The sequence below is a fragment of the Ochotona curzoniae genome, unplaced genomic scaffold (genome assembly GCF_017591425.1).
Source record: "Ochotona curzoniae isolate NIBS_2020 unplaced genomic scaffold, NIBS_Ocur_1.0 contig_2754, whole genome shotgun sequence".
Taxonomy (NCBI): Eukaryota; Metazoa; Chordata; class Mammalia; order Lagomorpha; family Ochotonidae; genus Ochotona; species Ochotona curzoniae.
The window spans coordinates 25,895,774-26,184,131 of NW_024465582.1; the positions used below are offsets into that span (position 1 = coordinate 25,895,774).

Below are 288,358 nucleotides of genomic sequence, written 5' to 3' on the forward strand. Positions count from 1 at the left end.
AGAACAGCCTGCACATGATGTGAAATCCTACACTTGATCTTAGCCATAAGGCTGAGAAGCGATGATATGAAATCCTAACGAGATCTTATCACACAGAGAAACAGAATTTCCTGTCTGTTTGATGGAAGCCCGAGAGATTCCTCAGGCGGAGACTTACCCATGGATGTTAACCATTTCTTTGATCTTAAGAAATTTGGTATCCACAAGTGTTATTTAGGAAGCACTGTCTTTGCATAACTCATGTCAATTGCTTAGGATAAGAAATAAAACCCTCTATGTGGCCATCACCCAATATTGCTGGGTATTCAGCTTAAATTAGATAACCTAATCCTCTCATCAGTCTGGGAAGTTAGTACTACTTTCCCATTTTGCAGATAAATAAAAGCTTAGAGAGGTTTGGGAGCTTGCCCAAGGCCTCAGAGATTATAAATGTCATGAATCTAAATCAGGCCTGCAAGATGGGGAACCCCAGGCTGTTGCCACCACTGGCAGGGAATGTGGAAGATACCAGTCTCAATGGCTTCACTGATGGCTGCATGTTGGATTCTCAGCCAATGTGAAAACAACTGGGCAAGCATCACCTGCCTTCATGCAGTGCTGTTCGCTCAACTCAATTCCTATTGTTGACATTCTCTTCTTCAAAGACTTATAGTCCCTTCTTCTACCAGTAAGTTCATACTTAGTTTTGACCTTATTTTTCCAAATCTTTTCTTTGATCTCACTTTTTTTTTTAGTCTGAACTTTCGTAGGCACTTCAGGTTTATTTCTTTGAATGTGAAGTCAAGGAGAACAATCATTAGAATATTGTGAAATATGAAAGCTTTAGCTTGAATAAATATAAGCAGTAGAGATTAGGGCAAACACTCAGGTTACCTAGGATTTGGTTTCTGCTTGGGGTTTAGGTGTGATGATAAGTACTTTTTTAAAGGACAGAGTTGTCCCCCCTTCCTCTCAGGAAAAATTCACATTCTAGAACATTATGCACAGGTGCTAGAGAGGAAGGTGAGAATTTTTTTTTTACAGTTTGGCAATGTGGCTGAGATAATCTTACATCAGAAAGTATATGTCATACCTTTGGAAAACCTCATGCCACCTACAGGGCCTAAAGGGCCAGAGAGGGAGTGGGGAGATGATGAAGTTGGGGCCAGTGCAAATCTGCCAAGCCCACTCTCTGAAGCTGCTTTTGGGATCCTGGTTTCTTCTTTTTACCATTCATTGTTTGCCCTGTCTATGAGTGAAAGAGCTGAAACCCTTCACTTTCCCATAGACACAAACTGAAGGGACACCAATGCTGAACCACCGAGCACTTGGGTTGCTCACAGTAACTACTGCCTGTTGAGTGCCTCGTGTATGTGCCTGGCATGATGCCAAGTGTTCACACACATGCTCTCATCTATTTCCTGTGTTAGAAAATGAGGTTGATAGAATTGTTTGTCCCACTTTACAAATGTGGAAACCAAGGCTTTGAGAAGTTAACCAATTGTCCAAGGTGATTATTAGAATTAACTCTTTGCCAACAGTCAAATCTAGATGAGCTGATTGCAAAACTCACATCCTTAAAAACCCAGCTATCCTGCAGCATCTGGTTCATGTACTTCTCACATGTTCAACCTTGAACATGACCTCATTAGTTTGGGAAGAGAATTTTCATAGGACTGTAAATACCGAGTTGGAGGCTGAGCAATGATGCCAGTCTGACAACCCCATTTCCGAATCATCACACAGAACTCTCATGGTAGTCATGTCCTGTTTGGTGCTGGTGGCCAATTGCTTATCTAGTACCTGTATCTTTGTGTTATCTTCCCTTTTGCGGAAAGAGAAGAGAAGAGTTTTGCTCCTGAAGCTTCTGACTAACAGCTGTCAAAAGTTTATCTGACTCTATTTAAGCCACAACAGGATCAGGGCTGTGATTAAGGCTGGATTTGATGAGGTGGTCATAACTGAAGAAAATCTGTGATTTGGGGATGGAGCAGTTGATAACAGCAGGAGCAACTGAAACCTACCATATTCCTCATCTCTGGAGGCCAGTGGAATTAGCATCTACACAGAACACTTGGTTAGCAAGGATGGTATGCCATGCTCAATGCCAGGTGCCAGGCGAGTGTACACACGCACACATGATGGGACACTTAGACATGAAAGAAAGCAGTAAAAGGCATTAGGTGATGAAAACACACCTAATTTGGCATCTAGATTAGTGCCTTAGTGAGTGAGAGAAAATGAATTCTGGAGAGGAAAGGAAAATTCCAGGTAGAATAGGGTGATTTTTCTGAAGCAGGGAATAAATTGGATTCTGAAGGATGCATGAGATTTAGCTAAATGTAAAAGGATTAGGGGTTCGTATTATGGTACAATGGGCAAATCACTGCTTGAAACATTGGCATCTGCTATTGGAGTACTGGTTGGTTTCCAGCTGCTCTGCTCCTGATGCTGGGAGGGCAGAAGAAGATAATTCAACTACTTTATTACAAGGTGATTTAAAATGAGAACCCATGGGCCCGGCGCGGTGGCGCAAGTGGTTAAGTCCTCACCTTGCACACTCGGGATCCCATATGGGCGCCGGTTCTAATCCCGGCAGCCCCGCTTCCCTTCCAGCTCCCTGCCTGTGGCCCGGGAAAGTAGTTGAGGACAGCCCAAGGCTTTGGGACCCTGCACCCGCGTGGGAGACCCGGAAGAGGCTCCTGGCTTTGGATCGGCATAGCATTGGCCGTTGCGCTCACTTGGGGAGTGAATCATGGGACGGAAGATCTTCCTCTCTGTCTCTCCTCTCTGTATATCTGCCTTTCCAATAAAAAAGTAATAAAAATAAATCTTAAAAAAAAATGAGAACCCAGATGTGCAAGTGAATTCAGGTAGTTGGACTAGAGTTCATCAGTAAAAAGTGCAATTCCAACTGGAACTTCTCTGCTTTGCTCTGAGAGAGAGAGAAGACTCAACCATCTTTTACATACTTGGATTATTGTTACTGATGTAAAAATAATTTTTACATGGCTCTTAGTTTAAGTGGAAAACATTCTGTCTTCATTATAACTATAGTCATACACCACATAACAGTTCCCACAAGATTATATCACCTCTGATGTTGCCAGTCTTGGTTGGTTTAAGTTCACACTAGAGTGTATACACAAGGATGAGATTAATCAACGTTGCATTTCTCCAAATGTGACCCTGTCCCATCTAAGCTTTTGATAAACATTTCACTTAACATTCTTAACAGTGCAAGTCATTTTATTTTAAACTAAAATTCTAAGGCATTGATTGCCTGAAAACTTTGGTCATAATGCAGCTCACAGTGAAGCAGAGTTCAGAATTAATAAATAACATTGCTTGCCAAGTATTTCTGGTTCATCCAGAACTAAAAGTTTTTGTTGAAAATTAACTACATCTGGCAGTCTTGGTAGGCTGCCATATAATTTCTTAAAGAAAAATGGTGAGAGAATATTTCTGTTTTCCTTTCTTAATCTAGTAGGTTTTTTTCTCTTGGATTTTTCTACTTAATAGTTACCAAAGACTAGTTTTGAAAATGAGTTTACGTATTAGACACTTCCAATCTTATTTATGGAATCAGATTTGACCTCTTTGAAGGTCTTTCTTAGGAAACTGGTAGCAAGCAGCTTTTGGGATACCATTCAAGAATTTACTTAAACCACTACCTCCCAACCCTACACAAGATCACACACCTCAAGGAACATCCCCAAGAGAATCAGATATCTCACTACTCTTGGTAAAATTACAAATTGTGAAATTGTCATCAAAAATTGTTTGAACACTGCTGTTTCAAGCCTTTGCTAGACTTTCTTCTTATGCCAAAATACTCACACATGATTTCAATTGTTCAGGATGAGGGCAAGCCAGGGCGAGTCAAGAGAATAGGAACACTAGGAAAACACAAAGTTTTGAATTGGAGAGATCCTACCAATATTTTGCTGTAAGCTTTCCTCCTTTCCAGGCATCCGCTGTGCAGAATTTCTGAGAGGTGACTCTTTCAACTGAGTCACTCACTGTGGGGATGATGAGGCCACAGTCTCAGGGGTTGGGCAATGGATTTCACGGTCCAATAGCCTCGGCTAGAACACTTTCTTATAATGAGTCACAACGTGTGCCTCTCAATGTGTTTACTTACAGATTTTAGTGATTGATTGAATTGCATCTCCCTCAAATTCATCTGTGGGAGTCTTGAACCCCACTGTGACTGAATTTGGAGACAGGGCTTTCCAGACACGATTAAGGTGAACAATGTCATAATGCTGTATTCCTTATCAGGTAGGATTAGGGGCCTTAAAACAAGAGTGAGAAAGAGACCAAATTAACTGACACCCTGCGTTGGACTTCTGGTTTCTAGAACTGTGAGAAACAAATATCTGGTTTTTAACCCACCAGGTCTGAAACATTTTGTTGTGGTAGATCCAAACTGATCAAAATTCAGTGGATTTTGCTACCTTTTCTCCACCAAAGTCCTTGGTTGTTGTGTCCTTCCCATTACTTATATTCTTTAAAATTAAAATCTGGGCCCAATGTAGTGGTATACAAGACTAATCCTCAGCCTGCCATGCTGGCATGCCATATGCCATATGCACCAGTATGTGATGATTTAAATCCCTGAGGCTCCACTTTCATTCCAGCTCTTGTATCCCTGCCCAGCCTGGTCTGTCCCCAATCCCAGTGCTCATGTTCACCAGGGGGAATAGCGGTCCAGCAAGGGAACCCCATGCAGCCTCCCTACTGTGTTTGTTCCCTACCCTCTGTGTCTTGGGTGTGCTAGTTGAGCGCTGTGGCCCATTCTTGCCTGGCCCACCTCACTTCAGCATTTGCTAGTGGGTGCTGTAGCCTGGCCTGGCTTGGTACCACCCTCAGTTCCAGCTCACACTGGTGAGGGCTACAGCCTAGCCCAGGCAGCCCCCAGTCCCAGCCCTGATGTAAGCTGGCTGGTATTGTGACCCACAGGTCTAAGATTTCATAGACTACACAATTAAAGTCAAAACTCAAAACTTTGGTGTTGGAAATTCCTGGAATTTAGAGTTGCAACTTGCTTCGAAATTACTTTTCATTTTGTTTAGTTGGAACAACAGAGCTCTTTACTATCATCATATTCCTTTTAACACAAGCGAAACATATACTTCAACCTACCCAATTAACATCCACTATCATCAACATCTTACAAAATAAAAAAGGTTTCAATACCAAGAGCAAAATAAAAGAACATCAAGATTTCAGAATGACAAGTGGTCAAGGTATATGGTATCTGCACATTTTCTCTAAGGACAGTTGAAACCCCCTTCATTCACTGAATGAGCTTTTGCAACCACTGAACTAGATATTCTCTAAGACTTTATATAGGTCCTTAAGTTAGGTGGAGGGTTCACACACATTAGATGGCAATGATTCACTACATCAGGGAGGTTAAAGTTATTCATTCACCCACTGATTTATTATTTCTAAGAATTTATTGGGCATTCCCTAATTGCTAGATGTTCAAAAGCTGGGACCTAGCAAAGGAAAAAATAGAGATCCCTGTCCTTATTGTACCTCTATACTAGAGGGAGGAGAGAAAATATTTAGTAAATAAACTGCAGAAATCAATTATATACTATTTTGGAAGATGCTAACATTGAAAACAAGAAAGATAAGAGAGCATATCTGGGGACTACATTCTTCTGGCTGTGGCAGAGCCAGGCACACTGGATCTTACCAACATAACTCATTTTCCCTGTTTTTCCTTACTGCCTCAAACTCCCAGTCATGAGTAAATAGATGGAACTAGAGATTTATTACCTATTTCACACACTTAATCTCTCTAATGCAGGGTTGCTACAGATTATGGCAATCAATTCAGCTTGGAAATAGCCACTGAGTTATTTATTTAGAATAACAGCGTGTGATTTTATTTATCCGTGTTGTATCTGGTTTTGAAAGTGCCTTCATCCAATCAATGAAATAATCATTCATCATTTAGTCCACAGTTATTTATGAGCTGCTTGTTAAGCAGAAGCTAAATTATGTACATATATTAAACTTGGAGTTAGAGAATGATGAACTCTAGAATTCCTGGGTGTTTATGCAGGAGAAATTTGAGGTTCCTGAAAGTTAAATGTCTTCTCCACAGTCGCTTAGGAGTGTTAGTATAGCAGCAGAGACCCCCGATCTCTGTCTTGCAACATTTGACCTTAAGCAGTTCGATATCATGCACCTTTGGCTTCAAATCTCACTGGGAGCAAGCTGGCTTGCGATGACCCACCTAGACTCCCTGCCAGGGCCACGTCCTGTTTCTAGGCTCTTGGTGTGCAAAGACCTCAGACAGCCTCCAGACGCTCCAGCAATTCTTTGTCAGACAGGGGAGGCCACTTCGACCTCTGCTCCAGATATCAGCAAGTACAGAAGGCGAGCAGATGAGTAAGAGAGGGGACCAAGGAAATGGCCAAAGGAGAAAGTCAAGCATGTTTATTCCGGCTCCTTTCACTTGCTTACTTATCCTCCTCTGCAATTACAGTAAAAATGTGGCAATCATAAAGGAATTCTAGATATGTAACTCAACCATTGAACTTCAGGGAATGTCGGGTTAGGCCTGAGTTTTTGAACATTTTTGGCTGGTGATTTTCAATCTGATTATAAAATGGGCAAGATCATTACCCCCAAGGAAGAGATGGATTAAACCACCTGATGTAGGGGAAATCTGTATCCCACATCAAAGCACCTTGGTTTGAGTCCTGGCTCTGATTCTGACTCCAGCTTCTTGCTAAGGGCTATCCCAGGATGCAACAGATGATGTTCAGGTGCTTGACTTGTTGCCACTTACATGGGAGACCCTTCTCCAGCCCAGCCATGGCTGCCATGACATTTAGGGAGTGACCAAGCAGACGCAAGATCTTATTATGCCTGTCTCTGACTTTCTCTGAAACTCTTTGCCTTTTAAATATAATGTTAGTTAGTTTTAAAGTTTGAAAAGTATCCTAGGGAAAGTTGTCAAAATGTAAGTCCTTTCTTTCTCCTCAGAATGTTAGCAAAAATGATCAAGTAATCTATTATTAGATTACCTGGGGCCTGGCTGATAGTTGGTTAAGGCGTTAGGTACTTTTAGGTGCAGCTAGGATCCCCTAGTATTCCTTGTACTCCTGACATGTGTCAGAAAAAGTTTGGAAAACAAATCCTGTGCCCATCAAAGTGTGGTCATCAGACCACCAGGATCACCTGAGAGCTTCCTACATGTGTAAATTCTCAGGCTTAACCCCAGCCCTAAGTCAGAAACTCCCAGGTTGTGACCTGCTATGTTTTTCTTTTCTTTCTTTCTTTTTTTTTTTTTAAGATTTATTTATTTATTGGAAAGTCAGATATACAGAGAGGAGGAGGGACAGAGAGGAAGATCTTCCATCTGATGATTCACTCCCCAAGTGAGCGCAATAGCCGGTGCTATGCCAATCCAAAGCCAGGATCCAGGAACTTCTTTCGGGTCTCCCACACGGATGCAGGGTCCCAAAGCTTTGGGCTGTCCTCGGCTGCTTTCCCAGGCCACAAGCAGGGAGCTGGATGGGAAGTGGAGCTGCCGGGATTAGAACCAGCGCCCATATGGGATCCCAGGGCATTCAAGGTGAGGACTTTAGCCACTAGGCCATGCTGCCGGGCCCCTGCTATCTGTTTTTCAAAAGCCTGCAAAGGTGGTGACACTAGGAAACTCTAGCTGTTGCATCCACTTGGGTAGAGCCCCAGTGGATGGAAGAATTCTATTTCTCCTTCTCTCTTTTTGCCTTTCAAATTAATCAACCTAAACAGATGGACACAAAAAGAACCCTCTAGGTGGCTGAGATACAAAATAAATTTAACAGTCAGTGTCCTAGTCTAACTGATCTGTTTCTGATCTGGTAATTTGAATATAATGAATTAGATGCCACCTTTTCTGATAAGGAGAACATTCTAGTTTATCAATAGGGGCACAAGCCTTTGTTTAAAGAAATGTAAATGTTATGACAATAACGTCAGTCATTAATGAGAAGAATCTGGGGTGAGGCAGAAAAAGAGTTCTGACGTTGAGGATCACATAATGGGAGTAGAAATCTCTCTTTGGCAAAGCTCTTTTTTAAAAAAATTGTTATTTTACTTGAGAGAGATGGGGAGAGAGGGAGGAGGAGGAAGAGAGAGAGATAGAGAGAGACAGAGAGAATCTTCTATTTGTTGGCTCACTACCCTAAAGGCTACAATGGCAGGGCTGCACCAGTTCTAAGACAGAAGCCAAGAAGTTTATCATGTTCTCCCACATGGGTGACCAGGGCCCAAACACTGGGGGCCATCCTCTGCTGCTTTCCCAGACACATTAGCAGGGAGTTGGATGGGAAGTGGTACAGATGGACTGGCTGAGCCAAACTTCATGTGTTCAGTGTGGGTCATAATTTAACCTGTTGTAGGCAATTTCTGCCATCATCAACAGTATTTTCAATACCAGTGAAAACCAGTAAACAAACCTCCACTCTAGATGGCAGAATTATAAAACACCCAAAGCAACTGAGCCAAAGGTGTCTTACAGAAGACCATTTGGACCTCTGCCATGCAATCCCATTACCCAAGTTATGCCAGGCTGCTCAAGGTCCCCACTGTAGGCCAGAGAGGGAGATTTTTCTCATCCAACCTCCCTCCTGTGGTCCCTTTAGCTCTGAAGGAGCATTTAGATTTGAGTCTTTGTAGGTGAGATGATATGTTGTCACACAAACTATATTTATACCCTTTTATTTCCAGCTTTCTACCATATAGATGCTGATTTGAGCACTGCAGGACTGTGTTATCATGGGGAAAGGTTCATAGTTGATACACTGTTTTGTGAGTCACACATCTTTCTCATGACACAATCTAGTCCATGATCAGGTTGGGATTAGCTTGAATCAGATCCAAGGGGCTAGGTGGCTCCAGGGCTCATCTGCTTGAGATAGCTCACAGATTCCTGAGAACTAAATCATTCATGCAGGGGTTTAGAACATGCTTAAAGTCAGAATGTGATAGCAATGATTCACTCTGGGATTTCGTTTTAAGCCACAGGAATTAAAAATGCAAGTATAGTTCCCAGTGTCAAACACAACCTATAATCTGAATCCATTTACTTCCTCAAATTGCCATATTACCCAAAACAGCCGATTTCTTCATTGTCACCATCTGACCAATGATATGTCCTGGTTCTGCTTGCCAGTTGTGTGTGCTCCTTCAGGGAAAGGCCTTCGAACAAGTTGCTCTGGTTTAGTTAGGAGTATACATGTGAGAATTAATCACCTGTTGAAATCTCCCAACCTGGCTTGTGGAGAGGTACCTTTGGGTAGATTTCTTAGCCTTCCTAAAGCATGTATAAAATGGAGAAACAACAGTGTTGACATTGTAGGGGCAGAAGAAGTACAGGGTTTGGTATATAAAGAATGCTCAAGAAATCTTAGCTGTCATTTAATGTGTCAACAGCAGCTCTTAGCTGCTAAGAGCTGAATTTCATAACCAAACTGGTTTGAATCTGATGTCAGCTACTTATCAGCTGAGTAACATTGCCCAAGGCATATCAACTCTCTTTCTGCCTCATCTAGAAAATGAAGATTGTGATCCTGGTATTTCACAGGTTGCTGAAAGGATCAAAAGAGTTAATCCATGCAAAGGATTTAAACCAGTAATAGACACACAGCAATCTTAGACTAATTATTAGAAAAAAGTAATTTATGGAGTTAATAATTTAGGATTCCTATTAGGATCCAGTGATGGTTCAAAACCTAACCTTAGATACCCTGAGCTGATATGATGATACTTCAAAAAGCTCATGGAAAAGTTCAATATATGTGGGGGTGGGCTTCTTGGGGTGCTCACATCCCATGTCAGAGTGCCTGGATTTGAGTCTTGGCTCCATTTTTAACTGCAGCTTCCTGCTAATGTGCACCTTGGGAGGCAGTGCTGAAGACTCAAATAGCTGAGTCTTTGTCATCCACCAAGAATCTGGATCCCGGGCCTGGCGCGGTGGCGCAAGTAGTTAAGGTCCTCGCCTTGAACGCGCCTGGGATCCCAGGAAAGCAGTCAAGGACGGCCCAAAGCTTTGGGACCCTGCACCCGCATGGGAGACCTGGAAGAGGCTCCTGGCTTCAGATCAGCATAACATTGGCCGTTGCGCTCACTTGGGGAGTGAATCATCGAACGGAAGATCTTCCTCTCTGTCTCTCCTCTCTGTATATCTGCCTTTCCAATAAAAAAAAAAATGATAAAAATAAATCTTTAAAAAAAAAACAAAAAGAATCTGGATCCAGTTGCTGGTCTCCGTTTTGGCCTGGCCCAGCTCTAGTTGTTGTAAAGATTTTGATTAGAGACCAGCAGAACAAATAAATTTTTTTTTAATTTTAGAAATAAGCTTGAATGCAAAAAAAAAAAAAAATCTGAAATCCATGGAGTTTTTTCTTACAGTGTGTATTTCCCATGAACTTCTTTAAGAACCTTTGTCCTCAGGAATTAAAAAAAAAATACCTGCACCAAAAGTTAAAATCATTTTTGCATCCTATTTCCCTTAAAGCTTTTGAAGGTATTACTCATGTTACTCTTCTTAACTTCATTATCTGTTAACCCTGGCTAATGCATCAGGTTTGTTCCTTGCATTTGTAGGGCAAAGGAGGAGAAAATAAACGAGGCCACCTGCCATATGCAGAGACTTAAAGTTAGACATCGAGCTTGACAACTGTTGAATAAGATGGTCTCTACCCTATCCTGACAATTATGTCTCCATAACACTTTTAGAGTACAGATCCAAATATGGAATTCTCAGAGCTTCATGCCAGAAGTTTGAGGCAACAGGAATGCTAGTGTCTAATCCTTAAGTTCCATGCTCCTGGTTGCCACCTTCTTCTCTAGCCCAGCTTCCTCCTGTACCCAGTTTAAAATTCCCTGTTCTATACACATACCACTGTTGGTCATGTGCCACCTGCCAATGTCCCAGGTTGACTTGGAAGCTGATTTGGACTCTTTGGGTAAGAGTTTTCAATCTTGGATAACAGGAGCTGATTCTGCAAGAGTGGTGTTATGAACTGAACATTTGTGTCTTCTGCAAATCCATATTGAGTCCAAGTGTGGCTGTATGTAGAAATCAGGTCTTTAACAAAGTAATTAAGGTTAGTGAAATGCCTAGAAGGGAGCCCTGATCTGATAGTGTTACTGTCCAGTGTATTTAACCAGAAAGCACAGAGCTCTCTATGTATCATAGCCCACACCCCACTTTCTTTTAAGATTTGTTTATAAGGTACAGTTCGTTCTTTCTTTCTCTCTCTCTCTCTCTCTCTCCCTCTCTCTCTCTCTCTCTCTCTCTCTTTCTCTCTCTCTCTCTCTCACACACACACACACACACAGGTTTGCATTCATTGGTTCATTGGTTTATGTGCCAAATGGCTGCAACAGTGAAGGCTGGGCCAGGCTGAAGTCATGAGGTTCTTCAGGGTCTGCCATGTATGTGCTAGGGCTGAAGTACTTGAGCCATCTTCCACTGCATTTCCAGGTGTATTTAGCAGGGAGCTGGATCAGAAGTGGAGTAGCTGGGACACATCTGGCACGCACATGAGATGCTGGTATAACAGGTGGTGGCTTAACTCCCTTATATCACAGCACTGGCTCCTGTATACATGTTCTGGGCATGTGAGAACATGGTGAGAAGGGGCCATCTGCAAACCGGGAAGAGAGCTCTCACCAAAACTGACCATGCTGGCTCTGCACTTGGACTTCTGGTTTCCAAAACTGTGAGTAAATACACTTGCATTGTTAAAGCCTTCCCCTCTGTGCTATTTTTGTGTTATGGGAGCCCTAGCTGAGCTAATACAGGGAGCACAGAACCCACATCCAGGGCTCTGCAGTCTCCTTGATCTGTGTGGAGAAAAGCTGAACTCCCACTCTGAATCTCTTTGCTAGGGAGAGGTACTACAAGAACTCAATGGACCTTGATAGCTGTGGTCATGAATTACTGAGCTAGAAATTATCTTAGGGGACATCAAGCCCTCACGCTGTATCTGGAGAAAATGGGATCCAGAAACTTTCCAAAATATGCACAGACCCTTCCCTCTCTAAACTCTTAGGCATATGCCCCCTTATAGGTTAGGTTATGAAAGTTTCCCAGTTTGTCCTGAAAAATTCAGAAGCCTACTAGCATTTACTAGAACTCTGGAGAATGCCTTAACAAATTCTTGCCTCACTGAAGGCCAAACCTTCTGTGCTTGCCCTGCCCATGGTTGGTGAACACGTTGTTGCCATTGTAATTACTGGTGTTTCTCCTAACACTTATTAACTAAAGACAAAGTGCATGATAGCATTTTAGGGTAGAGGGGGTAAGATTCTTGATATTCGAACACCAGGAAAGCATATGACTAATTGCACACACATCTAGCTCTAACAAGTTCAAATGCAATGTTGCAATGTGTGCTTGTATTGAAAGTCCATTCAGATCACAGGAAGGAAGCAGGTTTTGGAACTGGAAAAAGAGTTAGCCAAGTGGTAGGTAGCTCACATTTCTGAGGGCACCATTCTGATGCCGGTTTTTGGTGTCTCTTGGACTTCTTTGTGGACAGGCCACCTTTTCCACTGACAGCAATGGCATGGCAGGTTTTTTTTTTTTTCATGCAAGGTAAAAGGTTAATTGTAATTATTGTTTTCATTTATCTGGGATCTTTCCAAATAATTCCTATCCATTTGAACACATTTAACTTTTTTCTTGTATTTATTTTAAAGAAAGAGAAAATCTTCATGTGTTGGTTTGCTCTCTAAATGGCCTACATTAAGTAGGGCTGAACCAGGACAAAGCCAGGCACCTCAGCCTCAACTGGAGCCTCTCATGGACCCAAACCATCACCTGCAGCCTTCCAGGGAAAGCATTAGCAAGAATCTGAAATTGGTACTGGAGCTGGGACTGGAACCCAGACATTCCGATATGGGGCATGGGTATCTTGACCAACATCTTGATTGCTTGTGCCAAAAGCCCACCCCAGAACACATTTGGGTTGAACTTACTTTATTCCTAGTTGAGAAGTGACAATTAATTTAGACAGATTAAAAGCTAAAACTATAAGCTAGGAGCTGAGTATACAATGTCTGGCTTTAATTCCCCGTATTCCGTAAAAAGAAAACAATCTATGAGCACAGACGTATCTTATTTAAACCTTGGCTGTGTTTAGGAAATGAAATTATTTTACTTTTTAATGACTTATTTATTTTTATTGGAAAGGTAGATCAGATTTATGGAGAGAGAGAGAGATTGAGAGAGAGAGAGAGAGAGAGAGAGAAATCTCCTTTCACTGGCTCACTCCCCAAGTGGTTGCAATGACTAAAGCTGAGCCACTCTGAAGCCAGGAGTCAGGAGCTTCTTCCAGGTCTCCCATGTGGGTGTGGGTCCCAAAGCCTTGGGTCATCCTCTACTACCTTCCCAGGCTACAAGCAGGGAGGTGGATGGGAAGTAGTGCAGCCGGGACAGGAACTAGCACCCATGTGGGACCCTGGTGTTTGCAAGGTGAGGATTTAGCCATTGAGTCATTGTGCTGGTCACCAAATGAAATCATTTAAAGAAGGAAGTGGATGCATTTCATCTCTCTCAATAGGACTTCAAGATTGTGGGTGTCCTGTGCCCACCGCCCGAGTGGGCCAAGCGGTTTCCAGCCCCACCGTGTGGCCCCTCCATCTTGGCAGCTGTGTCTGAGAGAAACGAGGGGCCACTGGCATGATACTTAGGTTCCAGGGGATGATATTAGAGGATTATGCTGATCACGCCCTTGAAGGAGGAAAAGTCCCTCACAAAAATGTGTCAAACAATTCTCTTATATCTAATGCTCACTGTTTTTTCCTGATTACAAAAGAGATTTTACACATTTCTTGGTAGGAAATTTAGAAGGTGCAAAACAAAAAAGGCAGAGAAAATGTACCCCACAGACATAGTCACTATGAATACCTTGATATCTCCCAAATCTTTTTGTTCTATATTGAACATTTAGATCATACTATTTGCAGTGTTGAAAATCTCATCCTTTTTTATTTAGTAATATATATTAAGATACTTTTCATTTTTTTATTGTACAAATACTTACATTTCATTGTGCTCAAACATGATGATGTTTTGACTTTTTTTCCCTATCGCTTCTTTGCTAAGCAACCCAGTCTTCTTCCAACCTTAGCTGGTAATGTAGAATGTTATCACTCAGTTTATATATTCATTAAGAGCTGTTTTAGGTAACTAAAAGATCCCAATTTTGCATTGAGACAACCTTGTTTTAATGTCTGATGTCCTTTCAATCATGTCTTTGTAATTCTTGAATGTTTATTCTTTCAGCTGGCCAGGGCTGAGCTGAGGCTGAAGTCTCAGGAACAGAATTCACATTTCCCTTCTAGGTGACAGGAGCCCAACTGAGTCACCACTACTGTGTCCCACGGTCTATATTCTAGAAGCAGGGGCTGGAGCTAGGTAGCAATCTTGGGTATACAGGTAGATGTCTTAATTGTTAGGATGAACACCAGCTCTCATAAAATTTAATCTCCAAATTTGTTTTAGGAACCTGGAATATTTCTTCTTCATTTCTTACAATTTTATTTTTAAAGTTTTCTTAGTTTGTTGCTATTGTTTTATTGATTGTTTTCACATAGGGCCTACTCATCTCTTGCCAGGATTATTCCAGCAGTATTTCATATTTTTGCATCATAATGTTGTTTCTCTTGTTACATTGCTTCACTTATTTTTGCTATGTGAAATATTAAATATCTACATATTTCTGGAGATTTTTCTCCTGGATAACTTGGAAGAAACTTTTTAGGAATTCTAAAATGTCCATGTATGGTTGAGTCAAGCAAATCATCTCGGGATAACATTTTTTTTTAACAAGCTTTTTTTCCCTCTGTCCTGTGGCTGTAATAGAAAGTGCTGACTGTGGCTGAGGCTGGGGGCTTAGCTGGGAGTGGCTGGAAGATGCTTCCAGTACATGTATTGCACAGTTTCTGCAGCCTCAGGTGCTGGCCAGGGGCTTGCCGAGGGCAGCTGCAGAGCAAGGTCCTAAGGGGCTGTGGTCAGCGATTTGTCACTTCCCTTTTCTTCAGCCCTGTATCTCTCTCTGTCTCCCTGGCTGGGGACATGGTGATATACACAATCCTGCAATGTAGTAAGAAGTTACCAACACACTTCAGGCCTTAGTAGAAACTTACTCGTTTTGGACTATAGGACCAAGCTCTAGTTCAGCAGCAAGGGCCCCTGATGCGTTACCCTAACATGATTTCTTCCACTCGTCTTTCCTGCTCCCACTTGCCTGGCAGCCACCAACAACTCTCATAGCAATTCCTGCAATAACTTCTTAAGTGATTGCTCTCCCATCTATTTTCTTCACAGAATAGAATTTTTAAGACTTTAAATCAGAAGGCACACCTTATTAAAAACCTTCCAGTGGCTTCTCATAACAAAATAAAATATAAGCTCATTAATATGGCCCTGAGTGATTGATCTCTTCCTATCTCTAGTAGCATCTTGTTCACTGGGCTCCTACCATTCAGTTTCCCTTCCTCCCTTCCTCCCTTCATCCCCCTTTTTCTTTCTTTCTTTCTTTCTTTCTTTCTTTCTTTCTTTCTTTCTTTCTTTCTTTCTTTCTTTCTTTCTTTCTTTCTTTCTTTCTTTCTTTCTTTCTTTCTTTCTCCCTTCCTTCCTTCCTTTCTCTCTCTCTCCCTCCCTCCCTCCCCCTCTCTCTCTCTTTTTCTTTCTTTCTTTCTTTCTTTCTTTCTTTCTTTCTTTCTTTCTTTCTTTCTTTCTTTCTTTCTTTCTTTCTTTCTCTTCCTTCTTTCCTTCCTTCCTTTCTTTCTCTCTCTCTCCTCTCTCTCTTTCTTTCTTTCTTTCTTTCTTTCTTCTTCTTCCTTCTTTCTTCTTCCTTCTTCCTTCCTTCCTTCCTTTCTCTCTCTCTCCCTCCCTCCCTCCCTCTCTCTCTCTCTCTCTTTCTTTCTTTCTTTTCCTTTTCTTTTTAAGCATATTTATTTGTTTGACAGAGTGAGAAATCTGCTGTCAGCTGGGTCACTCCCAATGCTCACTATATCTGGGTCTGGGCTATTGACAAAGCTGAGAACTAGGAATCCAATTGCTGAAGCCATCACCACTGCAGGAAACTAGAGGCAGGAGCCAGAGACAGGGAGCAAATGCAGACACTCTGATGTAGAATGTGATGTCTTAATCGCTAAGCCATCTGCCTGCTCCTTGCTGTCGCTTGGTCATCAGACTTGTTCCCTTTCCCGGCCCCAGGGTGTGCTTGCCTCTTCATATCTCTCAAATCTCATGTCTAATGTCCATGTCCCCACCCTTCCTGTTCCCAGTACACCTTGTGTTGTGTCCTACGTGGCACTGAGCACAATCTATAACCATCTCATTTATTTATTCTATTGTTTTCTGCATATTTGTCATCTGTAATGGTAAACCTCTGACGCAAGACATTTTAACTTGTTTGCTTCTGAGTCCCTGGAATGTAGAACTGTGACATATATAATCGCTTGAAAGAGACTGTTGAAGCTCGGGTTTCCTTTAGCAAATGACGTTGGCATCTTGAGAAGTGATCCCATGCAAGAGGACTGAGGGAGAGAAGTATAAAGATGAATGAAGAGAAAGGAATACATCTATATTCTCAAGTGGTCACTGCTGTAGACTAGGCGAGACCAGGCATTGTATTATTCTGCTTTCTAGTGCTATCCGAGACCACGTAACATATAAGGAAAAGAAGTTGATTTAGTTCACAGTTTTGGAGGTTCAAAGGAATGTTCCAGCATCAGCTGGATTCTGGTGAGGGCCTCATGGGGAGATGGCATCACAGCAGCACATGGAAAGCAGAAAGCACATGGCAATACAGGAAGTCAGAGATGGGGAAGCGAAGTCTTACTGCTCTGAAGCAACTTACTAGTGGGAATTCATTCAGGATCCCACGAGAACTACACTAATCTGTTCCGAGACAGCACACTTAGCAAGACCGACCCACACCCCTCTAGGCTCTGACTTGTTAAGGCCCCACAGCAAGGTTCAATACTGCCACTCTCGGGAACACTCTTCCAACAAATAAACTCTTAGGGACAAACCACATTCAAATTCAGAGGAGACATTTCCTGTGGAGCCATGTCTCTCAGAACTGACAGACAGAGGAAAGGCATATCTACCCACCATATTCTCTTCCAGCTTTGGACAAAGGTTGCTGTTTCCATGGATCCTTACTTATCAGGTACTAAGACTTTCAAGCTGGAAACTGCAGAGCCTCGAACTAAGAACGAGGTCCTTCTGGCACAGGGCCCTGTGCCAACGTACTGCTCTCATATTGTGTCCCCATGTCCTAAGTGTATGCATATTTGCCAGGAAGGTTTCTGCAGGAGTCTGGCTGAATGTCAGTGCGTCAGAGTAGCCCTGGAGTTATAAGAGCTAGTGTGACGAGGTACAGCTGAAGCAAGGAGCTTCTTATCTAATACCTGCAGGAAGTATGAGGCTCAGCAGTGGCTGAAACAAAAGGTGAGCTAAAAGGATGTCAGGGCAGGTCACTGGAGGATCAGATTACCCAAAGAAGAAATGAGCTTGGAGTTTCTGCTGCTTCTTGAAATTTGCTTAAGGGGCTGGTGCCATTGCCTAACAGCTTAGGCATTTCTGCCTGTGGCCCTTGCAGTCTCTACCGGATGCTAGTTCAGGTCCCGGCTGCTCCCTTTCTGATCCAGCTCCTTGTTAGTGGCCTGAAAAAGCAGCAAATGATGGCTCAAGTCCTTGGCCTTCTGCACCTATGTGGGAGGCCAAAGGAAGCTCCTGGAACCTGGCTTTGGATTGGCCCAGTTCCGGCCATTGCAGTCATTTGGGAAGTAAATCAGCAGATAGAAGACCTCTTTTCTCTCTTTGCAACTCTGCTTTCTAAAATAAATCTTTCAAAAACAAAAAAGCAGCCTTCCTGAAATTCCAGAAGATTGGCAATTTTAAAGTGATCATCTGTGCATTTTTGTTAGGTTAATGAACATAGCTCCTGTGTTTTATTGTTGGGTATGGTTACAGTACTGGTGTACATAAGATGGCATGTCTCAATTGAGAAGTACTCTATTGTTAATATTCTACAATGGATAAGCAGAATAACAGCATGGTTTTGCTTTCTTCTGCTCTATGCATTGCTGTAAGAAAGTATCTCAAAATTTACTGGCTTAATTAAGCAACTTCTTTTTGTTCTATTTCCTGATTTGGGGGTTGGAGAATTGGGTAGGGCTTGGTTGGGTATTTTTCTTTCTCTATGTAGTGTTAACCAATCCATTTGGTGTAACCCATTGTCAGGCTGGTCTGCAGATCCCAGGGTGGCTTTGCTTGCGTGTCTGCTGTTGCTGTATTGACATGGTTGATTAGAAGCTTGCGCTCAGCTGGGACTGTCAGTCACGCATCTGCTTGCGTTCTGTCTGGCCAGGTGGTCTCAGGGTAATCAGATTCTCCCATGGCTGCTTGGGTTTCTAGAAAAAGTTCCAAGAGCCCCAATTGGCAGCTGCAAGGTTTCTTGAAACCTGGCCTCAGCAGTCCCAGAATGCTACTTTTGCCACCTTCTATTTGTCATACAAAAGTCTAAGGCCAGCCTAGCTTCAACAGAAGAATAAAGCGATCTTCTGAGGGGGAGGAATTACAAATAAGTTGCAAGCAGCTTTAATTTCTCATGTTCCTATTAATAGCTCTTACTAAGTCACACGATAGGTCAATGGATTTTTCTGGTTCGGAACAAACCAGTTAGTGTTGCCAGATAAGGTACAAATATTTCATGAATTCTATTTACATTAAAAAATTGTTCATTGTTGATCTGGAACCAAAAGATAACTTGGGTTTTTTTTTTCCTTTATGAATCTGGGAAACCAGATGGACGAGTGCCTTAGAAGTGTTGGAGTACTTCCATGGTCTGAAAGTCTCCCTGTGAAGTTCATGTGTCAGAGACTTCATCTCGAGTATAGTAGTGTTGTGAGGTGGGAACTTCAGGAGGGGCCTGGGTCGTGAGAGCCCTGCCTCATTGCATGGGTTAATGTCACTATCATAAGTTCCTTATGTAAAAATTGGTTTGTTCTGGAAGTTATTTTGGCTGTCTCTGTTTCCCTCACCATCTCACCTTCTACATGCTGGATGCTGGCTCCATCATGCTGCACTTCTCATCTTCTAAAAGTATGAAAGTATTTCACAAAATTTTGAACATTGATCTTCTGACCTTCATTGTATGCACTACAATAATTGTACAGATGGAAATAAGCATTGTGCTAATTAAGCTTCTGCTTGCAATGCCTGCATTCTATATTGGAGCTATTGGTCAAGTCCCAACTGTTCCACTTGCATTCTAGCTCTCTGATATTGCACTAGGGAAGCGACAGAAGATGGCCCCTGTGTTGGGTCTTTGCCATCCCTGTGGGAGATCAGGATGGAATTCTAGGCTCCTGGCTTCAGCATGGGCTAGCCCTAGCTGTTGCAACCACTTGGGAAATAACCCAGCAATTGGGAGGTATCTATCTCCTTCTCCTTCTGCCTTTCCAGTAAATAAATTAATTCAAATGCTCATATCATTATAAAGGGGATTGCACCTTGGTTAAAAAAGAAGAAGAAGAACATTTGCTAACTGTGCAGCACCATTTGGCAGCTCCAAGAGCCATCGTGACAGAATGTATAAATCACCTTTAACTTGTTTTTCTGTCTCTGCTGTTCCTCATAGGAGGCAACTAATTTTGGTAGAGATTGTTTCATCCAGTTGACTTTAATTCAGGTGCAGGGTCCCAAGGCTTTGGACCATCCTCGACTGCTTTCCCGGGCCACAAGCAGGGAGCTGGATGGGAAATGGAGCTGCCGGGATTAGAATTAGCGCCCATATGGATCCTGGCATGTTCAAGGCGAGGACTTTAGCTGGTAGGCCACGTGGCCGGGTCCAAAAATTATTAAATTATTAAATCTTAAAAAAAAAGATTGTGAATAATAGCAACAATGCTAACCCAAGCCATGTGGCCCAAAAGAAATTCCTAGATTCTTACTATAATTTATCATTACTATATGTTCTGCTTTTGGGGTGATGTATAGATGCTTATAATGGCAAGGTGTAGGCTACTTTACAATGTTACGACAACTCAGAGTAATCAGCTGGTATCAGGGAGAAGTTTTATTAAAGAACTGTCAATGTGTTATAATACTGAACTATTTTCAGAGAAAATGATATATGGCTAAATTGTCTGACTTATGATAAAACAAACAGATATTTAGGCTTTTGTAATCTTGACTATCAAATGATCTAGAATTTATACTTTATGCTTTGTATTATCCCAAAAATAAACAGTAATTGTTCGAAGGCTCACTTTTAAAGGAAAGAGAAAAAAATGGAGACTTAGATATTTACTGAATCTGCCCTCAATAAGTTTACAAAGAAACAAAAGAAAGGAGACAAACTTACATGCATCATCCGTCTGCACAAATTATACTTGATCTGATTCTAGGTAACAGAAGCAGGTGGAAGTTTGGATGTGGGGGGATCTAAGGCTGGGATGTGATGACGAAAGTATAATGAGACCAAGATGTACTGTTTGGAGAAAGAAAACTACCAAATGAAGACAAACAATTAGAAAAAAAAGACATCACTACGGTCTTTCAGTGTCTTGGTCTTAAAAAACAAAAGTCGTTGTTGCTGGAACTCGGATAAGCACGGTTCCAGGAAGCACGTGAGCTGAGGTCCAGCCAGGAAGGCCATTTCCGTAACATACTGATGACTGGACTGGGGGAGGTTAGGTGAGTTTAGTTTGAAACTCAGTCCAGGATAGAACACATGGGAGACTGATTTGTGTGTTTTCCAAGGAAAAGCAGAGGGCTACGCATAAAACGATGCAAATCATTCTCATAGCTGTTGGTGTTACAAAATTTGTAGGAACTCATACTCTGATTCATGCCATATGTTCTTTGTAGAAAGAATGTGTTTTCAAATGATCGGATGAAAAAAACATTTGGTTAAAACTATATTGGGAGGAGAATTCTCTGAGGCCAGAGTACTATTTGGGGTTCCCTCACTCTGGACTTCTTTCCATTTCAAGAAATATTCTTGGAGTGGGCTCGGTGCTGCGGCCTAGTAGCTAAAGTCGTCTTCTTGTAAACACTAGGATCCCATATGGGCATTGGTTCTAATCCCAGCAGCCCTGCTTCCCATCCAGCTCCCTGCTTGTGGCCTGGGAAAGCAGTTGAGGACGGCCCAAAGTCTTGGGACCCAGCACCAGTGTAGGAGACCCAGAAGAGGCTCTGGGCCCCTGGCTTCGGACCAGTGTAGCTCCGGCTGTTGTGGCTGCTTGGGAAGTGAATCAACAGACAGAAGCTCTTCCTTTCTATCTCTCCTCTTCTCTATATATCTGACTTTCCAATAAAAATAAATAAATCTTTAAAAAAAAGAGAAATATTCATGGAGTGTGCAACAGATAATATTGTAGGTGCACAGCAGATGAGACAGTCATGTCCTTACTGAGCTCAGAGTCTGACAGGGAAATAGATCTAACGTGCAATGTCATAACAGATAGTTGATTCATTCCATAAGGAGAACCAAGCAGCCAGCATTCTATGAGACAAAGACACGGAGAATCTAATTTAGGGTGAGGAAGTCACTTTACATTCCCAGCTTAAAGGATTGCAGCGAGCTTCCATCAGGGATTTCTTTGTGCCATTTCCAGAGGAAAGCTGTTCTTTAAGCATTTGAGTGATTTAAGTTTGGGGTCAGATGGTCACAAGAGTTTTTTTAACGCTCCCTTCTTGCACATGCGCCTAAAGGTCTTCACTCTTAACACCCTGAAACCAATGTGATCCTCAAGTCACCTGGGGTTGTCGCCCCTTCAGATCTAGATAGGATTTCCTTCTCTCCTATGCAGAAGTCAAAGCCCTTCCCAATACTTCTGCCAATGTCTTAGGAGCTTGTGGTCCCCTCTGGCTCTGAGCTAGTGTTTTGCAGATGGGCTTAGAGGACAGAGCATGTTGCTTTTTCTGCAAACATGGTTTCTGTTCTTGACCACATCAACCCAGATGTGATTCGTAGCCTCCTTTGGACTGCCCCAGAACGTTATAAGACATTGGCAGGCTTAATGGCCTTTCTTGAAGATTGGGTAGGAGAAAGAATGATGACGTTTGTATTAGGTTAAATCAATTGTTGTAACAAACCCTATGGTAATAATTTAACAGTAACAACAAAGGGTTGTTTCTTACTCACATCACAGTTGGGTGGGAGTTGTAAGGGCATGACCCAGACAGATTGTCATAGGCTGAGACTTCTGTCATCCGGAGCGTCCACCAACTTCCAAGGTCATGGACTTCTCCACTTGATCCTCTGTAACCAGCCTGCAGGAGAAGGAAGTAGTGTACAAGTTAACATGGGTAATGGATTGGCTATGCCTAGTGGTGGGGGCTGGCTGTGTGTATTTCATTGTCAAGAACTGGTAACAAGACCGCACCTGAACGCAAAGCGGCCTAAGAAACAGTCTGGGTTTCAAGCCCAGAAAGAAAGAAAAAAAAATAGATGTTGCGTTCTGTCTCTGCCATAATTTATTCTGACGCAATAACTTCAAACTTACCATTACAAGAGTCTTTCCTATCTGAAGGCATCCCTTTCTAAGGAATTTTAGTGTAACACCTCTTCTTCTTTCCACTCTTCCTTCCCTTGTTTTCTTCCCACATGTCAGCATCCTTGATGACCTACTAACAAGAGGATTCTGTTTCTCTCACATTCTCTCTCCTAGGATTCTTAGTACTTGCTATCCATCCAAGTGTCTAGTCCAAGAACAAAGACAATTATTTCACCCGTGAATTCATAGGACATCACCTTGGAAGCTGTCTGGGGCCTACGTGTGACATGTGATGCATGTCTGCGCTTCCCAAATGGATGTAAGTTTGTTCTTGGGGCTGTGAAGATTCATGCCTGCAAACACATGGAGCCTTTAGGAGCACACTCATTGGTCCTTCTCAGAACTGCTCCCCCAGGGGCCACTTGCCCTCTTGTCTAGGGCAATTGTTCCTCCGGACCCCACTGCTTTAACAGGAATCTTCTGCAGTCTGAATACCACAGCGGCTTCAAGGGCTGTGTGCACATGTATTTTGCATTAGTGGTTTTTTTTTTTCCATTTTCATGGTGAAACTATAGTATGTGTCCCCAGATCCTCCACGTGCAGAGATAAGCAGAAGAGGCAGAGACAGCAGTGAAAATCTGGGCAAATGGAGATTCTAAGGTGGACTAAGTCAGCCAGTGGATTCTGGAGAGATTTCATCATGCTTGGAATGGTGAGATTGGCAGCAATTTGGAATACTTGAACTATTGAAATCACTTGAGCAGTGCCCTCGGAGCAGGCCCCACATCAGGGACCCTGGGATGGCTGGGAGGGTGAGTGTGGTTTTTCTCCTTATCTCTCCCCTTCCCCCAGATACAGGAAGGAAAAAAGAGAATGTGAAAACAATGGTCTTACCCACTTCCCCTAGCCCTTGACTCTTTGCGCCCTAATCAACTATGTAAAGATTATAAAATACACACACACACACACACACACACACACACACACACACATATATAAGAAGAGTCAGAGACAGACAGTGTTCTAGGAGTCTCAGCTTCTGGAGTCACCCCTTGCCCTTGCGCTTGATGATTACAGGAGCCAGGGAGTACCTTTTCCCCTCAAAGCAAGTTCAAAATAAGGACTGTCTCTTGGAGCCAAAAGAACTTACATGTCCCTAGCATACACAGCAGCATTCAGGAAAGGTCAGTTGTTCATGATCACATTTGTTCAGATTCCCTCAGCGTTATTCTTTGTTTCAGATCAGACTGATTATTTAATAGAATGTCTGGCTGTGCTGCAGGTGGTCCCTGGGTTCTGCCTTTTCCTTGCCACCTCGAGGTGCTTTTGTGGCAAAGGCAGAGCACCACTGTCCCTGTTCCAAGCCTGAGACAGGTTCCCACTGTCCTGTGCATGCCTCTGGAAGCCTGTGAAATACTGAGCTTGCCATGCACTTTGCAGCTGGATATACTTGGGGGGGGAGGGTGTGGGGCAACAGCAATAGAAAGAGTGGCCTGCAGTAGAGCAGCCATCTCTTGAGAATTCTGCTGACCCATCTGACATGGGGAAAAAATGTGTCCAACCTGCTTCCTGGGAGGTTTGGATATACATTTGTAAATAATGTATTACACAAGAACTAGCTGAAGCAGTTGGAGGAAAACCCAGTGCTATCTTGCATTGTTGGGAGAAAACTGTAAGTGCTCAGCTACCTCCTCCTCCACTACAAAAAAAAAAAAAGTGCCAACTTTGAGTGAAAAGGAAACACTTGTAGCTCCATTTCCTCTTGGGCAGCAGCAGCAGCTCTAAAAAAAGAAGCCATGTGAGCAGAAAGGCTCAGAGAGAGGGTCTTTGCTTGTGATGCTTTGCAAAGTGATGAGGAAGCCAAGCAGCCGGGTTGACTGAAGTAACTTCAAGACCAAAGACAATTGCAAAGAAGAAAACAGGATAGAAAGCACCACATGGGAGCCACCCCGGCTGCCTGGGGAGATCTATGCCGCCCTGCTTGCTTTGGGCCTCACTTGAAATCATCTTTATCTTGCAATCTAAACACTGCTGACTTCTTGTTTCTTGTTAAATCTGGGCGGGTGGGGGGATGTTTCTATTTGAATTTTAGCCACAGTGTTTTGAGTGGATGATCAGTCATAGCAGGATATGGCTTTTTGTGTTGTTTTTAAGTGAATTTGAGACCCATCATTAATGCACTGGTTACATACACAAATATCTGCTCCCGATTTTCCTATTCCCCACTGCTGTAAATTTTCACAAATAATGGGATGTGAGATTCTCCATGAGTTAGTTAACTGTCAGACATGAAATGGACTGATTTCGGATCCTGGCTCCTTGTTTTCTTTCTGGTAAAATATGTAATCAATTTTAGGAAAATAACCCAATGCATCTAAACTGGAGTTGATTAAGAACATTGGCTCTGTCACATAAAAATTGCTGTTTTGGTGTTTGCTTTGGGGTTGATCTTCAGAATCACTTCCTAACACCAGATTTTGTTAAACATGTTATCTTATCCCATCAGATCTGCTTGATGAAAATACCTTCTCCATCAAGCTGATTTTTATGAATCTGGTGAAGAGATAAGCTCTAACTCATTTTTAAAGAATGTTCTTACGTTGTCACATTTGATGTGATGATTTCAGTTTGACAAATCAGTAAAACAAAACTCATGTGCAGTCTGTGAAACACTCACTCTAGCACACACCAGACTTCATCATAGCAAATTATTTTTGTACTTCTGGTTGTGTGAAAAATGCAAACACTGTGATGGTAGTCAGAGAAGTAGCAACAGTAAGATGATGGGGCCCATGTGTCCACAGTGTAACCTCACTGGGTTATATAGTAATGGGGTTGCCCAGTATTAACAAAGCACTGGTTCTCAGAAACAAGTACAGAGGTTCAAACAGTTTCATTCTAAAATTTAAACTTAGGGAGATTTATGTGTGTGCGTATTAAGTCCCATGAGTTTTGACAAGTGTATTTTATCGCTGCCACAATCAAGATGTAGAATAGTTTTGTCTTCCTCCAAATACTGTGTTTTGTTTTATACTTACAACTACCCTAAACCCTTCTATCTTGCTCCATCTTTACAGTTTTGCATTTTCTGGGATACTGTATGAAAGGAATATGCAGTGATGAATATTTTCTGCTCCCTTGCAGAATGCACTGGATATTAATCTTTCTTGTGTGTTTGTATCTTTGCTGCAGGCTATTTCATGGTATGGAGGCTATCACAGTTTACATATTATCTAAGACATATTTATTTTTTTTACATTTAATTATTTCAAGACTGAAGGCCACAAAGTTGCTTATTCTGTATAGTTTACATAGTTTCCCATGGGGAACAAGTAAGTCTATAGCTCATAGGCCCTCTTGGTGATGCCCAGGATTCTGAGGCCCTCGTGTCTCCTCTAACTGGTACCCTGAGGGATCCTGCTGGAATAGAGAGAGGTGAGTGGGCAGCAGCCTCCTCATTAGAGGATGGGCAAAGACAGATCAGCCCTTGAGCCCATGGAGAATGCCTTCACAGTCATTTTAGATGCTTGGAACTGGTTGGCAATCAATTCTCATCCCTTTAGGGTTCTTCCTTTAGAGAGATGATTGCAACACTGGAATATCTGACACCTCACTCGTCTGCACAAAATACACCATAGGAGATCACATACTCATAACCCTAACTACAGGAAAGCACTGGTAAGGCCAGAGGATAAGTGGGGGAAAAACTAGGCAGAAAGAGCCTGGGTTGTGAGAAAAAAAGAACCCATGACAACAATAGGTGAATGTAAGTTCTAGATCTTTCTTTAAAGAGTTCAGTAGAAGCACAGACTGAAACAAAGGCAAGAGAGAGGGAGAATAGTCCCTGGTCTCCAAGCATAGCTGCTCTCTCGACAAAGCTCTTTCTAGACAATGCTTGAGACATCTTACATCCCTACACATGCTCTACTTTTTTCTTCATTTTTATATCATTTGAACTTTTAAAAGAACTATTTATTTTTCTGATTGGAGGGGTAGGGAGTGGGAGAGAGAACAGGAAAGCAAGCAACAGTGTGACAGAGCACACTTCCATTTGCTGGATTGCTACCCAAATACCTGTGAATGGAGTGGGGCATGCCAGGGCCAAAGTGAGGGGTGGAAAGAGGGAGCTGGTGATGAGTAGGACTTTGTGTGCTAGGCCATTTCTGACTACTTCCCTAGGCATCCCCTTTCTCAGCTAATGGGAAACTGGACCACCATGTACATCTTGATCGTGGCAGCGATAAAATACACTTGTCAAAACTCATGGGACTTAATACGCACACACATAAATCTCCCTAAGTTTAAATTTTAGAATATAACTGTTTGAACCTCTGTACTTGTTTCTGAGAACCAGTGCTTTGTTAATAGCAAACAGCAGGGTCTAAAAGTTTGCCCCATTCTCTGCTTCTAGGTGATGTTTTATTTGCTCCTGCCAATTCCCTAAGAAAATAAGCAAAGCAAGATATGAGGAAACACAGCAGGGCTATTGGTGGAGATACTTTTTGATAGAATGAATATTTAAATTCATAATGTGTTAGAAATTGACATGAATGTATTGACCTACATAGGAAAAGGTCAAAATCTCAGAGTATTATATGGCAGCATGGCATTAACATGCCCACTCATCTACCTCATCTAACCATCCATCCATCCATCCATCCAACCCACCAACCAACCAACCAACCGTTAGGGAGCCCTCCTTTGTACATGCTATGTACTGGATGGCTGTTTCCAGGGAAAGAAAAGAGAACCCCAAGGCAGTGATTATCTGAAATTTATCAACAGAGAGAAAGAATGGGACAAAGTTGGTACACCCATGGATCATCCTTCAGGAAAACAATACCACTTCTTCAGAAGCTCTAAGGGACCCCAAGGAAGCACAGAACGCCATCCTGGCAACCTGTACTTAAGGCACATTTCCCACTAAGCTGTGGTTCCAAGCCCGCACCGCCCTTGGCTACAGTAGTGGCTAGTAGGCTGTGTTCTGTCATTAGCAATGCCTCTCTATGTGGGAAGAGTCATGTAATTGTGGACACAAGTTCAAGCTGAGTTCTATTTATAGCTTTGGGTGACTCACTAATAAGTTACCTTAGCAGAGACTTAGCTCCAAATTCTGGCTTCTCTGTGAGAAACATTCTCTCTGGAATAGTCTGAGGAAATAAAAGAGCAAACCGTAAGGCACCCCTAGCGATTTGCATGTCCATCTTTTAAAAAGCATGCCATTAGCACTGTCACCCTGAACATGGCAAACCACTCTCGTAAAACGGGTGGGTGGCCTTCAGTGTTTACTAACATGTGGATTTGGGTGTGAAGGGAAAAACCAAAGAACAATTCACTGGAAGTCTTCTGAAGAGTTCAATTAGCAGTTAATCTGGAAAATACATTCAGCAAGCTACACAATGGTTTCTGTTCCCGGAAGTCTTTGTATCATCTGTGACTGGGTCCTTGGTGATATTTCCACACATGTGACTTTACATTCATCACTTTGATTCCAACAGAGAAGTCATGGTCAGGGGCACAAAACCGAGCTTGGTGGAGATGGTAAGGCAAGATTTTTGAAGCCGCTGTGCTTTTTTATCAGTTCAGGCTGAAAAACAATCTCTGTGGTTAAGTACTTTAAACCCCCCTGTGCTTTCAAAGTAGCGTGGCTCAAGGTTTTTCTGTGAAGGCTGCGAGAGGGTGGAGGGTAGTGGGGTGAGTGGGAGATAACAGATCAGAGAGCTCTCACTGAGACAAGTTCAAAGGACTTACTCATCTTCTATGCATTCTGACAGAATCTCATCATTGGGCATGACTCTTTCATTAACAACACAGCACACGGCAGGGCCGCCCATACCGACGGCTAGCAAGGAAGTAGAGCAGCTGGAGCTTTTAGTGCAAACAGGCACGGCTGCTTGGGAAAACAACTTGGTACCTTCCCATCAAGCTAGACATGTGCTTCGCCTTTGAGGTCACATCCCCTAGAGACGTGAGGACCTGCCTGTCCAGGCAGGGTGTGGTGCACACAGAGCACCAGGAACTAAGGCTGTGGAGCATAAAGCTGCAGGAGTAGTGAGGGGAAAGTATGATGAGGCCGCATGTATGTCTGGTGCTAGGCGGTGCAGGTCCCAGGCAGGGGGAGAGAGGGGCGGATTTCAGTTTCTATTCTGAGAATGATGGGAGACCACTGATTTGCTTTCAGCTCAAAGGTGTCAGACTCGACATTGCCTTTTCTAAAGATCCACCTGGCTGTGGTGTGGAGGATGAACCCGTGTAGGGCATTGGACATCTTGAGCCAGGAAACAGAGAGAAATGGGGTGGAGGTGGGGAGGCTGGCTCTTTCTGTAACCAAGTTTGTTGGGAGAAATCAGGCTCCTCTTGACACATCCCTAGAGGACAAGGGACTCAATGCTTCAGATACATAGGGCTGGCTAATCCTTGAGCCAGCTAGGGAATGAGTGATGGACGGCCACACCTAATGCCTGCTGTGCTTGCAATCTGTGGAGGGCAACATCCTGTGTGGAGTTTGCTGTTTTCACCAAGTCCAGGGGGCTCACAGGCATGGACACACCTCTCTCAAACGGGAAACCCACATGGCCAGACTCCCCTTTTTGTTTGCCTTCCTCCTCGTCTATAAAGCAACAGGTTAACCTGGCCAGTCTTTTTTTTTTTTTTTTTCAGTCCTGTAAGGAGGGTTTGATGGGGAGCAGACTTGAAATGCCAAATGGTAAGGTACTAGCCAAGAAGGTAGGGTAGACTCGGGCTGTGGGGATTTGAGAGCAGACTCACGGCTTCGGAGAGGCCAAGGAACCAGGTCTTGGCAGTAGCTGAGGAGGCGCACTGGAGCCAGCAGCTGGCTCTGCAGGCTGTGGACTAGGGGTGGGTAAGTGGAGATACAAGGTATGTTGGATTGGTCTGGAGTCTCCCCAAGGCACCCTGTCTTGTCTATCTAGGTCATGCACTGGTCTTGGTCCTGGTCCTTGCCTGTCTGCTCTTCTCAGGGTGTACGGGATGCAGGCAGCAAGCCTCGGGTTTGTAAGCATTGGCTCAGGGCTATGGGCTCAAAGTCTGTGTCTGATTCAAATCCTAAGCTTCAAGATGACAGTGCTAGGAGTGGTGCACTTGGGGAGAGGATAGGAGCCCCACACAGCTAACCTGAGATGCCCTGGGACACATGGAAAAGGACACTGTAGGTTCTGGGTCCATGATCTTTGATTTCTCAGCTTATAGACCAGTGACAGATAAATCTTGGGTTTTTATAAACTGTGATATGTCATTATGCTAGCCTGAAAGCCTTAAGACATTCAGTTGAACATGAATATCAATATGTTCATACCAATGAGTAATCAACAGCAACAACTTTTTCTTGAATACCTTCTATGCGCCAGATTCTAGACATAATGGTTAAGAAATTGGAAGAAAATTCAGCTCTCATTGAACCTATACACCAGTAAGCAGATTCAGCATACCAGCCTTGAACTGTGCTTCTTTCCATCTAGATCCTAAAGTATTTTTGAACATGAATCTCCTTTTTTTAGGTAACTCAGTGGTAGTCATCTCAACTTAATGGGTAGAAATAAAAAAACTTAAATCCACCTGGTTCATGCAGAATCCCAACTTTATTTTTTAAAGGAAGATTTATTTTTAAAGATAGATTTACAGATAAGAGATATAAAAAGATCTTTCATCCACTGGTTCACTCCCCAAGTGGCAGTAAAGGCCAGAGCTAAGCTGATTTAAAGCCAGGAGCCAGGAGTTTCTTCTGGGTCTCCCTCCTGGATGCAGGGTCCCAAGGCTTTGGGCCATCCTCTACTGCTTTCCCAGGCTACAAGCAGGGAGCTGGATGGGAAGTGTAGCAGCTGAGACATGAACAGGCACCCACCTTAGATTCTGGCACATTCAAAGTGAGGATTTTAGCCACTGGAGCTATTGTATCAGGCCCAGAATCCCAAATTTATCCACGGCCAACCCACTCCCTGTTTTTAGAAAAAGGAGGGAAAAAATGTCTGAGAAAGGCAGCACTAGTTGAAATAGGGAAGAAGTAGCTGCCCTCCCAAGGAGAAGCTTCCAGGGGAGTGAAGTCAGGGATGTCCTCGTAGGTCAGTCTGGGGCCCAATACTTCTGTGATAAGGGCCCTTGGCTTTGGTCAAAGGGCAGGGGACTGGGCTAACAGGAAGACTGCTCTGACTCTCACCTGAATCTGAAATCTTAAAAAGCTTGAGCCAGAGGCTACTAGTGTTAGCCAAGTCTAGAGGAAGACTAGCCTGGTCAGAGTTTATCCCCAGAGCCCTCGCTCCCTACTAGGCAACTGCTTTCCCCACTTCCAGCCACTGTGGGACATCATCTTGACCCACTTTTTCCAGGAGGGTCTAGTGGGTCCAAAAAGAAAGTTTAAGAGGGTCTAGGGAGGTTGGGCCTCCCCACTTTTGGTCATTTATCTTTCTCATGTGAATTATCCGTGCTGGCAGAGGTCCCCCCATCCTTGTGCAGACTTTTGAAGAACCTCCTCTGAAACTTCGTTTGTATCCATCTGCATCAGATACGGGGGTTGAAATCCTGGCTGCTAGGACATCAGCATCTTATGAGGAATGCAGTGGGGGAGAAAGCTCTGGGCGTGGCAAAGATGAATTAGACACAAGTTACTGTCCTTGGTGTTTTCTAAGGGTAAGGGGCAGAATGCTGGGAGGGCACAAGAGGCACACTGGGGCAGCCAGGGTTGTGGCATGGTGAGTTAAGCCACTGTTTGCAATGTAGCCATCACATATTGGAACACTAGTTTAAGCCTTTGCCGCTCCACTTCCAATCCAGTTCCTGCTCATGAGCCTGGAAGGCCATTTATGTTGGGGGAGACATCGGTAGAGTTTAATGCTCCCGTCTTCAGCCTGGCCAAACCTTGGCCATTGTAGTCATTTGGGGAGAGAGCCATCAGCTGAAGGAACTATCAATTTGAAGCTCTTTCTATATTCCGACACAACCTATTAAGGAAATAAATGATTCTTTAAAAACAGAGAAGGCAAAGTGCTATAGTCACAATGCCATTCCCTCAGAAATCTGTTTCTTTTGGTATGGTAAAGCTATGTTCAGGATAATTTTGAAAATGTGTTTTATTGGGACCGGCGTGATAGCCTAGTGGCTAAAGTCCTTGTCTTGCATGCACCACGATCCTATATGGGTGCCGGTTCGTATCCCAGCTGCTCCACTTCCCATCCAACTCCCTGCTTGTGGCCTGGAAAAGCAGCAGAGGATGACCCAAGGCCTTGGGATCCTGTACCCATGAGGGAGACCAGGAAGAAGTTCTTGACTCCTGGCTTCGGGCCATTGTGACCACTAGGGGAGTCAACCAGCAGATGGAAGATCTTCCTCTCTGTCTCTCCTCTCTCTGTAAATCTGCCTTTCTGATAAAAATAAATAATTCTTTGTTTGTTTGTTTGCAAAGCAGGATTTATTTAGGGAAAAGGGGCTCCTGCCATAGTGGCAGGAGTGGACTCCATGCATCCCAAGGGAAAAAACCCCAAAACAATCTTTAAAACAATGTTTTTTTATAACTCATATGCCCTTTGTCTCTCAAGAAAGTATTTACACATGTGTATGTAAATAAATAAATACAGAAACATAGCATGAATAATAATTAAAAATAAAGGAAGGGAGTCACATATTTGCTTGGCTAGTGGTCAGCACGCTTAGGGCCCATGTTGGAATACCTAGATTTGATTTAGATGTTCAGGCTCCCGATTCAGTCTTCTGCTTATGTAGACCCCAGAAGGCAGCGGTAACTAGGTAGACTCCAGAAGGCAGCGGTAACAATTCAAGTAATCTAGTTGCTACCATCTCCTTGAAGTTCCTGTAGACAGTTTTGGCACCCTGCTGTGGCAGGTACTTGGGGAAAGAGCCAGCTAATGGACTGCCCCTTCCTCTCTGCTGGCTCTCTCTTGAAAAGAAAAAAGAGAGACATTGAAAAAGAGAAAGAAAGGGAGGAACCACTAAAGACAACAAAAAGCAGGGACAGAAAGGGCCTGAACAAAAAGAGCCCTGATTAAAACTGGCACAACCCACTGCAATTCGGTGGCAGTTTAAGTTCTGGGCTCACCCGCTGGCAGTAAAACATGGGAGCTGTGACTGCTGTTACGGTTGATCAGATTGTAAGGCCAGTGGCTCAACAGAAATATAAGCATTCCTGGAATGAAGGCCAGAAGAAAATTCTTGGGAGAGTTCCCCAGAAAAAGGACGAGATGATGAACACGTGTTCACTGATATTGTGGGTGATCTAAGGGTAAGCTCTTCCTACCGGCTGCCCTGAGGACAGGGAAGGTGATTGGGGGAGGGGGAGGGCGGTGGCAGGCATGGTAGCCGTTATCTGGAAATATCAGTGCATCTTCAAACATCAAAAAATCTCCCAGCTGTTGCCCAACAGGACACCTCAGTGTCTCCATGAGGGAAAAAAACATACGAGCTGTTTTCCCGTGGGAGGAACAAGGTCTGCTTTTGGTGCTCCATCACCACTGTTCCCTTCCCCCAGCAGGATCTACTTTTCTAGAAGTTTTCTTTAAAAAATAAAATAGTTGTGAGAGAACGCAAGAGTGAGCAAATAAGTGAGAGAGTATGTGCACAAGTTCTCCCGGCTGCCAATTCGCTATAGAAATGCCCATGCAAGCCGGTGGCTAGTGGGGAAGGAGGAGAGGACCCCGGGCCTGGGAACTCACTCCAGGTCTCCTCCGTGGGCAACAGAGAGCGAGAGACAGCGTACCTGTTGTTTACAGGATGTTCGGCTGCAGGAAGTTGGAGTCAGGGGCCAGAACCCAGGATTGAGCGTAATTGCTAGGCCTAAACTCCTGCCCCCTCTTTGGTAAGTTTTCATTCCACAGCTTGCCTGGATGAGGGAAGGTTATAATATACCTATTTTTAAACTGAAAAAGGAGCCACCAATTAAGGAAATGAGGAAGTGAGTCTAGGTAATAAATGGTAATGAAAAAGGATTCGTCCATATCCAAGTTTCTCATGTGCATCAAAAACACAAACACCAATGCTGTCACACGTCGGCGGGGCCAGATTTCCTATGAATCCTGAAGTTGATCCAATTTTGAGCACCCTCTTTAAGAATATAAAATTCTGAATATGAAAATTGGTATAAAAATACACAGGAAGAGTAAATCAATCACAATAAAATGATGGGAGCTACAGAGATCTGAGTCCTTTTTCTTCTGAGATGCAGCAGTTTACCAGAAGTGCGTCCGTGGAGACTCTCGTGCTGGTGACTTGCCTGTCCCTTCCCGCCCGCGGCTAGCCCTCCTGCACTCACGGGGCCTGGGTGAGTGACCGTTTGTCTTAGAAAACACGAAGCTCCTTTCTTGGGCCAACTGTGCAAATTTTGAACAACTATTGGCGAGAATCCTGCCCGCCCCCCTCCAAAAAAAAAAACCCCCTATGGCTTTATTTCTTGGACTGCGGCTGCACTTCCGTCTGGAAGACACAGCTCCCAGCCTCCTCCTGTGGGCTGAGGTGTTGATAGGCCCTCACTCAGCACGGAGGGCTCTAAATACGGGTGTCCTTGGTTGTCATAGAAGGGACTTTCCACAGGAGTCTGAGCACAGCAAGATAGAACATGAGAATTTGCTGTGTTCTGTGAAATATACACCCAGAAGCTGGGAAAGCCTGATCACTCCGAAAGGTTTTGCTACAGCATTGGACCCTCTGTTCAAGACCATGTTACAGGGCAGGCATTGTGTCACAGTAAGTTAAGCCATCACCTGTTCCCGTCCTGGCTGCTCTGTTTCCAATTAGTAACCTGCTAATGGTGCCTGGAAAAGCAGAGGAAGTATTCGAACTCCTGCCACCCACGTGGGAGATCCAGAGGAAGCTCCTGGCGCTTGTGGCTCGAGTGGACATTTGGGGAAGTGAACCAGTAGATGGAAGATACCTTTGTTTTTGCCCCTTTTTGTGACCTTGCCTTTCAAATAAATTAATTCTATTGATTTGAAAGGCAGAGAGAGGGAAAGAGGAAAGAGAGAGAGAAAAACAGAGAGGGAGAGAAGAGAGAGCAAAAGAAAGAGAGATCCGCTGGTTCATTTCCCAAATAGCTGCAATACTTAGAGCTGGGGCAGCCCGAGGCCAGGAGCCAGGAGCTTCATCCAGGTCTCCCAGGTGGGCACAAGGGCCCCCATCCTTAGATCTTCTTTTTGCTGTTTTCCCAAGTGCATCAATAGAGAGCTGGCTCAGAGAAGAAGCAGCCAGGACTTGAATCGGAACCTATATTGGATTCTGGCACTGCGGTCAATGGTTTTATCCACTACACCACAGTGCTGCCCCTCCAAAATTTATGCTAATTAAAAAAAACTTTTGGGCCCGGCGCAGTGGCGCAAGTGGTTAAAGGTCCTCGCCTTGCACGCCCGGGATCCCATATGGGCGCCGGTTCTAATCCTGGCAGCCCCGCTTCCCTTCCAGCTCCCTGCCTGTGGTCTGGGAAAACAGTTGAGGACGGCCCAAAGCTTTGGGACCCTGCACCCGCGTGGGAGACCCGGAAGAGGCTCCTGGCTTCGGATCGGCATAGTATTGGCCCGTTGCGCTCACTTGGGGAGTGAATCATCGGACGGAAGATCTTCCTCTCTGTCTCTCCTCTCTGTATATCCGCCTTTCCAATAAAAAAAAAAATAATAAAAATAAATCTTTAAGAAAAAAAAACTTTTATTTCTTTGATGATGAGCTATAAGTAGATTGTCATTGACAAGCTGTGAAAGATTTAACTTCAGTTTTGTGTGTAGTACGCTGAGTATAGAAAAGTCAGATGGAAAAAGCTTTCCCATTAAAAGTCAACCATGAAACTTACTTCTAGTGCATATGACTTGGAGGAAAATTAGCATAAGATCTGCCTATTTTTAAAGGAAATCTCAAGCACAGGAGTTTTGCCTAGAGTGTTTCCTCTTGATTTCTTGTAATTGTATTCCAGAATTTAAGCAGCGCTAGCATATTTACCACATAATACGTTTAGGAAGAAAAAGTCAAAGGTTAGTTTATTTGAAGCAAGGTCAGGCTCTCTGATGCTTGCTTAGCACAAAACTGAAAGGGGTTAGATCGTAGAAGAAATCAGCCTAACTTAGGGACAAGGATGGCCCACATGCCACGGTGCGTGTGGTCTCAGCGCTGTGGGCTGTGGGCTGCGGCCCCACGGCAGCACGTCCCTCGTGGGTTCCTGGTCACGTGCTGGGGAGACAGGTGAGGAGCAGTCCCCGTGGGGCATGGCTCTGAGACAAGGTGAGAAGCCACGACACGGGGTCCTCAGGCCCGAGGGGTTAACCTAACCTGCGATCTACCGGGTTCCAGAGACACTGAGAAAAGATTTTGGAATTGACATCTTTGCTTATGAGGTCAAAGACGCACCAGCGAGAACAGGTCAGACGGAGGCACAGAATTTGTTTTTGCAGGAAACTGCCTGTGGGAAAGGGACAGAGATCAAGGCAGAGAAGACAAAATGGGAAGGAGAGGAAGGCCGATGCAAGCTCAAGCCAGCATCCTGAGAAAAGGCACGCTTGGGATAGCTTGTTGGGAGCCATGCTGCTAAGATAAGCTCTGACTCAGAAGAGCTACAGAGAGGGCTTTTCTGGATGCTGAAATGTAAATGATATCTCCACTTTCAAAGTTACTTTATATGTTTGAAAGGCAGAGAGACAGTTGGATCTAGAAGGAGAGGGGAGAGAGGGAGAGAGACAGACAGACAGACACAGAGACAGAGAGAGAGAGAGAGATCTACCACATGCTTTTTTTAAAAAAAAAAAAAATTATTTATTTTTTTGTAAAGTCAGGTATACCGAAAGGAGAGACAGAGAGGAAGATCTTCTGTCTAATGATTCACTCCCCAATGAACTGCACCGATCTGGAGTCAGGAGCCAGGAACCTCCTCTAGGTCTCCCATGTGGGTACAGGGTCCCAAGGCTTTGGGCCATCCTTGACTGCTTTCCCAGGCCACAAGCAGGGAGCTGGATGGGAAGTGAAGCTGCCGGGATTAGAACTGGCACCCATGTGGGATCCCAGGTGCTCAAGGCAAGGACTTTAGCCACTAGGCCACGCTGCCAGGCCCTATCGCTTACTTGTTTACTCCCTAACTGCCCAAATGAGCCAACTCCTGATGAGTTGGAAACTGAACTGTTTCTCCAACATGAGTTCCGGGACTTAAACGCTTGAGCTGTCATCTGCTGTGGCCCAGGGGTGTGCCTCAGCAGGAAGCTGGAACCCGAAACAGAGCTGGAACTGCAGCCCAGGCACTGCCAGATGGACGCTGGGCACCCCATGCTAGGTCTTCCCTGCTGGCCCAAACACCCAACCATGTACTTGAATTGTTTACATGAACAAAGTTGTTATGTTAAGACATGTTCCTCAACAGTTAAGGAACCAAGGAAGCAGAAATCTTCCTGAAGTTGCTTAAATATCTACAGAGAAAAAAACTGTCATCGAGTCCCTGAATTGTTCTTGTCTAAATACATTGGCAAACGATGCTAATAAAAACAGTATGATTCTTTGAGAAGCCTATACATGATTTCAGCATAAGTTTTGGAAAATTAAATGGTTTCTGAAGTTATTGTATACTTTAAAAATATTGTTATTTGAAAGGCAAATTTGCAGAGAAAAGGAGAGACAGAGAGAGATCTTTTATCTGCTGGTTCATTCCTCAGTTCGCTGCTCTGAAGCTGGGAGCCTGGAGCTTTCTCCAAGACGCATGTTTAGGTTCATCTTGCACACTTCATAGGGCACTGCATTGGAAGTGGAGAAGCTGGGATTGCAACCCGTGCCCAGGTAGGATGTGGGTGCCAGGCAGAAGATTAGACTACTAAGCCACTGTGCTAGCCCCAAGAACACTGCAAGTTTTTGTTTTTGCTTTTTTTTTTTTTTAAACTTACTTCATTTCTATTAGAAAGTCAGATATACAGAGGAGGAGAGACAGAAAGGAACATCTTCCATCCATTCATTCACTCCCTAAGTGACTGCAACATCTGGAGCTGAGCCAATCCAAAGTCAGGAGCCCAGAGCCTCCTCTGGGTCTCCCATGTGAGTGCAGGATCCCAAGGCCCCGGGCCATCCTCAGCTGATTTTCCAGGCCACAGTCAGAGAGCTGGATCGGAGGTGGGGCCATCGGCACATGAACCAGTGCCCATATGGGATCCTAGCACGTTCAAGGCAAGGACTTTAGTGCTAGGCTATTGCACCAGACCCCGAATACAGCAAATTTTGAACAAAACCATGAAGCAAAAAAAGAAATAAGAAAGGAAGAAGTCAAATTATCTCTGTATCTGAAATGATTACACATATAGTAGAAATCTAAAGAATTCAACGTAACCCATTCTGTATACTTCCTTTTTTTTGTTCTCTCTCTCTCTCTCTCTCTCTCCCTCATTCCCTGCCTCCCTCTCTTTCCTTCCTTCCTTCCTTCCTTTCCTTCTTTTCCTTTCTTCCTTCCTTTTAGCAGAAAAAGAATGGTGGTATTATTCCTCTAGTCTCCCACAGTGACACAGGTTAAGCATCCCTAATTAGAAAATCTAAAATCCAAACTACTGTGAAATCCGAAAAGGTTGAACGCCAACTTCATGCTCAAAGAGTTTTTAGATTGTACAGTTTTTGGATTTCGGCTTAAGGATGTTCAACTCAGAACATCTATGCTGATACTCTGAAATCCCAAACTCTGAAATCTAGAACACTTCTGATCACAAGCATACATTTGCTGTGTATCAAGTGTCATGCTAATCTCACTTACTTTCTCTGGAAAAAAAAAAAAAGATTTCATTTTATTTGCACAGCAGAGGGTCACAGAGAGAGGGAGAGACAGAGAGCTCCTGCGTATTTCCACTCATACCCTTTCCGACTGCCCACAAAAGCTGGTGCCAGGCCATGGTGAATCCAGGCCCCTGGAGCTCCGTCTCACTCACCTATGCAGGCCCCAAGCATTTGGGTCATTTTCTGAGGCTTTCCCACGTGCCTCCACGGGGGGCTGGACAGGAAGTGGAGCATCTGGGACTTGAACTGGTGCTCTGTTGGGATGGCGGAGTCTCAGGAAACAGCTTAACTCACTGTGCCACCCACTCTTTCCTATGTTGATCCCGTTTTGCAGAGTGCTTGTTGAAATTATCTCCGCCCTGCATGGCATTTCGAAGAAACTGAAGGGCGCAGAGTGGGGTGCACAGCCAGTGAGATTCCCTTTCAGCCCCATTTCCTGATTCTCCAATGTCACCACAACTCAGCAGTTTCTTTTGTGCATTCTCCAAAACACTGGGTTGAGCACTGACAATACATGGTCTCCTTTAATCCACACTGCAGCCGTTGCAGTAATTACTATTTTTTTTTATTATTATTATTTGCTAGATGAGGAAACTGCAGCTCAGAGTATAGTGGGGCCACATGACCAGGACACAATGTGGTTTCATCACTGCGTTTCTTCCTCCCTACCATCTTCACACTGGATGTCCTCAAAGCCTGGAAGCTGCTCTTCCATTCCCTCCTCTCTGCTCCTGCTCTTGAAGGCCTTGCTCCGTATAATAACAGTGGCACTTGGTGAGTGCTGAGTATGCACGAGGCTCTGGTACGACCAGATGAGTACTGAATGCTCAGAATGGGCTCAGGAGATATGCTCTAGTGTTAGCCCCACTTGACAGATGTGAAACTGAGACTTAGAAAGACACACAGCTGGCCAGAGTGGAGGAAGACCAGCTGCGCTGGCCTCATCTGGGGCCCTTCCCTACCACTGCCAGCTCAGCCTCTCCACAGTTACCACCCCTGGCAGAGGTTTCACTCCCAGGGAGAGCTTTAGCCCTTCTCATTAAAAACCAAGACAGCTTTGGCTTATAAACGCTCCTGTAATATTAGTCTCTTATCATTCTAGATCTTTATCTTTATCTTTCAGCTTCTCGATCTCTTCCTGGAAAGCACAGTCATCGTGTGGTTGTAGGCATCCTAAGGAGATGCTACAGAGGAGAGCCAGAACATGGGCTAATGGAAATCACACCTTCAAACCTCCTCGTGTGTGACTGCATCTGAATTTTGGATATCTGAAAGACCAAATATATGTACACCTGGAAAAGTAAGAGAGAGAGAGAAAGAGGTGGGGGGGGGGGATTTTAGAGTAGGGTGTTTCTGCATAGTTCTCCCAGTACTTGAGCTGTGGGCATGCGCTGGGAGGCAAGGCCCTGCCTTGACCGAGTGGTTCACAGGCTGCTCATTGTGCCAATGCACTCCTTACTGAGTGTGACTCTACTGCTTTAAGATGCAGTTCTCCCATTTTTTCTTCATCCCCTCCCCTTTTTAAAATTTGTTTATTTCTTTATCGGAAAGTCTGATATACAGAGAGGAGGAGAGACAGAAAGGAAGAACTTCTGTCTGCTAGTTTGCTTCCTAAGTGGCCTCAACAGCTATAGCTTTGCTGATCTGAAGACAGGAGCCAGGAGCCTCGTCCGGGTCTCTCACATGGGTGCAGTGTTCCAAGGCTTTGGGCCATCCTCCACTGCTTTCCCAAGCCACAAGCAGGGAGCTGGGTGGGAAGTGGGGCAGCCAGGATTAGAACCAGTGCCCATATGGGATTCTGGCACATGCAAGGCCAAGGTCTTTGCCACTAGGCTACCGCACTAGGTGCTTCCCCTCATTTCCTCCCTCCCTCCCTCCCTCTCCCTTCTTTTTAAAAATCAATATATAGGCTCTAAATACAAGGCAGCTATTTTATCTAGTGCTCAGCTAAGAACATTGTAGTAGGTTCAAATGCTAGAAGAAATCTGACTTACATATTCCAATTTTAAGGAAACTAAATGGATCTTAAAACTGAGCGATTTCTAGCTTTGGAATCTAACTAATCCATGGTGTTAGTGTCAGGGAAATTTAAACAGTTCATGGAAAATTAAAGTAAAGATACAATCAGGGGGCCAGCCTTGTGGCACAGGGAGCTCATCTGCTAGCTGGAACATCAGCTTGCAACATCAGATCAGTGGTTGGAGTCTTGGCTGCTCCACTTTCGATCCAGCTCCCTGCTAACATGCCTGGGAAGGTAAGGGAAGATGGCTTCTGTGATACACATGGGAGAGCAGACGGGGTTTCAGATTCCTGGTTTTGACCTGGACCGGCCTGGGTCATTGTGGCCATTAGGGAAATGAATCAGCAGATGATAGACACACACACACACACACACTCTCTCTGTATTCCCTCCTCGTCAAATAAGTATTTTTTAAAGATACATTTTGGTGCAAAATAGTAAAATAGATGCCAAGCATTTTCAAAATGCCCATTTCCACCAATTTTTCAAAGATTCTTATACGCACAGTTTTAAAAGTTATGCAACAAAATACATTTTTATTCCATTTTCCATGAACCTTTTGAAGTACCTTGGCACATTGTATCTACGTTTAAAGGGTAGTCCTTAGCCAGGAAAATTTAGATCTCTTTAGTTCACATTCCAACCCTGAACAAATAAACTTGCAACCTGGTTTCACAGTGAAAATCCATCTGTGTGTGAAAGGAAGGAATCTTGGTTCTTTTCTTTTTCTTGCTCATTGGTTGTCAGTGACAACGCCTCAATTTGCAGACTAACTCTATGGCCACACACTCTGTCATCGGCCGGTTAAGCATACACTATGTAGCAATAGGAATTTGGTGCTGGCTGGGGTAGAAGACGGATCAGAAGTTCTCCAAGTTTCTACCTCCAGTTCTCTGTCTACGGTCCTATTGCAACAGTCCTACTGCTATTGTAAAAGGTTTTCTGAATAATAGATGTCCTCTGTTTTCCTTTAACCACACACATGAGCTGCTCCCCAGACACCTTGGCTCCTTTATGCCTCTTGGACGCCATAGAGTCCTGGGTCATTTTAGGCTGGGCTCTGGGCATCGTTGGTGGCCTTCCAACATCACATTTAACCCACCGATCCTGAGCTACTAACTGCTCTTGCCTGCTTCTTGTTAGGTCAATGTACCCACAGGGAATGGATTAGTTAAACTTAAGAAGGATTAAGTGTTATTTGAAAATATTTGGACCCTGGAACTCCAGGCAAAGGTAGAGGTTTACTTTGGAGCCGCTCCCTGAAAGCAAAACAGAGATGTGGAGCTCAAGGCCAAGGCAGGCCACATCAGCCATCCTGTGTCCAGCCTTCTTAACCCAGAGGCTGTGTGACTTTTTAAAGCTGTCCTTGTCCTTGCTTTTTAAAAAAATTTATTTATCTCAAAGGCAAAATGAGAGAGACAAGGAGAGGTAGAGAGAGAGAAAAAGAAACAGAGAGATCTTTCATCCACTGTTCAATCATTAAATGGCGACAATAGCCAAGCCTCAACCAAACTGAAGCTAAGAATCAGGAACTCCATCTTAGTCTTCTGAGTGTGTAGAAGGACCCCAACTTCTTGAATTATCAGCTGCTGCCTCGCAGGTGCGTTAGCAGGGAGCTGGATCAGGAGGAGAGCATGTGGGCTCAAACTGACCCTCTGATACAGAACGGCAGTGGTGCAAGTGGTGGCCTAACTTACTGCGCCATGAAGCTCGTTTTGGCTTTTCTGAGATATGGCTTTCTTGGCCAGTGACCACTGCCCAGAGTCTTCACAAAACTCCTCCCACCATGCCCTTCTTAGATACCCTGCATCAGGACATAGTTATCTAGGTTGTCATGAATGCATTTATACATGTTCTCTGGTGGCTGTCCCTCCACCCCCTTCCTACCTTGTTCTGTTAAGCCCCCTCCCAAGTTCTGAAAGAACATCGTGGTGGAGTTTAAAGGCAAGCACTATATAGTTTCTGTGTTTGTCAACAACCCCATGTATAATTACATCTGAAGTGTGTTTAATGCCATTATCAAACGCACCAAAGTTTATCCTAACAGCCAAGTCTCAGCTTGGGTCACCACATCCCATACTGCAGAGTCTAAGTTCAAGTCCTGGCTCTGACCCAGCTTCCTGCTAATGTGCACCTGTGAGGCAGCAGACACCACTTTAAGTGGCTGGACTTCCATCACCCACAGAAGAGAACCTGATGGATTTCCTAGTCCCTGGCCTGGCCAACTCTAGCTGTTATGGGCATTTTGGAGAATGAATCAGCAAATGGAAGAGCTCTTGCTGTCTCTAGCTCTCTGCCCTTCAGGTAAGTAACATAAATTAATAAAAAATCTTAAACAATGTTGTGATGAGTGTCATGCAGAATGCCTGACAGTAGTGAGGCCTTTTGAGGACTTGAATGTTGCCCAGTGCATTTCATGTGCATACCCATAAACACATACAAAAAGAATCTCTTTGCTTGGTCAAGTGCTGGAAAGGTGCAGGTATAAACACAAGACACAGTGCACAAAACGCAAAACAAAACCACAAAAAGGATGTGGCTCTCCCAGGGCATTGTGAAGGCCAGCTGCGCTTAGGCCAGTGGGAGAATATTCGGCAGCAGCATCTGGGACTAGACGCAGCATTCAGACACCAAGGGGTTAAGAGAGCTGCAATGGTTTCTGTTTTTCCTGTGAGGAGCCAGAGAAATACTCAGTACCCATCATTGTCTCTCCATAGGAGTTAATAAATAACACGAGGGGCAGTCATTTGTCCCAGGAACAAAGACATGTCCCATTCTGAAGTATCTGAGTTTATGGCTCAGCTCCAGCCCGTGACTCCAGTTTCCTGCCAGTGTAGGTCCTGGGAGGCAACTGTGAGGGCTCAGTGGTTGTTTCCACCCAAGTGAGAGATATGCACAAAGGTTGATTGCACCTTTGATCCCAGGCCCACCCTCGCCATTACAGGTCCCTGGGGAATGAATGGGAGCACTTTCTCCCTCTCCCTCCCTCCTTCCTCTCCACTCCCCAAATCATTTACTGACAACATGCCCATGGTAGTCTGTTGTCCTGGGCTGAGTGTTCGGCCCTGCAGTTCAAGTGCTGCTTGGGATGCATGCACTGCCACACTGGAGTTCCTGGGTGCCAGTTTTGGCTCTGTTTGTTATCCTGCTATTGGCAAAGGCATATCTCAGGAGGCAGCAGGTGATGGATAAAATACTTTGATCCCTTCCACCCACGTGGGAGACTCAGGCTGAGTTGCTCCTGACGCTGACTTGTTCTAGCCGTAAGCTGTTAATTAAAGACAGCTGGGAATGAACCAGCCAATGGAAGGTCCTCTTCTCCATGCCTTTCAAATAAGTACATTAAAAAATGATTTAAAAAGGGATGAGCATTGTGACACAGTGGTTAAAGGCCCACTTGTGATACCCTTGTGTTACATGCAAGTGTCTCACGTGGTATCTGAGTCTTGGTACCATTTCCTACTCAGCTTCATCTACACCCTAGGAGGCATCCAGTGATGGCTCAAGTGATTGGATTCCTGCTACCCACAGTGGAGATCAGGATGAATTACTGGCTCCTGTCTGTGGTCTGGCTCAGCCCTGGTTGTTGCAGGCACTATTTGGGAGTGAACTGGCTGATGCAAGATCTCTCCATTTCTCTGCCTTTCTAATAAAAAACTAAAGTGTAAAATCAGGTCAGTTTTTGTGTAATCTTACCTCCTCCTACTCGTTAAGCCAACATGGAAGACTTGACTAGAAAACAATCAGCCCCATTGTGTGTGTGTTGTGTGTGTGCATGTTTAAGCTGTAGAATATGTTTCTTCCCCATTCTTTAAGATGGCATTAAGGAAGTCCACATTCCTCACTGAAGTCCTGACCTATTGCTTTTTATCCACTGATGGGAAATAATATATTCGCAGGGCAGCTTTAAATACGGGTTGACATGGCCCAACCCAACTCCACGCCCACAAGGGAGCGTGGTTGTCTCCCTTGGGCCCAGGCTCCCTGGGAACAGGTGTGCTGAGGATGGTGTGAGGACCCCTAGTCATATACACTCTGCAGAGAACTGTAAAACTTGAAAACACTAGCAAAGACTGTATTTTAGCCAGTGACCAGGTAACTGATGAGTTTATAATAAACAAAATAATAGTTTTGAATTCAGCACCTGCCTGTGCTACCAAGAGCTCTCGTAAGGAAATAGGCAACAAGAAAAAATTTAAGCCTCCTCCCCCCCAAAACATGATAAAGAGTATAGAAAGTTATTCATTGAAATATATACGCACTTTAAAACTCAAATGCTGTGTGAATACTTTGAACACTTACCAGGATATATCTAGCTGGAGAGGGAAAAAGCTATGTTGAAAGACACTGTATTAGGGTTGGCACAGTGGCATAGCATGCTAATCCTTAGCCAGTGATACAGCATCCCAAATGGCTGCCAGTTTTAGTCCTAGCTGCCCCACTTCTGATCCAGTTCCCTACTGATGTTGTAGGAAAGCAGTGGAGGATGGTCCAAGGTCTTGGGAGCCTGCATCCATGTTAGGTGGCCTGGAAGAAGCTCCTGGCTCCCAGCTTTGCATCAGCTCAGCTCTGGCCATTGTGGCCATTTAGGGAGTGAATCAGCAGATGGAAGCTCTTTCTCTTTTTGCTTAAGTCTTTCACATAGGATAAATAAATCTTTAAAACAAAAACACCATAGGGTAGGCAGCACTGCTAATTGTATTACAAAGCAAGCTTCTTGTTACAAAAATGTCTGCTTTCATTCCAGGCTGGAATACTCCTTACAGAACATCTGTGGCTATTTCTCAGTTGAACTCATTCTTCTGGAGTCTGTGAAAGCTGTGCTGGATGTCTGCGTGTCAGTTGAGGCAGCTTCAGGGTCAAGGGCTTATGTGCATGTTTTACTGTAAGGCAGCCTGGTCCTTGAGGGTGGGTTTGTTCCTTTGGAGAGCTTCTCTGACGTGTGCTGCACTGCCTCTAGCTGAGGCTCCCAGATTTACTGCTGTGGAGTGAGGAAGAGTCTGGATGAGGAGACGTGAGGCGAGGCATCCAGCAGAGGCCACGTTCACATTCTGCTACAGCTGGGCAGAGCTTCCCATCTAGGCTGAAGGGCGTGTCTGGGGAACTGCAGATGGTTTGGGGTGCGGCAGCCACACCTGGCACAAACTTCAGAGATCCTAATCTCCAGCCTTCTCACTTAACAAACCTCAGCCCAGGTACCACTCCCCTCCAACACCCGCCCCCAGTTCCCACCTGGCTTGGGATCATGTTCCCCAGTTAGGAGGTGTGGGCTACCGACTTGTCTGCCTGTTGCAATACAGCGTTACCTCCAGAAGATGAACATTTGATGCATCTTTGCATTCCTGACTCTAATACTGTCCTCTAGTCCCATAAACTGGTGTCCAGGAGTTGGTGATCTGCATGGAAAGTTTTCTCTTCTTGTGTTCTGAAAGTCTTAGTTATTGGGTTGTTTGTAGTCATACTCTTTCAAATAACCAGAGTATAGCAAATAATAGCTATAAATTTATAAATTTATAAATAAATCAAGATAAATAAATTTATCTTGATTCAGTAATGCCAACACCTTGCTATATTCACTTCACCGGTTCTCTTTGTGCAAATAATTTTAAGTATATTTCCTTTTTAAAAAAAAGATTTTTTTTTAAAAATTTGAATGGTAGACTTTACAGAAAGAAGAGGGAGATGCAGAGAAAGGTTTTCCATTTGCTGGTTCGCTCCTCATATGGCCTTAACAGCCAGAGCTGAGCCAATTCAAGCTACGAATCTTCTTCGGGGTTCCCACACGGGTTCAAGAGCCCAAGGACTTGAGTTATCCTCCACTGCTTCCCAGGCCATAAGCAGGGAGCTGGATTGGAAGTGGAGCAGCTGAGACACAAACCAGTGCCCATACGGGATGCTGCCTCTGCAGGCTGAGGCTTAGCCTGATGTGCCACTGTGGCGGCCCCCAATTCTATTTCATATATATCACCCCAAGTACTCATCACTAAAATACATCTCTAAAAATAAGGCTCAGTCTGCACAGAGCCATAGCACTATCTACCGTATCATATTACCACACCACCACAGCTAACAAAATACTTCCAAATGCCATCAGCTCTCCCCAGAAAGTATTATTTAAAACTTACTTATTTACTTGCAAGTCAGAGTTACAGAGAGAAAGAGAGAGACCCACAAAGGCCAGGGTTAGGCCAAACTGAAACGAGGAGTTTGAAACTCCATCTGGGTAACCCAGGTAAGTGGCGGGGGCACAAGAACTTGGGCCATCCTCTGCTGATTTCCTAGGACTTTAGCACGAAGTTGGATCTCAGACACAGATGGTGGCCTAACTTGTTGTGCCAACACACAGACCTGCCCAGGATTGTGTCTACACTTGAGTAGTTCTGTCTCTAATTTTCCTTCCCCCTTTTGTCAAGGTTATTGACGTGCTGCAGGAATAAACCCCACTCTCCTAAGAATCATATTTCATGGCACTGATAACTACCTAGATTTCCGACCTGTAGAAGAATCCCAGTCACCCCTGTGGGAGTCCCCTCCTTCTCTTTGTCCCCATCTCCGGAGGCAACTCCCCAGTACACTAAGACCCCAAATCTAAGGCTCACCTGCCCTGTGCCCTGTTGCCTTGGCCTTATGATCAACCCTCATGAGTTTCAAAAATACGGTAGGACCTGCACAGGTCTCTCTGCAGCAGCTGCTCACAAGCACCTGCAGACTAGCTGTTCTTAACACATTTTTAATCAGGTGGTTTATTCCTCAAATATCCAATACAGTTGGAGCTTAGCCAGGCTGGCTGAAGGCAGGCGACTGGAACTCCGTTTGGGTTTCCCACACGAGTGGCAGGAGCCCAAGGACTTCAGCCATCGCCACTACCACCCGCAGTGCACAGGAACAGGCACCTGGAGTCAGAAGTGGAGCCAGGACTCGAACCCAGGCATTCTGATAGGAGCTGTGAACATCCCAAGTGGGATGTTTGCACCCTCAGTGGCCAAGAAGCACCCTGGCAGCCACTACGTTTCAAAATGGATTTCACATTCTTTCCTCCTAACTGCCATCAACTCAGTAACCCTCCTGAGCTCTTCCCAGAAAAACAACCTGTTTTGCAAGTGACAAACGACGCGATTCAGCAGTATCACCCCCACCCTCTGGCCCTGGACAGTCTCCAAGCAGACACATCCCACTGGGGGTTGTGCCTGCCAGGAGTGGGTCAGAAAGAGCAGTTTTCATTGATGTGAGACAGGCGAGGTTTGGGGTTCCCAGGCGCTGTCCCAGTGTCCTTGGAGAGTCAATCATGTTGGCTGGAATACTCCAGCAAGGCAACCAGGAAGAGCAGGATCACTTTTTGAATTTCTCAAGTCGGGGAAGAGGTGGGAGGCTGGGGCAGGAGGCCGGGGGACTGTGAGATTCAGAAAGGCCATGTGCTGAGAGCAGAGGCTGTGGGCGGAGGTCAGTGATAGAACAGAACAGTTCCAGGCACAAAGAGGAGGGAAGGGATGCCGGCAAGGGGCGTGGGCTGCAATCTCCACAGCCTGTCACAGATAGCTCACGGTGACTTTGCTAACTGGGTTGGTCTCTCTTTCTCTCTCCCTTTCTTCCTCCCTCTCTCCCTCTCTCTCTCTGTCTCTCTCTCGGGACGTGTGTGTGTGTGGTGAGGGGTCAGGGTGGCTGGTGGCAGTGGGGGACCACTGAAGGACTCTGACTCCTTGTACTGCATGCACAGAGACCCGATCCTGCAGGGTGAGGACAGAAGCTGGGAGAAACTACGGTACTTCCATACAAGCCGGACTGGACCCTGGATGTTTCGATGAATACCTTGGCTACTGCTTGATGACGCCGTGGGTGTGAAAAGGAGGTAACTGAGAATGGTAAGCAGAGCCAGGGCCTGCCCTTTTGAAAGCGGCCTGTAAGTACGGGTTCTCCTGATGCCCACACCAGGATAAGGTCTGGACCTCATGCACTTACAGAGGTACACATGACCTTTTGGGGCAGACTCTTTGACAGAAGAGGGGTGTGTGAGCCTATGAACCAACTTTAGCCTCAGGGGAACAGTAGTTTGTGGCCAATAAAGTAACAAGGAAGAATCCCTGGGGCTGGAAAGACTTGAACTCAGTAAATATAGAAACTGGTATAAGTAATGCTGAAGCCAATTAAAAAAGAGAGAGAGACTTGTCATGTTTAAGTTCCGGGGAATCTGCTGTTGCATGGCTGCAGGAAGCTGTCTGGTAGACTGGAGGGAGTGGATTGCACTGGCCCTTTCTGGAAGCCTTAGGTGCTTCCCATCCTCCAACCACTCCCCCACCTTTTTTTCTTCCTTCTGCATCTGCTTCCTTCTTTCATCTGCTCCTTCACCTGCTACTGACTGCTTCCCCATCATCTTGCAGACAAGCTCAGGCTTTTAAAATCCTTACCATGCTTACTTTCACACACCTTTCCACTCCATATCTGGCTTGTGCTAAGTGTCCAACTCACCACATAACCTCCTGTCCCTCATTTTAAAAAGTTTTCCTAAGTCTGGCTCCCACCCAGTATTGGTCTGACACCACAACCACTAAGATCACTAATAATCTCGTTGCTGTGTTTCAGGGCTGCTTTCCCAGCTTTATCTGATTTGAGGTCTAAGCAGCGTCTGATACTGGTGGCCATGGTCTTCTAGAAACCACCTTCCTTTGACTCAGGAGCATCTATCATTTTACCACAACTGCACAGAATGCCTTGTCTGTGTCTTGTTTTTATTATTGGTATTAGTATGTTCATTTTAAGTCCATACAAAATTGAACAGTTCACCAACTCCACATGAAAATCCTGCCAGTGTTTTGGAATAGGCACACCCTAAATTTAACTAAGTATTTTTCATCCTCAAGCCTGCTCTGCATCTATCCACCTTTTCTCAATGAATGACACCATGGGTTCTTGAGTCGCTGAAGCCAAGAATCCTGTCTCATCCGGGACTCTTCCCTCTGACATGTCCCTCCTGTCCAGTCAGTAATTGAGGTCTGTGGATGTTATCTCTGCAGTATCTCTAAATTCCTTTTTTCAATTCCCAAGGCCCCTGGGTTGGTTCTAATTGTCTCCCTCACTGAGTTAAAGAAGTAATCTCCTAGTTACTCTTCCTGGCCCCATCACCCACCCCTCCAGGCACTGGCTTGTAGCTTGTGTTCTTTCTAAACTTTCATATTTGAGCATATCACCCATCCCTCATTCACATAAACCCTTGATGAAGGGCCACTCTCAGGACAAAAACACAAAATTTTCAACTGCACTTTCAAAGAGCTGCATTGTGTGTTCATTGTTTGCCTCTCTTGTCTTCTGCCATCAGTGCACTCTCTCCACCGTGTTCATTCTAACTGTTGGGAGTAGTCTGAACAGCCTTTGTAATTCCCACCCTTCGTGTGGATAGTATCTGAATGTTTTGTCTGCTCCTCTTCCTGGCTAACTCGAACTTCTTTCTTAGCTCCCAGAGTAGAGCTGTGAGTTGCAGGCGTTCCCGCCATGGTGGAGTCCGCCATGGAGTCCACCCGCAGAAGTCTCACCATGCTCTGTTGTTGATGTCTGCTTGCTTATTTTTCTGTTAACTGTAAGCCCTTCAACCTTCCCTGTTGTCCATTTCCACACCCTACACAGTCCTGGCACAAATAGTTATTGAGTCTGGGCCCAGCACAATGGCTCAATAGCTAAATTCTCACATTGGAAATGCTGGGATCTCATATCGTGAGTGCTGGTTTGTGTCCTAGCTGCTCTACTTCCCATCCAACTCCCTACTTGAGCCTGGGAAAGCAGTGGAAGATGACTGAAAGCTTTGGAACCCCGTAGCTGTGTGTGAAACCCAAAAGAAGTAACTGGCTCCTGGTTTCAGAGTGTCTCAGCTCAGGCCACTATGATCATCTGGGAGTGAGGCAGCAGATGGAAGATCTTTCTCCTTCTCTCTGCAAATCTGATCTGCCTTGCCAATAAAAATAAATGCTTTAAAAATATATTAAAACTTTTTAAATTAAAAAAAAATAGCTACTAAGTTCAATCAGTACTTGGGGGCAAAAGTGGTTCAGTGACTTGGCCTGTTTAACACTCAATTTTCTGTTGTGTTCCTTTCTTCATCAAGAATAATATTTGTTGAGCACTTGCTGTGGGTCATGCTATTTTTCAGGGGTAGGGAAAGAACCCAACCCACTTTCTTTCTTATTTCTCCCATTGAAATGGTATTTAGATAAAGTCACTTGTCTACTTTTATTTCAGTGGTAATTACAACTGAGATCAGTTTTTTACAGTTGGTGCTTAAAAGCCCCAAGGACTAATTCCTGACTTTAAGCAACAGTGACCTCTGGGCAACGGATTTCCTAGTTACTCTTGATGCCCTTGACCATTTGCATGGAACCATTCATTAGGTACCTGGAAATGTTAATGCTAAATGTCACTGCTTAACAATGCACGTGACCAGGGATTGTTTTGTTTTGTTTTGTTTTAATTTGTTGAGCTGGACCACTTACTTCCCATTCCTAATCATTCAATGAATAATAAACTAATAAATTGTCATTTGGTTTGCTTCTAGGAATGCAACTGCTATTATGTCCTGGGTATGAGGGGGTCACTAGGAGGCACAATGAAATCATTATTTATCAGTTACTGGAGTTTCTGATGGCTTCCCAGAACAAATAGGCATTTACATGTTTGGTATTTTGAGCATGTCTGGCAGGGGCTGTAAATAATATAGCGCACTTTGCTTATCTGACTTAGGCAGTTACTGTTTAGGATGCCCCTTTGACGTGTGTCTCGGGACAGTGTGTAGAGACCAAGCACAAGAGGCAGGCCACCTGGATTAAGTCATTCTATTTCCACCTTCATAGAGAGAGAACTGTATCACTTACAGCTTTCTTAAAAATTACCATTCAGAAGAGAAAAGGTATTGATAAGGTCATTGCTTTAGCCAGGATCTGATCTGTACCATGAACTAAAAGCTGATTAGAATTAACTCCCAGAGCCAAGCCAAGCCATCATTTTTGTTTTGTCTTCTTTTGCTAGACCTCAATAAGATTTCATTTTTTTTTTAAACAAAACAACAACAAAAAATTATTTGGGAATCAGGCAGATTCAGAATTACTAAACTTATTTTTTCCTGCAAATGTTTGAATTGGTATCATCTTGAAATATTCAACTGTCTCTTAAATAGAGCCTGAACCTGACAGTTGCTTTTTAATGAAAGCTAAGCAGTTACTAAAGACAAATGATGCTTTACAAATACTAATTCCTCCAAGTCCTAGATGCTCACCAGGCTGTGAATTTGGCCAAGAACAGAATTGGAGGTGGCAAACACCCTTATGTGCTGGAGACCCTAAACAGGACATTCTAGAAGGTGTCAACTTAGGAACATTATTCTAGGCCAACATATTATTTTATATGTGAGAGAAATGAGGTTTCATAATGTCATAAGATCTGAATTCTAAAGTTCTATGATACTGTAGAATTGATGGCCTCACGCAGAGGATCTTCAAACAAATCATTCCTTTTTTTTTTTTACAAACGATATGCCTGAAACCATTTTAAAACAGAGGCAAGAAGTCCTGCCCGTGGAAAGCATGGATTTTGCTGGGCACACAAGGAAAACTGACCTTCCCCCCAGAATGGGATTGGGGACCCGCCAGTCTAAATAACTGCAGAGCTTGACCACAAGCCAAGGCTGGGAGGCTAAACACAGAGTTCAAAGATTGCCCTTATTTCAGACAAGATCATTTCTATTCACCCCTGTGAGCATTTGGGTCCTAACCTGTCCTGGGATTTAATCTGCAAGCTTCTAAGGTGCCAGTCTTCCCATCGATTCTTGGTTCTGCCTCCTGTGTATTCTCCCCTGCCTCAGGAAAGAGGCACACACTGAACGGTTCATCAAGGATTTTTAGGTCCTAGAACAGAGAAGCAGATAACAGCCACAACCACTTTTATGTCTTCTTTTCTTCCTTTTCCAAAATTGTTTGTATTTATTTAATGGCCAATGAGAGAGACTGAACACCATGGCCTGGTTCACCCCCCCAAATGCCTACCACAGCAGGGGCTGGGCCAGGCGCCCTGAGTCAGGAACTCAATCCAGCTCTTCCATATGAGTGTCAGGAGCCCAGCTACTAGAGCCGCCACTACTACCTCCTGCTGCAGTCTGTATTTGCAGGAAGTCAGGAGCTAGGGCCAGGTGCTGAGTCAGGGAAATCTGGCATATGAAGTGGGCACCTTAGCTGCTAAGCCAAATACCTGCCCCTCCTCTTTCCCTTCAGAGTGCCTCATTTAATGTCACCAAACTGCCCTTTTCTTACCACCCCAAAGTCCAACAGAACATTCATGATAGTGATAAGAAGAAAGTGGGCAGAGAAGGATCGCTTGCAGTACAGCATGGCCGGCACTTCCTTTGCCAGTCTGTGGCAGAGGAAGCATCAAAGACCTTTATAAGACCTGATCCCACACCTCTTCTCTTGTGCCTCCCACGGTCATGGCCCTTCGTAACACCAGCAGTTGGGAGGGTCAAACATCACAGAGAAGGGGCAGCTATCTGGGGCTGTGATGTTCCAAGGTATGGGCTATCCCAATTAACACTGTGATTCTTAGTAAATTTGGCCTAGAAAACTTTCCTGGGCAATAGGAATGGAAGGGGTCTGGGCTCCAGGCCTCTGCCTTACCTCTTTGCTCCTGGAAGACAGAATGAGAAGGAGGCCTGGACACAGAGGTGTCTGTCTCAGTCTCAGGGAGCCCCGCAGTACATCTGCAGGTTGACTCACCCCTACCCTGGAGTCATCCACCCTGGTTGCTGGTCCCTGGGTATGCAGATACATCATTAGCTCTACTGGCAAAGCCACTAGTCACTTGTGTCCTTCTGAGATTCTGCTCTACACGCTGATATGACAGGGAGAGAAAGGAGAGTAAGTCTTAACTGCAGAGTCTCCCCCGACCCCAGGATGAAATGACAGGTCCAGCAGAATGGTACCTATGTACTCATTTTCCCAAGGAGTAGCTCATCTCCCATCTTAACTCTCATCTCTAACTTTTCTTGTTGTTGGCTTGTGTAAAAGACGGGGCTAGAGATAGATCTGACCTAGCAATTGTAACTGTCAGTGTGTGTGTAGGCTGATGTGGGTGACAGAATGAGTTGGACCCCATACTGGTGGGGGCAGATAGGAGTCAGGCCTAGGATCACATCAGGTGAGATTTCTTTGAGGCTCCTCCAAAACTAAACCACTAGATTCAGAATTCCAACCATGGGGAGAGTGGCAGGATCTGTGATCTGACAATGGAGCGCATGCATGTCTGACAGGGCCTCCTCAGTTACTGAAGGTGGTGCAGTATACAGCATATCCAGATGCACATGGATTTGGCGGTCCATTGGAGCCTGCAGAGGACATCTGGTACCATAGCCGAGGAAGGAGGGCAGATGAAATTAGTAAACTACCTCAGCAATCTTTAACGGCAAATTTCTGGGCAAATGGAGATTCTAAGGTGGACTATGCCAGTCAGTTCACCTTGGAGGGATTTCCTCATCCTTGGACTTGCGAGATCGACAGTTTATCAGAACTATCAAAGCCATTTGAACAGAACCCTTGGAGCATGCTCTACAGTGGAGACTGGGATGACATCGTGTGACCATTCCCCATCCCCGGGCACTGAGGCTGCTGGGAGGCTGGGTGTGGCTTCTCCCCTTGTCTCCCACCTTCTCCCTGATATAGGAAGAAAAAGAAAATTTGGAAATAATGCTCTCACCCACTTTTCCCTTACCCTCGATTCTTCCCACCCTAACCAGCTTTGTAAACATCATCAAAACTAAAATCTAACAACAAAAAAAAAGAAAAATTATGCTTTTTATGCTTTTTCTTATGTTCAAAGCCTTCCACTCACTTGCACCAGCTTTTCCTTTACTTACTTGCTCTCATCTTTATGGCCAGCTTGAATGTCTGTTTCCTTTCCTGACTTTTACGTCTCTCCACTCACCCTCCCTCCCTCTGTAAAATCTCCTTGATGTATATTCCACCCTGTGGCCTCCCTGTTCTTTCTCCTCTCTCAAGTATGCCCTGAACGCTTCCTCTTAATGACACCCCTTCTCCGTGCATATTGAAAGAATCTGTTCAAATTAAGTGGACCGCGCCCCTCTGGTTTTTCTCTTTTCTGCTTACATTGTGTTAATTCTCCAAGGTAATAAAGCACGAGGGGAATGGGCCTGTGTGTAGCAGCAATCGTTGTCATTGGGAACCCGGTTTTATGGAGCCTCTGGACCACAGGAGGAACAAAGGCCGAACCCAGGGTAATGAACAGTTTTTGTCATCATTTGTCCTGTGTAAATGCGACCTGGAGAATTCTGGTTGGCACCCTCCTAGATAGGGAGCTTTATAATACACAGTTTGTGAGGTTTACAACCCTGGTCACTGCACCTAGAACAGCAGAGGTGTTCACAACATCTCTAATTTTTGAAAACAGTTTTGTTTTGGGACTGTTTTATTTACTTAGAAGGCAGGGATCAAAGAAGGAGAGAATGAGAGAAGATATACATATGTGGTTTACTCCATAATTGCTCAAAACAGCTAGGGCTGGAGCCAGGAGCAAGGAACTCTCCATCCTCGTATCCCACATGGGTGGTACAGGCCCAAAGCACCTGAGTCACTTTCTGTTGCCTCCAAGGATGCTTTAGCAGGAAGTTGGATCTGAAGAGAGGCTGGATCTCTGACTGGCGCTCCGATGTGGGATGCAGAGAGATCCCAAGCTGTGGCTTTACCTGCTGGGCCAAAAAGTTTGCCTCACAATGGTTTTCCTGAGTAATCAATTCTTACTTGGAGAAAGGAGAAGCAGCAATTTAAAAGATAATGGAAACAGCATCATGCCATACTAGGCTAAGTCTCTAACTGCCCAGCTGACATCCCATATGTTGGGCACTGGTTTGAGTCTTGGCAGCTCCACTTTTGATCCAGCTCTCTGCTAAGCATCTGACAAAGCAGCAGTAGATGAACCAACCAAGTGCTTGGGTCCTTGCACTGAAGTGGGAAATCTAGAAGCTTTTTGGCTCCTGGTTCCTTGTTCCTAGTTCCTGGTTCCTGGTTCCTGGTTCCAACTCTGGCCCTTGTGGTCCTCTGGGAAGTGAACCAGCACAGGGAAAATCTTTGTCTCTCCTCTCTCTGTAACTCTGTCCTTTTGAATAAACATGATTTTTTTCAAAATAAGAACAAGGTAATAGATTTATGAAGGATGACTGAAATATTGCTTATATTCCATCACTTTTTTTCTTTTTACTGTATTTTTAATTCAATGACTAGAGTCAGTATTAACAAACATTTTTCTTTAGAAAGATACTTTGAAAGGGCTAGCCTTTTGTGTGTGTGTATGTGTGTGTGTGTTTAAGATTTGCAGAAAAGGAAAGACAGAAAGATTTTTATATCTGCTGATTCATTCCCCAAGCAACCACAATGGCTAGAGCGAAGCCAATTCAAAGCCAGGAACCAGGAGCTTCTTCCGGGTCTCTCACATGGGTGCAGGGTCCCAAGGCTTTGACTGCTTTCCCAGGCCACAAGCATGGAGCTGGATGGGAAGTGGAGCTGCTGGGACACAAACTGGTGCTAATATGGGATCCCGGCATGTGCAAGGCAAGGATTTAGCCACTAGACAATTGCTCCAGGTCCAGGGCTGGCATGCTTTATAAAAATATTTGCCCGCAGAATCTGAATGGTCATTTTTCTTTACATTATTCATTTCTCTTTTTAATAATTGTCAAGAAGACACATTTTCCAAATTAAGCTGAACTGTATGTTTGTGTTAGTGAAATATGAAAGTTGCAAGAGCCACGCATTGCTTTCTGTTCAGTCCTGATTTTAAAATGGTCTGTAAAGTTCATTTGCTTATGTTGAAGATAACACTTCAAAGGAAAGCACTTGAACAGCTCCTTCTGGCGCTGCTGTGTGGTGCTTTTCTTATCAGAATCAGGATTCCAACGAGGGTTCTGCAGAGAGGGATCTTTTGCCTGTCTGCCTGTCTCTGTGAACACATGAATTCAAGTTGGTGTAACTCCCAACCTGTTCATCATCACCAGCGGCTGCTTTGAGCGTCGGCTGCTCTCCCAGGTCTCTTTCCTTCCTTTTGCCCTTCCAGTGTTGATACACATACACACAAGATAGGTAAGTTGAAAGGAAAAAAAAAAAGATGGGAACATCTAAGTCAATTTGGGAGCAAGCACTGTCTTGCAGTCTGTTAAGCTGTTGCCTGAGATGGTGGCAGCCACATTGGTTCGAATCCCAGTCCAGCTCCCTGCTAATGTGCTTGGGAAGGTAATAGAAGATGATTCAGGCATTTGAACTCCTGCTATCCACATGGGAGACCCGGATGGAGTTCTCAGCTCCTGGCTCCTCCTTGGCCCAGCCCTGACTGTCCCCGCACTTTGGGGGAGTGATCCAGAGAATGGTAAGATCTCTCTCCACCAGCCCCAGTCTCTCTACTACTCCGCATTTCAAATAAATAAACACTTTAAAAAAAATCAGCTTGTGATGGTTCTTGTGAGCAGTGTGTTAAAAGGTTGGAGTGAAGAGAAAGAAAACAGGGGACAATCCAACAGAACACCGTGCCTCAGAAATACTTTACAGGCCTCTGTTGTCTGAGCTCGTGCTGGCCAGGGAGGGAGGCCCAGGAAAACTCGCCAGTGCTCCTGGCTCAGGCTGAGACCAGCTAGTGGGGTCTGGGAGCGGCTGTGAAAGGACTGTCTTTGAGGAACCCTGCTCTCTCCCTACTTCCTATGGAGTCTCTGAAGTTAGTGCTCCTTTCCGGGGTAGACCTATGGGGAGGAAAAGAGGTTGAATCAGAGGACCTATCATTTTGAGAAAGAAATCATCGTGGTGATGGCTCTTAGCATTCATGGGCAGCTTTGTCAGATACATTGATTTCTTTTCTGCCTGGCCAGTAAGAACCAAGACTGACAGCCTCATGCTCTGACCACGGACCAGCCACAAGAAGACTGACTCCAGCGTCAAGCCCATGAAGAGTGCCAATGTAGATACATTGCATTATTGTTTCAAGTTAGTTTTAAAGTTCTGCTTATTTATTCTTATTCATTTGAAACTCAGAGAGAAATAGATCATCTTTGTATTTTTGTGTTTGTTTTCTTTTGAAAGAGTTAAAAAGAGAGACGGAGAGACAGTGAGAAAGAAAGAAAAAGATCTTCCATCTGCTGGTTCACTCATCAGATGGCCACAATGACTAGGGCTGGGCTAAGTAAAAGCCAGCAGCCAGGAACTTCATCTGGGTTTCACACATGGGTGGCAGGGGCCCAAGTACTTAGTCACCTTTCAGCTGGGTGCCCAGGCCATTAGCAGGGAGCTGATTGGAAGTGGAGCATCCAGGACTTGAGCTGGTGCTTACATGGGATGCTGGCATCATAGGCTGCTTTACCTGCTATGCCACACCACCAGCCCCAAGAGAGCTATCTTCTACCTACTGGTTTACTCTGCCAATGCTCCAAAAGCTGGGGCAAGGCCAGGCTGAAGCCAGGAGTAGCAACTAAATCTGAATCTCCCACCTGGGCAGGATTCTATGACCTAGGCCATCGCTGCTGCCTGGGGAATAGGTGGTAGAGCAGGAGATACTTCCTGGATCTCTATAGTGAGACTGAATCCTTTGCAGGCCTTCCTGCCTCTCTGAACAATAGCATATGATCTTGAACCAGCTTCTCTCTTTGCCAGCAAAAGGAGACCGGGATCATGCAAATGAGCCCAGGAATTCAGACCCACATGCAGCTGCTTCTACATCAGAGAACTCAGTGGTCAACCATTCTTGTTTATTCCCTTATTTCTAGAAGAGCCTGTTGAGGCAAAGCAATGGTCACAACCACTTCCTGTAGTCTTGGACTTCTTACCAGGGCTGGGGTTAGTACTTAGCAGATGGAAGTTCTCTCTTTCTCACTATATCTCCCTCTCTAACTCTGCCTTTCAAAAACAAAACAAAACTAACAACAACAACAACAACAACAACAAAACCTCACAAAGGTGATCAATTTTATTTCTCTGAGTTTCAAATGAGTAAGAAAGGACACACCCTGGGAGTTGAGGAGGGAGCTCACAGGCACATGCCAAGTGTGAATAGTTTGTGGGGGTGATAACAAGACCAACTGTGAACCTACAGAAAGTGCTATCTACTTTGAAAAACATTTTTCAAAATTATTTTTTAAAGACTTATCTATTGATTGGGCAGAGCTAGGACCAGGCTATCTGCCTTGAATAGGAGAAGCAGATCAAGTGAGCTGCTGGTGGTGAACAGGTTCACAATGTGACATAGGCAGGCAGGGATCCCACATGGGGAGTCCTGAAGGTTGACTTGGCCCATGAGGAGCTCTCAGGGGGAAATCCCAGCCCGTGTGCAGTGCTGACTCAGGCATGCATACATTAAATAGGTTTCATGAACCCTCAGATTCAATCATATCCCACGAGCCACTACAGCTCAAGGCAGTAAAGCCTAGGCATGCCATGGTTGCACTAGCATGAATCCTATGCTCCCCCATCACCGTCTCTTTTAAAGAATGAATTAGGTGCTCTTAATTGCTGAAAATTATCTCCCCCTACCCCAAAAAAAGAGAAAAAAATTAGGTCCAGCAATGTGGTAGTTGTAAAAAAAAAAAAAAAAAAGAAGAAGAAGAAAAGAAAAAAGAAACAAAGAAAAGACAAAAGACAAAAGGAGAGTGTGCCATGTTTTGTAGTGTTTGCTGATTGCCATGGTCTAAATTTTCCCACTATGGCTGACTTCGAGCTACTAATGGTAGAACAAGTTCCCCAAATTCCTGAATGTTGGGTTTATTAATCAGCTCTTGAAGACTGCTAAGAAAGAGCTGACTTTTGCATATTATTTTGTTTTGCTTTTCTTTTAAGTCTTATTTATTTGAAAGGCAGGGTTATAGAGAGAGGGAGGGAGAGACAGATCTTTCATCCATTGGTTCATTCCCCAAAGGGCTACAATAGCCAGGGCTGGCCAGTCTGCAGCCAGGAGCTTCATCTGGGTATCCCACATGAGTGGCAAGGGCCCAAGTACTTCGACCTGCTGCTGTTTTCCCACATGCATTAGCAGGCAGTGGATCCTAAGTGGACTTGAACTTGTGCTCCTAAGGGAGGAAGGTGTTGTAGGTGGCACTTAAATCTGCAGTGGATGGAAGATATTCCTGTCTCTCCTCCTCTGTGTGTATCTGACTTTGCAATAAAAATAAATAAATATTTTAAAGAAATTTGCTATGCTGCACTCTTCAGATTCGTGTGCAGAGGGAACTGTGATGGGCTGTGGCACAGGGGAAGGGATGCCATGGTGGTTGTGCTGGTGGCTTTCAGGGGTTAGAGATTCAAGGGAGGAGAGATTCTTTGAGCCATTTCAATTTGTTTTCTCTTTCCCCCTGCAAAATTACTTGTCCAGAGAAAACTGGCGCAGATTTCCTAGAGTGAGCAACTTAGACTCATGAAAGCATTGGCCTAGTTTTTAGTATTTCTTCAATCCAAAAACTCACTTGCCTTTGCATAGATAGCTGAGAAAATTCCCCTAATGGGTTTTGCTCTGACTGCAAAATAGAATGCTGATTGGCCTCATCTCCTGCTCAGGGTTAGTTCCTTACCCTTACATTCTTGTAGAATCTCTGCTTTTCTCATCTGGCTTAGAAGCTGAAGTAAGTGCTTTCAAATACAGTCAATATAGGGCCCAGGGATAATGCATCCGAAGTCCATTTTGAGCCTGAACTTCTTTCTTTCTTTCTTTTTCCTGAGCTTCTTTCTAAGTGCTTTCCTCCCCCCTGCCCCCCATGTTATTTGAGAGATGAGAGGCAGTGGGGAGAGAGAGATTGATTAATTGGCATTGAGGACTGGGCCAGGCCAAAGCGAGGAGGCTGGAACTCAGTCTATCTCTCTTTTGGGTAGTAGAGACCCTAGTACACGTGGATCATCATCTGCTGCCTTCCAGGGTGCACAGTGGCAGCAAGTCGGACTGGAAGCAGAGGAAGCTAGATCTTAATCAGGCACCATGATATGGGATGTGGGCATTCCAAGTGTGTCTAGAGCTTCTTTTCCAACCTGATTTAGAAGCCTGGTGCCTGTGGCTCTGTAGCTCACTGACAAGTGGCTTTGAATCGGACTCTTCCTCTGATGAAGCACACGCCTTGCACATTCAGGGGCCATCTCTTAGGAGGTCTGTGAGTGAGGTCTAGAATATGGAGCTCTTCGGGCTTTACCATGGGGCTTTGCATCCTTGTAATATGTCTTTTTATAATCAACACCTAAGTCATAAGTAAGTGCAACTGGCTTCTCTTAAAAGCCTTTCTGGAGTACTTTTACGCCACAAGAATAGACATAACAGAGATCATTTCCTTCCTTCAATATTTTATGTCATTCACTATTATGTCTCTGGCCCAAGTTCAGATTCAGGGCACCAAAGATGGTGTTTATGGTCATCAGTTTGTATCTGGGTTCAGTTCTTGAAATCATTACTCATTGGGGCCAATTATAATTTCCTGCATGCCCACCCTATTGTCCCAGCTATCAACCAGCCCAGTTCTCCAAAGATTCCAGCTTCCTGGGTTTAATGTCTACCAGTCAAGAGTTTGCCTTTCCCTCCTCAGGGAACTGGCAGTCTCCCCCAGCCCCACACACTAATTTTTCCTCGTCCATAGACCATTAGCAATTCAAAGTACTTGATTATTCACCATTAATAATATTTTTAACAGGCACTTAATAATCAACAAGTTATTTCCTGTATTTCGTGCACCCATGTAAAAGCTAGCTTTATACCTATAGTGACAGTTGTACTAGTATAAGCTGCTGCCTGGAAAACTTGTTAACTTTTAATAACATTTACTGATTTCCTAGACTGGACCTTGGGGTATGTTTGGGAATTTGCTCAGCTGCCTCAAGAAATCAGGACTGGACTAGGACTAAATGAAAGAATAGGAAGGTATTTGTTTTGAAAGACTGTAGTTGTATTTATATTTTTAAAATTGATTTACAACCAAGAAAGGGAGAGTGAGGAAAGGGAGAGAGAGCTATCTTCCATCTGATGATTTATATCCCAAATGTTTGCACCAGCCTGGGTTGAGCCAAACCAAACTCAGGAGCCCTGCGCTTAATCCCAGTATTCAGCATGAGTGTCAGGATCCAACTACTTGAGCCATCGTCTGTTATCTCCTAGAGTTCACACCAATAGGAGGCTGGAACGGACAGGGGGCGGGACTAGAACCCAACCGTCCTGACACAACATGTAGGCATCCTAAGTGATGTCCTGACCATTGTACCAAATGGCTTGCTTATGAAAAATGCTTCATTCTCCTAGAAACATAGTCTGTGGACTGCCTCCTTCTATCAGTACTAATACTTCAATATGAGTGTCAAGGAAAGATGTGATCCAGATAGCTTCCTGATTTCAAAATTACAGTTTTCCTCTGCGTACAATAGAAGAGTGAGAATTGCAACTATGATCATAATTAATTTAGTTTTGGCTCAACTATTATATATTACACTAAGGTCAAATATTAGTTACCTACTTAAACCTACAGTGCTTTCCAAAAGGTTGTTTTTTTAAAGCTTTCCTTTGAAGTGCCAGGATACATTGGTTTAGCACAGTGCATTAGCAAATTTGTAAGGATAGAGGTAAAAGCAAAACTAATGGGTATGTTTGTCTTTCTTCAAGGCACCATGTTTCCTGTCATTTGGTGGGGTTTTCTAAAACCATACTGAGTGTCAAGCTGTGTTCCAATGGAGTTGGAAGGAATAATAAGCTAGGGCCACAGTAATCTATTTGTCTTGGTTCAATTCCAAGCAGATGATAACACGAGAACACTGCAGTTAAGGGTTTACTGGAAAAAATAACACCTGTGTTAAACCAGATGATTGCTGAAGGGAACACACAAAAAAAGTGGGGAAAACTAATTCTGATTGGTTGAACACAAAGTACTGAGGTGGTAGGTACTTTCCAAACAATTCCACTTTGCTAGTTTGAATATATTAGATATACTGGCTGAGTAAACAAACTTAGAAAGGAGACTCTGCCACAGGTATGTGATACTGTGAAATTTGAGTGAATTTTCTAGAACAAGAAAGTGATGGCTTGAGGATTATGCACGGGAAGTATGGAACTAGAGGAACCTCTCTTCTGAGTCTTCTTTTCCATTTATTTGGTGGATAACTTTGGGGGAAAATTATTTCTCTCTTTGTCTTGGATTGCTTTTCTGTAAATGGAGAGTGAAAATGTCTTGCTTGTAAGTTGAAATATGCATGCCAAGTTATGATTTTTATGTAAAAAAGTGATATGATGTTAGCAGTGAAGGGAAATATCAGCACTAAACCAAGAAAAAATCATTTTAGAAGAAAAAGACACTTGAAAATTTTGAAAGTTAATTAAGCAAACACTTAATACCTACTTTGGTTGGGAGAATATTAGCCAAGGATGAAGTGACACTAAATAATTAATTTTACCTGGTACCATGAGGCCACCTGCTCTACTTCAAAAAGGTGTTATGAGCAGCGTAACACTTTTATAGCTAGTCAAAAAATTCATAAAAATAATTGAATGGAAAGACTCAACATCAGAACATTCTGGCTGAGTATACAAATGAAAGCAGGCAGTAGGGGAGTGTGACCTTTTTCATAACTGTCTACATGAAATACACTGCTTATTTATTGCATGGGTCTTGTGGTTATCTGCTGACTAGAATTGCATTTTGGTGTCCTAGTGATCATTTCGGGCCTGAACTTTGGTTAGCGTAATCACTTTTTTAGATAACTTGTAAATGCTGTGATTTTTTTCCCCTTTCTATGCAAATCATATTTCTTGACCCCCTTTCAAGTTAGGCACAGCTACGTGATCCTATTTGTCAAATGCAGAGCGAGGAAGAAGTCATCTGACTCACCTCTCGTTTCCTCCAGTTTAGCCACCAAGGAAGTCCTTGTGGAGATGGCATCTTCATCAGCCCCTTCTGCCTGGTGGGATGAGACTTGAGTGTGAATGAGAAAAACACTGGGTTAACCCTAGGGGCATTGTGGGTTGTTTACGAAAGCAGAAACTAGCCTGTTGTGGCTAAAGTAGGTGGTGTAAGGCCAGGTATCTATTTGTGGATTCAGAAGCAGCCAGGTGGCACAACTCAACAGCCTGGCAGCCTGATACTTACAAAGAATGATTCTTCAAAGACACAAAGCAGCTCACCAAACCAAACCAGAAAGGAAACCCCCGGCTGCTGTGTCCTGAGAGCTCCTCTGTTAGTAGCAGGATTTGCTCTCCCTCCAACTCTTTTCTGGTTAGGAGGGTGGATCCACACACTTTCTCTGTTGCAGTCTAGGATTCTGACTACTAACCATGGCCAATGTTAGTGGGACTGTGGACTAACGGCCTCTTCCATGACCACTTCCCACATGTCCCTCCCTTGCCATCTCCCTCTTTCCCTCTCTTCTTCCTTCCACACATTAAGTGATTGCATGCCTACTGTGTACCAGGCCCTGTACAGTTTCTAGAAGTGCAAGCCAAAGCGCTGTGATTGGCCTCAAAAGGGGTTTCTATTGAGTTAATGGAAGTCTAATCTTTCTGGTCAAATAATCCGAATTAGCTGTGGGTGGTCAAGTCAGCACACGGCTCTACACAAGACCCAAGACGTTTGTCCTCTGCTTACATAGGCAGTGGTAAATGTCATATTTGAGATAACGATAAAATAACATGCTGGCTCAGAAATGACATGGAGTGACCACAGACCCTAAGTGGTTAAGCCTTGAGCGCTATACAGATTAACTTCTGCCAAAATGAATTGAAACCACACACAAACATCTTAGCACAGCTATCCGAAGTTATTAGTAGTCTTCCAAAGATGCTATCAAGTCTTTAGGAAGATCACGAGGAGGAGGAAATTGTATTCTTTTGGAACATTTTAAAGAATTCTCAAATATTTGAGGAATGTGTGGGAGGTGCCAAGTCCTTTTTGTCAGGCCACGCTGGAGCCCTTTCCGGTTCACATGACCTTCTTCCTGCTGGAACCATTAATCACAGCTGAAAACAACAGCAGTTGGAAGTCATCAAATAACAAAGACAAGACAGAAACATTGACCAGTGACTTGAGTGATAGCCAGGAACTGACAAGGTTGGAAAATATTTTGTCGAAGATTGTACATATAAAAACCATAAACCTCAACTGATTCCTGGAATTTATCATTTTAAGCTTTGCTAGTCCAAAGTGGAATCACAGTGAATGTGAAGAACAATTCTGAGAGGTGTTGCTTTTGTTTATATTTTTATTCAGCAAAGTATGCTTAAAACAAAAAATCATAACATCGGTCACCAAACAAAACACCAAACATGCCACAAAGCAAATCAAACATAGGAAAGTTTCCTTGTTAACGTATTTGTATTTTTCAATTAAAAAAAATGAGATCCAGAGATACAAGATGGAGAGGGAGAGACAGAGAGAGGGAGAGACAGGTGGAAGAGAAGGAGAAAAGAGAAAAAGAGAGCATTCTCTCACTTGCCAGGTCAATCCTTAAATACCTGCCATGGTTGGGGAGCGGGCTGGGTTGGGCCAGGTCAGGGCTGGAGCCAGAAGCTAGGAACACAATTCAGGTTCCTCTCACCTGAGTGTCAGGAATCCAACTCCTTGTGCTGTCACTGCTGACTTGTAGAATCTGCCTTAGTAGACAGCTGAAGGCAGAACCCAGAGCCGTGCATTCTGTTGGAGGGATACAGCTGAGATACACTGCTCCCATAACCTGTTTGCTAGCTGGGCCATGTAGAGAAAATGGAAACTCACAGACTTAACAATATACACACATTCAGAGATCCTAAGTGCTGATTTAGGAAGCATCTTTATTTAGTGATCAAGAATTCTGAGTTATAAAACTGTGAATGACCTATGAACACAGATTACTAAAATGAGTCTCTTCTCACAAACTAGAATAATCTTGGAAGTCAGAAAATAATATATATATACTCTATACTTCTGCAGTTGGTGGCCTGGGTTGCTCTCCATCGTCGGGGAGACTGTCCTGGTGCTCACTCCCTCCGGCTGCTGCGCCGCAGTGTCCCCGGTGACTTGGGATCGCAGGAAGCACTCGGTTTGTCCGTAGTGGTTCTCCAGACAGAACTGGGGAGAAGGAATGGAAAGCGAGACTTTCAAGGCAGGCTGTTGGCAGAGCCTCCTGTGAGCAGTGCTGTCAGTCACCGGCACCATTGCGCAAGGAGCTCGTCCTGGTGGTGACAGAGCTGCAGAGGGAGCACCGTGCATGCAGGTCTGCTCAGGCCTGGGACACACACATGGGCAAGGAACTCAAAAGAACACAGCAAAAGCAAGATGGCACCATGTTTGATTAAGAACAAGATTGGGACTGCAGGCCAGGCAGAGCTCTGCTTGGGAGGTGTGGTAGCTGTAGGATGGTCAAGCCAGAACAAGGTTCTGCCCAGGGCCCGGGATGGGGCGTTGGCTCTGTGCTTTTATGCAACCCTCAGTAGCATCTCAGGTTTCTTTTGGGAAAAGCACTATATGGTCTTGGACTTGTTTTTAAGGAGGGCTGTGTTGATTGGAGATCCGTATCTTCTCTCTCTCCTGGAAAGTAAAGCTCTTGGGGTGCCAGAGAAAAACCTCTATGGCTTTCTCCAAACCTCACCAGGGCTCAAGACTGTGACACTTTCCTTACGCACGTGGCTTCGTGAAATTCTGCTTCAAGACACATCCAGGCTTGCATTTGATTCACTGATACAAACTGCTGTCATCCCAAACTGTCGCTTGACACAGGTTGGTAAGGGCAGAGGGATTTAGCTGTCCAGGAAAAGGTCTAAGTTTCTGCTACGGTTTAGGGGTTGGTTTCTTTTTCCATGCTTGTACTTAGACCCTATAGTTCTAGTATTTTCTGTGGGTACCCTCCCAACTCTGACTGGGTGTGTGCCCCATGCAGACAGCGTACCTGATGTTGTATGTGTGTTTTCTCATTTAACCCTCCTGACTACCTCACTGCACCGGCATTATCACCTCAGCCAAAAGAACTGAAGCACACAGAGAAAGGCTAAGGAACTTGTCAGAAATTGTTAGGTCAGCTCCCAAATCACTGGGTGGGGTGGAATAGGGAGAAAAAGGAGGAAGGAAGTTAGAATCCAGTTCATTTCATGAGGCAACTGACTCATGATCCTGTAGTTTTTCCCTTGGTTCTGCTATGTACTATCCAAGGAAGATTAGTTATGGAAGTCATATAATCTCTTCAGAACTCAATCTTCCCCTCTGTACATATTATAATATTAATACTAATTAATATTAATAGTAATATGGGAACTGCTTCAGCGAGGGTATACGACTTCAACATCTCAGGGTATTGGGCCCAGATATTTATATGTAACAAACACCCTAGGGAATACTTAAGAGACACTCAATTTGAAGATCATTGGCCCAACAAAATATACAAATAAATATTGTAATTGTGGGATTTTTTTGTTTAATATATGATGAAGCAAATTAACATCAGAAGTATTCCTGAATAATGGCATGTACTTCCTACTGAGGAATGCCTACACTGTGAATACGGAGAAAGAACCCATTTCTAATGGGTTCCGCTCCTTGGATTGACCTGGCAAGTGAGCACAACCAGAGAATTAATGGCAAGAGGCCAGGCTTGGGAAAAGAATTTTTCCTTTTTTTTTTTTAATTTCAATTTATTTGAGGGACAGGTGGATAGAGACCCCCCCATTCACTGGTTCACTCCCTGAAAAGGCTTACAATAGCTGGGGCTCCAAAGCCGGGAGCCAGGAACTCAATCCAGCTTTTCCGTGCGGTGGCAGGAACCTACCCAGCTGACCCAGGACTGCACTTGGAGTCACAAGCCAGAGCAGGGAATTGAGAGCAGACCTCGTGACGTAGGGTGCAGGTGTCTTAATCTTTAGACTAACCAAAAAATCGCTCCCAAGAGGACACGATATAAGGCATCTTCCTAAAGTTATTTTAAAAATATACCCAAAATAATCTTCTGGGTTTATTTTCCTGTTTCTCAGACACAAAAATTCCTGAAGGGAGTAGAGTATTCTTTTTGCTGTTGGTTTTTAAAATAAGTATAACCCACTGATGCCTTAAAGGATGCCTCTATTTTTCCATTCTATACAAGCTTCAGTAAAAGTCATCTGTAATCCCCTTGAGTTGTATGGCAAAGAAATGCAAAGAAAGATTTGTACTACTTACATTTTTGGTCTGGTAGGGGAGCTAGGTTGCTCCGAGTGAAGGGAAAATCCTTGATTTTGGGTCGGTTTGGGGAGAGATGCTGAAAATTTTGACCTGGAAACAATGAAATATTGGCATCAATTATTTGAGGCGAAACTATAAAGTGCAACAGAGAATACAATCATGAAAGGTGCTGGAGATGAGTAAATTCGAGGTGCTAAGAATCTCAGTGATTTTTACTACATTTAAATGAGAAGGACAAAAGATCAGAAACCATTTTTGAATGAACTAGTTTCAATCAAATGTTTCAAGGAAACACTTCATCACTCATATCCTACATGTTGCAGAAATAAAGAGAACATGTATGGTGTTAATGTAAAGCATGTAGTCACTAAATCTGATGAATGAATGAATAATGAGTAAAATCTCTTTATCTGGAACAGTGTTTCTTAATCCTGGATACACATAGGATTGATATAAGGTAAATCATTTTTTTCCCAGGGTACACGCTGGGGAGTGGGGAGTCAGATTTATCAGCTTCCAGTTAATTCACGTGTGTACTCAGGACAGGCGTGGATTGACCTAGATGATGGCGCTGGGATGTTTGGGAAAATAGCCCTTCTCTTAACATTGGCAGTGACCTACGGTGTACGGCAGCTGGCCTGCCACATGAACTAGCCCTCAAGAGCTGATGATTAATTTATTTGGAATTTTATGAATTGGTGGACATCATGCCGATGTGTTTTGAAATTGAGCGTGATGGAAGCATTTATGCCATGGGAATCGGCTAACACTGATTGTTTTTTTCAGTAGGGCGTTCATCAACACACACCTGATTACAGAATGTGTCAGAGCTCTGAAAATAGAAGGCAGTACAGGAAAGTGATTTAAGAATAAATGTTGACTGAGGAGCTGGCTCCCTGGCCCAAAAGCTAATCCCCTGCCTGTGGTGCTGATATTCCATTCCGTATGAACACCAGTTCTAGTTAGCCCCCACTGCTGCATTTCTGACCCAGCTCCCTGCTGGGTGGCCTGGGAAAGCAGTAGAGGATTGCTCAAACCCTTGGGATCCTGCACCCACATGGGAAACTCAGAAGACGCTCCTGGCTCCTTACTTCAGACTGGCCCAGGTTTGGCCATTGTGGTCATTTGGGGAGTGAACCAGGAGTTGGAAGATTCTCTCTCTCCCTCTCTGTAACTCAACAAAATAAATCTTTTTTTTTTTTTTTTGACAATCTTTACATAGTTTATTAAGGCACAAAGGGTCAAGGGCTACAGGGAAGTGGGTAAGACTATTATTTCCACTTTTTTTTTTCCCTCTATCTGGGGAAAAGAGGGGGATAAAGGGAGAAGCCCCACCCAGCCTCCTATCCATCCCAGGTCCCCGATGTGGGGCATGCTCTGAGGGTCTTGCAAAAGTGGTTTTTTATAGTTCAACAGTTCTGAATTATTGCCAATCTCACCATTCCAAGCACAATGAAGTCACTGCAGAATCCACTGATTGACATAGTCGATCTTAGAGTATCTGTTTGTCCAGATTTTCACTGCCAGCACATGGCTGGGGTAGTTGATTGATTTGTTCTGTCCTCTGTCCTCTGTTGTGGTACCAGGTGTCCTCTGCAGGTTCCAAAGGACTGCCATATCCTCCATGGGCACCTGGTTATGCTCTCCACTGTTTGCCCAAGCCTCTGAGGTGGCTCAGATCTGACACTTGCACTCCCTGGCACACCATGGAACATGCACTTCTCTTCATGGTTAGGGTTCTGAGTCCGGCAGTTTGATTGGGGAGATCCCCAAAGAAACTTTGTCTGAGGTGATCCCAGACCAGATACTTGTGTGTACTTGCTAGTACAGCACAGTCCGTTGCCCCCAATCAGCTGGTGGTTGCAATAAGCAAAATAAATCTTTTTTTAAAAAGTTGACTGAATGATATAATGAAAAGGAATTTAGGCACTGGGGTGGGACAGGATTAAGCTTGCTTCTCTGCTTCCTTTGTAGCATATGCCCAAACCTACCTTGCCCCCGTTTAAGTAAGCCCAATGGTAGATTGTGGAGGACAGCTAACAACACAGGGCAGTCTAATGAAGATCGAGCAACATTCCCGATGTCTTTGGTGGATTTTTCCCCACGGAATGTTTAACTTCTGGAGCCATCATTTCTAATAAAAACATTTCTTTTTTTTTAAAATAAAAATTATTGTCTTTTTATTTTTGATGATGTTTACATAGGGTGGGAAGGACCGGAGACGGGAGCCATCATTTCTAATAAAAACATTTATGGGTAGAATTATGAGTAAACTCCTAAGAACACTGGAAGCAGAAATCTGTAAAAACAAAGAGATGGCAATAACAGTCATTATAGATAATGTTTATTGGGCACTTAGATCATCAGGGATTGGGCCAAATATTGCTGGCCTATTCCCTTTCCTGAACAACCACTTGCCCTCCCTGGTGAGGCCAATATTGCTATATTTCTCTCTCTCTAAAGGAGGATCCTGAGGCTTGGGCAAGCTCTAAAACATGTTCCAGATCACATGCTAGAAACTGACAGTCTTGGCTCCGCCAAGGGCACCATTGTGCCTTGCTAGGAGAGAAAGCGATGTTGGTTAGGGTGGGAGAAGCAGTACTGAGGAGCAGCGTGAACTTGCGCATAACCAAAAAAACTCTTTTAGTTTCTTTCTTTCTTTTTCTTTTTCTTTTTTTTTTCCTATAGATACCTCCGGGGAACTTATAGCCTAGGGAGGCAGAGTTGAAGGCCACTCTAGAACAAAAACCCAGGAAAGGTTTTCACAGTTGCATGAAAGAACCAGAGTTGAAGGAAGAATTCATACTGGTAAGAACTAATGAACATATTCAGCAATCACTTACTGGGCGCTTTCAGTGTTCCAGTTCCTGGGGTACAAGGGGGGAGGAGATGGCAAAGTGATCAGAAAGGCTTAGAGACAGGTAAGGCTGTACTTCTGAGGCCCATGGGTAGTGCTGTGCAAGCAGGTGAGGCCATTGTCAGGAGGGAAGGATCCGCACGGGCAGTGTGGCCCTTGAATGCCCTTGAATTTGCTGACAGGTCGGCTGCTTGGTGAACTGAAGCTTCAATTTCCTCCATCACTAAATGGGAATGAAAAGTTGCTCTCCTGCATTGTGGTCCAAAGGGAGGCGCTCAACCAGGTGTGGTGTTGTTATACATCTTCAGAGTCACTGCTGAATTTCCAGTTAGTTCTTAAATCTGTCATGCACAGAGCAGGGGGAAGCTAAATCCATATCACAGGCAAAGAGGTCATAGAGTGGGAAGGAACAGGGTTTCCAAGGAACTGAAAAAAATTCAAGGGATGGTGAAGGAAAGCTGAGGGGTTGAACCTGGAAGACAAGGAAGCTGACCAGGGGGAAATAAGGCCGGATTGTGGCCCCAGGGTGGTGTTTTTCCAGTTAAGGAATTTGGCCTTTGTCCTGGAAAGACCAAAGCCTCTGAGAAGTTTTAAAGAGCCCTCACAGGATAGGAGCTAGGCAGCCTGTCCTGGAAGATACAGTGCAGTAGGGCACAGACAACCAATAAGAGGCCCCTCTTATATAGATCTTGGGCATATCCACAGCCAAACTTTTGAACCGTGGCACATCCACTACTGAATTTTTGGATTTTTTTTAAGGCTAATTAATTTATTTGAAAGAGTCACAGTTAGAGGGAGAAAAAAAAGAGATCTTCCATTTGATGGAACGGCTGAACTTTGAGCAGGTATTCATTTGGGATGGCAGCATCACACAGCAGCAGTATAACCTACCATGCCATAACTCTGGCCCCAAGGCTGAGATGGCCCACTGAGTCCTCTGCATCCATCCATGGGATGAACTGCAATTTGGGGTATTAAATTCACTTTTTTTCCCTGACAGGTCAGAAGGTCAGCTGCCTTTCTTGCTGAGACTGCCAATCTCTTCCTTGTAATTAAAAAAAAAAAAATTTATTTTTATTGGAAAGGCAGATCTACAGAGAAAAAGAGATACAGAGAGAAAGATCTTCTGTCTGCTGGTCACTCTTCAAATAGCTCCAATGACTACAGCTGAATCAATTTGAAGCCAGGAGCCAGGAACTTCTTCCGGGTCTCCCACACGGGAGTAGGGTCCCAAGGTTTTGGGCTATCCTCAATTGCCTTTCCCAGGTGACAAGCAGGGAGCTGGATGGGAAGCAGGGCAGCCAGGACACGAACCAGTGCCCGCATGGAATCCTGGAGCATGCAAGGCAAAGACCTCAGCTACCAGGCCACCCCACAGGGTCCCTTTTCGTAAATTCTTGATGCATGAATCACAATTTTTGAGAAGCAGCTGCAGTTAACAACCTCCTGACAGTTGATGCCACAGAAACAGCCATCATCCTATAAACCTTGGAGCTCACATTTAAAATCATTTAAGTATTCTGACTCTTGGATTGCAACCCCAGTAAATCCTAAATACACGTAATGCCCCCTTGGTCTCAGCAAGGTTGATTTTAATATTTGATGTCAAGCCAAAAAGAGTGAATTGTCACTGCAACTGTCGAGAAAATTCTGGAAAAGGAAGTTCTCTCTTACAGGAGAAAGGAAGTGAGCATTTTCTTTTCTTGCAATGGCTTATAAATAACCAGGCTAGCAGAAAACACCACAGAGCTTTCTGTTCCATTTTCTCTGAAAGCTGCAATGAATTAAGCTGATGTACTCCAAATTCCAACTCATTAGGATAAGTGCCGCATCACCCAGCTCTCTACATCTAGCTCGCTGACAGCTCTCAATAAATGTTAAGCAATAATCATTAGAGCTAAATGTTCAGGGTTGCTGATGCAAGCAGAGGATGGTGATTGCCAGGAATTCAAATAGTATTGCTGCGAGCCAGTATCGTTTTTACTCAATGCAGGGCAGGAAAGGAGAAAATCCAAAGATGGACGGACTTACCAAGTTCAAAGCAATGGTACAGTGGTATGATTTGTAGTATTTAATTGCTTTACTCTGTTAAATTTCCTCATGAAGATATGGGAATTCAACGGAGACACCTGCTAAGTTTAACCATCTTACACTCACAACCAAAGCCAAATAAGTAACTCCTTCAAGCAGAGAGCAAAACCTCAGTAGTTCCAAAACATCACATAACATTGGTTTTAAAAATACTCCAAAAATAAAAATCATAAGGTGGGGAAATCTTCATTTGGGGAAAGAGAAGGTCATTTATAAGAAAATTAGCCTGGAGATAGCTCACACCAACAACTGAACCTTAAGATTTTTAAAGAGAAAAACACACTGCCATGGTAATGCTTTCTTATTGAGGTGATCTGGGTTCAAGTTCTGAATGTGTCATCAATTACCTGAAACACTAGATCAATCATTTGACTTTTCCAGGCCATTCAAATTATAATTGCAAAGGGCTTCATGAAACCATAGAGTTCCAGTCCTTGGTTCCACAGCATTAGGCCACTGTAGACCCACAGAGATCATATTTCTTCCTTTGTCTATAAGGATTTATTCAGAGAAACAGCAGCACCACTCAGCTCACTCAAGCAGAGCGAGCGCTATACAGAAATCTGGTTATGCTGATGACAGAAAACCCAAGAAGTCAAGGAAAGGACAAGATGAATGAATACTCTAGAGATGAGCCAGGGCAAGCAGAGGCAACCACCTCTAGGCTGGAGGAAGAAAGGGAGGAGCTGGCATTGCCAAAGCCCAGGCACCCATGGGAGCCAGTGTTGCCGAGGCAGGGGCATGTGCGGAGGATGCTGGGAGAACATAGAGCCCACAGAGGGGCTGCAGGAAGTCGGGGGGTGGGGCGGTGGAGACTACGGAGGCCTACCGGTTTGCTCCTTTCTCCAGTTACTAAGCTTCTGCTTGTACCCCCTGATTCATCAAAACAACCTGGAGGCCTCCTGGCAAGGGAATTTGGGAAGGGCAGTTCTCAGTGGGAGTACAGCAAGAGGGAGAAGAGAGACAGCTTAAGCATCCATAAATTTTCTTTAAAATAAAGGTCACCTATGGGGTCACCTATGGATGTCTCCTTGGTATAATGCTTAACTTATGATCACACAGGTGGGAAAAATACATTTGCATATGCATTTTGGAATAAAGAGTACCCTGAGCAAATTACTATGCTATCAACTTTTTTGATCTTAACAGCTACACACAACCCTATGAACTGTGTGTATGGTATTTTATCCAACCCTTTTCTTTCCTTTTTTTTTTTTTTTTTCAGATGAGGAACCAGAGGCTACAAGAGATCCAGTGACAGGGAGGAAGGGCAGAGCCAGATCGAACCCAAACTACAAAGCTTTAGAAGTCCTCACTTAGCCAAGAACGGCTTTGAGCTCAATGAACACTCAATCACACTAGCTGGATGAATTCAAGCATTGACATAGGCAGAACAAATTGCTCAGGATTTCCTTGGAGAATCTCACTTCTCCTTTTTGCTGTTTTATTGGGTGCTGAGCAAATCCCCAAACCACATTTATTGACTTTCCTTTTATCTCCAACAATGCAGACATTTTTGAAAGGCAAAAAGGGCAAATTCTACCAGCTCTCTCTCCATTATGCATTCTCTCTCCTCTCTTGTTTAGGGCAGAAAGCAATGTGTCCATCTCAACGACTGTATTTCCAAAGCTCCTTCACAGATAGATGACTATGATGATGGTGTGGGACAGTGGCGGGATGAGCTGATTCAGCTCTCTGCTTCCTCCTTCCCACTCCAACAGCCTTTGAATGTGAAGTGACCTGGGCATGGAAAGCACGTTAGGCTTTGGAATACACGGGTGGAAGGAATCAGCAAGTGCCTGGGAAATGCCTTTCAGACTACTTTAATGGGAAAGCAATAAACTCCCATGTTGTTTAAGGCACTGTGACATCTATTTCAGGCAACAGAACCCAATGCTAACTAGGTTGTCTCTGAAGCAGAATAACATTTTAGAATTTTCTAGAAAGAAGGCATTTGTTTGGCCAGGACAGGACTAACTGCGGAAAGCAAGCTGAATGGATGCTCTGGAGACCATGACAGTGCCAAAAGGTGGCAGAACCACATGTTTCCTTCCCTATCCTATTGCAGAAGAAATGCAAAAACATGATGATGCCAGTAGGCAAAATGCATCAGTGCTAGGTGAGTGAAGAAGGATCATCAGTGGGGTTTCCTCCCAATGGAAGTAGCTTTAATGCGCTGTGCATTTATACCCCATGCTTCCCAATGTACTGATGTACAAGAGAGGAGCCTGGTCCTGCCTCAAAGGCTTCTGGCATCAGCCCATGTCAACAAGAGGAGACAGCCAGGCTTAGCTTGCATCTCAACTGGGAAGGGACACACTGCATTTGAAAAAGAGATATGGCCCTCCCCTACTTTACTTAAGAGATAGGTATTTATTTGGAAGGCAGAGTTAGAAAGAGAGAGAGGGAGAGACCGAGAGAGCTTCCACGCATTAGCTTACTCGCGACGGGGCCAGGTCACTGCCAGGAGCTCCTTCCTGATCTCCCACGTGAATCTCCCCTAGTTTAAAAAACACAATCACACTGCTCTCTCAGGCCTTTCATTTTTCCAATTTTGGCAGATACAAAGACAGAAGAAATATATCCTTTTCCTCCTCTTAATCTTACTGTTAGGAAAACATCCCTAGAGACATTGGTTAAGGAAAGGAGATTTTCTCAGCGCCCCTGTAAGAAGCTGTGTGGACTGTGCCAACCTTGTGACCAACGGAGGTGTCTACCTGGTGTGCGGCAGGACAATGGTTCCTCGGCTCCACCCCAGTCTTGCCAGATGGGATTTTGAGTTCTTTAATCCCACCAAAAACCAAAACATCGATAATCAACAATATCTAAAATTAAACACCAAAATACATTCATCAAATAACACATAGTCCTACCCCCCTTCACCCATTCCTTATTTCATACAAACTCTTTTATTATCAATTCCCTACTCCTACAACTAGCAAATACACTACTCAAATATATCAACCGTAAACAACCACACTCTTCAATTTATAAATACAACACTTAATATACTTTACCCATTTATTACTCAAACACCAACTACTTTATAGACACTATCAATCCCATATGCTCACATATATCCCCAACCACTATCTCACAAACCATATCTTCCATACCTTTGATTTAATTGACAATTTTACCAGTGCATCTTCATTACTTCTTCCTCTTATTACACATGCTACCAAACTCCCTTAGAATATACTTATCTCACTACTTCCAACTCTAAACACTAATTCCACACCCCACAAATCCCAATTCCTCACAACACAACACATATTTACCTATCCACATCTTACTCTCCAATACATCCACAAAACACAACTCCACTACCCCCCCATACCACCGCCACTACTCATAAATATCTACCCACCCCATTATCATCAACCATATCACATTACCTATAAACCTTAAACATTTCCCCACCCCCTCTCTCCATCACAACATAATAATCATTACTTACCTTCCATAAACAAATCCATTAATCCACAAATTTCCTTTATTTTCCCCTTTCATCCACCCACTTTACCACACAACAATTCTTTACACTTTTCTCTCCAAATCACCCCACCCAAACAACACCACATCCAACCATTCACAACTCTTACCATTACCTCATCAAATCATTACTTCACAAACCATACACTCCCCATCCCTTCTTTCTCTTCTCCCCCACCTTCAAATCCATCATCATGAATAGACCGAAGAGGAATATGTGGTGGCCCTGAGACCTCCTGGTGGCCAGGCCGGCCTGCGAGCAGTCTGTCCAGCAGCTTGTCTGAAGATGACAAAGTCCAAGCTTTGCAGGAGAACACCTGGTTAGAATCACCCCTCCAAGAGCTATCCAGCAAGGGATGACAGGCAGTCCTGTGACTCAGCAAGTCCTGTTCACTCCGACTCTGCTGGGATCTCTGAGCCATGGGTGGAGGGCCTGAGCTCAGGCCAGCATGGGACGTGGCTCCATGGGAAGCTGTCAGAAAGTGACTGCCCTGGGTAATGGGGGGGAGGCTCTGTGTTCTGATTGGTGGAAGCCCCTTGCAGGTCACAGATTTCTTTTCTGGCAGGAGATATTTTGATTTCTCAGGGGTCCTCTTCTTGAGATCCACCATTGCCACCTGGTCCCCGGGCTGTTCTTGGCAGTTGGAGTTCACGAGGCTGTCGAAGGTGGTGATGATGTCATCAACTTCCGAGGTGTCCTCTCCTTGGGCCTGGACCCTGCTGTGCTCCTTCTGGTGGACTCTGAGGTCTTCCTTCTTGCTTTTGCAGAAGATTTGGTTCAGCATACTGAAACGACCCTCTTTCTTCTGTGGTCTACTGTGCTGGGAGGGAAGGAGCTGGGCAGGCTCTGTTCTGTCGGAATAGAAGAGTACCAGGGCAGTTAGCGGAGTACAGGAAGTGCGGACAAGACTGTTAAAAAGACAGCAGCTCCCCCGTTCCAGCTCCTGGAGCAGCCTATCAGATCCAGCAAGGACGCTTCCCAAGCCCTGTGACATCCAAGATATCAGGCAAGAGCCCACGACACCCTCCTTTTTCCCTTCTACAAGTGTTATTTTGTTTTAAGATTTATTTATTTATTTACTTTTATTGGAAAGGCGGATATACAGAGAGGAGGAGAGACAGAAAGGAAGATCTTCCATCCAATGGTTCACTCCCCAAGTGACCACAAGGGCCCTAACTGAGCCAACTGAAGCCAGGAGCTCTTCTGGGTCTCCCATGTGGGTGCAGGGTCCCAAGGCTTTGGCTCCATTTTCAACTGTTTTCCCAGACCACAAGCAGGGAGCTGGATGGGAAGCAGGGCCACCGGGACATGAACTGGCCACCATATGGGATCCCAGCGTGTTCAAGGCGAGGACTTTAACCACTATGCTGTTGTGCCAGACCCAATTTATTTATTTTTATTAGTAAGGTAGATCTACAGTAAAGAGGAGAAACAGAAAGATCTTCTGTCTGCTGGTTTACTCCCCAAGTGGCTGCAACTGCCAGAGCTGAGCTGATCTGAAGCCAGGAGCCAGGAACTTCTGGGTCTCCCATGTGGGTGTAGGGTCCCAAAGCTTTGAGTCATCTTCTACTGCTTTCCCAGGCCACAGCAGGGAGCTGGATGGGAAGCGGGGCTGCCGGGACAGGAACCGGCACCCATATGGAATGCCTGAGCTTGCAATGTGAGGATTTAGCCATTAGGCCATCATGCCATTCCCCAGCCCCAAATGGTTCTTCCCCTGGCTAGTTTTTCAGTTAGGGAGTGCATTTCTTAGATTCTTCCCATTCTCTCAGAGACTTGCCTTTCAAAATTCGCTCCTAAGATAATCTATTTTCATCCAGGGACATGTGAAGTGGAAAATAGGGTGAAGTATTACTGTTTTCTTAAGGTCAAGGCAATACACATGTAGGCTTTAAGAGATGAAGGCGGCCGATGAGCCAAGTCCACGCTTCAAGGACTGGGAGGAAGCGGAAGTAGTGGAGGCAGAGAGAGTGTGGCTTTAAACTTTCTCTGAAAGTGATTCCAGGAACAATGCACAGGCATTGTCCCTCTCAGCATCCTTGGCTGTTTTTGCGTATTTTGTTTTCTCTGTGTAGTTTTTCTTTCAGTCTTCTATTCAATTGCCTGTTACGTTAAAAATAAAAATTTTTTTGTAGAAAGTAATCTACTAAAGGCAAAGAAGGAAAGAGACTGGGGGGAGGGTGGCGGGTGTGGGCTCCAGCTAAGAAGAGGAAGTGTGCACGCCAGAGGTTGGGTGTGGCCCCAGAGGACAAGTGAGCAATGTCCAGCGGGCAGGCCGATTCCAACAGCAGGCGGTTGGCCGGAGTTTGGCTGGCGGCACTCCAGTGCAGAGTTTCCTGAGGTCCTGTTCTGTTTCTGTTCCTTGGAAAAGTTTGTGTTATTCTCCCCTGAGCCTACAATGGACTTCAGGCTTTCTGTGGTATGAATTAACAATGAAATCTGACCCGGGCAGGCCCCTACGAGTCCGATTGCACCATGACACTGGAGTGGGATATTGCAATCTGTAATTTCAAAGATATTACCATTTACTTTGGATGCACATAATCAATGTCTTGTCTGCAGATCACATAGGGCACAACTGAATCTATTTCTGTGGTATACTTTTCTCTTTTTATTCTTTGGCTTTTCAGTGGGTTTTTTTTTTTAAAGATTCATTTTTATTATCTTTTTTTTATTGGAAAGGCAGATATACAGAGAGAAGGAGAGACAGAGAGGAAGATCTTTCATCTGCTGGTTTACTCCCCAAGTGAGCGCAACGGCCGATGCTATGCCGATCCAAAGCCAGGAGACTCTTCTGGGTCTCCCACGCGGGTGCAGGGTCCCAAAGCTTTGGGCCGTCCTCGACTGCTTTCCCGGGCCACAGGCAGGGAGCTGGAAGGGAAGCGGGGCTGCCGGGATAGAACTGGCGCCCATATGGGATCCCGGGCGTGCAAGGTGAGGACCTTAACCACTGTGCCACCGCGCCGGGTCCTTTTCAGTGGGTTTTAAAAAATTCTTTTAAATGTGGGACTGGTGCCATGGTTTAGTGGGCTGGGCTTCCACTTTTGCGAGCATCCCATCTGGGTGATGGTTTGTATTCCAGTCTACTTCCAATCCACTTCTGTGCTTATGGCCTGGGAAAGCAGCAGAGGATGGCCCAAGCACTTGGGCCCTTGACATCTAGGAGGGAGACCAGGTTGGAATTTCAGGCTTCTGACTTGGAACTAGCCCAGTCCTAGCTATTGTGGCTATTTGGGGAGTAACCAACAGATGGAAGACCTCTCCCTGTTGCTGTCTCTCCTTTGTTTTTCCCCCTTTTTTAAAAAATATATTTTTGTTTTGAATTCTGAATTATGTGGTACAATTTCATATAGGCTGGGATTTCCCCCTAAACTCCTACCCCCAACAGATTTTCCCCATTTTACTACAATAGTGTAGTCCTTCATAAGGAATCATAATTCTATTAGTCTCTTACTTAAGGGTACCCCGACACTGTTGGTATAGACAATGTCAGGCAGTTCAGCATCCCATTGTCTACATATGTCTAACAGTTTCATTGGGAATCCATCTTTAATTTGAAAGCAAGGATGCATGTTCCATTATTCCCCCACATCTGTATATGACAGACCCCAGTAGTCCATCACTATACATTACCATAAGTGAGAAGCCATGAAACAAGGTCAACAACTGGTATGAATTAGAACAGCTACATCAACAGCAAATTATAGCACCATGAAAAAACGCGCCTCTGAGTAACCAACACATGAGTGACAAAAAGGAAACACCAAAAGTCTCTTGGGGAAAATGATGCCACCATGTAATCCATGAGCCAGTGATGAATTCAACAAGAGAAAAGGAATTATTTGGAATAAACAAAACTGAAACAAAAAACATCAAAACATGTCTCTCCTTCTTTCTAACACTTCCTTTGAGATAGATAGATAGATAGATAGATAGATAGATAAGATAGATAGATAGAGTCTTTAACGAGAGATAAAGAGAAGCAGAATAGCTGGAACTCCAACAGGCACTGGTATGGGATGCAGGAGATCAAGTGGTTACTTAGCACGTGGACCAGATGCCTGCTCCCCTCCCCCACAGGCTTTTAGACACACTGACACAGCTTCTGGACTCCTGATGCTGCCTGAAGGAACCCCAGGAAATCTCTGACATTCTTTCTACTTTCCTATACAGAGTATGTTTCTGTGCTAATCAACGCCATCCAGGCATCTTCTACACTCCAACTGCTCCTTCAGTAACAGGCTGTGATACAGGCCAGCGGGTCTGCAAGTGTGGTACTCTCAACCTTGGAGGGAGGGCCTGCAAGTTCACTCCAGGGATCTAAGGAGATTCAAATTGTCTCTGTGACAATGCCAGGAAGTCCCTTTTCTTTTTTCCCAAGTGGCCCATATGCTGAGGGAACAGTGGAGGCTGTGGGTAGAACTATGGTCCCCTTCGCACACAAGACAACACCAGTGTTTTTAAAAGGCAGGACATTTCACTCGGTCATGTCCTTGTTGAGGCCACAAGAGCTATGAATTTGGTTAAGCACTGAACCCCACTTGTATATATGTATGTATGTATGTATGTATGTATGTATTTTCCACTTTTAGCCAGCTTTGCTGTATACTGAGGTATGATGATTACCTTGGGATAAAGGCACTTGGACAATTGACCAGTTGAACTTGACTCTTTTTGAAGGAACATTTTTGTGACTTACAGACAGACTATGGTTTTGCAGAGCTGGATATTTGTAGATGATATCTCAAAAATTCAACAAAGCTGAACACACGGAAGTTAGAGTAGGGTGGCGGTTACCGAAGGGTAACCCAAGGGTGGGGTGTGGGCAATGCAGGGTGGAGGTCTAGAGATCAGAAGTCTAGCATGGACTCTAGTGCACACAGAAATGACCTAGCAGTGCAGACTCCCACCACACAAGGTCAAATGCACACCAACAAAAACTCAGCACTTGTTGAGCACGTAAACGAGACCCGAGGACAAAAAAAGCTTCAGAATTACTGATTAGGCGAGAGGAGGATGAGAGGAGACGGCATGAAGGCAATGACAGAGGGACAAAAAGCAAGAGAAAAACTCAGGTTCAGAGACTCGGAGGCCTGCTGCTCTCATCTTGCTCCACGCACTGCAGAACAGTTCATTCTCTGCTACGTTCAACACACAGATCATGTGCATGTTTGCTATAAATTATAATTAAAACCCACCACATGTTTATATATTTTAATGACATGAGTGTATAACGATATTTGTATATTTGTGAAGTATATGATTTGATGTTGATTATATTATCATATCATATATTACTACAAAGTTACTGCTGGTTTTGCATGAGGGCGATTTCCAAAACTTTATCCAATTTTACAGATGTTGGAGAAGAAGGTTACAAATGACACCTGGGGGCATCCTCACCTGCTCTCTTGGGAGAGGAGCTTGACGCATGCAGTGTGGCCACAGTACAGGGCGTAGGCCAGGGGCGTGCTCTCATTGATGTCCCGCAGGTTGCTGTCCATGCCCAGCTCCAGCAGAGACTGCACGCATTCTGCCTTCCCCGCAGCCGCAGCCCAGTGCAGAGGGGTCCTGCAGGAGTCACACGGGACAAGCACACACGTCTGAGCTCAGGAGTGGTACGGATCACACAGCCAGCCACAACTCCTGTTCACAGTTGACCCGAAGCAGAAAAATCTAGTTATTTCCAATATGGGGATGGTGGACATTAGATGGGACTGTAGGGTGATGACGTGTATGTGTAGGGGCCCTCCCCTAAATAGCCCTTGGTTTTCACCTGGAAGAGGAAGTAGTGAGTTAAAAGGGCTGGCCAGTTTAGGCTCTCTGTAGCACCAATGTTTCTTCCAGAAGGAGTGAGCTAACTTCTCCTACCAGTTGCATTCCCTACTCCTTCCCCAATGCCAATTACAGCCACTGTCTTCAAAAAAATCCACTCAGGTGGATTTGCAAAACAGTACCTCACTGCCATTTTTTCTGTTGAGTTTCTTTAGTGAATACCAAGGTTAAACTTTTGAAATACATGTTTACTTGCCATTTGAGTTTCTTCTTTGAAATAACTCATTACGCCCTTAGCCCATTGTCTATTAAGTGTTATTGTTTTTCTTACTGATTTGCATGAGCTCTGTCTCTATATATTAAATAAGTCTACTGTGGGTTATACTTAAAAAACATTCTTTTCAAGTTGTTATTTGATAATGTTAGTAACTGCTTCATTAAAAGGGTTTTAAAATCTTCAAGTTTTTCCTTTTTTTCCCTCAATGCTATGCAAGGAAAATCACTTCCTTTTCTTAAGGTTTATGTGTTTATTTTGAAAGTTACAGAGAGAGAGATATTTTTTTTCTGGAGGTTTATCCCCCAGATACCCGCAGTGGCCTGGGATGGATGTCACAGAAGCTAGAATCCAGAAACTTCCTCCAGGTTTTTCACGTGGGTCCCAGGGACCACACACTTGGGCCATTTTGCACTGCTTTCCCAGGCCATTAGCAGCGAGCTGGATCAGAGATGGAGCAGCTGAGACATGAAGCAGCATCCACGTGGCTTTACAAGCTGCGCCACAACATCAGCTCCAGAAAGTCTTCATTTTTTTAAGTTAAAAGATAAAGTATTTCCAAGTATTTAAATCTTTATTAAATTACAAAAACATTCTTTTTGAGAAAATGATAAAAAAAAAAGTCAGACACTGGGAGAATATATCTGCCAATCATACATTCAATGAAGGGCTTATCATAAGAATATATAAAGGCCAGACCTGGGGTTGTGGCGCTGCAGGTTAAGCTGCCGCTTGTCATCATCCCTGTAAGTGTACTGGCTCCAGTCTTCAGCAGCTTCATCTACAATCCAGCTGTCTGCTAATACATCTGGGAAAACCATCACGGTGGGCTCCTCAGGAGCATTAGCATCCAGCTGGAGGCAGGCATCGAGCCAGGAATGGAAGTCAAGTCCTCTACTGTGGGACAGGGGCATCCTAAGTGCTCCGCTAAACACCTGCCCTGCCTATCTTTCACAAACTGATTAGAAATGAAAGTTTGGATTATTAAACAGTGCCTATGGTTTTTCTCCCTTCTAGGAGGTAAAGGCTTGGGAGAAAGACTATGTTTGACAACTTGTTCTAGTGGGCGTTTACGTGCTCCTGATGTAGAAGAAATGATTTCTGAAACAGGATTTGGAGAAGCTGTTGGAGAGCCTGGCAGGGGCTGAAGGAGGACTTGTCCTGGTTGGCTGGCTATGCTGCAAGAAGCGATGGGACCATTCCACACATAACTTTGTTTAAGAATGAATAAACCTGGTGTTGGGTGATGTACTTAAGTGACGTGGCTTCACTATGCCTTCTTCCTGGGGCAGAGGAGGACCACGGCTCAGGTGACAATCCTATGAATGAGGGTCTTTCGTGAAGAGAATGGCTACTCCTCCTGTCAATCACTCTGTAAGAGGGCCAATCCGGCAGCAAGGGAGGAGGGCACTGACAGTTCCTCCTGGGTTTCGCGTTGTGGGTAAAGCCTAGGCAGAAGAGCACCGCTGGGAGAGCCCTAAGGCAGGGGGCATCCTGTGGTGGACGGAGAAGGGCTGGGTTGGGGACCACTGTGAAGGTGCTTGCACCTGAGAACTGTGAGAGCCCCCATGGCCTCAGAGTTCCCACTGCACACTCTGTCAGTTGGAGAGTCTCATCATGCTGTGCCATAGGCATAGCACTTTATAGCATTTAATAGGAGCCATGTGTATTTTTTCAACTCAGCAATTAATCAGTCCAGGCATTTGAATGTGACAGATAAGATTTGTCACATTCCATGTGACAGAGGTTTCTAGACAACATTCATTTCAGAATCAGCAGATTCTGCCCACCTATTTAGAGAATGCATTGCCAATAAATTCAGTAGAGGCAAGGGGTGGGACATGGATCTAGGCAGGCATACTGAAGTGTAACAATTCACGCTGGTGTTTTTCTGAAATACCCTTATGTGCCAGTTGCTAAGACTGACTACGTCACTAGCACTGAGCATCCACGTGGGACAGGTCTAGAAGAGCACGAGGGAAGATTTCAATCATCTGACCGAGAGCGAGGGAAACACACAGATCACCATTAATTACCACTCCGAGAGCATCCGTGGCCAATCCTCAATTTCAACTTGATCTAAGTTCTAGTTCTTGGCTTCAGTTCCTGCTTCAAGACAGTCCAGCCAACACGAGAGGTTGCCCTCAGCTGTCACAGTGGCAATGAGATAAATCCAGCAGAGACCAGCAGTGGCAGGAGATGAGGCGTACAAGCTGCAGAAGGGGCTGGGATCTCAGCAGCCAGGGAATGATTCATGAGCCATGTAAGCATTCCCAGAAATACGTAAGGAGGAGAACTTGATAAAAGACTGTCCTCCCAAAAGAGATAAACGGGTCGTGTATTAAACAGAATCGTGACCTCACAAGCTGGGGAAAATTGGGACATTTACACTGCTGCTTCGGGGTCATAGGATCTGTGTCATTCAGCGTAGGTGAGTACCGCAGCCTTTGAAATATCATAGATTTATAATACTTTCATATCTAGGAAGACTAATTCTCTCTGCTTATTTTTTAAATCACTACTTCATTTTTCTTAAGTACTTAAGTCCAAGTATTTAAGACATGGACATTTTGAAAAACTCAAGCAACAGTGAAGCTAAGATTTCAACCTGAATGCGTAATTGCCTGTTGAGCTACAAGAAACGTGAAACAAGATGGAGGGAACCATTCGTCAGCACATTAGGCACATGGCCCGAGTGCAGGGCGGCGGCTGGAATCTTCTGGAGATTTTACTTCCCTTGGAGCTCTTGTAATTTTTATCCTCTGCCCGGTTTGCTTTCTTCCTTGAGCTCTGGGATAGCAGGTTTTCTTCCATAAGAATGTGGTGTCACAGATGGGATAGGTTTTATTCAGAGTTGCTTTGAAAATATTTTATTGGAAAGGCAGTGTGATGAAAAGTCAGATGTATCCAGTGTTGGACTCCTCAATTGCCCAGCACGCTGAAGGGCGGGATCAAGCTGAAACCAGGGGTTTTGAATTCGATCAGGTCTCCCAGCTGAGTGGCAGCGGCCCAAATCCTTGAGCCGTCAGCTGTTGCCTCACCGGCAGTCAGCTGGGGACTGAGCCACAACTGGATCCCAGACACCTGCACGTGGGATGCCGGTATCCCAACTGGCATCTCGCCCTGCCGGGAATATTTTGAAGTAGGCAAAGTTTGGTTCGGCCCATTCTGACACGTGTTCCCTCACTTTATGGCCACTTCACCTTGTTTCTTATCTGTTTTGACTTTCTCAACTGCGCAGGATCAATGTCTGCTCTTAGGAAAATATCTTTCTTCCGTGGTTTATGGTGAATGAAGTCATCACATAACTAACTCCAGATTCTGAGAGCCACGTGGAACCCAAACAGTCTTCGCCCAAGTCCCTTCTGGGGATAAGTTGGTGGGTATTTTTGCGTTTTTACTAAAGAGGGTTAAACACACACACACACACAGTATGCAAGCCTTACTCTATATCCATGAGTTCTACATTGCTGGATTCAATTAAGCATGCATCAAAAATATTTGAAAAGAAATTGTGGGCCCAGTGCAGTAGCCTAGCAGCTAGAGTCCTCTCCTTGAAAATGCCAGAATCCCATATGGGCACTGGTTCTAACCTCAGCAGCCCTGCTTCCCATCCAGCTCCCTGCCTGTGATCTGGGAAATCAGTCAAGAATGGCCCAAAGCCTTGGGACCCTGCACTGGCGTGGGAGACCTGGAGGTGCTCCAGGCTTAGGATTGGCTCAGCTCCAGCTGTTGTGGCCGCTTGGGGAATGAATCATCAGATGGAAGATCTTCCTCTGTCTCTCCTCTTCTCTGTATATCTGACTTTCTAATAAAAATAATCTTAAAAAAAATAGCATCAGGGCTGAACATGCATAACATTTTTCTTGCCATCATTGGCCAGTGTAGTACAGTAACTTTTCGCATAGGATTTACACTGAGTTAGGTATTATAAGTAATCTAGAGATGAGTTAAAGTATATTCTGGACACATGAGGGTTGTATGTAAAAGCGACAATTGAAAGGTTTTGATATGAGAAGGCGTAGGTGAGGACAGGGCAAGGGGAGTTCCTGGAACCAGCCCTGACTCCAGACACTGAGTTATGACTAGACTTATTTTCGATAGTCTGCTTATTCTGTTCTTCTTACATTTCCATTGACTCAACACTTAGCCAAAACAAAGCCTAGATGAACAGGCCATTGTGGGTGAAAATTTCTCAGTCTGGGAGATGATTCAAATTTTCATTTAGGATCCAGCATTGTAGTATAGTGGGTTAGCTGTCACCTGCCACATTGAAATTCCTTATCTAAGTACCATCGCTTGGATTTCCTGCTGCCCCACTTCTGACCAAGCTCCCTGCTAACGCACCTGGGAAAGCAGCAGCAGATGGCCAAAGTCCTTGGGCTTGTGCCACTTCCATGGGAGATCTGGAAGGAATTCCTGGTTCCTGTATTTGGCCTGTGCCAGATCTGGCTATTGTGGTCATTTGGGGAGTAAAACATGAGGTATAGTTTTCTGTCTCTCCCTGTCCCTCTCTATGTTCCACCAAATGAATAAACAAATATATTTTAAAAAACTTCATTTAGTTGCTAACTTGCTTGGAGATAAATCTTTTTATCTTTGGGGCTGGCTTCCTTTTAGACCATATCATATACCTTTGATGATGGAAAGAAAAAAAAAACCCACAAAACTGATAAGATCTCATCTAATTTTTCGAACCCAACAATTCTGAATGCTCAGCCTGCATGATTCTATTCTTTGAGCGACAGATTTTGCCAAGCTTAAGACGTGATGCGGGAACAAAGGAAAAAAAAGAAAATCTTCCATGCAGACCAGAAAGGGCATCCAGCAGCAAGCCGGTTTTCTTAGAAGCGCTGTGAGAACACCAAACATCCTCAGCACAAAGTGGAAAATCTGACAGCCCTGTTCGCTCACAGCGCTTCTCTCCATAACAAGGATTTTCCCCTCCACTCATTACAAGGGAGCTCTCCTGACTGCCACAAGCACACGTGCGTTCCTGGCAGTGTGACCTAGCTGTCCAGGCTAACTCCTTCAACGCCTTTAAGATCACCATTTGGAGAAGGTGACCTGCGGCAGTGCCCTCGACTTTCTGGGTTGCGAGGCTACCTGTCATCCACATCCAGAGCCTGCAGGTGACACTCAGGGACTCGGGCCAGTTCTGTGATGATGTCGCTGAAGCCGGCGGCCGCAGCGATGTGGACACATGTCTTCCCGCTCTCGTCGTCGTAGTTGATGATGGAAGGGCCCTGCGGATGGCTCAGGATGATGGAACACAGGATTCTGTTTCCGCTCTGGAAAGCAGCAACATATAAATCCCATTACCACGAAATCCACTGCTCTTCCCTGTCTATACATGTTTAAGTCAAGTGCAAAGTAAAAAATAAAAACCAAAGAGAGAAGCAAAAGGAAACTAGAAAACATATACTACACACCAGACTGAAAACAGTGTATGCTGAAAAAAAGTTTTTGTGTGTGCCAAATCCTGCAGGGATTTTGTTTTCCCATAACAGCTCATTGCTTCTCCCAGTTAGCAGGCTTACAGTGGGCTTAACATAAGAGGGAGTGCAAGTAAGAGCACCTGAGCCCAGGGCAGGCAAGATACATAGGCCTCCTGAGCAACCACTGGCTACGTAAAATACACCGCTGGAGCTTTCAAGCCCATTTTATGAGCCTTTCCATAGGGCTTTCACCTGATCAGTATGTAAACATATTTAAAAGTAGGTCTGAAATACATCCCCAATAGTCCAGAGGTACTCTTCTTTAAAAGCGCTTGTCATTCCAGAAGGAAGACACAGCAAAAAGCGCGTCAGCTCAGTGAGTATGTTATTTTTGTGTACACTTTCCTAGAAGAGCCAGGGAATTCAGGTTGCCAAGGTGACCCGCGAGGCAAGCGCTGTCTCGGCTTCTCATCTCATGAAGAGGATGTGGCAAACACGAAGTCCCACTCTTCCCGCTCTCTTCCGCCTCTGTGCCTGACCCTTGGCAAGAGTCCTTCGGGAATGGTCAGCTGGAATAGGGACTGCCACCCAGCACCCTGAAGCCAGTCTCTTGGGGGTCTGGTGGGCCAGTCCCAGGCAGCAGATGTCTTGGGAGCTGTGATGCTATAGATAGCCTCTCTGAATAGAAATGAAGGAAGTCCCTCCCCGCTGCTTTATAGCTTTCCCTCAACATGCTCTTCAAAATAAAATCCTGATTTTAAAATTTTCTTTTCTGAAAAAAAATTTTTAAGTGGGTAGGATACATAGATCTGAGAGAGAGAGAGAGAGAGAGAGAGAGAAAGAGAGAAACACAGCTGGCTGATTTCCCACCTGCTGGTTCACTATTCAAATGCTGGGATTGGATCAGACTAAAACTGGAAGCCAAAAACTCAGTCCATGTCCCCCATATGGATGGCAGGGTTCTGGCAACTTGAGCCATCACCTGCTCTTTCCCTGGTTGCATACTAGAACTTGAAACCAGAGTTAGGCCTTGAACCCAGGAACTCTGACATAGGGTCACCTGACACAGGATCATAAGCATTAGGCTAAATGCCTGCCCCTTTCTGAGGACTTTTGAGTTGTTTTTTTTTTTGGGGGGGGGGGCGAAGCTCTATCTTGATCCTACTTATATTGTTATCACTTGTATTGTTCTTTTTTTTTAGTTAAGATGCTCCATGGAACGAGAGCCATGACTACATTGGAAGAGGTCTGTGACCTAGGACTTTTCTAAGTTGTTCCATGTAATTATGATCCTGACAACAATCCCATGAGGTGTGTGCTATTAATACACCTGTGTTGTGGAGGTTGGAAAGTGAAGGCACAGAGGGACTAAGGCAGCTGCCCAAGGTCACAGCTAAGAATCAGCAGAGCCAGGCTTGACAGTGTTCACACACGCCTTGGTTTATCACTTTGCTCGTCTGTCTCTGGTCAAAGGGATGGTCTGTCTATTTGCCCTTACACATTTATCCTGGGGAAATTAAAGTGACAACTGCTTGGTACCACTTATGAGACCCATGACTGTGACACTCATTTTGTTAACTCGGGCTGTCTTTAAAGTGACACATCATTCACTTTCTTTTTTACTTTTCAAAAAACAGTTTTTAGGGCTTCTTTATTTCTTTGACAGGCAGAGTTCTAGAGAGATAGGGAGAAAGAGATGGAGAAAGGAAGACAGAGAAAAAGAGAGAGTGAGAGAGCATTTTTGTCCAGTGACTGATTCCTCTAACAGCTGGCTGAAATCAGGAGCCAGCAGCTCCATCCAGGTCTCCCATGTGAGTGGCAGGGGCCCAAGTACTTAGTCCACCTTCTGCTGCTTTCTCAGGTGAGCTAGCAGGGAGCTGGATTGGAAAGGGACTGCAGGGACTCAGGGCTCGAGCCAGGTTCATAGTGGATGTCAGTGTTGCAGGCAGTGGGTTAACCCATCACATCACAATCCGAACTCCATACTTCCTATTTTGGAAATTGTATTTATGTATCTGAGTGACAGGATTGGGGAGATGAAGAGAGTGAGAGGGAGGTAGGCAGGAGAGGAGGAAGAGAGAAGAGAGAAGAGACAGAGAAAGAGAAAGAGAGAGAGATGTGCTGGCTTACTCTTCAAATGCCTAACAACCAGGACCAGACCAGGTCAAAGCCAGGGGCTTAGAACTCCTTCTGGGCCTCCAACATTGATGGCAAGGGCCCAAGCCCTCAAGCCATCTTCCACTGTCTTTCCAGGTGCATTAGCTGGGAGCTGGATCAGAGGTGGAGTCTTTGGAATTTGAATTGGGATTCTTGTATACGATGTGGGTGTCCCAAGCAGCAGCTTTACCCTCTAGGCCTTAAACTCTCTAAGTTTCTCCAAGGAAGGCTGCTGTGGTGCCTTCTCATGGGAATTGGAAGGAAGCCTGCGGGGACCTGGTTTGTAACTCATGGTCCAGGCTGGTGGTCCCCTCCTTAGCCTGGGCCTGAGGGTTAGATGTGGGAAGCCAGGCAAGGTCACAGAAACCAGCAAGTCCCAGCAGGGAGGCCTTGAGTTTGTTGCCCAGATGGGATCTGGGAAGAATGGAGTGACGGGTTGCACTGGATGACAATGCCAGAAGGAAGGAGGCTCCGGGATCCTGCACTCTGGCTGCCATCCACTGTGGATGGGGATTTTGGATTTGTTTGTCTTTGCAGGGTTTATTTGTTTAGGTGTTGCTTGCAGGTCCTCCCTAACATGATTTCTCTGAAATCTGTCAGTTCTCTGAGTGCTATTTGTCTTATCTTCACCCCTCATGAGGGAGGAGAGCTAGGCAAGGCTGACTCACAGAAAGCCTTGCCAAGAGGAAAGTTGACTTAAAGTGCAGTAACTGAGCTGCAGGCACTTGATAAAAACAAGATTGCAGTACCCCAGTTAGGGATCTTGTTTGTTGTAAGTGACCCTGGAGGGAGTCTGGTACCAGAGGGAGGACCAGCTGGTTTATTGCTCAGATGTCTGGGGAATTTGTTCTCTTGTGACTTCTCAGAGGGAGCGCCCATCTCCTTCCTTCCCTTAAATGTCACAGTATGTTTGTACTGAATAGAACCAGGTCCCCAACATCTTATTTTAGAGATACTAAGAGGGACAAACATAATTGTAGTGTTTTGAGGCAGTGGCCTTTGGGGAGTGATCAGACTGGATTAAGTCACTGGGGTGGAGCCTCCATAATTGAATCCTGCTGGCTTTCCAAAAAAAGGGAGAAAGACCACATACAGGCAGACACACAATCACCCTGTCTCTAAGATCCCCCATGCTGCCTTGGCCAGCAACAATGATGTCACCAGGCCCAAAGCCCTGGGGCCTGCCTAATCGTGGACTTGAACTTCTAGATCGTACACAAAAATAAATCTCTTTATTTTTGTCTTGCTTGAGAGGTGGAGAGATGAAATATCCTTTTTGCTGATTGACTCTCACTCAGAAAGCCTGCCTTGGCTGAGCTTGGGGCAGGTGGAAGCCAGGAACTGGGAAATCAATCCAGGCTTCCCATGTGGACTTCTGTATGAACTCAAAATGTCTTGAGCCATCCCTGCTGCCTACCAGGCTCCATGTTGGCAGGAAGCTGGCATCAGGACAGGAGCTGGGGATGGAAACCAAGTATACCAACATGGGGTATGGACATTTTAACAACTACACTAAATGCCAACTAAAACAGTTTTTAAATAAAGCCTCTCTCGGGTGTTTTTAGTAAGAAAAAGCTAACCTACATTGCTTATTTTGTGATGGCAACTCTATAAAGCAAAGACCAGTGCTTTAGCCTCTATGTTAGAGTGAAACTGGCTCTGGGTGATTGTTATTACATGAGAAGACCAATCTGGTCCATCAGTTGAGCTGGAGCCAGATCCTTCAGACTGGAATGAAGGTAAGCAACAGGAAGCTCTGTGAGTTTATAGAGCATAAGCATTCGGGAACGCATGGTTTGGAGTTCACTAGCAGGAGAAAAATGTTAAACATCTTTGAGCTTTGAGATTATCCATCCAAGTAGTTAGCTCTTAGGACCCAGGCTTTTATCTTGGCTTGGACCTAACAGCCTGGAGCTAACTCTCCTGGAAGCAAAGTAGAAGTTAGAAATGGTAGGAGAGTAGCCCATCTGGGGAGTGAATTGGAGGATGTCTTCTATATAAAAAACTAATAAAACCTTGAAATAAAAATGGTGGGAGTGGGTAGGATACAGCAGCCCTTGGCTGCTCATGTTTTGTTTTATTTATAAACAGATGCTTACTTTGGGAAAATAATCTCCATTCTTGCTGTGCTAGTACAAGACAAGGGTCTACCTTCTGCTTCTTGTCTCACTGGATGAAGTCTCCTGGATAGCTCTGCAATGTCTTGCTAAACCTGTGGCTAGAAAAATCTTCTGGCTGCAAAGAAGCCTAACAAAGGGCAACTCTCAAGAAGTGCTTGCTGGGCAGTGAATAAACACATGAGTGCAATGAACATCACAGACCAGGAACAAAGCGAACAGCTGCATGCTATCCATCCTTTTTGGCTTCTCTCTTGTATCATTACCACCTCCCCTACAGCCCTTGCTACTTTTTCTCTTCTTTCTCTATGTGTATTTCCATGGAGGGGAGTCCCTGTTTGCCCAGTCCCCTTGTCTCTACCTCTGAGCTTCAGGGAATGGACACATGAAAACTGTAACCTAGGTGACATGCCAAAGCTACAGCTTCCTAGACACTTCCAAGCACTTGCACCCAGGGTGATGGGGTTAGCTCTGAAATGCTGACTCATTCTTTGTGGACTCTGGGCTTCTATGACTAATGGGGGTTTCCTCTTCTTCAAACATTGGGTTATGTGGCCTGGCTTCCTGTGTGGGCACTGGATAGACACAGGTGAGGCTCAGCCTCCTGGTGTACTCACTGCCCTTCTTGGGAACTCAGGGTTTGGACTCAGACCGTCCCTTGACTTGAAGATTCTCTCATGGTATGAACTGGATTCACTGGGGTGTGGTGTATATAATTCTCTGTTGGCAGTTATTTGGCCTATTTCCTGGATCCGATACAGTGCAAAGATTAGCCCAGATCAGCTCCCTCTATATGTGTAAGTCTCGGCCACCCAGGAAAGGGAAGGGTCTCACGCTGCAACAAACCAGCCTCGGATATTAGGAACATGAAGGGAATAATGAAGAGCTTCAAAGGGCCGCAAATGCGGGTGTGTTTCATTTCCTTAGACCCATTAACACACATTGAGTGTGCAAACATAGAACGATTGTTTGATATTAGTGCAGTTCTTGGATTTCTGTTTTCCCCAGGAAAGTGTGTGGAAAGAAAAGTGCTGCTGAGGAAGATCCCACAGGGAGGGAGCTAGTGGTGAGATCTGAGGGGTGGTGGATCCCTTGTCCTCCTTACTGACCTGCCATAAAGCCCAGAACTCCTATCAAAGCAATTCCTTGGTTCAAGGTATTGTGCATCTGAAAGGCTGGTTTATGCTGAAAATATTATTTCTGGACTCATCTTAGATCCTAAAGAGAAGTGATGTGACAAAGCAAACTGACGACCCTGCCCCCAACTCTAGAGACCAATGGGCAGACACAGGAAATCACAGAGCAGGAAGCTGGGTGGGAACCAGTGCTGGAGCGGTTGATGAACTGCTGGAGGGTGAGTAAGGGCAAGACTAGAATTTCAACTCCAGGGAGATCCAGTCTTGGAGGGCAGGAGAGCATGTCTTTTCGAGTTTTGCCTATGGAGCCTGCCCAGATTCTCACAGCAAATATCAGGGAAAAATTCCTTTCTGCCTCTGGCAGAGACGGGGGTGGTGTATGTGTTTGTGTGTGTGAGAAAGGAAAGGAAAGGAAAGGAAAAGAAAGGAAAGGAAAGGAAAGGAAAGGAAAGGAAAGGAAAGGAAAGGAAAGGAAAGAAAAGGAAAGGAAAGGAAAGGAAAGAAAGGGAAAGAAAGGAAAGGAAAGGAAATGAAAGGAAAGGAAAGGAAAAGGAAAGGAAAGAAGGAAAGTAAGGAAAGGAAAGTAAAGGAAAGGAAAGAAAGGAAAGAAAGGAAAGGATAGGAAAGGAAAAAGGAAAGAAAGGAAAGGAAAGGAAAGGAAAGGAAAGGAAAGGAAAAAAGGAAAGGAAAAGGAAAGGAAAGGAAAGGAAAGAAAGGAAAGGAAAGGAAAGGAAAGAAAGGAAAGAAAGAAAGGAAAGGAAAGAAAGGAAAGAAAGAAAGGAACGGAAAGGAAGGAAAAGTAAAGGAAAGGAAAGGAAAAGGAAAGGAAAGGAAAGGAAAGGAAAAAAAGGAAAGGAAAGAAAAGAAAGGATAAAAAAGGAAAGGAAAGGAAAGGAAGGAAAGGAAAGGAAAGGAAAGGAAAGGAAAAGGAAAGGAAAGGAGAAAGGAAAGGAAAGGAAAAGGAACGGAAAGGAAAAGGAAAGGAAAGAAAAGGAAAGGAAAGGAAAGGAAAAGGAAAGGAAAGGGAGAAGGAAAGGAAGATGGAAAGAAAGGAAAGGAATGGAAAGAAAGGAAAGAAAGGAAAGGAAAGGAAAGGAAAGGAAAGGAAAGGAAAGGAAGGAAAGAAATGAAGGAAAGGAAAGGAAAGGATTTAAGGAAAGGAAAGGCAAGGAAAAGGACGGAAAGAAAGGAAAGGAAAGGAAAGGAAAGGGAAAAGGAAAGGAAAGAAAGGAAAAGGAAAGGAAAGAAGGAAAAAGGAAAAGGAAAGGAAAGGAAAGGAAAGGAAAGGAAAGGAAAGAAAGAAAGAAAGAAAGGAAAGGAAAGGAAAGGAAAAGAAAGGAAAGAAAAGAAAACGAAAGAAGGAAGGAAGGAAGAAAGAAAAGAAAGAAAGAAAGGATGCACTTTGCCATGGGCAGGCGCTCTGGAGAAACTGGCCAGTCTGAGGCGGGGCTGCTGGTGTTTGGTCAGGGCCTGACTGACCTGGGGACGGGGAACACTCAGCTCTAGCCAGCTCCAGGCTTCCACATGGGAGGCAGGAGGTAGCCACTTCCAGCTCATTTTATCTTGTGTTGTCCCACTTAAGGGAGAATAAACACAAACCAAGAGGCACTTGTAAAGTTCACATTCAACAGGCTCGGGAAAGACTCCCTATGCTTGAGATCCGATCACAGGACGCTACAATGCTTCCCTTCCCCTTTAATTACTTCACTAGAAGTTCCTTTTAATTATTACATCATGCCAGGCTCTCAAGGAAAATTACAGGGCATACTAAAATACAAAAACAAAAAACACTTTGAAGATACACAGCAAGTATTAGAATCAAATACGGTGGGGTTAGAATAGTAGGATTGGGAATTTAAAGTAACCATGATTTAAATAATAGGGGCTCTAACAGACAAAGTGGACAGTATGCAAAAAAAAATCATGGAAAATATAAGCAACAAAATGGGAATCCTAATAAGGAATCATAAAGGCATGTTAGAGATAAAAAAACCACTGGAACAGAAACAAAGAAAGCCTTTGATGCGCTCTAGTAGACTGGATATGGCTCAGTGGAAGAATTTGTGAACTTGAGAATAGATCAACACAGAAGCTGCCAAAATTAAAAAGAAGAGAGATTGAGAAAGAATATTGAAAAAATCCAGAACAGAATATGCTAGCATGGCATGACAAACGACTAAAGAATGTAACAGTGGGAGTACCAGAGACAAAAAGAACAGGAAAAAGGGAGAAAAGAAATGTTTGAAACAACAACGAGGACTTGCCCAAATGAATGTCAGCTCAGAGGACCCTAGGAAGGACAAACACCAGAAAAACGACACCTTGGCATGCCATTTTCAAACTACAGAAAATCAAGATACAGACAGTGTTATGAAAGCTGCCAGAGGGAAAAAAATCACTTTCTGTACAGAAGAGAAAAGGGGAAGAATTACATGCAACTTCGTACAAACTATAAGCAAGGAGAATGGGGTAAGATAGTGTTGAAAAAATCCCATCAATCTATATAAAGATACTTCAAAAAGCTTGTAGAAAAATGGACTTGAAAATAGGATTCAAGTTAAATTTATACCAAGTACTTAGGCTCAGGTTTGACATGCTTATGTCCCACATCACATCACAATTCCAGGGTTAGATTCCTGCCTACACACTGCCCTGGGAGGCACTGATAAAAGATCAAATAATTGGATTCCTGCCACCCACATGACAGAACTGAAAGTTCATTCTCTCTCTTTGAGGTATGAAAATATATATATTTATTGTAAAAAAAAAAGTAAACATCTATGCATTTTTTTCATAATGCACAGCTTCCATGAACATTGAAGATTGCTTATAATTTTGTCCTCCATGAAATTATTATTGAAAAGACAAGGAGAAATAAATTCTTTCTCAGACAAATCAAGATGGTGTAATTGTGGCAAAAGAATAGACACATGGATCAATACAGCAGAATACACAGCCCAGAAGTAGACCCACAAGTGTATATCAACAGAGAGACTGTAGAATCCTGATCAGCTGATGTCACTGTGAGTAGAACATGACCATGTAGGATTGGAATGGGGGTGTGGGCTCTACTTGGTGTGAAACCAAACCATGGGGCCTTTTGCGGGGGTTGAGGGGGAGACAAGGGAGCATGCAACAGGGCCATTGGCTTGTTGGAGAGCACCACCAGCCACCAAAGTACCCAAGGATTGACAGCAGATGCCCAACTTGGTTTATGTCATGGGCCTGATGTTTCAAACCTGTACTGCTTTGGTTATGTGGGACAAACACAAAGGCCTGATTATTTCTAAGTACTGTAGCTTTAAGTGTGATCTCGCTGTATGGCCCACGAGAAAAGCAGGAAGCTCACCGAAGGGGACACACTGAAAACAGGAATTGGTTCATTCCAGAGGTGCACAGTGCTGAGTCTGTGTTGGAAATGAACGAAATGGCTGGAGAGGGCAAGCACAAAATGACATTTGGAATTACCCTGAGCCTTTGTCGCGTAAAGGGCAGAAGATACAACTTCTGAATTATGCTTCTGACCACAGGGAAGGGGGGTGGGGTTCACACTTCCTGTTGCGCTGTGATTCTTCATCTTTTGGAGGTCCTCATTGAGGAACTGAAGAAAGCTATGGGCTCCTTAGCCCGTACTTGAACAACAACACGCACCTGCCACAACTGAGTATGCTTGTAGAGGCTAGAAGGCACCTGCCTCGTAATAGTTCCACCTCCAATGCCACATGCATAGAAGGTTCTCAAGAAATATTTACTAAGCCATTGACTAAACAGAAGAGTAAAGCATTATGGTTATACAACCATGACCAGAATGCAAACAGCTTAGGTAGAAGCGGACAAATTATGAGCACCTGTTACTCTGAATTCATGTATAAGGTTGGCTCTCGACCCAGGTTGAGCATTATAATCTCCTGAGCACTGGGGAAGGGACTGGGCAGAAGGAACTTTGCAAACTATTGCTATTCAAGTCTCTGAATAGCTGAATGCAAGCATCAGGGCCTGGTATAAGTACTGGCTAAAAGCTTTTCAGATAGTTCTTATGTGCAGATAATACCCAAGATAACACGACAGGATAAAGCTATCTCCTCAAAGAGAGCAGCAGTTGGATGCTGCACCCCACATCAGGGGGCCTGGGGTGCCTGGGTTGGAGTTCTGCCTCTGTCCCCGATTCCAGCCTCCTGCTAATACATACTCCGGAAGGCAGCATGTGATGCTTAAGTAGTTAGGCTACTGTCACTCTTGTAAGAGACCCACACTGAGTCGCTGGCTGCTGGCTTGAAAAAATATTTAGCAATAAGCATGCTAACCAAGTTTAATGAAAGGAACACATTTAACAGACCGGGTGGACGTTTCAACAAAGAACTGAGAACTCAGTGTACATTCTAACTAGAGCTTCTACAGATATGGGTATGAGCCCACCGTTTCTTCCCCTGCCCCACTGTGGGATCACTGGACATGCAGGAAAGGCTCCTGGCTTTGACCTGGCCTATTTCTGGCTGTTGTGAGCACCCGGGAGAGTAAAATAGCAGAAGGAAGGGTTCTGCCCAGGTCTGTCTGTCTGTCTGTCTCTCTTTTAAAAGATTTATTTATTTTTCATTGCAAAGTCAGATATACAGAGAGGAGGAGAGACAGAGAAGAAGAAGATCTTCTGTCCAATGGTTCACTCCCCAAGTAACTGCAATAGTTGGAGCTGAGCCAATCCGAAGCCAGGAGCCAGGAACCTCCTCTGGGTCTCCCATGTGGGTGCAGGGTCCCAAGGCTTTGGGCTGTCCTCAACTGCTTTCCCAGGCCACAGGCAGGGAGCTGAATGGGAAGTGGTTCCGCTGGGATTAGAATCAAGGCCCATATGGGATCTGGATGCGTTCAAGGTGAGGACTTTAGCTGCTAGGCCATCGTGCTGGGCCCTGACTATTTCTCAAGGTGCATTAGCAGGAAGTTGGATTGAAAGCAGAGTAGCCAGGAAGGACTCACACCAGAACTCTGGTACGGGATGTGGACATTACAGGCAGTGGCTTAATGTGCTGCACAATGATGCCCCTTTCCTTGTCCTCTAACACTGGGCAACTGTTGTCCAATCAAACCCAGGTTACTGAATGCAAACTCTGGTCTACTAAGTTGAGTATGTGTTTTTATGATTTTATCAAATTGATTCTTAAATGATAAAAACAGGAGCTGCCACCCCCAGAAAACCCAACTCAGAAGGTCAGGGAAGCTGGTGTTTCACAAGCACTTCTGGCAATCTCATGACAAGGTCAAGTCTAGGGCACAGCTCTAAACTAGCATAGGCAGGGGAAGGGGGAGTCAGAGCTACCTGGAATGACTTTTAAAGATGCTTATACACACATGCAAGATGTCAAGAATCAGAATGCAGGACTGGACTGAAAATGCTTGATTCTGATGTGACTCTCAGGAACATCTGGCTGGGCAGAAAACTGGCACAGCCAGGGGAGGATGGTTGATTAAATACCGAAAGTACATAGGACGGTCCCAGGGGGGAGGTGGAGGTGGCATTAAAAACAAGCTTTGCTCTCCCTTGGTTCTGCCCAGGATCGGCTCAGCTGCAGCGGGACTGAAGCTCACACTGCAGGGGCAAACACAGAGCAGTGTGCACATCACACCTGTGCTCCCGCCCCATCAAGCACATGGGGGCAGGCCCGAAAGCCCCAGGTGCCACCTCCACCGTGCTTGGCACACAAAAGTGCCCAGTGAAACCAAGGGTGGGGTGGCGGAAGTTGCTCTCCTGAACATCTGGCAGCTCCCCAAGGGTGCCCTGAGTGAGCCAACGGAAATAAGCAGCAGAGACATGGGTGCCGAGGTATCAAGACTCAGAGAGGACAGGCAGGTTTGCTGGAGGAGTGCCTAGGACTACCCCTAGGGGATGGCAGGCAGTCACTCCCCTTGGACGGGGATGGCACTTCAGTCCATGTTAGTCGGTTTTGCTGTTCCCCCCGCCATCCCCCATTCTCAGTTCTGCTGCTTTTGGACAAAAGGTTTCTTGGGCTGGATTTCTTTGGTTGTTTGTATTCTCCTTCTGGAGAGCTGTGCAGGAGCACAAGGTTCTATTCTCATTGTTCAGCGTAGGATTTGGGATCACCTGGGATGACACTGCAGAGGATGTGGAAGGAAGAAGAGAGAGTCATGAGGCAAAGACTATGGAGATTGCCCTAGCAGAAATCCTTTGAAAGTTTATCCTGGGACACAATGGCCAGCCTTGAGATGGGAGGAAAAGAGGGCATGGGTGTACACGAATAGGTGTCTCCGTGTGTCCACATGCACATGTACCAGGAGAGGTTCTGTGTGTTATTCCATAGCTACTCCCCTCTGCATGTTGGTAGGGTTTCATCTTAACAACTGATATATAACTTCAGAATGACAGTGTTGCTGGAAAAGGAAGGCAGGGAGGGGGCAGGCATTGGGTTGAGCATTTAACAAACTGCTTTGGTGGATGGGTGGGGTCTGTGGTGCAGTGGGTTAAGTGATCCCTTGGAATGTCTGCATCTCACATCAGAGTGCCTGGTTTGAATCCCAGTTACTCCCCTTCTGATTCAGCTTCCTGTTAATGTGTTTGGGAGGTGAAATATGATGGCTCAAATATTCGAATCCCTGACATCCAGGTGAGAGACCCGGATGGAGTTCTTGGATCCTGATTTTGGCTTGACCTAGCCCTGGCTTTGTGAATATTTGGGAAATAAACCAACAAATGAAAGATTTCTCTATATCTTATTCTATATTATTTTGCTACTTTGGCTTTTTAACAAATCACCAAATAAGTCTTGAAAAATTAAGGATATCCTGGGACATGACACCCTCATCCCATACCTTGAGTCCTGACTTTGCTTCTAATTTCAGCTTCATGCTAGTGCGTACCCTGGGAGAGAGTATGGGAATTCAAGGCCTTGGGTCTCTGCTATCACCTACATGGGTGGACCCAGAGTGAATTTCTAGTTCCTGACTTTGAGTGGCCTAGCCCTGACTTTTGGCATTTGGGGGCATGAACAATGGTTGAGAGCTCTCTGATCTATTGTCTATTTCTGTCTGCCTTCCAAATAAATAAGTACATAAACATTTTCTTTTGACAATTGAACAAACTGAAAACAATCCATGTCTGAAGGAAAAGGCAGGGAGAAGGGTAGCGTGCAAGCACCCACGCTCCATCATACCTGTAAGTGGCACGTCAGTGCCAGGGCTCATACCTGTGTGTCTGCCATCCTTCATGTTCGATGTGCTCAGAAAATTGTTCCTACTACTTGACAGTGTTTAATGTCAAGACAAGTTGCTGGCCACCTGCTCACCTGGACCGCCCAGTGGAGGGCTGTTTTAAAGTCTTTATCCACCAGCGTGGGGTCTGCCCCCTTCTTCAACAACATCTGGGTGTGCTGAGGTCGATTGTGGAAAGCTGCCCAGTGGAGTGGTGTCATTCCCTACAAGGCAACAGTCAGAAGGGCAGAAGTGAGTACAGATCACTGGGAAGAGGATTGCAGCTTGCACTTCCTCACCAGCTCCCAAGAATCTGGTTGCTGTTTTATTAGTTCATTCATTCAGCCATGCCTGCAGTTAGCAGCTAGACATTGGGCTTCTGCTTTGTACCAGGCATAGAGGTGCTGAGGACACAAAAGTGAATGAGGTCAACGTGATCTTGACCTTGGTGGGACATGAATGCCTTTGAGGAAGACAGATAACAAGGCATACAGATGAGCCACAGTGTTTTTCAGGTTGACAAACTCCAAGAAAACTATACAGGGGCTGTGATGGGGTGACAGAAGGCAAGGGCTGCTCTAAGTAGGCCTCTGTGAGGATGGAGATGGGGGTGGGCAAGAAGGCATGTAACACCAAGCCTTGGAGGTGGAGCAGGATTGCACTCTGGACATGAGGGCAGGACATGATCTGACTGCTGTGTCCCCAGCACTAGGAACAGAGCCTGTGTAAGCAGCGCTTGAATAAATGGGCAAAGGAAAGGAGAGTGACTTGAGATGAGGTTGGGAACAGAGGCAGGGATGCTCCTAGGAGGATGGGATTGAGATTTTCACCCTCAATAAAGCATCTAGATTTTTTTTAAGCAGAGACAAAGAAAAATAGGTTGCGTGTGGTTTTTATTTACGTGAGAGGCAGAAAGATTTCCATCATGAAGTTGTTCTTTCTGTGAGAAGGAGAGAGGGGATAGGCGAAGAGGGAAAGAGAGAGAGAGAGAGACCGACCGACTCTATTTGCTTATTCGCCAAATGTCTGGCCAGAGTTAGGTCAGGCTAACTGACAGCCAGGAACACAGTTCCAGTCTTGAGCTACCTCCCAGGTTCTACATCAGCAGGAAGCTGGATGTGGGAGCCAAGTCAGGTACTCTGAAGCCAGTGGCAGGACCAAACACCCGTCCAAGGCATTTGGATTTCATTCTTTTTAAAGCTTCATTTATTTTTATTAGAAAGACAAATCTAGAGAGAGAACAAGAAACAGAGAGAACAATCTTCCGTCTGCTGGATCACTCCCCATGTGGCTGCAATGGTCAGAGTTGAGCCAGTCTGAAGCCAGGAGCAGCTTCTGGGTTTCCCACATGGGTGCAGGGTCCCAAGGCACTGCTTTCCCAGGCCACAGGCAGGGAGCTGGATGGGAAGCGGGGCCGCCGAGACATGAACCAGCACCTAAATGGGATCCCAGAACTTGCAAGGTAACGATTTAGCCATTGACCCATCCCACTGGGCCCTACATTTCATTCTAAATTAAGTGGAAAGAAAGTGAAGGCTTTCAAGCAAGTATTAGTACAATGGGATTGATACTGCTGAGAAGAAATCACTTGGTGGCTGCTTGTAGAATGGAGAAGAATGAGTCAATGTGGTGAATTCCAGTGTCTTTCACGTTTTAAGTCATACAGTCCAGGTGTAATATAATGGTAAATGAGCTAATGCTGGGAAACAGCAGTTAAAGGAACCAACATGATTTGGGAGTATATATGAGAAGATGGTTGTTCCTCCACGCCCACGCATCCCGATCACAGGAGATGTAACTAGAATGAATCATGATAAAGATGCCTGGTTGAGAATACAAAGCTTCTCTTCTCATTGTCATTTCTTTAGGGAACAGAAAGACAGGAGGCACTGCCCTGTCTTTGCTCCTTTCAGGAGAATGAGCCACAGGGAGCAGGCGGGCCTTGTTCTAGAGCTAGTCGTGATCAATCCAGGGACCTCCAGGAGCTCTCCAGTGTGTTATCTCAGTGTTCCAGACAGCCTCCTGTAGGTGCTACGGTGGCTTCTACTCTGTTTTCTGTTCCTGTAAGTGTCATGGTGACTTCTACTCTGTTTTCTGTTCCTCCAGTGGACACGGTCAGGTGGCAACTGCAGACACAGGCAGCTGTGTGGCTGCATCTGGGAACCTGGATGGAAGCCGTGGAAAATCCCTTCAGGACTGGCCTAACAAACAAAACCCCTGTGATCGTCCTTGCTTTTTCTTTCCTCTCCTGACACTTGAAATAGGGGAGGACAAGAGCCTAGAAGAGGCAGAGAACATGAGATCAGAAAGCTTGGTTTCCCTGGTGAAGAGCGAGAAGAGGGCCACGCTGCCAGCCAGCCCTGGACTGTGATGTGAGCAGGAAATAGGTTTTTATCATGTCAGGCCCCAGAGCAACTTGGGATTGTTTACTATAGCGGTTAGCCAGCCGTGCCAGGTGCAGTTGTTCCTTGTTTTCTAGAAGCAGAGGCTGGGTTCTAGAAGAAGTTCTGAAGGCTGTGCAAGTGAGCAGGGAACTGAATCTGGGACTTGAGGTTTGGTGATGGCGGGTGGCGGGGGGGTGGACACACAGAGGTTGGAATACTAAATCTCCTCAGCCAGTTTCATATTTGAAAGCCCTTAATTATGGTCTGCTTTTTACGCGTCAGGTTTCAAGTGCCATATAACCCCAAGCCTCCAGATAAACTCTTGAGTGTATTTCAAAAAAAAAAAAAAAAATTGGTTCCACATGGAAAAGGCTGGTCTAAAAGCAATGGCACATCCAGCTCTCAGAAGGGCTCACTTTTGGTGGTGGGGGGGGGCGGTTCCTTTCCTTTTTAATTGGGCTCACCAGGATCAGACATCTCTGGGGAATCCAGTTCTTCTCATCGTGCGCAAATTTCTCCTTTCCCATTTCTGAGCGAGTGCCGTTAGTTTCAGAAGTAAAGGCTTCAGCATGAAGTGCCAACCATACTCAGAATTAAAACCATCGAATGATCTTTTTAATGACTTGGGTACCAGCTTCATGAGTTCTGGGTCCTTGTCTGCCCTCCTGCACCCCTAGAGGCTGAAATAATACCGGGTACATTGTCCATACTAAACAGACACCTATTCAACGAGTGGCTTTCTAACTTTTTTGTTTGGACTGCTTTTCTCCCCTTAAATGTGGCATTGCTTTTTGAAATCATGTGCATCAGAAGGAAAAGCACAGTTGAATTCTCCTTTTGGAAAAGGATCTTGTTTAACATAATCTTTGCTACCGACTCATCAATGGAAACTTGTTTACATCTCTGTTTAGTGCTCCTATAGGATCTTTTCCATCTCCTGCGGTCTAAGGTGAAGGCAGAAGGCAAGGACCTCACAAAGAAATGTGATCCAGTGATGTGTCAAGTCCGTGAGAAAATGAGTTCAATCACAGTCAACTAATGAGGTGTTTTTTTTTTTTTTTGGATTCAGAAACACAGTTGCCAAGCTTTAAGACTTGCCCATTGAAAACCAGAACAAAATGCCCTGTAGCCCAGCTCCTGTGTGTTTTGGTAAACTTGGTTCTAAGGGCTTAATATGTATTATCTCATGGACTCTTTGCAATAATCCTAAGTAGCAGCCAGGCTTATGGCCTATTTTACAGGTCAAGAAACTGAAGCACAGGTTCACTAAGTTGCTCATTGAGGCCAGGTAGAGACGGGATTTCAAATCCAGGTTTCTCTGACCCTGGAGAGAAAAATTTCCTTTTCACCCATCATGCTGGGTAAAAATGAGCTCAGGTTCTGAAAAGCTTTTCCCTTAGGGATTTTTAGCTGGATTCAAGGTCTGCTGACTTTCTCAGCTGGGGTTCCCCCAAGGGATAAGGTTACCTCCATACATTATTGTATCTGGCATGGCCCTCTAGGCTCTTTCTAAAAACAGTCAGCAAATTTTTATTTTTGTTCTCTCTCTCTCTCACACACACGTGTGTGTGTGTGTGTGTGTGTGTGTGTATACACATATATACATAGTTATTTCTTTTCTCAGTCCACTCTGAATTTGGGTGCACCTGTAGAAACAAGTGCCAGTCCTCTGAATGGACTAAACCCAAGGCTTGAGTTACTTCCTTACTTCTCTAAATACTATTACAATATAAGCCATCTGAAGACATATTTGGTCAAGCGTCATTTCCTGTAGCTTTTTATTTTTTCAGTTGAGCTAATGAGAAATAAAAATAAATCCTCTTAGAGGAAATAATACGAAAACCAAAACTTTCAAAAGCAGCTGGAGGGCAGAGGTTGGCATTGCCTAACACTCTTTGTTTGGGAACTTTTTCTTACACTTGCCTCCTTCAGCTTCCCCCACGCCCGCAGGCACTGCCCTTGTGCTCCGTGACTCTCATGAGCACGGGTGTGCCCTGCGAGCAGCCACGGAAGCCAGAGGTAAGCTATAGCGTGTAGGAAGACAGGTCCTCTGACAAGCTCACCGCTGCACCGATCGCAGAATGAGTGTGCAGGAAGTAGTTGCCACAAGAATGTGATTTGTGAATTGCACCTTATCAAGGATCCCTGAGAATAGGAAATCAGAGTCTGTTGGGCACCTGAAGGTTCCTGTATTCAGACTGTGGAGGCCCCGCTGAGAACTGTGCGGGAACCGAACACCTAGGAGCCATTCACAAGCACCTTGCAGCGAACACTTTGATGGCTCTGGTGACAGGTACCTGTCAAAACCACCCAGAAGCACTCAAATTTAGTTCAGAAGGTGAGCTCTCCAGGCTGGAAGGGAATATGATACTTCAGTGGACGTAGGGTTGGTTTGTAGATGGCTGACGGGACTAAGTGTGCGTTCTAACTATTTGGGTGCTTGCTAGGATGCCCTTTTGCCACTGACTCTATCTGCCTGGAGTGTAAGCCACAGCCATCTCAGTTGACAGCTTGCAAGCCCCAAAGTTTGTGTGTGTGTGTGTGTGTGTGTGTGTGTGTGTGTGTGTGTGTGTGTGTGTGTGTGTGTGTGTGTTTTACTGCACCAGAAATCTGATTGAGTGCTGGGCAGTTTTCATGTTTTAGAACTGCACTTGTAGACGGGGCTGGGGTCTTAGTGTAGCCATTTCTTGGTGCACCAGGGGACAGAAGTATGGCAGGCAGCTGAGAGGTCAATAATATGATTCTAAATACTCTGAGGGAGCTAGAATTCCATTGAAGACTGGTGCAGCTCTGTTGATATTTAAAAATTCACATACTATTAATTTCTTGTTTAAGAAGACATTTGCTTTTATTGGAAAGTCAGATTTGTAGAGAGAAAGAGATCTTCCATCCACTGTATCACTCCCCAAGTGGTCACAATGGTCAGAGCTGAGCCAATCCTAAGTCAGGAGATTCTTCCTGGTCTCCCACATGGGTGCAGCGTCCCAAGGCTTTAGCCATCCTCTACTGCCTTCCCAGGCCACAAGCAGGAAGCTGGATGAAAGTGGAGCAGCCAGGACACAAACTGGCACTCATGTGAAATTGCAAGGTAAGGATTTAGCCACTAGGCTATTGTGCTGGGCCCACATACTGCTACTTTCCCAACCACTTATGACCACCCCTCCCCCAATACAAAAGTTTACAAGGTCTCTTACACAAAGAATTGGAAGGAGTTACATATTTTTAAACACTTTAAAAAAAATTAGGCATGGATTTTGCACTGTAACACATAGGGTAATTTGTGGCTAGTTCATATGGGTGCTGGTTGGTATTTCAGCTGCTCCATTTTCAATCTCGCTCCCTGCAAATATAATTGGGAAAGCAGCAGAAGATGGCTTTAGTGCTTGAGTCCCTTGCGTGCAAATGCAAGACCTGGAGGAAGCTCCTGGCTTCTGGCTTTGGTTGGTCCATTTCTGGCTGGTGCCACCATCTGGGGAATAAACCAGCAGATGGAACTTATTCTCTCTCTTTCTCTCCCTGTAACTCTACATTTAAAAGAAACAAATACATTTTAAAAAACTAGATGGTGTTAGAAAAAGAGTAATAACATCCATTTTCTTTACTTTTTACCTGAAAGACTTATAGTCATAAATCAGAAAGATTAGTAAATTCCACCCCTTCCCCTGCATTTTTGTGTGTTTGGAGTGCTCTGCAACAGCTGACTAGGACTGAAGGGCCTATTTTATAGCACAGTGGGTTGAGCCACTGCCTGCAGTGCCAGCACCCCCTATGGTTTCTGGTTCAGGCCCCAGCCATTCCACTGTCAGTCATCTGCAGAGTAAATCAGTGGGTGGGATTTCCTTCTCCCCCTCCCTCTCGCTTTATTTTTGATGCCACCTCTCAAGTAAATAATAAAAAACAAAAACTTAAAGATTCTGACTGGAGATAAAAGATAATCTGATGACAGATTTGAAGATACTAGAAAGGTTTATGTATAACACTATTCTTCAAGAACTCCTTGTCCCCATAAAAATAACAAAATAATATTTCTGATTTTAGTAAGTCTCAGCATGGAGATTTCCATAATTTAAATGAAGAACTAGTATAGGAAAGCAATAAAATGAGCATAGGTCATGGAAGTATAGGAAAATTCTAACAAGAACAGATTGAACATTGTTGCATAAATTGTTATATTTATTTTTCATCTTTTAAAAGATTTATTTGGTTGAAAGTTTGAGTCAGAGAGAGAGAGAGAGAGAGATCTTCCATCTGCTGGCTTATTCCTTAGATGGTTGTCATAGCCAGGAGTGGCCACGACAAAGCCATGAGCTTCACCTGAGTCCCCAACATGGGTGTAGGTGCTCAATCACTTGGACCATCTCCCATGGCTTTCCCAGGTATATTATCAGGGAACTGGATGGAAAGTGGAGCAGCCAGGATACGAACCAGCATCCATATGGCTCTATGAGCCCTGCAGGCCACAATGCCTGCCCCTGCTATGTTTATTTTTCAATTGGACAGAGCACCTCCATTACTGTGCACAAAACTGCTAGCTCTCAGGGCATGGCTGAAGCCTACAGGCGACATGAAAGGTAGTGAGCAAATATTTGTGGATTGAGCACAGTAGCTATTCTCCTGTTTCACACAGTTCTCTTTGGAAGGCCAAAGAATGATTCCACTCATTGCTCTAAAAGTTTCTGGAAGATTGTGTGTTTTTTTTTTTTTCCCCCTTCCTAGGGAGGACTGTAATCATCAATAGAAATAAGGATTTATGTGAATATGCATTAGAGAAATAAACCACACATTTATTTTCACTGACTTCTAATTGAAAGTTAGCATCTTCTTCTGAAATAAGCCACAACCCACAATGGTGCACTCATGACTTTGTCACCCACATAAATTACAGATGCTTGTGTATCACATAGCTAGTACAGACACCTCAAATGTTACTTAGCCTAGCCATGAAGGCACCCGCGACCCTCTTTTGAGCAGCAGGGTTCGATTTCAGGGTTTGGCTCTTATTTCTAACTTCTTACTTAGGCAAGGACGGGGAGGTAGTGGTAATGGCCGGAGTCCTTGAACCTCTGCCCTCCTTGTTGGGTGGGAGACTGGGATTGTGCTCTTGGCTCTCACCTCCAGCCCTGATGCAGTCCCAGCCAAGACAGACATTTGGGGAATGAATCAGCAGATGGGAGTTCTCTGTGTGTTTTTCTGTCTCTTAGCTAAATTAAAAATATATATTTACATGGATCACTATTTCAAAATTGCAGTTTTTAGTTCTAACAGCAAATTTTAATGCATTAGTAAAAATATGCATTGGATAATTATAGATTTATTCTATGTCAATATAATTAGTTTACTTTTAATTCATATATTTAATTTTATGAAAATGCAAGTATTTTTCTGGGAAGGGACCCATAGGAGTCACTAGCGCATAGACAGTGTCCATCACACAGACATGGTATAAAGACACCTGCTGGGGAGTCTACAGAGAATTTTAAAAATATATATTTATACAGTTATTTATTTTAAGTACAGAAAGGCATGAGGAGAGAGTGCTTCCATCCATCGGATCATTCTCTAGATGGCTGCAATAGCCACTACGGGCCAGACTGAAGCTAGGCGTCAGGAACCCCTTCTTTGCCTCCTACATGGGTGCTAGAGATCCAAGTTTCTGGACCACAATTCGCTGATCTCCCAAGTGCAATTTGCAGGAAGGTGCAACAAAAGTGGGTCAGCTGGGACTTGAATCAGAACACTCCCATATAGGATGACAGCCTTGTAAGCAGCAGATTAACCTGCTATTCAATACCAAACCCTACATAACATGCTTTGAGGATCTTAAATGATGTAAAATCTGACCTTTTTAGAGAAAAAGATGTGATTATTATTTTTTCGAAAGCAGTTGGCGGGGGGGGGGGGGTCACTCCTCAAATGGTTTCCAGGCATGGGCCAAAGTCAGGAGCCAGGAACTTCTTTGGGGTTTCCCATGTAAGTGGGATATGTGCACCTTTCTCCACTGTCTTCTCAGACACATTAGCAGGGAGCTGGATCAGAAGTGGAGCAAGTAAGACTTGAACCGGCACTCACACAGGATGTGGCATTGCTGGCAATGGCTTAAGATGCTGTGCCATAATGCAGGCCCCCAAATCTTATTTTTTTTTAAGTAAATTTTGAAAATAAAAGTCACCTGGAGTCAAGTCTGGGCATTGGAGTTATCAACAAGACAAAGGGAGAAAGGATTGTAACGTAAAATAGTAGGGCTTTTGCTCGAACTTACTTGTCTTTATCGAGTCATACTATGTCCAAGTTACCGAGTTAGAGTCTAAAAACACAAAGACAAAAGGACACATGTACCTCTGCACCACAGGGAGATGCCTAACAGGCTTCCTAAGCAGTAGCGACCCTACCCCATTTTCTATTTTTTAAAATGTGTTCAGTTTCATAACAAAAATCCTGGTGCACCGTGAAACTTGCTTTCTTTTTTTGTCTTTTCCTACCTGTAGAGTTAAAAGATTTCTAGCATGAGGGACTGGGGCTTCTAATTTTGCCTTTAGGGCACTGCTTATGGTTAGATCTTAGGAAGGTGCCAAGTGGGCACAGAGCTAAGAATTACATCCAGCAGTTCACATCTGTTTTTGCAGATTGGGATTATTTTCTCTGAGTGCCATTATGATGGACATCTGTGCTGTCAGGCCGCTCCCAGAAATGTGCTTACACACAGCGCACAAGATTGGCCACATATCCCGAATGTCACGAGCATCTGCTTTTTCTAGATACATGCGTTAAACCTTCCAAGCAAACCCTCATCCGCGCTCTTTAGGTGAGGGTCTTTGTGTCTAAAGCTGAGAGCTAGTTCTAGCTGTTCAGGCACTTTTTACTCCCGGTAGCTGCAAGAGGCACGCCTCTCTCTAGGTGAAGGAGTCCCTTGAGATACTGACTTAAAGAACAAGATCACGAACAGCAATGTGACCCACACCTCGCCTTTCCCACAGCATCAAGCTCTGCAATGCAGATAGCTTCTAAAGAAGTCACTTTGTCATCAAGTTGTGTGGCTAATGAAACAGGAAAGCAAGCAGATCCTTGGAACAGAACAAAGAGTTCAGAATTGAAACCACATTAAAAAAAAAAGCGTGAGAAAATATTTTTTTAACAGAGAAAAAGAAAATGTAGCATGCTAGAATCAAGTTGTTCTTTAGAAGGACATCGAAGCCCACAGAAGGACCATTCTGATCTTATATTTTGAATTTCCTGTAGAAGAAAAGTCACTATGAACAGTTCTAAAATAAACAATAACCTGGGGGAAAAAATTATAAGCCAGCAAAAACCCAAAGGATTAATATTAATTTATTCAACATGCTTCTATGAGTCGAAAGACAAGTTACTCGATGGATCAGTGCGTAGAAGGTGAAATTGGCAAATCAACAAACAAAAATCTAAGAAAAGACCATCATATCTATGAAAGAATGCACAACCTCAAGAATCAGAAAGAATAAAAAAAATCTGGAAATGACTTGAAAATAGAGCCCCTCGTGTACTAGGAATTAATACAGTTGTTTTGAGGAAACAACAAAGAGGTGTGTATTAAAAAATATATCCTTCATTACTCAATAATTCTTCAGGAGAAACACTTGCATAAGGTACTCAAGAAGGCTTGCATAAGAATACTTTCGAAATTGATGTTTATGATGATGGAATCCTAGAGACAGTCTAAATTCTCATTCATAAGAGGATAGCTAAGTAAACAGGTATTCTCTTGACATGGTATACCAGGAAGCCATTGAAAGAGGTGGGCCAGATCAAAGACATACGCCTAAGGCAACACAAAGTTGCACAACAGCATACGGGACAATTCCTTTTATGTAGTGCTCCTTAGTTTCCATGGATATGTGGGTATTTAAGTACCAAGAAAGAGAAGTTGGAAGTTGTCCAGGACTTTCTAGTATTGCTTGTGATATTTATTTTATGTGAGAGGCAGACAGGCACCAAGAAAGAGAGAGAGACAGAGAGAGAGAGAGCTCCCATTGCTGGGTTACAACCCAAATGCCCTTAACAGCCAGGGCTAGGAGTAAGCCAAACCTTGGAGTTTAGAACTCAATCCAGGTCTCTGCCATGGGGGATAGTGACATTCTGGCCCTTCTAACTGCTAGTGTGTGCATTAACAGGAGGCTGGGATTGGAAGTGGACCCAGGATTTAAACCTAGGCATTCTTACTGGGGATGTAGCAGTCCCAATTGCTAGGCAAAATGCCTACCCCATTACTTGTAACATTTAAATTTTTAAAAAGCAAATGTATTCACATATGAGTTATATGTATGAAAAACTAACAACACACCGAATTATTTCAAGTAACTGAGCTAGTTTAGGACAACCTGTAAAGTGATGTTCACCTTCTGGATATAAACCATTCGCTTGGCTTGAGCAGATAAACAACGGCTTCAGGCTAACTTTCTTCTTACCTCCATCTCCCTATTGTTTAGTTTTCATCTTCAACCAACATATCTATGAATGGAATCCGGTTTCTACTGACTATTCCATTTCAACCACTATTGAGATAAGCTTGGGATTCCTTCCGCTTCTTCCGGGAGGTAATTTCATTACATTGCACAGTGTATTCCGTGTTCTGTCTTCTTTTCATTAGGAAACCGAAATGTTTCATCACCTTGAAGTCACCTTTTCCCCTGCTGTTTTAAGCTTGTCTGCTTTGGCTTCTTGGTGGTTAGCCGGTGCAGAGTGTGTGTGTGTGTGTGTGTGTGTGTGTGTGTCTGTTTTGACTGTTGCTCCCCAGCCCTTTACACGACGGAGGCTGCGCCATGCTTGGAGCTCGTGGAACAAGCACTGGGAGGAGGGAGTGGGAGGAGATTGTTCAAAACATCAAGAAGCCAAAGGAAGAGACTCCACCCGAGCAACAGAAGATAGCTCGAGCTGTGTGCTTTCCCCTCCAGTTTTCCTTATCTCTCAGTTGGCTCACAGCAGCGACGGATATGTTGATGCACACACCTTGTGTATGCGTGTGTGTGTGTGTGTGTGTGTGTGTGTGTGTGTGCGCGCGCGCATGCGCACGTGTGTGTGCGGCAGTCTTAACAGGTCATGAAAAATGGAATTAAAATTGATATAAAATTTCAAAAACGCATGTTTTTCCCCAATAATACGCATTTTTGTGAACATTTTGAAGACCCCTCAGGCATGTAGATGCTATATGTCAATATATTTTGATAAGCATTGATATATAAAATCTATGTAGTATATATTACATAAAAGGCTATGTAAAAACACAGTCAAGCATTAGGAGCTGGTGTTGACAGATTTCAGACATGCTATAACATGAGCTGAAGGAAGAAGAAGGTGTGACAGTGGGTGTGGAGTGTCCCTTTTCAAATGTGATTTTTTTTGCTACAAGATTTATTTGTTTTTCTTTAAGTTTATGTGAAAATCAGGGAGAGAGAGAAAGAGAGAGGAGAGAGGATCTCATTCACTAATTCACTCCCCCAAATTCAACTAATTCACTAAATTCAACTAACTTCATTAATTCAACTAATTCAACTAAATTCACTAAATCAACTCCCCCAAATTCAATCCAGATCTCCTTAGAGATGACAGAGCCCCAGGTACATCGACCATCACCTGTTGCCTCCCAGGTGCACACTGGCAGGAAGCTGGATGGAGAGTTGAATAAGGACTCTAACTGGAGCTTCTGTTAAAGATGTGGACATCCACCACCATCCCAGAAGTGTCCATTTGCGACACCTGCTCTGTTGGGCCTGGTCTTTCAGACAATGCTATTGTAAGAGCAGAAAACTTCTCCCGATGTCATTTTGCATGAGATGGAACTGGAGCCTTTTCCAGTATTTGCCAATATCATCTGCAGGTGCTTCAAGGACCACTTTTAGAAAGGTCTACCATTACTTCCATAGTCTCCACTAACCTAGGGCCTCCCAGGGTGGGGAAAATTGGAAACTGTGGCTTTGCTGGGGGAGGTTGACTCAGATAGGGTAGGATGGAGTTTGAGATTGAACCTGGACTTGAGCTGCAGGAGGAGAACAACTGAATCTGTAACTTTCCACAGAAGTCCGAGGTTAGTTATTGATTGATTTACGAGGGGGTGCAAGCAGGGATTGAAGGAGGTGGCAGGGTTGGCACCTTGTCAGCAATCTGGGGGCCCATTATCTGCTGACACAAACGACAGCCACTCCAGTTTTCCACTTGCACACAGCAGCAATGAGTACATTCTCATCTCTGGTTCTCATTTCTAAAGCAGAAGTTAACTGGTGCCAGCGTCTCTCCTTCAAGGGTTGCCTCAGGACACTGACGATCTGGGGAATGGAAGCAGTGTGTGACCTCCCAAAGTGGGAGGTGGCTGGCCTCAGGCCCAGATCATGATCCAAGGGTTTTTTTGGGCCATCATGAGTGGGGGTGGCCCTATGGTCAGGAGGCCCCTGGCAGTGGAGGATGGGGTCGAGCCAGGAGAAAGCCATTGCGAGGCTAGTCTTCCCTCCTTGATTATTCAAGCAAGCAAGATGGTTCCTTGAAAATAGTATCACAGTGGGCCTGGTGCAATGGCTCAGTGGCTGAATCCTCCTCTTAAATATGCTGGGATCCCATATGGGCGCAGGTTTATGTCCTGGCTGCTTCATTCCCACCCAGCTCCCTGCTTGTGGCCTGGGAAAGCACTAGAGACTGTGATCATGCACCCACGTGGGAGACATGGAAGAAGCTCCTGGCTTCAGATTGGTTCAGCTCCGGCCGTTGTGGCCACTTGGGGAATAAACCAGCAGATAGAATATCTCTCTGTCCTGTTTTCTGTCTTGTAGATCTGCCTTTCCAATAAAAATAAACATTTTTTTAAAAGAAAATAGTATCGCCTTGTATATTCAGGATGGGCACCTTTAACACTGCTAGACTTAAAATGTCACATGTTGTTTCTAATGTGCAAACAAAATGCACATCTATTAAAAAGACAAATCCAACTCTATTAAAACCCAGGTATTCAAATCAGCTTATGAAGCTTGCTAAGGTGGTCAAGTTGGCTAATCAAAGACGGCGTTGCTTTTTGAAAGTGCTAGGTAGATATAACAAGATCCTAACTTCTTGGAAGCAACTCTGTCTCATCCTATCCTGTTCAGCATGTCGCTCATTAGTGCTGAATGGGAGGCAATGCTTAGCTTAGCTGTCCCCCATTCCGGTGCCTGGGTTTGATTCCCTGCTCTGGCTCCTGACTTCAGCCTCCTGCTAATGCTCCTGCTCCCGGGAGGGAGCAGGTGAGGGCTTCAGTAATTGAGTACCTGCCATCCAGGTGAGACATCTAGCAGCCTCGGATGTTGTGGGCATTTGAGGAGCATATCCAATGAGCAAATGGATGCTTTCTCTCTCTCTCTCTCTGCTTCTCCAAAGAGGGCACCGAACCATCTTTTCAAGTGACTTTTACAGTGCTATGTTTGCACCATGCAGGAAAAGGCAAGTGTGGTCTCTGGTTAATATGGCCCCCTGGAGCAGGTGTGATGAACTAGGCTCGCTCTATGATCTGTCACTCAGAGCATGTCAGGAGCCATCGTTTGCCACCTAAGCCTCTGGGACTTTAGAAGACAGGAGAGCAATATTGATTTCTCAATATCCAGAGGGAAATTACAAAATTTCAGTTGTGTGACAAATGCTTAAGCTCTTAATGTAGTAAATCCTTTCCTGTTAGACACTGTCCACACCCACGGCAGGGACACACGGCTGCCTGAGGATTAGTGTGTGGATACAGGCTTCCATTTCAGAGGAGAGGCGCAGCTACGTGGTGCATCCCCTCCTCGTGCCTTTGCAGAGGAGACTCTGTGGAGCCTCCCCTTCCACCTGCTGCTCCAGCCCGTGCAGACTCACCTCGTTGTCCTGGTGGTTGATCTCACTGAGGCTTGACTGCTGCAACAGAACCGTGAGGAGCCTGCAGGAGAAAGCCAGAGAGAAGCAGTTGGTCGGGGAGCAGTCACTTAAGAAGATGGTCTGAGCTGGACTTGATACCGTTCTCTATTCCTACAATGTCAGCACACACTTCAACAGCAGAATGACGGACTCACGACTGTGGTTGAGGGACTAAACTGCCGTTACCATGCAGGAGAAAAAGGTGTGTGTGAAGGCAGTAGACGGGAGGGTGGAAGGGGAAATCCTTGAGGCTGAGGAACTGCATCATGCGAAACATTTTTTTTTCATTAAAAAAAAAAGGAAATGGATAGTGTAAGAATTGCATCTGTATCTTGTGCATTATATAAAAAAGAAATATAGCACTAAAAAACAAGGGGAAAAGAGAAGGTCTTAGAAATGTTATGAAGTGAAGGCTTCCAAAATGAAGGGGGGCCCTACAATTGATCTGGGAAAAGAGCCACGGAAAATGAGCTTGTGTGATAAACAGAGCACCTGTGACAAATACACCTTCTCACCATCTTCTTGCCCATCTAAGAGGAGGGGAAGGGCAGGTCTATGTATCCACTACTGCTTATTCCATTACTTCTTTTTTTAAAAAAAAAAAAGATTTATTTATTTTTATTGGAAAGGCAGATATACAGAGAGGAGGAGGGACAGAGAGGAAGAGCTTCTATCTGTTGATTCACTCTCCAAGCAGCCTCAATGGCTGGAGCTGAGCCAATCTGACACCAGGAGCCAGGAGCTCCTTCTGGGTCTCCCACACAGGTGCAGGGTCCCAAAGTTTTGGGCTGTCCTCCACTGTTTCCCCAGGCCACAAGCAGGGAGGTGGATAGGAAATGGGGTGGCTGGGATTAGAACCGGCACTCATATGGGATCCCTGCATGTTTAAGGCGAGGACTTTAGCCACTAGGCTATTGCACTGGGACCTCCATTATTTTTATGTTAGGCATAAAGGGTAGTTGCAATCTGCATCACTTCTAGTTACACAGGTTGTGCCTTTTATTTACCTATTTTTAAAGATGTACATATTTATCTGAAAGGCAGAGTGACAGAGAGGGAAAGAGATCTTCCATTTGCTAGTTCACTACTCAAATAACCATAATGGCCAGGGCTGGACCAGGAGCCAGGAGCCAGGAACCTCATCTGGGTCACTCATGTGGGTGGGAGAGGCCCAAGTACTTGGACCATCTTCCACTGCTTTCCCAGTTACTTTGGCAGGGAGCTAGACTGGAAATGGAGAAGTCAGAACTGAACAATGGCAGCCCATATCATGGCTTTTAAATGCATAGATTATGCCAGCAGGTAGCCAACATTTATAGTTTTGCTGCTTCTTTATAAAATACACAACTATTCAAGGATAAGGGTGGGTGTTATGGTACCTGTATCCCAAAGCATAGTGCCGATTTGAGTCCTGGCATTTCTGCTTTGAATCCAGCTTTTTGCTAATGCATTCCAGGAGGCAGCAGATGATAATTCAAGTGCATGGGCCCCTGCTGCCCTCATGGGAGACAAAGATGAAGTGGCTAGCTCCTGGCTTTGGCCTGACTCCTGGCTATTGTGGGTGTATGGGGTGTGAAACCCATGGAAATATCTGTCTCCCTTTCAAGAACATAAAAATATATAAACTAATAAAGAAGCTAATATCAAAGCATGAGATTAATCAGTGTGAAACTACCACCACGATTGTCAAGTTCTAGCTCTTGCTTGGTTTGGGTGCCTCTAACAGAGATTGGCACTCTGTTTGTAAGAGGACAACTGAGTAAACAAGCGATGGCCCAGGACTGGCACTCCGGGCTCTCAGCCAAGCCCTGGCACTCACTGCCTCTATGATCTCAAGCAGCTTACTCACCCTCTCTGTGCCTGATTGTTCACCTGAAAGGAGGGGGTACAAAACATACCCATCTTACAGCTCAGTAGGAGTAAAGAAATTCAAACACCTAAAGCCCTGACACCACGCCTGGAAAACAATTTGAACCTCAGCCCCATCTCAGAATCTCCTGTGGATATTTTTTGAACCCCGCAAGTACCTCCAAGTCTCTAACTCAGGAGGCCTGGGGAGGAAGCAGCTTCTAGAGTTTAAACAATCTGCCCAGGGGACCATCACTATAACACAGCACGTGAAGCTGTTGCTTACGATACTAGTAACTGAGAGCAGAACATCGGCTCGAATCCTGGCTGCTCTGTCTCCTATCCTGCTGCCTGCTAAAGCACCTGTGAAAGCAGTGGATGATGGCCCAATTGCTTCAGTTCCTGCTACCCATGTGGGAGACCCGGATGGAGTTCCAGGCTCCTGGCTTGGGTCTGGCCCAACCCCCCAAATGGCAGCCATTTAGAGAGTGAACCAGCAGATGGAAGAGCTCTGTGTCTCTGTCTCTACTTCTCTGCAACTCTTTCACATATGTTTATTGTCTCCCAGCAATAAAAAAATCTGATACCCTAAATAGTAAGTTGCTGCTGACAGAATAGAAAGATGGTGTCATTGTATTGCCTTGGTAGAGAATGAAATTCCAAAAGGCCTTCAAAGGGGTTGAGCTTCTGTGGAGGCAGAAGAGCTAGGCAGCTGTGGCTTTTTAAATCTAGATTTTTTTTTTTTTTTGCAGATTTGGGAGCTTACATCTAGTCTTAACCATTTCTGTGATCTAAGTCTGGTTTTAACCACTGTCTTATTTGGGGAGCCAAGATAATGCTTCGACTTAATCCTGGCCTTGCGTGAGGCCCTCCAAGCTTCCAAATCCTCATGGATTAAATAGGGCCGATGACAGCAATGGTGTTGAGGACGGGCTGAAGCAGCAGGCGAGAGCTCCCTGAGCAGGTTCTGTGAATGGACGTGCCTGTGTGTGGGAAGCATGCCTCTTTATGCTCTTGAGATCCTAGAGCCATCCTCAGTGCCCTTGGAATAACGTGAGAAAAGGAACGGCTTTGGGAGTGATGCTATGTGTGAGATTATATTTCATCACTAAAGTATTTTCTTTTGTAAGTGCTTGCAGAGGGGTGCCTGTTCCCTGTCTTTCCTTCTCCCCATCTTCCTCCTCCTCCTCCTTATCCCCACACCCTGCCCTCCTTACTGGCTGTTGTCTAATCTTTAGAGTCCACCGATATGAATCGCTGAAAGAAGAGCAGGAGGGGAAGGCCAAGGTCAGGGGAAGGCCCAATGTGGCTGTTTTCAGTGGCGCCTGAGCAAATCCAGCCTGGTACTTCTGGGGGTGCTCCTGAGCCAGCACTTTGAGAGGGAGGGAGAGGCTCTGCCCAGACAGAGGAGGAGTGGAAGAGCAAGATCTCTTGGCCCAGCCCAGTGGGATTCCACAGGTCGCCAGATGATCCTGCACCTGGGTTATTTTTCTTTTTGTTCTCCATTCCAAGCCCTTCTTGGCAGTGTCTTGGTCTGAGGCTGACCTCAAAGGACAGCAGCCTTAGGCTCCTTGCCTTTGGACTTTTCCTGGCTTTGGCACATAGGAGAACTGGCAAGCAGGAGGAGGAAGGAGGGAAGGCATCTTATTTCTGGCCATGAGCACCTTCCTCTGCCAAGTTCTGGGTTCCTGCCAGGCAGGCCCCTTCGCTGCAGCTCCAGCTACCATCCTGGCTCTCAGAGGCTCCAGGGACCACTCCTTGCCTTGCCTTTTGGCTGAGGAGGTGATGGTATTTTCAGTCTTTTCAGAGGAGGTAAGGTGGGGTGAGAAACAACCATCAGCTCTGGCTGGTCAAGTTCACTTTCATGGTTGTTTCCTTTTAATATCCCATGCTTTCCTTATCATGCCCTTGAGTGATTCATATCAATCTATGTTGTCTGATTCCATTAATTTCTTAGTCTGTAGGACTTATTGATTCTGGACACATGTTTACAGATGACAGCTCTTTCCTGCCTCTCTAAGAGCAGAAACTTGAGGTCTACATTGATTGCTGATGTCACAGCAATACAGCTTAAACTAGAAGGCAGGTATCTTGTTTCCAACCAGGGGCACCTTTGCTGTTCTGTGGTGTACAAGTGATTCATGTCTAAGTTTCATGACCAGACAACCAGCAGGTATCTTGAGTCCATTTTCTGAAGGCTCTGCTCTTGTGCAGTGAGGCCCACAACCCCTCGCTGACCACTACTCTAGGTCTTGTCTGTTCTCATCTCTCCAAAGCAAGGTCCACCTCACCCCAGGTCCCTGGGCAGCAGGCCCAGGTCCCCAGCTGGGGCCTTGGCAGATAGGCAGTGTGTGACAAGAGCACAGAGGCGGGGCCAATCTGCCTGTGCAACAGTGCCTCACTTCCCACCTCCATCCCAACCAATGACCCTGGACATGCAATGGAACACTGATGCCTACACAATCAAAAAATAATAATAAAACTTGTTTCCTAAAGATGTGCTGTGATTTGAAATAAGTCGATCCATACAAAGCACTTAGAATAGTGCTTCTGTGCTATTGCCAAGTCTTATACAATGATTTTTTAAAAATTGCTATCTTATATTTTTTGGTCATCATTAGGTGATGTGTGTATGTGTGTGAGAAAATGCTATTGGCATCTTAAGAGAGACCGATTTCTACAGGTTTTCCCATCTTTTTGGCCCCTTGGGCTGCTGTTCTCAGTCCAGGCCAGTCCAGTTGTAAAGGGACAGGGGTGGAGTGGAGAAATAGTCCACAGGCCAGCTGTTGCCCCCTTTCACTCCTGAAGCTGCCAGGGTGTACGCGTTGTGTTGTGTAGTGAAACATCCATGACCACATGTCAGAGCACATTGCTTAATAACTAGAGAACAGCACCCCAAGGAAGTGATTTCCTTCCGCCTCTGACTGTAGTCAAGAGCGATGAAAAGAGGCAGAGTGCTGGTGCCATCGTTGTGGGGGGCGGGGGGGAAATCTCTTGGTAACCATGGAGACCATGAAAAAGCCCTTCACAGAGCCCTTGGCTGCTTTCAGATGAAATCGTTGCTTCTCTTCCAACACTAGCATGTGCAGTGTTGTACAAACATGGCTCGCCTCTTTGGCGCTTTGTCTTGGTGACCATGGCCCCTCTTTCACATGGATGCCCCTTGAATGTCCCCTCCCAGGGAGCCAGAAAAGCTCTGGAGAGCAGAAAGGGAGAGAACCAATGTGGATCTGTGGGAAAGCAGAGGATACAAAGAAGGAAGGGGACTTGTGCGATAATACCTGCCCTCCCTGGCTTCAATCCATACCTCGGGCCATGACTATAAACACTCCCACGTCAGTTTCCATCCCTGGCGAGTAGGGCTTGAGTGAAGGTTGGAGCTGGGACTTGACTCGTTTGCTAGGGAATTGAACCCATCAGAGAAGCAAGATCCCCTCCGCCCCTAGAGTAAAAGGGCTAATCAAGGCATCCCCCTGGCTTGTTTATATGTAGCTATGGTTTGAGGCTTCCCTCTTCATATGGAACTTCCCACACTCCTTATGGAAGGAGCTTGCTGTGTGGAACTCTAAAGCTCAGCAGATTTTTAAACTGCCTATCTAGGTGTGTGGCCACAAACCAGGACTGGAAATACTGGTCATGATTAGGAGGAAATATAGGTGCACCTGCGTGAGCGAAGGGAGTTTCCCAGAAGCTGAATGAATGACCTTAACACAGTGCTTTAATGCATTAACTTCATGATGGAGTTTAATACGGTCCCAGGGGCCATGCAAACAGGAGTCAGTTCCTTCCCGGATGTTCCTTGCAGTGAACATGCAGTAGAGTGGGCTGTGGACTGTGTGTTCACAGACACGTGTGCATTTCCACACTCCCTGTGGACCAAGGTGAAGAAGGCCAGGGTGGGAGTTAGTGGTGGCCCGGCAGCTTCTCATTCTTTGGCACAGGGTCTGTGCTATGGGTCTCCACTGATGCTGCCTTGTGATAACTACCGTTGTCGTTAATATCACCTTCATCATCACCAACAGATTCTTGAACACAGACAACATACGAGGCACTGTGGTCAATACGTTTCATACATTTTCTCGTTTGTATCTGCTGCCTTATCTATGAGTATTTGGGGAGACTGTTTCCAGGTCTCCCTGTATCTTTACTCAGTTTCACAGAGACTCAAAGCCCTCATATAAAAATGGCCTCATATTTGCATAGAACCTTCCCACATTCTCTTTCACACCTGCAAATCTGCTCTAGATTGCAGATAACACCTGTTACGTTATAAGTGCTCCATAAACAGTGGGTATTCTGCACTGTTTAGTGAGTAATGACTAAAAGAGTTTGTACATGTTCATTTTTTTCCTGACACATGGCATGCTGACTCTGCAGAGGCAGAACTCACGGAAATGGAAAGTCAACTCCTATAGATTCCCCTATTTCCTAGAAAACCAAAAGCCAGCTGAGTTACAGCATGCCAACCAGTCTGAGATGGAAGAAGATTCAAACTCAGACCGACTCCGGGCCACCCTCTTTCTCCACCTGATGAGGACTTTAGGTGGTTTCACATCCATGCAGTAAAACAAGAATCAGAGGAAGCTAGATAAAGAGAAATCAGGGGAAGGATAGAGGAGGTGTGGTCTCTTGTCCTGTAATGTATGCCAGAGGTGGCATAGAAATCAAATTCTAACTTTCTAGACATGTACAGAAAGAAATAAGATTATAAGTCATACTATAGGCATGTTAAAAATTAAAAAAAAGATTATTTCTCATGAAAAATACAATTTTCCTTCCTTCTTTCTTCAGTAGAAACTTTTCTTGTGGTTTTACATATGAGAGTTCTTAAATACTGCAATTAACAAGAGCTGCCTGATCATGAGTCAATATATTATATTATTGCATAAAGGGTATTTCTTAACAAGTCCTTTCCATGTGGGCTGAGGACTTATGGACAAAATATGGTCATTACAGCAAATTCCACAGGGCCTACAACTGAAGGCCTCGGGAGCACAGCAGAGACACTGGGCAGGTCATCAATTAGCTTCACACATGCAGTGAGCATTCAGTGTCCCTGCCATACCTGCTGTTCCTCCTACACAATGAGGAGGGACCTGTTAGCAGCCATGTGAAGATGTGGCAAGGATGAGATGAGATGGCACCTGCACAGCCCTGGGAACTGAGCTTAGAGCACTTGGAACTCAGCTTGGAAAATTACTAGTGTGGTGATCCTCCTGCTCGCCCTCATCATAGGTGAAGTTCAGGCCCCCATGCTCTAGTGGCCAGCCACGTTGGCCTAATATGGTGCTCACCTGGGAAAATTGAGCAGTCAAATAAGGTCATGTGGCAAAATAAGAGGTCACTGCCTTCCCATTGTGGTTGTAAGAACAGAGAATACCCACAGGCCAGACTAAGCTCTTACTTTTCACGTAAAACTATTCGAAGCCCATGCTGACACACAAACAATAGACTGGAATGAACCTGTGATGGAAAATCTGTTATCAAGCTCTGTCACGCCATAAAATTTCTCCATAAAACAGCCATAAAATATTTAATTTCTTACAATATAATTCCATAGGAATCTTTTAAGGCAAATGAGACTCCAACTGTTTGGTAAGTTTCCAAACTAAACAATTTGTTATATGGGGTGTTATGGTTTAACTCGATTACTTTCTTGGAGAACATTTATTAGAAATAATGATTTGGTTTTAAAATAATCTTAACCTTGGGATTTTATTACTTAAAGTAGCTAGTATTACTGTAATAAAAGCAGAATTTTATCTTTCAGAATTACTTAAATGCCCATTTAGGACAATAAAACCATATCATCTACTCACCCAGGGCGGGGGCAGGGTCATTAGGTACAATTTCCAAAGAAGTGGAAGCCACAGTTTTTTGCTTTTCCGGGTATAGCAATGAAATGTAGATCGTGTGGAGTCTGGAGCCATTGCTGGGCTTGAAATCAACAAACAGGTCCACAAAAAGAAGATGCACCAAATGTTCTCCAAGAAAGTAATCGAGTACAATTGGGTTGGTTTTCAATTTATTATTATAGTGACTTCAGAGGATTGGTTGAGAATGTAATTTCTGCAGTGTAGGTTTGGTTTATCCCTCCTGCACCAGGGGTGAATGGCGGACACGGCCAAGTTTTTCACCAAAATCCATGCCTTTCGTGGATTGTAGTCACTGCTGAGGCGTAGATTCCTTGGCTCAAAACTACATTCCCCAGAGCACTCAAACGCAGTCAAATGGCTAGCCTTCACTGGAGCAACAGAAATAGAAATGAACGTGTCCTTTGCAAGCTGAAGATTTTCCCCATCTACAGGCTGAATGGCATTTTGTGATCCAGAAAATGATGGAGAAACAAAATGAAGAAGCAGGGTTCCCTGAACCACCAGATGTGGAGGACAGTCAGCCACCATCTGTGGTTACCTACCTTGGAATGTTACATGTCAAAGAAATACATTTTTTTTATTGTGTTAAATCACTGTAATTTTAAGATTTGTTTGTTATAACAGCTGTAATTGCCATAACTCAAGAGGGTTTTTACCTTCTATCATGGTTAGTAGGTTTTGAAATGGCCTCCTCCTGGGGCTGGTAAAAGCGAGCAAGCAAGTAGAGCGAATCAAGGCCAAACCATATTAAAAGCCACACTTTCAATTTCTTGGGAAAGCAGTATGATCTTGTGACTAAATGTTTGACTAGGTTTTCTGGAAAAACTCTCCTGTTATTTTGCCCCCCACTCCTGTTCAAAAGGACAGAAGGGAGTTTGATGTCCACTGAGTGCAGAATGTCTGGGCTCCTTGTTTCTTCTCTAAACTTCCCTGTTTTGTTGGGCTTTGGGTAAATCCTAGCGATCTGCTATTTCTGGATCTAGTCCAAGATAATAAAAAGCATGCCTTTGGAACAGTCCTGGAATTTCCCAAGCTCCTTGCCTTTCCTGTAACAGAGACTGAAATGAAGAGATCTTGTTATCCCACAGCCTGGAAGTTGGTGGTGTTGCTCCAAGCCCCACCCCAGACCCGAGAGCTCTAGGTTTTGGTTCTGGACACAGCTTCAGAGGGTGGAGCACAGTAGATGATCTTCCCTTGATGCTGGCTGACGGGAGGCTGGGAGCTGAGCAGAGGCAGGCTCTGTACTGCACAGGTTCTGGAAGGTCCCAAAGTATTACCTTTTCCATTGTAGAGGCTGCTGCTACCTGCTGATGAAGTGGGGAGCAGACAGGTGCTTTCGCAAGACAGGAGACCGAGGCCAGCTAGACCACAGCAATGGACGAGAAAGTGGCTCTTAGTCTGGGCAGAGCAACTACGGTTGCTCCATTATATTACAAAAATATGATCTTTGTGAAGGTCTTTCTTCACATGGTGTCCAGAGGCACACATTTCCCGCTTTCTCTCTAAGCCCCAGCCTTCCTGCCTTGGGTTCCTTGCTCCATTCCCAGCACCTACACACAGGCCTGACCCTGGAATGCAGACACCCATTTTGCTGTCCACTCGTGGCTTCTGCTGCTGCTGCTTCTTTTTTTTTTTTTTTTTTAACCAGTTTGATTTTCTTCCTAATGGAAATGACCATTTATTTGTTCACTTAACTCTTTCATTGGAATGCAAGTTCTGTGACGTCAGAGACTCTGGTTTACTCCTGAACAGGGAAGAACTAAAGGCCAGGCTTGGTCCCCAATAAACTCTTCCTAAGTAATTAGTGGCTAATTGAATGAACAAATGAATATATGTATTCTGATGCTGACAACATTTCTTCTCAAGCACTTGGAGGTACAGGTTATCAACACAAGAGAGGAATGAGATTAGAGTTGAAGACTGCTCTAGGGTCTCTTGTTGGGGCACTGGTCATTGTAACCTTAGAAACAATAAAGAATAGCTTTTGTTCTAATCAGCCACTAAGGGGTAGCTGGGATGACCATCTTACACAGGTTGGGTTCCTTCCAAGCTGCCCTGCTTACCTCACGTCAGGCTCAGCAGTGGCAGCGTGCAGTGGCAGGCGCCCATTCTTGTCTGGGATGTTGTGCTTGGCACCATTTCTGAGCAAACTTACACAGCCTTCCAGCCAACCCTGAAACACAGAGACAGCCACATCCTTACATAACACAGGTGCACAACGCACAGACCAATCCACTTTCCTTAGCTTTTTCTTCCTTTTTTGGTTTGTCTAAGTGTTTGGTTTCTTAGCGTTGAAGTGGTCAAGGACCCCGGCTCTGATTTAGACCCCTCTGTTAGGGGGTCAGAGGGCTTGAGGTACAGATTCCCACCTAACATCCCGGAACATCACCCTGCCAGAGGGTGGCTGACCCTGTGTGCCCCCGCCTCCCTCACCTGTTCCCTGGCATTCTCCTTTCATGGTCAGACTGTATCAGCTGTTCCGATAAAGTTGGCATACCCTTGGAGGGTAACAGCTCCAGCCTCTCCAGCGTGTTTAGCCCCCAAGCATGTTTGTCAGTAGTCTACCTTACATGTCATGAGCCAATTCTAAAAGATCAGACTCTTTTGTCTTGTGTGGGTCTCCACCTGCACACTGTGCCTCAGTTGAACTATGTCTAATAAACATGGCTTCTAGTTCGGGTTTCTTTGCTGGGAGCCACAAAATGGCGGCATCCTGCTTATTCTAGACAGTCCCCATCCTGATGCTCTCAAGCCTATTCTGGGTCTTTACCAATGGTTGAACCCTGCTGTTTTGTAGAACACCCTTTCTGATGTGGACAGCCTAGATCACCGTATACGGGCTATTACTAACACCCTTTAAGGGTTTTCCTTTACTGTGTTGTGCCCACTCATTCCCTAAGAAACTTTGTGTGAAAGTTTGATTGTCTATTAATTATCCAGACTGAGACCTGACATCGCCACATTTCATGTTTGTGCCTGCCTTGGTCAACATGTACAACTGGGTCAACTTCACTCCTTTCCCACTGTAAGAGGCAGGGCATAATCCATGGCTTTTCATCTGTACTATAACTGACTCAAGCCTACTGATACCCAATCTTGGCTCATACACTGATGGCAATGCCACCGGTGCACACTCAGAACCTCGTGGGTTACTCATTCAATGGCAGATACACTCACAAACAAATGTTATTGTAAAGAACACTGCTAACTCTTTGTTTCGTTCATTAGCAGGTTTTCTGCCTTTCTGCCCATTCACGTATAGTTAAGCTTCAAGACTACCTAGTGAGGAGACAAAGATGACTGAAGGTTTTCCCCTCCTGATTTTGCAATATTGGAAAAATGTTAGTAAATGCATGGAGAGGGGAGATAATAATGAGAAAATCTTAGCTTTGGCAACATCTAAGGGAAATAATCTAACAAGAGAAGGACATCAAAATTCATCAGTGTGCATGTTGACTTGGTTTATGCAGAATTCCCCAATAACATGATGCTAATTCGAAAAGATACACCATTTTTTTGTAATAGTCACTTTCCAGGAATCGTTTCTGAAAATCCCTCATATGTATTCACTTCAAGATTTTTTTTTAACCACTAAGAAATGTGCTTTAATTTTATTCTCCATTTCTTGAATATGCTTGTATCTAAGTCTTAAGCAGATTTTTTTTGGCATTGTCAGTGTTGATTCAGAGTTCACTAATGTATTAAATCTGCTTTTAGCTGTTAATGTCTAAGTCATCAAATCTCTGATTAAAAGGAGAAAATACAATCAGAACACCCAAAGGAAACACGCCTGGACATGTTTTATAGTTGCCAATAATTTACAGCTTTGAAAAAGCAGGAAAAAATTTTTTTTTTGGTTGGGGGTGTAGCTTGAAATGTTTTCAATTATTTTGTAACATTTCTTGGAGGAACTCCATGTGAATATGTAGTGATTTTTTTCTCTTTAGAGAATAATATCAAATAAATAGCCCTTGAAGATGGTCATCCAGAAGCAACAAGTGAGTTTTGCACCTGTTAACTGTTGGTGACCCCACATGTGTGTTTCCTTCTGTTATCATGCACCTAGGAGAGTACTTTTATTACTTCTCACAGGTGGGCACAGAGGCACCTGGCAGCAAAGTGACCAATCCAACGTCTCCCATCTATGATGCATTTTTCTGTCTACTGAGTTTGGAGTTGTGAGAGCCAATGTCCGATATTCCTTTTGTCAAATTTCTCTTTAACATTTGAATCCAAACATTATGAGGAGACAGTGGGGGCAGCACACAGCACAATTCTTTAAGATCCATGTTGCTGGGGAATGTTGGGAGGGTTGGGAGGGTCATGGCTTTAGGGAGCTGCACAGATGTGGAAACATGGTAAGAAGCTGCCCTCATACAGGCTCCACCCTCACAGAGCCTGGGAGCACTTTCCCAGAGAGCTGTGCACAGAGGTGTCTCCCTTGAGGCTCCGGGAGTTATCCATCATGGTTCTCTGTGGCCTGGAGGAAAGTTCCTCCCCAGGAGCTGTCCTGGAGAAATCTGAAATTATAAGTTTCAGAATTCTGAAGGAAGTACAGTAGTTGTGTAACTTCAGAGACTTCTTGTACCCTTTTCTCCATTATTTGATCTAAGTGTTCTCTTTTTGCCAGCTCCAATACCAACAGTCTTTGGCAAGAGCAGTTACTGGGGCACATGCTAAAAGGGACAGTCAGGGAGGTTGGTCCCATGTCTGTCTGGGATATGAGACCTCAGCTAGGGTGAGAAGAATAGCGGTTTTCAGGCTCCAATGGGCATGCGAATTACCAGGGAGGTTTTAAAATTTTTCATACCACCCTGCTGCTACCACCACCACCAGCAGTCAGTCCCTCTCCCATGGTGTCTGACTTGGGAGGTTAGGGGTATGCCCCAAACCCCTGAATTCGCAACAAAAGCCCCTTGGGGGGGTATGTTGATGCAAGAGACCACTGGGTCATACTTTGAAAAAGAAGTCTCCCAGATTTTGTGCCTGAGTCCTAGAGGAAAAAAAAGCAGAGATAGATTTAATATATATAGAAACATACATACATATGCATATTTACATATATGTATGTGTGAATATATATATATATATATATATGGCGTGGGGTGTGAGGTGCCCACATCCCCTATCAGAGGTCTGATTCTAGCAATTTGTTAATGTGCTCCCTGGGAGGCAGTAGTGATGGATGAAGCACTTGGGTCCCTATCACCCACATGGGAGATCTGGATTGCTCTTAACTTTGCTTTGACCCGGCCCTGGCTGTTGCTGGCAGCAGTGCTGGTCATGATGAAGATTGCTGGGTGTCACCTTGTTAAGGATAAATCATAAGCCTCATACAGGGGTTAGGACTTGCTTGCCATGGACTCAAGGCAGCCCCAGGGTTGCCTAAAATAATCATAGGTTGGGAAGATTTTCAACAAGACATAGCCAAGCACACATTCAAGTTGGGAAATGCTAGCTGCACTCTCTCCTAGCAAACACTGGCATGATACAACTTAAAAATGGAGCCTGGTCTGAATGTGGAGCCCTGTGTTAGATGTTGTCCTGGAGCGATGTGGAATTTCTCTTCCAACCCCACCAATCCCACTTTTCCCAGGCCCCATCTTTCCTTCCCCACATTCTTTAGCTTCTAGCCAACTAATCCTACCCTCCCAGGTAATAACTGGATCATAAACATATGACAACCCTTTCAGATATTTACGGAGGGCCTTGCAGTCACTGAGGGTATCTAGAAATATCCCAAAGGAAACCGATGTCAAGACAGCAAAGACCGTTTCTCCAAGGGTGATGTCACTGCTCTTATAGCATGACCTGCCCCTTAGCTCCTTGGCAGATACAAGTCAGTACCAGGTATGTTGCCAGACACAAGCTCGTGCGGCCATAAGCGTCCTGCATGTTAATATTGGCTCCCATCTTCAACAGCAGCTTCACTGTGTCCACTTGACGTCCAGAAACCGCATGCATCAAGGGTGTGCATCCTGGAATGAGACATTTCAACAGCCTTTACAAATGTTTGACTTGGGAAATTGATGAGCCAACTTTATTTCTTCACTGGCTCTACCTTCAGCAATACATCCCCAGTTGGTGAAGTGCATTGGATGAGGGTAAGAAGATGATAATTTCTATACTTCTATCAAAGATGTAATTTTTTCTGATTTTTTCCCCCTCCAGTCTTCTGTAATTTTGCAATAAACTGTTAACATTTTTTGAATAGATGAAAGAATTGGCTTATTACTGCCTTGGGCACCAACACACTTTGGGATAGAACAGGCAGGTTGGTCTGGTCTTGGCCTGAACAATACAAAATCTGGAAGTGGTTTTGGAAGGTAGTTCCATCAGGCAGACAGGTCTGAGACAAAGGCAGACACAGACGGGGTGGATGGTAGAAAGCTGTGATGATGGCCTAGCTTGGATTCCACAAATTCTTGCCAAAAAGAGCCACATGTACTGAAATATTTTCTTGTTTTTGCAGTAAATAAAGGCCAAGACTTTTGTTTTAAATGTATTTGTTTCCTGAATAAAAGTCGACGTGAAGCCACCTGTCTGATAACGTGGCAGGGCTGTGTGAGGTGCAGATCGGTGGCTTCATGCTGTTCAGATTCGACTCCTTGCACAACTGTGCCTTTCTGACGTGTCTTTCGATTGCTGTGTTGAGACTGTGGTCCTGTTCTGTGTGAACTGTAAATGAGGCCCCTCAGAGCTCTCCAAAGTGGGCAAGCACCAGGACTGCTGTAGTCACTGCAAGATGCAGCTGGCACCCTCAGTGTTGTCCAACTTTTTCCCCTCCAACACTCCCTGAGGCTGCTGCTCTGGCCAAAGGCAGCCAGGAAGTGGCTGGACCTTAACATAGTGGAAACGTTGACTCTTTCCCTTCCTCTCTCCCTTCCTCTCTCCCTTCCTCCCTTCATTCCTTCCTTTACAAATTTTTAACTTTATTATTATTATTATTATTTTCATCTGAAAGGCTGAGTTACAGTGAGAAGAGACAATGAGAGGTCTTCCATCCACAAGTTTACTTCCCAAAAGGTCCCAAAGACCAGAGCTGGGCCAGTCTGAAGCTGGGAGTCAGGAGCTTCTTCCAGGTCTCCCTTGTGGGTGTAAGGACCTGAATACTACTTGGGACATCCTTTGTTACTTTCCCAGGCCATTATCAGGGAGGGAGGTAGGAAGTGGAACAGCTGGTATTGAAGCAGTGCCTCGTGGGATGCTAGTTTGATAGATGGAGGATTCGCCTGTTATGCTACTACATCGGGCTTCCTTGCTTCCTTCCTTTCTTCCTCCCTTCCTTGTCTCCATTCCTTCCTTCCTCTCTCCCACTTACCACCCTTCTTCTCTTTCACTTTCCTTCCTATCATCGCCTTAACTACTGGAGGATAAAATACACGCTGCAGAAGGCAACCACTGAAGCAATCCGTGAATCTGAAATGTTTAGTCAATAAAACGAAAGCACTTCTATTTACCCCCTAACGTATGCTGTCCTTGAGGGTCTAGAGTATTTATACACTTCTCTGAACAAATCTGACTCTGCGGCATAAACTCAAACCCATATTATAATACTCATCACCCTTTCTTTTTCTTGAAGATTTTTATTTACTTAAATTTTTTTAAAAAAATTATTTAATTCTTAATATTGATCACCTAGTTGAGGTGGGTCTTTATTTTTTTCTGTATCAACTCAATATTTTGTACTTACTGTATGCATTTATTGGGAATGCTAACTTGCTTACAACTACACTCATTGAGGCAAGCATTGTGGCATAACACGTCCAGCTACTGTCTGTGCTGGCATCCACATGGGTACCAGTTCAAGTCCCAACTGCTCCACTTCAATCCAGCTTCTTGCCAGTGCGCCTGGGAAAGCAGTGGAAGACGAACCAGGTACACTGTGGCCTTTGGAAGAGTGAACCAGTGGTTGGAAGACACATATCTCTCTGTCTGTCTCTCTCACCACTGCACCCCCACTCTTACTTTGCCTTCTAAATAAGTATCTTTTTTTTAAATGGACTTCTAAACTAGAAGTTGCAAGGGGAATGATTTACAACGCTAATGTTCATCACTGCAACACTGTCACCTGGTACAAGTTAGAAATGCATATGTGAATGCTTGCTCAATAATATTTCTTAATTTTAGAATAATCTCACTAAGGTGTCTCTAACGGTTAACGGAGGAGTGACAAAAAAAACTCACCACCAAATTGAGTTCTAAAATTTGTTTTAAATGGATACACCTTCTTTGTAGGAAAAAAAAATTAAGAAAAGGAAAAATAGGGAGGTCAGCCTTGTGGTGGTGCAGTGGGTTAGGCTGCCATTTGAGACACCTGCATCCTGCATTAGAACTCTGGTTAGAGCCCCGGTGGATCTGCCTCTGATCCAGCTCACAGCTAATACAACTGGGAAAGCAAAAGTAGATGCTCCAAGGGCTTATTTATCAATAAGATGTATTACCAAGGGGTAGCAGTTAAACACAATAGCTAGGTCAGCATAACATAAAAGCGATTCTGAACATCAGTTCTGTGTGGGAACTTAGACTAAGGCCAGAGTAATGTTGGAAATCAATAGGGGAAGAAGTTTCTGGCAAATGGTGCTGACCAATTAACTATAGAAAGGGACAAATTACAATTAAATTCAAATTCCATAACATATGTAAATATATTTCACATGGATTAGAGGCCAGGTATAAGAAACAAAATTTAAGAATTTTTCAAAAAAGATTTTTTTTTATTGGAAGTCGGATATACAGAGAGAAGGAGAGACAGAGATGAAGATCTTCCATCTGATGGTTCATTCCCCAAGTGACTGCAATGGCTGGAGCTGCACTGATCCGAAGCCAGGAGCCAGGAGCTCTTCTAGGTCTCCCACGCTGGTGCAGGGACCCAAGGCTTTGGACTCTCCTCAACTGTTTTCCCAGGCCACAAGCAGGGAGCTGGATGGAAAGGGGGGCTGCCAGAAAACAAACTTGTGCCTAAGTGGGATCCCAGAGGCATGTGTAAGTTGAGGAATTTAGCCACTAGGCTACCATGCCAGGCCCCAAACTTAAGAATTTTTAAAGAAAATACAGAAAAATATCTTTATAGCATCAAGGCTATAAAGGCACGATGGCTCAATTGGCTAATCTTCCCCTGGCAAGTGACTGGATCCCAATATGGGTGCTGGTTCATGTCCCAGCTGCTTCAATTACCACCCAGCTTCCTGATTGTGGCCTGGGGAGGTAGCAGAAGATGGCCCAAAGCCGTGGGACCCTGCATGCTTTCATGTGGGAGACCCAAAAGAAGCTCCTGGCTCCTGGTTGCTGGCTTTGGATCAGCTCAGCTCCAGACATTGAGGCCATTCAGGGAGTGAACCAGCAGATGGAAGATCTTTCCGTCTCTCCTTCTCTCTGTAAATCTACCTTTCCAATGATAACAAAATAAATCTTAAAAAAGAAAAAACCATTAAGGTAGGTAAAATCTCACTGAAGAAGGCACAAAAAAAAGTCTGAACTATGAAGGGAATCTTTTATTAAACTTAATTATGTTTAAATTAAAATTATTGTACTGTATATAAAATTATAAACAAAATGAAATGATTGGGTGACAGTGATTCAATCTATTAACCAAGAAAAGATTATTCACTAAAAAGAATGGCAACAGGACAGAATTAGCAAAGGACACGAAGGGTCTTCAACTATTCTCTAACTCTATTTCTTCAAAAACAAAATCCCAAGACAGACTTGCCAATTGTAAAAATTATAAAATCTGGGTGGTAAGTATCAGTTAAGCTTGACATGTTAGTTCCACACCAGCCATACGTTTGAAATAGTTCACATGTGCAATTAGACACACAGAGGCTGGAGCGGCTGGGTCAGGCATGCCTAGTGTGAAAGTAGCTTTAGTAGCTGGCATCTTTAGATTGTCCTGGTAAGAGCTGCCCATGATGAGGTTGGCGACAGCAAAAGCATGAACCAAGGGAACAACATTTCCACCCATCTTCTTAGCCTCGGGATTTTGAGACTCACAGCCTTGTTCTGGGTAGTTGTGAAGTAGTTATGATATGGTCATGCAATTCCAAAAGCAACATGAATTACTAATATTTATCAAGTGCCTGTTATGTGCCAGGCTTAACTCTAAGCACTCAAGATGGATTAACACATTTGATTCTCATTAAAAATAATAATAACAAAAATTCCCAAATCCTGTAACTCTGTCTGCATTTCATAGATGAGAAAACTGAGACCAAGAGTTCACAGAAAGGTGTGGAGGCTTGTTCTGGGAAGAGCTGGGGAGAATCAGCATAAACGTCAAGGTCCAAGGAGTACCGACTCTGAAACAGCCTGCCTCGGTGGGATATGTGGTGTGCAAATATTTTCTTCCTCTCATGGAGTTTCTCCTGGGATCCTCTCAATAGAGAGGCAAATGTTTTTAATTTCTCCTGAGTTTGTATTTATCAAGTTTTTCCTTTTATGAACTGAACTTACAGTGTTGAGCTGAAAAACTGCTTGTCTAGCCCTACACCCTTAAGATTTTCTTCCATGCTTTTTTTTCCCCAAAAAGTGTAAACTTTCATATTTTAAGTCTGTGAGCCATATTGAGAGTGCAGAATCCTAACCACTAGACCACCAGGGAACTTGAGTCTGTGAGCCATATTGAATTAATTTTTATAAACCGTGTTACTGTGCCTTTTTTCTCTCCTTCTTCCTATCTCCCTCCCTTCCTCCCTCTCCCTTCCTTCCTTCTTCCCTTGCCTTTCCTTCCTCCTTCCTTCTTTCATTCTCTTTTCCTTTACTTCTTGTTTTTTTTTTTGGGGGGGGGGTCTATGAGTGTTGAAATCGCTCCTGCAATACTTGCTGAAAAGGTTTGCTTGAACCAAAGTGCATTTACACTTTCAGCACTTGTGTGGGTTGATTTCTGAGTTCTCTGTTCTTTTCCATTGACCTGTGTGTTAACTCCTCAGCCCGTATGCCATAGATGTGATTTATGCAGCTCTAAGTCTTGAAATTGGGTACAGTGATTCCTCTATTCTTTTTTAAAAAATTGTTTTAAATATCCTACTTCCTTTGTATTTCTATTTATATTTTAGATAGTCTTGTCTATGGCCATAACAAATAGGAGGTTTGGGCAAAAATTATAGTCTCTATCCTATACTAAACTGCAACTTTTTAAAAGTTAGACTATACATGTATACAAATTTGGAAGATGCTCATTGGTTATCTTGTCTTCTAATCTATGAACATGGCATGCCTCTCCTTATATTTAGGTCTTTGATTTGTTTTGACAAATCTTGGGGCTTTTTTTTTTTAAGATTTATTTATTTTCATTGGAAGGGCAGATATACAGAGACGAGGAGAGACAGACAGAGGAAGCTCTTCCATCGGATGAGTCACTCCCCAAGTGGTTGCAATGGCCAGAGCTGTGCCAATCTGAAGTCAGGAGCTCAGAGCCTCCTCTGGGACTCCCATGCAGGTGTAGAATCCCAGGCTTTGGGCCGTCCTTGAATGCTTTCCCATGCTACAAACAGGGAGCTGGATGGGAAACAGAGCTACCGAGATACAAACTGGCGCCCATATGGGATCCTAGCATGTACAAGGTGAGGATTTAGCCACTAGGTTACCATGCCGGGCCCAAATCTTACGGTTTTAAGCACATGAACATTGGTACATTCTTACTTATACTGAAGTATGTTTTTCTTATTTGAGTGATTTTTAAAAGATATTAATATTAAACTTTGGTGTCTGAGTATTTATTGGTAGAATATGGAAACACAATTTATGTTTGTGCGTTGATCTTACATCCTGTGACCTTGGTGAACACATTTGATTGGTCAGTTGTAGGAGTGTTTGGGTAGATTTCTGATGATTTTTCTATGAAGATAATCAAGTTTTTCAAAAAGGGAATAGTTTTCCTTTTTCATTTTCCATATTTCTATGCAACGTTTGCTTTTAATTTCCTCCCGTGTTGCGATGCCTCTTTGCACGGATATTGCGCTATACTCTGAGTGATGAGAATGGACATTTATGCTTTGTTCCTGGCCTCAAGGGCAGATGACTTTGGTCTTTTATTCTTAAGTAAAATATTTAGCTTTGTCATATTGCGCAAGTTCCTCTCTACTTCTTTTTTTCTCTATGACTTTTTTTATGAATGTACTTTATATTTTGTCATGGTTTTTTTTTGTACCAATTGATATAAATATGATTTTTCTTATTTTTTTTAAAAAAGAAAGATTTTTTCCATCCACTAGCTTACTCCTCAAATGGCTGCAATGGTTGGGGCCGAGGAGGCAAGCCAAAGCCAGGAGCCAGTAACTCGATCTGGGGCTTTCCCATGAGTGCCAAGGGCCCAAATATGTGGACAATCTTATGTTGCTTTAGCTGGGAGTTGGATAGGAAGTGGAACAGCCTGGACTCAAACTGGTGTTGATATGGAATGTTGCCATGGCAGGGGTAGTTTAATTCTCTGTGCCACAAAATTGGCTCCAATTTTTCTTTTGGTTAATTTGGTAGATTACATTGACTTTCAAATACTGAGCTAGACTTACATTCTTAGAACAAATCTTACTTGGTTATGATGTATAATTCTTTTTTATATATTACTTAATTCTACTTGTTAATATTTTGTAAACAAGTTTTATATTTATATTTTTGAGGACTACTTTTCTGTAGGGTTTTTCTTGTCTGTTGTTGGCTTGTTTTGGTGATGCTTTATTTATTTGATAGGAAAAGGGAGAGAGAGAGTGAGAGAGGAATAGACAGATCTTTCAGGCACTGGTTCCCTCCCCACATGACTATAATGGCTGGAGTTGGGCTGTTTTGACTGTCCAACAAAAATAAATCTTTTTAAAAAGATTTATTTATTTTTATTGGAAATGTAGATTTACAGAGAGGAGAGACAGAAGGATCCTCCATCTACTGGTTTACTCCTCAAGTGGCCACAACGGCTGGAGCTGAGTCAATCCAGAGCCAAGAGCTAGGAGCTTCCTCTGGGTCTTTCATGTGGAGGCAGGGTACCAAGGCATTGGGCCATCCTCTACTGCCCTCCCAGGGCACAAGCAGCGAACTGGATAGTAAGTGGAGCAGCCAGGACATGAATCAGTGCCTGTATAGGATGCTTGAGCTTGGAGGTGGAGAATTAGCCAGTTTAGCCATTGTGCCAGGCCCATTTATTAGATTTTGTCTCAAAAACCTTGCCATCTAGGCTATTCCTTCCCTGCTTCTTTGGTTAGAGACTGTTGGCTTCTGCTCTCTGTCTGTGCCTGTGGGTGCTGCTTTGTAGGCACTTTTTTAGCTCCATCTCTGGGACAGATGTCACAAAAATTAAGCTCAGGAAACTTATCACCAGGCTATTCATTTGGTCTCAGGATCCTAGTCAACTTCTTATTTTCTTTCCACTTTCCCAGAAACTTTTTATTTTGTACGTAATTCCAGGGTTTTTAATTGCATTTCACAGAAAGAATGGAAGTGGGTTGGGAAGGGAAGATTTTATTCCATCTTCCCAGAATTAGAATTCTTGTTTTATGGAACAGTTATATTTTCCCAGAATCCACTGGTACCAAAAGTATTTGCTCATTCCATAACTCTGTTTCAATCACTTGGCATGTCTATTTTAGTCATTCTTCCAAATATATTGGAAACAAACTCAAATCAACTTCATTCTAAGAGGTGATGGAAGCCTTGTGTTCAACATGCTTGCTTAAAGACACACAGGTGATCTGCCCAAAGCCATGAGTAGGCAGTTCCGTGTCCTTCCAGGATCAAAAGGATTAGGTAGATGTACCTTGATTGACATGGCTTTTGTCTGAAAGCCATCTCTAGAAGACAAGTGCAGAGCCTTCCTGACTCAACAGTGTGTTTGTCTCTTACCTTCACTGTCACAGCATTCCAGGATGGAAGGGTCTTCCCGAATCACTGCTGTCAGAGCATTGACATCCCCGTGGGATGCTGCCTGATACACCATGGACAGGTCCACTTCCTCTGATGAGTCACCTGCAGTGAACAAAGAGACACTGAGCACGGGGAACAAAGTTCATGTGAACAATAATACAATCCATACAGGTGACTCATTCAAACCCTTCCAGGGAATCCAGGCAGATGGCTGAGTCACCCCAGTTATGTGCACTCTCACCACTTCTGAAGATAGTTGGGCCACCGTGGGCCATTCACAATACCACTGTGCATTAGATGAGAGCATGAAGGATTAGATTTGGCTTTCTGCTTCCCTTCCAGGAATTTGGTAGGTTTGACATCAGTAAGGTCAGAGATGCAAGGGAAGCCCTCATCTTAGTTTTGATTCCACCTTTCTTCTCAAAATATTTATTGATTTTCAATTTACTTGAAAGAGCAAGGGGGAAGGAAAGAGGAAGGGAGAGAGAGACTGATGTTTTCCATCTGCTGGTTAACTCCCCAAATGTCCACAACAGCGGGGCTGAGCCAGGCTCCATCCAGAAGTCTAGAACGCATTCTGGGTCTCCCACTACTTGAGATGTCATATGCTACTTCTCTAGGTACATATCAGCAGGAAGCTGGACTTGCAAACAGTCAGAACTCAAAGTCAGCACGTCAACCTGTAGCTGTCCCTGGCAGCACCCTAACCGCTAAGCCAAGGGCGTCTCTTGTCTTTACTTTTGATCTGAAACGTGATACTTTCCCTTTCAGGGACCTGCTTAACCCATCTTTGAAAGCAGCATTGTTTACACACTTATCACATTTGCCTTCCCCACTCCAGCCCGACCCTCACTGACTCCACTGCAGGCTTCCTTGTCCTGTCACTTGTTCACAGGTGGGCACTGCAGGAAGTGGGAGTGGGGTAAGGGTAATGGAGAGGTGGATGTGTTTCCCTTTCTCCCCTCTGCTCTCCTCTGATCTAGCAGCACTGCTTCTCTCCCACAGGAGGTCTCCTACAGTCAGCTTCTCCTGGACTCCCCGGACACTGGCCCCTCTTACTGTCCTTCACCTACAAGGCACAAGGTGATGGTGGCCCACCAACACATGTTCATGGTGCTCTTACTCCCCTTCGTTGAATCCTGCTTCTTATCTGTGAGTGATTCCTTCATGAAAACCTCACTGGGGTTTCACAAGTGGAGTTTAATTTTCAGGACAAACAGATCTGTAGAAAGGCCCTCTGAATTCCATAGCAGTCTGTAGCATACCTTTGTATATGATTCAACCAAGCACCAGTACTGCCAAAGGGGACAAAAGACCCGTGCTCAAGTGACGCTAGCAGAGCACAGCAGAGGATGGGAGGTAAATCCTGCTTGTGCAGAGACTTCCTGGTGAGACCTCTGTAAATCTCTGTAAATCTCTAATCCCCACCTTACGCAAAAACCAATGTGTAAGCAAGGTTTCTTAAAACTTTATTTTTCCTGCCAAGATGGACAATGTGCCAGAGATACTGCTCAGTTCTAACGAAAGTTTAGTCGGCTGTGGTCTGAACCAATCAGCTTGGTCTCTCCGTCCCAGGATTTCTACACTGCCATTAATGACTTTGAACCAGGTAACTCAATGCAGGAGGAATTTCTTATTGAAAACGAGTTACTTCTGTATAGCAGTAGACTGTTGTAACGTGAATGGCTGATCCCTGATTTGCAACATGGTCATTTTTCATTTGTGATGAATGATCTTATTGGCACACTTGCCTGGGGCTAGAATTGCATATTGAGGGGTTTCAAAGGCAAACACCACTTCTGTGTTTGGTGTATGGAATTTGGAGCAAGATGAGTAGGACATGGGTACTGCTGGTATTGGATTTTGGTCATCACCTTCTCTGGGATTACGTTTCTTTGTCTTTTCATGGAAATGATGATGATAATGCAACAACCACCTGTCTCAAGTTTGTTGTGAGGAAAAATTGTTATCACATTTTCCTGGCCACAGGGAGGGAGTTCAGAGATGTGACACAAGGAGAGTAGGTGAGAGGCAATGCCACGTCGACTGGGATTGTTGGGAACAACGCCCACAAGCCCGAGAGTGGAGGCATCTTGTGGGTGGAGAGTCTGCCTAAGAAAGGTGAATACCATTCAAGCAGAAGAAACAGAACTAGGTCAAGACAAGGAAATAGTAGCAATTCAGATCTGGTAATATGACTTGACTCTTAAATCAAGCTGTTCCTTAATACATTCTTTCTTTGCTAAGTCAGTGTGCTTAGATTTTGTATATTTGTTGATTTTGGTTTCTTCTTTAATTGCCAAATGAGTTCTAACTGACAAAGTGCTTTAGTGGTGGCACATAAGAATGTACCAATCATACAGTCAGCTCTACCAGAATTAACAGTGGTTTGATGAACTAGTAGAGACTCTGGCCACATTACTGATAGTCCTGTCAGGACCCACGACATGTGGATTAAACAGAGTTGTAGTGTCTGGAATGGCCACTATGGGGTATGCATGGACTCAATTCATGTTACAAAAAAACAGTTGAAGGCAATTGATGTTCAAACTGGAGATGATTCTAGGGCATCTTGATAGGAACCTGTACATGTTTGAAGAACTTTTTTCTAATTTACCTTCTTGATTATGTTTATCCTGGAGTATTTGATTTTCTGATGCCACAATAATTAAGATTGCATCCCAAGCCTGGCACAATGGCTCAGTGACTAAATCCTCACCTTACACATTCTAGGATCCCATGTGGGCACTAGTTTGCATCCTGGCTGCTCCACTTTACATCCATTTCCCTGATAATGGCCTGGAAAAGCAGAAGATAGTGGCCCAAAGCCTTAGGACTGAAAGAAGCGCCTGGATTCTGGCTTCAGATTGGTTCAGCTCTGGCTGTTGCAGCTACTTGGGGAGTGAATCAGCAGCCAGAAGACTTTCTGTTTCTCCTCCTCTCTGTAAATATGCCTTTCTGATAAAAATAAATCAATCTTTTTTTAAAAATTAAGATTGTTTAAGGTTTTTATGCAAAAGTTATGTGTGATTGATCTGTGATCCTTCAAGAGCTGGCAATGGCAAGGATGACAGAAATGTAAGTATTTTAATTAGTTAAGAGCTTTACGAAATTGTTCTGGGTCTTCTTAAGAGGTAATAAGCTTCTTGTCACTAAGGACCATTAGCCATGGCTTGATGCCCATGGAGGAGACTTTTATTTGCAGGAATTCAGCTAGAGTCAGGCTCAGGGCGTGAGTGGCAGGACAGACCATGTGGCAGAACAGAATGTTCTTCCCAGTTCCTTCTAGTCCTGAGACATGATATAAACTGCTGAGTGGCAAAATTATATACAAACAGTCCATCTAAAGGGTGGTGAATACAAATAATAGGCCTAAACTTGGACATTGTACAAAGATTTATAAAAGAAGAGGGGACATGTATGAATAACAGGTTCAACGAATGACTGATGGGTCCATGGAATCGAAACCAGGACAGGGCATATCTTTCTATTGAAGGTCACAAACCCACTTAAAATATCCAAGAGAACTACATGGACAAAAAGCACAGCAATGCTTCCCAGTGATCTATCTCCTATCAGTTCAACATTTATTTTTGTTTCTATACACCGGGGAAAATAGCATGCTTTGAATGGTAGTTACATCTCTAACCGTGCAAGAGTTAACTAGGTAAATTTCTCTACAAATGCATGAAGGGAAATTTCATAGAGAACAATCCAAAGCATAAAAAATGAAAGTGATGAGAAGAAATCAGAAGAAAAAAGCATGCAAAGATATGTAGATTATATTTTATAAAATATTACTTGTCTGTATTTAGAAACATGACAGATATGAAAGACTGGAAGAATGTGCATCAAAAAGCCAATAGATCATCTCTTAGATTTTCTTCAGATCTTTCTGTATTGTCCGTAATGAATGTATAGTCTTTTCTCATGAAAGTAAACTAACCTTTTTTCTTAATTGATGATAGATGAGTGGTTTATAAGATTTAAACTCGTATGAGTCTACAAAAAGGATACACAGGGGCTAGCATACCTATAACCAAGAAAACCAAAGCCTGGTGTCTGATGGTGTCCTAAAAAAGAAAAATGCCATATTTTGAAAATGCTGGTCTTACTCTATAACATTTTAAGATAAAAAAAAAAAACACTAACTTTTAGGAAACAAATTGAGTGGCTAGATGTTCTTGAAATCTTCTCTTTGCTGCCGTGTTTTTTCTTGACTTCTGGATGCATCATACATTTTCTACCTCCTCCCTGAGTCTGGGCATTCTGCAGGAATTTCAGTGTGTGACAAGCCAGGAGAAATATTTCAGGTTCAAGGCCCTTCCTCAGAGTAGCGCAGATTTTGCACAAGTATAAGCCTTTCTCCCAGAGCGTCACATGGTAATTTGACCTATGGTGTCATGGTGGCATTTTGGGAACTCCCCTGACAGCATCAGGTATTGGACACATTTTGCCCAAATTGGGTAACTATCACCTTGGTGATTTCCCTGAGTCCCTTATGTGGTAGGACAGGCCAGTGTGAGAGCAGACAGAGTACTGCTGTTTCAGAGTATGGATCAGGCTGTTTTAGAGGGAGGCTGATTGTGGTTTATTCTATTCTGAGGATCACTGGAGACTGAATCCATCCAATAGTCATCAACCAAATTTGGATTAATTTGGGGGCAACTACAGAATAGTGATCATCTTTCTTAGTGTTAGAGCTATTCATCCATGCTGTGACCAGCATCTACAGCAGGTTAATAAAATTGTGGGCACAAAGGCAGTGGAATGTGTCTCCACGACAGATACAATCTGTGGGGAATACAATGCCTATCTTACACTGGAGGGATCCATGGGCATTATGGATGGACAAGGCAAGAATCCCATGAACAACAGTATGCCCTCTCTCTTCTTGCAGGAATACCCCGCATGCTTCAAAACAGAGAGACTGTCTCTTTGGGATTACCCAGAACCACCCGCACATAAAGTGCTAAAGCTTAACCACCTTTGAGAAGGGTGCTAGGTCACCCCTGTATCCTGATGGCTCCATGTGACAATATTGCCACCCACTGGTGGTTACGAGTTTCTGTGGGTACTGACCTGGCCTAGAGCCAAATTGGTGCTAGTTCCACTGGGTAGAGTTACCAGTCAGTCTGAAACTCCCTGGCCATACTGGAACAAATTGAAGGTCATTGATAACAGCTGGATGGCTTTGAAACAAAACTGATCACATGTGACTCTTATCTGAGATATCACGTGACACTCTGCATACATCCAGGGAGGCAACAGAAAAAAGGTGGAAGCCAACCTTGTGCATTGCAGTCCTGGTGCTCTGTATATCCACCTTTCCAATAAAAATAAATAAATCTTTAAAAAAATTATAAAAACAGATAGGCAGAAAAAAAAATAGGGATAGGTGCTTGAAGTAGTAGTAAAGTTGCCATTCAAAGTTTCTGGATTCCATTCCACAGTGTCTGGGTTTGGGTGTTGGCTCTGTTTCCTATTCCAGCTTCCAGGTAATAGGCACCCAGGGAGGTACCAACTAGTTGGGTCCCTGCCACCCACATTGGAGATCCTGAGAATTCTGCTGGCTTTGACTTGGCCTAACCCTTACTGTTTTGGAAGCTTGGGAAATGAAAAATTCTTTCTCTCTCTCTTTCTCAAGTAAAATAAAAACAAATAAATATGTTATTAAAGAAGAAAAATGGCATACTTCTGTTGACATACTAGTGTGTTGCATAGACTTTACATAGCTGGGTGGATTTGCATTCTACTCCACCTCTGTTCTGGAACCTTCTTCCCTCCACACCCCTGGATAACATAATTCAGCAGGCAGAAACTGGAAGCCTAAAGGATACAGCTGTGTCAGAGGGGTCATTGTCAGCCTTGGCTGTTTCTATTTCCCCTGCTGAATCTGAACTGTCTCCTGTCTTCTGGTCTTGCATCCAAATTGAACCTGGCTGAAAAAGGAGCTGTTATCCAACCAGAAGACAAGAAGAAGAAAAGACAATTAAGAAAGGAGGTGAAAGTGCCTACAGCTACAAGGCCAGAGGCTAAGCAGAAATGGGAAGAAGTCATAAGGAGAACAGAGGCCTCAGGGATTGGGGCAATGGCCTCTGCCAAGTGCTAAAGCACTAAAGCATGGAAGACTGAAGACTATGCATTGGTCAGGACCAGGCATTGGTCAGGACCAGGGTAGTGATGCTAACCTCTACTCTCCCATACCATGAGCCTTCTATGCTTTGGAATACATAAAAGCTAAAGAAAATGGCTAAAGTTCTCTGAAATCTTGTTGAATTTGGCTCATACAAAAATCATTAATTTGCTCACTGATTAAGCACATTTCTCCTTTTCTCCCTCTCTCTCTCTCTCCTAGCTCTTGTCCAAGAAGCTCCCTTCTGTAGTAAGGGTCAAGCATGATCTTAAGAGCAGGCAACAGTTAGCCTAGCAGAGTCTAACACCCACAGTGGAGGCAGGCCTACCTGCCAGAGATGGGTCAACAACTTGTTGTCAGCCACTTGTTGGATCATAGAGGTGTGTGTGTTCCTGAGGAATGGCTAGAGCAGTCAGGATGGCACTGTCTCTTCTGGTCTGAGAGATCTATAAACACTGCAGCAAAGTCACAGCCTCTAATGGACAGTTCTTATCATAGTGTTAGAGTTAAACATGTGAGATACACTTCTATGTTTTATATCTACTTTTGGTTTGGCTTTTTTTTTTCCACTTCATATCACATCACAAATATTTGCCTATCATAAAATAAGTTTTGAATAGTATGGGTCTGGATCTATGGCATAGCCATATCCCATACAGATGCTGGTTGAAGCCCCAGTTGCCTCACTTCTGATCCAGGTCTCTGCTAATGTACCTGGGAAAAAACCAGTGGAGGATGGCCCTAGTGCTTGGACTGCTACAACCTTGTGGGAGGCCTAAAAGCTTCCTCAGGCTCCTGGCTTCAGATGGACCCAGTTCTGGCTGTTGCAACCATTTGGGGAGTGAATAAATCTTATAGCTGTGAAATATTGCATAAAATAGCATTGACTGGACTCAGCACCATGATTCTAATCATTCTCTTATTGGACTTTTAAATATTGTCTTTTTTTCAATTACATAAATTCTGTTGCAATTATGTTATTGCACTCTCTAGTCTTTTTGTACATCTTGTAAAAATGACATTATTATAACAGAATAAACAATATAAAGAAAAATGACATTAATTATTTGAAAGACACAGTGACATTGTAGTTGGGGTGTACAGAAAGGAAGAAAGGAAGGGGGGAGAGAATCTTGCATTTACTGCTTCACTTCTCAAATGGCTACAACAGGCAGGTCCGAGGCAGGCCGAAGCCAGGAGCCAGGAAATCCACCTTGGTTTCCTATGTAGGTGGCAGGGACCAAAGGACTGGGGCTGTCTTCTGCTGCTTTCCCAGAAACAATAGCAAGACGGGCTGAAAGCAAAGCAAATGAAACTGAAAACGACATGGTGACCCATACCACAATGCCAGTCTGTTCTTGCCCATCTTTGATCGTTTCCTTCAGACACACTCCCAGAGGCAGAGGTAGGACTCAGAGCATTGGACGCTTTGTCAAATTGCCCTTGGCAGGGTTGGGGTAGCAGAGCTCATTTCACTTGCTCTTAGTGACACTGGGCAGCATCGTTTTTAAAAAAATTAACACTGACGTGAAAGGAGAGAGGATCATAAATAATGTCAGCCTATTCATTTATTGATCCTACAAGAGAAAGTTTCTCATGTTTATGGCCATTTTATGAATTGCCTATTGGCAATCTTTCTAATTACTTCAAGGTATTTGCCATCAATTGATTGGAAGGAGGTTTATAACCAGTAAAGACACCCATCCCTCATCTGTTTTATCTGCTGCCTCTACCTGTCCCTCCCTGTTCCACTTAACTTCTCATTTTGGCTTTGCTGGTCTTTGGAATACACACGTTCAGAATTTATATTGCCAAAGACTAAGAACTGCCTGTTAAAATTGATTTCCTTTCTTTTATGATTAAAAAATGTATCCTTGTGGAAATTCATCTACTGGTTAACTTAGTAGGACATTTTAATTTTTATTTTTTTATTTATTCTCATTATCATTTTATGATACAGTTCCAAAGGCCATGGGATTTCCCTCAACCCCTCCCCAAGTCTCCTTCCCACCTCACTGAATTTCCTTATATTATTATTGTAGCATAGTTTTTCATAAACAGTCATATGTCCATCATTGCGAGCATGGATAACGGCAGAGAGTCCAGCATCCTATTGCCAAGATACAGTTAAAAGTTTCATTGGGAGTTCATCTTTAGTCTGGAAGTAGAGATGCTTACTGCATCGTATCCTCACATCTGGATGTTAGTCTCCATTACACAGTAACTATACCTCCCGTTAAATGAAAAGCCACAATACAAAATCAATAGCAGGAAGAAAAAAATAGAAATTTACAATGCCATGAAGTTAAATAACATGCCACTGAATGACTAATGTGTCACTAAAGAAATGAAAAAGAAAATCAAGAACTTTCTTGAAAAAAATGATGCTACTCTATGATCTATGAGTCAGTGAAGAATTTAATGCAGGAAAAAAAACTGTTTTGAAGAAAAGTAGGACATTTTAAACTTTAGTTTTATATGTTACAATTAATTTCTTCTAAATCATTAATTATGGGAGTTGTCATGCAACCTTAGCATTTACTGAATTATTGCTGAAACATTACAGGGCTCCTCCCCCAGGCTGTCCCCAGAGCTGTCACTTGGCGAGCAAGGACCCCCCCAGCACAGCCCTGTGTACAATGATGTCTGCATGAAGCTGAGGAAACAGCTGATCCTCACCTCTGTCACCTTCCAGAGGTGGTGAGTGCACAGGTAAGCTCTGTGCCATGTTATGCTTCTTGCAGAGTTTTGAACCCTAAAGCTTTTGGCAGCCCATTTGAAGAAAGAAAAGCCTTAAAAACCACCCTTGAGTCAAGGAGCAGTGCCAGGAGCTCAAGTCACCATAAGTGTACCCACTGTCAGGGCATTGCCCAGGACGTCTTTAGCACGGTGACACTGTGAAATCAGCCCATGCTTCCACAGGCTTGCCCTGCCCTGTCTGTAAATCACCTCACTTCACTCTCACTTTTCGAGGTGGGAAAGACTACAAGTATTCCCATTTGAGGAATGAGAACACTGAGGCATCGGACAGGAAAGTGACTGGCCTGAAGTTGTACAGGTTATGTAAGTGGTGCTGAATTCCTCGGCTCGGGCTGCAGGCTATGAAGTCCCACATCCCACCTCCTGAGCCCCAGGCACTGCAGCCTATAACTGGCTGGTTCCAACCAGGGCAAAGTGCGCGGTGCAGGTGGGTGAACCTATGCCCTTTATCTGGTGCTGGGCAGACGCTGGGCATTTCCACATTCCATCTTGTCTTACAGCAGTGTGGAGCCCACCTGAGCCCTGTTACATGAGCTGCATGGCTCCGGGGCCTGTCTGGCAGTCACTGCTGTGCCAGACTTTATACTCACTGGAGCAAAAATAAACTTTCCACATTAACCAAAAAATTGGAAGCACAACTGTGAAGAGCTGCTCGCACACCAGGGAGGGAATTAGAGCCAGTGTTAATAGCAGAGAAGTTCTGAAGCAGGAGTCTGTGGATGCTTTCCAAATTGTAAGAGAAATGGCAGATGACCAATGCTTCTCTTTCATAAGAAGGGAAAAAGTGATATTTTTCTAATTTATTTTCTACGGTTAGCCTAAACCAGTAAAGCTGCACACACTTGTGTGTACACACACACACACACACACACACACACACACACACACACACACACAAGCTGTTAAAAACCAATGCAATGTATGAATTCTGAATTCTAAGTTTTAAACTGAGCTCTAATGGATCAAATTCAGTTGGGTATTAAAAGAATGACACATCATGGCCAACTACAGTTTATTGTAGAGTATAAAAATGCCTTGATTTGGGGCTGGCTAGGTTAGGCTGCCACCTGTAACACTGGTTTAAGTTTGGTTGCTCCACTTCTTTGAAGATATTTGTTTTATTTTTATTGGAAAATCAGATATACAGAGAGGAGGAGAAACAGAGAGGAAGATCTTCCGTCTGTTGATTCACTTCCCAAGCAGCTGCAATGGCCAGAACTGAGCTGATCTGAAGCCAGGAGCCTGGAGCCTCTTTCAAGTCTCCCGCGCAGGTGCAGGGTTCCAAGGCTTGACTGCTTTCCCAGGCCACATGCAGGGAGCTGGAAAGGAAGTGGAGCCACCAGGATTAGAGTTGGCGCCCATATGGGAACCCTGGCATGTGCAAGGCTACCACGCTGGGCCCCAGTTGCTCCACTTCGGATCCAGCCTCCTGTTAATATACCTGGGAAAGCAGAGGAAGAGGCTCTATCGCTTGGACCACTGACCAGTGTGGGAGATCTAGACGGAGTACTCGGATGCTGTCTTCAAACTGGTCCAACCCTGGATGTTGTGACCATTTTGGGGAATGAACCAGCAGAAGGCATCAATTTCTTTCTCTCTCTCCTTGGCTTTCAGTATTGAAAAGACACCTTGATTTAAGAACATCCATTGATAAAATACATCACAAAATAGAAGAATGGGAAAGTATATTATTTTATGAGCAAAGGCCAGAGGCATCTATTACCCACTCCTAAAAAAATAAAATTTGAATCATGCCTAAGGGCCCTGTCCACCAATCCCTTGCGGTTCCATCCCTTTAAAAAATTCTGAGAAATACAAGCTTTGATTTTCAATGTGCATGAAAGCATTATTCGCAACTGCTGGCATGTGCCATGCCTAACTGTGAAAGCACAGAGAAGGAGAGACATAGGAGGAACTCTAAGCAACGTAGTAACTTGTAGTAACTTCTGAAGCAGAGAGAGAGCAAGAAAAATAATTATAAAGGTGGAATACAACAATCCTAAGAAAAGCATTTGCACATAATCTGTCCATTCTCTATTTAAATAGTTCACTTGAATTAGGCTATATATTCGCTTCAACAGCTTTATGAAGTCAGCAGCATATTCCATTTCTGAACACCTTCCCCGCAGGTTGCATAGCCATGAAGTGGCAGAGGCGGATTTGACACCTGTCCGTCTAACCTGGAGGCAGGACGGGATCTGAACCCCGGGAAGGCACCGTCTCTCATCAATGAAGTGATGCAATAATCCTTCCAAATTAAACCATATGTCTGGAAGAACTCATGAATTGATTCATTCAGGTTTTAAAATAAAACTACAAAATTATTTGCTAAGTCATACAGAGACTAGCCCAAGACAATAAAAATACCAAATATTCAGGAATAAGCTTCACCAAAATACTCTAAGTGGTAAAAAACAACAGAACTTTAACATAGGGTGTCACTGAAGAGTTAAATTTAGGGAGATACATATCATGTTCCTAAAACAGGGGTTTGTAAACAATCTTAATTGCTAGCAGGTTTAGGTTTAATGTCATGATGATCAAAGTGCCAATGCTTTTTTGAGAATAGGTAAAAAACAATATATGTATTCATTTTTCATTTGTGAAAGTAAATGGATAACTGTATGTCTTAAAGAAGAAAAAATAGTATGTATTTAAGAATTTGCCAATCAGTGCACAAAATCCCCCTGGAACAGTATGGTAGGAGCCAAGTACATTGCTTAGCTCTAGGAAGGGGAACCTGGATGCCCGGAGGGAGAAGAAGGTGGATGATGCTTTTACATTTTTTTATAATTTCAAAGTGTATTGATGGGGCTGGTGTTGTGAGATAAAGGTTCAGCTGGTGCCAGAAATGCTGGTATCCTATGTGAGAATGCTGGTTGGAGTCTTGACTGCTCTGCTTCTAACCCAGCAGCCTGCTAAGGTGCCTGGGAAAGCGAGCATAAGATGGCACCCACCCCCGTGGGAGACATGGATGGAGTTCTGAGCTCCTGGCTTCGGCCTGGACCAGCCCCTGCTGCTGCAGCCTTTTGGGAATGATTGATTCTCTCATTCTCATCCACGTTCTTTCTCTGTCTCTCCCTTCCCCTCTCTCTCTCTCTCTTCCCCCTTCCTCCATGTCACCCTGCCTTCCAAATCAATCAATCTTAAAATTAAAATGTATGTGAATATATTAACACTGTAAAAGCAAAAGAGGAATCAAAAAAATGATTATAAACATCAAATGCAGTTGAAAAACAAAGAAAAACTAAACTCGGTGCTGAAGGAGATTTTGTCCATTAGCTAGTCTATACTCAAGCATAATTACAGTGGTAAGACTGTACCTCAAAACTGGATAAATGACTAGAGCAGCAGAGAACCCACATATTTCTGGCGCCTGCATGACAACTAGAAGCTTCTAGATAGGCTCCCATGGCAACACTATAACCCACACCAGCACTTAGTGGGTGGTACCTAGGAGCCACACAGTAATCAGGTGCTCTGTAGGGATTAATCATAACCCTTTGTGGAATCATCATCTCAACCTCCTGAGCAGGGAAGGCCAGCACTGGGGACGTCAGCAGATGCCCAACCACTTTGGCTCCAGTGGCCAAGCAGGTCACTGCCCTGTCCCACTATTCACCCTCTCTGTAATAGACTTCATGTATAAAGAATGGGGCATTGCATTATTTGATGAGACCTCAAAAAATTTCAAGAATGCAATTCAAGGGCAGGAACTTTTCTTTTTTCAAACGCACAGTGACATAGTGTGAGAGAGATCTTTCATCTACAGTGCTGGGCCAGGCTGAAACCAGGAGCCTGGAATTCCATGTGGATCTCCCACACAGGTGGCAGACAGGTGACAGGGACCCAAGCACTCGGGCCATCTTCTGCTGCTTTCCCACATGCGTTAGCAGGGAGCTAGATTGGAGGAGAAGCAGCTGGGACTCCAATAACACTTTCATATATGAAGCTGGTATTACAGGCTGATGTGCCTGTAACTTCTCAAAGTGACTTCTCATATCAACCTTCTCCATAATCACACCCCTTCCACATGACAGGTCAGAATTTTTTTTCCATGAATTAAACAATAAAGTCCTCTACCCCCACCACCCTTGATTGTACTACACAATATAAAATCAATTTTTGGATGAAAGTACCAGCCAATCATACTCCTGGCAGAGGTGTCAGTCACATCAGCAAGCTTGTGAACACACGCAACTCACAAACTCCTCTGGGCTTAATTTCAATATCTGCAAAATGAGAGGCAACTGCTCTAGCGTAGCACATAAAGCTGATGCCTAAAGCCCCAGTGCCCCAAACATGTGTTGATTTAATCCCACCTGCTTCACTTCCAATGCAGCTTCCTGTTCATGCACCTGGGAAAGCAGAAGACGCTTGGGCCTCTGCTCCCATGTGGGAGATGCAGAGGAACTCCTGGCTTCCACCTGGCCTGACTCAGGCTAATACGGCCATTTGGAGATGGATGGAAGATCTTTGTGTCTCTGTCTCTCTGTTACTTGGCCTTTTGATTCAATAAATGAATCTCGACAAAAATATATCTGCAAGACATGGAGGTTGGACAAAGGCATCTCTGAGGTGTATCCTTGAGACTCCTGATATTGTCTTAGCCCTTTAAGATATCAGTAACAGTCTTCCCTTTCTGAATGTGCAAAACAGCATTTTGAAATCTATGTACTGGTTTATATAATACATATTTTCTGTGAACTTTCTAAAGATCCCTCACATGTATGAATTTCAAAACTTTTTCTTTCTTTTTTGCACAAAAAATAAACTCATGTTATCCTTTCTCACTAATTTCTGGAGTTCATTCTCTCACACATTCACGAAGGTTCTTTGCAATTCTAAACATGTCACTATTAGATGATTTATCCTCAGGTTCTCTCCTTAAATTGGTTTCTGCTGTGGCCATCTGAAAAGAGATTGTTAACAGAGTCCATCTTGATTTCTCTCACACTCGGGGAGACTTGTTGCGTTATCCTAGATATGGTCAAAACATTAGGCCACCATTTTTAATAATATTGAGTGGCTGGAAGGGTAACACTACTACTTCAGGTGAATTTCAGGTGCCTCTCTCATGGTTTTTAGCAATGACAGACTGTCTCTATTTACTGCGGTGAGTCAAAGATCAAGGATGTGGTCTCATGGGTAAAGCTGATGGAGCCGCGACCCAAGTGCAACATGTCAACTTCCTGTTCTTTTTTTGTTAACTGCCATGTTCACACGACCTTGGCTATAGAGTTAGAGTTCTCTGAACTGTATTTCAGAGAAGTGTCAGCCTGTTGGGCTGTGTAGAAGATGGCAAGGAATACACTGTCGGCAGAAGTCTCTGATGGAAGCTGAGCCCTGCCCTGGCCACTCCCAGCTCCCATCACAGAAGCTCCACCAGTCAGAGTGCAGAGGAATCATAGCCTTGACATCTCCGACGCCTCCTTCTGGAATGCTGCAATCAGGCTTCACCCCAAAGGCAGGCTGCTGTGGAGACAGCATCCATACCCACCCTGGCAGAGGCCAGGCTGCTGCACTGGGTGGAGTTCCCCTGGCAAAGGGAAGCCCAGCCCTGGGGAGAAGACAGCTGGCTCAGTGTGGGCAAAGCATAGGGACTTGAGTGCTCAGCCACCAGCTCACATCACTGTCACCTTTCTTTCCTCTCTCATGCTAGGCGTCAAGAAGGGCTTGCTAAGGTGAGTATTCACACCAAAAGGAAACACTGGTGGAAGGGGAGTATGGGGAGGGTTAAGCGGTCAGAAGTCTGAGCCAAAATGGCAGCTTTGCTCGCTGCCTTGTGTGAGCTTGGGCACATCATGCAGGCTGAGCAAAAGCAGTTCATCTCAAAACAGTGGCTGGGAGTAGATGAGACATCAGGGACCAAGACTTCAGCATTGTATGTGGCACATGGGAGGGGCTTAATAAGCCAGGGTGATGGCTCTTCTTCTAACAATGACCATCGTTTAACACTCTAGATCCAGTCCCCATTTCACTGCAGAAGTCACTCACCCAGCTTGGAGCATGAATTATCTTGGAAATACCTGGGACTAGGAAACCCTGAGGAACACAGCCCTTGGCCAGTCCTACACACAATGTACTCATACATGTTGCATGTAATCATTTTTGTATTGCTTATGTTTTTGGAAGAAAGTAGTATTCGTTTTCACAATTAGGAAAAATTAGCATTTTAAACTCTATGGGAACCAGCTGACATCTTGAACTTGGTGCTGCTCATTTGGGGATGGAAGATGAAGACATTCCTGGGATAACCTGAGGCAGGCACAACCGCACTCCTGCAGCGTTCTGGCCGTGGACATAGGAACCACACTGACCCACAAGGGAGCCGCACACAGACTCATAAGGAGGAACTGGGTACTTTACAGGACAAACCTGAATTTCCCAGAATATCAATGTCATAAAAGGCATTGTCAAAAAGACAAAAGAGGCAACCCTGCAGGGTTGTTCCAGATCAGAGAAGAGTGAAGAGACATGCTGAACGTAGTACGGATGTAAGACTGGATTCTGCCCTGGGCAGTGGTGGGGGTGAGGGGAGAAAGCACCGAGATGCATGGTTGAGTCCGCAGAGCAGACTGCAGGGCAGACAGCTGATCAAAGCCAAATGCACACACACTGAGGCAGAGAGAGAGAAGAAAAGAGACAAGGGACAGAAAGAGTGAATGATACAGCAAGGGAAGGCTGTAAAATGCCAACAGAGGGAATCTGGGTACACGGAACTCTGTACTCTGTATTATTCTTGTTCATATACTGTGTTTGCAAGTATGGAATTATTTTCAAACCAAATTTTTAAAGGACTGGAACATTGTTAGATATCATGCACTGTTATCATGCATTGTTAGATATCAGCCTGAGAGAGCACACTTAGAAATGGAATGTCTCCTATGTAGACTGCTGTCTTCTCTCCCTCACCTGCCCCAAATACCCAAGAAAACAAAAATTGATTCATCAGAGAACAAGTGCCAGTCTCAAGCTTCACAAAGAGAACAAGAAACACGCATTAGTTGAAAGTTAGCATGAGGGTGAAACCATCACGACCCGAAAAGTTGAATCAGAGAATCAGCAGCAGATCACACATGAAGTAAGGGGATTCCCAGACCGGCCAGCACCACACCGAGGGACCCACAGTGTTCTGTGAGTTCTGTGTGTCAATGCTCACCTCCTCATTGGATGTGGTCCTTCTACCCAGTGGCACCTTTCCCACCCACATCCCAAACTTTATGTCAGCCTTGAACATCAGCTCTCACCTCTTCACTTTGTCCCAAATTCAGGAATGGGTGAGATGCTCATTGCAGAAGAAACCAGATGCAAGTTTACTGGCTTGACTTTTAGGAGCCATTAAATTCTTTCTTACATAAAAACAGTGGTGCCAGAGGACAAATGTGTGACTGTCAGGTACCTAATAAATAAAAATGGCAAGAAACCATATCTGTGACTACCAGAGATCTAATAAAGGTGACAGAAAACCATCAGAGTTGCTGACTTTTGGACCAGAGAGGGAGTTGAGGGTTTGCCTCTAAGACTCAACTTGGCCAGGTTATAGGAAACAGTATCTGCACTGATCCAGGAGACGTGGTGCCAGGTGGGCTGCATTACCTTGAATCCTTGCTCTGGGAATACACACTGTGGCAAGGGGCTCCCTGCCTGGGGACTGCGGGCTGTCCTGTGTTGTATACAGCCAATGGTGCCTTGCCCCTAGCCTCTAGAACTGATTCACTTGCGGTTTGATGACTCTTAGGGATGTGAATGGTAGTTTTTTATTAGATAAGAACTAGGGCCTCTTCTTTTAAAGATTCAGTTATCTGAACGTCAGAGCTATAGAAATAGGGGGACACTGAAAGAAAGAGAGAGAATGAGAGAATGAGAATCCATCTGCCATACTTCCCAAATAACCACAATGGCTAGGAGAACCATCCAGGTCTCTCACATGGGTGACAGCAGCTCAAACACCGAGGCCATCTTTTGTTGCTTTTCCCAGGTCATTAGCATGGAGCTGGATCAGCAGTGGACCCATTGGGATATGAACTGGCACACCCATATGCACACCCAGCATTACAAGTGGTAGCTTTACCTGATGTGCCACAACATTTACCCCTTTAAAGGCTTCTTTCTGTATATTTCTGTAAGAGGAAGCACATGGGTAGAAGGCAAGACATGCTCAGATTATTGGAGACAGGGCCTGTTGAGGTGGTAACAGATGGGGACCATAGCAGACTCTGGAAGTTTGTAGGACAGTTCCTAAGAGGGAAGTATTGAGAAGCAGGCAGAGAAGGGCCAGGCTTCCTGTAAATATCTTTGCCCGTGGTTGGTCTTGAGCAGATAAGAATATTAGGGGAAAAAAGTCCTTCTCCCCTCTGTCTGGATCTCAGAGGCCACAGACTACCTGCCATGAACCAGCAGACCTGGAACTGGCCAGAAGGTTTCCCTTCATCTTGCACCGTTAGTCTGAGAAATTCTACAAATTTCCTCCATACTCCTGGGTTTTACTCCAGGCTCCTCTTCAAGGCACCTGAACCTAAAGTCATCAACAAAGTCCCAAACGCTTCTCTCTCTCATGTCTCCTGGGCGCCCTTTCCCCAGGGCTTTGTCCAGCCCCTTTCACAATTTGCTTCTTCTTCCTTGAGAGCGATTTGGTAACTTTTGCTGTCTCAGCGAAGCCTGATTCTTTTGTCAGGCTTTTTCCTTATAGGGATTTAAAACCAACACATCTGTGTGTAGGGGCTTTAAAACGCCACAACACCATGGAATGACAGCTTGATTGGGAAAATAATGCCAAGTTGACTTTCTGCTGATCTCTTATTTTCTAACTAAACTACAGAGTTGACCAAGGAAGAGACACACTTCAGTAGAAAGACTATGGATTTGAAGTCAAATGGGCTTAGACTGGGATCCCAGTGTTGCCATTTTACTTTGTGGTAGTGTTGGGTAAGTCACAATCTTTTTGGATTTCTTTACTGTCAAAAGAGGATAATAATAGTGGGGCTGATGGGCCCGGTGCGATAACTTTAGCAGTTAAATTTCTCGCCTTGAATACGCTGGGATCCCATATGAGCTGTGGTTCTAACCCCAGTAGCCCTGCCTCACATCTAGCTCCTTTCCTGCAGGCTGAGAAAGCAATCAAGGACAGCCCAAAGCTTTGGGACTCTGCATCTGCATTGGAGACCCAGAAGAAGCTCCTGGCTCCTGGCTTCGGATTGGCTCAGCTCCAGCCATTGCAGCCACTTGGGGAGTGAACCACTGGATGGAAGATTTTCCTCTCTGTCTCTCCTCCTCTCTGTATATCCGCCTTTCCAAAAAAAAAAAAAAATCTTAAAAGAAAATAGTGGGGCTGATGGGAAAATTGTAAGAACTGGTCAATGAACTGTACTTAGCACAGAGTTTGGCTCTGCTAAGGCCCAATTAACATGAACAGTTCCTATCTTGTAATGCATATAATGGACTTATACAGTCTGCACTGAACACCTGCTCCCCCCACCTCTTTCTTACATGTGAGCTTTCCTTATAGCTTAAATGGGAATGGATCTGTACAAAAAGCCAGTGCATGATTTTTTGAAGTTTGTGCATTGTGATGCATGGTGGCCTTAAAGACACGTTCCCCTCCTCCACCCCTATCCCTTGGACTATCATCTTTTAGGCAAATGAGTAATTGTTCTATTCTAGGTTAAAAGATGTGACCAAGCCAACGACCTTTCTAGGTGGTTTATCCTGGATGATCTGGCTGCTAAAGGTAATCACACTTAAAAAGACTGAAGGAGAGGGAGTGAGACACACACAGGAGCAGGTGGCGGGAAGGCAGTGGCTGAAACTAAGAGAGACCGAGGCTCTTTTTTCTCCCACCCCTGCCACTAGTCAACCTCAAGTTGGAAGAGGCAAGGGGAGATTTTTTTTTCTAAAGTGTTCTTGCAGGAGTACACAGCCTTCTGATTTCTTCATTTCAGACCCCTAATCTCCAGAGCTTCAAAAGAATAATACATCACTGCTGTTGTAAGTCACTTAACTTGTCACTGTCATAGTAGCCCTGGGGTATCAACACAGTGCACTGGTCTGGGCTGGAAGACCAGCCCTTCCGCTTATCCTCAGAGCAACCGCCAAGAGAGAAGCCCGCTCAGGTGCACCTGGCAGCACCTCCCACTCAGCTCAGCCTTGAATAAGAGTAAGGGTCTCCTTTCACTCTCAGCCACTCCGAGGGGTGGGCCAGGCCCTGGGGGTGGGGGGTCATCCTCATTGCTCACATTTTTCTTTCTGAGGCCCAGGTGTGTTTTGGGCAAAGCCTTTCTGCTCACAAAAAGTGAGAGCTTCACACAAGCATCTTCCTTACGTAACTAGACTTCCACAGGAACCTCTGCGATTCATAGTAAATTATTTTACTACAGGCTCTTCTCTGCATGTGGGCTTGGAGAGGGAAGACAGCCAGGAAGAACTCGCCTGGAGGGCCAGTGATGTTGCCATGGTGAGAACAAAAAGTAAAGCCAATAGTTGGGTGCTCAAAGACCCCTGCTTCCTCCCTGCTGATTCTACGACGTCGCAAGCCAGGGCCAAAGCCCTGATGCCCTTGCTCGGCTGGAGACGCTGCTTCTGAAGCCTCCAGGGTAACCTGAAAATGTGTACTGTGATCCACAGTTTATACACAAGGACATGCAAGCCAGGGGATACCCGTAGCTTGTCCAGCTTCATGGAATGGCGAAGAGGGATGAGACAGGACATGAACAAATGTCTATCTGCCTCTAAGATCGTGACTTGGAGGTGTCTGGTCAACTCAAATTATAGAGAAACGCAGACAGGCTGGTGTTGTGGGGCAGTGGGTGCAGCGGCCACATCCTATCTGACTCCATTTAACTCCAGAATTCCATTTCAGTATGCCAGTTGAAATCCCAGCTGTTCTACTTCTGATTCAGCATCCTGTTAATGAACCTGGGAAGATGATGGAGGATAATCCAAGAGCTTGGGCACCTGCCACCCAGGTGGGAGACCTACACAGTGCTCCTGGCTCTTGACTTCAGCGTGGCACAGACCTGCTGCTGTGGCCACTGCGACAGTGAACTAGCAGATGGAAGAGATCTCTGTCTGTCTCTCTCTCCTTTGTTTTACATTTCAAATAAATAAACATTTCTTCTCGGAATAGAGATACCTTGATCTTGACCCCTCTCTTTCCAAGGACCAAGGAGTGGCTATTGTGATTCCATCTCTGTGCCTCTGTTCTCCCATCTGAAATGTTGAAGGGATGCATGGGGGAAGGCTGCTTCTCCATCTTGGACATTCCCAGGGAGGTGTTGACAGGCCACAGGCTTCACCAGGTAGACTGGGATTTTCATGGATGAGATCTGGGCTTCAGTATTTTCTAAATCCTGCTAAATGATTCTGTGGTACAGCCATCTTTGAGACCCACTGTGTCACATGACTTCGAAGGCTCTTATGCCAACAGCTGCCTGTGAACCTGATGTCACCAGAGCTTTAATTCTCCAGCGATTAAATATCTGTGAAAATCCCTCAGCAAAAGCCTGGCATTTGACTCTTCTAGAGAAAAACACTCCACCTTGGTTTTCTTAACAAAAAATATCAAAATCTATGTAATGGTCTAGACTTATTGTAGTCTCTCATGCTCTTAGGAAAGAGGAAGGATTAGTGAGAAAAATGAACTATTTCAGGTGTTACTTCATCAATATTTTAGGCATGTTTGGGGCTCATTCCAGTTAGCAGGCACAATGCTGGAACAGCTACATTCATTATGAAGGGTTAGTTCTTTCATTGTCAGTCCCAGCTCCTTTAAATGATAGCAATAAGCCCATTGTGTTTCTCTATGGAGTGCATGGATCACAAGGCCGTTTTTCAACTAGCCTGAGTTCCTTGGCTCTAAGCAGATTTCTATTTGCTGACTGCCATCGGTGCCACAACACGCAGAAAGGGAAAGGATGGTGTTGGGAGACTGATCACGACTCAACCAGCGTGTTCTGAAGGTGGATGCATACATTTTTTAAAACGAGCTAAGACCCAGAGAGCACACTGTATGTATGTATGTGTATATACATGCACACACACACGTGTAGTTAACCGAGACATCAAAATCTAAATTTATCATTTGAGAAATTCACAGAGCTCAAATCATTTACCCTTGCAAACAGAAGATAGTAAATATACTGTGGCCTAGAGTAGAAGAGGGAAAATGAAAGAAGCATTGGATTTTCTTAATGAGGCATTTATGAACCAACCACCATTTCATGCTGCAGTCAAAACAAGTAAAAATCATCAGAGGAACCTATGAGCTAAAGAAATATTCTGAGGCAATAGAGAATGGCTGACAAATCAAAACAATTTTAAAATTATTTACAACCTTTAAAGAATGAAAATGTTCTGTACCTCCATAGAAAACATGATTAAACACACAGCAGTATTAACATATACGTACCCAGAAGCATAGCATATGCAAATGCACACTTATAGACTGGATAGCTAAATACAAATGTCTTATAAGGAGTTAACTTCACAGCAACATTTTCATGTGAAAAATTACCTCCACTCTGGAAATCATGAGTAAGGAAGATGCCTCTTGTCATTGCAAAAAAATAATGTAGTGGCAAGTCATTACCCAAACTCGAATGAGATCATAGCTCACCCCCATATGAACACAGGCAGCGTCTATCAGTGAAGGGAACCGAGAGAGACTTATGAAACTACAGCAGCAACATGCGGGGCTAAGACACTGGACAGAGACCCGCGATGCCTTCTGTTATTATTTAGCCTCATACAATTTTTAAAGATCTGAAAATATTGGGAATACGGACAATACTGTCTGAAATCTGGTGCCCACCCCCAAATGTAGGTAGGAATACTTTAACAAGACACACAGATAATCAGCCCATTTTTCTGTTCCTAATGTTTCTCAGATTAGAAGTAAACATTCAGGTTTGTTTTCTATGTGCAATCCTCCTTTCACATTCTACAGAGAAAACACACACACACACACACACACACACACACACACACACACACACACCCCTTCTCTCTTTCCAACTACAGATCCTTGACTTTTGAATTCAAAATGCTAAGACCCAAAAGCTATGTCAAAGCAACATTTTACCTTTTTGCTGATCAAACACAGAAGGGGTGCTAAAATCCATGGTCGCTGGTCTCATCATTTGCCATCAGAGTGGCAAAAAGCATCCAGGCTTCTAGAGAGGAGAAAACACCAGCTCACTCGTGACAGTCAACACAACAGACCCTGCACTGCATGCCGAGATCTCTGTTGCAGCAGGAAGCATGCAGTGGAGCTGCAGCGTGCTGTCAAGGTGAACCATGAAAACAGGTCAAATGCATGCCCGTGACACCTGCCAGGAAAAGAATTACTCTTACGGCTTCGCTCATCAGTTCCACTTGTGTGCAAGTAAGAGATGACTGACATTCCCAAAGAAATCAACAGAACGGCTCAAACCCTACAAAGCAGCATTCAGGGGGAGCCACCCGCCTTGGCTCTGGGCCAGGAAAACACTGCAGGCCACCGGAGCGTCAGCAGCTGGAATGTCGCTTTAAACCAACAGAAATCTCAATGGGTGAGTGAAGATTCACAGGGCCGGACGGAGCATGTGCAGACCTGCCAGTGCAGCTGGCACCCGGCTGTGCTCTTGGTGGAGTGAGAACTGCATTTCAGGTCATGTGAGCAGAGAGGGCTGTCTCAAATGGAGCAGGATGTAAATATTGTAGCAGCAGGTTGCTGGCCACGTGCTGTGCCGAGGGATCACCCACTTCGGCAGTCTCCCTTCAGCTCCTACTGACAGCGAGGATGGGGTGGGAGCGGGGAGGCATTTGAAAGATTATATTTCAAGTTTCAAGGACAAAATGAAAACAATCTGCAGTCACCAAGGTGTTTGCTGCAGCACTAAGTGTGAAAAATATCCAATCACCCAGTTGTACATGATCGGAGAATAAAATCGTGTTCTGGATCCATAAACCTGAGCTAACTAAACCTGTCTGTCTTTATCTGGAAAGATGTCACCGATCTGTTGTTGAGCGAGATGAGTAAGTTACATCATTCGTTTGCTCACATTTTCCTTAAAGCCAGGTACCCCTCCCCCACTGCCTGTGTAAATAGATTTATGCACAGGTGCTTGGAGGAACGGCGAAATGGGTTCTGGAAAACACATAACACGCTGCTAACATTGGTTATCTCAGGGGACTGCAGTTAGAGGAGGCGATTTCTAACTTGTTCTTTATTAGTCTCTGTGGTTTTTGGCTTCTTATAAATATCTAATAATTTATAAATAATATAAAGAGGAGACATAATATGGATAAAGAGTTGTACAGTAGATCCTCTCACAAACACTACTGACAATGTCAATGTGTGCTTTCATTTTCAATGTAATCAGTGCGTGACTATGGAAGTAAAAGAAATGTGTGTTTTTTTTTTTTTTTTGCGATGACGCTATCCGATGATACAGACTCATCGGATCTATAATGGGTATTCTTTGACAGGCTTGTCTCTTGCCTCATATTCTCTCACCATCTACCATTTACTTTTCCACCAACAAACTGGCAACCTCACTTCCCTGTAACGTTATGGTTGCGCAATGACAATATTGCTACTCATTCAATATGACTACTCAGTTGACAATACTATTACTCAATACTACTGCTCAGTGGTACTACCACTTAGCTTGATTGTTCACTCCTTTTCTTAAATGTTTATTTTAATTTGATTGGAAACTCAGATATACAGAGAAGAGGAGAGACAGAGAGGAAGATCTTTTGTTTGATGATTTATTCCCTACGTGGCTGCAATGGCTGGAGCTGTACCGATCTGAAGCCAGGAGCGTGGAGCCTCCTCTGAGTCTCCCACATGGGTGCAGGGTCCCAAGGATTTGGGCCATCTTTGACTGCTTTCCCAGGCCACATGCAGGGAGCTGGATGGGAAGCAGGCCACCAGGATTAGAACTAGTCCCCACATGGGATCCCGGCATGTGCAAGGCGAGGACTTTAGCCATTAGGCTACTGCACTGGGTCATAACTGTTTACTCTTAATGCTGCTACTCACCCAACAATCCTGCTATTCAGTTGATAGTAACACTGTTTACGCAGTACCTCTCCTCACTCAACAACATTACTATTCACTCTCCATCACATCATCCCTTCCCTGCAAAATGCCCTGTGTATATTTTCATTTTAAACCTACAGGCAGAAAATATATCTTATATATCATGACCCAAAGGTGCTCCATGACTAAATCGCTAACATTTCCCAGCAACAGTTTCTTGCATTAACTATAAGAGGCAAATTGAGGGGCTGGGAAGGGATTAGAAAGGAAATCCATTACACTGGCTGAAGAGGACCCACTGCAGTTCCATTCAGCTAGTTGTGCCTGCTGGAGCTGCTGCCATGCAGACAAGAGGCAAGAGAGCTTTGCATGGGCCTTATGTTCATTTGTTTGTGCAGGAACTCATCAATGACTGTGGAAGGAGGACTGAGCTCCAACCCTGCTGCAGGCACCTGCAACACAGTCATAAATGAAACAGAAATGGTCCCATCATTCCACGAGCTTCCACTCTTGGGGTGCACGTTCTGCTGCATCCATGCTGGAGCGACAGGGACTCAATTCATGCTCTAGATTTGAGTAGCTTATAAAACCAGACACAACAATTGGCAGGAAATACAAGCCACATAGGACAGTGGTCCCAGGGAAGAGCAAGAGGGACAAACAAGATCAGCTGTGCCTAAGTTGATTGGGGCAACAGACGGTGCCTGTACTGGCAAACTCACACAAGAATCAGGTTTGGGATCATCTCAGATGAAGTTTCTTTGGAGATCCCTCCAACTGAACTGCTGATCTCAGAACCCCAACCATGAAGAGACTACGTCAGCCAGTGGATCCTGAATAGGTTTCATCACAATTGGAACGGCGAGACTGGCAGCAATTCAGACCTATTGAACTATCAAAACTGCATGAGCAGGACCCTCGGAGCATGCCTCACACTGGGGACCTGGGATGGGTGGGAGGCTGGGTGGGGCTTTTCCCTTTGTTTCTCCCTGACTCCAGATACAGGGGGAAAATGATATTAGTGTGGAAGCAATGGTATTAGCAACTTTCCTGTAGCCCTTGATTCTTTGTACCCTAATCAACTAAGTAATATTATTAAAAAAAATAAAATTAAAAAAAAAAGATCAGCTGAGGCTTTTTCAGTACCACCGCCTCGGGAGTCTCTGGGCTGCGGTGCATGGAGGGAACAAAGTGGAATCATTTGTGGGGTAATCTCTAACCGCACATGCCCATGTTCCAATCTTGGATATCTGTGAATGTGACCAATAATCAGATGTTAATCTTTATTTGCTGATGAAATAAAGTCAAAGTTTTCAAGTTAAAATCATCCCAAGTGACTCATTTGGACTTTCACTCTAGTGATAAGTGTCTTCCTAAGACACACACACACAAGTGACCCCCCCCCCCCCAGAGACAAGCCGAAGAGCAGTGAGGGCATGGAAGCAGAGGCCAGGTTGATGCAGTCACATCCGTTTGAGCTGGAGGCCAGGCAGGGGACAGATGGCTCCCTGGAGCCTTTAGAGGCAGAGAGGCTGATGGACACCCTGGTTTGGGACCCTGGTTTGGGATTTCTGGGCTCCAGAACTGTGAGAGAATTCATGCACCTTTTTAAAGTCACCAAGTTTGTGGGAACTTATTACAACAGCTCTAAGAAACTATTAGAGAGGAAGAACTCTCAAAATGAATGGTAGTGTCTGTTAGGGCTCTTTAAATAATGGCCACAGTTACTCTGAGCTTTGGCTATCCGTGGTTATCACCAGTGCCCACTAGCCAGTGTGAACCTGAATTCCTCCGAGTAGGATACCAACCTGAGACACCAGGTTAACTATTTCATCTGGGAAAGGTCCACTAGAAAAATATTGCATAGCACTAAGAGTAGCGTTTGTCAGTGGGAAAGAGGGAGAGGAGGAAGGGCATCCTATCTGCCCAGTTATGAAAAGAAAAGCAGAGATGCACAGAGAGAGAGAGAGATATTCCATCTGCTGGTTCATTCCTCAGATGGCCACAATGGCAGGGCCTCCCAGCCCAATTCTAGCTGTTGCAGGCATCTGGGGGAATGAACCATGGACGGGAGACCTCCATCTCTGTCTCTTCTTCTCTGTAACCTACTATGCCATCATGTCAGTCCCGAGGGAGTCAATGTTTTAGGGACAGGCCCCCATTTGCTTTTCCACGCATTCCAACACAGAAATAGGCGTAAAGGACATCCTTAGTGCATCGTGACTGAGTAAATGAAACATCTCTGAAGAACTTTTTCTGGCCCTAGTGAATGAATGACTTGCTCATTGACAATGATGTAACCTTCACTCATTGGGATAGTTCCATATAAACAACTTTATGATAAGAACTTCCAATGACCTTGACATTCTCTAAGTCAGCAAGAAACCCTACACTTGAGAATTTCAGTCGTGTTGCCATGCTTTAATGATATTCTGATGTCTTTGCTATCTGAAAGAAAATCCTTGGAAAAACTTTATGAAGTCTCATGTTTTCTTCAGGTGGCACCAGAGCTTTCTGAGCCATGTGCAACGTCAAGGAGGTGAGACTATCAAGGAGGCAGGGCACAGTGGGTGGGACCTGGCAACTCACACAGCCTGGAGCTCGACTCCCAGCTCTAGCACATTGTAATATTGAACAAACTACCTGACTTTAATTAGGCGTATTTATTTCATAGGCTTGCTGTAAGAATTAAAACACAACAGTATATATAAAGTGTTAGTTAGAAGAAGGCCAATGCACATTATTGCACAGAGTCCAGGCACAGCAGCCCACTCCCTGGTTGATGGCTACAGAAACAAAAGAAAAAAGTCGGAATTGTGGGAACTTGTTTAGAGGACCCCAGCCCAGGCGGCATCCTGCTCACAGCTGGCACCTTGCTACACGTGGGTCTGACCCCCTTGCCAACCCCTGCACACTTTGTCCAGGATCCTTATGCTTGGGCACAAAGCTTGCAGTGTTCCCTCCACCATCCTGCCCCAAGAGGGGGAGGGCCTCCCATGCAACTAGGGATGGGATTTGGTGTGCACATCTCTCAGCTGCCTCTTCCTGGCGTGGGTTTGTTCCTGGCAGTCTTTCACATTCATCTCCCAGTTTGCTCCGTGTGTTGAGAGAAGCTGCTCACAACACTGGCTGGCTTGATGATCCCTCCCAGCTGTCTTCCCTAACCCCCCCTCTCTCTAATCCCTCCCCATCTGCATTCTCTGTCCCATACTGGGATGACCTAGACCCAGACTGGTGCAAGTGATTTCTACCTTCTGCTCTGGGGAAACTCGAACCCATGTTGCTTTTTCACACTTATTTTTAATACAGACTTTTGTTGTGAATGACATTCGTTAGGAGTCCAGCACAGCATCATCTGGTCAGTTGTAAAAGTCTCTAACACTCCATCATTTTAGAACTTCCAGCTTAGAACTGACATCTCTGAGAATTACTGCTTATCCAAGAGATAAGAATTCCTAGGTTGGGCTTCACTGCTATACACTAACTAATCAGAGGAATAAAATGTTACTTTCAACACATGCTGATAACATGAGATGGAAAAGAATGCGACTGGATTGTCCCTCTGTGCCTGTGGAAGCTCATTCACCCCAGGCAGGTTTGCCAAATACTGCGTTAGTCTACTAAGTTCCCAGGATATTATTTCACTATGGAGAAGAATTAGATACCTGTGAGCAAAAGTGTCTCCTTTGGCAGCACCAGCAGTTTTGGATGGAATCAGATTTCAGGAAAAAAAATAATAATAACAGGGCATTTTTTCTTGGGGAGTAAGATAAGGAGGCAGACAAGCTTGCCACCAGAGCTGCTGTTGTGGCACAGTGAGTTAAGCTGCCACCTGTCACATTAGAGATGAAATAAAATGCCAGTTTGAGTCCTGATGGTTCTGCTTCCTGATCAAACTCTCTGCTAATGTGCATGGGAAAGCAGCGGGAGATGGTTCAAGCACTTGGGCACCTGAAACTCATCTGGGACACCCAGGTACAGCTGCAGACTCCTGGCTTTGGGCTAGCTCAGCCCTGGCCATTGTGGCCATCTGAGGAATGAACCAGCAGATGGAAGATCTCTCTCTCTCTCTGTGCATCTCTGCTTTTCTTTTCATAATTGGGTAGATAGAATGCCCTTCCTCCTCTCCCTCTTTCCCACTGACAAACGCTACTCTTAGTGCTATGCAATATTTCTCTAGTGGACCTTTCCCAGATGAAATAGTTAACCTGGTGTCTCAGGTTGGTATCCTACTCAGAGGAATTCAGGTTCACACTGGCTAGTGGGCACTGCTGATAACCACGGATAGCCAAAGCTCAGAGTAACTGTGGCTGTTATTTAAAAAGCCCTAACAGATACCACCATTCTTTTTTTTTTTTTTCTTTATCTGGAGTACATTTGTTTTATTACTAGATTTCTGCCTCAGCTTGATGCCTTGGGGGTTTGCATTCTTTTGCAGCTGGATTGGGGCCACTTCTTCCATAAGCCAGTGGAGTTGAGAATATTCAGAAAACAAAGCCTGGTTAAAACACATGCATTTGAATGTCTGGGCAGATGATGAATTTGCTATCTCAAAAGTGTTTTTAAGTAGTTCTAACCGGGAACACATATCCTTTCTTTCTATGTTTTAAACTCATGAATGACTGGCCAAGTTCAACCGAAGTTCTGCGGTTGGAATTGAGTTAGCACTTCATGGAGGTTGGCTCCAGCAACCTGACTCCTCCCCACACCCCCCATCTTTTACTGGCAGGCTCCAGAGTGTTTAGAAGAATATTTTTCTTTGCGTTAATTTTTCTGAGAGGAAGTCCTTGGGAGGAATCCAATTGAACTTGGCTTTCAAAGTTTCTTGTAGTTAGAAAAGCAAAATGTGAGGTTACCAGGAAGGTTAATGGAAGAGAAACCTATGGCTGTCTGCTTAGAATAATCGCTGCTGAGCCAAAAGTCTCACTTTGTAGAGTGGCTCAGTTTTGTGACTGCGGACTATACCCCCAGCAGCCACAAAAGACTGAGTGTCCTGCTGCCTAAATGCCGATCTCTGCCAACTGCTAGCACAACTTAAAATGCAAGCCTCTTTGGCCTAGCAAAGTCCCAAATTGATCCTTACATGTTAAAACAGTATTTGTGAAATGTGAATGTGTTCACGTGTGATCAATCTGGGGTACATATTCTGATTTAGTAGATCAGAGTAGAAGACAGAGTCTGGGTTTCTAGCAAGTTCTTAAATGATGCTGGTTGTCGGTTTACACATTGCATAGCAAAAGGCCACAATAAGAGCAGACATGTGTACACACACACTCTCTCTCACAGGATTTTACGTAAAGGTTACTACTGAACAGAAAAATTCAGAAATATAGATTAATGCTCCAGAGGAGCTCAGGAAATGAATATGTAGCAGAAGTTAACTACCAGTGGGGACCTGCTAATGACTGATGGTGATTAGCACTTAGACCATCTGTGGCTGTTTTTAGGGTAAAAGATGGTGTATGGCCGGAATTAATTAACACCCTATGTATTGGAGCTGTCCTCAGAATTTCACTTCACTCTAGCTCTGTGTGCTCAAGCAACTTATTGGAGCTCTCTAAATATTTCTACCAATATGTACACTGGAGATAATAATGGTACTCCCTCCGTAAGAGGTTGTTAAGAGCACAAAACCAGGTAATAATGCAGTGGTGTGTGGGAGATGGTTCCTATTTGCCTCCTAGAGGTGATTGGGAAATATTCAGGACTTTGTTGGCTGGCTTGGTAGCTTGACATTGGATGTGGTAGAATTTCTACAGGTCAGAACTCCTCTTTTTCAAAACACTTTTTCCTTCACTTTTTCTTTGGAAGGCAGACAGATGGACATATAAAACAAAGAGACAGAGAGTGGTCTCCAACGTGCTGGTTCGCACCTGTAACTTCCAGGGTTAGGTCAAGCTGGAAGCAGGAGCCTGGAAGTCCACATGTCCCATCTGAGCAGCAAGGATCCCAGGCACACTGGCAGGAAGCTAGCTAAAAAGCACGATCAGGACTTAAATCAGGCACTGTGATGTGGCATCTGGGCATCCCATGCTGTGACTTACGCTGCTATGCCAACTCTACCTGTCTTTCTTTTAAAAATTATAAACTTTCATTTACTTGAAAGACAGATCTTCAGTCTGCTGGTTTATCCTCCAGATGCCTACAACAATGCTAGACCAAGCTAAAATAAGGACCCCGGAACTCCTTCTTGGTCTCCCACGTGGGCACTAGGTCCCCAAATATTTGTGCCAGCATCTGCTGCCTTCCAGGGTGTGCCTTAGCAGGAACTGGAAGTGGTCTGCAACTAGCCACCCCAATAAGGAATACAGGGATCCCAAGTGGCGACTTCATTGCTGTGTCAAAAGCCTATCTTTCTACCCTTGTTCTGGGAACTGTGTACCACTGTGTAGAAGGGCCCTGGAACCTAAACAAGTTTAATAAATGTTCATTATTATTACCTTACATTTTAAAAAAATTTCCAGAGTTTAAGGTTCAAAACACGTAATTTGGCCCTAGGCATTCTGTGTCAACTTCCTTCTCAATAACCCCCATCATTTGTTTCTTTCTCAAGAAGTAATTAGGTTTGGGTCCCAAGCTGCATGCAGCATGGGTGTGACTCCTTTTGGCCATCATTTGTGACTGACTAGCGCTTTGCTCCTCTATCCTCCAAAGAAGTTACTCAACATTGTTTCAGAATTCTGGAGTTCTTGGCTCCATCAACTTTGATCCCTTTTGCAGAAAACATAATTGTGTAAATTGTACCATCTCAAGAGAGCTCCCAGGAGGTTCAAATCTCTCCAAAGCTGGTGCCATGACAAGCATACCAGGGTCAGCCTGTGGAGTCCCAGACCGGATCTAATTAGTAGATCAGCAGGTGCGTGGTCCAGCCACAGGTTTCCATTCATTTGTCAGAACAGTTGTAGCTGGGGGGGGGGGGTAGTGTCTTCAGAAGCCAACCCCTGCAGTAGCTAGTAGGGAGGTAATTTCTCTTTGTGTGCTGATAATATGGTTTTATGGTCCTGGCCGTGAGGGGGCTCTGAGGATCAGCATCACGTTCCCTCACCTGCTTCCCCCTCCCCAAATTCCCCTGCTCCCATCCCTGGAGTCTCTCTCACACCCTTTTCTAGAAAGAAAAAAGTTTCTTTTCCTCTTGAGAGTTCTAGGCCTCATTCCACCAAAAGACTTTCTCCAAGAAACAGGTTTGAACCACCATGGAGCATATGGACCCTGGAATCCGGCTGGCTGGGTTCTAATCCCAGCTTCAGCAATGGATCCTGCTTCTCATATGCTCTATTTTTAAAATCAGAATGATCTGTTTTTAGATTTGTATTTATTTTATTACACAGAGAGAAAAATCTTTAATCCATTGTTTCTCTCTCCCGAATGCCTGCACTAGCCAGGGCTAATAGGTTGGAACTAGGAGCCAGGAAGTCACTCCATCTAGATCTTGCATTTGGGTGGTTGGGACCCCAAAACCTGATGCATCCCTTGCTCCTTTTCACAGGAAGCTGGAAGCCAAAGTTCAGCTGAATTTCAAACCTAGCCACTGTGATATGAGAGGAGTTATCTGGAGCAGCATTCCAACTGACCCCTGCATCAGATGCTTACCTCAAATAGTAGTGATTTTTGAGCAAGTGAAATGCAAATAAATGCATTTAAGCTCTTAGAACAATGCCTTACACAGTAGTTCCTCAATGCACGGACCACTGCGATTCCCATCACTATTCCATCTCTGAAATTCATTCTTTTCCCTCCTCCAGAAATGTCTCCTTAGCCTACACATATGTTAACATCTTTCAGTGCTTCAAACAAATCCAAACAAAACCAAGCTGTGATGGCTTTTGAAACAGATCCGCTCTTCTTTGCTGGATACATTTTTGGAAAAACAAAAATCTGTGTTTCTCTTTCTGCCTCCCTGTCGAGCCATGCGCTCCTTGGTGCACTGCAGTGCGGCCTTAGCCTCCCACCTGCAGAGAGCGGGCCCTATTGTGCAGACAGGCAGATGGATGGCTGTTCTGATGGATCTCTGAGATTCCAGTTCTCCTAGGGCCCCAACTCAGGTTTCTCAGGACTGGAGGGGAGAGGGGAGTTGGTTGATAACACCTGCTAAGAAAGCCACATTTGCTTGAAATGCTTTCTGCAGTTCTCAAGGCATCTGCCACATGTAGCAGTATTATTTTGGGGGTAGAAACATACCGCTTACATTTTAGCCTAGTCAGTGTGGTATGTTGGAAAGGACAATAAACTTGGCATTATAAGGGGAGGATTTATACGTTCTCTTTCTGCTTTGTACGTGGTAGGTGCTTGATTATTGCTTATTTAAAATAGACCGTCAATCTCACATTTATGTGAATATGCAAACTATTCAGATCAGGCCCAATATGGACAAAATCTAAACAGAAGCTGGGTGCCCAGACTTGTATCTGGGTATCTAGGTAGGAGCTAATAAGCCCAGGATATGGGAAAAGACTTTCTCGTAAAGGAAGATCACAGTATAAGGATGAAGTTGATTGGTGAGACTAGACGTGACATTTGACTTTTTAAAAAGATTTATGAATTTGAAAGGCACAGTGATAGAAAGAGGGAGAGTGGATGAGTGGGTGGGTGGGTGGATGGATGGATGGATGAATGGATGGATGAATGGATGGATGGATGGATGCCTTCCACTGCTGGTTCACTCACCAAATAGTTGCAAATATCAAGTCTTAGCCAGGCTGAGACCAGGAGCCAAAAACCCCATCTGAGTAGTCTATGTGGGTGGCAGTAACTCAAGTCCTTGGGTCATTTTCTGCTACTTTCCCAAGTGCATCAGCAGGGAGCTGGATCAGGAGTGGGGCAGCCAGGATTTAAACCAGTGCTGTGATTCTGGCCTTGCAAGCAGCAGGTTAGCCCACTGCATCACCATGCTGGTCCCAGACCCAATCTTCTAGATAGAAAAATGGGACCCCAATGAGATCCCCTTATACTTAAAGCCAGTCTTGATATCATCTACCTATCACTTCTCTCTCCAGCTTTTCACTCAGTCTCTCTCTCTCCTCCCTTCTCTTAGCAGAATTTTAACCACTGAATTCTTGTCTTGAAAAATTCTCCAAATTTAGAGAATCATACATTAGAGAAAAAGCTATTTAAAAAAAAAGATTTATTTGCTTTTATTGCAAAGTCAGATATACAGAGAGGAGGAGAGACAGATTCACTTCCATCCAATGATTCACTCCCCAAGCGACCGTTATGGCTGGAGCTGAACTAATCTGAAGCCAGGAGCCAGGAGCTTCTTTCAGGTCTCCCATGTGGGTGCAAGGTCCCATGTCTTCGGGCCATCCTCCACTACTTCCCCAGGCCACAAGCAGGGAGCTGGATGGGAAGTAGGGCCACCGGGATCAGAACCAATGCCCACATGGGATCCTGGCGTGTTGAAGGAGAGGACTTTAGCTGCTAGGCTGCCTCACTGGGCCCGAGAAGAAAGCTATTTTAGCAATTTTTATTTTGCATAGAAGCTCAGAGTGTTACCACTAATCCAGTAATCAACATAGAAAATAATTTTATTGGTAGGAGGAAAAATCAAAGTTTAGATTGTCCTATGTCTGGCTGGGGTGACACTCGCACAGTGTGGCTGCAGGGTCTGGTATCAAAGGACTGGAGGTTTCCTTTTCAGGCTTCCCCCTAAAAGGATAGTTCCCCACATGCCAGATAACATGTTTGAAGTACTCAGTGACACCTGCTATCTACTGAATTCACCATCATTTTTGAAACCCCCGTCTTCTCCCCCTTGGAAGGGAGCAGCAAACAGGCATGCATTAAGCTTTCGGAGCAGAAAGTTAAAATGTTGCTCAACTGTAGTGTATGTTACTTGGTGGACATGTAATAACTGATTTGGTTGATTTTTTCCCCAAAATGAACAAGAGATCTGAGATCACAGAGTCGCAGCCCCCACATCTCTGGGTGAGGCGGTGACTGCAGCTTTCTCAGGCTTAAGATGTTGTATTTGTGAGAGCTGACGTATCAGTCTGACGTGCAGCAATGCGTCTGCCTTCAGGCAAGTTTCACTAATGGAACAGTTCACCTATCTTCAGGCTTGACACTTCCAGGAGCTTATCGTGGGCTATTTCCCCCTCTTTCCCTCAGGGAAAGACACTGTACTGAAATTAAACTGAGAAACTGGGGAGGGGAGAAGAAATGAGATCTCAATTTGCAGCATGAAATTGTTGGCATGACTAGGCCTAGGAAGAAAAAAAAAAAATTTTTGGTAGCTAAGTCGGAATTAACCATTCATAGGAAGCTTTCCTTCATCCAGATAAACAAGCTGTAATTATACAGGCATGTGAAAATAATTATCATTCTGTTATCATACTCTGTTATAATTCATGTATTAAGAACTTACCAATGCTGAAGGTTTTAGCTATTTGTCTGATAAGTTGATATGAATGCAGTAATATTCATTATTAGGCTACTCCTCACTGTACTGATGCAAATAGGGGTCACAGTGGTGGTCTTGAATCCCTGCTGGGCAGCCAGACTCTGCAGGACATCAGCCCAGGTGCTGGACCCCAAGGCAGGACTGCTATGCTGACCGCTGCTGAACTGCAGAGACACACACAGACCTAGAGGGGGTCAGAACTGCCTAGCTGAACACAGCCCGAATTGTCAACCCATGGAAATGTGAGGTTAGAAGAGGTTTTGCTTGCTTACGTTAAGTCTAATGTGTGTTTTATGGGTAAACTAACACAGGTACTGTCTTACACTGTTTGTTAGTAATCTAAAAAAGAGTGCATTTTAAAAGCATAGTTTTCAGGGCCAACACCATGGCAAATCAGGCTAAGCTTCTGCCCGCAGCCATTAGTATCCCAAATGGGAGCCAATCCCAGCTACTCCACTTCTGATCCAGCTTCCTACCAGTGGCCTTGGGAGGCAGCAGAAGATGGCTCAAGGCCTTGAGACCCTGTCCCCATGTAGGAGACCCAGAGCCTCCTGGCTCCCAGCTTCAAACTGGCCCAGATCAGGCAGTTGCAACCATTTGGGGGAATGAACCAGCAGAGGGAAGATCTTTTTCTCCCCCCACCCACTTTCACTTTTTCTCTCTGTTGCAACTGTCTTTCAGAAAAAAAAAAAAACTAAATATTTTAAAAGTTCAGGTTTCTTTGCAAAGCTAGAAGTCTAAGTACACATTTTTGTCTGATGGTTCTCTGTTCATCTTTCATGTCCTGTTTTCGTCTGCCTCCTCAGCAGGTGCAAAAGTCTCCCATCATGACCTCTCTGGACTACTTTTGAGAACAACCTCTGTGTATTCAGAAACTCTTCTGACCCCTCAGTATTCATCCATCACGGCTCATTCAGGTCTTCCATCAGGTGACAGTGGTGACACAGCCTAAGACATAGCATGTGGCTACTGCACAACAACCCTCTCAAATAAACACAGACTGTCAGGCCATCTCACAGGTTCACAGCCAAAAAGACTGTACAGGATTAAAGCCCGAACTTCTGATTTTAGAAAAGGAGAAAATCAATGCTTAAAGCAAAGTGTTGCTTCAGTCTAGCGCCTTCTCTACTACCCCATGCTGTCTCCTGGCTTTGAGAATGAAAGTCATTGGTTTATTATCACAGGTGCCTTCTAGGGGATGATACCTTATCCAGCACCCATAACTTTGAGAGTTCGGGACCTGCTGATGCATCAGTGTCTCTGCTACTAGGTGGTGTGTCAGTCTACAGACATGGTTGCTCGGGTTGGCCCTCTCTGAAAGAGCCTGTTGCTTGCTGCTGTAATTTCTTGTGGCCAGCACGTACTACCTTGACCTCAAGATTGCACTTGAAATTTCCATGAGCATGCTCATAATGAACACATCCCATGTATTCAGGATTTACAACAGAAACAGATGTTGGGCTCCTTAGGAGTACTTTCTTGTTGAATTCTCAGGCAGCTCCCTGAAACAGGTGGTAACTAACACCATCAGCAGTCGTCTCCTATTTTGTGCAGCTATAATACAATACCCAAGACAGGGTCCTTTGGAGAGGACATTCATTCATTCTCAAATTCTGGAAAGTGTAAGGTCAAGGTGGCAGACCCTTCTGTGGGGAAAGAGGAGGAACGCGCACTCCCTCAAGCTCTTTTTCTAGAAGTGTTAGTCCATCAGCATGGGCAGACCCCTCATGACCAAAGCATCTCCCACTGCCTCCCAACACCATAGCCTTTGGGAGACACATGGAAAGCAGAGCAGCAGATAGGAGAGCCAAAGCGTAGAGAGATCAAGACACTCGCTCAAGGTCCAAGAGCTAGAGTTCAAATGAAAGTAGTCTAACCCCAGATCTCAGCACTAACTCATGTAATTAATAAAGCAACAAAACTACTGTGAGTATCCATTATGTACAAGACACTCAGCCAGACTTTGGGAAGGTTGGGTCTATAGGTGACATATCTGCACCCGCCTGTAGTGCATGGTCCACAGCACATTACTAATTCGTGATAACGAGAATAACAGAGATGAATCAGTAATGTGCCACTGGACCTGAAGGTGGCAATGTTAACTTCCCCCCATTTTTTTTTTTTGCTCTAGAGACCACTCCCACCCCCCACCCCCCATGGCTATCTTGTAGAGCCTTTGGGCTATGTATCAGGATAAACACATAAGATAGAATTCTAGGGTTGCCAAGAAGATAAACTACACAGCCAGGTGGTAAAAAGGTTTATATGCAATTCAGTTCTACAAAAGCATCTTAATTCACACAGGACACAGCAAGGCCTAGTGGTGGACTCGATAATTACAGTGATTTTGAAGTGCAGCTGATTTTAGCAACATTTTGAGATATCTGCAAAAAATATATATTATGAAAGTATTTGATTTCTGCTGGTGACAAAACCACATCACACCCAATGTCATCAAGGCTTGTCAAGAAATGCTAAATCTATTTTCATTAGCAGTTTTCCCCATTCAAGTTTTATGAAACCTCTGAAATCAGTCCATAAACCCCTTGGGACACATTGTGAATTCCAAGTTAAGCATCTCAAGTAGGGCACAATGCAGCCTTGTGGCTAGAATCCTTCCCTTGCATCTGTCAGGATCCCACGTGGGCATCAGTTCATATCCTGGCTGCTCTACTTCCCTTCCAGATCCCTGCTTGTGGCCTGGGAAAGCAGTCGAGGTCAGCCCACAGCCTTGGGAAGAAGATCCTGGCTCTTGGCTTTGGATCTGTGGCTCAGCTCTGACCTCTTCGGCCAGTTGGGGAGTAAGCCAGCAGTTGGAAGATCATTCTGTGTCTCCTTCTCTCTATAAATCTGTCCAATTAAAAAAAAAAACTTAAAGGAAAAAAAGAAAGAATCCAAAGCATTGCGAGCACTGAAGCTTAACAGGTTAAGCTACCGAGACGCTGGCATCCCATGTGTGTGCTGGTTTATGTCCCAGCTGCTCTGCTCCCTACTAAGACACCCGGGAAAAGCAGGGGAAGATGGCCCAAGTTCTTGGGTCCCCAAACCCATGTGGGAAACCCAGATGAAGCATCCAGTTTCTGACTTCAGCATGGTCCAGCCCTGCCCAGCCCTGGCTGTTGCAACAGCCACTGAAGAGTGAACCAACAGATAGAAAATTCGCTTTCTTTCTCCTCCCACACCTCCCCATTTCCTGTGTGTATGCATATATATCTTCTTCTCTCTCCAACTTTACCTTTCAAATGAGAGAAAGCTTGAGGCTGGCATTGCAGTGTAGTAGGTAAAACTACAGCTTGTGATACTGGCATCTTATATGGGTGTTGGGTGGAGTCCCACCTGCCCTACTTCTGACCCAGCTTCCTGGTAATGTATGTGCCTAGAAAAGCAGAGAAGGATGCCCCAAGTACTTGTGAGGGTGAAAGAAGCTCTTGACTCATTCAGTCTGGCACAACCCTTGCTATTGCAACCATCTGGGAAGTGAATCAGCGGATGGAAGATCTGTCTTTCCTGACTCTCAATAACTGTGCCTTTCAAATAATAAAAAGAAATCTTTCTTAAAAAAATATTTGAAGTGGCTTAAAGAAGAAAAATCACTTGTGGTCTGGAGAGTCCAGGGAAAACATACTATTATTTTCATCATATTGTTCTTAGCAGTCATTTCAGAAGTGTTGAGTAGGTTCAGATTGTGTGGTACATCTCCCAATCTTGTTCATCTCACAAAGTGGAACTCTATATTCATTAAGCAAAATCCGTCTGTGTTCTCTTTACAGGGATCCTACCTCGGTAGGTATCTGTCAGGCACCTTATCTAAGTGCAGTCTCAGAGCATCTGTCTTTGTGTTTGGCGTATTCCCCTTGGCATTAGGCTGTCTGTGTGGTGGCACGGGATAGAAGGGAATGGGTATGAAGTGACTTGGCACTTAGAGGGAATAAGTACTTGCTAAAGGATGATTATAACCCACATTGCATCTGATTGTTCAGTGTTTCAGTTCTATGAACATGAATTTAAACTACACCAATGGGCTTGGAAAGTTCCTTTTTGAAATAATCAGGTTGGGGCTGGTGCAGGTGGTATATCATGCTAATCCTCTACCCATGGTGCTGGCAGGCATCCCATAAGGGTTCTAGCCCCAGCTGTTCCACTTCCCACCCCAGCTCTCCATTTATGGGCTGGGAAAGCAGCAGAGGATGGCCCAAGGTCTATGTGAGAGACCCAGAAGAAGCTCCTGGCTCCCAGTTTCAGACTGGCTCAGCTCTAGCCACTGCTGCCATTCAGGGACTAAATCAGCAGATGGAAGATCTCTCACCCTGTCTCTGTTACTCTGTCAAGTAAAAATCAATCAACCTTTTTTTTTTTTTAATCAGACCAGCAGGCATACTAAAGATCATCACCCTGGGAGCCAGGGGTGCTGAGGCAGCGAGCTGGAACGCTGTGGGTTCTGAGCTGTGTGGAAGCAAATGGACTGAGCTCCAACCTGCTGCTCGCATCCAGAGCTCACCCCTCCTCATGCAGTTTCCTCGCAGAGGGCACACTTTTACACATCTCCATCAGGCTGTGTGTCTCCATGCACTAATTTTGCTCATTTCTCTTAAAGAATGATTCACACAAAAAAGCACATAATCCTGCAAGGCTATCAAATCTGTTGGCATGAAATCTACACATCTCAGGTTTTTTTTTTTTAAGTTGTGCAAGCTATTTTCCCACAATTTCTTCATATAGAAGCTGTTGCAAAATTTTCCGTTGGAACTTAAGGAAGTGAATGTATATAGCTTTCAGTAACTGAACAGCCACAAGGAATTCCAAAGTGAGGTTTCAATTACTACTCTTAGTCCGAAGCTGGAGAGAACAACTTATGTAACTGCAGTGGGGAAGTGAAATTCTTTTCATTGCAAGAGGAAAAACTTGAACAGAAACTTCTCTCTGAATAGAGCAAGGCTGTTTGTAATTATTGACACCTCTAACCAACTTTTCTGGCATGCAGAGCTATGATTTTGCAATAACTTTTTCACAGACAGACACTGGCCTGCCTTGACTACAAAGCAGTAAATGGCATCAGAGTGTGGCTTTAATTTGCATTTCTCTCATGAGTGATGATGGTGACTGCCTTTTGCATCTGCTTATTGGCAATTTGGATATCTTCTTTGTGACATGCTTGTTCAGGATTCCTGCTCAACTTACAAACATGTGTTGTCTATCTTATTTCTGATTTGTAAAATATTTGTTTTTTCTTTCTAAGATTTCATTTTTGTTCCTGTTGTTGCCATGCTGGTGCAAGATACCAAGGCTTTGAACCATCCTCCACTGCCTTCCCAAACCACAGGCAGCAAACTGGATGGGAAGTGGAGCAGCTGGGACATAACCCAGTACGTACATTGGGTCCTGGTGCTTGGAGGTAGATTAACCAATTGAGCCATTGTGCTGGCCCCAAATTTTTATTCTTAAAAGATATATTTCTCATTTACTTCTTGTCCTTGACTAACTCAAGTCCGTCCTCACATGGGCATCAGAGAACATGTCGTCTCCCTGCAGTTACTTGTCGGTTGCATTTGGGCCAATGTGATGCACAGCTCCCCCTCCCCCAACACCGGAACAGGAAGTGTAAGCCTTGGTGGCCCCCGGTACCCTGTGAGTCACACACAGCTTGAGCTTTCTCAGAATTTGGCTTCTGCTCTCTGCAGAGAGAGTTATTTATTTATTAAATTTTAAAAATTTCTTCAACTTATTTAGAATCTAAGGAGGGAAGAAGGGTACTAGGTTTTTGTTTGCTTGTTTGTGTTTGTTTTGGTTTTGGCGGGGGTGGGGGGGAACGTGGTGATATGTCAAAAATCTTAACAGGAACCATCCTAACCTTGCTCCTTTAGAGAACAAAGCATGAGGGAAAGAGGGTAGATGTACTAGCCAGGAGGGAGGATGAGAAGAAACGGAAGTGAGCGAAGGACAGGTGCGAGCTGTGTGGGGGGAGGCAGTATGCTGGCCAGGCTTCCCGCCGAGCTGCAGGGGGAGTGGGGTACTCGTCTTCAGGAGGCACAGGCAACTTTTCTGAACTTCCCCCCAGCAACATGGCAAGAAAAGAGGGGATACACACATGTCTGATTCTCTCAGATTTCTGCTTTCCCCTTGGCCAGGGTTTACTCCAAGGGGCACTGAGTCCCCTCATAATTTCAGATGGAATCCCCCAGTCCCTTCCCAGCTGCTCAAGTTGACACTCACGTATCGCACTATGCGGCGCTGGATCGGAACACTGGGAAAAGAAAACCCCAACACTAGAAGAAAGCAATTTGAGGAAATTGGAGAGTGTAGGGTTCGTGGCCAGTACAGAACCCGGAGCCACTGGAACTTGAACCATGGTTCAAGAGTTGTCCATGGTTTCATCATTGCAGGTAGCATCTGAACTGCTGTGCCAGACACTTGCCTGGCTGAAACTTCCTCTTCTTTTTTTGTGACTTGAACAGCTTCACAAAACTGCCTTTTCTCTGCTTCCTCCCCTTCTTCCTCCCAAAGCTGAGAGGTGAAAGTAAGAAGCCTGCCGTTCACACATTCTTCCGTGGTTCCAGGCAACCAGCAGAGCTCCCAGGGGACACCACATCCGGGGGAACTCCAGTGTATGCACCCACAATGTGCGCTATCTCCCTCCTAACAGGTGCACTGCCATCTTCCCTGCTGGTAACACCAGACACTACAGAGAGGCATGGGCTCCCATCTACCCACCCAGGCCCTCCATGAATGTGTAGGAGGGTGCTCCTTGCTGCCCAGCAGTCCCCAGACATCAATGAAGCTGTGTCTTGTACAGCTGCAGGGAGAGAAACAAGAACATGGGCGTCCAGTGTTTCCAGGAACACACACAAAGGGAGGTGGCCTTCCCACCCTGGAGAATTGGTGCCTATCTTATACGTTACAAGGATCTTGGGTGAAATTGCTGTAGAAGGTATTACTGCAAGCCATGCATTCCCTGGAGTGGGGGCCGGGGAAGGGTTCTTGGGTGTGGATGGTGTAAGGCCTGAGTGTTCTCGTTGTGTGGGTGTCTTCTGGTATGAAAGTATCTCTTGGGACCCTCTGCCACCTGTGTTCCGGGCAGTGAGCAGGCCCATCAGTGGAAAGGTGTGGGCAGAGAAGATGGGCTGAGAGGCTAGCTCTGAGAAGTGGCCCTGGAGTTATGTGGAAAGAGACTGGGGTGGAGGGAACATGGCTGGAAGGCACCGGGCTGAGCACCTCCAAGTTGTGCTCAAGTTCAAAGTGAGGAATGGTAAAGAGTGCAGACACCAGAGTCTGCTGATGAATGCTGCAATCTGCTTCTCACCAGAAGGAAAGTGGAGCAAAGCTAAGACTAGGAGTGCCAACGCTGGCCACGGGGGCCCTAGCTGGAGAAGGGCCACAGCATGCGTAGGTCTGGGACAGATGCACATCGCTACTTACATGATATTTACCGTCCTTAAAAGACAAACTCATATTTTTGATTATTCCTCTTTAACTGAGACTTTTCCTCTATAGAACCATGTAGGAATGGTTAGAAATCAATATTGAAATCCTTTACGCTCCTATCTCTGCTACCTACTTCTTCTTGTAGGAGGCAGCCAAGTCTGAGCCTTGAGTTTCATCATTCACATGACGGAGGGGGAAGGAAGTGGTGGGATCCATCTTTTTCTTTAAAATATCTCAAGTAGAAGCAGGAGAGAGGAGACCCCCTGCTCTACATCTGGTTCTCATCCCCACCCCTGGATGCACAGAGGACATCGGCCCCTCATGAGCCTTATCTTATGAATCATTGAACAGAATTAGGTCACCTGCTCTCATCTGAGCAAGGGAAGTAGGGCTCCTGTGACAGAGCCCCCTACTACGTATGTAAGCTCAAGCCACTCGAGGAGGGAAACTGGCCAACGAGGAAGAGTACTGGATAGATGACCACCAGGGTCTGCTACACGTGTGCTTGCTCAATTCCACTTCCTTTTATCGCAACATGGGTTAATAGCAATGCCTGATCTACATGACTGTTAAAAACATTGATGCAACATAGTATCCATGGCTTCTGGATGGTACCCAGAAGGCCACCTACGGCAGAAAATCCCTCCAAAACTTGTTCCTGGAATCTGAGTATCTCCTATATATCTGTCCACAAACGGACAGCAAGTCTCTCCCAGTTTTCTGCATGCAGATCTTGGATGAATGGGAACTGGATGGGTCCTGGCTTGGACAATCTAAGGGGCTCGGGAAAGTTTTGCTTTGTTTCTCCACAAGAAATGGTCCATCTAAGTGGACTTCATGGGTGTTCAATGTATACAAATAAGATTATTTGAAATAAGTAATTTTATACTCATTGTTTTGCCTTTGTGCCATGCATTACAAGTAAGTGCAGTATATATATTTTTTCTAAGCCTACCCACAAAGATGTATACTTATTTTCTTTCCACTCATTCATCCAACATACAGTTGACTGCCAGCAGTCTGATCTTACGGACAGTGAAACTGATTGAATAAGCTGTTCCAAGTGACACAGCTGGGAAGGGGCCATGCTGTGATTTGTGTTCAGGTCTGTTTGACTTCTCTGTACGAAGATCCTTTCCAACTTCCTTTTCTAAATGTTTCTGCAGTGTTCAGTTTCACGAGGCTCTGCCCAATAGAATGGGGCCAGAAGGGGGGAAACTTGCAGGCTGTCAGTTCACAGTAAGGTTCACGAGGTAAAATGTCAGATGGTGCCCAATGTTCATTGTACCTGTCTCCTTCACTTTGAGTTAGTTCTGCCTGTTCCAGCAGGTGGCAGGCTTGCACCAGCCAGCACTGGTCTCCCACTTGCCAAAAGACTGATGTGGTGAGAATGATTTTCTTGGCGAACTGTAGGAATCAGACTCATCACTTTTTGGTCTCACGCTGCGGAATGAACAGCTGGCCTTTTTCAGCTGTACTCATGCAAGAAGTGAGACGTGAAGTAAGCGGCATTTGAATTGTGGATATTTTATGTTGATTCTGTTGATAAATGGTGAGGCGCTCAGCAGAAGTACTGGCACGTTGAATATAGTATTGGTAAGAAACGTACAATCGCTGGCAACTACCTAAAATAATGGATGCAGTTATTTTGTGCTCTGGGGTCCTGGCATGTGCTTGGTGTATTAGGGTTCTTCAATAAATTCATGGAAAATATATATTCTGAGCAAGCTATGCACGGGATTCAAAAGTTGCCCCACCCCCTGGGAAGTTTTTTTTAATATTTATTTTTATTGGAAAGTTAGATTTACAGAGAGAAGGAGAGACAGAGAGAAGGAGAGACAGAGAGAAAGATCTTTTATCTGCTGGTTCATTCCCCAAGTGGTCGCAACAGCCAGAGCTGAGCTGATGTGAAGCCAGGAGCCAGGAGCTTCTTCCGGTGTCTCACATGGATTCAGGGTCCCAAGGCTTTGGGCCGTCCTCTACCGTTTTTCCAGGCTACAAACAGGAAGCTATATGGAAAGTAGAGGTGCCAAGGCACAAACCGGCACCCATATGGAATCCAGGTGATTGCAAGGTGAGGACTTTAGCCACTAGGCTACTGTGCTGGGCCCCCCAGTAAACTTTTAAAATTCAATTTCCAGGAAATCTTGAAGTGCTCTTAGGCGTGACCGAGCTGTCATTTGTACAGTAATGGATTTATAAATAAGTTGCAACCTCCTGCAGGGGACAAGGTCACAGGATGTTTAAGGGCATGATTTCAGCTGTCAGCATGCAATTCAACTTGAGAAATTATTTAACTTTTTTGTACCTCAGTCTTTTAATTCCTAAAATGAGATTAATAAAATTAATGTGTCCCTAAACATGACAAGTACATTAAAACTTCTATTGCTGGGCCTGGCATGGTAGCCTAGGGTCTAAAGTCATCGCCTTGCATGTGCCGGGGTCCCAAATGGCAGTCGGTTCATGTCTCAACTTCTCCAGTTCCCTTCCAGCTCCCTACTTGTGGCTTGGGAAAGCAGCAGAGGGTGAGCCAAGGCCTTGGGACCCTGCACCCAGAAGCGAGACCTGGAAGACAAGGGAGACTCCTGGCTCCTGGCTCTGGATTGGCGGCTTAGCTTTGGCTGCTGTGGCCACTTGAGGAATGAACCAGCAGATGGAAGATCTTTCTGTCTTTCCTCTCTGTAAATCTGACTTTCCAATACAAATAAATAAATCTAAAAAAAAAAAATAAAACGTCTATTACTTATCCAGTCTCATTTAGAATTAAGAAATAAAACCGGTCCTCAAGACAGTTGTTAGGAAAGCCAGAATGATCCCGCTGAGGGTGCCATGGCCACGGGCTGAGAACTGCCCCCCAAGATTAACTGACTGGACAGTGACCCATCTAAACTTCACAAAGGAGGCTGCAGGAGCCCAACAGACACTGAGTTCAGACCAGGAGCTTGTTGTCCGTACACATCTGCCACATCTATAGGGTGGTGAAGAAACCAAAGGGAAGAAAAAGTTGCCACGGCATAAGAGCAGAGCATGGTCACACTGAACAACCGTGAGTCCAGGACCGGCTTGCATCAGTCCCCACCCCCTGGAATCGCCCCTCTCCTCCTGCCCCTGACGGTGCTAGGGCCTCGTGATGTCAACCAGGGATGATGGCCCACAACTCAGATTCAGTTGCTTTTCTCCTGTGGTTTTCTCTATTCACAAAGTCAGCCCTACACAGAGCTTTCTCTCGCCCTGCCCTGGGTGGCTGTGGTGGCACAGCTCTCCTTCGCCCCCACAACGAGGATCACACTTGTCATTCGGGGGGATTGAGCTCCAGGGCTCAAGCCTTTGAGGTGCCTGCTGGGACACCCCCGGGGTTCCATGTCACTTCTCTGTAGAGCGTTGGGGGAATCTGTCATCACAACACAAGTGGCCTGCGTTCACTCCCACGCTCTGGGCTTGCCCTGGGGTTCCTCTGCTGGCCATGACAAACCAGGGCAGGGAGCCGTTCTGCAGGCTAGGAAACCCTGGAGTCACAGGGGAGAGGTGAGGGAGAGACTATTCCTGCTGAGCAAGGGATGTCGCATTCCGGTTATGACAAGGAAATAGGAGAGAGGAGACCACACCAGCAACATGGACACACATCTCGCTCCATTCAGAGCATTAATTATTGCATTCAGGTTTCAATCCAAAATCAAAGTCGATTCAATACTGAGTGTTGAAAAAAAAAATCTACTATCATCTTCATCGAGGGCTCTCCATGAAGCAACACTAACAGAATTAGGGCAATTCTATCAGGGAATAGAGAAGCAGGTTAGAGACAACACCCTGGAAGCTACTCAGTTCCTCACCCCAAACTCTGCCTTTCCCCATAACTCATGAGTCCAACCACCCACGGTGAGAGATACCATACAAACTCCCCCCCCAACCCCAGAAAAATAGACCTGTGCACTCAAGTGCATTCCATCAGTGGAGCATCCCCACTACAAACTGAGTCCCCCGATTTTATTAAGTGTCCTGGATCTCTACTGAGATCAAGCACCTGGCTGGTCTGTTGCTGTTCCGCTGCTGGTTAGCACTTCCACTGTGAAGAAGAGCTGACAAGCTAGCATGTCCTTCGGGTGATGATGTAAAATGGGCAGCAGGAGGGCCCCTTCCAAACAGAGAAATTGGGACCAGAAAAAGAGAAATGAAAATCTAGCACTTGGGCACCAAACTCAAACCTTCTCTTGGCCTTGTTTCGGATCAAGTGAAATCCAGTGTGGAATCCATGCATGGGAATGACAGTGCAGCCACTTGCAATGCCAGAGGAGAAAGAGTAAATAAGATTTGCATGAAACCAGTGAGAACTGGATGGCAGCAGGGGGACAGTAGGGAAGACACAGCAGGCAGAAAGGCCATGCACCTCCAGGAAAGCCCTCAACCCAGTCCCCCACCCCAGCCCCTGCCATGCCCAAGCTGCAATGCCACATTGCAGCCAGTGGGGGTCAGAGATGCTCCACGTCTTAGAGTCCAATTCCTCCCATGGGTTAGTTAGCATCCTAAACCCCCAACCAAAACTTTCCTTCCTGGGAGCCGGAAGCAAGCTGCTGCTTCTCTCCAGGAAGAGCAGAACCACACAGAGAGCGGGTAGCTGGCTCACACGCTTAACCACCAAGGGCAGCATGGACTGGTGAAATGTGTGCTCATTTTCCATTTTTCTTTCGCTTGCTCTTTTCCTATCCCACGTGTTTCCAGCAAGAGCTAATCCTGGGTCTCAGCAGCTCCTACCAGGAGACAGTGCTTAGACGCTTCTGTTCTTCTCCAAGAATGCTAGCTTATATCTGAAACTAAAGGTTGCTTGATTTTAGAAGAGTTTGTATAACTAATTTTACAAACCAGAAGGAAGACTTTACCCTCCTTTTAGACACACTAGTTCTGCTTTGGGGAGACATCTCGCCTCTCACAGTTTCCTCAACCCTCATGGATGATGCAGGGAAATCTGCCTCCTGCCGTACATTTGCATTCTCACCTCAGCTAGCAACCACGACCAATCCAGAGACCCCATTTTCTCTTTCTCCTTCCATCATGAAACCTTTTCATCCATCAGTTCCTCGTGCCTGCCTCTCCTGCATCAGGCTGTGCACAGGTTCAAGTTCTGGGGCCACTGCTGGCCCTTTGCTGCCTTGAGTTTTCAATTATGCTTTCATATATGTCTATATCATTTCTATCCATTAGATCTGTGTTTCCTGTCATGCCCAGGACAGTGTGAAAGGCCCATGAGCATTCATTCATTGGTTGTACCTCTAGCAAGGGTTGAAACTCACTTTAAAGTTGAATAACTTAGAGGGGAAGTGATCAAATTGTTCAGGAAAGGTAGAACCAGAGTGCCTCTGCTTCCTTTTTGTTTCTACGCATCACCCACTTGTGTATGAGCCACCGCTGATGGTCTCAGTCAATACCTGGTGCTTAGAACAGTTAAAGACAGTGAAATGAGCATTCCCTTACCTACAGCGCACACGGGACAGACCCTGATGAGAACTGGGACCTGGACTATACACAGCAGCTGGGTAAAGGCACTCTGAGTGTGCTGCCTTCCAGCTTGGCTTCTCAGCTGGCATTCACCTGGCCCCTGAGCGCTGGCTCTGTGTGCTGCTCTTACCACAGGTCCTTGCTGTCTCTGGTGAAACGCCAGAAACACACAGCCTCCCTTCCCTAACAGCGCTCCTTATTCCTTTAATACTTCGGCTTCCGATTCTGGCAGCACATGAATCAGTGCCAATTCAGAGCCATTCATTCACCCACCTGGGACAAGCTTCCTCTTTAGTTTTCACTGTCATTTCCATCATGTGACGGTTTTCTCCTTGGGACCCCGGATCCCCCACCAGGAAGGTTAGCAACCCAGGTTTTCAAAAGAGTAGACAGGTCATGCAGTGGGCGACCTGGGCTTGGTGTCAGCCATGGAAACCAAGGGCAGTGGAGGCACCTACAACCTACTGCAGACTCCCAGTTCATAAAAGAACACCTTGGGGCCCAACACAAACAGCTGCAGACCACATGTCTTTGTCACATGCATGGATCTTTGCTTTTCTGCAACCTTATCTGAGTCTGGAAAAATTCTCCATTTTATACATTTTGGAAAAGAATTTATCTCATTACAGAAGCATTTCAAGCCTGTTTACTCTTTACCTAACAAGTAGCTACTGGGTGCCTAAGAGGGGCCAAGAATATTTTATACCCTAGGGATACAGAAGAAGCCAAAGAGATGCAAATTCGTATCATTGAGGCGGGTGCATTCTAGCGATAGCGTGCAGAGATGACAGAAAAGGAGAGAAGTAAGATGTACGCTGATGTGTGACAGGATGTGTTCTCACTGGGAGTGTTCTATGTCAACCACACTAGGTTTGTACACCCAGGAGTGCAATCAAACACGGACCCAGATGTTGCTGAGAAGGTGTTGCACAGAAGTGACCAAAATCTACAAGTTACAAATAAAGCAGACCATCCTCCCTAACGTAGGTGGGTCTCACCCCTCATTGAATGGGTTGTAGGCCTTCTGAGCAAGGACTAAGGTTTCCCTGGGAAGAACTGATGTGACTCTTAGCAGCGTGAGCCCCTGCCTGTCACAGCCTGCTGGGCTGACCCCTTGGTTCAGACTTGCCACCTCCACTGTCACATGAGCCAACCCCTGGGAGCAGAGCTGGCCCTGCCTCTCTGAAGAACTCTGACCGATGCAGAAACCACTTGGATTCCAAAGCCTTTGGACCTTGAGCTTGCTGCTGTCACATTTGCTCACATGTCACATTCTCAGAGAGGCTTGTTCTGATCACGCCACCAAAAATGGGAACCAATGCTCTCCCGTTCCCTTCCCCTGAGCCTCTAACCCACGCTCTGTTTTCGTTCCCATCGAGGTGCTGCTTTCCACATGCCATGTTATCATGTATCATGTTTATTTTCTCTCTTCCCACTAGTGCATAAACTTGTGGTGACGGCAGGTGTCACTGGATGGGTTCCCTGGGAACAAAGCTCTGAGCTGGAGGTGTGGGTACAGAAGGCCTGAAGTAGGGACACTCTCTGAATGCCAGTGACAAGGTAGTGGGAAGTGGGACTATGATGTGCTTACCACGTGTGGGAGGGGGCTGCAAGTGATGCCACAGAGGCTCCAAAGTTGGGCCAGTGCCTTAGGGGAGTGCTGAGCTGAGGCCTAGGATGGCCCTTTAGCTTCCTGCATCAACAGTCATTGCATGCAAGCCATCTCCAGGAAGGGGGCACTTCTTTTGGTAAACTCAGTTGCCTTCGGCCAACAGCAGTTCCCGGCAGGCAGGGTCATTGGCCAGCAGCCCTTCTGGCAGCTGGGCAATGGAAGGGCGGCTTGGTTCTGAATGGGGATCTGGGAGCTGCATCCCCTCCTCCTTTTATTTGGCTCTTGCTGTATCTCTAGTTCCCAGAACAGGGCCAGGATCATCGGGGAATGGGTGGGTGAATAAAATGAATGAGTGAATTCTTTCTAGAAAGGTAGGCATGCTCAAAGCAGGATGGGCCCACTGTTTTCAATTGACAGGACGTTAAAACTAGAAACAGCCCAATGCGATCACCATCACCATCACAAGCATTAGAGAAAGTGATTCATGCGGTGGGAGAGAGTGGAGGCTTGGGATGCCCGGGAGGCAACGGCAAGCTCGGATATGGCCACATCTGATACACAGCTCTTATGCTGCCCTGGGAGTAGGGTGTGCAATAACAGGGTTCATGCTGCTAACTCCAGGGGTACCAGCTCCTGCATAAGACCTTGGAGCACACCTTTCCCCTGTCTGTTAACTCCGGGCAGGCCTGACGACTCTTTGAAGACCATCCGGCTGCATATCCACAAGTCCTGTGGATGAATGTGAGTCTTGGAGGAAAAGAGCGCTCCTTCGAGTGCTTCAGCAGTGCTGTGGCCAGCAGCCCTGGAGGTCCAGGGTGAGATGCAGGGGCAGGGGATGGCAGGGAGCCCAAAGAAGAAGAGTAGGAGCTGGGAAGACCCCTAACTCCCCACGAGAGTGGTTCCAGCGTATTTCTACATAGCAACAGGGCCAAGCCTGCAAGACACTAGGCACTCAATGACGACCCGCTGATTGTTGGGATAACAGGTGGGGACTTGGTTCTGTTTCCCGTAGGACCCTGAGGAAGTCTCTTAGCTTTTCCGGGCCTGGCTCATCTCAGAATGCTGGATTCAAATCCCACTGGGATCTTTGGGAATGAAAGCCTTTGTGAGACCCCAGCCTCACACAGCATTTGGAGAGATGCCTAAATGCGACATGCGAAGAGGAGACAAATACAAGAAGCCTGCCCTGGTGCAGAAAACTCTCCCACCTGTTGGGCTGATGCAAGACCCTGTGCTGATCACAACCAAAGCCAGCAGAGGAGGAGTGGCTTCAAAGAGCTAGGCCCACGCCTGCAGGGGAGAGGCCTGCCCAGCACTCGCTGGAGGGCAGCTTGAAGCCAGGCGGAGGCACCAGAGCAAAAGCCTCCCGATGATGCCTACTGCAGCCCACACTGCACCTGGGGCTGACTGGCTCTCATCCTCGGGGTGGGCAAGGGCCAGGAAGAATGGTGATGGACTTGGCCTACTCCTTCCATGGGGGCTGGATACGGCACACAGAACAACCAACTTCCACTCACAAGGTCAGAACCCACATTCTAGCTTTGCCAACGCTTGCCAATTTGACAGGCAATTTCATTTTTCTAGATCTGGAACATGGCACTGATTCCAACTGTACCTTGGCTTGTTATCTTCTGTGCCTTTCCCTGCTCCTATCCATGCAGGTCAGCCTGGTGTGTTGGAACGGACTCAGAGCAAGGACCAAGGATGCGAGCTGGATGCTTGGAGAGACAACTTGCCAGTTGTGTGCACCCATCTTCCTCCACAGAAGCGAAGGCAGTTGGCCCCTGGCCACTGTCACTGTAGACAAATACTATTTATTCAGCAGGGATGCCAGGCATGTTTAATCCCTGACTCATCAGGAAAAGGCGTTTGGCAAAAAGGGGGATGGAGGGGTAAAGAATGAATGGGAATAAAACCGAGAAAAGCAGGAATGTGGCACTGAGGGTCAGGGTCTGCCCTTTGGCAAGCAGAGGAGAAGGAGGGCAGAGAGGCGGGCCTTCACCTTGGAGCAGTGCTTGGGGGTGGTGTGAAGGGGCACCCCAACTATCCCCTAGCAGTTGCAGAAGGGGAGTCTGATGCAGGATGGGTTGTCCTCCCTCCTGCCTCCCCAGGGTGCTGAATCCCCAAGGTTGGGGATTCCTGCTGAGTGGTGACAGCATTGGCAACCAAGTGTTGTGTGTCTCCTAGCTGAGTTTAGGGGCTATTGTGAGGGAGGTCCAGCCACATCTGCTCTCACTGGGATTCAGAGTGGTGGGGTCCAGATCCACAGGGCCACTGAGCCCGAGCTTCTCCAATTCCACGCTTTCCTTGATCCCCGCACTCTCTACACTCAGCCGTGGGAACACATTTCATTGTGGCGCCTGCTTCTTGGCCCAAGGCCCAGGACCCATGACAAGGGCTGCCCTGGGCCTTCCCCTGTGGTGTCAGCCTTCTAGGAGCCGAGACTAGGGAGGAACGTAGGGATGATGGCTCTTGTGGGGACAGCCCCTCTGCTTGCTCATCTGCCTGAATGCTCTCACTCGGCCTCCTTCCTTCTCTGCCTGTAGCCTTTCTTCTACCCCATGATGTTGCACAGCTCTATCTTCTCTCTCCCTCCATGATACTAAAGGTGCCTCTTGACTCATCTTCCTCTCCCAAGTCATTCTCATGCCAAGATTTTCTTGCAGTGCTGCAAAACACTTAAAAGATTTATTATTGGATGGGCCCGGCGCGGTGGCGCAAGTGGTTAAAGGTCCTCGCCTTGCACGCCTGGGATCCCATATGGGCGCAGGTTCTAATCCTGGCAGCCCCGCTTCCCTTCCAGCTCCCTGCCTGTGGCCTGGGAAAGCAGTCGAGGACGGCCCAAAGCTTTGGGACCCTGCACCCGCGTGGGAGACCCGGAAGAGGCTCCTGGCTTTGGATCGGCATAGTATCGGTCCGTTGCGCTCACTTGGGGAGTGAATCATCGGATGGAAGATCTTCCTCTCTGTCTCTCCTCTCTGTATATCCGCCTTTCCAATGAAAAAATAATAAAAATAAATCTTAAAAAAAAATAAAAAGATTTATTATTGGAAAGGCAATTTACAGAGAGGAAGATCTTCCATCCACTGGTTCACTCCTCAAGTGGTCGCAACAGCCGGAGCTGAGCTGATCTGAAGCCAGTGGTCAGGAGTTTCTTCCAGATCTTCTACGTGGGTGTAGGGTCTCAAGGTTTTGGGCCATCCTCCACTGCTTTCCCAGGCCACAAGCAGGGAGCTGGATGGGATATGGAACAGACAGGACATGAACAGGTGCCCATATGGGATCCTGGCACATGCGAGGTAAAGATTTATCTAATTGAGCCATCGTGTCAGGCCCTGTAAGATACTTTTAAAGCTGGCTAATGCTCTGAGACCCAGTGAACCAATCTAGGCAAGTGGATACAGAGGCTATTTTGAAAATGGACAAGTCTAAATTGGTGATGGTGGGGGTGGGGGGAATTGGCATTAATCAAGCCCTAGCTGCAATCAGTATTCAATCTTTACAGTATTCTTTAGAGATAATGTTCTCTCCCATTGTATAGATCAGCAAACTGAGGCTCAAGGGACCTCAAGACCCTGAACTGAGGTCTTAGTAAGCAGTCTATCCCAGCTCTAATTCTGGAACTCACTCTTGTTTCAAGACTGCTGCTCCTCACTGACTCGGCAGTCATCCTCACATCCTGGAACATTAGAGGTGTCAGGTTGAAATGCAAAACACAGCATTCTAGAAACTGCAGTTGAAGCAGCAGAAAGAAATGAGTCAAGATGATTTGAGGCACAAACTCTGAGAAGGTGACTTGAGTTGAAAAATGCTGTGTGTGTAGAGAGAGAAAGAGAGAGGAGAGAGGAGAGAGAGAGAGAGAGAGAGAGAGAGAGAGAGAGAGAGAGAGAGAGAGAGAGAGAGAGAAATTCAGCTAATCCAAAAGAGTGCACTCTAAGGCCACTGGGCCTGATGCTGCGGTTAGGTGAGAAGTTGACAAAGCATTGCAGGAGTCTGCTCTGCAGTTCGTGTTCTTGTTCTCTGCTGGGTTCATGAGACATAACAAGGCTGCACATGTACACCAGAAACGGGCTCTTTAAGAGAAACCAAGAAAACAAAAGTGAAAGAGGAAGGAAGTTCAGTGACACTAACAGGAATCCCCAAAGCAAGTAAAACACCAAAAGAAAAAAAAAAGCCCCGCGAGAAGCCCCCACAGCCCCCACCAGAAGGTGCTCCTTCAAAGCAGCTGCTGTATGGTTTTGCAGGCTATCAACAGGGAAATTCTTGTGACTGGGCTAGGGAAAGGACAATTTTCTTTTAAGATTTATTTCTTTTTATTGGAATGTCAGATTTACAAGAGAAGGAGATACAAAGATCTTCCATCTTCTAGTTCACTCCCCAAGTAGTTGCAATAGCAAGGACTGAGCTGATCCGAAGCTAAGAGCCAGGAGCTCTTCTGGGTCTCCCACACTGGTGCAGGGTCCCAAGGCTTTGGACCCTCCTCAACTGCTTTCCCAGACCACAAGCAGGGAGCTGGGTGGGAAGTACTGCAGTCAGGACAGGAGCATGTGCCCATCTGGATCCTGGCATGGATTGAGCCACTAAGTCATCATGCCAGACCCTAAAGGGATGCTTTCCGTTGGTTAGCTGGATGATGGTCCCAGAGGAGACTCAGCAAAAACATACAAAACTTTTCCCCAGGATACACGGAGTTCTTGCTGCTTAGATCAATTACAACAGCATAGGAAAAGCTTGAACCTAAGGAATGGCACACCCCCCAGGACCCCTCATGAAAGCTGGTGGCTTGAATTTTCTTAGCCCTAGGTGGTGGTGAGAGGCCCATGCTCCCTGCTCGCCTGCCCCCGACAGCAGTCTGTTGGTGGTGTTCTCTCTCTCTGGAAAGCAACAGAGGAGATGCTTTGAATGAGATTCAGAACTTGGAACCGAGAGTTAGCAACAGGCAAAATTCTTCTCAGCTAGGGTTTTATTAGAAGGAAACCATGTGAATAATTAATTGCTCCTAAGAAACATTTGTTACAGAGAAGTGCACATAGGCAAGGTCACGTGATGATCACTTGATGTAAAGGTTGGGTCTGGAGGCTTGTCTTCCCCTGACAGCAGGGATGTTGTTGGGGCTGAGAGCCGTGTGTGTGCGTCAGGGGGGCACGCCGGTGCTGTCTGCTATCATGGGGACCTGGATGGGACACTATGCGACAACAGGCATCGTGCTGGTTTCCCTTCCTGGAAACCCCCACTGCCATCTGTGGCACGTGACAGGTCCCAGCAAATGTGGTTGTAAATGAGCAAAGGAATCAATCAGAGGAAGACAGATCCCGGAAGTGTAGGCATTTAGAGCAGGAGTGAGCCATCATCAGTGGATACAGAGTGGGGGGGCCTGATGAGATTGGGGGTGACCTATCCTTTATGTTGGAAGAGGGCAGTTTACCCATGGCACAGAGATCAGCAGAGCAAGGAGAGGGCAGCCAGATCAGCCAGTTGAGGATGGGCAATGAGGAAGATATAATGAATGGAGACTGCATTACATCAGGAACTGAGAGAAATCTTCTACCTATCAATTCATTCAAGCGGCTGCAATCGCCAGGGCTTGTGCAGGAGCCAGGAATTACACCCTGATAGCCTTACATGGGTTGGGGGTGGGGTGGGGGCTAAGTTCTTGGGAAATCTTATAAGCTGCTTTCCCAGGCATGTCAATAGGAAGCTGGATTGAAAGTGGAACAGCTGGGATTTGAACTCTGATAAAGGATGCTTGTGTCACCAGCAGTGGTTTAGTCCACTGTGCTACAACATTGGCCCTATAAACTGTGTTTCTGAGAAGTCTGGGTGCAGAGGGTTGGATGGCAGTTGGAGGAGCAGCCCCTAGAGTTGGGCATTTCAGAGTTGGAAAAGCACCCCCATTGTTTCAAGCTGGGAGGGGCAGGTAGGGGGAATAGTTCAAAAAGAAAAAGAGGAGGGGAGTACAGCATAGGGAGGTACAAAGAAAGGAAAGTGGTCCAAGGCAGAGGTCAACTCCAAATACCAAGAAAGAGGTGTCAGCCGAACAAAAGAAGGAAAAAGACAAAAGGATGAATAGCCAAGAATACCTATAGGGAAAGAGGCAGGAGGTTGCAGGTGGTCCTTCCTGAGGATCCCAAATGCTCTTGGCACATTAGGAGGCCAAGTGTGATGCAAGAGAAGATAGAACAGCTGTGCTGGGGCTCTGAGCAGGTGAGGGGGTCCCAATCGAGGACCTGCAGGCCACACTGACCTGGGAAGCTACCTTCCCAGGAGAGCCTCTGAGGCCAGGCAGTTTCCAGGGTGGCTGCAAGAACAGGTGCAGTGCACGGATTGCAGTGTCCAGAAGCTGGGGGAAAAACCCTGTGATCAGCCATCAGGTTCCTGCTGGTTTGAGGTGATTATGATAGGAGATGACAGGGCAGGGAGGATCGGTTCCGTGAGCTGGGAGAGCAGATGGGGCAACAGGAGGGGGTGAGATGTGGGAGTCCGAGGACCAGGAGGGGAAGCTCTTGGTGATGGCCACACCTGGACTGCCACCATGCGTGAGGGTGGGCAGCTGATGGCCAGTATTGCTCCTTGTGGTAAGGAAACTTGGGAATGGCAAGACAGAATCACCCAGTCAGTTCTGTGCAGAGTTTCCATGGGTTTAGTTGGTCCTGCATGGATTAGATCCAGGATAGTTTTTTCATTGATGAACTCTTGCATCCAATACATTCTCCTCTGTGGCCTCAGTACTGTGACAGGTGACAAGTGAAACATGAGGGTCCTTCAGTGAGGTTATTATAACTCACATGTAATTTCTACCTTATACCCTGTACAAAAAATCAACATGGGCCCAGTGTGGTAGTTTAGCAGCTAAATCCTTGCCTTGTATGCACCAAGATTCCACATGGGTGCCAGTTTGTGTCCTGATGCTCCACTTCCACCCAGCTCCCTGCTTGTGACCTGGGAAAGCAGTAGAGGATGGCCCAAAGCCTTGGGACCCTGCATCTGTGTGGGAGATCTGAAAGAGGCTCCTGGCTCCTGGCTTCAGGTCAGCTCAGCTCTAGCTATAGAGCCACTTGGGGAGTGAATCAGCAGATAGAAAATTTTTCTATCTTTCCTTCTCTCTGTAAATGTGCCTTTCCAATAAAAAGAAAGAAATTTTTAAAAAGAGAGAGACCAAACTTCTGGAGTAAATGAAAGAGACAGGAAGTCTCCAAAGCCATTTGAGTAACAGCTTCAATGTTTCATTCAACTGTTAATTGATTTGTTGAGGTACCCCTGCTGATGTAGAAACAGCAAGAAAAATGCCCCAGGGTCAAGTAGCACATTCCTAAATAGGTTTCAAGACAGACTCTTAAGAACACAGGAGTTCACCTTAAGAGCAATCTTGAAGGAAATATTGAAACATACGCATTGGAATGAGACAAATGAAATTCCCTGTGCTTTGTTATCTAAGAGCCCTCCATGTTTGGGAGGAAATTGGTCCCTGCTTCCTAATGTTGTTTTTCATATTTACTTATCTCGTTAACTTCATTAAGCCCAACAGGAAATTGTTTCAGCCTCCAGCTAATTTGTTTTGACATGTCTCAAGCCAGATTTTTTTTTCCCCCAGTTCTGCCTGCTGGTTTCTATCAAACCATACCCCAGTGGCAGGGGCATCTGTGATTGGGATGTCTTTTAAATAAATAACAGTGGAGTCTCAAAGACTGGAAGGGTTATAATAAAAATCTTTCCAGAACGGTATTTGCAATGGGATGCTGGGATTTATGTCACTTTAGCTTTTAAGTCTTTCCAGGCTTTCTGAGAAAGTTGTCATGTGTGCTAAGTTTCTTTAGCTGAATATCATGAATAAAACGCTGGGTTGCGGGAGGGAGTTCATATGGGGGACTTTGAAGAAACCAGTATATTCTGGCTGTTCCTTGATGTTCTAGAGGAATCTCTTCTACCAGGAGTCAATTTTTTTTTTACTCTTTTAAAATTTTTTTTATCAGATGATGTTTACATAGTTGATCAGAGTGGGAAGGATCTAGGAATAGGGAGAAGTGGGTGTGGTCATTGTTTACAAACTTTCTATTTCTTCTTCCCATTTGGGGGTGGGGAGGTGATAAAGGGATAGGCCATACACCCAGCCTTCCAACCATCCCAGTGCCCAAGGATGGGGAAAGCCCACCCGATATCAACCCAGGGTCACAATGTGGCGCATGCTCCGAGGGTTCTGCCCAGGTGGGTGTGATAGCTCTGAAATGCTGTTGATCTCTCTGACCTATAGGTGAGGAATCCCTTCCAATGTCCATAGGCTGACACAGTCGACCTTAGAGTCTCCATTCACCCAGACACTTGCTGTCATTGTTTGGCTGGGGTAGTTGCTCATGTGTTCTGTACTTCATTCTCTGCTATGGTACCAGATGTCCTCTGCAGGCCCCAATGGGCTACCATGTCCTCTATGTACATCAAAGTCTGCCACCCAGTACTCTATCCTTTATACCGAGGAGGACCAGTTCTCATAGGCGGGCTCATGAACTTAGGTCAGGTGACCAAGGCCAAGCCGTACCTCCAACCCTGGGGATCACAGACCTGACCCCCAGGCAGGTGGACCCAAGAACCCAGGCCAGGCGCTAGCCTGACTGTGCACTCTACCCCTGGGGCTGTTCCCCAGGCTGCAGCCACACAGTGGGGAGAGTCAAGTACCTGTGTCTCCAGCACAGACTTATTTGAGCTGGAATCAATTTTAATGAACTCTATTTTGAGCAGACTTAACCACTTCCATCATTGGCAAATATTTAGTGTCCTTTTGATATTCAATAATAGTATAGTAGCTTCCAGTGCAGGAGAGAGGTGTGGGGAGGACTCCACACCACCTTGTTTATGACCTCAGTGTAGCATAGTATGCTCTCTTAAATAGCAAAAGACTAACGGGTCAAATGTTGGCAGTTATGTTCATTAATATTTAGGTACATGCATGAAAAGCAAATGCAAAGACATTTCAAAGAGAATGGGTCACTTTTTCTGCTCCAGAGGGTCAGGTTCTTCTCAAAGTTAAAAGATGCAAGACCAGACCTTGGGGATTTCCTGCCAGCCAGTTCTTGGGGGTTTCCTGCCAACAGGCCTCTACAACCACCGAGGGGGTGAGGTAATAGTGTGCGTCAGCAGCAAGAACCACCAGAGGCAGTCTGTGAAGCATGCCTGTCTAATGTAAAGCAAGCACAAACTTACATAGACTAAGAAAGGGTAAAGGACAAGGGTGTCTCCGGATGATCCTCATCACTCAACAATGGGTAATTGGCTAGAAGGCATGTCTATCTCTCTAGATCCACCAATCATGCCACAGGTCACGTAAAACACAGCTGGTAGGTAGGCTGTGAGTCACATATACCATGTAGGCTGGCAGGTAGTGCGAACTGCACCTGACTTCTCACAGTTGCCTATCAAGGAAGTCCCAGCACGGCTCGTCCAAGGACAGAGAAGAGAGACTGAGGTGCAACCCACCACTCTTGCCTGTATGACCGGTAAACAGGCCAGGTTGAGATCTCAGTTAGCTGAAACCACTGTCAGGAGTCTCCTCTGGGGACATGGCGTGTCCCACACAGGCCAAGCAGACAAGATCCAGGGGGGATGTCTCACAACCATTGCTCTATGAGATGCTCTCCCAGCTCATGATCTGTCCCCAGAGCTGGAGAGCCAACCCTTCAGGGTAGATCTGGACAAACTAGAGGAAATGTTAAACATCTGAAGTCACTAATTGCCGATTTGGAATCCTAGTTGCAAATAAATCATCCCTGCAGGTAGAATTCCCAGTTGGGACACTTTGAATATGAACTCACTGCTGCTAAATTCAGGATGAGGGTTAACTTGCTTCAATAGCACATCATCATGATGTTCCCAATCTCCCAAAGTAGATGTCTCAGTTGTACTCGGTTGCTGCCAGATGCCTTGCCCATCAGCAGTTCTGACATGTCTGAGTAATCAGCTCTCAAATTTGGCTTCTCCTCTTATCTCCGGAGCCACTGGCCTAATTTCAGTCCTAAACAGGGGCTCTCTGGGAATTCCTGGAACCGCCTCCCAGCTACTCGGCTCCGCCTTCCTCTCTCCCTGCGCTCCATTCCCTGCTCCAGTTTCCTAAAAAAACAAGTGTGACCTTACTATTCCCCTGCAGATTCCCCTGACTGCGCCTCCTCGCATCCAGGCTTACTGATTAAGATGCAACCTCCTTGGCTAATGCCACATACACGTTTAGCACACTAAGCTCACTCTTCATCAACTCCTGGTAACATCCCAGATGTTCTGACTTGGTATTCTCCTCAGGTGCAGGTAGATGCAGTTGTTTCCAAGAGCTGGCCAGCACTGACCCTCAAATGGAGGCCTCGTTGATGTTACCTCCTCGTTGGCTCAGGTCTTTGTGCTTCCCTAGCCCCTTCTGTTATCAGTCCTTGATAGTAGGTAGCCACAATATTGTGCAAAACAGGTGCCTGGATTTGAATTCCTATTATATGCGATTCTTGCACAAAATTTGGAATTTCTGCAATTTATTGCTATTTCAAGTTATTCTGCAATGATATGAATGTCAACGATATGAATGTCAAGTTGGGCTGAATATCCAGGTTTCTGTTTGTAAAAGCTGTTAGGCTTTGCAATGCTATAATTCAACTGTTTGCCCGTTGATTTTGTCTCATTGTGAATACCTTAAAGACACTTGCACCCAAATGAACAGCTAGGTTCCTGGTCCAACATCAACTGTCTATAGAAGAAATGTTTGTTGACTAGAAGAAGAAAAACAAAAACAAACAAACAAGAAAGGAAGCAAAGGAGCACCAAGGAAGATCCCACAGTAAATGGATATCACTACACATCTCTTCCCATGTGGGAAAATGAAAAAATAAAACATGTCAGGCTCCTTGAAAGGTACAAAGGATGCTGCTCCCTATTCCTGCTAAGATGTTGGAAAGCAAAATTCCAAATTTCTCTGATTCCCACCTATGGGATGCCGAAAGAACCTGATGGGTGGATATTTTCTAGTGAGACATCTGAAGGTTTTCCTCACATCTAGAATAAATGACAATGAAGCTGTATGATTGTTACAGGTTATTGTGATGCTCTTACAACATACTTTAAGTGCATCTGCACCACATCATACCTAAGCCGCTAGGGGACAGGTATGTATTGTACAGGGCTGGAAAGTTTTACTTCCTAGCATTGTGCCATGTTAGTTTTGGTTCCAAACGCCTTTCTACTTCCTTCTCAAATTCCCATAAGAAGGAACATTGGCTGGGCCCGGCACGATGGCGCAGTGGTTAAGGTCCGGCTTTGGACCGGCATAGCATCGGTCCGTTGCGCTCACTTGGGGAGTGAATCATTGGACGGAAGATCTTCCTCTCTGTCTCTCCTCTCTGTATATCCGCCTTTCCAATAAAAATAAAATAAATCTTTTTTTTAAAAAAAAAAGAAGAAACATTGGCTACAAGAATTGTTAAAAGCTCTGTGTTCTAACTGGGAAATAATGCATGCAGTTGCCAGGTTTCTGTGTGGGACTTAGACTTATTTCTCCTTAGGAAGCTTTTTCTTCTTCTTCTTATAAAGGAAATTCTCAGACTCTTTTTTTTTTTTTTTAACTTTTGTCAGTCTTCTGGCCATAAAACTTCTTGGGCCACAGTCTGTTTTAACGGATCATGACTCTAAGAGATAAAGAAATGTTTGAAGAAGGCAAAGGGATTAAAAGCATGCAAGGCTTGGCATGGGATGGGCGAGTTGGTGCAGACCCTGCCCCTTGCCTTTCCTTGAACACATGGTGGGAGACCATTCAAAAAGCCAACAACTTGGGTAACAGCCCTTAAATTGACATTGTCTGGGCATGAATGGATCCAATTGGCTTTAAATGTTTTGTTCCTTACATAATTCCTATTTTAGGCCGTTTGGTTACCATAGAGACTAGACCTGCCTTCTTGCTGGACGGTCAAGAGAGGACATGTTGACTAATGGTTAGAGCAGAGTTCTGAGGTCCAAGGTCCTAGCTTCGCCCAAACACTGGCTTGCTGTGAATCTGTAACTCATTCTCCTTGCTGTAATTCTTCCTTAACTGGACAGGAGTGAGAGCATATTTGCTGAAGTCTTTTGAGGAGTGATCCTGCTGTTTTGTGGGTAGTGGGTGAGAAAGCAGCACTGGGTAGAAGGAGTGATTATAACATAGTGAATCTTAAGAAATATTAAGTTTGAAAATGGTTGTTAATCCGCTAAGTAGTTATCTGATTATTGAGAAGCGATTACTCATACCATCACTTCTGGAACGAGGGTGTGGGCTAAAGAGGAGCAGAATATTCTTTTAAAATGTGTGTGTGTGTGTGTGTGTGTGTGTGTGTGTGTGCATGTATGTGATGTGTTCATTCTAAAATTCCTAAAGGTAAGATATAAATACTATAATTTATACATCATTATCACTAATTTATCTCTATACTTCAGAAAAAAAATATTCTTTAACACCACTACTCACGTATTTTTGGTCTCTAAAAAAACTTATTGTAAAGATTTACTTAGAAGACACAGTGACAGTGAGAAATGGCTAGACAGACATACACAGGGGGCAATCATTTTTCTATCTGCTGGTTCACTCCTAAAATAGTTGCCAAGGCCAGGGCTGCGTCAGGCAGAAGCCAGGAATCCAGGCTCCATCCAGGTCTCCCTCAGGGGTAGAAAGATGCAAGCACTTGGGCCATCCACTACTGCTTTCCCAGGTGCATTAGCAGGGAGCTGGATGGGGAAGTGCAGCAGCTGGGACTCTGACGGGGCATGCCGACGGCACTGCAAGCAGTGGCTCAACCTGATGTGCCACAGTGCTGGCACTTTCAGTTCTTGCTTTTAAAGAATTTTTTTTCTGATTGTGAAAATTGTTCAGACACAAAATTAAGCTATCAGTGGAATAAGTGTCTCATGTTCATGACTTAGCTGAACATGTTGCACATTCTGTCATTCTTGTTTCATTTTCCTCATTTTGGGGTCAAAAAATTACTAAGCAGACAGTAACTGTGCTTGTTCATGGGGTACAGTGTGATATTTTAAGACCTGTATACAGCATGTACTGATCCTAAGTGGGTGCTGGACAGTTTTCCCTCTCTGCCTTTACTTGCCTGATTAGAAGATGGGAGCTTCTTTCTTCCATTTGCTCTTACATCATGTCAGGTTGCTAGGAACTATGCTCCCCTCACAATGCTGTGTGATATCAGGAGCTCATTCTTTTGATCAAACTCTGATTTGCTGCCTCTATCCTCTCCACCATCCATCCAATCCCTCCTACTCATTTTTCCCCCCTAGAGTGTATTAGAACAAATCTCAGATGACATGTTGTTTTAATTACTCTCGTGTGGCTCTCCCTCCTATGACCTAATGCACCATTATCGCATCTAACAAAATGAACAAGTGCTTTTTAAGTAGAGGTCATCATGTTTACTATCCATTTTAATTGAACTTCTACCTGTTCATTTAGATGTTTGAGAGAGGGAGAGAGAGAGAGGGAGGGGGAAGAGGGAAAAAGGAAGAGAGGGAGAAGGGGAGAAGGGGAGAGAGAGAGAGAGGAGAGAGAGAGAGAGACTGAGCTTTGCATTGCTGGTTCAAAAATATCCTTTTATATTTGGTTTCTTCAAATCAAGATTCAGATATAGCCCTCATGTTATATTATTGGAAATGCCTTATTTTTTTAAGATGTATTTTTTAATTTGAGGTATGTGGTGGGAGAGAGATAGAAAAGGAACAAGCAAGGTCCTAACCACTGCCTTATTCCTGAAAGCTGGTTATGGCTAGAACTGGCCCAGGTAGGAGCTAGGTGCCAGGAACCTAATGTAGGTCTCCCACGTGGATGCAGGAACCCAATTCCTTGAAGCAGTGTTGCTGCTTCTTAAAGTCTACAGTGGTAGAAAGCTGGAGTCAGGTACCAGACACAGGCTCTGTGGTATTAGATGTGAGCATTTTGTTTTTAAGATATTTACTTAATTTGAAAGTCAGTGTTAGAGAGAGTGAGAGAGAGAGAAAGATTTTCCATCCATTGGTTCACTTCCTAGGCAGTTACAATGGCAAGTGGTGGGCCAGATCAAAGCTCCAGATCTCTCACGTGGGTGACAAGGGCTCAAACACTTGGGCCATGTTTCCACTGTTTTTCCCAGGCCGTTAGCAAGGAGCTGGATCTGAAGTGGAACAGTTGGGACACAAACTGGTTGCCCCCCCAAGTGGGATGCTGGTGTCATGGATGATGGCATTACCTAATATGCCACAAAGTCTCACTAACTTGTATTCTGTTTATTGATAACATTAAACCTATTTTTTTTTAAGTAGGAAAAGAATCTTAAGCATCAGGCTAAAGACCTGCCTGTGAAATATTCTTAAATCAAATACAATCTTCATTTCCCATCCTTTTCTATTTTGTGTGGAAACATCTCAAACATTTTAAGAAAAGCTGTAAGATAAATGCAAATGAGCAATTACTCCCTTCAAGTTTTAGACATTTGCTTAATCGTATGTGTGTTGGGATTACTATCATCAGTATTCTTAGTTTGCTGAACCATTTGAGAGTTGGCAAGATTGTTATACACATTCTGACATTTTTACCCTTAAATAATCTAAAAGGTTTCCTCTAGGAAGAAGGGAATTCATCTACAAAGACACATTATAAATATCACACTGGAGAAATTTAAAACTAAAATGAGAATCTTATCTACTATTCATTCTGAATTTAAGTGTCCCAGTTGTCCTACTAATGCTCATTAGAGCTTGAAAAAAAAAATCCAGATGGCCAATACAGCACCAAATATTGCATTTAGTCACTGTGTCTCTTTAGTACCCTTTAATCTAAAACTGTCCCCGGAGGCAGCAGTCTCTGACAACACTGATGTTATTGGAAGCATTGAAGCCAGTTGCTGGACAGAATGGTCCTCCATTGGATTTCCATGATCATCTATACGTTTTGATCCTTAAAAGAGCTAGTGGGACAAATCTAGGATGATGTTATAACTTGTAAGCAAGTTTCCATAGGCTGAGGTCCAGTTTAGTTCCTGTTCTTACTGTTGTACCTTCTCTAATTACCTCAAAGTGGCATTAAAGTCTCTCTCTTTTTTAATGTCCCCATGTGGAATAGCTCCAAGTTCATTTTCAGGGGCTTCTGCCTAGTCTTATGGATGCATGTGAAGCATTACTCTTAGTCTTACTCTTGAGACTCTCCTGTGATTCAACTCATAGTTGGAAAAAGAAAGGAGATGAGACGTAGCCTAGCTACTCACATTCGGAACCCTGGAGCTTCCCCTATTATGGGAACAGAAGGGAAATGACTGCCATGTAGGCTTTTGGCCAGGAGTATTGTCGGTCTTTTTAGGACATCCCTTTTCCCCACCCCCCAGCCCCAGTGTCCACCTACCAGCTGAGGCTACTGGCTTCTATTGTCATTGGCAGATACATTTGATTGTGTGAATGAACCATGCAGGGGCCCATTCTGTGTTTTCTATGTCACAGACCTGCTTGGCATATATTGAATTAGGATGCTCTGAATGAGTGTGAGAGGTTGGCATGAGAACCAACTCTGCCCCCTCCAAGAGGGTCCAGTGTCTTAGCAGGAGCCCTTTTCCTTCTTTTGCTGTGACAACAAGAGCTGTTGGACCCTCTTTGCCAAGCCAAGGAAACTGTGTGGGTAGATTACTGGAGCGAAGATGGCTTTTGCTTGGAAAGAACTGTAGGCACAGGAAAAAGTGATCTGCTGCTCCTAGTGACCAAGTGCATTTGGTCCTGGGCCACAGAATTGCATCTCACCTACCCAACCTTGTTGTAGAAGGACCTAGAAATGAATATGATGAGGATACGAAGCCTGCTGCCCAGGAGCGGTGCCTGGGTTTAAATCATAGAACTTCCTACCTTCACCTTCATGATCTTATTGCTAAGCTCCAACAAACAGCGAGGCAGGCAGAACTTAGCTTGCTGAAGGAAAGTAGGCCATGGGCATGGGCTTGCTCTGTTGGCGTTTCTCAGGGTTTAACAGGGGACATAGAAAAGAACCTAGGCACAGAACAACAGTGACCTGCTACCTCTAGTAACCTAGCATGCGATATGCTTCATTAGGATAAGGTAGAGATTACAGTTCTCATGTAAAAGATGATCATTCTATGGCTCTGAGAGGTTAAGGAACTTGTCTACAGATGCTCAGATGTTAATGATAGGGTGGGATTCGAACGCAGCTTTCTTTAGTGCAAGCGTGCATGTCTTTACTCTTATTCCTCCCTATTGTCTTGAGCGACTTGGCCATGCTTGCATGTTGCCACAGTGAGTTTTGTTTAATTTTTGTCCCTGATTTCGTATCACCTCCAATGTCATTATATTCAATGAGATTCATAGCCAAAAGTCTTCTCTGAAAAGTTGAACATTCAGTTGGCTAGGATTATTGGTACAGACAGAAATACAAAGCAATGTAAATCTCTATATAATTTTGACTCTGTGTGTGTGTGTGTGTGTGTTTGTACTCAGGACAGTGCCTAACATATGAAGAGGTGTCACTATTTGTAATAGACGTGGGAGTGTAAGATTTACACATAGGTATATAACATATAGACGCTGATGATGCTAATGAGCCTAGACAACAGGATGGAGGAGGAGAAAGATGAAACACAGAACTAGCTGTTTATAGCATCAGCGTTCCCCAGATATTTCACTTCCGGAGCCAGGTCTGCTGAATCTCTTTCATCAGGAGTAGTAATTGAAAGGGAGGTGATGAAAGGACAGAGAGGATGCTCCCAAGTATGTGCGGGGGCAGAAGACCAGGCCAGGGGTGCCTCAGATCTCAGCTTGGCCTCATGACTCCCAGCTTTGCAGAGCTCAAGTCCTGGGAAGAGACTAAACCGCTCAAATGCTAAGAGAAGGGGATGCTTTGAGATTGGATCCTGGTAAGCTGTTTGCCGTGGAACCCACTCTCTATGAAAGAAATGGTCCCCAGTACCATCTTCGTGCCCTGGGCCCTGTGTCATTCCCCCTTTGCGCTCATCTTTGTAGCCCAAGGATTCAAAATGTCCAGCTTGGCTTTGTGCTACAGGTGGGGACAATGGTTTTTCACCGTGAGCCCTGTCTGCATACTGTAACTCCAGACACTGAGAAGACATGCAGTCTATACCAGAAGTAGTAGACGGGAACACCTGCATTTCCCAAGACTTTTCCAAATACAATGTTCTTGGTACCAAACTATCACATTATTTTAGAAGTTTCTTGACTCAGAATATTTGAACGCCAGATTTTTCATTTACGAGCTGTGGGACTGTAGAGAAAATATTTGGTCTTCCCATGGTTCAATACTCTCGTCTCCAAAATGCACAAAATAAGGCCTCCTTGCCAGACATGTACGAAAGGTTTATCAAAGTGCCTTGACAGTTGGCAAAGGGTGGCAGATGGTAAGGGATGGTTTCTTCCTCTGTTCTTTACACTCATCCTCCTCTCCCCCATAGTCTACCGGTGTGCTTGCACATTGTAAAAGGCACTAGATGCTTTAATTTTTTTCACTTTATATTGAAATGCAGAGCTATCTTCCCTCCACTGGTTCATTCCTCAAATGCTGGCCAGGGCCGGGCTAGGTCAAAGACAGCACACACACACACACACACACACACACACACACACACACACACACACACTCAATCCAAGTCTCTCCCATGGTGGCAGGGACTCAAGTACTTGAGCCATCCCCTTCTGCTTGTAGGATGAGAATTACCAGGAAGCTGGATCAGAAACAGAGGAGCTGGCACTCAAACCCAGGCACAGTGCTATGGAATGGAGGCATTCCCAAGAGGCAACTTAACTGCTGAGCCTTAGCACGTTGGCACTGATTTTTTTCTTTAATCTTGCCTGAAAAGGCTATGCAAATCTAGTATCTCTACACTCTAGATAGTTATCCAGTCTTGATGTTTATGAAAATTGCATCATGTCATAGGAAATTCTCAACATATACCAACACTTGGCACAAATCCCCACAAGGACACAGAAAGCCCAGCCCAGTGGACAGGCCAAACAAGACCAACAACATGGGCACGAGCCCAGTCATTCCCGCTGTGTGGAACAGAAGGGTGAAAAGGCATGAAAAGAACAGGATGGCTTCCCAGACAGCTGTTCCTCTTGGGGGTCTGCAGTGATGGTGCTTGTCCCAGGGATCTCAATACCCAATCACTAGGGGCTACTCAAAAAGAAATTTAATCAAAGGAAGCAGAAATAACTCGGGGGATGCATGGACACTCATGGACCATTCACCCCCAGAATCTTGTAACTGCCTGAGCTGGATTCCCAGCACACAGGATAGCCAATGAGATTGTGGAAAGCTTTTTTTTTTTCCAGCTTGGGATGAAGAGGAAAATTGCTAGAAAATCAAGGAAGGCAGAAACAACGCTGACAATTTTAATGTAGTCCTGGAGTGAATTTTCATTTCTGATTATTCCTTAACGAACCTGTGATCTTTTTATAAGATGTGCAATAGGGAGGAGAAAGGAGATGCATTCTGAGTTAAAGAAGTTACTTGATTATGCTGATGTGGCCTATTGCTTTCAGCAATGATTGCCATCGTGTGATGCAACTTCTCTTCCTCCCTCCCTCTCTCCCTCCCTTTCTCCTCCTTCTCAGTATCCACATACTCGGTGTTAAGTTGGCTTAAAGGCAATGCCAGAAATCTGGTTTAAAGGCAATTCCAAAGGAGTAGCGGTAAAGGCTTTTTCAGTAAACAGAGACCTTGAACATGTCTATAAAAGTCACAAGGTGACCTCTCTGAGCAAGGTTCTTATCTGACCATACATTTGTTGCACGGGGCTTTGAAATCTGTGAACCCATTGGAATTCCACACCTTCCAATTACAAATTATGTGGCTTTGGACAAGGCTTTTAGCCTGAGTTCTGATCAGTAAAATGTAGATAATAACTCCTTCCTCAAAAGATCATTTTATAACTCAAATTCAATAATGCTTCTATTAGACATTTCATTCCAAGGACTAGATCCTTTTTAACTATTTATATTAAAAGAACACATTTAATGTTTTTCATATGGACCCTTTACTTGAACCATCATTTTCCATATCCTTCCCTCCCTCTCTCCACCTCAATTTTTATTTCTAACAATCACCTGCAATGTATTCCATGCCCCGCCCCCCGTCACCCACCAGTAGTCTTCCCAAAATCAAAATAGGCATCAAGTCAATGCGCCTAAAGAGATTACAGGGGCCCGGGGCACAAATGGTGGCTGTATGTGGCTCAAATTATGATATGAGTGAAATGGAGCTTTGGCCTTCTGCCGTGCTGACAAGGACGAGCTGGTTTCGGCAGTCACCATTCTTGTTCTACTCCTATGCCTCAGATGTCAGGTCCTGATTTCATAACAGGTTAATATGTCTTGCTATTGGCAGGGAAAGTGCTTCCCCTAATCTCAGGAGAATGAGTCATGATTCCTCTGAACTCAAGGCAACCTCATTCATCTTTGCAGGTGATTGGTTTAAGGAAAGAAAATGACCCTGTTCCAACCAGTCAGATATAAGAAGTCTGCCCAAATCATCTGCAAAGGACTTGGCTTTGAGGGTGAGATACAGAGGCAATGTATCACGGCTTGCAGGGATGCTTCCTTTTCCTCCCATTTCCGCAGTGGGCTGATGTCTGAAACTGCAGTAGACACTCTGGGGCCAGGAGGCAACAGGCACAAAGACAAAAGGCTAACAATCAAAGATGGAGGATTTGGGCTGTGGTGGATAGAAAGTGTCTGTGATCTAGGTAATATAAAATCTGATTGCTAAACTTCTTACTAGGGGAGGTAAATATGTGTCTCTATAGCTTAAATCACTCTTTATGGGGCTTTCTATTACTTGCAACTAAAAGCATTCCTACCTAAATCTCTCCATTGTTGGCAGCCTTTCTCTCCCAGTGTCATCCTGACACTATTAACTTTCTTTCTTTCCGGCTGTATAGCAAGGTATTGTAGGAAACAATTGTCTTTGTTCCAGATAAGCAATATTTGCATGCTTACAAAGGATTCCAAGCCCAGAACAATTTCCTAGAGACAAAGATGGAAATGTATGATGGCGGAATGACAGGCTTGGGGTCCACACTGCAAGGGGGTCAGGACATGATTTCTGTCCCTTCAATCCCAGCAGGTCCCTGCCTAGTCCATCAGAGTTTTGCTTGCAACTCAAAGTGTGGCTCACCTGCAATAATGATGTTTTGCTTTTTAATTTTAAAAATGTAAAACTTTATGCTCTCTTCCAGACCTGCTGAATCAGAACGCACTGAAGTCTGAGAAGCACTGCCCCAGGGAGTACAGAATTGCTAAAGTTAGACAAAGCTCAGCTTTCTAGGGTCAGGTGACTAGCTGGAGGGTTTTATTTTGATGTTACTGTATCACTTCTGAGATACCTAAATTTTTTTTTTCCTTCTGATTTTAGAGGGCTGAGATTAAGGTTGGTGGATTTTTTTTTCTCTTGAGCCCTCCTTCCCTGAGTTATACATGGATAGCTGCTTATATCTTCACATACAGTCATGGATAAGACATAAACAAGCGACTGTTGTGTGCCAAGACTTTGTTTTCAAATGCAGATGACAACACACATTGATCTGCAGACTGGAGTCTGTTGGCCTCTTCCCTAAGCAATAGTCGTAAAGCCAAGGAAAGAATGTGGGTTCCAGAATGACCACAGGGGAGGAAAATTGATCTTGACTGCTTATCACAACACTTACTATTGACAAAAACTAACCCACAGACAGACAAAATCATGTCTGACTGATTGAGGCTACTGTACGTCTGGGCCTCTTTGTTACCGCAGCTTAGACTAACATGGTACTTCTTGGGCCTCTGAGTGGTGTTCACGCGGGGGAGAGGATTCCTAGCATTTGTTCTACGTTAGAATGCTTCATTTCCACATTTACGGCAGGATGTTTCCTGTGCACCTGCCTGTGCCGGTCTCTGTACACGGCACAGCACAGCAGGGATGGAAAGACGAGACACAGTCTCCCTCCCCGCAAAGAGTATCTCATGTGTGAAGGAGGGCTCACTGGCAGGTGTTATCAGCTGTAAGGCTGGGTCACCAACAATTGTTAACCTGAGCTTTTCGTATTTGGGATGATGTGTGTGTTGGAGGGCCACCAAACCACTCCTGGGTTCACTGGTCGAATGGAAGGACTCACAGGCGGGCAAAATGTTCTATTCGGGATCATGACTCATGAAAATGAAAAGATACTGATTAAGATCAGTAAAAGGAAAGACATATAGAATACAGATCAGGACTAGCCAGGTGCAAACTTCCACATGTCCCCTCCCAGGGGAGCCACTTAGGGATGTATTTCCACTCCCAGCAGAGAAATGTGACAACACGTGCAGATTGCTGCCAACCAGGAAAGTGTTCCCAGCCTTGGTACCCATGTTTTTTTTTTTTTACTGGAATCAGTTACAGAGGCAATCAGCACTCTTGTAACTAATGGCAACTTCCCGGAACCAAAACAGGCATTGATCATACATCCTGTTTGTTAGCATGACATACCTGGTATGAAGGTATAGCAGGGCCGTGGGAGCCCAGCATATAAAATCACTTTTACTATGCAGAATAACACTGAGGCTGGAGGTTATTTCCTTGGGCGAGAGAGGCCTGCCTTAGGAATCTGGAAAGTTTAAGACGCCCAGGGCTGCTGACGTAGTCATCCCCACTTGTACCTTTAAATATAAGCCTGAGTGGGTTTGCATTACTCCTCTCTTGCTCTTTTATATACTTTCTTGGTTGAGACAGAAAGTCATTAAGTCACAATTTTTGTGCTACACACAGAGTAGAATATGACTCATCTTTCATGAAGACGAGGCTGCTAATTACTTATTAATAAAGGGAATAAAATAAGAGTGCATTAAGGGCCTGGCACAATGGCCTGGTGGCTGGATTCTTGCCTTGCATGAGTTGGGATCCTATATGAGTGCCAGTTTGTATCCTGGTTACTCTACTTCCCGTCCAGCTCTCCACTTGTAGCCTGAGAAGGTGGTGGAGGGTGGCCTAAAACCTTGGGACCCTGCACCCATGTGGGAGACTCAGAGGAGGTTCCTGGCTCCTGGCTTTAGATTGGCTCAGCTGCAGCCGTTGCAGCTGCTTGGGGAGTAAACCATTGGATGGAAGATCTCTCCCTCTCTCTGTAAATCTGACTTTCCAGTAAGAATGGATCAATCTTTTTTTTTTTTAAAGAGTCCATGAAACACTGCAAATGACACAAGGAGATGGGCAAGGTGGAAGTGATATGGGTCCAAATGAAGAATGTTCAACTGCCGGAGGAATTCAGAAAGATGCAGCTGGGAGATGGGCCTTGGACCCTGTGGAGGTACTGACAAAGAGCTGGATGGCGTAAGGGAGACGTTTGGGGCACTGCAGGCACAAAGGCAGGAAAGTTGGTGTGTGGCCTGGAGGCGGACACTGGTCCCATGAGGCTGAAGAGGTCGCCTGAGGTCCCAATGTAGCGGGCCTTCCATATTGGGCTCAGGCTGCTCTGAAGAAACCAGCACGCACTGGGCAGCAGGGAATATACTGAGCTCTGTGGGCTAGGAAAAGTCCTCTGGAAGAATTGAATGAAATGATAAGTACATGAACTAGGACCACCAGGAACAAAGCTAGCACAAGACAAAAAACAGTGACGCGCTGAGTCAGGGTTGGGGTGGCAGATAGGAGAAAGGCAGCAGAAATAATCAAAACACAGAAATCTGAGGAATTGAACTCCAAGACTTTGGGAAATTGTGACATGTTAAGGAGAGGACTAGAACAGAGGAGTCACACGGGCTCCATGTTTTGGAGTTCAAGGCCACCAGGATGACTGTGGGGTTCCTTTGGGAAATGAAGACATCGGAAGAGGCAAGCGTCCAAAGGCCCCACTGGACTGCAAAGCTTGCTTTCACACCAAACTGGCGTGGCTACTCGGATAAGGTCCCTTTAAATGCTGGTGACCCTGTGAATGCTCCTTAGAGGCCACAGGGAGAAATGAGCCCACATTTGTTTATTATCTGGGTATTCCTCACTCATCACAGAATTTGGCAGGCTCTGGGGTGCTGCCTCTGGCTCAGGGTCTCCACTCTGCAGCTGAAGGAGCGGTTGTAACTCTATTTATGTTAGACAAGATTTATGGTTCTCCTCCGCATTTCTCAGAGGCAGACTCGGGTCTGTTTAGAATGAGTCATTCAATGTATCCGCTGCCCTGCCCTGGCTGTGTGATGGTATAGACCAAATCATCCGACCTTGATGAAAAGGAGCTGCGGCCTTGTTTGCAGTGCATCATCACACACGGACAGAGGCGGTAGGAAATGGGATTGATCAGGATTCCATGAGCATCAGAGAGACACGGCTTTCCACCCTAATTTGTAATCTTCCTCATGGACCTCCAACCTGGCACCTTCTCCATGATGTGGTTTGCCTCATTCCCATCAAGTCAGCTGAACTCATTCAGCCAACGAATGCATGCTCACTGGAATGTTCAAAGGATGGACAAGAAGGAATATTTACGCTTAAGGATTTTATGGGGTACCAGCATCGAGGTAAAACCTGCCAAGAAGCCATAGGTTAATGGTGAGGGAGAGTGTGTCGTGAAAGAGAGGCTTGAAGAAAGACAGCAAGGAAGAGGGAGGGGAGTGTGTCATTGGGGAAGACTTCCTGGAGGAGGCGGCGGAGTTGGCGCTAAAGGACTTGGCATGTATATACACACAAACACATACACACTGCACTTGACCTTGCAGGGAAAGATAATTTGAACGCAGACACTGCATTAGCACATCAACTTCCTTAGTGTAGAGTCACTGGAGGTTTGTGGAGTTTGTCTGGAAACAGAGTTCCAGCGGGCTGCCAGATCCTGCCTCCGCGGCTAGCCCAGCCTCCCCGCAGCCACCACCATCTGAGTGGCTACCCTCCAGATCCCTGGCCCTTAAACCCACAGGGGCAGGGGCTTCTCCACGCTCTTCCGCAAACGATGAATGCCTTGGAGAGCCTGCACTATCATCACGCATCTTCCCAAAAGCCCGTTAAGCCCCAGAGATGCAGAGCTGGGAAACCAGATGCAGAAGCTTGTGGGGCTTCTGGTCCAGGGACAGTAGGGGCTGTTGCTCCCCATCCTCCCTCACGGCCCCACCTGTACTGCAGAGCAGCCCCAAGACTCTACCCAAGGACAAAGGAAGAGTGTACCGAGGCAACCATGTGCCTCCCCACCCCCAGAGGAAGGGGGCAGCAGTCCAGTCTTACAACACCTCCATGGACAAGAGGAGGAGCCAGAGAATGGGGGTGGGATGGGGTGCTGCACAGCTTCCACAGGTCTACGGCCTGGGGGCCTGGGCCCCAGTCATGGCTACCTCACTTAGAAGAAGGGTGGTGGTGTTGGGAAAGATAAGTGGAGATGGTATTTAGCTATTGCCAGTTAGCTACTGGCACCACGCAATGCTGGCTTTGAAAACTTTCATGGCCTCAACCATCTGCTCAATACACACATGGATGCCGTGCCCATTGGTCTCTAGCATCCATCTGCTACTCATTTTTCCACCATGTGGAAAATTCCCCCAAACTTTGTCCCGTAGTTTGTCCTTCTTTTTGTCCTCTGAAGGGTAATAAATAGTTTCAGCTAGACGATTAACAAAGAAACTTGAAGTGGAAGCACTCCCACTCGGGGGTGGCTCAGGATGGTAATTACAGCATCAGACGGCAGCTTTGCGTGTCAGAGAAACTATCACTTTAAGGCAAGATTGTCCTAAAATAATCCACGGGGAGGGGAGCTTTTCTAAAGAATTACAAATTAGTCTTTATTTTACGTGAAAGGCAGAAGTCAGAGGGCACACACCTTTCATTTACACTGGGATCAAGTGTGGTGTTTGTCTCCACGGCGGCTTTGCCAACGCAGCAGTTCCGTGCGAGGCAGGATCCCCGTAGAATCACTGGGGCCTCCCAGTTAATACCAGTGGCACCTCAGTCACTTGAAACTAAAACCATCCTGTAGAAACTTATTCAGGGTGCCTGGAGTCCCTGAGCCTACAGAACTGTATCATGAAAAAGAAAAATTCAGGAAAATCAAGCTATCATAGTCCAGAGTCCATGTGCACAAACCAATTTTCTAAGTCAGCACCTTCATTCAAAATACCTTAACACCTTTGCTCTGCAAAGGACTCACAGACTCAAAGTCCAGGCTCTGGATTTTGTTTTTGTGCTGAGGTTTGTTGACTCACTTCTCAGTTTGCCGACAATGACCAGGGCAGGGCAGGAACAGGAGTGAGACTGCACTGGGGTGGGGTCTCTCCCCCATGTGGGTGGCAGGGACCCCACGACGGAACCCTCACCTCTGCCTTCCAGTGTGTCGGGGTCGGGGCGGAGCCGACTCCTAAGCCAGGCGCACGGATGTTTGATGGGAGTGTCCCCCAGGGCATCTCCACCTCTAATCAGAGCGTCCACCCCGATTTCTGGGTTTTTTTCCTGCAAAGCTCCTGAGGGGTGTCATGGAGTCTTGTACCCCAATAACCCAACTCCTCATTTGGCTCCCTAAAATCTGGTGCTGCCTTTCAGGGCGGAGACCTGAATGCGACTTTGACCATGAAATAACACGCAACTGAATTTTTCTTACCCAGGTTTCCAAAGAGAGGATACTTGGTGTGTGTGTGTGGGGGGGGGGGGGGTGGGCAGCCTGGTGGCTCAACTGGCTAATCCTCCACCTTTAAGTGCTGGGATCTCATAGGAGGGCCAGTTTGTGTCCCAGCTGTCCCATTTCCCATCCGGCTCCCTGTTTTTAGCCTGGGGAAGTGATGGAAGGTGGCTCAAAGCCTTGGGACCCTGCATCCGCGTGGGAGACCCAGGAGAGGCTCCTAGCTCCTAATTTTGGATTGGCCCAGCTCTGGCCACCTGGGGAGTGAACCAACAGAAAGAAGGTATTTCTATCTTTCCTTCTTTCTAGAAATCTGCCTTTCCAATAAAAATAAATAAATTAAAAGAAAAACAGGATACGTTAGTCTCCTGAGGTTCTTGGTGGAAGCTTCGAGCTGAGGATAGCTGGGTTAATCTGCCCCACAGTGGATCCGAGGGGATATCAAGGGAGGGAGGGGATAGGAGTGACAGCGCAAAGAACCTTGAAAAGACTTGCGCGGAAGGACATGTCCCGTGTGCCAAACCTGCAGCATAACATTTTGAAAATTACCCGTGAGATGCCCGGAGAATGAATGGCTGAGCACCAAGCGAGGCTGGAGAGAGACGGGAGAGGCCTCCGCACTTGGACCGCGGGAGAAGCGATGGTCAAAGCGGAACACCCCGGCCCGGTCTCCGCCCTGAGGCTAGGCAGGGCACTGAGCAGAAGTGCCACGGTGACGGGCGAGGCCTGCACAGGTTCACACGGACACCCGGGATTACTGAAGCTGCAGCCCACCTCTGGGCAGCAGGCAGTTCAAGTGCAGGTTCCCGCATTGGCACACTCTGAGAATCTTTTCAGGAGCCATGGCAAGGAGAGCCAGTGTACTTTGGAGATAACCAAGCTCGAAACTTTCCCAGAGGGCATTTAAAAACATTTGCCTTCTCCCTTGAGAAAAGTCACAGAAAGAGACTCTTTCATGTGTGTGGCCACGCCCTGCCTAACCCTGCTTAGGGACTGTATCTGGAATGGGAGTGCGGACACGACACAGCCCCAGAGAGAAGCGGCCCTGAAGCCACAGTCAGTTGGTGTCCCTTGAACTGTCACTTCCCTAAGCAGAGAGGGCTGGTGGAAGATGACTGTTCATACTGAGCACTGGCTGGCTGCCCGAGTCTAGCTCTCATGGGAAAGAAAAATGGCAGTGAATGTGCGACTCCACCAAGGAATGACAGCCGCGACTTCTGTGTGGTGTTTATTCAGGTACGATAACCAGACCCTGGGATTTTTTTTTTTCAATTGGCAAGTCAGATACACAGAAGTGGAGAGGCAGAGAGGAAGATCTTCCATCCGCTGACTCACTCCCCAAGTAGCCGTAATGGCCAGAGCTGTGCTGATCCAAAGCCAGGGGCCTCTCTGGGTCTCCCACGTGGGTGCAGGGTCCCAAGGCTTTGGGTTGTACTCCACTGCCTTCCCAGGCCACATGCAGGGAGCTGGATGGGAAGTGGGGCCGCCAAGATTCAAATTGGCATCCTATGGGATCCTGGCATGTGAAGATGAGGATTTTAGCCGCTAGGCTACCTCACCAGACCCTAAACCCTGGGATCCTTAAATAAGCACTCAGTTTATTTACAGTGAGGGACATGGTGAAACCTGGCTTGGATCCCTTGGCTCACAGCAGCCTGTTCTTGTTTCAAGGTAACCTGTTCTGATTTTCTGCTTTCTTATGTTCAAGTCTTTATTATTATTTTGAGAAGGTTCCTTATCTCCTTCTTCCTTTTTTTTTTTTTTCCAGAAATGAATGGTAGTGCCACATGGGCGTTTGGCTGGAATGGCCCTAAGACCTGTGACCCAGTGCTGCCCCCTAGTGGTTTTTTTGTGGTACCACCCTGCAGTCTCCTGCCACCCATTTTGGGGCCGATGTTCACTGCAACCCTCCAAGCAACTCAGAGGATAAAAGACACACCATTACTGGTGTTGAAGTCTGCGAGGCCTTCTTTCACCTTATTGCTCTAACAGGAGAGCTCTCAATGGCTCCTTAGGGTTCCGACCAGCTTGTACAACGTGTGCCCAAGGCAGGCTGTGGCCTGACACGTTCCAGATACAATTAGCCATGAGTTGAATCTCATTCAACTAGTAAAACTAATAAACCAGGAGGGCAAAGTTGAATTCGACCATTGTGTTCTTTGAAGGTGAACTTGATAGGCATGAAATTTCTAAAGAAATCCTGCAGGCATGAAGTCTAGGGACCCCCACCCCCAGGCAGAGCTTGCCTGTCACCGCCAGTACAAAATGAAGAACCCTTTCCCAGCTTTCATGCTTCCCGCAGGGCCTCCAGCTTTTTTCTGTCACCAGCTGCAAATTCAGCACTTTGCCAGAGAGTGACACAGGAGCACTGCCACTCCTCCGGCAGGCACCTCTAAGGAGCCCAGAATTAGAACGGATCAGAGAATATCCCAGAAACCACAATGACAAGCTCCTCAAGGACAGGCATACAATTCTGTGGGCTATGGAATGCAGAGTCCCCAAAACAACGCAAACAGAAGTTAAAACATCTTTAGCTAAATGAATCTTTCTCTGAATTTTGAAGGATGCATTAGCAATCGTCGTGGCACGAGCGTCCATCCAGGTCAATCCTTTTGGCAGTTCCCCTGGTAAAGGACAGGAGTCTCCAGCCATCCCATGGAGCATCATCCAGGTCTCCCACATGAGTGTTAGGGGCCTGAACACTAGGGCCATATTCCACCTCCTTTTCTTAGACCATTAGCAGGGAGCTAGATACACATTTGGGATGCCAGCACTGCAAGTGGCAGCTTAACCCACTGTGCCAAAATATCAGATATTTTAACTGTCTTCTTGGCCACTGGATTACATGTTTGCCCAAGAAGAATTTTAAAATAGAATGCCACATAGACGAGATAAGACATAGGAACCTTGAAAAGGTGACAGGTGAGAACAGAATGGAGCTAGGAGCAAGAGAAACAGTTTTGGTGGGCCTGCTGTGTGGTGCAATGCATTAAGCCACAGCTTGTAATACCAGCAAGCCATATGGGAGCAGGTTTGAGTTCTGGTTGCTCCACTTGGAATTCAACTTCCTGCCTAGGAAAGCAGTGGAAGATGACCTTGCGTCCCCGCTCCCACACGGGAGAGCAAGATGGAGCTTTCTATCTCCCGGCTCGTCTGGCTTAGTCCTAGCTGCCGCAGCCATTTCAAGAGTGAACGTACAGAAGCAAGACTTCAATTTCTCCCTCCCTCTCTGTGACTCTGCCAAGTAACAACATAAATCTATGTAATTTATGAAATATATAACATTTTGGGGGGAAAAAAAAAACCCTTAAAGTCCACAGGACTGTTAGATTTATTTTAACTTGAAAGTTGGAGTTAGAGAAACAGAGATAATCTTCTGTCTGCTGATTCTCTCCCCAAAGAGCTGCACTGATGGGAACTGAGCTGGTCTGAAGCCAAGAGCCAGGAGCTTCTTCTGGGTCTTCCACGTGGGTGCAGGGACCCAAGGACTTGGGCTGTCCTCTGCTGTTTTCCTAGGCCGTTAAGCAGGGAGCTCGATCTGGAAATGGAGGAGCTGGGACTCGAACCAGTGTCCATATGGGATGCCAGCACTCTTGTGGATCAACGTCCTCCTTTGTTCTCAGGACTATGAATCTTGTCCCAGTAGATGCCGAGTCTTTTGCAAGACAAGCTTTCTTTGCTGAAGAGAGAGGCATTTGACATGAGATGAAGTTTGATCAGACTCTTCCTTAAGCTTCTTACGTCGAACCCGAGAATCTCACCTGTCCAGAAGCACCCAGAGTAAGCCAGACAATGGCATTCACAGGTTTCACAACCTCCTGGGGAGACACCGAGGCAAGGTCAGGGAGGTGCGTGTGTTCTCGTATCCAATCCGCAAGATGCCGGCTGAAATGCGCCCATGTTTCTCACCAAAGTACCTAGGCTTGGTGCCTGCCCCCAGTTCCTCGCTCCAGCTTCCTGCTAACACAGTCCCTGGGAAGGCAGTGAGCTTGACCCAAGTGATTGTGCTGCTGCCACCCACGTGGGAGACCTAGATCGAGTTTCCAGCTTCTGGCTTTGACCTTGCCCAATCCTGGCTCTTGGGGTCACTTGTGGGGAAACGAACCAGCAGATGGGGGCTCCCTTTTGAAAATCAGTCTCTCTTTCTCTGCCTCTAGGTAAAAAAAAAAAAAAAAAATTCTAGTGAAATATCTAAAGAGGAAGGAACAGCGGTACCAAGATTGTATGGATCAACAGAAAATGGCCAATAAAGGGCTAATCCTTGCTGAAAGATGGATTTTTTTTTTTTTTTTTTTTTGCTAGACATTTGCTGTAAAATGCAGAACTACAGTTTTGGTTGCTTCACACCCCCCTGAAAGGTCTCAAGCCCTTTATGACACCACGTGGAATTACACACATGAGCATTTGTGCACCCCACTCCCTTGTCAGACTTTGACTCATTGATATATCATTTTAATACGAAGTCTCAGATTATAACATTAGATGATTGCGATCTTAAAATGATCTCACAGAAAACTTCAGAAGTTTTGAGATGATTCTACACATCAAAAACTGAGTATCGGAAGCTTTGAGATCACCCATCTTCTATAGAACACAAGCCAATGACTTTTCCCAATCTTGAACGCTTTGCGGAACAAAGTGGGAATAGAAATGTCTATAATACTGGTGCAAAAATAACACAACAGTAAGGAGAGCCTAGTGTCATTCCTGGGCTCAAGCATTCCGCTTTGCTAGGCTTTCATCCAGATGGGGCAAAGGACACAGGAAACAAGAGGAAACGAGTCCACATGCAACACGAAAGTAGCCAATGGAAGACTGGGGATTGTTTTCACAGCGCGAAGAGGTTAACAGGTTCTGGAACTAGCTTACCTGTTACAACTATTTTCCAAGGATCCAATTTTTCCAAGCAACAGCACTCCTAGAGTCAGAGAGGCAGAACACACAGAGGCTGTGCATGCAGAGCTGGCCTGAACCTAGTTGGCCTGGAGCAGGCTGTGCTGCCTGACCGGCATGGTGGAAGGGCACCCCTCTGTCCTCTGAGCACCTCACTACCCTGTTAAGGTTACAGGAGCTTCCGCTCTTCAAGGTTTCCTGTGTTGGATTGAAGATAGGGAATGTTCAAACTCCTCTAAGCAACAACACTTTTCTTTCATAAGTTTTACAAACACACAGGTACTATGAGTGGTGTAGGTGACACATTGGATCTACAGCTCATTCACACTGAGACACAACTGTGACCTGCCAGGCCTTACTTGAAGCACACGTTATTTATTTGAAGGGCAGAGACTCAGACTGACAGAAGTCTTCCTATCTGTGGGCTCCTCCTTCCCATGCCCGTGGGGATCAGGACTGGGTCCTGACTGAAGCCAGGAGACAAGAATGCACTCTGGCTCTCCTCCAGGAGTGACAGAAACCCAGCCACTTGGGCCATCATTTGCTGCCTTCCAGTGTGCACTGACTTGGGAATTTACCATCACCAATGGTACTGGGACTCCAATCCGGGTACTTTGATATGAAATGTGGGAATCCTGTGCAATGTCTTCACTGTTGCACCAAACAGCCATCCCAGAAGCACTGCTGGGAAAACCAAGGGGTTAAGACAGGGCTTCCCAACTGGCTTTCACGGAAGGGTTACAGAACCTGTGACAGCTCTGTCCCTGCGGCCCAAGGGGCAGGGCTCCATGGCTATATTGGGCTGGGAGTGAGTGGCCACGCCTCATGCTGTCCACTCTCTCTCACTTTTACTTATCACATTGTATGGAAATTTGTAAAAAATTATTTTCTGTGTTTTCTAGACATGGGATAAGGTTGAGGAACACCTCTAACAGGTTATCGCCCTAACTAACCACTAGCTATTAGCACCTCCGCATGACTTTTTAATACACGTTTCCGGCCAGTGGTCCCTGGAAAGGAAATCTCAGCAGGGGAGGTGGTGGAAATCTGGGCAGGAGCCAGCCCTCTCCAACCCAACCACTTCAGCAGGAAACCCTGGGGGATTCTGTATGGCCTAAAGACAAAATGTTACAACACTGAGGCCAGAGGAGGACCCTAAGGGAAGCACCTGGAGACACAACCTGGAATGGAACTGCCTCACCTCCCACAAGGCAGCTTAGCCTGGGCCAAGGCCATGTACACACACCCAGATGTATTGCTGATTTCGGAAAGGGATTTTACACACAGCCAGGGCTTCTCTGGGAGACCCTGACAAGACAAGCACATGATTCACCTGCAAGTAGACAGACTTGAGTTTCGAAAGGGTGGATGAGTCATCCCATATGGGGACCCCTAGAGGAAGGAGACAGGCCTTGACAGTCACCCCACTAAAAAAACAAAACCACTTCTCATCTCCTCCCACCCCAGCCTCCCTTTGCTCCGTGTCTCAACCTTCCCACCGCCCCCAGCACGTTCCCTTCTACCCCCGTGGGGCTGGCTCACAGGAGGCCACCACCGCAGTGGCTCTCATCTCCCAGCCCTCCAAGGTCTCACTGTGCAGGCTTTCGTGTTTGTCTCATCTCCTTCCTCTTGGGGCTGGGCGCGAGTCCAGACACAATCTCATTCACCCAAGGCGTCCTTCCCTCCCCTGCCCCCCACCCCAAGGTGCCGCTTTCTGGCAAGCACCTTGTACAGGCACACGTGCTGTGCTGAGGCCGGGTGCAGCAGACAAGCAAGCCAAGCCCCATACTTTTTGCACCAAGGGGTTTCAAGAGACCTTGCCAAGTCCCCTCTTGCCACTGGCCCATTCTCTTTCACAAGCTCTCTGCCTGTCATCTGCTCTGTCAGCCAAATCCCTTTTCATTTTTTCTGTGCTCTCTCTTGGATGCAGGCCCAATAAACTCTGTCAAGCAGATTCTTGACATATGAAGCTTGGTGTCTCTGCCTCCACCATCCAGAGAGAATTGCTGTTCTGTTTTTTTTTTTTTTTCATTTCTGTGATGTTTTAGAAAACCACATTTGTGTGTTTGAAGTAAAGCATACTCAACCAAAACATCAGATGAATAATGGCAGGTGGAATTGTTTCCAAACAAGAATTTCAATCAAAAGTCGTAATGAAGCATTGGGAAGTAAATCTATGACAGAGAGAGAGAGAGAGAGAGAGAGAGAGAGAGAAAGAGAGAGAAAGGGAGAGAAAGAAACAGCTATGTTGTCGGGTATGAAAATCGAGGGGAGAAAAGCTAAAACAGAGACCATCCTTGTATAAAACTGAGCATCTTTAGGGTGGGTCAAAAATTGCACCAAAAAATACCAAAAAATATCTATTGGAATTACAACATCTCAATTTTCATCTAAGTTCATTTATCGTCTGAGGTCTTGTGAGCATTCTGGCTCTGTCCCAAACTTCCTTGCACTCATTTCTTCATGACGGCGAAAAATCCCATTATTTCTCAGCACCATCTCTCAGGGCTAGCCAAGCAGAGAGAGTGCTCACTGTGGTTTAAGCACAACCTGCTGTATCCCCCAAGGAATTTGCCAGAAGCCCTTCTCTTCCCACAGAAGGACCCTGGGGCCTATCTGACTTTTTCTTTGTTTGCTTAAGCTAACATTTATTGCATCTTACTAGGTGCCAAGCGCTTTGCATGTGTTATTTCATGTAATTCTCCCAACAACCCCATGACGTAGAGATCCTTATTATCCACTTGAGACTCATAATAGTCGAGGAAACTAGATCTGAGAAAGTTTAAGCCTTTTGCTCAAGGCCACAGCACTAGTGTTAGGCAATAGGAACCGAATTCCCATTCAGGTTAGTTTGGGCACCGAGCCCAGGCTCTGAACCATCACACACCCCCTCTTCTCCTTGATTAAAGGAGTTTAATGCTTAGGGAGTTTTATATTTAAACTACTTTGTAGCGTGAGGATGGAAGTACCCACCACCCAGTTTGCCTTAGCACATGCAACTCTCTAATCTGCTCTAAGAAAACCAAGCCCTCTCTTAGAGGTGCCCCTCCACGTGGGGACACTAACTCTAGGTGGACAGTGGGCTACCGACAGTGGGGGTGGTTGTCAGGTCACTAATGGTGCTGCAGGAGCTAGAGGCAGCTGGATCCTGGAGAATCTAGAGCCAAGAGGGCTTCCTGCAGGAGGTGTGGCACAGGCTCTGCTTCTGGTCCACCTTGCTACTGGTGGGGACCCTTCTTTGGGCTGCACCAGCTCTTCAGGAGTGAAGGAAGATGGTCTCTCAACTGCCCCCACCCCAGGGTGCTACTCACCACCAAGAAGGCTGCAGCAGCACCCTTCCGTGGGACCACCCCTGATTCACTCACCCAGAGGTTCACTCACACTGCCTCCCCTGCCCCCAGCCCCTGACAGCATTCTCTGTTTGTTCTCTTCCCGGCCTGCCCACCTGCTTCTTCCTCCGGGGGATTTTGTTTCAGGAGTTTCCTTGCCCCACTCTGCTCCTGAGCTGTAGCTGTGGTCATCCACTTGGCCTTAATTTCCCCTCAATGGGTTTAACAACTGAATCTCAGGAAAGGGGTATGGGGCCTTCAGTTCTCTCCCCAACAAAGGATGGATTTAGGTTCAAGCAGTGCTTTCCAAAAATAATAAATTCAAGTTCACTTAATTCTGCTCCAGACGCTCAGAGAAAATCCAACTAGTTGACTGCATCTGGGCCTCTGCCACTTGACTGTTGGGTTAACTTTGTCCGCACCCTTAACCTGATGATGGGACATTTCTGAGCTTATCCATTACCGTGAGTCTCTACAGCCCAATAACCAATGTTCACTAATTGGGACCTGGAACCTTCCTTCTGCTGTTGCCCTTTCCTTGTTTCTTTGCCATGTTGGGAACATGGATGAATCCATTTTTTTTGGCAAGCCTATTTGGGCATTTCAAAGGAGAGATGTCAAAGGCAGGATCATCACAGGTTGCAACTGTTTTTTTTCTTTTTTTCTTAACCATTCTACATCCTATCTACACCAGATCTCCAATCTGTGATTTTACAAAGTAACCACGTCCTATATTATCTGTATCCCCAAAGGACACAGGCAGCAAAGGCTGGAGACCAAGGAAGAACTTGGCATGCTCCAGAGGCAATCAAACACGCTGGCTGGCAGAGCACTTGGGAGAGATTATCTTCTGTTCTCTGCTTTCCTTTTACCTGGTCCCAGTTGGCTTCCGAAGGCCAGCTGGCTGCCAGCCTCTCTCTCTCAGCTTAGCTGCTGTGTCCTGCCTGGGCACGCTGGGCAGCATGCTAGGGCAAGATCAGCTGCTACTGCTCTGTCCTCTCTCTACTCACATTATGGATGAATATGGAATACCAAATCCACCAGGCTGGACTTTGCATTCTCAAAGCTACAAGTCTTTATTTTGGGGCATGGTATATTTTGAATTCAAAAAGCTGTCATAAACAGATACCAATAAAGTTACCACCTTGTGAGTGTTGGGGTACAGGCACCTGTTCCCCCTGCCAGGCATTTAGCATGCAGCATGAATTTCTTATTTAATCCCCATAAAAACATTGCAATGAGACTGTATTCCAATTCTATGTTTAAGAAATGGAGGGTGAAACATATGCCTGTACTTAACAAATGACCAGGCAGCATCCGAGTCTCAAGTCTGTTCTCTTTCCACTCCCGCATGCCCCTAGCAGTCCTGGCCGGATGCATCAGCTTCCCTTGGAGAAAGCAGCAGGATTTTGACTTGATTATTCTTCTATTAAACAATTCAACAAAAAGTAAATCTAACTATTATATTATCATGTTGTTTCAACAACTGTCCTGGTTATAAAGCAAAACTAGGCACTTCTCAATGTAACGGACTCACTCGTTTTTCTCCAAGTCTGGTCTTCTCTCACACCTGACAGAAACCTGGATTTGTGACTTAAATCTAGGTTTTGGGTTGAAATGTTAAAAAGGCAATCTCTTATACTAGAATGTTCTGCAGAACCAGTAACCATCACTTCATCAGCATCTATGAAGCTAATTCCCTTGTAGCAGTTAGAAACACAGATTCAGAGCCTGGCACGATAGCGTAGTAGTTAAAGTCCTTGCCTTGTGTGCACCGGGATCCCATATGGGTGCCGGTTCTAAGCCCGGCAGCTCCACTTCCCATCCACCTCCCTGCTTGTCACCTGGGAAAGCAGTTGAGGACGGCCCAAAGCTTTGGGACCCTGCAGCCGTGTAGGAGACCCAGAAGATACTCCTGGCTCCTGGCTTTGGATTGGCTCAGCTCCAGCCATTGAGGCCACTTGGAGAGTGAATCAACAGATGGAAGATCTTCCTCCGTCTCTCCTCCTCTCTGTATATCTGACTTTCCAATAAATAAATAAATCTTTTTAAAAAAAAAAGACAAGAAACAGATTCAGGCAGTGAGGTTAAAAAAAAAAAAAAAACCACTCTAGGATCAATGTGTTGGTTGCAAACTCTGGGATCCCACATGGGTACTGGTTTGTATTCCAGCTGCTCCACTTCCCATCTAACTCCCTGCTTGTGGCCTGCGAGAGCGGTTGAGGACAGCCCAAAGCCTTGGGACTCTGTGCCTGCATGGGAGATCCAGAAGATGCTACAGGCTCCTGGCTTCAAATTGGCTCAGCTCTAGCCATCATGGTCATTTGGGGAGCGAACCAGCAGATGGAAGATCTTTGTCTTTCTATTTATCTGCCTTTCTAATAAAAATATATAAATCTTAAAAAAGAAAAATTCTCCATATTAAAAAGTCCGCCTATTATCAAGGATGAAGCACCTTAAGAATTATCAGGTGACTGAACTGAAGGTATTTAAAATAATATGCTCTCAATGATTTTGAACTACTGTTATCAATATAATTTTCAACTCTCCTAGGAAAAGAATCTTATTCTTGAATGCTTCCTGATACTGCTGTTCAGTTGCAATTATAAGACAAGCCATGTGTTATCTGCCTTGGATAGTTATGCCAGATCTGGTGGTAGGCAGTCGAATACCCCATCGTGGGCAGAGGACAGAATTAGCATATGGTAATGATTGAGCACTGCCCTGAGATGGAATGTAAGGAGAAAGAGACCCTCCTGACCCACCTGTCTTTCATGATACACGTTATCATCTCCCGATAATGAAGACGAGCCCATGTACTACCTTTCTCATAACTGGAAACATTCCTAATTTTTGCGTAATAATCCCAGGAATGAAATGGAAGCTACACTCATGTGGAAACAACATAAATACAAATATTAGCAGTAAGATGTCTGGATAGAAAAGCTACAATAGTTTTTTGGGGTACTACCCCCAAATTTCTAAAATCTAATGAATGTATTTACTTTCACAATTTAAAAATTATTTTAAAAAAAAGCTATAGGAATTAGATATATTGATACCCAAAGTTACTTTCTGCCTTTTTTAAATTCCTCTGTCAACATTTATTTTGGTGGTAAAACAGATGTTTTTCCATCCTTTTCTTTCGGATACATTGATGGCTTGCCAGATTTAGTACTTATCTTAATAAACCTAATTTCAGTAGCAACAATCATCAACTCTAACTTACATTCTAATATTGTATTTCAATCTACTGTGTCTTTGGTGGGATGAAAGTAGAAAAAACTGGAGAAATTCTAGGGAAAGGAGTTTAATAGAAATGAAAACTGAAGAAACACAATTGTACTCAACCCTCAGGCAGGCAATGTGATGCCCCCTGTTTGGGTTACAGCTGTAACTTGTTCATCAGAACCCTTCACTCAGACATCCAGTTCTTTCCAAAGAGTACTAAATTCGATTAAAGCTCTCAGCCTAACAATGTATGTATTGACCAGCTTTGCAGAACTCTTCCAAATCTAACCAGTTTTAGATTGAACCAGGGATTCCAACATCATCGGAGCCTTCAGACTCAATGGCATGTCATGGAAAATGGAAAAACACCAAGCCCTCTCCGGCTTTTTTTTCCCCTTCTCCCAGTTTCGAATGTTGCTTTCAGAAACATACCTGGTAATTAGTGAATGAATCAAGAGCACTCTTTCAAAGAAGCAAGTCCGTGCTCTGTAGATCCAAATCACTATTTAATGATAAACAGGCTAGGTGAGAGAACTCGGCATTAAGCAGGATGCCAGCCAAGGAATAATTGCAGTCAGCATTTCTTGGGTGAAGATGCTGCTCTAAGCACTTCTAAAACGTTTGGTCCTGCCAACCAGCTGAGACAATGCTGCATCATCTTTGTGCCACAGGAGAGGGAATGAAGACCCAGGAAGTTTAAGGAAGTTGTTCAATGTCACACAGATTTCCAGTGGCAGAGCTCAGATCTGAATCTTAGGTGAGCTGGCTCTAGAGTCTGGGTCCTTAGCTAGAGACCGTATCATCCTGAATGATCACCAGAACTGGAAGGAAGGAGTTGTGTGGACAAGAGGATGGCGTGAGGGGCTCTGCCACACCCACAATCACATCAGTGTTTAGTTACCTCGGCTCTAGTCTTCCAACACTACAGTGAGCCTAACGGCTGCCCTTCAAACTACATCCTGTGTTGCCAATTCTGGAACCTATGAATGTGACCTGATTTAGAGACAAATCATGGCAGGGATAATTGAGTTAAGGGTCCAGAGCTGAAGAAACCATCCTGGATTAGACAGGTAGATAGTAAGTCCCAAGACAAGGGCAGAGAGTGGAGACAGTAGAGAATACACAGAGAAGACGAAGAGGCATTGGGACCACAGAAGCAGAAAGTGAAGTGATGTGGATGACCCCCTGAGACATGCTTACAGTTCCCAGCCGCTGCATGATGCAAGGAGTGGATTTCCATTCAAAGCTCCTTAGAAGGAGAATGACCTTACTGCATTTTAGACTTCTGGTCTCCCAAACTGTGAGAGAACAGTTTGTGGTTTTAAGTCGCTGGGTTTGTGGTAGTTAGCTTTCTACCTTCAGGAAACAATAAACAGACGTTCTATATATTGGTAGACTATTTCCAATTTTCAAATATTTTGGCACATGTGATTTCACTTGTTCTCCCTAGTAAGTTCTCTTGGGCACCCAGATCTACCACAAAATGGCTGTGGGGTCTTGTGCCAATCACCAACTTCCTTGGCTTCTATTATGCAGCTATCCAATGGGGCGAAAAACACCTGCCCTGTGTCCCCTGCCAAGGTATCATGGAAACCAAAGCAAAGATACATGCAAAGGTACTTGTCTCCTTGAAAGCTGCCTTCGACTCAGGGCTAGTTTGATTTATGGTCTTTTGGGTGACAGCTAAGTCATTCCTGCCTGGAGATGTGGGTACCATCCACACACACCTGGGTGAGTGTGGGCCTCCTTCTCCTATCTCCTTGCCCAAGATGGTGTTGAGGTTGAGGGTGAAGGGTGGGCAGCGTCATTATGGGACTCTGACGGGGAAGGAAGTTGAGCACACTTGAGCAGAAGATTGTTGGCCTATGGCTAACTTCTCAAGAAATACTCGGTTTACAGACAGACAGGCCCAAAGCTCTGTTGCCCTCCAGCCCTTGTTCTCTGTGTGGTCAGAGGCCAGGGACCACCCTGGGAGCTGTGAGTAGAAGTCTAACTTCCTGTTGACCTTTCAGTCCTGGGCCTTGGGATCAAGTTGCTTCCTGAAAGGCTGGTAATTAGTGCCAATGGACATGACGGTTTAGTGACGCTGGCACTTACCCCATTAAGAAGTGGACCAAGGCCAGCAGACTAATCACTCAACCAGGACACAGACAGCTAAGACCTCAATGGCTGGACACCCCTGTACAATCCCTGTGTTCTTCTAACCATGCTCTAGTGGACAACAGGGAGTTGGGCAAGGAGAGAAAATGGGAGCTCCAAGATTGAATGCCACCCTAAGCTGTGAAACAGACACATCAGGGCAAGGAAGAGGAGATATAAAGGGAGAGAGAAGAGGATCGGCAGGCTGGAGTGATAACTGTATGCTCTTCTGGGGGATAGGAAGAGTGGAGGCAGAAGAAAATGCAGGTAGAAGAGAACATGAATTCTTAAATCAGTGGCACTCACTTATCCAAATGTCCTGGAAAACTATTTCCTGGCTTTTCATGAACTAAGCCACTTGCTTCCTATCACGCCATTTGTCTCCTGTTCCTGTAGGCTCTATAGATACCCAGAATTCTTTTTTAAAATTTGGTATCATCAAGAAATAAAACCTTGCTTTAGTTTATTATAACAGCTTTGTAATCATTTCCCTCCTTACTTTATATCCCATCCAAACTGCTCTCCATGCTTAAGTACCAGTGATTTTTCAAAAAGACAATTCTGAGGGCTGGCACTGTGCCATAACAGGCTGATCTCCTGCGTGCAGTGCTGGTATGCTATGGGGGAACCAATGTATGTCCCAGATGCTCCCTTTCTGATCCATCCCCTGTTGGTGGTCTGAGAAAGCAGCAGAGGGTGGCTCAGGTCCCTGGGCCCCTGCACCCAGTTGGGAGACCCAGAAGAAGCTCCTGGATCCTGGCTTTTGGCTTCAAACCAGCCCAGGTCTAACTGTTGTGGTCATCTGATTAGGGAATCAGTGGATGGAAAATCTCTGTCTCTCCTCTCTGTAATTCTGCCTCTCAAATACAAATAAAATAAACTTTTAAAAACAAATGACAGGGCCCGGCGCGGTGGCGCAAGTGGTTAAGTCCTCGCCTTGCACGCCCGGGATCCCATGTGGGCGCCGGTTCTAATCCCGGCAGCCCGGCTTCCCTTCCAGCTCCCTGCCTGTGGCCTGGGAAAGCAGTCGAGGACGGCCCAAAGCTTTAGGGCGGCCCAAAGCTTTGGGACGGCCCAGGGCTTTGGGACCCTGCACCCGCGTGAGAGACCCGGAAGAGGCTCCTGGCTTCGGATTGGCATAGTATCGACCCGTTGCGGCTCGCTTGGGGAGTGAATCATCGGATGGAAGATCTTCCTCTCTGTATCTCCTCTCTGTATATCCGCCTTTCCAATAAAAAATAATAAAAATAAATCTTTAAAAAAAAAAAAAAAACAAAACAAAAAACAAATGACAGCTCTGTATGTCTAACTCCCCCACCTCAACCCTTCCCTGGCTTCTGGCTTGCTGTTGCTACTGTACTGGAGCTAAAACCTGAAACACTTAACATGACCTGCTCGTTCTGGTGGCTGTGGATCCTCTCCTAGTGTAGCCAGTATTTCAGCTTTCCTTCCTAACTCAGAGTCTTCAAATGAGTCATTCATCCGTGCCCGTGCACAAACGCCCGTTGCACTAAGAGTGACAAGGTATGTGTGTATGTATTATTACATATATGGAACTAAACAAGCAGGTTGGATCTGCTCCTTTTGACCAGAAAGTTCGTCACCTGCTCTGTCCCTGCCTAATTCTCCTCCTTTGTTCTTCTGACAGCCAATGAGATCTTCCCAGACTCCTACCACACTTGAATTACATTTTCTTCAGGGTGCCTTTCTCTCTCCTGTTCTCTCCCTAAATAGCTTACTATACAACATATGCGAGGCTACTTGAACAAGTTTGTGGGGGAAGTAGGATTAAAATATAAGTTGATTTTTGCACAAAAAATCTTTTTAAATTTATGCATGTGAACGGTCTTCAGGTTCAAGGAAAAAATATGTTATTATGAACAAAGTATACATGGATGTCAAAACATTTTTGCCTCCAAATAAATTTTAATTCCATTTTATGTGAATTTTTAAATATTACCCTCACATGTGTACACAATATATAGGCTTACAGTTATATATAACTTGTTCTATAAATATCAATCCTTGTCTTTTTGCTCTCCAAGGAATTGGGAGATGTGTACTTCAGTGCTTGCAGCAAATCCATTGCCCCAACACTAGACATACAGAGATTCTGTTAGTCCAGGGTGGGGTGGGATTTTTTTTTGAGAGTGTAAAAGGGAGAGCCAGGACAAAGAGGAGGCCCAGCAGGACTTTTTTTTTTTATATTTTTATATTTTTAAATTTTTATATTTTTGGCTGGGCCTTCCCAGATGTATTTTTTGACCCTGCAATGCATGGCTGTTCCATGCCGTGACCTCCTCTTTAAAGTCAGAGAGTCTGAACGATAATTCTGCTGGCCTGGGTGCAACCCAACTCCCCTTTCATTATCTTTCTTTTATTTCCATCAGCTGTGGAGAGGATAATACGTGCTCCTGCACACAGCGCACACCTGCTCAGTAACTCTGCATCTGAGGTGTGGCTGTCCTGCTCAGGGGTCAAGGCCTCCGAGGGGTATATCACCCCGACTGCAAATACAGGGTTTCACCCTTCGTGCCAGGACACCCAGGTGCCTGGAGGGGATGAAGGTGATGAGCAAGGATGAGAGATGCCAACTGCCTGTGTGAGTCAAGTGGGCCCTGGCAAAAGCTGGCAATTAAGGAAACAAGATACATTTCCAATACTCTTCACCAACACAAGATGGACAAAATGCATAAGACAATCTGTATCCGATTTTTTAAAAAGCCGTGGGGCACAGAATCAACTCAGATCGCATTCTATTAACAGAGACCAATCCCAGCAAGCAAAACACTGGACCTCTGTACAGGCACAACGTAAGCCACCATCCTTTTATAACCTTGCAATACAGCTGGCATCATGTAAATTAACTCAACGTCTCTTAACTGCACCACGCTGAGACTCTCAGGCTCCGAGAGCTCCAGGGATCCAACCGGAAGCCCCAAACTTAAAAGATTCAGCTTATAATTCCAAATCTAAAGCATTTTCATGTGGCCAAAATAAAAATAGGCTGACCATGAACATTTAACCTCAGCACTTTAACCAGAGCTGTGGCCCAGATCTAATCACAATTAAGACCCACCATCAAAAAGAGGCAGATAATGTTAACTCATTTCTCCCAAGTAATCACAGCCCAACAATAACAGAAAAACACATGAAACCTTGCCCGAGATACATAAAATTCTCATTATCTAGATCAGTTGCAACAGTAGAAAACCCTTGATTAAAAGAACTAGTGTATGAATCAGTGTCCTTAAGCCTATGAGATGAAACACTTGTCAAGAACCAGCCATGTTTTGTTAAGACATATTTCCATAAATGTAACCACAAATATTTTCAGAGAACTATCAGTGGATAACAACACTTAAAAGAGGTGTTCACGATAACTCAGCTGTTTCCATTTATGGTTATACAGAAACGTTTCAGACTTTTGTCTTTTCAGGCCTCAGGACCTGCCACGGAGGGCCATGATTACAGAGCCCTTGGTTTACCAAGTTGAACAAGGCCCATGGTGACCCCAACCATAGGACACAGAGATCTTTAAACAGATGGAAAGAGAAAGTTCCATGATTTCACAAGAAAGAAAATGGGAACCTGTTGGGTCAGAAAGGCTGGCGGGGGGGGGGGGGGGGAGTCTACTCTCACTAGCCTAAAAAGCCTTAGGAGCCAGCGGGAGCAGATGGCTATGCAGGGGTTTGATGGTGGCCACATGAACAGTACAAAAGAACCATGTTATCAACACACTCATCAAAAAGGGGAAAGAGGCATGTGGTCCCCTGCAGTAGGCAAGGCCGACTAAGACCAGGCACTGGGCCTTGGCTGCTAAACAGACTCGCGATTTCCTCCATTTACCATTTGGTACAAAGGGAGACAGGCTAGTGAGCATTTGCTAGCCTGGGCAGACAAGCAAGGGAGAGTCGAGAGAGTGTGAGAGAGTAGAGGGCTGTGGCCTCTTGCAGGCTACTCCTCCTGCACGAGTGTGGCAAAGAGACTTTGGAAGAACTAGAGCAGGGACAGGCCAAAGTGGCTGAGTTACCACGACAAAGCAGGCAAGCCTCTGTCTCCATGAAATAGAGACTTTGGCTGTCATAAACGGGGAAGGCAGGGGAAAGGCTGGGGGTAGCATTTATCGGCGCGAGGTTGTTCAGAACTTACCCCCGGGCCTGTTCGTGCTCCACGGCAGGTGCCAAATACATCACCAGGGATCTGTTGCTGGACGCTCTTACCTTCATACAAGAAGAAATCCAGACGTGAGGGACAGTAGTGGTAAGCCCGCTAAGTTTATAATGAAGGTAGTACACCTGACAAGCAGGCAGGCATCTCAGTAAAGGACTGACAGCTGGGGACTGGGCGTCTTAGAAAGTTCTCAGGTGATTCTAATATGAATCCATGCAGAGGATGGGTTGACCATGATTCCTGGAGGGGATGAGCTGAGATCCAGAGGGTCAGCCAACTTGCTGAAGATCTTAGAGCTGGCTGTTATCAAGTTGAAATGAGGACTTAATTTTTTCAGAGCCTAGTCCCATGGCATCCTATAAATATTCCACCACTTGAAAAGTTTTGTGACCGACTACCATAGCAGCTTTCTTTAAGATTTTTGCATTCTCAGGGCCAGCACGGTAGCCTAGTGTCTAATGTCCTTGTCTTGTATGCACCAGGATCCCATATGGGCACCGGTTCGTATACCAGATGTGCCACTTTCCCTCCAGCTCCCTGCTTGTGGCCCAGGAGGGCAGAGGAGGACAGGCCAAGGCCTTGACACCCTGCACACATGTGGGAGACCCAGACGAAGCTCCTGGCTTCAGATTGGCTTAATTGCAGCTGTTGCAGCCATTTGGGAAGTGAACCAGTGGATGGAAGATCTTTGTATCTCCTGCTCTCTGTAAATCTGACTTTCCAATAAAAATAAATAAATAAATAAAAAGATTTTTGCATTCTCCTGGAATGGCTAACCAACTTTCCTGGTCTATGTATGCTAGGTCTGCTGGGTCTCCAATAAACTAGGGTAGTGGGCCACACTGCCTGTACCATCATGGAACCTATGTTAGGTAACAGAAGGTATCTAAGCAGGCATTAAACTTCAGGTTCAAACTCAGACGCTTCTGAGTTTGAATCCTGACTTGTCAGTTGTTCTTAGGGAAGCTCTGTGTCTTTAACTGCAAAAAGGGAGAGAGAACACTCGATACCTTAACTAGTAGTTTTGAAGAGAAAACGAAGTAATACGTGTGAAGTGTTTAACACACATGACTCCTAACAGGAAAGAAATTACTCCTAGCTTTCAAAATGACACAGGAGTCTGTGGAAACAGGCCACCGAGTTAGAAATCCTGCTTGCCTTTCCTTTCTGTTTTTGTTTTGCTATTTTTTCTTAATAGAAGTATGCATACAAAATATAGATGTGTCCCAGAAAATTCAGAAATTGTTAAAGCAGTCAAAAACTGCATTATTATTATTATTACTATTTTACCAGTACTTGAGACTGCAGATTTAATTCCCTCATACATCTTTAGGCAGTGCAGTTTGGCCCTGAGCAGTGAAAACATTTCATGATGGTGGTGCTAGAGCAATAAGCAGTTACTTGAAACAGCTTGCTTTCAGGGCCTCTCCGCCCCCTGTGGTTCAAGTTCTGATTTTGCCAAAGAATCTTTCCTGGATACTAGTGTCGGTAGTCCTGCCAGATGTTGGTTCACCAGTTTCATCATTTTTTAAGGTGCCATGGAGTCCTTGGCATCAAAATCAAACTTCTCTGGCAGCCACAAAATGCTAATGATGTAAATTGTAGAACCCTCATATTTATTTGTTTGTTATCTGTGTAAGCCAATCAAAAAGTGAATTTAGAAGCAACCCCAATAATGATCCATTGGATAGATTTATCCTATTCCTGGAAATCGTCTTTATGCCTCTGAAAAGACCATTTATCTGCAATTTATCTCCAGGATTGTAGCATGTCAGGTTGGGTTGCTTCCTGTGACTCTAACTTCTCATCTTTTAAAGTCCTGGCTACTCCATTTCCCATCTAGCTTCCTTCTAATGTGCCTAGAAAAGCATTGGAAGGTTGCCCCTGTCTTTGGGCCACTGAATCTCATGGGAGACCTAGATGGAATCCCAGGCTTCTGGCACTGACCTGGCTCAGCCTGGGCTGCAGCAGCACTACGCGGAGCGCATACATAGATGGAGCATCTCTCTCTCCCTCTTCCCTTCAAATACGTCTTATTATTTTATCTTTAATTTTATAGTACAATTTCATAGGCTGTGGGACAAATACATGTTTTTTTTAATATATTTTTATTTTGCATTTTGAATTATGTGGTACAATTCCTATAGGCTGGGATTCCCCTCAAACTCCTTCCCCCGTCAGATTTTTCCCATTTTACTACAGTAGTGTAGTCTTTCACAAGGAATCATAATTCTATCAGTCTCTTATTTAAGTGTACCCCGACATTGTTGGTACAGACAATGTCAGACAGTCCAGCATCCCATTGTCTACACATGTCCAACAGTTTCGTTGGGAATCCATCTTTCATCTGGAAGCAAGGATGCATGTTCCATTATTCCCCCACGTCTGTATATGACATATCCCAGTAGTCCATCACTATACGTTACCATAAGTGAGAAGCCATGAAACAAGGTCATCAACTGGTATGAGTTAGAACAGCCACATCAACAACAACAACTTCAACAACAAATTATAGCACCATGAAAAAACGCGCCACTGAGTAACCAACACATGAGTGAAAAAAGGAAACACCAAAAATCTCTTGGGGAAAATGATGCCATCGTATAATTCATGAGCCCATGATGAATTCGACTAGAGAAAAGAGATTTTTTGGAATGAAACAAACTGAAATAAAAAACATCAAAACACATAGATCATCAAATATCAAAACACAATAGATCATCATGTTAGAAATGATCTATTTTTAGGATTATGAAAAAAATACAGAAAAATTAGAACTTTTTTAAAGATTTATTTTATTGTTATTGCAAAGTCAGATATACAGAGAGGAAGATCTTCCATCCAATGGTTCACTCCTCAAGTAGCCACAATGGCCAGAACTGAGCCAATCCGAAGCCAAGAGCCTGGAGCCTCTTCCAGGTCTCTCATGCAGGGACAGGGTCCCAAAGCTTTGGGCCATCCTCGACTGCTTTCCCAGGCCACAGGCAGGGAGCTGGATGGGAAGTGGGGCCGCCAGGACATGAACCTACACCCACATGGGATCCTGGCGTGTGCAAGGTGAGGACTTTAGCTGCTAGGCTACCGCATCAGGCCCCAAAAATCAGAATTTTTGAGATGAAATCTTGAAAATGAACTCATGCTACACTCTGGAGGAGTATCTATCGCTCACTCACCTAATCCTTTATGAGCGTAATATTTTGCAATCCACTAGAAAGCCATTCTAGCATTATAACTGCTGATCAAATGGTGACAAGAGAATGTGTCAGGAGGAAGACAGCTGCAGACACTTACGTGGGAGGCAGTGAGTGAATCAGTGTTGAATAAATTCAGGTGACAGGGGAATGACTTGCACGCCAACAGGAAGGGGACTTCAGGGTGACTGACCATCAATAACACCTCCTCTCCTATTTAGCAACAGAAAGGAATGAATTGTTGATTTTCATAGCAGGGATATATACGGCAATGATTATGTTGAAAGAATGAAACTAGGCAAGAAAGAACAGAGTGCATATTGCATGCACGTATAATTCTAGACAGTGGAAATAACTCTACAGTGGCAGAAGAAGAGGTGTAGTTGCTCAAGCTTACACATTCACCTTGCAACCAGGTCCTCAAGTCCCTAACTTGGTGTCCCCCTCGAGTCTTCCTTCTTCCTGCCCCCAGGGACTCGGGGACCAGTCAGCCACATCCATGTTACGAACCAGGTTAGGATGATGTGTGGGGAGAAGTCCACCTTCCTACGAATTTCTAAAGCCTTTGGAAGTTTCTTGGGCTAGACAGTAAATTTTCTTCATGGAGACTTTGGAAATTTAGGGCAGGCTTAGGAACATCCTTCTAGTAGGAGTAAGCAGGCAATGAAATCATAATTTCATGTCTTATGCCCTTCATAAGGAGGAGATAATTATCCCACTAAATAAATTTGGTAGAGACAGAGGTAGTGAAAAATAAGGTTGTCATTGAGCATCTCCAGAAAGCCCTACACGCAGCATGGCAGCTATGGTAGCCTCATCACCTTTGTGCCCGAAATTCCCCCTTACTGAATGATGCGTTTAGTCACACTTTTTCACTTTATTGATCAAGCTTTTTAGTCTGATGCAGTCCCATTTGTTTGACTTTGACTACTTCTGTTTTAGATGTCTTTTTCAGGAAGTCTTTCCCTATGCCTGTATCTTGGAGAGGGCTTCCTATGTTTTCCTCTAATAGCTTGATGGCTTCTGGGTATAGATTTAGGTCCTTGATCTATTGAGAGCTGATTTTTGTTCAAGGTAGCAGGTGGAGGTCTCGTTTCTTACGTCAGTAGGCTGCTATCCAATTGTCCCAACAGCATTTGTTGGAGAGACCAGGCTCTTCTGTTGGATTGTTTTCAGTTTTCTGGTCAAAGATGAGTTGGCTACACATGCATGGGCTCCTTTCTGCTGTTTCTATTCTGTTCCATTGATCCTCCTCTGTTTCTGTACCAGTACCAGACTTTTGATGATCGCTGCTCTGCAGTATGTCTTGGGGTCTGGAATTGCGATTCCTCCAGCTTGATTTTTATTCTTCAGGATAACTTTGACTATTCATGGTCTCTTATGTTTCCAGATGGACTTTTGTATCTTCTTTTGTATGTCTGAGAAGAATGCTGTTGCTTAGGCTCCCGAGCTGTCAGCGAGACACAAATGTAAAATCACACTGAGGGTCTACCTAACTCCAGTGAGACCAGCCTACGTTGAGATCTCTATTAACATCGTTTCCCAGCCTTTTGGCTAAGATCAAGTGTGAAGAATTCTATTAACAACACTTGTTAGTATGCCTGTGGGGAGAAAGGTACCCTCCTTCACTGATGGGGGAGCGTAGGTTACTACAACCACTATGGAAATCAGTATGGAGAGTGCTTAGAGAACAAACCTGCCATATGACCCAGATATCCTGCTTCTACGAATATATCCAAAGGGAATGAAATCTGCATATGAGAAGGGAATCTGTAATCCTATATGTACAGCAGCACAATCTACAATAGCAAAGACATGGAAACAACCCAGATGCCTGTCCAAAGAGAAGCTGATAAAGAAACGGTGGTATTCTACTCTGTGAAATACTACTCAGCCATGAAAAAGAACGAAATTCCACCATTTGCAACCAAGTGGCTGCAACTAGAGACCATTATGCTCAGTAAAATAAGTCAATCCCAAAAGGACAAATACCGTATATTCTATCTGACATAAGGCAACCTTCATGCAAATTTTAATATCAATAGCCCTTTCAATACTGTTCTTGCTGCAACTCATGGGTTTTGACATTTTTGTTTTTATTTTCATTTCTTCAAAATAGTTTCTCTTATTAAATTCGTCACTGACTCATAGATCATACATTAGTATCATTTTCTTCAAGAAGGTTTTTTTGTTTTCTTTTTCATTTCTTCATTGACAGATTATTTAGTAGCATGTTATTTAACTCTGTGTTGTTGTAAATTTTTAAACTTTACTCTGCTGTTGATTTTGTTTTATGGCTTTTCACTTAAGGAAATATATAGTAACTGTGTAATAGAGACTATCATGTCCAGATGTGAAGATACAATACAGTATACATCTCTACTTCCAAATAAAAGATGGACTCCCAATGAAACTGTTAAATACATCTTGACAATAGGATGCTGGATGGTCTGCCATTGTCCATACTGGCAATATCAGGATACACTTAAAAGGCGAAATGGTGGATTTCCACTATATTATTACCGTTGTAATCAGTGGGGCAAGGGAATCTGGGGAAGGGGTAAGGGAAATCCCAGAGCCTGTGGAATTATATCATACAATTTAAAATAAAATAAAATATATGTATATATTTAAAAACGTATACAAATAGGTAGAACATGGAATGCATCATGCCTGAAACAGTACCTGATTTAGAGAGGAAAGAACTCCCTGTCCCGAAGAAGTAATGAACATCTTTGGTAGAAATGGGAGTTAAGGAAATCCTTGAACTTACTGTAGGCAAAGGCAGGCAATGAAAGACACCACACCACCACCACCACCACCACACACACACACACACACACACACACAGGGTTTATATAAGAATTTCATCACTACTTCTCATAAGCAATTGCTCTTTTCCTGACTTCCCTGTGAATGCTTTTGCTCATAATATTCTGCATAAAATGCAGCAGTCATAAAACTCGGTGGATAGATTTTAAAGAGTAGTTGTACAAAAGATTGTTTATGTTGGGTGGCAGGTCATTTCTCATCTGAAGAGGGGCTAAATTTAACCGCATACAACATGGTCTTGTTCACTGCCATTCCGGTTAAGGAAAAGTCTGCTGACAACACACTGCCTTGCTGTAACTTCCAGATTGACCCTGTAGGGCTAGTGTGTTGGGCCCTGGAGGTGAAGATGGTTTGCAGATGGGCCTGCCTGCAGGTGAATCATTCCTTCCTGGAGATTCCTAGCTTTGGGGAAACCCACTGCGCTGTGTTTGGAAGGAACAGCTGTTAGAGCCTTGCGTCTCGGGCCTTGACAGGAGACACAGAGCTGTCCAGTTAGGATCTCAAGGACTGGGATAGCAGAGCCCTCGAGGGAGATTGTATTTCTTGTCATGGTTATAGCACATAAGGAGACTTGGGCCTGGCCTTGGTTGCTCGGTCCTGGGCCTTCCTTTCTCAGTCTGGAGCCTAGGAAGGAGGAATTGATTATCCTTTGCTTCCTTCACAGCACCGATCTGTCTCATCTCCACCCTTCCCAGCACTCCCAGCCAGCTACTGCAACGGGACATGTCTCAGGCTACTTATTTATTTATTTTTTCTACATGTGTTCAGGTCTTCAGTAGCAGCAGGATATATTAGTGTTATGACAAACATCATCCTCACCCCCCATTCCATCTTAAGAACTCTGTAATCATCTCTAATATGGAATACTGACTGTGACACACACTTTCTGAAGAACTTTCTAACCACCTTGTTCACTTCTCTCCATAACTTTAAGAAGTAGATGATGACGCTGTTTACACTGTCTTCTCTGCTTCCTGGGATTGGGGGCGTAAATCTCACAGGGAGGAAGTGGCTGAGCCAGGACAGAAGTCTGGGTGGAATGGGGGTGGGAATCTTCAACTCCAAACCCCTATTCTTCACCACTAGATCCTATGCAGAGACCCAGAACCAAGGATTCCTTAGGATTTTTCTTTTTTGCTCTTTACTTTGGGAACCCGAGAAACAGTATTTTAGTCACGGACTTAACTTTTCTGGCCATGCAGAAGTAGTTGGCTATCCCGCTCATCCATCTTAAGGTTGTTCTAAGCAAAATACAATTAAGATGACAAATCTCTTACTTAGTAGGCCATTTAGAGTGCTTAATCCTCTGTTCTTCCGCTCCAAGTGTCATGCGCAGACAGCTGACGCTCGGTAATTTTCATTCTGTGTTTTCTGTTCTTTAGAACTGCTTTCTCAAAAAAATTTCATTTGGAAGCCCTAAATTGAAGAGGGAAATATCAATACAATTATACAGAGTAAATGGTCCAGATTTTTAAATTTTGTTCTAGCTCTGTTTTTGAACACCACCACTAAACATAATATCCTGTGTGTTCTTGACAATAAGGAAACGTGAATTCTGTGCTCCTCCAAACAGGTTTAACTGAAAGTAACTTCACTGATTTAAAGGCAATTTGAGTTCAATAAGAACAATTATGCATTTAACCAAAATGTACAGATATGTACACTGTATAAAACACTTTTAAGCTGAAAAAAGAAGACCACATCCCATTTATGAGTTGGAACAATTACATTGTGAAGGTGTCAACTGATTCACATTAGTGGGACAAACCCAGCCCACTGCCTGCTTTTATAAATAAAATTTTTCTGGAGTCCAGCCATGACCACTCATGAATGTGTTGTATATAGCTTCTTATACCTTCAAAATGTCAAGAATTTTATTATCAGATTCTGTGAAGAAGAAGTTTGCTGAGTTCAGATTTGTACACTAACAATGTTTACAAAAATGAATCTGATACTGCGTGCGTGTGTGTGCGTGCGTGTGCGTGTGTGTGTGTGTGTGTGTGTGTGTGTGTGTGTGTGTGCATGTAGAAAGTGACCAGCTGATTTCAAATCTGGAGAAATGCCAAGAACCTAGAATTGTTGGGGAAAAAATGGTAATACTCTTGGAAAACTACTACCACCTGACTTTAAAGTCACCTTGAACTCCCACCCAGTTGAGGTTCTTCCTGAACATGAGGCAGTTGTTGGTAGGGAGGCTGTGTTTTCTTGCTGAGTTTGCGCAGAAGCGGAGATGGTGTCACTCCCCAGCTCTGTTGTAGAATTCAGTTCTGGAGAAGGGCTGAGTGTGGGGCATAACGGAACAGCCTGCCTTCCTGGTTGGGTCAGGTGAGCCCTCCAGGGACGAACTCCACTGTGGGATTGATGAATTAGACCCTCCTTGTCATCTCCCCCCCACCCCCACCTTGACGTCTCCCTCCCCGTGGAATTCTTTCACTTTCACCTTCTCTGCTACAACCCAGTGCTCCTCTCTCCCTCGGGTTCAAGCATGAGCAAAACCCAAATTCCTTCCTTTACTTGTTCCTGTTACTTCCCACATCACCCAAGATCGGCTACCCGGTATTTTTTTTTTGAACTGAAAACAAGGCAGCTAACTGATGAGCTTTCTTATTCCCTTAGCTAAAGACCTCCTCTGAAAACTATGCAAAAACAAAATCAAATCAATCAAGGGAAATATAAAGCCTACAACTGTTTGACTTCCAAAGCCTATGTGTTTGATCTTGATAATAACACATATTTATAAGATTTTATTTCTTTGTAAAATTAGTTATTTAAAAACTTAAAACTTAATTAAGCTGGGGAGAGAAATAAAGACAGAACTCTCTCATCTACTGGTTCATTCCCTACAAGGGCCAAGGTTTGGCTGGGCTGAAGCAATGAGTCAGAAATTTAATCCATATTTTCTTGTGGGTGACAGGGACCCGATTAATTGAGCTATTCAATTAGCCACAGCCTTCCAAACTCTAGCTCACCAACAGGGACCTGGAGTCAGGAGCTAGAGCTGGGAATCCAAGTCAGGTTCTTGGAACATGTGTGTCCCAACTGGCATCTTAGCTACTAGAACAAACACCTGCCTTGCTACTCAGTTTCTACTTGGCCCATGCTTTTCTCCCATGTGAGCTCTCACCAGGGAATTCCTCAGTACTTAGAATTTTCACTGTTTTATCCAATATCAGCACCCAGTGTCTTTGAAAACCAAACCTTTTCATGATTCAGCAGCTCTCCCAAAGGCTACCCCTTCCCTGAATGCCTGATCAGTCCAATTCACAAAAGACTTTCACTAGAGGGGTGGATGCTGCTTTTTCTTCCACAAATTGCCTAGCATGGTCAGTGCAGTTAACAGAAGATGTTTCTGAAACCAAATACCTGCATTCAAGTGCTAGCTCCACTTTTGCTAACTCTGTCACTCTAGGCAAGTTATTTAACTTGTCTATGTCCCAGTTCCCTCAACAATAAAAAGAGAATTCTAAGGACAGTGCTTCTAGGGCCTGGAATGGTAGCCTAGTGGTTAAAGTCCTCACCTTGCACATGCTGAGATCTCATATGGGTGCCAGTTCTAATCCTGGCAGCCCCACTTCCCATCCAGTTCCTTGCTTGTGACCTGGGAAAGCAGTGGAGGACAGCCCAAAACTTTGGGACCCTGCACCTATGTAGGAGACCCAGAAGATACTCCTGGCTCCTGGTTCCTGGCTTCGGATGGGCTCAGTTCTGGCTGATGTGGTCACTTGGGGAGTGAATCATTAGACAGAAGATCTTCCTCTCTGTCTTCTCTGTATACCTGCCTTTCAATTAAAAAAAAAATTTTTTAAAAAAAAGAACAGTGCTTCTTTTATAAGGCCTTTCTTATAATATACCGAACATCCTTTGAGATGATAGACAAAATATAGCTCGGAATCAATATTGTCTTCTATTTTGACTATCATGAATTGTTTCTTGACCTAGGTTATCAATTCTTCCTACCTGTAAGTTAACACTGAACAGACGAGGAGGCAGGTCGCTTCTCATGACACCCAGTCTAGGGAAGCAGGCATCTTCCTCTAAGAAGCAGAGAACAAGGTCTTCATCCAAGCTCAGATCTGTGAAAATGAAGAGAGCTTCACATTGGGTCTTAAGAGTTGCGATTCAGGAAATACAGGTTCGGATAGCTCTGACTCAGTGTGCTGAAGAAGGCAGGAAAAGTGGGAGTTTGTATGAGAAGAAACAGGGCCCTTGCGACCCATAGAAGATAAAGGAAAGAATGCATAAACAGAGTGGGAACGTCCATAAAACAAGCATCTGATAACCTCAGGACATGCGCAGGGAGCCTCTGGGAACAATGTGATTGTCCTGTTGTTTCCGAGGGTCTGGCTGTCGCAGAGATCTGCGGGGTAAGGGTGGAGTGGAGCTAAGTTCATGCTGCAGGCAGCATCTGGCATCAGGAACAGCTGTGTCCCCCGACAGCCTCCGACATCCGTTTTGCAAACTCTTCCAGTGTTGTTTTCATAGGTAACTGCGCACAGTGCGAATGAGGAGGTGGGCAGCATGATGAAGAGAGAGGCCTGTGGTCACACTGCTAGCCGAACTCCCTGTAGAAATGGACAGCAGTGTTGCCGCAATGCTCGATGGCCCCTTCTCTACCCCAAGTCTCTAGGGAGTAGAAACTGTGTCAGTGCTTTCTGGCTGTTGTTCTTTCTCCCTTCTGCGAAAATAGGAAGTGAAATCCTTTCAAAAAATAGTCATCATCATGGAAAATGGAATAGAAAGATAATTTCACTGTCATGCAAAAAACAGTTGCTATCAAGGCAGTGTCCAGGAACTTTTTGAAGCCTCTGCATATACTTAGAACCTGCTACGTGGGTACTTTCTAGACTCTCCCTAGCTCTTATTATAATTCTCATATAAGCAAGGAGGTAACATGAAGGAGCTGAGCTCATCAATTCTTCCGTAGGACCCACGTACTCCACCCACAACCCCCTCCTCACCCTGTCCCAGTTGTGTTTGTAGAAAACCACAGTTTCTGTGAAACCACTACCCAGCACTAGCACTGGCCAAAAATAACGAACATGGCAGCCAATTATATTCCTGTGATCGCCAGGAGCTAGCTGTCATATCGTTGGAGTCCATTGCCACGGCTGACTCCTCTGCTTTATCATGTATCTGATACCATGATACTTGCAGGACTTCCAAAGCAGGGCAAGGAAATGGGTGGCACTCCAAGCACTGCCCTCTGTGAGTACTCAATGAAACGCCAACCTATCTCTAGAACATACAAAGGGATCATCTCCCCGAGGCCCCCCAGGCACAGCTCACACAATGTCCTAATTCGTTCTTGCAGAGCAGACAAGAATCTGGATCCAGCTATTCCCCAACCACTACCTTTATTTAAATTTGTGATCCACTTCACATCCCCCAATTTTTGCTGAGTATCACATTTTCTTCTGTGTCATGTGTCCTGGCTAGATGGGACTGTAATAAGGGCTGGCTTACAGCGACGGTGGTAAGAGGACTTTTACTGCTGCAAGCTCTTAGTGCCCCATTGGGTGCTCCTTCTAAGTGTAAATGTATGTCACTACTAAGTTTCAAGCTTTATTTTCTAATCCTGCACACAATCTTTTAACATTTTTATCCATATGTGCCTGGTAAATTATTTCATTTTTTTTAATTACTGTTAGAAAGGTTGCTTTGCTATTTTTGAAGATTTTATCCTGCTGTGTTCCAAAGGACACATTCACTGTTGAGAAAGGAATTCTGCCATCTGAGAATGAACTGCTGGGGTCATTTAATTGCATTCCGAAGGATTTTCCTTATTTGCTATGCACGCTTGGCTTACTGATTTAGAAATTATTCAAGTTTCTAAAAGAGGAAATGGTATTTCAATAGGAATGTTTAAAATATTCTAATGTCATAGTATTTCCAACGGAATGGATGTTAAAAATAGGAATCTCAAGCAGCTAAAAGTTGTGGAGGTGGAGTCAGAAGCACCAGCATGCAAGAGGAAAAGGGAAGAAGCACTACAATTTCTACTTAAGACATGGCCATTCAGATTATTCAAGAAATGATGGGGGCCTGGTGTGATAGCCTAGCAGCTCAAGTCCTCACCTCCTACATGCCAGAGTCCCATCTGGTCACCGGTTCACGTCCCGGTGGCCCCACTTTCCATCCAGCTCCCTGCCTGTGGCCTGGGAAAGCAGTCGAGGATGGCCCAAAGCTTTGGGACCCTGTGCCTGCGTGGAAGAGGCTCCAGGCTCTTGGCTTCGAATTGGCTCAGTTCTGGCCATTGTGGCTACTTGAGGAGTGAATCATTGGATGGAAGATCTTCCTCTCTGTCTCTCCTCCTCTCTGTATATCTGACTTTGCAATAAAAATAAATAAATCTTAAAAAAAAAAAGTGGAGCAGCTAGGGCTTGAACCAGCATGTATTTAAGAAAAAAAGAAAAAAGAAGCGGTGGCATTTTAGGTCAACCATTGATATGTGAGCCTCATGGGGAGCAAAGCCTGACACGGCTGGGAAATGCAGACACGACTCTCACACCCAGTCTTTGCTGCCAGTATTTATTCTGATGGGAGACTTCTTTAGCAGCATACTCAATTATTGAAAGTAATTTGAGTGTGGAAAGCTTATGTGTGACCTCAGAGTGAACACAAAATATTAGTGCTCTTTTTCTAGCATCTTAGCATGGAGAAATAATGTTATTTTTCAAGTTTCACTGCTTGAAACCCAAATGAAATAACACTGATGACACATAAAAGGAGAATTTCCTAACAGTCTGTGTTAAGCATATATTTTCTCTTTTAAAAGTTTGTGTTTAAAAATTTATTTGAGAGGCAATGTGCGTGTGTGTGTGTGTGTGTGTGTGTGTGTGTGTGTGTGTGTAGGGAGAGAGAAAGAGAGAAAAAAAGATTCACGTCCCATTCACTGATTCACTCCCCAAATGCCCACAATGGCTCCGAGAGCTTAATCCAGATCTCCCATGTGGGTGACAGGAACCCAGTTGCTCGAGTCAGCATGCCACCTGCCAAAGTCTACATTAGCAAGGAAACAGAGTCAGGAGTCATAGCTGGGCTTCAAACCCAGCCATTCCAAAGTATGAGACATGGCCATCCTGTTAGGCCAAACACTTGACCTTAGATTAAGTTTTAGATCATAGTGAAAACTACCTGCCAAGTCTGCCCAAACTGCTCTGTCTCTATAGAGAAATAGCCAATGTTCAATAATGAATGAACTGACCTATTTTTAACCTGGTTACTTATTCATTCATAATTCATATAGTGAATTGGAATGGTGTTCTATCAGAAATGCTGTTGAATGTGGAAACTTTTTTTTTTTATTTCTGGGAATTAATCATGGTTGATGGGTTTAAGATTCTTTTTACAGACAAAAAAAAGTGTTTTACAGAAAAATAGGCCTCAGGCCAACAGAATGACCCTTAGATTGGCAGCAGAACAGTTCATAGGAATGTCATACACTTCACTGTTGCTGGTCATTGACTGTTTGGAGGAGAGAGGTAGGGTAGGCTTGTCATAGTGAGACATGACTATCACCGTAAACAAAAGCTGGGTCCATAAAAGCTCCTGTAGTTCTCTCAGTTGTTCGGTAATGAAATTTGCTAAGTCAAGTTATGTGAAGGAGCAGTGGTCAAGTGAATTTTAGAAGACAGATTGAAGCACTGTGTTCCTTTGGGGGAACCCTACCTATAAATAGTTGAGTGCTTAGTGTTAGCAGTTTGCATGCTGTTCTGTAAAGAAGGCTAGATGTTCAAGTTCACAATCGAACAGACCGTCTATAAACATCTTAACAGCATAAAAAGGTGAAGAAAACAAATGTAAACACGGTTAAGGGAGATCAGCACAGAGTGCAGCAATACTATGTGGAAGCTTTCTTGTTTCTGTTCGCTTCTTCCTAACTGAGCAGAACTTGAGCTTTCGCTATGGAGACAGAGAGCTTTAGAACCTTCTAAAATTGCCTGAAGGTATTCCAATGTTTCTGCTAGGATAACATATTCTCATAAAGGCAGCTTTGCTGTCAATTTTTCAATTCACATGTGTGGGTTATGTACAAGTTACATAAATTTTGTCAAGAAAAGCTTCAAGTACATTTGGAAAACAGCCAATGAAGGAACCATTTTTGTTTAAAATTTTTTATTATGGATTTGGAGGTGAGGAATAAATTGCTATTGAAATTTACAGATGATTCAGAATTGGATAGCAGCAGTCCTGGTGAACCCAGAGAGCAGGGGAGGGGAGGGGAATGTAGTACTCTCTCATTAAAGCAAATAAATAGGAAATTTGTATAAAGTTACCTTGGGTGGGAGACAGGTGGATTTTGTTGGATGAAGTGGGCTGAGAGAGACCAACTGCAGATCACCAAATGCACCTGATTTACCCAGTTCTTAATCTTCATTCATCACTAAGAAATGGGGATGGCCTGGTCAAGATAAACTTGCCTAAGATGCAAAAGCTGATCGATCAGAGCTGCAGAAATGCAAACTCCAGACCTTCACACAAGGGAAAGCATAGCAAGCACAGACAACAAATACACTGTGGGAGAACTACTGAAGGGAGCTAGATCGAGTGCTTCCTCTGTGATTCACTGATGCTGGTTGAACGAGAGGACATTTTAAATAAGTCCAAGGCCAAGTGAGTTGAAGGATGCTGCATCTCTTCTCCAAACTCCCAGAGGCTGGGTCCAAAAGTGTGGGCTTAATGAGGGACATTCTGGTACTGGAAAGATACAGGCTGGCAAGATTCCACAAGAGCAATAAAAACAATAAGGGGAACGGAGATGTGTCTGTTGGAAAGATGTTCAAATCCAAGTGTACATCAAGGTCTCTTGCGTGGGGAGGAGAACAGTCACTCTTTGAAGTGTGTGTTGGTCTGTGCTGAAGGGATGATAAGCCTGTAGTCCGGTTATACCCAGGGTTGAATATGATGAAATGTGTACAAGAGCCCTCTAAACTGATAGCACAAAATGCTTTTTGGAAGAGTTTCAGGCCAACTCCTTGAACTTCTCACTGTCTGACTCACTCATTTCCCTGGAGTTCCTCTGTCTCTTGGAGAAACGCCTTTCCCATCCAGCCAGGAAAGGCAGCAGGTGGTATGAGATAGCAGCCCTTGGGGGCTGCCAATCCCAGGGAGCATTGCTGCTGGAAGAGCCAAATGGGCAAGGTGACTCATTTGCTTGTCCTCCCTCAGTCATTTCTATGAGTCATATACTTTCATCCTATCCAAAGTATGAGAAAGTAACATCAAACATGTTACTCTAAGATGTTGTTATCAAATATTTGCTTGGAAAAAGAAAAATCCCCCTCTCATATGATCCTTTCAGAAGATGTCTATTTGGGCTTTTCATTGTGTTGCCATTTCTCAAGTTACCAAAAAAGCAGGAGGTAGGGGGAATGGAGCCGGGGTTTAAGGTCAAACAGAGCAGGGTTTCAACAGCTCAGTGGCTGCCGCTCCAAGGCAGTGATCCAAGCTGCTCCTCAACAGCAAGGGTGAATGGTGCAGCTCTTTCCTAGGGAAGGAGGACTCCTGTGTCAGAAGTTCTAGTTAGTTAAGCAGTAAGTTTTTAGTTTCATGTTTGTAAGAAAGAGCACAGTTCCGTTGTCTATGTAGATGGCCAGGCCACAAAAGTATGGGCTTTGATACCAGACAACTGTACAGGTGAACCCTGGCTCTCTCATCCACAGCTGTGTGACCTCTGGAAAGATCTTGGTAGTGCCTCCAGAGCTATAAAATAGCCATCACCATAGTAATGACAGTAGTATTAATGCTAACATGTTCATCATTGAGCCTTTACTCTCTGTAAACTCAATGGACGTTACCTGTACTACCTCATTTCACTGTCCCAACAAGCCTCGAGAGGGACCTACTGTTGTTCCCATCTCACAGGCTTAGCATCTGGAGCACAGAGTGCAAGGAACAGGCCCAAGGCCATGCCGTTTCAAAGTGGCAGAGGCAGCACAACAAATGCCTTCTCAGGTACTATGAGTCTTACTCAAGGTAAATCAGCTGAAGCAACTGGATCCCAATAAATGTACAAAATATGTGTAAAACTTTTAAAAATTGCCCTAATCAACTAACTGCTTTAAAAACAAATAAAATAAATGAGTGATTCTATTATCCACATCTCAGCTAAGAGTAACTCAGAGCATTTCTTACGTTTTCACCCAAAGCATTACAAATTCACGAAAGGGCTGTGAGTCACATTTAGAACTGGGCTAGAACATCTTCTCCAGCTCCATTCAAGAAGTTGCTTTATTATTTTAATTAACTAAATAAACACCTGGAAAACAAGCATTGCAAGCCTCTTTTCAGTGTACATGCTTACAGACTTAGGTGCAATCTTCAGAGTAGTGCATAATCCCTCCCACTCACATAACCCCAGACATGGACACACATATGTTCCCACAGACACAGTTCTATTGAGAAGTTAGAGAAAAATCTGAACAAGATGCCAAATAAAGCTTCTTTTTTAAAAAAAATATTATTTTCTATGATACATTTTTTAGGTATAGGAATTTTCCCCTTTCCCTCCCCTTTCTTAAAGCTTTCTTACCCAAACGTTACTATATATTATATAATGTTATATAATGTATAATACTATATATTATAATAATATCTACTATATAATACATTTGGCATATTAATATGTTACATACTATCTAATATCTATACATTAGATAATATATATCATGTATTGTATAAAATATTACACAGTATATTTTGTATATTATATACTATATAGTAACATTATAAGTAACATATAACACATATAATTTATATTATATTATATAATACACACATTGGTTGGTGTATTTAGATTGCTAAGTTTGTCATAACAAGCCTAAGCAACAGAAAATTGTAATTGACTGACGACTTAATTTGAGAGGGGAGAGAAAGAAGCAGCAAACTCCCACCTGCTATTTCACTCCCCAAGCACCTGCAACAGACCCCAGTTGGAGCCCAAGCCGGGAACCAAGAATCCAATCCAGGTTGCTCATGTGTGTGACAGAAACCCAACTACTGAGAGATCACTGCTGCGTCTCATGGCCTGGACTGGTGGGAAATGCGAGCCGTGTGTTCTAGTACAGGATGTAGGCGTCAACATCAATCTCTTAATCACTATATCAAAGGCTCGCTCCAAGTCTCAGAAACTGCCTCATATTCTGGAGGCTTGAAGGTCTGTGATCAAGGTGCTGGCCAACCTGATTTCAGATGCAGACTCTTCACAGTTGGTAGATGGCCACCTTCTTATTATACTACATACAGCCTTTCCTTGGGGTGTGTATTCTGAGAGGGTGTTCTCTCTTTTCTTATAACACCACGCACGTTATTATGTTAGGGACCTACCTGTACAATTCCATTTACTCTTAATTACTTCCTAAGTATTGTCACCAAATGCAATCACATCGAAGATTAGCAGCTCCTTCTATGACTGTGGGGACAACACAGTTCCATCCATAGACATGGACCAAGGCTTGACCTGTGCAGAGGCTCCTGGATCTAAGACAGCATTTGCGAATGATTTAGATTTTCCATGGATTGTGGTCATTTACTTTCCAATGATTACTAAAGGGCTGTGAGTCTGATGTTTATGGTTGCCCATGAACAGATGGGATATAATAGATAAGACTCTTTTTGGCAAAGCTGAGCAAAAGAGTCTTGAAATTTAGGGTGGTTGTTCTTTCTAAAAATAAGTTTTGTGACTATTGTACTCCTAGTGCTGAAGGCATTTGAGAAGATAAACAAGGGTCTAAAAGTGAAAGTTAGATCTGGAAAAGAAAGGACCCATTCTGCAGAAGGAACACATGACTTTCAAATGACTCAGATAATTTTGTACATGGCTTGCATGGTAAACAAACATTCAGCGGGTTTGAACGGCTGTGCACCATGTTTTCACATAATCTCAGAAGTGGCATTAGCTCTGGGTTGGCTAATTTAAAAACATCTGTTGGCTTGCTTTCCCCGCCTTCTTGGAGATGATGATGATTAGAAAGGTAGAGAGAGAGAGAGATACTCCATTCACTGGTTCATTCTTCAGATACCCATGCCAACTTGAGTGCAGCCAAGTGAAAGCTGGGCCTCCCATGTGGATGGCAGAAACCCAAACACTTGAAATACCTGCTGCTTCCCAAGGTATGCACTTGCTTGCAAGAAACTAGAATTGGGAGCAGGCCCTCTGATGTAGGATTTAGGTGTCTCGTGCCACCTTGTAGCCACTGTACCAAATTTCACCCTAACTTTTATGTATAATTTAAAACTTTGGAACATATGAATATTTTATCTTCTCTTTCAGACTTGATTACTTCTCCCACTGACAACAGGCACACATATGGGGTGTATATTTGTATCTCTGTATGTGGGTGGAAAGGGGATAAAGAGGAGATAGGCTATATTGGACAAAGAATTAGACTTGTCTTGGAGCCAGCATTGTGGTGCTGTTGGCTTGTGATGCTGGCATCCTAGCACTGGTTCAAGTGTTGGCTAATCTACTTCTGACCCAGCTTCCTGGTATTGTGTCAACCTGAGAAGAGAGACCAGATCACCAAATTACTGGAGCCAGACACCCACAGCCTCCAGAGGACTCCCATCTCCATTCCACCCAATCCCAGGAGACCTTGTCTTCTTTTTATTGCCTCATGGTCATGTGAGTCATAAACCATCACATCCTCTTCCTTGACCACTTCCCACTTCCCGCTTAGAGAAGGAAGAAGAGGTGTGGAGGAGCATGAACAAGAAGAAATTTTATGAAAGGTTGAGAATTTATACCAAGAATAATTAAGTGCTATTCAATGCCCAGCTTAAGTGATACATAAGACTGTTGGGGACTGGCCTTGTACTTCAGTGGGTGCAGCTAAAGCTTGTGTGGCTGATGACCCATGTCTGGTCGCAAGTTTGAATCCTGGCAGCTCTTCTGCTACCGCTCCCTCTAATGTGCCTGGGAAGGCAGGGGAAGATTGTTTTAGTGCTTGAGTGCCTGCCATCCACATGGGAGACCAAAATGGAGTTCTGGGCTCCCAGCTTTGGCCTGGGACAAATCTGGTCATTGCAGCCACTTGGAGACAAACAGTGGATGGAGAATCTCTCTCTTTCTCTCACTGCCTGTCGTATAAGCAAATAAATCTTCATAAAAACACCATTTATAAAGTATTGAGCTAATTTTCTTATGAAATATCCTGAAATGCTCTCTATACCTATCTTACTTTTATCTATCTCCAGACTTGACAAAATCACAGTGATTTTACTAGCAAACACTCTATGATTTTATAGTTTCTCTCCAAGAATATTTTACCAAACTACCAACTGATTACCAATTTCCAATTGATTACCAAATTTTCAAATTGGTAATCAATTCCAAATACATCCCCCCAAAAAGAGAAAGCAATTGTCATGAATTCTTTCTTGTGGCTGGAAGAAATCCCTTCTGCGTGGTGGAGACATGCCAAACCAGTACGAAAACACTCAGGCCACATGGGCCTGAATGTTTCCCAACATTGCCAGCTGCTAGCTTTTCTTCTCACTAAGCAAAGACTTTGTTTTTGAGTCTCGGCTGCAGATTTCTCTTTTTCTTTCTCCCCCAAAGTCATCCATACGCATATTGTGTAACCTTCTTTATAGGCATGCTTCCTGGCTCACAGGACAGACCTGAGACATTCTCCAAATCTTAGCCCATCCCTTTGTGACTCTTTCCAGACCTGTTCAGCTCTCCTTCATTTTCTCTTTTCGGGAACCCTTCAACACTCATTCAAGGGACTATGCATTTAATTGTGTATGGTCTAGAACTATGATGCACATACATGCGTGTATCTTCTCTTGCCAGTGACATGAGTAGCTTCTTGCTCAGTGGGAACTTACTTGTTCTCTCACATATAAGTCTGTACCTACACACACACAGATTGGACGAACACACTTTGCTTGTCTCAAGGGGTAACCTGAGAGTTCATTTGATTCAGAAGAAAGTGCAGCTCAAAGGAATGCTCATTGTTTTGCAACTTCCTTGTAGTGGAAAGTCCCAGCTAGTTATCAATTAATAGTGGGTATCAACAACTATTTATCTAGTGCTTAACAGGGGATGACGGCTGAAGATAACTTCCCCTGACAGAGCCTATTGTGAAACAAGTTCAGTTCTGCTATGGTTTACTCCCTTTTGAGTCTCAGACTAAACTCCTACAATGCCACAGGTGAAAAATAAATCCTGTTTGCAGTCAATCCATGAGTTAGCAAGTTTGTGTCACTATGTTCCAGAAGCCAACAGGCAGATACTGATGGAACGGGGCTCTTGGCTTCATGTATTTGTAACTTTAAGGATGTTTGAGGAAAGACGAATGATATAAACACAAAGAAACATTTGCTAGACTTATCATAGTTATGTTCCCATATTGTGTGAGGTTAGAGGAAAATGAGACAAAGTCAGGACTGGGGCAGGTCACAAGACTTGGAAGCAACACAGCACAGCAGCAGTCCTAGGCAAACCCCAAATGCTGACCTTGTTGGCACAACTCTCTGGACTGTGCTTTTTGTGTGCAAGACGTTAATATAATGTAAGAATGAATTCACATGGTTTTCCTGGGGTTGGTGTGATTCTTTTGCTTAAAAGAAGGAGTATTAATAATTGCAAACTAGTTTGTAGCTTGATAGTCATGAATCTGCATTTAGAAATCAGGAACCACTTTGTTTAGCTCGGAGAGGTGAACTAGAACTGAGAATGACATACCAATGACATCTTACAGCTGGCTAAGAAAAGTCAACATCTCTCTTTTGGGCTGTCCTTTGGCGAGTTGGACACAGAAATCCACATTTGATGTTGTTTTTCCAGAACGAAATACTGCAGGTACCTTCCCCTGCAGTGGGGTGGTGGTGATGGGGTAACTGGTGAAGGAAAACAGCACACTCCTAGAGGATATGCAGCAAGACTAGAATTTTAGGCAAGAATCAGAATATTAGCATTTTGTTAAACACAGAGAGTCAAGGAGCTGATTTTGGTAAGAAGTTTCAGCAAGAAGTTCCAAACTGCACTGACTGCCAAGTTTCAAGGGGTGAGATGCCACTGATGCCCAGGGGATTTAAAACACTGCTGATTTTTCTCAAGGACATTTCCATTCTGGAAAGGGTGCCAGTTTTGAGGCATACATTAAATGTTGTCTTTTAGATGCAGTTCTTAACCCTCAGGGAAACTGACAGGTGACCATTAAGTGGCACCTGTCTCAAGTAATTCTTGAGCTGTGTCTTCCAGAAAGAACTGTGGATGTGGGTGGAGACCTGAGGATAAGAGAGGTGGGCAGTGTGGGGGAGTGAGCCAAGTTTCCAAGTTTCTGAGGAATGTGGCCTCGCAGACAAATTGCTACAGAGGAGGAATCTGACAGAGAAACTGAAGAAATGAACCCAACTTCTGAGGTGCCTGGGCTGAAACACTTTTTATGGCTTTGATGATTAAAAAAAGTATGTATTTTGAATGCTAAGATAATGAAGATCAAAGCTATACAATTTTGGATAAAAGGAATTACTGTTATAATTCAAATTTGGAAAATACATGCAGTGATATTGAGAACCACTGAGTTGATAGCAAAGGTTTTGGTGCTGAGAAAGAAAGATAGTGAGAGCGAGACAGAGGGATTATGAAATGAAGCTATAAGTAGGAATAAGGAAGGGTCTATTGCTACAGAAGGCACTCCTGTAAATGGGAATATTTGTCTATTGCTTACAAATATACAAAATTATTAGGTGAAAAACATTTTCATAAATATTTAGGGCTCTTTTTTACTAAGTTGCATAAAGAACTACTTGAATATATGTTGTTTAACTGTTCGTATCATTCCCAAGGAGTTGGTGAGCTTTCTCTTCCCATTTTATGGTTGAGAAAGTTAAGAAGTAAGTAAAGTAACCTCACAGGGTCGGACCTGGTTGATGACACTTCCTGGAGCTGGACCTATGGATGCTATAGCGATGACTGTTCTATCAGAGCCTGAGCTGTTCCCAAAGCAACTCTTTGGAAGGAACCAAGGTTATCAGTACCAGTGAATATTAGAAGACCTTTGAAAGTGCTCTAAGCATAAGATATCAAGAAAAACAGTCAACAGCTGTCTTTTCTAGGCCGACTTTGGGATGAATGGCGATAGACTGCAAGGAGTCCAAGAGGGATGGAACATTCTTTGTCTGCTGGGATGTCTGCAGGGGTAGAGCCCGGACAGTTCACATGGGTTGTGGTATGAGGACTCCCGGGACACTGCTTGTCCTTAACTGGACAAGCATAGGAGTGGCAGAGGCAAAGGAAGGGTGCACTGGGTGAAAAATGAGTCTGAAAGGAGACCATTCTCTCCATTCTAGTCTCACTCCAGAAACTGGCCTGTTGGTGGTGGAAACGAGACCTTTGAGCAGTGTTCCGTGTGTTTATTCTACTTGTATCAAAGAGGCTTTCATCTCCCCAGAGCAAATTATTAACACATTCCACTAAAGATGTGAGGGTGGAGGCCTGACCTTGGAGAAAAAATAATCACCAGCATAATAAAGAGCTGCCCGACACATGAACTTAAGAAAAATGAACATAAAAGTCCCTACTATTCATGATAGCAACTGGCCAGATGCCAAGGTCCTTGTGCCCAGGAGAGCATGGCAGGTCGATACTGTGTTTGGAGGCTGACCCAGGAATTTTCCATTAGAAGGCTGATGGTGAGGGAGGCAGGGGCCTTTGTAGGTTCAGCAGGTTGAGACAGTCACAGACATTTTCCATCTTAGCTGGAGACTGGATTTTGTTGGTTGCACAAGTGCAGTGATTTTCAATTCCAGGCAATGAACCTTGATCTCTCAAGATGATGTGGTTGTTGGAGAGAGAGAGAGAGAGAGAGAAACAGAGAGATAGAGAACTTCCAATGAACCATTCTCAGATATAGCAAAGAGGAAAAGCAGACATAAAGTAAGTAGAGCAGTGTTTCAGTGTTTCTAAGGGACACTCCCTAAGGGGAGAAGCTGGGGGAGGGAACAGCTTCTTGCTAGAGAATAAGCCAGTTTCGAAAGCAAGGTCACTTGATTTACAGGGAACATTTGACACTCAGGCACCTCCTTTGAGGTATAACTTAACTCTACAAAGTCAGGGGACTTACAGAAAAGAAAGAAAAGTATTTATTGCTGTTGAAAACAGCACCCAAGCTCCACATTCTGTTTTTGTTTGCCTTTTTGAGAAAGATTTCCGAGTAATTCCAAAGTATATGATAGCTCAAGTCTCATGTTCCCTGATTGTGACAACTAAGATTCATGGACAGCCACGAATGTGTCATTTGTCATTAGCATCAGGATTCTCTTTTTGTGCCTAGAAGAACATAAAGAACACAGAAACTGAGAATATGAGCAGGACTTGAAAGATGTCAGAGAAATGACGACAAGATTCTTTGGTGGAAATAGCTAAAGGGTTTTGGTGCACACGGCTTCGTGCCTGCATGGAGGCTTAGTCTGTGATGGGAGGAGTGGCTGCTGACACACCAGGGAAGACTCAGGACACCCCCTGGTGATAACTGACACCTCTCTAGCCATGAGAAGGAGCACCCAAATCCCACCATTTCACCTGTTCTAGATAAAAGCTCACATATAAACTCTGGCTAATAACAGCGATGAGCAGCATTGCTTAGCACCTGACTGCTCAAAAATGCCTTTTGCAACAATATTTGCATCATTGTCATAACCGCTGGCAGGAAGTGGATCCAGAAGCTAAAGCTCAAAGAGTTTGATTTGCCTGTGTTTTCCTCTCTACCTTCCTCAATCTATACTTCCGGTCCACCTCCTATGTTCTGATATCGATTGTTGGTCCTACGACTTATTTAAAGTATCTCTTGCTGGGAACATGATTTCACCCCTGATGACTTCTTTCCTATTCCAATTCTCACGCATCCCAATGCAGTCAGTTAATGAGTCTGTCCAACACACCTGAGACGCATCATTTTAGCATTGGCCTTCATCATCTCTCAGGATAAATTCCAACCGCTGTCTTTACAAGCCATGCCAGGCCCAGTTCTTAGCACTCAGGCCTATCATCATCCTACTTTACAGATGAGGAAGGTACACAGATATTCCAGGGTTAGGTACTCAAGGGGTCAGGCTTTGAACCCAGGCCAGCTTTGGTGCTCACAACACACTGCTATCTCTTTAAGGTTTATTTATTTATTTATTTATTTATTTATTTTGGAAAGGCAGATATATAGACAGTAGGAGAGACAGAAGATCTTCTATCTGCTGATTCACTGCTCCCCACTCCACCAAGCCCCTTCCCCACCACAAGTGGCCGCAACGGCCAGAGCGCCCCTGATCTGGAGACTCTTCCGGGTCTCCCATGTGGGTGCAGGGTCCCAAGGCTTTGTGGAATGCCTGACTTCTTCCCCAGGCCACAAGCAGGGAGCTGGATGGGAATTCGGGCAGCCAGGATCAGAACTGGTGCTCACATGGGATCCCAGTGTGTGCCAGGTGAGGACTTTAGCTGCTAAGCTACCATGCAGGGCCCAGTGCTACTCTTAATGCATCATCTGAGGTTCAACATCAACTTATTTTTTGAAAATAAGTCACGTGCTCCAATGGCTCTGAAGATCTTACTTCTACAACTTTCCAGGGATTGACACATTTCTATGCTACTGAAAGTCATGTTTCCTCCATCTGGAACATTCTGCCTTCCTTCCTCCTAGATCTAGCTCCAATAACACTTTTCAAGGCAGGAATCCCATCTTATCCATTTTTGTAAAATGTCTGGCACTCATAATGGGCACCAAAATATTTACTACGTGAAAGAAAAGGATTATTTGTCTTTACTATCTGCAAAGTTATTTTTGCAAGTGTTTCCCATTGGAAGCAGCTCTGTTGGCATCCATTTTTGCCTCATGGTAACTGATCAGAAATGAATGCTTGCATAAAGACAAGACTGGCTCCATGACTTCGATACAGACCATGTAAATTCCAAGAGGTGACACCAGCAATGTTTTTGAAGAACAGTGAACACATCTAATATTTAGTTATGGTCCCAAATTTTGGCCTCCATTTGAAAATAAATCTCTGTTATGTGACCTGATCAAATAAAAATGTGTTATAGTAGAGTGACAGATTTCCAATAAATCATTTCAGAGCATAGAGGAAATTCAAAAGATGTTTACTTTGGAAAGTCTACCACAAATTCACATTATTTTGATAACTTTCTTCTTCCTTTTCCTCTTCCCTATCCCTCGATGCCATATGTAGTTGTAGTAAAAACACAAAATGGTACAAAGATTGAAGATCATTCTAAGTTTGACTTTTATTATGACTAACATAAGGCACGAAAGAAGACAACTATTTCCTGGAAAGTATCATTTTTGTACCAGCAGAAGAGAGGAACAGAAACGCAGTGTAGAGGAAAAATCCTCTGGAAAGACTCTAAACTTTTTAAAGTGATAAACGCAATCTTGCTCATAGGCTGCTCTGTTAACTCTCCTACACTCTACAATGGGACGACAAGGACAAAAGCTGAAAATCAAAGAAGAATGTGGGGAGCTAACGCAATGGGGATGTGAGCACAGTCAACAAGCATGACTGCACCATGGACAAAGCCCAGCTCAAAAGCTGAGCATCAAATGCATTATTCAGATCTGACTCCCGCTCTGCAGCAGCTGAAGAAGAATGGAACCCAGGCCAATCTTCCCTAAAAATGCTTACTAACATGAGGTTCAGATCCTGCATTGTTGGTTAAGATGCTACTTTCAGTCTTGTTGGTCATCACATCAGGCGTGGGCTTAGAATGGACTCATGTTCATAGGATAGTTTCAGACGGCTGTCCCTAGAGGATCTTAGCTTTGTGCCTTCAAACCCTTAATGTGAAGGTGAAATAAGATTCATGAGAAATCTTTCTGAGAGGACTTCAGGTGTAGATAAAGGTAGTCCAGGACACAGGCATTACATATGTAAAAACTACTAACTCAGGAAAGTGAAAAGACCTATCTCTTTTATGTCCTCCACACCCAAGGCTAGCTCCACTCTGATGGCTCTTTTAGTGGTTTGATTTTGCTAATTTTTTTTCTGGGGTGTATTGGGAAATTAGAGGCTAACCCCAAGCCTAACCCTAAACCTAACTCTCACCCTAAGTCTGAGTCAGTTTAAGATGCTCTAACAATTCTTCCACTTTAGTCTACCACTTGATGCTTTAACAATTTATTCTGTAAAATCTGCCTTTCAAATAAAAATAAATTCTTTTAAAACTGGCAACGTCCCAACATTAGTTGTTCCACATACTTGCTTTATTTCCTCCATGATCTTTCCACACAGCATGTATTTTATTTATTTGCTCTCTTTTATCATTTCCCCAATCAGAATATCTGATCAATGAGGGGGAAGATTATAATTTAGTTTTTAATGAGAGAACAAGCAATGGAGGAATGGGAAAGAAAATGTTTCCATCTACTGGTTCACTCCCCAAATACACAAAGTGGCCAAGTCTGGGACACAAACAGAATCAAGATCTTAGAACTCAGTCTATCTTTCTTGTGTGGCAGAAACCCAGTGCTTGCACCATCACCTCCATCTCCCAGGGCCTCCATTAGCAGCATTCAGGAGTCAGGAGCTAGAGGTGGGTACTAAACTCAGGTACTCCAATACAGAATACAAGCATCTTGACCCTTAGGCTACATGTCCATGCTGACGGGAGGGACTTTTGCTTCTGCATTCTCAGTACTTAGAACAGAGTCTCGCATTTAAAAGGTTCTGGGAAATAGTCACTGCCAAGGCAAATAAAAAGCAGTAAGTTCTTTCTTGGGTGGAGAACCAGAACACCATACGCTCTCTTTCCTTCAACCTTTCCCCTCACTCTCCTCTCAGCTGTGACTGCCGCTTATTTCTCAAGCCTGGCGTTTCTCAGAAGTGCCATGCCAGGGGGGAACCACATTTCGAACTATGGTGTTAGTTCTTGGAGCAGAAGGGCACTTTAGCATTGCAGAACACTGCATTCCATTATGGGAAAATCCATGTTGACTTATTTTCCATGTGGAACAAATGGGGGGAATTCTTAGGCCTTCTCTCTCCGCCTCTGCTTCTCTCTTTGTAAAATATGTCTTTAAAGTAAAAATAAATCCTTTTTAAAAATGGCACGTTTCTAACATTAGAGTTCCTATGTTTGAGTAGTCACAACTGAGAATTGAGGTTCAGTATTCTGAAGGTCCACGACATGTGCCCAAGGAAATCCTGCTGGGTTGTGTACGCATTTCAGAATAGCTGTCACTCACTCAACAGAGCACTGTGATGGCAACGATATGCACATGTCTCACAGAAATACTCCTCAAAAATGTAATGTTGGGGGCCCAGCGTGATGGCCTAGTGGCTAAAGTCCTCACCTTGAACATGCCAGGATCCTATATGGGTGCCGGTTCTAATCCTGACTACTTGACTTCCCATCCAGCTCCCTGCTTGTGGCCTGGGAAAGCAGTCCAGGACGGCCCAAAGCCTTGGGACCCTGCACCCATGTGGGAGACCCGGAAGAGGTTCTGGGCTCCTAGCCTCAGACTGGCTCAACTCTTGCTTTTGTGGGGGCTTTGGGAGTAAATCAGCAGATGGAAGATCTTTCTCTCTGCCTCTCCTCCTCTCTGTATATCTGACTTTCCGATAACAACAATAATAATAAATAAATCTTTTTTAAAAAATGTAATATTGGCTGTACTGGAATCTGCTTTGTGCTTGTGTTGGGTAGTCCTCTGATAGCACCATAGGGGAAAAAAAAAAAGACTTAGGAATAAGTAACTGGAATGGCTTCCCTGAAAGGAATATAGAGGCTGATCAGAAGCTTAGGTCAGCAGTCAAGCTGGTGGAACTACCAACGGGGCAACCAGCAACTAAAGGCAAAGCCTGGTCAGTCAGGAATAGCACAAAACCTAAGGGAGGCCAAGAACTTTACAACTGACCCAGGCAAACAGAAGCCCTGAAGTAGCAGGGCAGAGGACATGGAAATCAAGCACCTGAACTTTGCCTGGGGCACATTGATGTAGAGGTGGGGCCACGTGGTGCCAGAGGTAAGCTCAGGGGCTACAGAGGATGTGGCTGTGGGGTCTTGGAAGCCTGGGTGATCATGTGTCCTGTGCTTCAGAGAGCCCTGGCTACCCGCCCCAGAAGAAGCCCTCAGGCCACGTCTTGAGTACAGCTGCCCTACTTAAAGCAGAAAGGGTGAGTAGGTAGCAGTGGAGTTCTGGGTTGGGAGCGCTGTGTACATCAAACCATGGGCTAGGTCAGAAGTGCTTATTGTCCACGTTCCTGGCAACTGCACCACCAGACTCGGGGTGGGTAAGTTCCTTCTCGATACCGACTGTGACAATGACCATCCTTTTAAACATTCTGGACTGCATTATCACTCCTTGTACATTAGTATTCATTAATCTTCTCTTTCTTAGTGACCTCCTGCCAAGAACAAGTCCTCCCATTTCTGCACCACTGGGCTGGAATCCAACATGGAAGAGGCAAGGGTGGAGACTCGCTTCACAAGGGCCAAATTTCTGTCCTTGCAAGCCTCCTTTAGTCTTCCCCTACTGGCTTATTCCACTGCTATGCCCACTCTCTTCTAGGGCATGCAGCTCTGTCCTGGGATCTCTGCTGACACAGGACAGAGTAGTAAGGACACAACAACTCTCCGAATGAGAGAAGCCAATGCTTTACTAAGAGAGGGTCTCCTAGGTCTATGGCATTGTGTCTCAACAACTCCTCTATAGCCCAATGACCTTCAAGGCCTTCCGGAGAGACAAAGCAAGCCTGGGCATGACCAGGATGATCACATACTGGTTTGGTCTTTCCAGGATGGCTCTTTGGTTGTATAACAGGACCTGAGCAGGATTTGCTCAAGCTCTTTTCAGATTCACCTTATCTTTAAATCAACATGAAATCAAAGCAACACAGCCACGAAGAAGCAACTCTAGCAGTGAGCTTCATGGGAGCACATCAGCATGTTCTCTCAAGGAAAATCCACACTTAGCTACAAGTTAAAGACTGTGTTTTTAATGACATAGATGAAAGTCAAGAAGATAAATAAAAGTCAATTTTTAAAAGTTCTTTAGATCCCAAAACTAGAGCTTGGTTATTCATTTCAGCACAAAATAAAAAGGAAATGATTATAACGATTAAATATACAAGGACACAGTTAATAAGTAGAGCTATCTCTAGGACAGATCTGGATTTCTTCCCTTGGTGATCTGAGTAAACTGACGTACAGATTTAAAGCAACCAAAAGTAGGTAATAATCCTGAAAAAGAACAAAGTTGGAGAACTCACACTCTCTCATTTCCAAACTTAATGTAAAGCTACATTAAGTTAAGAAATCAAGATGGTGTGACACTGGTCTAAAGACACTTATGGTCGGGCCTGGAGTGGTGGCCTAGTGGCTAAAGTTCTTGCCTTGAATGCACCAGGATCCCAAATGGGCACCAGTTCTAATCCCGGCAGCTCCACTTCCCATCCAGCTCCCTGCTTGTGGCCTGGGAAAGCAGTCGAGGATGGCCCAAAGCTTTGGGACCCTGCACCCGCGTGGGAGACCTGGAAGAAGTTCCTAGATCCTGGCTTCGGATCGGCACAGAACCAGCTGTTACAGCTCACTTGGGGAGTGAATCATCCGGCAGAAGATCTGTCTCTCCTCCTCTCTTGTATATCTGACTTTCCAATAAAAATCAGGTAAATCTTTAATTAAAAAAAAAAGACACTTATGGTCACAGTTGTGATTCTAGACATAAATCATCAAAATTATACCATAATGTGTCTATCCATCCATCTGTTTGTAGACACGTGAGCAGTGTAGCTAGTAACAAGGGCTAAGATGGGCATTTGTGCACAGGTCTTTGAAAGACAGGCACTTTCTTTTCTCACTGTTAGCTATCTAGGAATGGACCATTTAGCATATGGGTAATTTGCCATCACAAGCATGTTAAGTGTTCACCAGGGTTAAATATATCCACACAATTGAGAACTGGATCTTGAGAACTTTTTCATCTTGCATGAGAGATCTGGAAAGCTCCTGGCTCCTGGCTTCAGATCAGCTCAGCTCTGGCTATTGTGGCCACTTGGGGAGTGAGCCAGTGGACAGAAGATCTTTCTGTCTCTCCACCTATTGTAAATCTGACTTTTGAATAAAAATTTAAGAATAACTCTTAAAGGGCCCGGCATGGTAGCCTAGTGGCTAAAGTCCTCACTTTGAACATGCCAGGATCCCATATGTGTGCTGGTTCATGTTCTGGCGGTCCCGCTGCCCATCTAGCTCCCTGCTTGTGGTCTGGGAAGGCAGTCGAGGATAGCCCGAAGCCTTGGGACCCTGCTCCTGTGTCGGAGACCTGGAAGAACCTCTGGGCTCCTGGGCTCAGATCAGCTCAGCTCTGGCTGTTGTGGCCACCTGGGGAGTGAATCAGCGGATGAAAGATCTTCCTTTCTGTCTCTTCTCCTCTCTGTGTATGTGACTTTCCAGTAAAAATCAATATTTTTTTAAAAATCGTTAAAAAGAGTGAAAAAATCATCAAAAATTAAATATAGAATCACTACATGACCCAGTAGTTCAAATCCTAGGTATTTACACAAGAGAACTGGAAACAGGTGTTCAAACAAGACCTACCCCACACTGTTCACAGCAGCAGCAGGCACAACTGCCAAAAAGTCTAAAAGCACAAATACCCATCAGCTGATGGACGGCAGACAAGAGTGACACAGCTATGCCCGGCTGCGTCAGAAAGGCACCCTGAGCACTTTATGATCAACAAAAGGAGCTAAGCTAAAAAGGTCCTCTATTTGGAGATTCATGTTCAATGAACTATTCAGAATAGGCAAATCCACTGAGACAGAAAGAAAATTGGTAGATTTCAGGGGCCGAGTTAAAGGGAGAACACATAGGAAGTACAGTGTTTCCTTACAGTCTGTAATTCGCTAGTGATGAGGACGGCAAACTGCTGAGAATGCACTAAAACTCACTGAAATGGAGGACTGATTGCCAATGGTTAAAATGGTGAATTTTACGCTATATAAGTTAGCCTCAATTTATATAAACAGATCAGCCACATAAAAGTCCCATGCATCATGGGATGGAGATAAAATTGCAGTGTGTGAAGGCTAGAGACCATGTCATTGGTCCGATTGCTACAAAGCCTAGCCACTCAGTAAAGCTTCAAAGGTATAACTCTTTCTGATTCATTACACTGCCTGTGGCTGAACCTAGGAGTTAGAAGCAGATTAAAAGAAGAATAGTGAAGGAAACAGACTTTGAATCTAACAAGCAACTGCTCTAGGGCCCAAGTCATAGGAGTTTGTCTAAGTCAAGGAACACTGCCAGGAGCCAGTTTTTAATGCTTGTCATGGACCCTCTGAGACCAAGGGCTGCTTTTCTGGCCCCTCTAACTCCATGTCCTCAGTCTTTAAGGTGGACACACATCTACTCACACAGCAACAAAGCCATGCAGATACAAACACGCACACGATGGAAAGCTATCTGAAGTTTCCTCAGTATTATACAGATTGAGTGGTCGATTTCTTTCTCCCACCCTCCCCTGTAGCCATGTCTGAGACCTTTTTTTTCTCTTGGAATTGGGAAAACAAAATGGAATTTAGTACTCCTGAATCAGAGGGAAAGTTCATTGCAAGTACTTTGACTAAATTTGGTAATGCAGCTAATGGTTCCATAATAATCTCATCTCTAACGATAAAATATGATTAAAGGCATTGTGTGAAAGAGTTGGGTTTTTTTTTTTTAAGCCTAAAAAATACATTTGACTTGATCATGATGAGTCAAGGGTTATGGGTTTAGTGGTGGATAAATCACTGGGATTTTCTATGATGGCCTAAGACTCAATTCTCTGGCTCAGCAGGTAAACCATGTCAGTTTCCCATTCAGACTGGAAGAAAAAGATCAGCTGAAATTCTCCATTTCTTGTCTACTGAAGGGCATCACTCTACTCCGGAGACAAATGAGAAGCAGAACAGACTGTAGCATCAACACTCCTTGACACTTCCTCAATCTACTTGAGATTTGAGGTCACGGGAGAACTGCTGTCCCCATTAGTTGGATTAAGTTATGTAAGCTGATAAAAAGTGGCATGCAAATAACATTTTAGAAGATCATTCATGTTGGAAAAACACAATAATTAATGTTAGAGACAGATTGTGGTAAGGAGACTTGTTTTCATGTCTAGTCATTTCTCAAAAAAAAAAAAGTTAAAATAATAAAATTTCGAAGTTACTTTTTTTCTTATTTTAAGATTAGCTAACCAGGTGTGGACAACACGGCACAGTCAGCCCTTGGGACACCTGTATTCCATATCAGAGTGCTTGGGGTAGAGTACCAGGTTTTATGCTTCCCACCCACCTTACTGCTAATGCACGCCCTGGGAGGCATCTGAGGACGTTTACGTGGCAACACAGATGCAGCTCCAGGCTCCTGCCTGTGGCCTGGCCTGCCTTCGGTAACTGAGTGAATGTGAAGAGTGAACCTGTGGCTGGAAGATTGCTTTCCCTCGGTCTCATCTTCTCTCTGTATGTCACTCTGTTTTTCAAATCCACAAACAAAACTGTAGAAAAAAGCTCAAGTAAACAAACAAAAAAAATAATAAGGAACAAGGAAATGATGGAAAGATATCATCAACTTTGCATTAAACAGTCTAATGTTCTTTAGGCAAGTCATGAAAGAACAAAATTAAAACTAGAAAAGGAGAAAAAAAATTCTGAGAGTAAGTAGGAAGAATGAGTGGCCAGTTGTGTGCACCAATTCCTTATTACCTGGACTGTCCTCTGGGGCATTCCTTTTATTTTTGCACTAGGACCTTACCAGAAATATTATCTTACATAATATTTTTAAAATATTCAATATTTTAGAGATTTGTAAGGTAGGCCTACCTCTGAGAAACCCTTGAAGAATATGGGGAGTGACTTCCCAGGAATTCTGAGTCTATCCAGAAGAGTCAAAAAAATCAAATTCAAAGTTTCTCTGCACCACCTTTGCTAATTAATATTGGAATGCTATGTGTTTCTCTCAGAGATCCCTGAGAGCGTAGACATTATCCTGATTTCCTACAAATGACTCCACAGTGGCCATGCAATGTCTCAGCATGAAAACGTGAAGACCTAAGATACGCAAGAGTACAGACAAGCCTCACCGCTCGGCCTAGGGGAAGGCCAGTGTTCTCACACTGATGAGGCAGGGGGTATGTTGTGGCCTTTTCTCACGCACCTCGTCCATGTGGCTGCTGCTCTTTCATCTTCTTATTCCTGTTTCTTTCCTCTACCATCTCTTCCCTTTCCTTTGTCCCATTCTCTTCCTCCTCCCCCTTCTTCCTTATTCATCTAGCTCCTGCTGGTTTTTCCCAGTCATTTCAGTCTAAAGGACAGTGGGAAGAGATATATTGACCCATTAAAAAAGGGGGAAAAAAAGAGGCTCTCTCAAAATAATGTATAATCTAGTTTCAAAAACAGAATTAAAAGAATTCCAGCTCATGGCACCAGCTCTTAAAACACTTTAAGTGTTTTCTCTCTCTCAGGATTACCCTTAACCAGATGGTTCACGATTATTAGAATTTTTCCAACAAGAACTATCAAATTTTGGACATTATTGAGGCAGCTTGCTCTCTGCCAGTTAGATTCATTTATGAACAAATGTTCATGCTTCCACTGGAGTTTCTCTGCCTTGTAGACTTGAGAAACCACAGCCCCTTGCTTGACTGGGCATCAGCCAGAAGTCTGGGTGGCAAAGTGTGTGGCTCTGGCTTTTGCTGATGCTGGCTTTCATCAAAGCTGTGGCAATCTATTTTAGCTCTGGGTCCAGTGAATGGTTCTGGTTATGCAATTCCCCCATCGATAAAGCAGGCCCACAGTTACTACCCTTTCTCAACTCTGTGATTTTTGACACTGGCAAAATTAAAACGCAGCAATGGTTGCTAAGCATTTCCATAAATGGAAAGCACATTTGACATTTGTCAAACAAGCTCTAAACTAGGAAACTCAGTGAGAGGTCTCCTGGGGTCCCAGGGCCAAGGCTCTCTAGCATCTCTCATGAAGAAACAAAAGCTCTTACCCCCTCCAGAGGGGGCTGTATCCAGCCAGGAGGCAAGAACATTCTTTTGGTCTTTCGAAAACCTTTTCACAGGCAATGCACGTGGAACAAGTCACTGTAGGTTGGAATTATCCTCAAAGATGCATGTGATTGCATTTCAAAATAAAGTCCTTAGAATCATGTTTGTTTTTTACTGATTTGATAGTAGACATGAAAGTCCCAAGGATCCTGAAAAAGAGCTTTGTAGTTTTCTTTAAGCTACAAATGTTCTAACTAGCTTAAAAGAAAGGACTTTCTAAGCCAAAAAGAAAGAAAAAAGAAAGTTAAAGCACTTAAAGATCCATGGATGGTGGTAGTTTCCAAGAAGACTGGGGGCTGCAGCTATAAACAGCCATGCCCTTTACTGAGTTGGTCCTCCACAGGCCAGGCAGGGGGTACTGCACTAGCTCCTCCGTATCCTTTGAGGCTTGCATGGCCAGGAACTGCAAAAAATCTCAGGTGCGCAGAAATACTAAGGGGATCTAAAGAGTTTCTTAGGTGCAGATACTGCTGCTATTTGAAATGAACTAAGAATAGGATGGTTCTAACAGATGCGAAAAAAATTCTTAATTAACATTTACAAAGGGGGGACAAAATATTTATAATTAGCAGTGTTGGAAAGATACCATGATTTAGGAAATATGGTCCAGAAGGTTCTCATGTCCTCTGCTTGTAATCCCTCAGTGTTGACTGTTCTTGGGATCACTTCCCCCATGTTTCAGTCATTGAAACTGTTCACTGTAATACCTAAGTTTTGAAGGGATACAAAAGGCTGATATACCGCAATGGTTATTCTGCTTACTTTGCACTGGGGGTCAATGTCTTACTCAAAGGTCATATTATCTTTCCAGATACAGCATGAAAGACATGTCAGAGCATAAGAGGAGGTAAATCTATAGAAGAAATTCTTTCCAGTAAAATCGGATGGTTCATTCCATCGGCTTCACCTAATTTGATCCTCTGGCAATTGAATGTCATTGGTATTCTCGCCTTCTCATATAGTAACAGTTACTACAAACAAAACAAGGGCAAGACGGTCATGCAGGTAAACAACCCATAGCATATCTATGAGTTTACTGCAAATCTCCCAGGCATGCACTCAGGACCCAGGCCCAAACCAATTCTCAAACATGAGTCCCTGTTCTTGAAGAAGCTAAGTTTCTTTTCCATTATTGAAATACAGCCATTCCTCACACATGAGACTGACTAGATTCTTTTTGCTAATCCACATATGTTCTATAGTTTCCTCATTCCCCATGCTTGGGCTTTGTTCTGAGTAGTATTTCCATTAAGTCATAACTTTTTAGAACTGTGTCTGGATACATTCTGTACCCTGTCTCTCATTCTTGTTTTTACATCCTTTGTATTTAAGCACCTTCATATCTTGTCATTGTTTATGTCAAGTTATGTGTTCAGAAATTTTTGTGTTAGAAAATAGACCGGTCCTTTGAGTATGTGAGGTGTCTGCATTTATGCAAAAAAAAAAAATCTCTCCCTTGTGCCTGCACGTGAGCTCTACTGGAGACCTGTAAGTTGCCTGTGACAGACAAGCCTACCCTTTCTTGCTTGGTTGTAAATTCACAATTCCCAACAGGAAAGTAACCATTACAGTAACCAATCTCAGAGGCTTGTTTGTCTTTCCTTTATAAATTCCTAACCTTTTCCTGACTTAGCAGAAAGTATGCAAGGCTCAGGTTAGGTCAACAACAGAGTCAAGGTTAACTGTGGGAGAGTGACATGGGAAAGAACCCACTAGTCCAAACATTGAAACATCAATAGGCAACCTAGACTTTAACATTAGCCATCACCTCAAAGTGTATGTGCACTTAATGTCTTTGGTTAATAGACTGGGCCTCTCGGGGGGTCTGCTCTTCGCTTTTACAGCACAGTGGGGGATTTCATAGCTCTTAAAATTGTGTATCTTTTGCTAGGGATCGTTCTCTTCTTGGCCTCTGAAACAGCTCATAAATTACATTCCTAAGTAGTTAGAGAAAAAAAAATGGCTAATGGGATAATTTCCCACTCCCCTGAGAAGCCCAGGTAGGAACAGCTACTTGCAGAAGCGCTTTAGTAAAGAGCTCTTGCTGTAGGCATAGAACAGTGGTGAACTCACACCAAGCTTTCACTTACATTTGGGGCCGCATTGATTCTGGCTCTGTCACCTCCTACACCGGAGCAAAATGCAGCTGCGTGCTTATGAGGCCACCAGGTTAATTGCAGAGGAGTGACATGGGGACAAGGTCTCAAGGACTCAATATCTCCTGGCCCTGTATATCCATCTGACAGTCTTTCTTGGCTAGCCCAAGGCTCGACGTCTTGGATCTGAGTGTAGGATAGCTTCACATGTGGGCTGAAGTCCAAGGACACGGTCTCACTCCCATACATGATTTCTGCTGTTTGTCAAGTTCTCTTGATTTCACTATTTCCAAATTGCAGAGGAAACATTTATCATCAGATAATGCCAAGATCAGAAATATACATGTTTTTTGTTAAAGAATCAATAGCAATGCTGTGTCCATCATGAATCTTCAAGGGTGGGGGAAGCTTGTTCAGAGACTTTTGACCTCAGAGGACTTTTCCATGGTCAGAGGAGCTGTAAAAATCCCTTGTCCTTCAAGGAATCAAAATCAGAATTGCACTGCAATGGAAAGCCTGCTCTAGTCACTCCCACTAAGGCACCAGCCAGAACCACGGCTTTGCCAACACAGCTGAATTCCATGAGCAATGCCACTTTGGACCAGATCCATGGCCAATTGCAGTGTCCTATAACGAAGAGATTGCCATTGTTTAGGAGAGAGGGTGCGGGGTGCATACTTGTGTTTTTTAAACCTAGGGTTCATGAAGCATCCCCCCAAATAATTACTTGATTATTGAAAGTTTCATCAAGTCATGGCAGAATGAAGGCATCATGGTAGACAGAGAAGTGTGTGGGAGAGCTCACTGGTCAAAAATGGGGAGCGGGAAAGGGAAATCCCAGAGCCTGTATAACTGTATCACGGAATAATAAATAAAAAGTTTTTAGAAAGAATACACTGGTAAAATGAAAATATTAAAAAGATTATGAAATGGGTAGATAAAAGAGGTAGGAAGCTTTGGCCAGAGGTACCAATCAGACAACAGCAGACCTGGGCTGATGCTTCGATGCTGTGCACAGAGCAAACAGCTTCCTGATGGTCCTACCGGTGCTTTACACACATGAAGCGCTGATGTGCTAGTCTGGACAGATCTATTCTGCTCACTCGCTACTCCTCTTAGGAATTCTTCTGCTGGTGAGGATGTGGAAGAATGCCAACAACTGTCCTTTTTTCAGTAACAAGGAACTTCAGACAAAATAAAAAACAAACTTTTCTACAGAGCAAGGGGAGAGGGGATGGAGGCAATACAGCCTTGATAAACTTCATTGCACGAAAAATAAGCTTTTCACTGGTGAGTGGGAAGCCGAGACAGCATCCATACCTACATGCACCTGGTCTGAGTTCTGGGAGAAACTGGTTGAAGTTGCAAAGCCTTTTGCAAACAGAGGGCAACTGGGCGGTTCTGTAGGACAACATGGTCTGACTGGAAGGCTTGGAGTCCAAAAGTGCCCCAAGTGCAGGGAGAGATCACTGGCCTGCAATTCCTTCCTTGTTTTTCACTCTTACTCTTAGGTTGGCTGAGAAAAACATCAGTGGGGGCAGGGTGGATTGATAAGCACAGAGAAACTGCATAACTGCATGTTCTAGGGCCCTGCCAGAGTTTAATCCAAAAGTAAATAGGAAATATCTGACACTTCAGCCAAGCCCCACACACCTCAACATCTGACAGTGTCAGAGAGAAACAAAGATACATTCAGTATAGGTAAAGCTGTGACCAACCAAGGTAGAAATTGGAATACTCCACTTCTCCCCTCACCATTATAGAGGAAAGCCCTATATCCCTTGGAAAAAATAACAGAAAAACCAAGTTATTCTTTTTTAAAACGTGTACTGACATGCATGTGGATGTTTATAAGGATGCTTTTAAAAATGTTTTTCCCCTTTGGGTGTAATATATATTGACTTTTATTTGAAAGGCAAAGTTGCAGAGAGAGGACAGAGATCTTCCATCTGCTGGTTCATGCCTCAGATGGACGCAATAGCCAGAGCTAGGCCAGTTCCAAGCCAGGAGCTTCCTTCTGGGTCTTGCATGTGGGTGTAGAGGCTTAAGCACTTGAGCCATTTCCACCTGCTTTCTCTAGCCATTAGCAGAAGTCAGATTGGAAACAGAGCTATCAGGTCATGAACCAGTACCTGTTTGGGATGCAGGTGCTGCAGGTGGAAGCTTGACTTGCTATACCATGGCAGTGGCTCCAAAGTTCTTCTTTTACATACAACACACAAAATTCAATACATACTACAGATAAAGAGAAAGACCATAAATCCTATCTCATAGAAAAGTCATTAGAAACAGATTTGCAGGCAAAACCATTATTGGAGTAAAAATGAAGATTTTTAAGCAAATATATATAAATATTTTAAATCAGTTGCTGAAGAAGGCAATTATGTTGGGTAAAGAGATGAGCCAAGACAAAAACTCTAATAAAACACTGAGCGGGATTCTAGAACGAAAATAATATACCATCTGAAAAAGTTTTTTTGCCATCTGAAAATTTTTAATTACTACATACACTTCACACATCAAATCAGATACTTTCCAAGAAAGAATCAGGAAATGTGAAAACTGGACAACAAAAAATATTCAAAGATAAAGTTAGAACAGGGGAGGATTAGAGAAAAAAGTGTCAGCAACCTCCATGGTACTATTGAGGGATCTAAACTATACATAGAGTGCTAGAAGAGAGGCAGCGGGGCTTAAAATAGGTACAGACATAATTATGGAAAACTCAAAATCATTGAAAATATTCACACACAAACCCAAGAAAATGCAATATCCCTCAAGTGTGATGATGCAAAGTAAACCATGTCTAGTCAAACTGCTGGAAAGTAAAGATAAGGAGAAAATTTAGGAAGCCAAAGAAACGAAAGATGTACTGCACACTGGTAGCCACAAGGGATTTTCATAAAGCATATGGAAACTCTCTTATGGAAATACTAATTAGAGATTTCAATTTTTTGTACCAAAATAAGCATCTTTTCATTCTATTTTTCCAACTGTTGGAAGTACCTCATATTAATGCTCTTACAGCTCATGGTTACCCACTCTTGAACCACTCACACTCTTTTTTTTTTTTAAGATTTATTTTTATTATTATTATTTTTTTTATTGGAAAGGCGGATATACAGAGAGGAGAGACAAAGAGGAAGATCTTCCGTCCGATGATTCACTCCCCAAGTGAGCGCAACGGCCGATGCTACACCGATCCAAAGCCAGGAGCCTCTTCTGGGTCTCCCACATGGGTGCAGGGTCCCAAAGCTTTGGAACATCCTCCACTGCTCTCCCGGGCCACAGGCAGGGAGCTGGAAGGGAAGCGGGGCTGCTGGGATAGAACCGGCGCCCACATGGGATCCCGGGCGTGCAAGGCGAGGACCTTTAACCACTTGCGCCACTGTGCCGGGCCCGAACCACTCACACTCTTATGAACAAATGAAACTTTCTTTTGCAGACAGAACAAGCAGAGTAAACCTACACACCATCAGTTGAGAACCATGGATCTGAAACCAGGCCAGAGCAGGCAAGTTTGGTGCAGTGATGAAAGTGCTATTTGGGGCACCCAACATCCGTCTGTGTTCCGATCCTGGCTCAGCTCCCAATCCCAGTGCCCTGCTCATGAGAGCGCAGGGAGGTGGTAGCTGATGACTCAGAATTCAGGTACCTGGCACCCTTGTGGGAGTCCTGGATTAAGTTCCCAGCTCCTGGGTTTGGCCTGGCCAGCCCTGCGTGTTGCAGATACTTAAGAACAATGAAAAAGATCTTTTTTTTTTTTTTTTAAACATGCCTGCCTTCTCTGCTGCTTTTCTACCTTGCTGGCTTTCAAATAAGTGATAAACAAAAAACCTGAAGCCTTCTTTCAAGAGACAGATACACAATTACAAATCCTCCTTACAGGAAGGAAGTGTTATCTTCTGATAAAAATAGACATTTAAGTGATCATAATGAAAGCACCAAATTAGGTTTTAAATGTTCATATAATTTGCGGAGCTTCTGACCTCCCATGGCTTCCTTTTATTAAATACTTCTTCTTGTTTAGGAAGCCTCTGACAGCCATGGTTAATAGGGAAACAATGAAATGCTTTAGCGGTGGTGGCAATTCTCAAAACCATTTTTAAAAATGGATGTGCTTGCTAAAATGGGAAACAGTGACGCGTTTACTCAAACCTACAGGGAGAAACCATTGTTAGCAGGTGATTTTATTTTCAGTAGACAGTAGGTGGCACATTCAGCAGTCACAGAAAAATGGTGCCTAATGAAAACTCTTCCTCAACAAGCTTTGTGGTATCCCCGCGTCAGCACCCCCATCCTCCTCAAACCATCTGATTTGGGGTGCCTTATTTTGTAAGTTCAGACAACACTGCCCATGGCTGTTTCCCAGAGCATGTATTTCCTCCCTGGGGCTGTCCAGCTACTAACCATGTATTACCTGCTGTGTGAACGGGCAAGTCTCTCTCCTCTTTCCCCTCTGAAGTTTCCTACAATGAAATTATCATCTTTTTTTTTTTTTAATGGAAGGGAACCTGCTCCATGGGGATAGTCGCAGCTCCCGATCCGTGTTTGCTGCTGTATGCTTCATTATGTTTCCCAAAGGACAATTTGGAGATCGGAGTAATTAACCCCAGACTCCTAGGAGGCAGTCTTTCGAGGCGGGTAATTTCTGCTGTCGAGCATTAACTTCTTAATAATGAAGCCTTTCAGATCCCGGGCTGTTGGCACAATGATGCACTTGAAGCTGGTGGCTTGGCTGAGTGCAGGCGGACTTCTGTTCTTTCCTGGGACAAAATAGTCCTCTTGATCTCTGGGTTTGGAGCTATTTTTATTTTAGTTCGGCTTTTTTTTTTTCCTGTTTAACTTGGTGGGCAAGTCTTTTACTTATATTTTGATCCACTGTTTAATCTGTTGCCTGTTTTTCAAAAAGACCTGCGAAAAGACCCTATTCCCAATATGAACAACTGGTTCTCCCTTTCAGTCTGTTTAGAATTCCTCCTTTTTAGCAAAGCTGTGACTCAACTCCTCCACTAAATGGGAGTTTGCTTCTCTGATCCCAGCGCACTTCCTGCTATTAACATGGTAATGTCCCTGGCACTGTGTTGGGGACAATCGCACCTGCAATTAAAAGCCAAATTAGGATGTATCCTTTCTTGGCAAGTGGGATCCATAGAAATCTCAGAGCAGCTGCAGCCCCTCCCCACCCACTCCCACCATTTTGCAATGCCCCCTCTGAAGCGCTTGCAAGAGAATGAAAACACATTTCTGGCTTTCATTGGATAAGTCCATATATTTTAGCTTATTTGACAAATACTTAGTGCTTTAACTATAGCACGACTCTGAGAAGGCAGAGCTCATTGATTTACTTGCTTTGAGTACTCTGCCTCCAATGTACAAGCTTTGAAAGGATTATGAGGCGTCTGGCACAATGACAACTGGTTAATCCTCTTTCTTGCAGCACCGGCATCCCATATGAACACCAGTTCATGTCCCAGCTACTCCACTTCCCATCCAGCTCCCTGCTTATAGCTCGGGAAAGCAAGAGATGGCCCAACCCTTGGGATCCTGAATCCATGTGGAAGATTTGAAGAACCTCTGGTTTCTGGCTTTGGATCGGCTGGGTTCTAGCCATAGCAGCCATTTGGGGAGTGAACCAATGGATGGGAGATTGTTGTCTCTCTTCTGTAAATCTGATTTTCCAATAAAAATAAATATTTAAAAAAGAATTATGAAAGTACTAGACCTGATATAATATAGATAGTAACCTATCCACAACAACCACAAAGACACAAACTTAATTAGTTCTTAACTCTATGTCAACCTGCAACGTCATATCACTTTCATTAATGATGGGCGTGAAAACATTTCATGACCTTTGAAAGTGATTTATAATTAGACTCACTTTTCAAAGACTCCCAAATATCCCCCTTATAAATCATATTTTTCATTGAATCATTTCCATCTTCTTATTATTTTTTTAATTCTTGTTACTCCCAAGACCAAGCCTAAGACATACAGACTTCAACATGACTCTCAGGCAGGGTGCCTCTAATGGCTTTAAAATGGCTCAGGGAGCTGCTGAGGTTGGTCCAGGTTAACCTTGTAGCCCCAAAGAGGTAGATGAGGCCAGCCAGGATGTGTGCGCCTGGCTAACCTCACACCAACAGTGTTTCAGGGAAAGTGCTGTGCTCCTGGTAATACCTGGCTTTCATGAAGCGCAGGCCACTCCCACATGGGTCCTGCCATGGTCCCTACAGGATGATGCCCCATGGGATCTAGGAGGATCACTCTTGTGTCCTCTCAGGGCTCCCTGCTTTTCTGGTGCTGCCTATTCCCGACATAACAGCGTGCTAATTACTGTCTCTTGATCATACTGAAGTTTTTGATGTCCTTCAAGAAAAACTACATCCCAAGTAGAGTTTAAGAAGTTTAAAATAATGGGCTTGGCATTGTGGCACAGAGGGTAAGGCTGCCACCTGTGATGCCGGCCTCCCATGTTGGTGTTGGTTTTCATCCAATTCTTCATCCAATTCAGCTTCTTCATCCTATTCAGCTTCCTGATGATGGCCTTGGGAAAGCAACAGAAGATGGCCCAGGTGTTTGGACCACTGCCATTCAAATGGGACACACGAATAAAGTTGCTGGCTCAGCCTGGCCCAGAGCTGGTTATTGCAGCTATATGGAGAGTGAACCAGGGGATGGAAAAACCTCTTAACTCTGTCTACATCACTGACTCTTCAGAATATATAAACCTTAAAAAATAACTTAAGTACAATGTGAGTCTGGAATCCAGCCAGAGTTACATTCTGTGTTAACTCAGCTGCATCATGCTTTTGGTGCGTGTTGGGCTTGTCCACAACCCAAACACAGAAGCTCTCAGGGCCTTTCCACATCTCATGTTGCCATGCACACAGCACTCTCAGCAGGTCCTTGTGAATGTGGCTTTCCAAACGTCTCGGCATTCACATCGGTCAAAAGACATTTTATGAGTTCTCCATTGAAACACACCCAAAACCAAAATCTTGATTTTTGTTTTTCTGACTTAATTTTTCCTCTTCCCAGCTTTGTGCCATTTGAGTGATACAGAGGACAGGCTGACAAGCATAGAATTGGGGATTGCACCTTGTTGCAAACATCATGACCGCTTCTGTGGATGGCTTGCTCTACCCCAGAATCCAACAATGATAAGATTCTCTATTTGGCAATACCACAGATTCTTTATTTGCTATTTCACAAAAATGACAGAATTTTGAATTTCAAAAAAAAAAAAAAAAGGCCAAAACCATCTAAGGGGGAATAATGGCTCCATAATTTTTATTTCTACTGTCATACATCTTTGTCATCTGAAATGACCTATGACCCTAATGTACTTCTGACAACATTTCCTGCAGGAAACCTCTGAGTCTAAGCTGATGACATCACATTTGTGTGTTGCCAGAGCCAGTAAAGATCATGACACTAGACCGATCATGCTACGGCCATAAAGATGGATGGGACCTGGACATGTCGTTTCATCACCCCTTGGTCTCCAATCAAGCCATACCACAAACACTCTTCATTTACTTTGGGCTTTTCCTTTATCTGCTCTTTCAAAATTCTCCATAAATGACATTTTCATACACACTCTAATTTGCGAAGGTTTTTCCAATTCAGTGTCTTTGCCTGGTTTTGCCTTTTGGCCTGGAACTAAATTAATTGGAACTCTATTAAGTACTTAATGGCCTTGGGGACATGAAAAGAAGCATGGCCTTGTTCTGGATTAAAGAGCTCAGGAACCCAAGCAAGGCGCCACATTCTCTGGCTGTGTTAATTAGCCAAGCCTGTTGCTAATAAGTCCCTGGGGAGATTTTACCAGACTCACAGAAGAGATTTGCAAAGCTCAGAGTGGGGGGAGGGGGGGAAGAAAGCAGCACCCAAGTTTTAGGAATCATATTATGAAACAGAATTCTGTCTTAGTCACAGAATCAATCTCCTTGTAACTTAGACTTTCTGTGTGTCAAAACCAGAACAACGGAACATAGAAATCAAACCCTTGTAATTCAAAGTAAGTTATGGAAATGCATTTCTCTTTCTTTACTTGTATAATTCAATTCACTGTTATTATTTTTCAACAAAAGCCTTACTATTATTAGCTAAAAGCATGGGTTTTATCATCATTTTTTAAGAACTCCGTGGCTCTCACCCATGGAATTGATTTGCTCTCCAATGCCATCTTGCCCCCGGGAACTCATTGCCTCTTTATATACTTTAGAAAAGAAGTAACATGCCATTTAACTGCAGAAAAATGCACCCCTAGTCTGTGGCACCAGGATGTGTTCTTTCTTATTTACTGACTTCCTTCTTTAAAGAGAAAACAGACTAGCATTTGGACACAGAATACTTTAAAAGGAAAAGATCAGAACTTGTTTTTCAAGGAGCTGACAGCAACAGACAGCATTGTAACTCAATGCAAGGGTCTTACAAACATGTTGGGGTCAGGGGAGTGGAGAAAGCTCCTTCCTGAGTATTATGAATAAGATTTACATTAAATGCCTTCGTGCTACAGGTGGATTTCAGCTTCTGTGTTAATGTGAACATCTATTTCTACATTTATGCATGCTTTTGGAGGCCTCTGGCATTCTGACAAATGAAGAACATTGGCAGTCACCATTGTAACTGGAAGTTGGGGAGTGTGTCTGCAGCAGCCATTGATCTGTGTCCTAATTGGCACCATGCAGGCAAGTCTGCCCGGCAGTCCCAGGGTTGGAGAGACCAGGACAGGTTTTGGTTTCATGCAAAATCTCTGGAGTTGGCTCAGCCTAGAATCCTGCCTGTGTGGGATACTGCTAGCAAAAGATGGGCGTTCCTGATTTAGGATCATTCTTCTTAACAGTGTCACAGGCCTGCAGATGACTGATGCTCCCCACACTGGGCTGGTTACACTGGGTTCCCCAGGGACCAGGGCAAGTGAAGCACCGTTCAAGCTGTCAGGATTTTTTTTTCTCATTTCAGATCAAAGATAATGTGGATAATAGTAATCGTTGATATGGAAGGAACATTTAGTCTGTGCTCGGCACACCAATGAACACATTTATTCCTAACAACATCAGAGAAGAACATTTAGTATTCTTGGTTTTACACAAAAGGAAACTGAGGCACAAAGAAGTAAAGCTATTCTCCAAAAGCAAACAAGGAGCCAGAGCCCAGGGAGTCTAAAGACTCATTAGGCAAAAGGCATGCACTATGGCATCCAAACGGAATTATAAATTGTCTAGAAGCCTTACTTTAAAAATGCCAACTGAGGGACTGACCTTGTGGCAGAGCAGGCAAAACCACTGATTGCAACATTGATATCCCATATGGGTGCTGGTTGGTGTTCCAGATGCTCCACTTCCAATCCAGCTCCTTGCTAATGTTCTGGAAAAAAACAACAGGAGAAGATGGCCTAAATGTATGGGCCCCTGGCATCCACTTAGGAGACCAAATGAAGCTTCTAGCTTCTGCCAGGGACAGCTCTGTCCATTGTGGGAGTGAACCCACCTCTGTCTCTGTGTCTCCCTCTCTGCAATTCTTTCAAAATGAATACATAATTCTTAAAAAAAAAAACAAAATGCAAACTGAAATGAATGAACTTAGTTTCCATAACATATTTTCTTCAGCTCAATGTATCTGGAACATTAGCATATAAACCTGTAACAATGTGAAGATTATTAAGGAAATCTTTTGTACAAAACACTTTAGCTTGGGCTAGCCAAGGGTTAAATGCCTGAGACCATGTGTGGCCAGTGCCTGTGACTTTGAGCTGCCATGGCTGGGTTTTAATGCCAGTGGAGATGTCCCTTGCACTGAAGCAGTAGTTCTTTTGTTGGTCGGAGGCAGCTCTAAAGGAAGAGCTGATGTGCAGAAGGGGATTTGGATGCTGTTTCTGGGAGAACTGAAAGCAGACCTTCCTGCCCAGAGGTGAGTAATAGGTATGGGTCTAGCCTGGGACAGTGCAGCCCCTCTGGCTGGCAGGAGTGTGACTGGCTCATCACACACACACTGCAATCTGTGTGTGCTTGTCTTCAAAGATCTGTGGCCTCCCCAAGAGGACCCTACGATGGTGGAATGGGTGGCATAGAGGGACCGACCTGATGGGTAGATCTTGAATGTGGGAGGCTGCTGAGCTGCCCTGCTCCACCTAGTCCTTGTGGTTCGTGTCAGGACAGGCAGTGAGAGCATGGCCTTGGGCATGTGGCAGAGCTGTCCTTGTCACTGCTTGATCCAGGCAAGGCAGAAGGACAGAGACCTCTTGCCTCAGCGACCTTGCTGTGGAAGTTGCAAGTTCTGTTTCTCCAGTCATTCTGAAGACCTGCCTCTCAGGGGCTACAGGCTCAGGCTTGCCTTGTCATTCAGGACAAACTCACTCATTAGTCACCTTCTAGGTAAAGACAGGTGTCTATTGCATGGCTTGATGTCTTCCCTCTGGACTAACAGGTCACTCTTGCATGGACCAATGGGACTTAAGGAATAGGAGACTGGCAGTACCCAGGGGACTAGAGTGGACCCCCTAGGGTCCTGGGTAACTCAGAGGTGACCTGCAATGGGGGTAGCAAGGGAGGCCATAGCCACGAGCACTAGGCATACGGCAAAGGCTCCGTCTGTCACAGGGCAGTCAGTAGCAGCCCATGGGCAGTCAGGTGCATGTACAGACACAGCACTGTACCTCCCTAAGACTGCTTCAGGAACTCCAATCCCAGCCCTTTCCCTGCCAGACCCCACCCACCTTCCCAAGCCTTGGTCAGGGTCACAGCTGGAAGGTGGGGAAAGAAAGAGAAGGAGGGAGGGGATGTGTCTATTTTCCATGAGTGCTTCTGTATTTGTGTGCTGCAGAGAGCACATTTTGAAAGGTCAGTCACATTTATTAACATTATGAAGAACAGCTGTTTTTCCAGAATGCATTTTGCAAAATGCTATTTAGCCATTATGGTGCTAGGCATTTCTTGCATGTTACTCATATCACTTATGCCTGGAATACCTTAATTTACCTGTTAACAGTTCCAGTCCTCAAAAAATATATCCTAGGAAAGTTATAAGAATGAATGAAAAAAAAAACATTTCAACTGTGTTACAACTTATTTTTAAAATTTAGGCAGCATCTACTAATGTTGAACATCCAGATACCTAGGTACCTAGCAAGTCTCCTCCTGGGTATACACTCAGTGTTTGCCAAAGGACACATTCTAGAATGTTCATGGAGACAATGGTAAGGTAGAAACAACCCAATGTCATGTTCAAGACAATAATTACGAAGGCACATGTAATTAATTGCATGATACACACTAGACCCACATACAAAATGAACTATAGCAGTGATCTTGGTAGATCTCTCAAAAACAATGACAAAAAAAAAAAAGACACAAAAATATGTACTATGTGATTTCATTTATGTAAAATTCAAAACCAGACAAAAATAATCCATGGTACCAGGTGTCAGCCTCCCGTGTTTTATATTATAATCTACCACAGATAACACTGATGTAAGTGAAAGAATAATGAAACATCTCTTCCTTTTATTGAAGAGACTGATGGCTTTTCTATTTAATTAAAGTCTCATCATGTCCTACTGAATGAATTTTATAATCTATCTTGGGTTGTGACCTGATATTGATGCTGATGAGGCCACCAAAGTAGCCCTAATCTTCCTAAGCCCCCATTCCTTCCTCCACAATGCAAGGAAGTAACAGTTCCCATCTCCCTGGAGAGTTGTGTGCCTGTGTGAGTTAAGTCACGTCAAGTTCTTAGCATGACCACACACCTGCTTGTATAAGGAGCTTTTCTAAGTGCATCCAGGCCTTTTCTTGGGTCCATAAACCTCTTAAATCCCTGTTCTCAAGACCCACTGATAACTGGACTAATCTTTCGCCTAAGGGCGACTCGTCCCTCCAGGGAAGGCAAGTTGCTCCTGGATTAGGCCCTCTGGGATTCCCGCCCTCGAGTGGACTTGGATGTTTCTGTGTTCCCACAGCATGTCCTACTGGGCTGTTTCTTGGTCTGCTCTGGTCGCTTTGGCGGGGCCTGAGATCATCTGAGCATGTACAGTGTCACTGTACTTGCACAATCCCTGTTTTTAAAGTCATCTTAGCTTGGGAAATGTTGGCTACTGACTAAAGCAGTCCCTCCCTCCTTGGCCATGGGGTCTGACCAGCCCCCATTGCTTCTTGCAACAACAGGGGCTTTATGCTCTCATGCAAAAAAGACCAGCTGTCAGCTTAAATTTCCCTAATCCAGCCAGATCTCAATTCGGCCAATCAACAGTCGCTATCTGGGGGAAGCCCATCTGTGAAATGCAGCAGTGTCCTTACTGGAATGACATGTCATAAAAATTGGTTTGGGCACTAATCTGAGGAAGCTTTGTGCTGAGTCGGGGGACTGAGAAGTTCTGGTTGGTAGCCTTCTCTCTGCCAGAGTGACGGACCAGATGAACAGTGCCCAGCTTGAAAAACACAGCAAGGACCCCACCCCTGCCTTCCTGCTCTCCACCAACCCTGAGCAAGGCTTGTCCTTCCAATGAGGGTTGTCTTTGCCCAATCCTACTGAGTCCTCCCTTCCAGGTTACTGGTTGCTGTCACCCAACAGCATTAAATGGATGAGTGGTTGGAGGAAGGAAGGAATGAAGGAACAAAGGAAGGGAGGGAGGAGGGAAGGAAGAAAATACAACAATACAGTGCTGGTTTTTTGTGTGTGTGGCTCTTTAACAGCAAGAAAACATTTTTAACTCATGGTATCTCCATCTGTTTAAAAAGGGCAAACAGGTTCATTTGTAAGATTGTCGTGGTGTAAGTTGCCTCTCTCATCTACCTCTGGAAAAACAGCTGTTTCCACGTGTGTTTTTTATTTTTACTGGAACGGCAGATATACAGAGAGGAGATACAGAGAGAAAGATCTTTCGTCTGCTGGCTCACTCCCCAAGTGGCCACAAGGGCCTGATCTGAGCTGATCCGAATCCAGGAGTCAGGAGCTTCTTCTGGGTCTCTCATGCAGGTGCAGAGTCTCAAGGCTTTGGACTGTCCTTGACTGCCTTCCCAGGCCACAAGTAGGGAGCTGGATGGGAAGTGGGGCAGCCAGGACACAAAGCCAGGACACACATGGGATCCCAATGCACACAAGGCAAGGACTTCAGCCACAGCCACTCATCTGCTGTGCCAGGCCTCATATGTGTTTTTTGAACTGCTGAGAAAACTGAAGAATTCAGACTTTCCTCTGAAAGTATTTTAATGAGCTAGGTGAGGTTTTTTTTTCCTCCCCAAACACATATTCCCACCCTCCTTGTCTCTTCACAGGAGTCTGTTTTCCTTTTAGCCCCTATCACAGGACCAGAGAGAGATTCTAGTAGCTTAGCAGAGAGCAGAGCCCTGCCGGGCACACAGGTGGGCACCTTTTTGTCTCCCAGGCACGCTGAGCCTGATAGGGAATGTGGAGACAAGTGAAGTCCAGCTTTGACCTCAGGCATCCCGAGATGAGGTATAGGAGTGGTTTTCCCCCACACTGGAACCCTTCATGGCAGAACGCAAACACATGGAGACACGGGTACATCAAGAGCACCTGCTCCACTCCACACACGATGCCTCGCGTTCTAGTTGCTGCTATTTCCCCACTGGATACATCCAGTATCTGTGTATACTGTGACCCCAGCATTATGCTAGCACTGTGAGCACACATTTCACTGAGAACAATTTACCACTCAGACTGCCTGGAAGTGTGGACAAGGCTGAGTTTGCCCAGTTAACGTGTGAATTTTATAGAAATGAGCTCAAAGGACCAGGAGTGGGCCTCTTTAGACTCTAACTGTGGTGGACTAAGGTACTTCCTCTGGGCCATTTAAAGGAATCTTCATCATGTGGCTCACAATTTTTGAATTGGGCTGGCAGCCAAGCACATGAGCATCTTCATGCTTGCTTGTTCCTGAACAGTTTACCTTCTGTTAAAAAGATGTTGGTCTAACAGCAAGGAGTTTGAATGTCACCAACCGAAAGAACCGATACATGTCTGAAGTGACAAATAGGCCCATTACTCCAATGTGATCATAACACCTTGACTACATGTATTGAAATGCCATAGTGTATCATAACCATGTACAAGTTTCTTGAGTCAACTAAAATAAAACTGCAATCTTCCCCGAAAGTATAGACCCTTTCCCAGAAGTTTAGGGGGGGAAATCCCATCACTTTCTAAATATCCACTTTTTAAAGTAAAAATATGGAAACTGGGATCATTTTGACTTATTTCTATTTTTTTTTCTCCCAAAGAGTCTTTGGAGTGAAAGGCCCTAGCATGTGTCTTAGGTATGTATTTGCTTCAGAGCAGTGTCATTAATCAGACTGCCCGAAGCTGCAGCAGCCAGCTTTATGGCTTACCAGGCCCGGGGAATAATATCTCTGGTCTGTACACACACAGCAATGTCAGACCAAGACAAATCAACTAATCCGTTCAAACCGCATGCTTGTGCCACTGCACAAGGTGGAAATCTGTCTATTTAACTACAAATCCTGGAGTCTCTCATGCTATGTTGGAAAGAAAATAATATGGCATATAAGCAAGGTTAAAAAGAATTAACATGAACTGAGATAGATTAAACAACATTTTATCCATTGATTGATTTACTGACTTGCTTATTCATTAAACACCACAGAGGGCCCATAAACACAGTGCCAGCCAGGGATTGTAAAATCCATTCAAACAGGCCTTTCTCCCAAGTCCTTTCTACCCTTCTCCAACTTTTTCTCAATTTTTCTCAAATAAGTGACCGCTCTCTTCAACATGCATTCCTACTCTGCCCTGAACACACTTCTCTTCCTCCCTGTCTTTTGGATCATTTTTTTTCAAGTCTTACTCTTTTTTGTTGTTGTTGTTGTTAATAACCCAGCTCAGATCCTGCATCAATTTACCAAGGAACATGTTCTGGGCTCCAGCAGAGAACTATGAATGTTATTGTGTATAAAGAAGTACAAGGTGTGACCTGGACTGAGTCAATCATCATCTGGTTCAGGAGTTAGGAGTCATACTTCAAAGGCAGAGGACGGTAATAAATGCAGCCCGTGCATAAAACCAGCTTCCTGGTGCTACAGGAGCACATGAGCTGGCAAGCCATGAAACTGAAACGTGAATTTTGAGAACAGGATTCAGGTGGCTGCAAAAAAAAAAAAAAAGGAACAAGACACCCCTAGAGTGAAAAATCTTCCCCCTCCAAGAAAGCTCACCCCAGTGGGCGAAGGTTGCTTGACTTTCAGTAAACTTAACTTGGGTTTAAATCTCTTTTCACGCATATTCTGCAGCTCTAGTTTCACACAGCCAAAGTGGAACTGGACATCAGTTTGGTTTTCCCACTTCTCTTCATCCTCTTTTATTTTGCTTCCTTGAGAAGAGGCTCATATTCGCTCGCTAGCTCAAGGTCTGCCTCATGGACCACAAGACAACTCACCACGTCTAAGAATTTAGTGTCCTGAGTTTGTTTTGTGATGATCGGGCCAGTTCCCAGTGTGAAATAAAGAGATGGGAGACCTGTCACTGGTTCAGTGCCCAAGAAGTACTGAATTGGTAAGTCTTGATGTTGGGAGCCAGGGCCTCCCAGCTTTTGTGTGACTGGGACATACAAAGGTGTAAAGAGAACAGCTCCCCTGTTGGCAAGGCCTGGAAGGCATCTCTCCAACCACCTTAACACAGTTCCACTCCCTGTGCATGGACACTCAACCACTCTGTTAAAGAATTCTGTAATCTATTGAGGCATTGTCGTTCGCCCTTGTGAGATGGTTTAGGCAGTTGATGTGAGCTTAGGAGTTAATGTTACTGATGATGTCTTGGTGGATGGGCCTTTAACAATTCATGAGAATTAACGCACACAGGAGTACAATCAAGCCTGTAGCTACAGGGGGACTTAATTTTCGAAACTTTTGTCTTGAAGCTTTATGTTTTTTCCCTTTTAATGTATTTCTCCCACTAAGTGAAAGATAAGTTGTAAAAATAGAAATGTAGAGGGAATGTATTATTAATTAAGATGTATGCCCTGGCCTTGGAATTCTGTCACCCAAAGACTACTACTAAAAAATGCATAATGGCTTGCTTTGAAGAAAAATGATTATAGCAACTTACAGATTTAACTTTAAGAGCACCTGATTGACCGTGAAGTAAAAAGTAAAATAATCAAACATCTGTTCAAAGCTGCTTAGTTATAAAGTTAAAAATAGAACAATCAAATATGTGTGCAAAGGTTTGTGATGTGTCTGAGTAAATAAAAAGGACAGCTTCTTGAGCTATTGAGGCAAGGGCACCAAATGACCATGTCCCTGTATCTTTTCCTCGCTGACTCCACACACCCTTCTCGAGCTCCAAACTCGGCTGGAGCTGGCCTCTGGCATCTTGAGTCATACTGGCTGTAATGTGGCACACGTGTGGGCCCAATATGCCATGGCATGCAGCGAGGGCAAGTCAGGTCACTCAGAGGGAGCAGGCTCAGGGTCCCAGCAGAAATGGAGGATCTGTACACCTGTAGTGTGGTGGGAGCTTTGATGGATGGAGATGCGCTTATGAAGGGAAGAGCTGCAGGTGAGGTCAAAACTTCCTGGCTATAGCTGACATCAGCACTGTCTCCTCAGGTGGTGCCGGCTTCATTTTCCTGTTTCGTTTGAAATCACTGGATTTACAGTGTGAAAACCAGCCATTAGGCAACCACCCTGAAGGAGAGGCATTATCCTGGCAATTTTCCCACTTCTGTGGTCCTTATCCTGAGTCCCTATTATGTAAAAGCTAAAGTCAGCTAAACCAGACTGATGAAAGAAGACCGAGAGACTTTTGCTAGAGAGGTGCACGCAGTTCTGCACCTTTGCTTAAGTCTCTTTAAAAACGAATGATAAAATGTTGAAAGTAAGAAAAAGATTGCCATGCGTATTTTTTAAATATGCTTGCCTTAAACGTCATCTGACACTGTAGGGGAGGATATTATTTCATTCATTGAGGGCCAGATTCAATAAAGTTAGATATCATCTTTATAGATACTTTGTCCCAAAAATAAGATAACAGCAATGGTAATGGTTTTGTTGCCCAGCTTGATGTCTAAATTCACAGTCTGATTTCAGACTTTGTCCTTCTGTCGACTGCACACCTGTCAATTTCCCTCCTCTTGTTCGGGCTGCCTGTCTCATGAACGAGTGAGCTCTTTGGCACATGCTCACCATATATTTGTACGAGGGTTAAAGTTTCTAATTTTTTTAAATTGACACACTTTGGAACTTTCACTTGCTAGAATAAGCTTAATTTACTAATAAACACTTGGATGATGATGCTTTTTGGGTAATATGAAAGACCTGAAAACCTTGCAATGAGCATCTATAATACTTTTATATGTTTCCATGTACATGGGGCATTTAAGAGGAACTAACCAAGAGGAACCGGCATTTTGCAAAGCATTGAGCAAGTCTTCCATAGGGTTAGCACCAGACCCCAACAATTTTCTCATTTGCCAGAAACGTTTTTCCACTCTTCTATGAACTCATCTTCCTTCCCCACAGCCCCGTGATTGTGCAAACCTTCATGTCAGGAAGCATTTCAAATAGAAAGAGGAACTTTGTAAAAAATGTATCCCCGGGGAAAGATTTTTTTCCTTCCCCTGGCCCCCAAAAGACTCATAATTCATTTCAGCTGCCTTGTATTTCATAGCATTTTTTTTCAAAATTTCAAACTTTATGGAGGCAAATGCTATTTGCTCTTGTGTGAGGCCTAGCTAAGAGACTTTGAAGAGTTTTAGGTACTCAGGATTTTAGTAGATGCCAATATTTTGTGAAGACCCTGAAATATTGATATTGTCTTCCTTTTTTAAAGGTTAATTTATTGTTTATATTAGAAAGTCAGATTTACAAGAGAATGAGAAAAAGAGAGAAAGATCTTCCATCTGCTGGTTTACTCCCCAAGTGACCGCAACAGCTGGAGCTGAGCCAATCCAAAACCTAGAGCTTCTTTCCGGGCCTCCCACACGGGTGCAGGGTCCCAAGACTTTGGGCCGTCCTCAACCACTTTCCCAGGCCACAAGCAGGGAGCTGGATGGGAAATGGAGCAGCCAGGATTATGAACTGATTCCCATTTGAGATCTCAACACAAGCAAAGCAAGGATTTAGCTACTGGGCTACTGTGCTGGGCAGCTGCCTTTTCTCCTAAAAGCAATCTGGAACCAGCTGATAGATCAAACTTAATTGTTTTAAGAGATCCATAAAATTGAACTGGACCAGACTTAGAAAAATGATTCCTATATTCTTATTCATTCCTTGTGGAGGATGGTCTATCACTTATGGTATGAAATGAATACCTATTACAGACTTGAACTTGTCAGATACACTGGAAGAATAAAAAGGAGAGGAGGAAGAAAGGATGGGGAAGAAGAGGGAGGAGAGGACGGAAGAGCAGATCACTGAGTTATTACTGGAGACGAGACACTGTACATACAATTCACTCGGAGAGACAATGACCCAATGGTATCTCTAAAAAATAGACATGAAGGTGTCTTCTTAATGAATTTACATCAAAATTACAGAGGGATTTATTTTACCACATTCTAATGGTCTTTGAGTAGCAGCCATATAAACTACAGCAGGGATTCCATTATATAAGATAATATGGCATAATAATTTGTACGTGTGTGTATGTGTGTGTGTATACTTGCTGGGTGGTGGGTATTTTTTAGAATGAGACTGATTATTTTATAGGGCTCACTTTGGAAGACCAACAGAAAAGTGCCAATGGAAAAACGGAGAGACAATCACTTAATGCCAAGTGTTGATTTTCACAATCATGTCTCAGAAATTTGTAAAGGAGGCAGAGCACTTAGTAGGTATTTAATACCATTCATTAAACCGAGTCAAAGGCATATCAAAATTGAGCCTTGCCTTCAGAGAGCTGAGCATCTAGGAGGATAATGTACCGTATTAGTTAAATAAATATGTGGGGGAGGGGAGGGTTGGGTTCCAGGAAAGACACCTAGCTGAAGGTCTCAGGGGACACAGGCTGAGAAGAGGTTTTGTCTAGCTAAGAAACCTTAAGACACACCTTCACTTTCTTCTCCGAGCATGCTAAACCTTTCAGATCTCTAAAATAGTTTTCTACTCTATTTAGTTTTGATTATCTGGAAATATTTTCTCTGATTCAGTCCTTAAGCTTTTTGGATTTCATTGTTTGAACAGTCACATTCTGGATTCATCTAATCCTTCTTCAGGTCTCTAGAATTTAAGAGGCTAAATGCTGAGCAATGGTAATCATTGCTTTTGTGGCAGTTCTGTCATCTGTGCTCATGGAGGGTCCATCTCTGCAAGGAAACGTCTTGGACAAGGTCCTGGTGCTAAATCCAAACTTTGAACAGCACCCCTCCCTTAGGCCTCATTGCCCCCTGGGCTTTACTGCTATTCTCATCTTCCCTCTTTTGCCAAAATAAGATATTTCTCTAGATTTATTTATTGAATGAATGAAATATCCATGCCCCTGGGACACCTATATATAACCATACTTAAGAGAAAGCATAGTGAATTGGCACGTAAGACTGCAATTTCAAAAAGAAAAAAACCAGAGGTACTTCCCCTAAAATAAATGTAGATGAAAATGTTATTTTTAGAGTCTAGAGGGGCTAGCAAGCTCCCATCACTGACTGTAAAGTTTTGGCTGCTACACACCATGTGTGGGGCAATCAGAATGGGTGTAGCCTGTTCCCATGAGGGTATGGCTCTACGACAACTGGGAAACCTCTGCCACACAGCCTTGTTCGCAATCAAACTTCCTTGCCATCTCCCATTATGCCTCATTTTCATTACTCAAATCTTACCTGCTTTCCTTCATTTCACAAAAACTACTAATTGCCCATTATATCTCAGAAACTGCTTCCTACGCTGTCGGAGTACCACAGTGCCCACAGCTGCAGCATCCCCGATGGATGGATTGAATTGAATGGGACCTAAGGAGCCTGAAACCTCCTTCTCACAGGATTAACAAAAAAAGGAGCAATTCATTTTTGATCAATAAAGAGTTTAAAAAGTATTTCAAATCCTCTCATTGATACGTGACAGCTAAAATTTTAATTAAAAAAATAAGAAATGTTCTGTTGCTAAAGCTTTAATGATCGGTGATAACTTGAAGTCTATTTAAAATGGGCAAAATGATCATCTTTCCAATTGATTAGCATTTATAGACCTTTCCTACATTCCTGCTCAGCTACAATCTCTTTCACATATTATTTGTTGAATTCCTTATTTGGTAGAGCATTACTTAATGTAATTTAAGTAATTAATTAATAATGTAACTAAAATGTTATCTTAAAAGAGAAGGAAGCTGGAGGAGAGGGAAGGAGGAAAGGCAAAGAAGACTATTATACTCAGAATTATTTAGAGACCATATTGAATTTATTAAAAGCTAAAACTGGGGCCCGGCGCAGTGGCGCAGTGGTTAAGGTCCTCGCCTTGCACGCCTGGGATCCCATATGGGCACCAGTTGTATCCCGGCAGCCCCGCTTCCCTTCCAGCTCCCTGCTGTGGCCCGGGAAAGCAGTCGAGGACGGCCCAAAGCTTTGGGACCCTGCAGCCGCGTGGGAGACCCAGAAAGAGGCTCCTGGCTTCGGATCGGCATAGCATCGGCCCGTTGTGCTCACTTAGGGAGTGAATTATCAGACGGAAGATCTTCCTCTCTGTCTATCTGCCTTTCCAAAAAAAAAAATAAAAGCTAAAACTGGGTTGGGCACGGCAGCCTCAAGGCTAAAATCCTCCTCGCCTTGCACGCACTGTGATCCCATATGGGTGCTGGTTCTAATCCAGCTCCCTGCTTGTGGTCTGGAAAGACAGAAGAAGATAGCCCAAAGCCTTGGGACCCTGCACCCGTGTGGGAGATCCAGAAGAGGCTCTGGGCTCCTGGCTTTGGATCGGCACAGTTCTGGCTGTTGTGGCCACTTAGGGAATGAATCAACGGACAGAAGATCTTCCTCTCTGTCTCTCCTCTCTGTGTATCTGACTTTACAATAAAAATAAAATAAATCTTAAAAAAAAAAGCTAAAACTAAAATATGTAAATAAAACTTGAAAAAGTTATTTTATTGCTGTTTTCCATTTATTAGAGTGTTTAAAATGTTTTAATAATTGCCAAGCACTTTTGTGGGTTGCAGAGAACTGTGACAAACACTGTGTAATGAAGAGCTTTCAGCATTTGGATATAAAATAGATCATTCTCAGCATGAGCTTCCACAGCATAGAGACCACGTCTTACTAATATTTATTCAAATCTGGCCCAAGACCAGACATAGAATCAACTCAACTCGGTGAGTGAATTTTGAATGGAGATCTTCAAACGGCATGCATATAAATTATTCTCCCAACTGGAGAGATTGGAGGCATTCTGCTATTTCCTTTCCCTTATGCAGGAGAGTTCTCATTGGACAAGGCATTTGGCAGAATCACTCTTTGAAAAAGCCTGACGCCGGATTTAGAGTATAACTGGGGACAATGCCATGCTGTCTAGCTGCATTATCACTCATTGAAGTCCTCATCCAGGGCTCATGTCATCTCAAACAAAATGAGAAGTTTGATGAAGAACCAAGGTTGTTAGGTGGGGTAAATTAGAGAACTACCACATTTCATATTGGAGATGCTAGTTTCGTAATGACAAAGCTTCAAGTTTCAGAGCTGTTGCAACAAAAACCATAGGATGCCATCTGAAACAAACACTTGGTCAGTCTAGCTCCTTCTCTTCTTTTAAAGGTGACCTGGGGACTATTTTTACGTCTATTTTACACAAAGAAGCATAATGTAAGAGATGATGGGAGTGCTTGTCTGGCACCAATACTAACAGCAAAGAATATGTGGATTTCAAGTGTATGCTATGTCTCAGTGCTAAGCCTGTGACAGGATTTCTGCTGCTTTTTCCTGCAGAAATCTTAATATTCTGATTTTCATTGTCGTAGTTATCTATGAAAACCTTCAGAAGTAATCCTTTAGGCTTTAAAATGTTAAATGAATATTGATAGAAAAATAATTTCAGATAATTCTACATGCCTGGAACCAAGATAACTTTTCTGTGAGATTTTGCAGAACTCACATGACCTCTATGAACTTTAGCTTTCTACTTCAATTGAAATGTTTTTACATTGGTCCACTTACATCTTTACATAGAGGCTGTAGGGATATAATGAATGCAGATAGAATGGTTGAAAGCATTAAGAGACCTGGGCAAATGTGTCCATTGTATATATCTGGTTGGTTTTTCCTACTCAGCATTGAGTAGATAAAGCAGTCAGATATAAATGTCAGTTGTGAAAGATGAGTCCAAGAGACAGCAAGGTACTGCCCTCCCCTGCTTCCTAGTCCCATTTCTGTTTTATTTTGATGACATCTGGGTGAGTGGAGCAGTCATGTTTGCTGTGGCAAAAATATTTACAAATCTTGTGCTCACAGATCCTGCTGCCATAAGAACTAGAAGCACTATGGGCAGATGAGGGAGAAGAATAAAAAAGCACCAGTTAGTGTGAACTGAATCACTCAGGATTTCTATGGGGCCTGATGATTCCTGAACTCCTCGGTGTGTTTGTATGCATAATGATTTCACACATACAGACAGACACACAAATAGTCCCCCATATGCTCAAGACACCATTCTGAGCATTGAGGTCACATACTGTTGAATGGAAAAGATGCATTTTCTAGAATACTCAAAAATGCATATCATAAGAACTATGCATGGAATTTAAAATTTTTGTGTCAAGACAAACTTAACTTTCAATTTCATTTTTACACAATGATTAGTGTCCTGTCACAATCTACAGAGTGAAGAAATAAAACAGTGAACTCAGAAGTATATTATGAATTCAAATGACATCCTACAAACACTTTAAAATTTAAAATAGAGAGCCAATAAAGAGGGGAGAATAGGCGCTAGGGCTGACAACTTCTGAGGCATCATCAGACAAACCCTCTTTAAGGAGTTGGCATTTAAACTGAAATTTGCATTTCCAGAGGTCCTAGCCAAGGAAAATGTAAGAGAACTCAGCATAATTTGAAGTTAATTAAATGAGGAAAATATACATGAAAATGATGCTGTAAGTATAGGTAAGAGACAAGTTATATACAATATTGTACTTTTTGAACTTGAATTTTTTTCTTGGTGAAATATAAACTCTGGGAATTTTTTGATCTTTGGTTTATTTGTCAGTGTCATTCATTAACTTTGGATAAATCTTAGCCATTATCCCTACAAATATTTCTTCCACCCAATTCTCTTTTATCTTTCTTTGAAATCATTCCAATGTTTGTTAGATCATTTTATAGTATCTCACACATCTTAAATATTCTGATCAATGGGTGTTTAAATTACTCTCTCTTATGGTTAAATTCAGGTAATTTCTATTGACTTTCTTTGAATTCAATAATCTTCATTGTCTAGTTTTAAACATGATGAATGAGTTTTTAATTTTTATTATTGTAGTTTTTAGTATTATCATTTCCATTAACTCCTCTAATAATTTCCATGTATATACTAAAGATCCTCATCTGACATAAAGTAATTTCCTAAAATATGTTTATTAAATAAGTGAATTATTTTTGTTGATCTGTCAATAAGAAGTGTCTTTTCAATAATTAACTAATTTGGGAGGCAGAGACAGAGAAAGAGCTCCCATCTCTTGGGTCACTTCCTAAATGCCTGTGATAGCCAGGGCTGGGCCAGGCCCTAAGCTAGGAGCTGGGAATGCCAGCCAGGTCTCCTACCCAGGGGAACAGGAAGCTTCCCTGTTGCTTCCTGGACTCTGTATTCACAGGAAGCCAGAGTCAGGAATTAGATCTAGGAATTGAATCTGGGGACATTGATGTTTTACTACGAAGCAAGCTGTTCTAAGGAGGATCTTTGAAAACATAGATTGGAAAATTAAATTTACCACAAATAAGCCACCTTCCCCTAAGACTCGCTAACTCATGGTACAACCAGGTGACAGCGGCTCTCATTTTAATGCCATACCACACTAACTTCATTTTGGGGGTCACCTGATGTTCAAAGCACTCTCACTGGTATTTTTATACTTGGTCAGCTTCCTCCAGGAGCTCCCTGAAGGACTAGACCCACAGGCATGCTAACATTAAAGCACTTTGCTCAGCCAGGCAGAACTATCACAACCATCATAAATCCTCCTTGGTGACTGGACCAGAGCCACCACAATAAATAAATCTCCCTGAGCAAATGATTTCAATGAAGCCAGAATGCTTT

At 44.4% G+C, this 288,358-nt stretch overlaps 1 protein-coding gene and 1 long non-coding RNA gene across 2 annotated transcripts; both read right to left on the reverse strand.

Annotated features, from left to right (window-relative positions):
• Window positions 1-64,665: 64,665 nt before the first annotated feature.
• On the reverse strand, window positions 64,666-231,733 carry ANKRD55 (ankyrin repeat domain 55). Its single transcript, XM_040977549.1, has 13 exons — window positions 231,581-231,733; window positions 227,964-228,034; window positions 157,776-157,866; window positions 135,781-135,903; window positions 127,798-127,928; window positions 124,014-124,123; window positions 114,188-114,248; window positions 100,058-100,186; window positions 87,027-87,211; window positions 81,275-81,442; window positions 76,049-76,722; window positions 67,425-67,517; window positions 64,666-65,348 (listed from the first exon to the last, which is right to left on the reverse strand). Exons 3-13 carry the CDS (start codon window positions 157,831-157,833, stop codon window positions 65,197-65,199), a joined length of 1,884 nt encoding a protein of 627 aa, XP_040833483.1. The 5' UTR covers window positions 157,834-157,866; window positions 227,964-228,034; window positions 231,581-231,733; the 3' UTR covers window positions 64,666-65,196.
• An 859-nt stretch (window positions 231,734-232,592) lies between these two features.
• On the reverse strand, window positions 232,593-238,543 carry LOC121154665. The gene is made up of 3 exons (XR_005883574.1): window positions 237,965-238,543; window positions 235,285-235,423; window positions 232,593-232,625 (listed from the first exon to the last, which is right to left on the reverse strand). It is a non-coding gene; the product is annotated as an uncharacterized LOC121154665 (long non-coding RNA).
• Window positions 238,544-288,358: the final 49,815 nt, after the last annotated feature.

What these genes read in the sequence shown, in the direction of transcription:
- ANKRD55 (XM_040977549.1), bottom strand. Translation starts at nt 157,833, where the DNA reads ATGATGAGACCAGCGACCATGGATTTTAGCACCCCTTCTGTGTTTGAT. An exon ending in TGTGTTTGATCAGCAAAAAG is followed by an intron (nt 135,904 to 157,775) that starts GTAAAATGTTGC and finishes TGTTCACTGCAG; the next exon opens with GTGACTCATCAGAGGAAGTG. An exon ending in CTCCTCTCCCAAGAGAGCAG is followed by an intron (nt 76,723 to 81,274) that starts GTGAGGATGCCC and finishes CTATTCCGACAG; the next exon opens with AACAGAGCCTGCCCAGCTCC.